Here is a 233,126-nt window from a genome sequence, read left to right on the forward strand (position 1 = left end):
ATGTGGTTTAAATTGTACGTGGATACGGCGTGTCACTTCTCGCTCGTCGTTGCATTAGCATGTTCAATGGGAGTGCTGCTCTGAGAGGCAGTGTAAGCCGTGCATATGCGTCGCAGGGCTAAATTGTGAAATGACACATCCTGGGTGCGATAGAGAGAATGACTAACTAATTAGAAGGGAGTGCCAGTGTGCTAGAGGAGAAGTATTAGCGCTGTCTAGCTGTCAATCAGCGTGGTCCCAGGCGATTAGCATCTTCACAAAGATCGCAGCTCTTTTTTTTTTTCGCCTCGCACGCTAAGCCGATGCGAATAATAGCTAGAGCAGGGCGGAGACGAGGATCAGAGGACCGCCGCGGCCGCTCTTTAACTACGCGGTAGAAGAATAAGAAGATAAGAAGCGGGAATATGTTGGTTATTGTGTCGAGCAGCGTCCTGAGTGTCTGTGAGAGGCGACGCCGGTTTGAAGTTGCTGTGTGATGGAAAGTCACTAGAGCGCAGATCTGCGCCTCTCCAAATCAGAGCAGAAACAGTAAGAAGTTCTAACAAGGAAGAGTGTGCCAGGTGGCGAACTGGCGGTACCAACACAACGCACAATCTGTCCGCTTCTCCTTCCAAACCACTGACAGCTGCCATCAACAGCCCCACACTCTCTCTCTCTTTCTCTCTCTCACACACACACACACATTTGGTGTATCAGCTATGCACTACTGTGCTTCTACCAGAAAAGCAGTCAGGTAGTCATATAATGATTTTTGTCATTAAAAACTGATTTTTTTTTTTTTATAAATAAATAAAATAAAAATCCTCTAGAGGGCAAAATATATATTTTTTTTATCATGACGTTCAGCAGTTAAAACGACTTACAATTCGGTTGGAAAAACAAAATTAAAAAAAAGTGGATTTTATAGTCCAAATTCTAACTTTATATCTCACTATATTAAATTTATTAATTTATTTATCTTTAATTTTTAAAAAATGAAAAGATAAATAGATAGATGTTTCCTCTTGAAAGTAGACTTTTTTTTTACCTTATATATCTTTAATTATATATATATATATATATATATATATATATATATATATATATATATATATATATATATTATACTGTATATATATGTGTGTGCATATACAGTATATTTCCTTTGCGAAAAAGCGTTTGTTTCCTTACACGCGTGAACGTGAGCAGAATTGTGTAAAGTTGCAGAGGTCAAGCGAAATGAAAACTCAGTGATGTCCAGCATACAGCTGTTTAAGGCAATGTTTATATTCCTGATATCATCAGTATCAGATTGACTAGCTAACTTTAGCTAGCTCTGTTTTACAACAGTAGCTAGCAGAGTCAAATAGCTTCGCTTACGTCAGAATTAGCAGCTAACAAGATGAAACAAGCTCTTAAATGAGAAGGTTTTGTCATTGAGTACAAGTTACAAACTTACTCATACATGAGGAAGAAATGTACATTGCGAATATTATTGTAAAATACTGAAAAGGAGGTAGTGGTGTTTTTATTAATAATTAAATATCTTGTGGAATGTTACTGATGAAAAAATGTCTGGCAGGTGAAAATAAAAACGAATAATAATAATAATAATAATAATAATAATTTGTTTTTCTTTCGTTTTTTAAAAAATAAACATATTGCTTAAAATCATCTTCACTCTTAGTTTTGCTTCTTGGTTTACCTTCTATATTGTTTTATTGTCCTCAGTGAAAGTGTTCGGTTTATTAAAACACTAGCGCTGATGGGAAACTGTATATCTGGCAGCTATAAATAACGTTGGCGCGCGCGGCGCGAGGTCGTAGCGCTGCCCGAGTTTGATTCTCAGTGTAACATTTTGCATATTTCGGCCCTCCACCTCCCCGCGCTGCATAAACAGGCCATTCTTCTCCTCGGGCCGTACAATGAGACGTGAGTGAGTCTGGCAGCGCGCTCTGGATCGCTGCTCCTCAATCCACCAGTGTATGTTATCAGCAGGTAAACAAGCTTCCTGACAAAGCCATAATGGAAGTGTGCGTGGAATAAAGAGGCTCATCTCCAAACGCTATAGAGCTCATCAAAGCCCGTGTCACTGCTGCTAACGCTAACATTAACACCCACAGCAAACACTAATGCTTAACACCAACACGGACACTAGAACCAGAACCAACACAGACACAAACCCAAACACTGACAAAGAAATTATCACCGACACAGAGACCCTAACAAAGACACAGAAACCAACACAAACCCAAACACTGACACAGAAACTAACACCAACACAGAGACCCTAACACAGACACAGAAACCACCACCGACACAGACCCAGACACAGACCCTGACACTGACAGAGAACAATACAGACCCAAACACTGACACAGAAACCAACACCGACACAGACCCAGAAACAGACCCCAACCACTGACACAGACCCAAACACAGACGCAGACCCAAACACTGCCACAGACCCAAACACAGACACAGACCCCAAACACCGACACAGACCCAAACACCGACACAGACCCAAACACTGCCACAGACGCAAACACTGCCACAGACCCAAACACCGACACAGACCCAAACACCGACACAGACCCAAACACTGACACAGACCCAAACACTGACACAGACCCAAACACTGACACAGAGACCGACACAGACCCAAACACAGCCACTAACACTGACACCGACACAGAAACCAACACCAACACAGCCACTAACACAGACCCAAACACAGCCACTAACACTGACACCGACACAGAAACCAACACCAACACAGCCACTAACACAGACACTAACACTGAACAGACACTAACATTAACACTGACACAGAGACCAACACAGACACTTACACAGGCAGAGACCCTAACACTGACACAGACAGCTACTAATATAGACACAGACACTAACACCAATGCAGCCACCAACTCTAACAAAACACTAATACCAACACAGACACAGCAACCGACACAGACACTAACACTAACACAAACATTAACACTGCCACTGCCACCACAGACACCAACACCAACACCGTCACAGCCATCAACCCTGACAGAGACACTAACACAGACACTAAACCAATACAGCCAGTAAACCAATACTGACACAAAACCAACACAGCCACCGACACTGACACAGCTACCGACATTGACACTGACACCAACAAAGACACTAACACCAACACAGCCACCGACATTGACACTGACACAGACACCAACAAAGACACAGACACTAACAACAACACAGACACCAACACTAACACCCTGACACAGCCACTAACATCGACACAGGCACTAAAAGCAACACAGACACCAACACTGACAGAGACACTTACACAAACAAAGCTACTAACACCGACACAGGCACCAAAACCAATACTGACACAAAACCAACACAGACACTAACACCAGCACTAATGCTTTGCATCAAAACCAACACACACACAGCCACCAAAACCAATATGGACACTAACACCAATGCCTACTCTTAACACCAACACTAACAACAAAACCAACACTAATGCTAACACACAGACACCAACCCCAACTTTAATAATCACAAAACACAAACATTATATATATATATATATCATTTTTTAAATTAAATCATTAATTTTTTTTTTAGATACACAGACAAATACACAGAGACTCATTCTTATACCCACACATTTACCTATTGATATTTATATTGGTGTTTACAGGAATTAGTATTTATTTCTTTATTTATTTACTTGTTTATTCTTCCACTCATTTATGGTTTTGGTTGTTGATTTAATATAATTTTTTTATACACAATTATATATATATATTTTTTGTTCTTTAATTTTTGGCTATTTACTGTGTGTGTGTGTGTGTTTGTGTGTGTGGTTATTTAATTTTGTAGACTTATTATTGTTTGTTTGAAAGATGGAATATTTGTTGGTTTTCTGAATGATTAATTGTGGTTTTGTTTTTAAATTAATTTATAATTTTTATTATTTTTAAAGTTTAATACATTTTTTTTTATTTGTTTGTTTGTACTTTTGTTCATTTTTACAGAAGGGGACGAGTGCAAGACAAAGAATGAGGATTCAGTCGTCAAGATCGAGTGCTGCTTCCCTTTTTTTCCCCTGAGCTTTGAAATAAAAATAATTCAAATGAAATCAAATAGTATTAAAAAAATAGATAAATAAATAAATCACCTATTTGGTTTTTGCCCAAACGCGAAGGCCGCTCTCTCCTCGTGAGTTTTTGGCGACTGCAACAACTGTCATGGCGTGAATACAGATTCCATTTTCCTCCATGGAAGCAAATATCACGCCGTGTCCTACGGTCTGTCAGTTTGGCCGCCACCATGTGCCACACACACACACACACACACACACACAGAATATGAGTTCTTTCATTCTGGGATTTTTTAATATTACTTTTTGCACCGTGCTGTTTATCCGTAACAGAAAAGCATTTTGTTGAACCATATTTGGTGAGTTGTGACCATTAATAAGTGTGTGTGTTGTTATATCATTAGAACGTGTCCTTCTAGGTGTACGTACATGGCGGAGTATTCTACATCAGCAGCACGTGCGTCATAACAGCTCATGTTTCATGATTCACATACATCACGTGCGTCTGTGAGCGCAGCGCAAGAATTGAACACGCGGAATAAATAATCAGGACCTGATAAAATTTAAAGCGGATTTGTCTAAATAACAAAAGATAAATATGTATCTTAATAAATAAACGATGAAGCTAACGCGGGCCACACCCTACCTCAGTTAACACCCACCCATGCCTACAGTGAAGCATGGTGGCGGCTGCACGACACTCAGGGGAGGCTTCTCACCTGGTGCCTTTGGCATCTGGTCAAAACTGTGTTATATGCCGGTGTGTTAACGAGGAGGCTTCAGACTTCAAACTATGTATTTGGATATTGTGTACATTTGACCATCACAGGAATATGGGAATGTAAAGTACAAACATGTTATTTTTATTTGGTCACAGAAACAACTGAAAACAGCCAGAAAATCACGTGATCATGTGTCTCTGTGCTATTTCTCTGCCTATGTGATCCATTTTTGTTATTTACTGCTTAGTCAAGTTTGGACACTTGGTTAAAATGAACAAAAAATCAGTTGATCGTATTGCATGAAGATGTGCTGAAAAAAAAGAATACGTCACTCTGTACTGCACAATCCTGAGCCCTGTATATGTTTATTTATTTATAATTTTTTTTTAAAAACAGCAAAACAAATAATGACTAAAATGCTCTGAGCTTTAACGGCTGCCTGGATAATAATGAGACCAAAGCTATTCAGGGACGGTTATGGACGGTTCTAGAAATGTTCCACAGGGGCCCAAATCCAAAATATAAAAAAAGGTAGAGGGGAGGTAGAATTGGCAAAAAAAAAAAAAAAAATTCTTCAAGGTAGATGTTAGATGTGTACTAATCTGAAAGAGCCGATGGATTGTGTTTGTAATGAATGTGGAACAAACAGTGCAGGAGTCAACAACAATCAAGACAAGTACGATAACATTCCAGGGGGTGAATACTTTTGTGAGGCACTGTATACACGCTTTGAGGACGTGCCATTGAAGAAAAATAATCAACAACACAATTCGTTGATATGGCACAGAGTTATTGTATTCTGAAGTTTTCAACCATGGCTACTGATTAACAAACAGCTTTAACATTAACAAACTTTGTATCATTTGTGGTCACGTAAGTCCCTTACATATAAAACTTTCTATTAAGTGTAAAAGCAGCGCTGATGAAGCTGGTACTGCCAAGAAGCGGCAAGAGATAATGATGATGACAGAAGTGAAAATTATTGAGGAAATAGAGCGAGATGAAAAGATGGTAGACGTCGCCAGTTCTTTTCTTTTTTGTATTATACTTTGTATAGCCAATTGTGTTAGTATCCTGGTACCTAGAGAATGATTGTTGGACTTACGAACAAATTGGACTTACGAACAAACTCTCAGAAATGGACCTTGTTCGTATATGAAACAAGCTAGCTCCTGTTATTGCCATTTAAACACAACATAGTAAATTCTGAAGACTTTCTTGTGTTTGAGTGCAGAGTGTTACAAAAGACTGGAGACTCCATCCAAAAATCATACATACACATTCATGCAAACTCGAATGATACACATTGTACAGGTTTTTTTATTTTTACATTTCATTTATTTATTTATTTGTTTGACCATGATTCTTATATATAATAAAGTACGCTAGAACGAGGGCATAAATATAAACCTGTCACTTTTCAGGATTAAAGAAGCCGTGCTTCATATTAAAGGATAAATATGTAGACATGAGTTTTGTAGCATCCAATCAGAATGCAACCTGAGTTTTTTTTTTTTTTGCACTTATGGAGGTTTACCCGAACACAAGGTTATATCCCGGCAATTATCCTTAACACGATCGTGATGTATAAATAGTATTTATTTGAATAGTCGAGCATCAGGACGGCGTCAGAGCCTCAAACACGAATAGATGAGACAACAAACAAGTCCAACACCGACCCCTGTGAGGTAAGATCAGACAATGGTAAGTATGGTAAATACCCGCTGCTCCAGGTAATAGGGCGTTTGATTCGACGTCGGTCCATTAGCCGAGCGATAGATCCAGGTCTGTGCAATGATGCTGGCGTATGTGTAAATGCCTTTTTTTTTTGCCTTTTATAAGGTCGGTTATATTCCACAGTCGCAATCCTACACCCAATTTTCTGACACAATGAGCTGCATTTGTGGGATTTAAGTAGATTTACTTCCTGATGTGGGGCTCTTCGCTGAGTTTTATAGCTCACTGTCTTCCTGGTGATTTGTGTTCTACAGCAGCAGCTCAGACTCTAGTTCAATCTAATAAATACATAAATTAAAAATAAACAAACAAAAAATACATCAGCTTTTCATTAACATTTTAAATTCAATGTTTTCATTTCTGTCGCAAAAACTTTTTATTTAAAAAAAATTATAAGCAACGTTTTTCTTGTAACAACAGAATTTTTTTTTTGTTTGTTTGTTTTTGCAAGAAGTCTCCAGTTTTAGTGCTGATATTTCACTACTTTTGTCCACTACAATAAGGTTTTCAGCAAACTTTTGAGAAAAGGATTAAAAAAAAGTGCAACATTAAAAGTAACTATTAATAAATTTATGTGAAACTTGTCATTTGTGGAAAAAATTCTTTTATTAAGTTCGTCTGTGGTTTTCTCCGGATCAGCACTCGACCCTGGGGAGTATGTAGATGTACAGTATATCATCTAATCCCATGGTAATGTGTGTAATTCTATTCCTCTTTCCTCATGGAAGGTGCTGAAATAATTAAAGTGAACTAAAAGTAATACAAAAAAATATATCTCACCTGAAAACTGGAAGGTCTTCCTCCTCTTCCTCCAGCATCATAATTTTAAATCAAAGAAAAACAATGTAACAACAGTAACAACAGTAACAATTCAAGAGTGATTTTTTGGTGATATTAGGATTTGGGGAGAAAAAAGAAATTGCACTTGTGACTCAAAAAAAAAACATCAAATGGCCTTTTTAATTAAAAGGCCATTTAATAGTCGTGCTATTTGTATTTGGGTGGAAAACTCCAAATGGAGAAAAAAAGAGAAGAATTTAACTGTACTTGTATGAGTAAATTAGTTATATAAGTAAAATTTTATTTTAAACCAAATAAAAAAAAAAAACCAAATATTTGAGTGGAAAAAAATAAAGAGGGATTGTTTTTTTTTTTATTATTATTTGATCTTGTGCATGAGTTATGTTAAAGTTATGAACTTGAGTTACGTCAATTGATAATTTTAGGTCAAGGTGAAATAAGTCAAACTTTATTGAATATCTGATAAAACACCATGAATACCAGCAAACAGCATGATTTGCTTTTTAGTGACATTTACAAACATAAACCGGAGAGGAAGAGAACCCGCTGAGAACACGCCGCTGTAATGAGAGGAATTTCACTGTTCCCATCAAATATGTCCAATATGTCCAATATGTCCAATATCACATCAGAGTCAAATAAGATGTAAAACATTTTTAATCACAGGCCATTTAATAGTTGAATTATCTGCATTCTGGTAAAACAAACACCACCTGGAGAAAAAGAAAAGAATTTGAGTGTAATTAGCAAATGTGAAAATAACTCGAAAGAAGAAAAAAAAAAAAAAGTCAAATTCCGCGACTAAATAAAATTAGCCCTTTGTGTGGCACAAGCTACAGAATTGCAGTGTGATGAATAAAACTATTTTACTTTACTTGTTGGTGTGTGTGTGTGTGTGTGTGTCAGTTGTGTCAAATATTAGGTCAAAGTCAAAAAAGTCAGCTTAAAAAAATAATACCATCAAAACAATAAGCGTTTCTGCTCTTTAGTGACATTTACATACACGAGTGGAAGAAAAAGAAAACGTGCTGCTAATGCGATGGAAAGAATTTCACTGAACTTGTCTGTTGTCTCACTTTGTGTAACTCGAGTCAAATACCAGGTCAGAGTCAAATGAGATGCAAAACATGTTAAATTACAGGTCATTTAAATAAAAAATAGCATTATTTGCTTTCTGGTGACATAAACACCACTTGGAGTGAAAGGAAATGCCTCGTTGCCCAATTCCATTTTGTCATCGTCTCGACATCCCAGAGGCACAGCGGGGGGCCGTAAACATTTACACTCGCGGGGCCTGTCCGTTGCACATGCTCCCGCTTCGCCAGCAACCTCAGCATCGCATATTTAACTGTGTCAGGCCTGTCCCGAAATCCGGCGAATTGCACCAGCGAATTTATCAAAAAAAAAAAAAAAAGGAAAAAAAAAAAAGGAAGAAACGGCGTCCAAATGTGACAGCCGACTTATGCTGAACGGAGAAAATAAGACAAAACATTGCCGAAAACACCCCTAAAGACCCACATGGTACCGAACGCGCGGCGGTAGAGCTGCTAGGCTCCCTGCTGAGAACTGGGAAAGTGATGCCGGTGTGATGCGCTCCTCCGCGAGGGCAGTGCCATCAGAAGGCCCTCTTTAAGTCTGCTGCCTCCATGTGGTGCAGCAACACACAGCCTCACCAATGAGCGCGCGCGCGCCGCCGGAACCTCAGCAAGTCTGAGGGAAAGTTCGTCTGGAATAATTTCCCTCCGAGCGCATTACCTCTGCCTCGCGCCCGAGTTTAATTTTAGACAGAACTTGTTATACGGCGCGCGCGCGGATCCTATTAATTTCTGACATGTTTGCCTGGGTTCGATATTCATTAGGTAATTTCGACACAATAGAGGCGTAATTCCTCGAGAAATCTTCTGTTTTGCCTCGCTGCGAGCGAGTGCCAGCGACTCGAGAGCATCAATAGCTGATGATTAGGGAACTTATGTAAACAAGTACTTGTGATCGCAGAAGCCGCGGCATTTGCATGTAATTAGGAGCGAACACTGGGGGGAAAGAACTTCTTGTGCTCGACTCGCATTAAATGTTCTGTTCTGCTTATTTTATTTAGGTTTTTTTTCAGTTTTTTTCTTTAAAAAAAACATTTAATCAGCGGCACGTGCGGGGAATTAACACGCAGCGTTGGTTAATGTGAATAAAAAAAATTAGAATAGTGTAACATGGTTTGATAATATAACAAATAACGGATTATTAAGTCATTTAAAAAGAACTCGGCTGTGGGATTCACTAATCCGTCCTCGCAAGCGTGTACTGATATGGGAAAATAATCAACCTGAAAATAATAAATGTCGTTCAGGAACGTCGTTCCTTCTTGGAGAGCGTTACAAACCGCTGACACTGGTGACTCCTTCCACGAACGGTAATTAAACCTGCTGCAGGAAATGCTGTGTGAATTAACTTTAACTGTTGAAACACACAAACATCGCGTCGGTAAGTATTTACAATATGATTTAATAAAATAAAACAAACAAGAAAGCAAGATGGAATATCTGAAAATAAAAAGACAAAGGAGCACATTTTATAATAGCATTAAAAAGGGACTTCGTTTGACTGAGTGAGTCAAAATAACGAGTCAATATTTTAAACTAATGAGTAATTAAGATCGAGTAAATCAAATCAATGCGTCTTAAAACAAACAGTCAGAAAGTACTGAGTCGCCTTGGATTAACGATAGACATCACGAGGTCGGACCTTTAATCGATAGCGAGTCGGAACGATGAAATAACATCAAAATAATGATTTGGTAAATTGAAATGAAACACTATCTTGAGAACTTAAACATAACATTTAAAGCATTTAGACGTCCTGATGTTGAAAACAAACTTTTCAGCCAATCAAGTTCGAGATCATGAGCCTCGCACACTCTAAAGTCTCTCGCTTTAATTTCACCGGTGTCTCCTTCCTGAAGCGCCGGAGCGACTCTCGCGTGTTTCACTGGAATGAAACCTTCACCGAGCAGCATTTATTAAACTTGAAGTCGGTCCAAGAAGCTTGGCGAACGCCGACTCCGTAGCTCATATGTGACACCTGAGCTGAGCTGCCACTGAGACGCATTGTGTAACTGCAATTTTATCACCCTGCGCTCGCATCTTTATTAACCCTTGCGTTACAGGACCGTCTTACAAACACATCCCGAGTCCTTCACTGCTTCTAACAAGGAGGATGAAGAGGAGGAGGAAGAGGAAGTCGATCCTGAGGCTGATCTTATACGTCGAGCCTCAATAAGCATCATGGTGAATAAGGTCATAGTGTGTGTGTGTGTGACGGAGTTGGTGAATAAGATCTTCTTACATACTGCTTATATAATGATATACTGGGAGAACATATTGATCTGAGTTTATTAGAGTAAATCTCCAGCTAGTCCTGAGGTGTACAACCTGCCTGCAAACCTCCAAACATGTGGTGGTTGTTGCACTGGAACAAATAAACAAAAGGCAGATTTTTCATTTATTTACACCAAAGCGATGACGAAAAATCAATTCTGATTGATCAGGAGGTGAGGATTCAATTTCTTTAACACAATATAACCTGCCATTTGCAGCTGCTATCAGTGGCCCTGTTATTATAGATTATGGTTTCTATAGTAACGGCTCGGTCGCAGGTACTTGTACAGCCAGGAGTTCATGTAAAAGAGAGAGTTGATCATGTATGCGGTGGTTGATGTGATGAGCGTTTCCTGTCAGGGCGTTTCCTCTTTTTGCCGTTTCATAGGAGGAGGATCAGTGTTTTGTATGGTGGAAGTTCTCCTGCAGTTTGAACTCAACGCGACGTCTTTATTTTGACTTTTAGTAACTGGTTACATTATCGAGTCACAATAAAGGGATGAAAGCGAGTCAATATAATGAGATACTTAAAAAAAAAGGGGGGTTTTCTCAGACAAAACGTGTCAACAAGTCAAAGTAACGAGTGAGCGAGTGAAAAATAAAGGATTATCTTTTTTTAAAGTAAAACTAGTGACTTTGCAAGTAAAAAGAAATTTTTAATATGATATGGAAAGAGTCACACTATATCTTAAATAAATGTCTAATTCAATACAATAAGATGACCTGAAATAGAAAAATGACATAAAAATGAAAAGATATCTTAAAAAAAAAATTTTTTTTTTTTTTTAAATGTAACTCAAGATAATGACTAAATCAGAGTAAGAGATCTTTAAAGAATTTAAATAGGTAGTCTTAAAATACATTAATAAACCAGTTTAAAAAAAATAATGAGTCATCTTGAAATAAAAAGTAAAATATTACATAAGTAATCATTGTAATAAAATTATTTTTAAATGAATTTAAAATGTGTTGAGTTGAAAAATAACAAATCACCTTATCAACTATGGTAATATCTTAACGTTTGCAAGTAAAAAATAATGAAATATTTTGTGTGCAAAAATAGTGATAATTTTGTAAATTAAAACAACAAAATATCTTGAAATGACGAGTTATTAGATCAAAAGTAACGAGCCGTCATAAAATAACGACCGTCAAAAACGACAAGATACGAGATGACATCACCTTCAGGATTTGGCAGGTCAAAATAACGAGATAATCTCTAGAATAAAAAATTACGAGGAATAAAAACGCCGGGGAATCATCAGCCCTGGAGCCGGAGCAGTAACTCTGCATCTTCACACCACACTGTCCGTCATTAGTATTTTAATTCTAAACAGCATAACCAGTTATCTAGACGGTTTTCAACATTTGAATTATCCAAAAAAAAAACAAAAAACAATGAAATCATGAGGATTAATTAGCAACCCCTTCTTTAGCAGGAAAGAACTGAAACTGACTGATAGTGCAAATTTATGGTAAAAAATGACCCTTTTCATTTCATTATATCGTTTTAAAATTTATATTATTATTAATATTATAGAAAAGTGAGAAGATCGTGATCAGTTCTAACACACAAGCAGCTTGCAAGTTTATTAGATTTTATCAATTAACACACATAAATCAACCCGAGGTCAGTGCAGTTTACTCATCAATTTTTATTTATTTATTATTGTTTTTAAATAATCAGCTACTCAGAGTAGGTGGGGTCAAACCTTTATTGTTTGAAAACTCTTTTACAATACAGTAATGTTTTTTTTGTCTTGTGCAATTTGATGAATAATATACAATGTCATGTTTTAATCCAAAGAAGAAGAACACACATCAACGAACAGGATGTATTCCGTCTCTACACGTTGACGTTCTCTAACAGTGGGAAGATATGTGCTGCTAATTAGTTTCATTTTTTTTGCGCTCGTTCTCCCGCCAGCACAACTGCTCCCCTTTTGGAATCAACACGTCTCCCAAAGTGCATTATTTAATTACATTTTCTTTTTTTTTATTATTATTATTATTATTATTTTTTATATCGCATGAAGGGGGGGGGGTGTGAGGAGAGACTGCGTCGTCGGGTGACTTTATTTTTTTAAAATTTCTTTCAGAACCTAATATCCGCTTATGACACGTCCAGAGTTAAAGAAAACGTGTGTGTGTGTGTGTGTGTGTATGCATGCCGTGAACATTCGCTCATAAACATTTTACAATACATGATGAGTTTTAAAACCTCACTCGTGTTATATTTCGTAGTGACGCCATCCGTCACGTTCTCCACCCACCACTGAGCAAAATCATATTAATAATTATAATGAACTAATATATACTGTATATATATATATATATATTTATATATCCTCCAAATAGATTTATGATTTTGTTCATTTTACAGACTCGCCTTTTTTCAAGGCTCAATATTTTGGTCCACATTTACAAACCTCTAAACAAACAGAGGTATTTAAAAAAGAAAAAAAAAAACATAATAATAATAATAAAAACATATCGGCAAAAAAACTTAAATAAAGTAGTAGTAGTGATGATAACGGTTTGTCGTTCTGTGATGAAACAATTTCAGAGCGATGCTTGATGATAAGATGGCCGTGAAAAAAAAAGCAATAAAAACATTCTAGTTTGTTTTAATTTTTTTTTTCTTGTTTTAATACACAACGTTACACCCTCTTGTTCCACGGCACGGCTTTTACGCGGTAGAATTTGGTGCCCAGAGGAACTTTAAAGCGGTTTTGGGCCTGGAAAAAGGAAGGAAAAAAAAACAAAAAAAAAAAAAACACACCACACACACACACACACACACACACACACACACACACATACAATTAAGCAGACGTAATTGCTGTTAATGATAGCACTTATGCTTCAAGGTGCAGATCAGGTCACACTTAACACCTTTCTAAAATCCATCACAAGAAATATGTGAATGTGGATTTTTTTTTTGTTTTTCTTTACCAGATTCAAGCTTTATTTAAAGCAAAATAAAATTATTAATAATAATAATAATTGTAATGTTTTCACCTTTTTCGCCTGGCAATATTCCTTCTCCATGACCTTCCCAAGGACCCAGGGTCGCCTCGTCGCGCCAGTGGCTAAAAAATAAATAAATAAATAAATAAATTTTTAAAAAGTGTGTGAGACTAGTAGCACTAACAAGGGTGTGTAAGTTAGTTGTGTTTAGATGAAAGTGAGTGTTACAAAGTAATGCTTTTTTTTGTGGACAATTTATTATAATCCATCTCTGATGGAGGGTCGTAACTTCACGGCAGAGGCATCCAGCCGCATTAACACCTTCTTAGGCGTCTCTTCTTAATTATGATGATTGTGTGCGCTATTGATTTATAACCCTCTTTTCTTTTTTTATAAAATGTAAACAATTCCATTTAAAGTGTCAATAATCAAAATCAGTTTATATTTATGCCAACCTGTTCTTTTGTTTAATAATAATAAAAACAGTTACTAAAACAAATAACCTTTTATGCGCACACACACACACACACATACTGGACTTTACATTTACTTTATATTATACACTAATCAGTAAACAGATATTGTTAACCGTTTAAAAACTGTTTTAAAACTGTTTCTGGTTTTATGTTTTGCTTTTTTATATAATAATAAATGTTATTAATTCCTGCACAGTTAATTTCAATACAAGGACACAGAGTCGCTCTGCTGATTCTGGTTCCCTCTGGGACACACACACACACACACTCCTAACTGATCAGCTGATGTAGGTGTAAAAGGTGTTTTTTTTCTGTGTGTGTGTGTGTGTGTGTGTGTGTGTGTGTGTGTGTGTGTGTGTGTGTGTGTGTGTGTGTGTGTGTGTGGGCGCAAGTACACACCCGGCTTGAGGTCCAGCGCAGTGAGAGATTCTGAGTGCAGGAAGTAGAGAGTGGGGCCGACCGTGAACAGTACGTAATTATCGTGCCGCTCGTCCAGGATTATCAGGACCAAATCACCAACCTGGAAACTGCAGAGGAGGAGAAAAATAAAAAATAAAAATAAATAAATAAATAAATATTAAAAAAATCTAAGCACAGGGTTAAAAAAAAATTAAGAAGGAAAGAACACTGGGTTAAAAAAAAAACAAAAAAAAAAATAAAAAGTACAAATGAAAGACTCACTCTCGAATGGCGATTTTCTCCGAGTGCCGTGAGGACACAGAGGACATGCTCTGGGACATCTAAACACAACAACAGATTAGTTAACGTTAGGAAAGAAAAAATAAGGAAAGAAAAAAGCAAAGAAAAAAATAATAAACTGTTAAACTTAACCTTGAATTGTTCCTTTTTTTCCCTCTGTCAAAGCAACAGTCATATTTAACCACTTTTAAATTTAATTTAATTATTTATTAAAAAACACAGACGTTCTACATTCTCTGTGTTAAACAATCATGAAACACTTCACTTTAAAAAAACTAAGACAAACAAACGAACGCACAGCTTTTTATGATACTAAGAAGCCAGTCTGACCTGAAGATGGGACAAAACGTTGACTGCTTTAAAGCCCTGACACTGGAGACTCCTTTCATCTGTTTTCCTATTATGTTTATTATTAGAATTAATAATTATTATAAACAAAATATGTAGAGCCGCATTGTTGTAACCATAGCAACGATGACCTAGCACAAGAAGTTTATCACAAACACGTGATTCGTCATGTTACAGAAAAATTTACCGACACCTTCCGACCAATCAGAGTTGAGAATTTAAAAGAGTCGCGTTATATATATAAAATATTGGAGAATATTTAACTTCAAAAATGTAAGGAAGAAAGTTAAAAATGTGTTTAAAGTGAAAATCTAAAGGTCACCAAACACCTTTTTTAATGGTCCACCTCATTCAGAATAAATTACATCACCGTTTCACAAGCTGGGCCTAATTTCCTTTTTACAATCGCAGATTGTGTGTATCTGAGAACGCAAGCCATTCTATTATAGGCTCTCTTTGCCTCTCTTCTCCTTATCTAGGGGAAAAAAACAAAAAACAAAACTATTTTTAGTCCCCGTCTTGTCCTTCTTGACACCGTAACATTTTCTTTCGCCCCTCTGACCAGCTAACCGGCAATTTGTGTCTGTGACTCCTCATTCAGTTTTACTACTTGCCAAGTGGCTCACGTTTAAAATACAAAAGAGGCAGTACTTTGCAGTCGTTTAGAGACGAACAAACTAAAAAAACCAAAAAAACAAATATGTATGAACTGATTATGGAGGGCGCTGTATTTATATAAAAAGTCAAGTTTTTTTAAAAATACATTAAAAAAATATATGTGTACTGTGGATTTAAATACAGTAAACTAAAAGGAGGCCATGAGCGAAGGTCAGGGCAACATTTAATTTGGTTACAGTGCCACCTAGTGGTGTTTGTAAGCAAACATTTATCATCTTGTCTCATCTGGACACAAGTTCCTCCGGGTCCTGGATGAATAAATAAAAAGATGAACCCTGTGTGCTGATCATGTGACTTTCTTTCCACCCTGCACGACACAGAGTCCTTTAATTCCACCGCTCGCACATTAACACGCCCCTCCGCTTCACCGCGCTCGTCTCGCTTGTTGATTTTGTTGCTCATTAGACGTGTTGCGTATTAGGGTTCAGACTATCCGGCTGTAACAACATCGGATTTGAAATAAACAGGACGCGATGTATTAATGGGGGGGGGGGGGGTGTTAAACGTGACCGTAGAACACGCACCAGTCTTTGGCTGAGCCTCTTGTTCTCCTCCTCTTTCATGTGCAGCGTCTGTAAGAGAGTCAGCCAAAAAAATTAAAACACATCGTGGGGTTACCTTAAACCACCTTTAAAGTTACAGGGAGACTTAAAGTGTTAAGAGAGGAAGATCTACTCACTCGTTCCAACATCAGTATCCGCTGCTTCTCCTCCGATAGCATTGCTGCGTTATCGCTACGAGAAAACACACAAGGTGAATTACAGACGAGATTAAAGGTGCTTTTCGTTTCTATCATCATAGCTCTCTGCAGATTTACCAACCGAAGTGAAATTCAGGTGTCTGATTCTTTTGTGGTGAAATGAGTGTGCCGAGCTGAGAAAGATCTCTCAATAAGGAAAAGGTTAAAAAAAACAAAAAGCAGCACTGAATAAATAATTACAGAAGTACCTCGGCATACCAACTTAATCCGTCCCGTAAACTGTCCTGTAAAGCTTTACGAATTTAATCTGTCCAGGAAGACGAGTTCTTAAGATGAAATTTCGTATTGTGAAACGCATTTCCCCAAAAAATAATATAAATGCAGATAATCCGTTCCAGCCTCCCAAAAATATTACCAATATATTAGCATCATATTATTGCATACAAAAAACAATCATAGCATTTAAAAGAGAGGTGTATCGTGAATTAAGTAAAATATGAAATAAACAGACATTAAACCTCACTTAACCTTAATTTACGATTCCTCTTGGCACCAGCTGCTTTAAAAACCAAACTGAAAGCGGCTCCCTTATCTTTTTGGGACCCAGGGCGCTATACGTTGTTCACTAACGGAATGTTTTGAACGGCTCCCGGACGTACGCGCAACTTATGCAAACGTGAAAATGCTTTGTATGCTGAGGTAAATTTCTTGCAAAATTTCAGCTTTTAAGATGAAAATTCGTGAGGGGCGGGGCTTTCGCATGCGGAGGTACTGCTGTACATCGTAACAGCATCTCTTTCTTTCTCTCTCTCAAGAGTCAAATTACTTTCATGCTGCACTCTTGGTCTGGTTGGTGTGATCTGCATCAGATGTTTAAACCTTTAAAAATTTTTTTACTTTTGAATCTGGTCTCTCTCTGCCATCATCTCCTGATGCTCCACAGTCTGATCAAAGAAATAAAGGATGCTCTCTCTCTCTCTCTCTCTCTCTCTCTCTCTCTGTCTGTCATCTAATTTGTCTCACACACACTTTACAGTGTCAAGGGTTAACTATGTGCATGTGTGTGTGATTTTGTCCATATTATGTATGTAAAACCTACTGGACGGTCATCATGCTGGCGTCGACAGCAGAGTCCACCCGATCGTCATCTCGCAGCGCGGCCACGGACCCCAGCCTCTCCGAATCCAGCGCAGCCCGGGTGGTGAGTTCGGCAGGACCGGCCCCACCGTAGGCTCCGGCCGTCTCTACGGCAACAGCGATGGGATTGGGCACAAAAAAAGTGGAGGAGACGAGGGCGGAGCTCCTTAGACGGTTGAGCTCCTCCTCTAGGTGTTTCTTCTCCTGCAGGATGGAGGCGCGGTCCTCAGACAGGGTCTCGATCAAACCTGGAGGTGGAAGACATGCTTGTCAGCTATTGATTATAACATTCTGAGATACAGGTAGTCCTCTAATTACGACCGAGTTCAGTTCTGGGAGCACGTTCATAAGTTGAATTTGTTCCTAAGTCTGACAAAGGGAGATTTATACACCTTTGACACGAATATACAAAGTAAAGCATATCGATCCACTTGACTACATCTCTGTCCCCTTTACCCACACTGCCATCATGTGGACAAAAACCGTAATCGCGCCTAAGGAAGTCTCACACGTCAAATGTAACAGTGTTGTCTCTGCGCCTTTAAACTGCGAGGGAAATCCCAGAGGCCAGTATGTCTCAGAGCTGTTTTCCACTGTACTGGACTGTGAACTCTGTCTCGTTAAGGATTTTCCGAAATTCCCCCCCCCCCCCCGCCACACCATCACACACGTCCTGTGTTATTAATATTAAGTCATGTCTTTAGCACTTGTCATCATAATTAAGACTGTCAATTAAAAACGTACTCTTATCCTTCTCCTGCTGCAGCAACACCTTCTTCAGTTTTTCGCTCAGGTCGCTGATGATCTGCTCCTTCTTTAACTTCTCCCTCGTGAGAACAGTGTTAAAATTCGTCTGTAGAAGAGGAGACGTTCAGGTTCAATAAACGTGCTTATCTCATACACACACATATACAGACTGACGTCTAGCCCTGGTATCAGTACTGATGCAAACTCCAAAGGAACCATTAAATCCAGAAGGCAAACATTTAGCAATGCAGAAGTATTAAAATAAATAACTAAAGATTTTTTTATTTATGGGAGATGGTGTTTAACCTTTTATTTTATAATTTAATAAGCTACTTTTAGAACTCATCAAGCAGTTTATTCAACTGGACAGTTTACGTGGAGACGGAAATCCCTTCGCATTAACCTGAGGAACGTTACTCACACAGAGCTCCGTCTCCTTTCATCTCCTACCTGCTGCTCAGCGATCAGCGAGGTTTTCAGGTTTTGCAGCTCCTCGTTCTTCTTCTTCTCCAGCAGCTCCAGCTTGCCCAGTAGGGACGCTCTTTCCTCGTCCAGCCTCTGCTGCAGCGTGATGTCCCCACCTCCAGCCTCAGCTCCTCTGCAACATCGCAGACAGGTTTTAATCAGTGAGCTGATGTGTACAGAGAGCCTAACTAAAAATAAAATCAGGCTTCCTAGAAATTACGTTTTATTCGCTCGTAACTGAAAAGTTTGAAAAATAAATAAAACAAGCTTGGACACTCTAAGGATCCACTAAGTTGAAATAAGATGAAATGATTCAACTAACTTGTCAGTGGATCGTCTTTCTTCGAGTTGCGTTTCAAGTAGGTTAATTTTCCCTAATAGTCTCGCTTCCAGCTCCTCCTTCTGCATCAAGGCGTCCTTCACCGCCTCCGCCTCCTCACCCTCCTTCAGCGCTCTGCGGGCCTCCTGACGCTCCTGCTCCAGCTGCCCCGACAGAAGCGAGTTCACAGCCTGCAGGTCGCTGATTGCGCTCTCCAGGTCGCGCTCTTTGTCCCTGAACGCCCTCTGCTCCTCTTCCCGTTCCTCGCTTAAGGTTTTAAGCTGGTCCTCCAGCTGGCGCTGGATCTCCTGTAGGCGTTCCTCGCAGTCCTTCTCGGCATCTTGAGACTTCTGCTTGAGCGCGGAGAACTCGTGGCGCAGCAGCGTGCTCTCCTCATCGTGCCGCTCTACCAGCTCCGAGATGCAGTGGTCCTTCTCAAGGCGCATGAGCGCGCGCAGCTCGGCAAGGCCTTGCTCGTACTCCTCGTTCTTCTTCTGGAGCTGCTGCTGCAACACCTCAACCTGCTGCTGGTGCGCCTGTGTTCGGGAGTCCATCTCGGCCTTAAGTGCGTCCTCGTGCTGGGTCTTGGCATCTTCATACTGCAAGCGGAGATCTTCCGTTTCGGTCTCCTTAAGCGCCATTTCCATTTCTAGTTTGCAGCGGGTGTCGGCGAGCTCACTCACACGTGCCTCGTAGTCCTTACACCGGCACTCGTATTCCTTCCGCTCGATCAAGTGCGATTCCGCGAGTTCCTTCAGCTTGGCTTGGTGCTCGACGCCCAAGCTGTCTAGAGCACTTAGGTTTTCGCTTTTCATGACCTCCAATTCCACCTGGTGATCTTTTCTGAGACGAGCCTCCAACTCTTGGAGATGGTTCTTCTCGGCGCGCTCCATTTCCTGGCGTACCTTCTTCTCGACCTCGGCTTGCAGGCCGTCCAACTGGCTGGCGAGAGCATCTCTGGAGTGCAGGACTTCTTGAAGCGCCTTGCTCTGCTCAGACAGTTTCTTGTCCAATTCCTGGATGGCCAACTGGTGGATGTTGCGCGTCTCCTGCAGTGAGCGCTCCCTCTCGCCCTCCATCTGAGCCAGCTCTTTCTCCTTCCTCTCCACGAGTCCTTCGAGGTTGAGCATGGCCCTCTGAACGTCCCGGACGATCTTGTGATTCCCTTCCAGCTCGTCGTTAAGCCTGAGGACATGCTTTTCGTGGTCGTCTTTCAGCTGTTGGAGCTCTTTCTGGTGTTCCTCCTCAAGCTCTTCTTCCTGACGCCGTTTAATGTTGTTGACTACTGCGTGAATTTCCGTGCTCATCTTCTTCAAGGCGAAGCCGAAGTCGCGCTGTTCTTTCAGGACGAGTCCTTGGAAGTGACAGAGGTCGTCCTTGACTTTTCTCATGTTGCTCTGCGACTCCTCGGCAGCCGACCGGTACCGGTCCACGGTCAGCCTGAGGGTCATGATTCTAGAGTTCTCTTTCTCGAGCATGGTCGTGTCCTGGATCCTCTTGCTGTCTATAGCGTTGATGACGGATGAGTAGAGAGACTCGACCATCATCTCAGGACTCGTGGGGTCACTAATAGGATTGGGTGAGGTAACGTTCTCTTCAATGACGAACTCGTTGACCGCCGACATGAAGTCCGACTCCGGGCTCTCGGCTAAAGAGTCCAGGTCCAGAGAGCCTTGCTGGAGCACAGGGTCCATGTTGGGATGTCCTATGGTTTCGAAGTCAAACGTATGGGCGTCAATGCTGTCAGGGGACAGGTCTTCTAATGCAGCGGGAAGGGAGCGCGGCTGAGTGGGTGGAGTCAGTATACTCAGCGGGGGTGGGGTTTTAGAACAGGTGGGGGTGGTCTCTGTTCTGCATTCAGAGCTGGGTCTCTGTGTACTCTGGCTTCCAGACACCTTGAAGGACGGAGCAAAAACTGGTCATAAGTCAGGCAAGGTAAAAAAAAATAAATTAAATTAAGTTAAAATAAAATATGGTTGTACCTTCAGTTCGCTCAGTAGGTCTGTGATGGTTTGAGACATCTCGTCTACACTCCGGGCTGCTTGTACTAGGTGGTGAAGAGCTTCTGTATGATGGTTTAATGGCTCAAAATCACATAGTGATGGAACCCTGAAGCAAAATGGACACAAGTATGAGTATGGCAAGAGTACAGAAATATAACAGGGTGACCTAGAGCACTGTCTGGCAAAATTTTAATTGGTCCAGGAAATTAAGCCTAGGCACAGGAGTCAAGGCACAGAAACCAAGGATCAGGAAGCAGGCATCAGAAACCAGGATGAATTTCCTGGACTAAAGCACCAATTAAAACACAGAAAACAATTAAATCTGGTACTTTAGTCCAGAATCTTACAGCTGGACGGAGATTAATCCTGGGAAGCCTAGGTGCAGGAACTAGGGATCAGGAACCGAAAGCAAAAGCCAAAAAAAGCTTAAGATCCAAAGCGAAAGCCCAGACAATCACTCCAGAGAATGACAGGAACCAAGGTCCAAAAACTAAAGCCCAATACATTACTTCAGGGAAGCACGGGAAACAAGACCCAGGATACAAAGTCCAAAAGTGAAAACCCAAAAGCTAAGGGCCTAAGGCGAAGGCCGGGAAGCAAAAGGCTTGGCTAGTAATCCAGAGAAGCACTGGAACCAAGGGCCCAAGCCATTAATTCAGGGCAGCACAGAAAACAAGTACCAGGATACAAAGTCCAAGACCTAAAAGCTAAAGCCCAAACAAATAATCCTGGGAAGCATAGCAACCAAATCCCAAGTGCTAATCTCCAAATGCTAATTCAGAGAATCTTTACCCCAGGCAGTTATTCCTGGGAACGACTATGACATGACTTGGTGGCTTCTTGGCAACTTGGCAGGCTGCGTTTGTTTTGTGTTCAGGGGATAAAGAAATGTCTTGTAAGGGGAATCACGGTTTACACCTGCTATGTCATAAGTTTGTTTGTTTTGTTTGTTTGTATTAGGGTTTATTGCCATATTGGCGTTACAGGATATTTCATGGCAGATACATATTAAACATTAAACCAACTTATAGAAAAAAGGAATAATAATAAATAATAATAATAATAATAATAATAATATTAATATAAATAAATAAATAAATATTACATTATAACAAGATTTTACACAAGGTTCTTTAGGTGCACTTTTGCAAAAAATTGTTCAAGTTTTTCTGATTTCGTCTTGCGAAATAAATTCTTTAAATTTTATTCTGGTAGAAATTGTTTTCTTATGGTATTAAAACTTAGTCAAAAGTATATGCTTTACAGTTATAAGTAGTAATAACAGTTCTAAACAAAACTTGTTTTGTGTATATTCCACAATGTTAAATATACCTGTATCTGTATTAAACTGTACAATGTGTCGTTCTTTCAAACAGGTGGAAATTTGCTGTCGTATACAAAGAGTATTACAAGAATATAAAAATACAACAAAGTGCCACAAAAGATAAGACAGAATAAAGTACAGCTATGACTGGTGTTTTAGTCCAGGAAATGAATCCTGGAAAGCACAGAAAAATAAAATCACACTCTGTGGCTGTTTTGCACTAAATTACAAAATAGTAATAAGATGGCAAATTGCTGTTGTATACGAGGAACAAAAATAACTCGGCTCTGCTCTTCTACCACCTGTTGGTCGGTTTCCCATAACAGCACGTCTAACAAATCTTCTATTAAAATTACTTCCTTACCTGAGAAAAGGTTGCACTTCAGCCGGACAGCAGCTCTTCAGATACTGCAGGTCGTTCAGGGAAATGTCCGGAAGCTCAAAGTCGAACCTGCGAGGCTTTCTTGTCTGGAAAAGGAGAGAAAAAAATCGTTCAGAAAGAGGGAGGGGGTTAAATGAATAAATAAATCACGAACTATACAACGATGCGTTTAAACACTTACGCAAAACGACGAAGGAGGCCATGAGTCGAGTCCTCGGAACAAGCGATTCCTGAGGAACGACTTCCCTACGAGACAAAGTACGGTCGTTTAGTAAAGAACTGCTTCAGACAGACCCTCCAGACGTTATCCATATTGACATGAAGCTCAGCAGATTTGTGGAGAAAACACACACACACACACACACACAGAGTAAGCTCATACTCACTGAACAGCTTGCCAAATGTCTCGCGTTTGGCCTTCTCGGCCTCATAGAGGTTCTTCCCATCTTTCACCAGAGCACTGGCCCACTGCAGAGGAAAAAAAACAAAACAAAACACACAAAGTGGAGAAAGCAGTAAGAGCAGAACATTTAGTAGCTCCTAGGTGTGAATAAGACAGATCTGGGATTTTATCTATATTCTCATACACCCTAGTAGAGCTGGCAAGGGTTATGTTCCTACAGAACCCACGAATTGTCAAATGTGGCCCAAAAGTAAATATATAAATATGGATTATAAATGTCCATATTTATAGTTTAGATCCTAAATCTGCTTCCAAAACACTATACAGTGAAACCTTAGGTTACGAGTAACGCGGTTTACGAGTGTTCCGCAAGATGAGCAAAGATTTATAATAAATTTTGACTTGAAAAACGAGCATTGTCTTGGTTTACACAGAGTATCATGTACTTGTATCATGGAAGCATGCGCTTCTTGTTTTGACGCCGCGCGTCACGTGATCACAACTGAGCCAACAGTTTTTATCTCTCTTGCGCTGTGTAATTGTGTGTAATCGTCTCCCCTGCTGGGTCTTAGTGCACATCTCTTACTGGTATAATTAACATCCGTGCACCCGTGTACTGTTTACTATAACACTGTGACCACGTGTGTGTGTGTGTGTGTGTGAGAAACATATTTTATTTTGTGTTTGTACAACGCTTGTGCATATGAAGCAAAAGCAAGTCTCATTAGAGGGTAAAGATCCATTTTTTCTCTCCCTCTCTGTATCAGCCTGTCGTGTTTCATTTTAGTTTCTATTATTTCTTATGGGAAAATTTAATTTTGGAATAAGAGCCCGCTTCCGGAACAAATTATACTCGTAATCCAAGGTTCCACTGTAGTTTCATTTTAAAGCTTAATACATAACCCTTAACAAAATAAGTAAATAAAAGAAGGCAAATGTATACTGTACAGTACGATACGCTACAGCTCTTATCTGTTTATATTTAACGTGGAGAGAAACAGAAACGATAAATGTATCCGGACTTAAAAGCTCACCTCTCTGTAGTGTTTAATGAACATTTTACGGCGCACAACCTCGACCACGGCCAGGCAGTACATCTGTGGGACGGTACTGAGGGCCTCGACCACACGCACTCGCTCCAGCAGCTCGGTCAGGAGGCGCAGCAGCGCTTGCAGCTTTTCGCCATCCTGGTCCGCATGCAGCATCACGTAGCAGCACCATCTACAGAAAATGACACGTCAGCGTCTCCACACGTGGCCTGACACCGGGGACTCACTCAAAACACTACCGTTACTGTCTGGGTCCAAGGCGGGCTCCTTACTTGAGACGAACTTGCAGGTTGTTGGCCAGTTCCTGTTTGGCAGTCGTGCACTTCTGCTTAATGTCCAGCAGCTTCCTGTGGTTGGTCAGCATGATCATCAGCTGGTTGGCATGACTCAGACACAGGTCCGGCAGCACCGAGTTGTCCTTCAGGTTTTCAGCCCTCATCTGATTGGCTAAAAATCCCTGTTCAAAATGAGAGCTTGTGACTAATAAGACAATATACAACTCGTACCATGTTCCTGTAAAGATAAACTTAAAAATATACACACACACACACACACACCATACCTGAGCGAGCTCCTTCTGTTCATTGACTAGCTTCTTGCAGCTGGCGATCATTTGGTCGAGTGCATACAGTCTGTCTTCGAGTCCCTTTATGGCCTTCATGTTCTGATTATCCAGTTTGGTGATCGTGTCCCGGCACTCTACGAGGAACGGCTGGATAATCCGTGGATCGAGCTACAGAAATCAAAACATGTGCGAACACGTGAGACAACGGAAAATGCAAACGATCGCAGACGTTATGTAAATGAAGTTGGGGAGGAGGGGGTAAAAACTCTCTGCTGGGGGTAAATACGATCCCGGTATTCACAAACTTACGTCCATAAATCGAAGTTTGGTTTTGTGTTTCAGGACAGAGAGTGACTATATCGGGTGTTGATATAAAATGAAAAACATACTTTTTTCGAACGTACTGACTTGGTGTAACGATGTAATTAACTGATATTGATAATAATAAATCTATAAGTAAAAAAAAAAAAAAATTGAATACGAAAAGATGTACACTAATTTATCCAAATAAATTTCTAACACAAACACACAATCATTTGTAAATCTAGAATTAGCGCCGCAGTGTCATCATGTTCTACCCATTTTCCGGAACGACCTCGGCGCTTACTCTGTTGATGGAATCGAAGCACTTCCTCACTACGGCCTCGACGTCGTTGGGTCGGTCCTGCACGTTGATCCAGTCCAGCAGCGTGACGTTAAACGAAGGCGCGTCCGTTTTATCAGGGTCTTCCTCATCCTCATCCTCCTCCAGCAGCGCCTCCTGCAGCCCGCTGCTCCGCGCTCTGTCCTGATCCGCCGATTCTACAGGAGACTTCTGGCTCCTCTGGACCTCCGTAGAACCCGTCTGGCCTCCGTCTCCGTCGTCAGACCTGGGGCGGGGGGAGGAGGACTTCTCCAAGCTCTCTCTGTAGCTGTGGCGGGTCAGGCACTCCAGAAGAGGGATCTTCGCCATGACCGAGACGGCAGTCCCGAGCCTGGACGAGGTGAAAGGTTACCCTTTTTTTTATAACGAAAACCAAAAAAAAAAGCATGCAGTTTCTGCACAGCTGTCTAGCGCTACTCACTTTGTCAACTTGAGCTTGATGTCCTCAAAATCTTGTTGGTAATTAGTGTAGGCCATGTCAAATTTCGAGAGCAGCTTCTGGTAGGAGGTGGTGCAGTCGTCCAGGTTGGCCATGATGGCGGCCCAGCCCTGGTGCTGGAGGTGCTCGTCATGGACCAGGCGTTCACAGAAGGAACACAACTTCTTGGCCACTTCAAACATTTCCTTAAAAAAAAAAAAGAAATGCCGGTCATGAAAAGTATATTGTAGAAAAGTTTTTTTTGTTTTTTGAGGGTGTGATTTAAATAAAAAAAGTGAAACTCTCACATATTATAGATTTATTAAACGTCAAGGAAAAAAAAAATCCAAGCATTTTTTTTTTTGCTTTAATTTTTATTATCTCGGCTAATTCGCTCCTATCATGCAGGATCGCTGTGCTGCCTGCCAACGTGCGAATAGTTTACAGTTTACAGTACCTGTAGGATCATAAAGTAAGTGCAACCTTTCTCCAACTCAAATGCAAAACAGACTGACTGACGAGAAAAGCCGATTCAAGTCACTGTATGACGTATGAGGCTATAGTCAGTGCGTCAAGAGCCACCACAAACAGAGACATGCTCAGGAAACAGGCAAGAACTGTATCAGGCCACTTCTGAATCAGAGACACCATCAGCAGCGTCTTATCATAGACTACCTTAAGGCTAAAGAGGAAGCTCTTTTAAGATAAAAGTAAATTTTGTTTCATTTAAAAATCTAAGTTCTTGAGTGCTTGAAGTTCAGTGTGAAGTTTCCACAGTCTGTGGTGATTTGCAGATGAACATACTTACAGTATATTTCAGTAAGTTAGACATTTCTGTATTGTAAATCTTTTTTATTGATCTTAGGAAACTATTCTAATATTCTGAGAGACAGGTTGACTTCGAGACTTACGAACGAGTTCTGTTCCAGTTCAAGTCCAGCAAAGTGGGCCCTTATACGCCTTTGACACGAATATACAATGTAAATCATACCAATCCACTCTAAACTAAATCCCTGTCCAATTTCCCCACACTGCCATCATGGGGCCAAAGAACTTAACCAATTCTTCTAAAGAAAGTAATCTCACGTCAAATGTAATAGTGTTGTCTCTGCGCCTTTAAATCGCGAGGGAAATCCCAGACGGCATGTATTGGAGTGTCGTCGCACACACACACACACACACACACACACACACACACACACACACACACACACTATACCGGACCGAATTTTATACATTCACTTACACACTAAAAATACTGTATATAATTGTATAAAAATATTGGTATCTGGTGCACTGCAGTGTATTTTTTATTTGGTAAAATACACATGAACTACTTTCACGATTTGTTTGCGTCTACAAATGTTTGTAGAACCGCTGTACCTGTACTGGATTAAAAAAAAAAAAAAGGTTTAAAATATTTCTCTTGAACCTAGAATATATGAACATAAAATATTTAAAATATGATGTTAATTAGGCGGCTCGGTGGTGCACCTCCAGGGTCCGGGTTCGATTCCTGTATCTGTGTGCGTGAAGTTTGTATGTTCGCCCCCTGTTTGGTGGGTTTCCTCCGGGTACTCCGGTTTCCTTCCACAGTCCAAAGACATGTAGATTAGGCTAAATGGTGTTTCTAAAATTGCCTGTAGTGTGTGAATGAGTGTGTAAGTGTGTGTTTCATCCCTGCGATGGATTGGCACCCTGTCCAGGGTGTACCCTGACTCGTGCCTTAAGCCTCCTGGGATAGGCTCCAGGTCCCCGTGACCCTGAATACAGGATAAAGCGGTATAGAAGATGAGTGAGTGAGTAAGTAAGTGACATAAATTATGGAAAAAAACCTTTTCCATAATATTCTAATTTATTGAAATGTAGCTATGTATATATATATATATTTTTTTTTTTTTTTCTGCCTCTTTAAAAGTAATTATTATAAAAACATTTTGCCCGCAGTGTTCAGAAATGTGCATCATTAGGTCCATAAGCTTGGTGGTGAAAGCTTGTAAAGCGTGGAGACGGTACCACGGCGAGCTGCGTCCGCGAGGCGACGGTGTGAAACACCGCAGGCATCATGAGGGACTCCTCCACCTTCATCTCCATCTCGTTCTCTATGGAGAAGGTGGTTTTGGGGATGGTCGGCGCTCGGTCACACAGGATCATCTCTTTGTTGAACAAGAAGATGGGGTTCGTATCCTGGGACACAAGATGAAAGAATAAGGGGAAAACAACAAATAAACAACAATATGCTGCTGTTTACAATTTATTTAAGAGAAATTGTAAAAAATACATAAATACAGACATCGCTGTAGCCCGAGTGTGTGATGCGCGTTACTCACCGTGCCCGCGCTGTAGCTACACACCCTCCTCTCGGCCACCATACACTCGCCACCGTTGACCACCAGCACCTGATGCTGAGTGGCGATCTTGTACTTGGCCTGGATCGCATGTTTGAGGTCCAGAACGCTACAGAACAACGCAAAAAAATAAACACGTCTGTTAATATCGATATTAACTCTCATCATCACATACAAAAAAAAACAAAAAAACACTACCATGCGTCACCAGACGTCCTGTGGACAGACTCACGTTTGTACGGCTAGCTCTGTGTCAAACGTCAACGTGCTCCCGTTATTGACCTGGAACACGTACAACTTCATGTTGAATTCTCCGCTCGCTCAGCTTCCCCCCGGCCTGGCTCCTTCATCTAGAGTCTGCGATGCTCACCTGAGGAGAACAACAACATTAGATTTAGGATTTCTTTCCTTTTTTAAATGATATCCCGACTTTACAGACACGAGATGATGAACTAGTTGCACATGGACCAGGCTGATCTGTCAGCTTCAGCTTCGCCAATGGTGTGTTCTTTTAGGAGCCGTGGAAGGAGTCATCAGTGTCAGCGCTCTGCAACAGCCTGAGAAATATTTACTGGAATCTACAACCATAGTGTAGATAAACCCTAAAAATATTTTCCTTTTTAGAGCTCTTAGGCACTGTGTGTGTGTGTGTGTGTGTGTGTGTGTGTGTGTGTGTGTGTAAACGTTTGATTTCACATACACAAGCGGAAGTCACGAATCCTACACGCATTTCCATTTGTGCTTTAGTTCTATTTCCTAATTATTTCCTGCACTATTAATTGCACTGTACGGCACTTTGGCGGCGCCCAAGGTGTTTTAAACGCGCTTTATAAATAAAAATTTATTTTATTTCCACCTCAGACCTACAACACTGTCGGGCGAGACTTTCTTAACGACTGAATATTACAGTCTTAAAACTTCTCACATGATGTAATGAGGAGTAAATCTGAGTTAAAAAAAGATAAAAAGGCAGCGGAAAAACCCACCGCCTTCAGCTTTCAGCTCGTCTAAGAGCCGTGCTTTTAGTTTTATTGACTCTGTTACAACTGTTAATGCTCTCTAATTCAATATTTAACACAATTTAATAGAAGCACTGCTTGAGAGGGTGTGTGTGTGTGTGTGTGAGAGAGAGAGAGATCGAGTGTGTGTGAGAGACAAAGTATGTGTGTGTGTGTGTGTGTGTATGTATGTGTGTGAGAGAGAGAGAGAGTGTATGTGTGTAGGAGTGTGAGTGTGTGAGGGATCAATGTGCACACACACACACCCTGAATATTCCTAATTAACAATACATCAATATTATTGTTATTAATATGGATTTTTTTTTCCTATTGATTACCTACTATGATGATATAAAATATGAATGTTTATAAATTAAAATTGATGTTATTTATACAGTAATCAATGTTTTATAGTTGCTTTGGCAACAATGTAATAATTTTGTTAACTTTCATACCAATAAAAACCTTCTGAACTGAACTAAGTGTGTGTGTGTGCGCGCGCGAGAGAGAGCGCGCGCTGTGAGAGAGTTAGTTGACTAACCCTGAGTGTAAGACACAGGGAGTATTTCGGGCTGAGTCATGATGTTTCCTGGCCGTTAGTGTGACCCATCAGGACACCGACGGCACTTCACTTCATTATTTCAACGCTTTAAAGCATTAAACCTCGCGTTTCATCTCAAAATCTCAATTTAAAACGGTGTGTCTTAAATAATAACCCTAATCATCATTAGCAGTGTTATTACCTCAGGCACTGAGTTAGCTAGCACGCGCTTTCAAACGAGGTCTGTAATAATATAACTTATCCACACACTCACACACACATAACGTCAAAATATACCGCGGGAATGTGCCTTCTTAAAGACTGTTAAAGCGATTAAACCTGTTTTTATGAAGTGTTCGCGCTTAAAACGTCGATAAAACTACGCGTTACGCGATAATAACGCTTAGCTAACTTACTTAGCCATGCTAATTTCTGCATCTGTCAGATTGAGTCGACTCCAAAAAAATGAGTCGATTCCAAAAAAAAAAAAAGATTCAATTCCACTATTCCAGGTCTAAAGAAAAGAATCGATTCACTGCTCGATTCAAAAGAGTCGATTCCGTGTCGTTTATCATTCCTTCTCGTGCTCATTCAGTTATTGTATAAAGGAAGAATTTATCAAATTCCTTCCATGAAAAACTTAGCTTGATTTAGAAACATGTTAAATCTACAATTAAGAGTCTATTCCGTGTAAGCTTGATTTTAAGTCTCAGGGTCACACAACTAATTATTGTAAGCAGTGTAAAAATACTGCACTAAATGTTTGCCTATTGAACTTACAAAATTATTATATATCTGCTAGTGAAAGGATCATATACTTTGCCAATCAAAAAAAAAAAAAAAAAGGAAACAGAGTTTTATTATGCAGACTTCTGATTAATAAAGTGGCTTAAAGTTTTTTAGGTTTTTTTCCACTGCTCATGTTAGTGCACAATTTGCAAGATAAATTTCCTGTTATTGTCCTACACAAACTAGTTAATTATAATAAATAGTTATAGCTATAATCATAACATGGGTTTATTTAAAGGTTATCAATAAAATCTAGTCAAGTGGAAACATTAAATAACGTTTTGAAACCATGATTTGAGCGCTCATTACATTTACACTGAGCTAGGATTAACCTTCATTGAGTTTCTCCCAAGTTAAACTTGGATGTATATTTTTGGTAAGTAGATATACCTGCTTTAGTTTACATAACGCTTCAACAGATAAAACGGAAAGGAAAGGAAACTAATACAATTATTAATCTCTCAGGTATGTCATGACACTGAGACACGACACCCTATTTGCAAGGTTAAATTTTATCCAGAAATAATGTACATAATAATGTATTATTGCCACCTAATTTAAATGATCTAAAATAGAAATGAATAAAAATTTAAATACATTTAAAAAATGTTAACAGCTCTTCAAGTTCAGAAATTGATTATAATTATTATTGTTGATTACAATTACACGTTGCACATTCTGTACATTCTGTGTAATTTATAAATGTTTATATGCATTTCTATTTTAAATACACTGTATTTTGTAACTTTATTTTGTAAATTTGCATATTCAATCCTATGATTCGCTGTGGCGACCCCTGAAAGGGAACAGCCGAAAGACAAAGAAGAATCCTAAAATTTTCCTTTAAAATAGGAAATCTTTAGGTTACTTATGTTTTACATCTCTATTTTATTCTTTTATTTATAACTAAAGAGTTAATTCTACAATGTTGTTTTACATCAACCCATTGTTATTAGAAAGTCTATTCTTTGCATAAGTTCTATAGTACATTTTAATCGTTTTTAAATAATTAAAGAGTAAATTCTACATTTTCCCCCACTACTCATAGTATATACCAACCAATTATTTTTTTAGTAATAGTAGTATTATTGTTGTTGTGCATGTGTTTTAATTTGTTTTAAAATTCTATATTTAGTTTAAGTGCATTATTTTTATCTAATTAATACAGACTCAATTCTACAGCGCTCCCACAATCACTTTGCAGACCAGCATATTGTAAACTTACATGTTACAATCATGTTACAAACAGTCACATTAGCATTTCTCACTTTGAACGGTTGTGTATGCGACAAATACCATTGTAATTTTAATTATGATTATGGTTATTATTGATATTAATTTAGAACAGTGCAGTAAAAATATTTTGCGCCTGTTTTTTTTTTTTTTTGTTGTTGTTTATTGAATATAAAACCGAATCAGTTTTTCTCTATTATGTATTACACAGAATCGACTCAGAATCAGAGTCGGAATGGAACAGTTATAAGTACTGTATTAAATATCCTATAAGGAATCGAATTAGAATCGGTTCGGATTCAAATACAGAGTCGACTCTTACAGCAGTGGGTAACTCTATAAGGTGTTCAACAATGAAATTCACCCAAATACACAGAAATATCCTAACCTATACAATTTTACTTTATACAAGTGATTGTAGTAACCTTTTACTTCCATCCCCACCATCAATTCTAGCTTGCTAGGCATAAAATAATAATAAAAACGTCATAAAAGCGAGCTGTTGCCTACAATGTCATGCCCGGATGCTAACCCTCAGACACTGATGGCAGATATCAGAACACACTCTATTGTAAGGGTTAATTCAGTAAAAATAATTCCTTATTTACCGGTTACTCGTTGATGTCCATCCCTCGCGTTAAGACAAGCAGCAGCAGCAGCAGAGCTCCTGGGCTAACACTCCGAAGCTAACGCCAACTGAACATAGAGAACGCTACGCTAGCGGGATTAGCTTGCCGGCTAACAGGCTAGCGATAAACCCTCACGCGCTGTGCTCTTCACGTAACGTCAGGCATAAGACTAAAATCCGACGCTGTTCCTCAAAAATGCGCTTCACAAACACGACTCTGAACCCGACGACTGTTAATCCTCCCTGTCACGGGTGTAAACCGTGTCTACTCCGCTAACCCTGAGCTAATAGAACAGGCTAACACCCTTTCACTGCTGCTGTGTTTTGTTGTTGTCGTCGACCTTGACGTCATTGTATACCGCAGTGCATTCTGGGAGGGAGTACACTCAGAGGCCACCTCATTAGCTTAAGGCCAGTTCACAATGATCTTTATCATTTATTTGTATGTTTCTGCTAAGTTTGCTTATATTGTATGACTTCTATTTAACTGTGGAGCGTTATTTATATAATTCAGTCTTTTATACCTAAATCTTGTATTTTTATACTTTTCAGATTGTACCTGTCATTTTTTGTGATTTATTAATATATATATATATATATATTGTATTCCTCTTATATTGCAGCAGGCTGCCTGTTTTTGTTTGTTGAAGTAAGACACAACTTCCCTTGTGTCCCTTTTACAATGATGATGAAGTGAGACATCATTCTTGTTATAAATTTCATTCCTGTTATCACATTACAGCAGCTGCAAACAGACGTTTCCTCACCACCACCCCCCCCCCCCCCCCCGCCTTTTTCCCTCCTGATAACCATAAGAATTTTTTTAACAATTAATAAAAGGTCAATTCTACATTTTCTTTTCATGTTTGTGCACAATTAGCAAAACTGTATAGTGTATATATCAAGCTTAAGGTACAGCATTTACTTAATTGTATTCTCTAAGGCATTTTAAAATTTTTAAACACCCACTTTTACTTGGATTAATTTTTGGATGTAATGAGTAATCTAACGCGTTAGATCGGCCATTTAGGTACTCAGTTATTTAGTTATATTTTTTAAAAATGTAATCTGTTATTCATTTTTATGAATTTATGTAATCCGTGAGCCAGACAGCAGTCATTCCTAATCCGTTAGTGTGTGTGTGAAAGTCGTCCTACAAGCCCTGCCCCGATAACCCGCCCCCCTCTGTTATTCCTGTTGTTACACCCCTATCTCACCACTGCGGTTTGACTATGCGAGGACCGACGCGCGGAAAGATGGAAACCTAATCACAGCACCAAAACTCGCGGTGAATCTTGATGAACCGAGCTTACGGCCACCGCGCGAAACCGCGTACAGTAGGAGAGATAGGGGTATTAGTAGTTAACAGATTATGGGCCAAACTTCACTAAGTGATGATGGTAGAATAATTATAAAGGTCTTGACTAAAACAACATGCATGAGGAATCACAAAGGAGTTTTCATTTTCTGCAATGAAAAAGCACTCAAACTAGTTACTTTTATCAGAAAATAACGCTGTAATGTAACTGATTACTTTTTAAAGACAGTAAGTAACGCCCCCAACACTGGTGACTAGTAAAATCAATCACACTATAAAACTCTACCAAATAAACCCTAGTTCATATATTAATAACACTGTGAATATGACATTGTGAAATTGTTATATAACAGGTAACCAGACTCCACACCTCCAACTAGTTTAGTCTTCACTCTTAAATTCAGGGTAATCTCCCACCTATGTTTGCTGCCCTGTGTTGCTATGTTGCAAGTTTTAACTTGCAAACCGTTTTTCATTTTTATTTTAAATGAAATTAAAATGTTTTGGTTAAAAAGTTTTATTGCTATTATCTTTTATTTCATTTTATGATTATTTTCTTTTCTTCTATGTAAAGCACTTTGAATTACCATTATGTATGAAATGTGCTATACAAATAAACTTGCCTTGCCTTGCCTATTGTTATATATTTTATTATTATTTATTTGTGTCGCTCCAAATGTCTAAATAAAATCCTAGAGCAAAGTTAAGGCAAAAGTATGAAAATCATGTGCAACTTCTGGTAATGTTGATGTGTTAAATAATCCAGTGATGATCTGTAAATTACAAAGTAATATTTTCAATTTTCAACTTATTGAATGTGTGTTGCCGCACGTTCATGTTGATGTGTCCAAATCCACGTTTTAGCTCTTTGCAAAGAGTACTTTTATGGTATAACACTTCCATCAGTAGGCATTGTGGCAAGGCAGCTTTGTCCACAAGAATCCACATGGAGTTTCATATTTAGGTCCATAATAAACAAACCAGAGGAGACAAATATCCTAATCCCTATTTGGTAGGTGACAACAGGAGCTAGTATGACAAAGCATTACCAAAAAGTACCCTATAGGCTCCTTAACATAGTATAGACAGCATGTTGGAGTGCCCTGTAGGGTGCTCTTTAAACAGGGAAAGCAAGATGAGGTGCCCCACAGAGTGCCCTTACAGTAGAAAGGAGAAGGTAAAGTGTCCTAATAGAGTGCCTGTACATATGTCAAAAGATTATGACGTGCCATCTAGTGTGCCCTTTTGTGTGTTCTTTCAGAGCGAAAAATATAATAAACTGCCCTATAAATGCCCTTGAAGTGTAAGAAAACATGATTAATTGCCCTATAGGGTGCATTCTCCAGTGGAGAATACATGACGCAATGTCCTATAAGGTGCCCCTAAGTGCAAAAAAAAAAAAAAATAGATTCCTCTTTATGTAAGAAAACATGAAGTTCCCTCAAGGGTGTTGACACAGTAAATAAAACATGGTTGAGTGCCCTATAGACTGCCCTTCAGATTAAAGAAAGGGATTTTATGTCCTATGCGGTGCTACAATGTGTAAGAAAACATGGCAAAAACTTTTTTGGTAGCCTTATGTGTGAAAACGACACAAAGAAGTGCCCTCTAAGCCCCCTTTCCAGTGATGAAGTCCCTATAGGAGTCCACTTAATGTAAGAAAATGATAGGCAGTTTATGGTGTTCATACAGTGAAGAATATATGTATATATCCTCATACTGTTATGTACCTTATTGTTTTACAATTAATTTAAATGACTCGTATTTCCCGAAACAGATCTCCGAAGTGACCCCGTGCTCGAATCCTTTGTTCCTAGAGTAACTTTTTGCCGACCGACCCCTAAGTCGTCAGTGAAGGTTAGCATGCCGAACGATCCTCGTTGTGTATTATTTAGACCGGACAACAGTCATCTGATCCTCCGACCAGCTGCTCAATTCCCACTGTGGAAACACTCAGTAGGGTTCCCTTATCTAAACAGAGACGGGAGGTCATCACGTGACCTACAGACCGGCTGGACACCCGGACCCCCGCTGCGTACGAGGAGGGCTTGTTGTCCACACAAGCTTTATTTAAAGGCGAACCTCTGCGGGAAGTTCCAGAAACTGCCCTGATCGCACGTGGTGCTGTTCTGATGTCATAGCAACAGAGGGGGTTACGCAGTTTGGGTTCTTTGTAACTTGACAAGAGAGGGTATGACTGTTTATGGATTTGGCTTAATGAACAGTCGAGCTTCAGGTTTTGATATATTTTAGTTTAAGAACCCCTTGCCCCACCTCCTAATTAACACTAATTAGCATATGCTACTGGGTATTTTAAAAGGAGTTTGCTATTCACAAGCAATTCCTGGTGCATTATTATGGGAAGTACAATGTAACGTGTAATGTGAGGTGGCAGGTTTTATAACTTGATCTAAAAGGAAGTCATTTTCATCCAATAAATGTTGTTGTTATAATGATGCTAGCAGACAACAGGCCTCCCCACGGCAGTGTGCTGCATACAGTAGCCTTCATACTGAAACCTGAGTGGCTGTTATATATTAGGATTTCCATCAGTTGCTGATCCTGATTGTCCTTTGAGCCTCAAAGGAATGTAGAAAAACCGCTTCAGTGACAGTTTTTGCACCGCTGGTCTGCTTGGTGATTTCTCCTGAAAGCATTTTATCATAAACTTGAATCTGATTTGCATTCCAGGTTTGAACGGGAACCGGTCTGTCCTCTGGGGTGGAAATTAATTTTGTAAGCGCACCAAGTGACAAACCATGTTTTTGCAGCTACAGTATGTGACCAGACTGCACAAAACCCCCACACATCTAAACCCACCGGCAGTACAGCGTAAGTACATTCACATTCATTCACCTGTAAATTACGAGTGTGACAAACTAAAACCGAGATGAGTAGCTGCCAGTTAAGGGTTTTTGCTCAACCACAGCAACCTTACACTGAGCACTATCACAGTCATATGTAAAAGTTAGTATCCCCCTCTTTTAATTCTATGTATTTTATTGTAAAAAAAAACAATAAAAATCATCTGATCATAGCGGGTCTGTGTATCAATCAAATACAAGCTTAGACAGATGACATTATTTATTTGGAAAAAAAAATTAAGCCATAAAAGTAATTAAAAAAATCGTATGGGCAATGATTATAGTTTTATACCTATTTCCAGATTTATGTGCAGCAACAATTAATTCTTTAAGGCCATGTTTATATTGTTCCCTCTTGGCATTGTGTTACATGTTTATTTTATTTTCCGCTTTATTTTTTATGGCACAGTAAATATTGTCATATGTTGTTCATCTGAGGTTGTATTTGTCTAATACTAAGGGCCGGTACGATCAGAAGATTTTTATTAGTTTTTTTTTACCTAAACAACATAGAGTTAAAAGAGGGGGCACTAACTTTTACACATGACCGTTAGTATGGAGTAAAATACTTGATGAGGTAGGAAACCATAAAGTAATTGTTATAGTTTTTTTGCTTACACATCACAAAAAAGGCTAGGATGTGTTTTTCTGAGAAATGTGAAGCTATTTGAAAGCCGGAGGACAAAAATCTGCTATCCACCCTTCTCTACATACATATATACATACATAAACACATAGACAGCTGTGATTGCAGCTATTTTTTCTGTTGCATCATCAGGATTTAAACCTCACTTTATAAGTTTAATCAGTTTCTAGTTATAGTACATTTAATGTTTTGCAAACATACGCAATACATAAAGTTCCTTAATTATTCCTTATGGTATAGCTAAAAACAGTCGTGTACTTTCCAGCCTCTCTTTTGAAAGAAATACAGTGGAAAATCCAAGTTTGTCACTAAGACTAGAGACTCCTTCGAAGAAATGTTTCCCTACAGAGTTATGCATTTGAACAAGTAGAGTAGACCGAGCCGAGAGATGTAAAATGGCAAGCCTGATCTTATTCGCTGACACGTGCGAAAGTGTAAATGAATTAATACAATATAAAAAATATCATCATGGTAAGATGAAGTTACACAAACAATCAGCAAGAAAGAAGTTGGAGGGACAATTTTACATCGTCCCAAACACTATAAAAAGTTGCTCATGCAATACATAGACTCTGTGAATTAAATATGCGGCAGTTAATAAATAACATGTTCGTTACCTTTTACAGATTCTGACCAAATAAACCCAAAAAACGCAACTTCAGTATCAGAGATCATCTCTAAAGCTGTTCAAACAAAACTCAGCCAATATTTTTCTCATCTCCTTCCACAGCACTCAATTGTAATTCATCTAAAATTTGCTCAAGAGAACTAACTCAAATTGACACAGTTGTTTCATAAAAAAAAAAAAAAAATCATATTAGAAGACTTTTTAATAAATACTGATCCTGAGGTATTTTGCTGTTCTGAAGGAGATCCCCTAAAGGGTGATAAAATATTCATGGCAGATCTGTATGTCGAGGAAATTTCCTTTCTAGCGGGGTGATGCTGGTTTATTTATATGAATAATGGTATAAATACAATTTCTCATTTACTGAGACAAAGGGTGTCAATCTTTGAAACATTTTCTTTTGGGGAAAAAAAAAGATTCCTAAGAATGTATTTGCATGGCAATCTTTTCATGAAATATTGAAGCAATGTTATATAAGCATAAATATTTCTTTATTTGGCGGCAAGATGACTCAGAGGTTAGCACTGTGGCCTTTGCACCTACAGGTCCTGGGTTCGATTCCTTCGTCTGGTCTGTGTGCACAGAGTTTGCATGTTCTCCCTGTGCTTGGTGGCTTTCCTCCGGGCTCTCCGGTTTCCTCCAACAGTCCAGAGACATGCAGGTTAGGCTTATTGCCCATAGTGTGTGAATGTTGACCTGTGAATGTCTTACAAAATGGGAATAAATACTATGGTCACCATTAGCCTCCACGTTCCCTAGCTGGACTACCAGCATTCCTGGATGGATTTCTTTGCTTGATATTTTGATGATAGTCGTGGTGATTGCTGGGTAAAAAGGTTTTGGGTTGAGATCTGGTGACCCTGACGGTCCAAGGGCAGGAAATATACCTGCAGTTTACCAGCGTAGTCAACTGGCAATGCCACAAGTGCATTCATTTACCTACTTGCCTGTGTGTTACCAGAGAATTCAATCAGACAATTTTGCATAAAGCACACACATTGTGACACTTGCAAGCATATTTCCACCTTGAGATTTTCATCACATTCCTGTGAAGAGACAGTGTCGTATATTCAGGAGCACACCATGCTCCAAGGATAGTAAAGTGGCTTATAGAAAGTTGAGCCAAGGAATGGTAGCATAAATAAATAAACAGAAGTAGCATAATAGATTTCAAACCATCCCAATTCTTGACATATCTACAGTATGTTGTACTATACAATGAATACTCCATATTTAGAGAAAGAAGCCCACCATCTTGACAAACCTGTCAGTTCCAATTGTTCTGGGATTCTCACTGTTTCATTGAGATCTCCTCTTTACTGAATGGTACTCCATTGGCATTATCTTTTTCTTCCTGCTCTGATGATCACCAACTATATCCCTAGCATCCTTTTTTCTTCACAGCATCCGTAGTCATTCCCTTAGACTTTAAACACTACTTATCTCAAAAGCCATTCCTCGTGCCAAATGCCATGCGATTATGTAGATTTGATCTCTTGTTTTGTTTCAGTATCCGTTGCTGGTCTGGAGGATGGGTCGCTCTTTTTGGATCTCGGATCCTCTTCCTTTCTTATCCCTTCTCAGGGAGTTTATTCTTGTCCTAATTACACCATGTCTACTGTAAACACAATGGAGCTGAAATGATTTGCATAGTGTTAAAGTTTCTATTTCATCTCTGCTAATCAAAAGCGAGAAAAAAACCCAGGGCCAAGAGGAACTCACCTTAGGACCTTTTGATGAAAATGCCATAGTAGGAGATTCTATATAGCCATTGCTGATGACGTCAGCCACCCAGCGAGTCAGTCTGTCTTGAGACAATGGAACCCCCTGTGTTTTTCTACCATGGCAGATAAACAGTCGGTCTGATCATCAGATGGCCTCCGGCCAGTCCAAATAATCAAATCTTCTGCAGGCTCATCGTCACTGAAGGCTGCAAGGTCAAGCAACTGACTCATAAAGCTTGGCGATAAGACCTTTGGGACAGATTCCAGATCAGCCCACAAGGTCAGCCCAGAGATATCTGGCCACTAATGAAAGGCTAACTTATCACTGGAGTGTGTATCTCTTTAACTATTTTACTGTAGCTAAAGTGACCACTAATAAGAACCAGTCACACAGTGCACACCTCATACTGAGCATATGAGAAGGTAGCATCTTTAGCACCCAGGTCATTCCTTTCAATAGGGAAACAGCTTGAATAGAACCCCTATTGTTGTTTTACCTGTGGTAAGTACATTTTTCATCACATCTCTTCCTAGAGCCATGAAATGACCAGCAGAGGAGCTACTGCATATAATGGATACAGTCGGCATTCAATGAACGATGTTTTTAATGTAAAATATCTCATAACTTGTTACCCTTCATTGTTGGTAAGCGGATCCCACTTATGTGACGTGTACCAGAGGTCATGAAGGTATGAGAGACTAGATTGGAGATCAATGTTTGTTTAAGACAGACAGGTCCTATGTGAAACTCAAACTTGAAACCAGTTTGCAATGATCTTAAGGGTACCAAACAAACCAAATTGACTGCTTGAGTCCTCTTGTCCATGAATATTTGGTAAACAAGTGTAAAAAGATTTAGGAACAAACAAGACATGGTTTATTTGCATACATCATGTAGGACTTGCTTTACACTTAACGACAAGCAGAAACCACGTTAGCAAAGAGTTGTGTGTCCTGGTCAAGCTAGGGCAAGCTGTCAATCATTTTTCTTACAGAAGGATTACCTGCGCCAGTGCTCCAGTGCCACATGCAATACAATATTGTGAAGTCCTCAACGGTCATCATTGGTTGATCTGAATTTAGCATTTGAGAAACTAACTAGTTCCTAATATTTGCTAGAATGGCCATTACAAGTTGTACCATCCAACGCATCTGTATGTTAAACCTTTCAACTGTTACTCAATATCCTCACGCATAAGACCTTGACATGAGGTTTCTACCTTCTACCTTCATGTCACAAATATATAAGTTACTTTGTTTGAATTTGTATTTGATGATAATCTCAAAATAGTATACAGCAATATCATAAGCTGTCAAATTAAAAGTTTTAAAACAATCCACAGTTTTGACATGAAAAGTCTCTCCAGACTGCAAGTGTAATGTTTTATCATTTTATCATCTAATTTGGTTTTTATTTGCATTTTTGCAGCTGTCTGTTGTGTTGTGCAATAAATCATGAATAGAGAGAGAGAGAGAGAGAGAGAGAGAGAGAAATAAAGAAAAAATGAGGAAACAGAGAGATGCACTATGAGCAGCTGGTGAACTAGAAGCTTTGTGCCAAAAGGAAAACCCTGCCGATTGTATATTTCCCTCTCTCGCCCAAGGAGCTGTCCATCCTATAGCCAAGTGCCAAAGGGACCATCTGTTAGGATAAAAAGGAACATGAAAATAGAGGCTAACACACACATACACACAGTAGTGTATGCCCTCTAATAAACCACAAATTATTTTCTAAAATAAGTTACAAATAAAATATTATTTGTATGAAACCTTTGTGAAACCCCTGAATTACACTATATGGCCAAAAGGATGTGGACATCCGACCTCTACAGCCCTGTACAGTTCTCCATCAGAATTTTGCAGAGTGTCTTTGCATGCAGTGGCATTAAGGTTTCCCTTAACAGTAAATAAAAGTCCCAAACCTGTTCCAGCATGTTCACATAACGAGTTCCATGGAGACAAGGCTGAAGTAGAAGAACTCAAGTGTCCTGCACACAGCGCTAACTGAACTCAACCCCACTGGTGACCTCTACTCAACTTTTGGGATGAAATCTGCTTGACCCTGTTCCAAATCCCCACAGCCATGTCCCAAACCCTAGTGGTAAGCCTTCCCAGAAGAATGGAGGACATTTGGCAGAAATAAAATGTCCAACAAGTGCATATGCGAGTGATGGTCAGGTGTCCACAAGGATACACTATGTTATTTTGGCCTATTATCTACACAAACATACAAAATCAAACAGTATCATGAAGATTATTGAAATCCTGGAAATCCCCACTATTCAACACCAAACCTTAAAGTGAAGGTTAGTGGTGGCTAGTGGTGGTAGCATAACGTTGTGTGAATGGACTGGGAGACTAGAGGCCATCCTAATGTAATCCTACAAAGAAAGTTCTCTGCCACCGACTTTATTGCAGAGCCTGCCAGTCCAGACCAGACCTCATTCCAATTATGTAGCAAAAATTGTTTTTCTTCTTCTTCTTCTTCTTCTTTAATGCTGTTTACCAGTGGCCTCTATCCAATTTGACAGAGCTTGATCAATTTTGCCAAAAATAATGGGCAACAATATCAGGATCCAGATGTGCAATGCTGATTGGGACATATCTCTGAAGACTTGCAGCTGAAATTGCAGCCAAATGTAGTTCTACCAACTGGTGACCCAGGGGGTGGGGGGTTAATATTTATGCAAGTCACACAAGTTGTAAAACTGCAAAATGTGGAAATGTTCACAGGATTGAGAAGACACTCAGATGGATAGAGGATATCCAATTTAGACAGACAGGCAGACAGATAGACAGACAGTCCACGCCTTATGTGTTCCTCTAGTCTGGAAAAACAACACATTGTGTATCTGAGGGCAAATTCATTATTAAGATGCAGTTCACGTTCATCGCATACAAGGCACTGAATGTTCTGGTTCTGAACTCCTCCAGGAATAACATGCTGGAACTTCACCAGCAGATGGAAACCAAATTCTTTTCAAAAAGCCCTGAAGTGCTTCTCTCCACGGCCACAAGCGGCGCTGTTTCTCACTTTATGTGATGTACATGGGATTAGATCCAGAATTTGGTTAAAACTGAGACTATACTGTACAACATGGCAGGTGTGCATGTGGAATAAGAGGAGAAGGAAAACCTTCAGTTGTAAAATATTGATCTTTTTTGGTGATTTCATTCATCTTATTATTCATTCAACTTTTTTTGTAGGATTACATTAGGATGACCTCTGCCATTTTGCACATGACACTTTGCCACTTTAAAACATTTTAATGCCACTTTAAAACTTTTTAAAAATGTTTAATTTTTTATATATATATTCCCCCTATATTCTTATATTTCTATATTTTGTAATATTTTTATTATGCCCTTGTTTGTACAGTTTGTTTATTTTACTAGTTACATTTATTTTCTTTTGTATTTTATTTATTTTTATTAATATTTATTCCTTATATATAGTTTTTATTTTCTTTTTAAGGTCACCGACGGTCGTACAAGCGTTTCACTGCATATCGTACTGTGTATGACTGTGTATGTGACAAATAAAATTTGAATTTGAATATTGTGTTAAGCTATATTAATTAATTATATTAATTAATTTATCTATATTAATGTTTTTACAAGATTCACTTTAGACACAATTAGTTTATTCTCACAGTATTTCATACAAAAATGTATACATGATAACCCCCCCCCTATTTTTTTACATGATTAAAAAAAATTAACTTATTTTTTTCTTTTTCCACATGGTTTTTTAGATGACTTGTTTATGTCAATGTGAGTTTTATTTTCCACATATATTTATAAAATTGATATATATATTTAAAAAATGTTTCTTTTCACCTGAGATTTCTTCATTTTTAACATGTCATTCCCAAAAGATATAAAATTTAGTCATTTATTAATGACTAAATGACTCAGTTAAGTCATTTATTTTCACCGTATTTTTCCCCCTAACCATTTTAGTTTTCACAGGATTTTCATATAATTTGTTTATTTTGATATTGTATACATGTATACATTTTGATACATGTCTTTTTTTTTTACACAAATTATGTTTAGATGCATTTTTCTTTACACAATTTTCCTATTTTTACATAATTTTTCTTACATGTAGTTTATTATCTTACTTTATTTTGGTATGATTTCTACTTTTTTGTCATCTGTGATTTTTACACAATTTATTCACTTTCACTCGTGACTTTTGTTAAGCGTAATTATTTTTTTCCACATTTGATTTTTGACACACTTTTAATTAATTGAAACATATAAATGTGGTTATGTTCAAATAATTTTTCCATTATATTGTATTATTTTTACATGCAACTGTTTGAGCAATTTGTTTATTTAACACATAATTTTTATTCTTTTTTTTTTTTTTTTTACAATTTTTACATATTTTTTATTTTTTTACATTAAGTCATTTATATTCAGGTGATTTGTATGATTTGATTATTTGACACATAAGCCTTTTTAGATGCAATTAATTTATTTTTAAATTTGACTTTGTTATATGAATCCTTTTTAATGTGGTTCTTACACAAGTCTTATGCAAGTCTTTCTCATGTAATTTTTACACAATTAGTTTATTTCAATGTGATTTCTGAGTGTGGTTTTTTTTTATTATGAGCCATTAACTTTCACTTGTCTTTTTAAACAATTAATTTTATTACATTTTTTGATTTTCTTCCTTTTTGAAAGAGACAGATTTTTATTTGAACAATTTATTAATTTTCACATGATTTTTACACAATGTGTTAATTCTCACATGTAATGTTAAACTATTTGTTAATTTTCCCATGGAATTCTTACATACTTCTTTTTTACGTGATTTTACGTGACCCCTTTTTTGGGGTTACAATTATTTATTTATTTTACAGGTATTTTAATTTTTACAAGGCTTGAAAATCTGTATATATATACATATATACGGTATATATATTATAATTATATACTGTATATATAAAGCTTTATACTTTTGACGTAAGGTGATAAGCGAGTTGCAGTGCTGATGCAGTAAGTAAGTTAGAAAAGCTGAAAAGGTGGAATTATACAGTGTGAAAGTGGGCCAAGCTCTTTCATTGTCTTATCGTTTAATGAATAAAGTTTAATGAGTTTTTATCCTCACTCTGTTAAAGAGGGCAGCTGAACACTCTGCTTAAGGCGTCTACGCTAACACAGTTATAGATGTAGAGAGAAACTGGGCAAAGGGAGGCGGTTTTGTTTCATCATTGAGACGATGATTCAGCAGTTTTTGATGTAAATCATCAGAACAGATCTTTGATGAAAATTTGGCCATAAAAGTTTATAATTAAAATCTATGTGTAACTTCAAAATATCTCAAACATATTCAAGATGTTGATGATATGCCTAGCACTTCTAGGCTAATTTGTTGGTTAGTGTTTTTTTTTTGGGATGTTTGATGTCACAGTTTACAGTTGCCACTGTTACTGCTAGCATGATTACAATAGTTATTAATACTGTAATGGGGAAAATACATATTATTAGTGATAACTGTCAGGATTTACAGATAGCTCTGAGTAAGTCACAGGTTTTAGTAACATTGCCATGGCATTGTGAATCTAAATATGCAAGATGTTTATACTGCTTTAAGAGCGAGTCAGTAAGCTAGCATCCCAGTACACTTTGGTACACAGCTGAAATGAAACTGACCCTGCAAATTTTAAGGAAGTTGCCCAAAATGTATTTTTACATGATTTCATTTTCATTTTATTTATACAAAGTGTTTTTCCCCATGGCCTGTTTATTTTAAGAAGGCTTTTTTTCTACATTTTCCCCCCATATCTTTTTTTATATAATTTGTTTGTTTTCACTTCAAATTTTTAGACTTCTTAATTTTAACAATATAGTTTTGCACTATTTGTTTTCCCACATATGAATTCTTTCCCCCATACAATTTAGTTTCCTTATCATTTGTTTATGATGATGTGATTTTTTTGGAAGCTAGCATCTCTGTACACCCCTATAACGTAAAACACCTGAAATGGAATTGTCCCTATAAATTTTAAGGAAGTTATCCAAACTCGGTGCACTAAAGCCTCGGCCCTCTTCATTAATTTGTCAAGTGGGCACTCCAACTCTTCACCGCAGAGATTTGTTCCTCTCAACCTTCAGTTGAAGGAAGTTGTAATCAGTGCCTGTTAGGGATAAAAAAAAAAAAACTTCCTTCCTTCCTTCCTTTCTGTGCACGGCTGAGTGATGAAGCTTACAGAGCTGTTAGAGAAAGCAGCCAATTCAGATTGCGATCACGTAAACACATATCACAGGAAAAGAAAAGAAAAGCACTTACTCGTATCAAACAAAGAGACGGAGATAAAAAAAAAAACAATCATTTGGATTTGACGCTTTATTGCATCTTAGCTAATTTGCATACAAGTAAAAAAATCTCATTCTTTCATTTGTCTTTGGTGCTAAAATCACTGCTGCGGTATAGAAATAATACATTTTGCGACAACAATCTTCCTGTGGTACCGTAAAGCGTTTTTTTTAGCTTGCCTTCAAAATATGTCTGTGCTATATAGGCAGTTTTTTGGACATTTTATGGAAGGAGTCTCCAGTGTCAGCGCTGAGCGACTGAGAGGTTTGTTCCAGATGCAGTCATTTCAGTGGTTTAAAGTATGACATGTTCAAGTGGAAACTGTGTAAAGCTGGCATCAAAGCCTGGATCCACAACATGCTGACTAAATGCTCTTTATTCCGGAGTGTGTGTGTGTATGAGAGAGAGAGAGAAAGAGAGAGGGAAGAAGAGGGAGAGAAATCCGACACACGGTTGCATAATAACATGGCAAACGTGATGAGTCTGATCCCCTGGCCACAAGGACGTCCAATCGCGTTACTCCCTCCCCCATCCCTCCATCCCTCCTACCCTTCCATCCCTCCATCCATCCGTCCAGCAACTACGCGCTCCGTGACGTCACCGCGCGCGCGGAGGTGGGCACGCTGGGCGGACCCAAAGCAAGGAAAAAAAAAAAAAAAGGAAAGAGAGAGAGAGAGGGAGAGAGAGAAAGGCTTTATGAGGGTTTCTGAGTTCTTCAGCGCACAAACGCCGCAGTCCGTGGATCCGCACGCGCTGTGCGGCTCGACCTGAGAAACAAAGTAACAGATTTTGGTAACAAAAGAGATTTTTTTTTTAAATAGGCACGAGGATCAAAGGCGTGTGCGGTGGGCGAGGCGACACAAGGACAATCCGCGGCAGAACAGAGCAGAAAACGGGTGTGTGTGTGTTTGTGTTGTGTGTGTGTGTGTCCGGGGGGAATGAACAATGCCCCAGGTTCGGGTAATATGAAGCGCGGATCGTTGCAGGCGGAGACCGAGCGTTGATGCATCAGAGCACCGCAGCGTACAGCGCCGTTCCAGCCACAAATCCTCCCCGTTATTCCTCACAACAACCGAGCACGTTAGCCTAGTCCTCCTCCTCCTCCTCCGCCTCCTGCGCGTGATGAATTACCAGTCCAGCGTCCCGGTCTCGGGCATCTCGCCGCCGTCGCAGCCGGCCATGCCCGCCCCGGGTGCGGTCCCAGCTCCGGTCCCGGTCCCCGTCCCGCAACCCATGGCGTCTCAGTTCGGTTCCGGATCATCGGGCAGCTCCGGGCCGGGCCAGTTCGGCTCGGGGACGGCGTCGGGCCCCGCGGCTCAGTCCGGCGCTTCGGGCTCGCAGTTCGTCCTGTCGAACTCGGCGGCGATCCGAGCCGAGATCCACCGCTTCGAGTCCGTGCACCCGAACATCTACGCCATCTACGACCTGATCGAGCGCATCGACGACCTCGCGCTGCAGAACCAGATCCGCGAGCACGTCATCTCCATCGAAGGTAAGCCGGTGATCACGAGACCTCCGCATCACCACATCACCGCGAGTGATCAGTTAATTAATTGAATAATTGTTGGATCAATTTGTGGCTTTATTCATTCATTCATTCATTCATCGCTTCACATCTGTGCACCAAGACACCGCTCGATCACACACTTTCCAGACACGAGTGTGTTTATGGTTAATCACTGACGCGCTCGAGTATCGCGATATTTATTTACTCTGAACAATAAAAACATTTCGTTGGAAAGGCGGTAAACAACGCAGGACTTCCCACATGCAGGACGAAGTGAAACCACAGAACATCGAACCACGTGATCCTGTTCAGCATCGGACCAAATATTGTGATGGAAACGACAAATCACACACACACACACACACACACAGGAGTCGACACCCGATCCTGATTCCTCCCAGTAATCCTGCGTTCACACTAGCGAGCGATAAAGCCACCGCTCTTTATTCTACCTACGTTTGTTTTCCGTTATGTTTCTCCGCTGTTGGCAAGACTAAAGCTTGGTACAGATCGTTGGTGTGTTAAGCGAGTTTATATCGCGAGAGCTTTGTTAGTCTGCCAATGAAGCGACCTGAAATCCCAGTGCATGTAAACCAAAACCAAGCAAATTTTCATACTCTAGAGGGTAGATATTTGTTACTATTGCTACAAAAAGCTTGACCACGCCCACAATGTTGTCCTATGTTAACGATGGCTACATGTCCATTCAGGACAAAATAGCAGATGAACACCAGGAGTTTTTTTTTGTTTGTTTTTGTTTTGTTTTAATGAAAAATTGTAGAAGGTATTTGTAGCTACTGTAGTATACTAGCAAGGCGCCATGATTAGCTACATACCCTTTTCTTCTTAATGTCTTCAGACACATTTCGCAGCAGGTTGTATATGATGCGATACAACAAAACAGGGAATTACTTAAGAAGTAAAGGACTGAAGAAACATTGGACTGTATAAGTCAACGGATTGGTCCGCTTTGGCAGGAACTACAGATTTCCTTAGAATGGAGGAAATCTCAATTCAAGCTCTGCTTGTACAAAACAAAGACTTTATCACCGCGGTGAAGGTAGAAGCAGTGCATCAATGGACACACTTTTATGGTGTAAAAAATGTTGCTGGTCAAGATCCACACCCAGGTTCCTGTGATATTTCAGCATTAAGAATGAGGACCATATAGTAGTCATGATCTAGTCAGTACTTAGTTCTAACTTTTCTAACCGAAGGACGATTATGAGTTTCCCTGTTTTGTTGCCTGTAGCGTAAAGATGGGACTTGCAGGGACCTCCCGATATGAAATTATCGCAATATTATATTGCAATTTTCTAGGTATCATGGCTTTATAAGTATTCCAGTTCAGTATTTTTTTCTCAGATTTTCCTACATTTTCAAATAAACCACACAGGATGCTGTACTGCCTGCCAAGGAGTAAATAATTGAGCGTGCGCCACCTGTTGGTTCATAGAGGAACTGTAATTTTTACCACCTCAAACACAAAGATGAACACAAAATAATAAAAAAAATATATGGAATATTTTGGAGTCAGTGTGGCGATACATGAATTGCCCCACAATAGAATCGCACTACATCACCAAACTGATTTTTTTTCCTGTAGGTGGACACAGAAGAGTGCCGTGTTTAGGAATCCCTTAAACCTACTCGTTTCTCTAGTGACGTTCTAGGCCGCATTATGACGGTTTTATTTTGGTAACTTAGCACTGGTCAACGGAGGCCACATGGAGAGGGTGTGAAGTGGACAGTTTCTTCCAAAATTGGTTAAAAACCGCAGGCATTTTCACACTACGTTATTTAGTAACACAAGGATTGGAGGGAAGGAAAGTTTTGTGAGGATGCTGTTAAGGCTGAGGGATTAAGCAGAATTACTCTTATCAGTCTTTCACAGCTAATTGTTTTCCAATAACATCAGCCACACACACACACACACAGACAGACTACTCCCTGAAGCATAAAGGAATGGCAGGTTCATGTTTTTCCATCCATTTTAGTTACGGTAAATGTTGACGCTCCAGCAGCTGTGAGCAGATCTTCCCTGACCTGCTTCTTCAACGTCTTGAACTTACGTCTACGCTAGAAGCGCTAACATTCTAGAAGGAAACGAATCGCCGCCTTCTGACCAATCAGAGTCGAGAATACTGAGGGAGTAAATTCTAATGACGCACTCAAGGTCTTTATTCGCGCGTCTGAAGAGCAGAAGGTTTGTAAAGGAATTGTTTAGACTACACATGACCCTTTGTGCCATTTTTGTTCATGATACAACATGCACGCATCTGACTGCTGTTCAAGTGGCACTTTATCTAATTCGGCTCCTGTTTATCCCTTGACAGACTGGAAATCGGTAACGTTCGTGTCAACACTGTTATACTTCTAATCCTCATACTTAAGGCGGGAATATATGGGAAAATAATCAACATGCTGGTGGTGTAGCAGGGTTCCTGATACAACGCCAAGGTGGATCATTTTGCTTTAAAACATTTTAAAGACTTATGATAAGACCATTTCTGATTATTGACTGATATGGCATCTTTTTTTATCTGTTTATAAGAGTAGTTCTTGTTGTGGGTGCTAACGTTACTGCAATTATGCCAAAATCCATTGTAAGGAAAAGTGATTGTGCAACAAAGGGTTAATTTAAATGTTAATCTGTGCACATTTTCCCAATCCATTGTATAGCACACAGCTTGTATGGTGGATGCACTAGATTTAAAGACAAATGTGTGTAATTTTTGATGTGGTGATGTATTCTTTTGAAAGGAGTCTCTGTTTTTTTTTTTGTTTGTTTGTTTTTTAAGAAGAGACAACAGTAACTGTTAGTCTGTTCTTATTGAAAATAGCGCAATATTACAATAGTAGTATTGCTTTTGTTTTGTGAACATCTGCATTTCTACTTTATTTCAATAAGTTTCTACTTTTTACCAACCAAAAGGGGAAATTCTGCCCTTTCACAAAATGTAAGCGCTACTCTCATGGCTACGATTGTAGAAAACTAATCAACACCTGCTGAGAAATTAGAATCCTGACCTTTCATGAAGGTTGAACTTGACTGCTTTCAACCTAGAACTGTTTGTTCCTTTTTTTTAAAAAGCCAGGAAAGGAACCGACTGCAGCCAGTTGTCCAAAGCCTGGAAGGGGTTGCCTTAGGAATGGTGTTTTGGGAATGAAAAACAAAATAAACTCGTTCCACATCAAATAAAAGTTGCAGATCTGGTGATCCCCTTCCAAAAAGCAAGAGGTGTAAGATTAGATCATCCTTGTGTAGATTTAAAAGACGTTTCTTGTGGTGGCACGTCACAAACCTGACCAAGGCAGTAACGACTCAAGGGTTGGTTGACTGACCTCAGCAGAGGATTAGATCATTAAATGTGATGGTTTTATATCTTGTTTTTATATGAAAAATTGTTGTCAATCAATCAATTAAAAATAAATCTAGTTAATCACATAAACTGTGATTAATCAAAGTTTTAAAACACCCCTGGGGTTTACTTGTGACGTGCTTGAAATTAAGAAATGCGTGATAAACTGGTTAGAGGAAACAGATTATGCAGTTTTATAAAATCTTAAACATTAAAATTTAACGATAGTTAAATTAAAACCTCTGAAACAAGCGACCGACTGCATGCAGTGGCTGGGAACTACAGGGGCATGGCAACCTTCTGACGACGGGACTCGAGCCCGAATCCTCAGATTGGAAAATGAATAACCTGGAGGCTTAGACTATTAGTTTCCCTTGAAGGTCGCTCGAGCACATGGCTTTGGTTTCTATCCAAACTTCCTTCTAGAAGCTTTTTATAATGAAACTTGGTGAAGAACATCACCTGGTGATGTTTCCTCAGTCATCTTATTATCCGTGCCGTTATCCCACACAGCCGGGTAACCGCATTGCGATTATGGGAAGCCATTGGAGTCCGAGTTTAAGTCCTACTTTCTAGTCCAGTCGCTCTTAACAAACCCATCGAACACTTTTCTTTCTTTTCTCTCTGTTCATTTTCTAAAATACGTTTTACACAGTGTACTCGACCTGTCCAAATTCCCATTGTTCCTTCCCTGAAGATTGGGGTGGGGCGTTCTGTCTATTCCTAATGCCGTCTCCGGTTATCGGTATGAATAAATGGGTGTTGGGTTCAACTGGATCTGCTTTGTGCTGTCCAGTTCGCCTTTCTGATTGAGAAGAAGGTGTGGATAGGCGCAGGTGCAAAATGCGCAATATGTTCTTGTTGCCATAGTAACAGCTTGGAAGGAGTCTTCAGTGCAAGCAGATAGCAGTGAAGCAGCAACCTGAATTATTTCAGGAGTAACATGACGAGCAACGTAACGTCATGATGTCATTATTGTCAAAGTTGGACCTCAATAAAGAATCAGGAACGTTGATAAGAAGCCAGGTAAAGATGATTGTTTCACTTTTTTTCGTCACTTAATACTAAATTTAGTCTTTTTTTTTTGTTGTTGACATTTTTGTCATAAATGAATGTGTGTTGGACGAGAGCACGATGAGTCTACATGGATCCCCCGCCCACAATGCCCTGAAGGTTCGCTCTTGACTCAGGCCTTCATCTTTTGTCCACACGTGCTGTAATCAGACACGCACTGACGTATGTGGACTTCTGGAAATTTCTCCGTTGACTCGGTGTGCCGAGGTTATTAAAAGTCTCGTAGTCAATAAAGACTCCTGAACTTAACTAGCGTTTAAAGGTTATGTTTGCGTCAATAATCATTACACTCACGATGATTTAGACGGAGAGCTTATCGAGAGCGAGTGCCGGATTACACACCGTCGGAATGTCACCAAAAAAACAAGGAACTAAACGCTTGCGATATTAGCATGCACACTGTTTTGTCATTAACGTCACGTATCGCTTTGCACAACTGGATTCTCTGATCCATTTCTCCTCCCCAGTTGTGTGCACTTCGTCTTTGTTTTAATTTTTTCAATTCAATACATTTTTTTTTATTTAAATTTATCTTGCCCTCAAATGATTTGCACACGGATTGGTTTCTGATTTAAAAACAACAACCAAATGAACGAAGCGTGTGCTCGTGCTGCATTCTCATGTGGCTCTGAACTGCCATTTAATGCGTCAAAGTGAAGAGAGAGGGAGAGAAAAAAAAAGTCTGAAGAGAGAATCTATGCAGCACTCTTCACTGCAGCAAACCTTGTGGAGCTGGAACAGTGGTTTTGTGTATGTGTGTGTGTATTGTATGCATGCATACACCATCTCACACACACACACACACACCCACCTGTACGCCTGGACTGCAGACTTTTGCTGTGGTTCTGCATTAAAGCTCGGTGCTGCCTGTTGCTTAGAAACCGAAGGCTCGTAGTTTTGCTGAAGATGAAGAACAGAAATAAAAAAAAAAAAGGGAGATGTGATTGCGCGGCTTCGTTTGCAAGTCGTCCGGGTGTGTTTCGGAGAGACTGTTACGCGTGACAAACGAATATATACGCCCCAGTTTACACCATGGTCTCGATAATGCGTTCTGCTGGAAAGATATTTACTGGTGTGTGTTGGAGAAACAGAACGAGAATGTATTCGCAAAAGCTAAGCCTGCATGTGTGTGTGTGTGTGTGTGTGTGTGTGTAAGCTGCAGAACTGATTAGCATGAAGAAATAGTTTATTCTCCCAGTTTTTGCATAAATCCTTCCATTTTTGTCAGTTTATTATAAACACATTGTCAGACTTTTACATGATGAATATGTAGATTAGAAACTGTACAGTTCACACTGTTTTATAATTTTTATTTATTTATTCCCCCCCCCCCCCCCCCCGTTGGCACGTCAATGTGAGGCGTGTTTAAGTCAATCCAGGACTTTTGATTGCACAGAATGAGAGTAAAAACCTCCTTTATTTCTTTATATAATCCCCAGCTACACTAATGCACTTATCCCAGTGTGTCACTGGTGCTTTAATACCATCACGGTAAAAGGTTTTCTCAGTACGCTCAGTAAGCCATAGCTCATACCCGAAACACCGGCCTCCCAGGAACTCCTTTAATGGTATTTTCAAACAAGTGGAAATGTCTAGAAGTGAGAGGTCAGGACTGTATGGGGGACGTGGTAGTAACTCTCTGCCGACTTCCTGTAATGCACACGTGGTGTTGGTGAATGAGTTTGTGTACACGTCACACAGATCTTCAAGGATCAGACACGGAACGTTCACAGAAACGACTGCAGTGTGCTCCAGGACCTCCGGTCACGGACATACCACCTCCTATAAAATGTTTGCAGCATTTTAGATGTTTCTAAGAGTCTCATCACCGTACCGTGCTCGAAGTCTTCTGTAAATGTCAATAAATTTTACGGCTTCATTCTTGAGGAATTTCATCACGAGTCCCAGGTTTGACTAGAACGGCCCTCGTACTAATGTGCGTGTCATTGTACCAAAACAAAACAAAGAACAAAAGTGTTTGCTCATGTTTTATGATTTGGCTTATCGACTTTTAAATCCTGGAACGGTTTGTCTACGTGTTTTGCTGGAACTTGCCTGGAAGCCACGCCCATTAGTAAAATCTTGGCTGGTGCTCTACTCACTCACTCACTCACTCATCTTCTATACCGCTTTATCCTGTATTCAGGGTCGCGGGGGACCTGGAGCCTATCCCAGGAGGATTGGGGCAGAGACGGGGTACACCCTGGACAGGGTGCCAATCTATCACAGGGCACACACACATATACACTCACACACTACAAGCAATTTGGGGATGCCAATTAGCCTAACCTGAATGTCTTTGAACTGTGGTAGGAAACCGGAGTACCCGGAAGAAACCCACCAAACACAGGAAGAACATGTAACCTCCATGCACACAGAGGCGGGAATCGAACCCAAACCCTGGCGGTGCAAGGATGATGGTGTGTGCACTCGTTTATCAGAGCCACCGCGTCAATCCTAAAAAACTCTGCCTTTTTATCCTTGGATATAATTAAACATCACGACTCGTACTGTACTCCTCACCGACGGTCAGAAAACGTTTGCGTATGTTTGCGCGTTTATATCTACGAATGATTTCAAACGTGTTCCAGCTGTGCAAGATAGGGGGAAAAAAAGGCCTCCTGATCCATGGTCTGCTTGTCATAGAAATTAGCGTTCTCTTTTTTTTTGGGGGGGGGGGATATATTTGACAGCACGTGCCTCTCCCATAAAGGCCTTTTGTTGAGATGTGTTAGGATTGCTCGCCTTGCTGTCAATCACCGCTTCGATTTAAGACGCCATTCACAAGTTATGCAAATGAGGACAACTTTTGGAGCTGACCTGTGACCGTAATCGCGCTTCTGAGAAGGACAGAGTTTGAAAGGTTGCGTGGCGGGCCACGCGTGAGGCGGTTCCTGCCGTCGCTTTGCGCCGCGGCGACAAAAATCAGATGTTATTCCCTGAACGAAGAAAAGAAAGTAGGCCATTGTAACAGCAAAACAAAGGCTCTCTCTAAATTCGCCCGACGGGTCGTCCTTCCCCCCTCGTCTTTAGAGAGCACGCGTGTCCTTTTTGCTTCGCCGTGGGGATTGAACGATATTAGCGCTGCTTTGAAGGTGACATTTGTCCAGCAATTAGTAGTGATGGTTAGACTAATATTACACTAATGAGACCTTTTGTGTTGTCATCCAGCAGTCATTTCCATTTCCCTTCCGAAAGATAAATAATCTTCTGTCCCTTGGCCTCGTTTATCAAGCGGGACGCCGATGCATTTTGTGGAACGAGCCTCGCTAATGCGTCAAATTATATAATTAGCGAGGAGTTACTGCAGGCAATTTGTAATTGTTACATTTGCGCAGGATTTTAATAAAGTTCGACAAAAACTTAATACACAAAAAAATTTATTAATTCATATGGGTGCCTTGAAGGAAAGTAGACTTTGTGAGGGGTCACATGAAGTGATTTGTTTGTTCTTGATTAAAATTGTGAATTGTCACTCTCCGATACAGCAGGTGGCAATAACCAGCTGAACCACCGAAAAAAACTAAAATTAGACGAGTCAGTCTTCACACTATGACTAATATTACTGCTGTTTTGGAAAAACAAACATTAAAATTCCTTCCTACTTCCTCAGCTGTGGCCGTGTAGGTCAGAGGACGAGATTGGCAGGCATGGCACAGATGACATCACCTTCTAAACAGTGGTCCATGTCCATGGTCAGGTACAATTAGGTTTCATCCAAATGTTGTGGGGAAGAGTGCGCTCGAAAATGGGCTGGAGTTCTTAACGTGGAAACGCCCTCTCGGATGATTTTTTGACATTTCTCAGATCTTTTTAAGCTTTGCCCTTTATGTTGTTTTGTGGGCGTGGCTTAATGCAATTCATTTTACTCCATTAACAGCTTGAGCGAATACGAACCTCGTTAATCTAAGAAGAATCCTTGGCTCAGTGTGGAATGTAAGGCATAAATCAATAACTCGCCGCGCGTTCTCGATCAAAATGGTTCCATAAATCTATGACGCAAACAGATTTATGGAACTCTTTCGCTTTTGAGGACATTTTCAAGGCATTCCAGCGTAAGGTGATCAATTAAACTACATGCTTGGATAGGGGAAGGAAAAAAAACAAAACCACACACCTGCTGTAGTGGTGTGACGGAGGCATCTGGAAGGTCATGCTGGAGATTTGGCGAAGTCAGAGCCAGATGACGCAATGTCTCTGGAGCTAAGGGAAGAAACGCCGGATAGGCATCTGGAGCAGTGCGCCGGAGCTCGTCGTCAGGATCAGCAGGGCTGCTGAGCAACAGATGGCCAATGACATGATGAGAAGAGGTTTGGGAGAGCTCGGAGCCAAACATGCCTGGAACCCTGGATCTCCTTGGCACGGAGACAGAGACGGACACGTTCACGTTCAAATTTACCCTCTTTCACTGTATATGAATTGGACATATGGATATCTGGCGTCGCAGATCCAACATGGAAGTCCTTCCAAAAATCATAAGTCTGGATCACATTTGTTACACGTGACCATGTGACGCTTTTATCCAAAGTGACATTGAGACGGGATACGAGTGAGCAGTTACAGGAGTTACTGTAGGGATTGTTTACATCCACACTGGAATTTGACCTTCAGGACTGTAGCCCATGACCATTAGTGGGCTACCTTTGGTTGTGATTATTGATATCTGGAATTTTTTCTTTATTTTTTATGAGGCTTCCTGTGTCTTCCTGGAAGCTGCTGATGGTCTGGACTTCCAGTAGCTCTTTAAATACGAGAAGCTGGGGATGTAGCGTCAAGCCATCAACTAATTGAACCATCCGTGCTTTGTTCAAGGTAATGAAATTGAACGTCTTAGTTCAGAGTATGGAACAGGGGCAGGTCATGATTTTTTTTTTTTTTCAAGGATGTTTAAGTTCATCTGCTACTTTTTCACCTGCAAGTTCATGTTTTCCATTTTTTTTCTTTTTTTTTCTGGTAATGGGTTTTTATAAATGGAGATTAGAGCCTGTCTCGTACACCATGCGGAGAGGACTAAAATAAAATCGGTACTATTCATCTGAATAAGTTGCTGATTCATGTTCCATTTAGGAATGGATGAAGGGGGTCGGTTTGGGGGGCTTTAAAAAAAAAAAATCTTAGTAACCAAATATCATCATGTTAATAGGTTTATATTTTAATGGACTTTTTTGAGGTGACTGTTAATTAACACATTTGTATGATGGATATTTAGAAAAAACTAACCATGGGAAAGTCTTTAAGAGGGTATAAGCAAACCTCGTTTCTTGGTCACATGACTTTTTTTTATTTCTTTTTTTTTAAGCTTGTGAGGAAATAACGCAGCTATACCAAGAACTAGCTGGTTTGTGTTATTCTATTGAACAAAAATCTCCAAATCCTATAAACGAATTGCTCTGACTAATTAAACACATTGTCGTTCATCTTGGACTTACTTAGTAACACTTACACAATTGATTGGAAGCTTACAATTTCATCTCAGTTCGCACTAAAGCTTTCACCGTCTTTTTCATCGCAACACCGCTGCTTTGCTAACAGCACGACAGCAAACCTGGATATCGTCATGACGTCATAAACACGATGCTTCTGAGGCAGTTTGCATCTTTTCATGAGACGTACAGTAGTAGCTGAAAATCCTGAAGGTTGATTCTCTCTCTCTCTTTCTCTCTCTGAGGAAGTTTGTGGGCGTCGCATGGGTGTCGAGTGACTTTTACTTGTTTGAGTGTTTGCTCTACTACACCACACAGTATCCCACGTCATGTTATGAAATAAGTGATACTGATGATGATGATGATAATAATAATAATAATGTAGCACGACATGATATCAGATGCACCAGATTGCTTTTGAGGTGGGAGTGGAGGAGCGTGGTCTGGCTTTGAGGGGTTGAACTTTAGCCACAGTATGTGTTTGTGCCTTCGCTCCAGCGATACAGTCTTTTATTTTTCCAACTAGTGTGCGGAACTATTTCGGATGTTTTATGACGTCACCCTCATGCTTTTACATTACTGTTTTTTTTTTTCCCCCTTTTAATTTAATATTTTTTTTTTTTTTTCAAATCTGCTAAAATATTTTTTTGGTTAGCAACAGGACACGGATAGCATCACAGTCAAGACTGAATCCCGAAGGATCCGATCACGGACCGGTGGAAAAGAGCCGGTGGCTGAAACGTGATCACGCTGTTTACATCACCACTTCCTGTGTTTCCCGAAAGCTCCACGGAGCAGCGTGACCCCGTGGCAAAAAGCCACCCCCTTCTTTCTTTCCCGCCTTTTTTTTCTTTCCCCTCCTCTTCTCCCCCCCTTCCTCTTCATCTGTTCCACACACACACGGAGGACCATGTGGTCTTACTTTGGCGCTGAAAGGCACGAGTGCGAGAGGAACAGCGGGAACAGGGTCGCGTGGGGTTTCCATTCATCTGCTTTTCAGAGAATTCTTGTGTTACGCAGGTTGATTCAAGAAAACGCTGGAACGGCGGACGGAAGAAACGTCGCAGAATAGGAGCTCTTTGTATGAATAAAAACTCTAGCACGAATATATGACCTACTGTATATTTACATTTAGGCATTTGGCAGACGCCCTCATCTAGAGCGACTTACATTTTTATCTTATTATACATCTGAGCAGTTGAGTGTTAACGGAGCCTCGCTCAAGGGCCCAACACGGGCAACTAGGTGGTGGTGGGATTTAAACCTGGGACCTTCTGAACCGTAGTCCACTGCCTTAAGCATTGAACTACCCCTGTAGATAAACCATGTACACTAGTTTTTTTCTTTTTTTCTCCTCACTGATGCTTCATGTTTTTGTTGTTCGTAGATAAAAATGAGCAAGCATAGTACTAGTCTAGTACTTAATTCGTCTCTGTCCTAAATGCAATGCAATAAAAATAATATTAATAACAATTTTAATAAAATTCTATTTGTATAGTGTTTTTAACAAAGGTCATTGTCACAAAGCAGTTTTAATCAAAAGAAAATTATGGAATTTATATGGAATATATCTATCTATCTATATATCTATCTATCTATCTATCTATATATATATATATATATATATATATATATATAATATATAAGTTTTTTTTATAAAAATGCATAAAGAAATTAAATATTTGTAAAAATGTAACTGCTTTGGAAAATATCTAGACAATTGGCTGCGACATTTAATATATACTGTACTTAAATCACATTTTAAAGTGCTGCACTAATTTAAGTAAAAAGCTGAATCCTTTTTATATTAATGGTCTGAAAGAATGCGATATAAAACAAATCCTTATTTTTAAAATGATTATTTATTTGTCATCCCGTCACTTTTGCCTCTTATGGCATCGTTGTGGGCGTCGCAAAATGTAAATCAGCCGTGCTTTGATCTCACTATGGCAAGCGTGTACAAAACAAAACACACTTTTATACACCTGACAGGGAATCTTAAGAGCTAATAATTCACTCGCTTTATTAATAGTGAAGATATCATTAGTGTGAGAGATTTTGTTTGTACATGTGAAAGGAAAAGGCCTTTTGCATAAGCCGATTACACAAGAACCAGGGAGAAGGTCATGTTGCTTGGATGCTGCTTCTCATCTCTCGCGCGCAGCTTGTTTCACGGCTTCGTATGCAAGACGGCGCATTACATAAGGACGCTCGCTGCCAAAATTCACCCGTGGTTGGTTTTTCCGACTTCTCATCCGGACGTGGATTTACCGCAACGAGAATCACCAAACCCCCCCCCCCTCCCCCTGCACTCACCCCGACCTCCACCCCTGTTTTACGGACACCGCCACCACATGCGGGCCTTAAGTGAAAGGAAAAGCTGTGGATATCTTTCACGTGGATTATGAACACACGCAGTTTTTCATTTTTCTCTTGAGTTTAAAAGAGCGGTTACTATGGCGACGTTGGAAGAGGAAGGTCATCTGGATGCTGCAGATGATGCTGGAGCTCTTTAGATGACAACACAGAGATCTGCCATCATCTGTCTCTCTTTTGTCGTGTCATTTAACACTTTAATCAGTTGACGCTTGTGCTTTGCGGCCCAGGTACTGATCAGCTGATGATCTGATGTTCGTCACCGAGAAGTGTGTTCATCCTGTTAAAGGCTAAATGTTGGTGGTTTTCCTTAACTGCACTAGATTTTTTTTTTTTTTTTTTTGCAGCTTTGCTTTGGTCTGAAGTTTATCCTGTTGTGCTGAAACACAGCTGCTGGGCTTTTGTGCAAAGCTGCTGAGGTGGTGGTGACCTTTTTTTTTTTTTTTCTTCTCTCTTTAATAAGATGTCCACGTGTTGGTTTTTCGAGCCTGTGAGTTAGTAGGTCAAGAGACAATGTGGTGGGTGAAGATCTATTGAAGGTTTGAGATGTTACATAAAAACCTCAGAGATGACATTTGGTGACTATGAGATAATTTACTGACATCACAAAATAAAACATAGAGGCCACATGATCATGAGATAACATACTAGAGCTATGAGGGAATATAAAGAAGCTACATGTATATCATATGGTGGCTTTGAGATAATACTCAATGAGATATTACACTGAGGCCATGAGAGATGCTACTGTAGGTATATTACATATGGTGGGCATGAGAGAATACTGCGACCATGAGATAGCATACTGAGGTGATGACAAGATATTCACGAGCCACATAGATTGGTAACCATGAGATAATATTAAGACTATGAGATAATATACTGAGGCTATAAGAGTATATATAAAAGCCATATAAATACATATTATGGCAATGGGATAGTAGTGAGATACTACACAGAGGGTATGAGAAAAATATTCTGAAGCAACTCATTCATCGTAATACAATACATGTTGTGGATATGAGATAACACCAAGAACATGAAATATTCCACTGAGGTGATTACAAGATATTTAGAAGCTCCATAAATAACATCTAGTAGCCATGAGATAATACTGAGACCATGAGATAAATAATAGACTGGATCTATGAGATAATATATAGAAGCTGTGTAAATGGTGTATGGTGGCCATGAGATAATACTGAGATCCATAAAATAATATACTGAGGCTATGAGGGAATATGTAGAAGCACATAGATTACTTACTGTGCAGCCATAAGATATTACCCTGAGATGATGGCAAGATATTTAGTAGCCCCATAGATAACATTCGGTAGCCATGAGATAATATCAAGACCATGAGATAATATACTGAGGCTATAAGAGTATATATAAAAGCCATGTGAATGACATACTGTATTATGGCCATATTTAGACAATGAGATACTTCACTGAGGTTATGAGAAGAACATAAATACTGAGTCTATGAGGGAATATATAGAAGCTGTGTAAATTACATATTGTGGCCACGAGATAATACTGAGACCATGAGATAATATATTGAGGTTATGAGGGAATATATAGAAGCCAAACAAATTACATACTGTGACTAGGAAATAATACTGAGACCATGAGATGCATTTTGGAAACAAATTCGAAAACATAAGGTAGCCATGAGATAATACTGAGACAATGAGAGAAATAATATTATAATGCTGAAACCATGAAATAGTATACTGATACTAGGAGGAAATGTATAAGAGCACATAGATTACATACTGTGGCCATAAGATAATACTTAGTACCACGAGATATTACACTGAGGCTATAAAAAAAAAAATCAGATGCTAAGTGGAAGTAGCATGTAGTGGCCATGAGATAATACAGAGACCATGAGATAATTTATTGAGGCTATGGGACGCCTCAGTTATGATATTTAGGAGCCATATGGTGCTGTTAGAGCAGCAGTACTGTGTTTGAGCGGGCACCCGTCGACTTGATTCGTTCACAGAAACCTTTCCATTTTTGGTGAACATTGCTGTAATTGCAAATCTGACAATGACCGGACGCTTGAGAAATGCTGAGCTGGTCCGTATCAGCCGACGTTTCACCGTGTATTCTTTCCTCTATTTGTATTCCGTTGCATCAGTCCCTTTATTTAAAAAAAAAAAAAACGGAACAATTGATGAAAGCGTTATTGTGCTTTCAATCATTCCGACTTTCTCTGCGTCGGCTGCTGACGCCCGCTTTTCAGACGCAGTGTATTCTCGTGCAGTTATAGGACGTGGAGGGATGATGCGCTCCGTCGTTCTGAATTAGAGAAGCCACTTGTGTCAGCTCTTTCCCCTTTTTAACTGTTTGTGATGAGTGTGGAGGTAGAGAGGGGGACAACTTTACGCCCAGGAGTCGGAGAAAGCAACTCTGTGTGTGTGTGTGTGTGTGGAGCTGGCACGGAAAGTGCTACGTTCAGCATTGGGGCCAGCTCCAGTTTCAAGAAATTCACATGCTTTCCTCCTAATCTTCCCAAAAGACCTGAGACTTTTCCGAATCTCCGAGAGAGAGCCGCAACGTGGATATCTTAATCCTCTCTTTGAAAACTCCATTATGTTATTTTGAAAGGTCAAGCACTTTTCAAGGTCAATATGTCTGTCTGCCCTGAAGACCTTCTTGAGTTACAGCTTCATGTCTGGCTGTTTCGAAGTGCTTGCACCGGAGACTCCTTCCATCGATTTTAATAAAACTTATCCTTATGGAAGACTTTTAAGAATCAGTTCATGTAGTGTGCCCGTCATTAAGAGTTACTGTGTTAGCTGTTTCTATAGAAACCATATTGTATTACGATGAATGAGTAAACTTCTAGAAAATTGTGCTTTGCATTTCGGTTGAGTATAATAAACTGAAAAACTGTGGTCAGTGTTATGGTAAACAGTACACGCACGCACAGATGTTGGTTATACCAGTAAGAGACGAGCACTAAGACCCAGCAGGGGAGACGATTACCCACAATTTCGCAGCGCAAGAGAGAGAAAAAACGTTGGCTCCGTTGTGATCACGTGACGCTCTGCGTCTAAACAAAAAGCGTACGCGTAATACATAATATTCGGTACTCGTAAACCAAGACTTGTTCATTTTCCAAGTTAAAATTTATTTAAAAAATCTTTGCTCGTCTTGTGGAACACTTGCAAACCTCGTTACTCACAATCCGAGCTTCCAGTGTAGGTGGAAAAAGAAAAATCATCACCAAACAGATCAGAGAATATAACAGCGCTGTGGTGTAATGCACGATTAATTAATTGCAGCGCCATGAGTGATCTAAAGACGGATATAAATAGCGAGCGGCTGGTTTTCAACTTCTCGTGATTGAGGGAGTGTTTAATGTCAGTATGGTGGACTGAAAATGACTCAACTCCCAACGAAACTCTGCTATTTTTCTATTTTATTTTTTCCCCCATCATCGCTCAGTCAAGCCGTAAAACAATGTAGATCCAAAGCCTGGTGTACTTATGTGCTGTTCGTACTTCCTCTGCTAATAGGAAGAAAAAAAAAATACCGTCTGCTTCATGTGGTGTATAAGAACTAACGCAGTGGCATAAATTCATTAAGGTGGACTTGATTCAGGAGAGAAAACCTGAAACCGAACGGAAGATGAGCGGCGGTGGCGGAGGTGGTGTTACTCCTTTCTACTTTTGTCCTGCGTTTGAGCTGAGAAAGATGTGGAAATCAGCCTGCAAACTGTGTGTGAGCGAGTGTGTGTAGGTGGAGTGGGTGGGCGGGAGAGAGAGAAAGAGGGAGGGAGGTTTGGGAGTGCGCTACATTGGCGTAGTCTTCCCGTTCGCCTCCTGAGATTAGATGAGGGGGAGCTGATGGAGTAATATAAAAAAAAAGAAAGGGAAAAAAAAAGAAGGAACGTGAGAAAAAGAGACCAAGTCATCAGGTTGAGATCTTGGTTAACAGACCGCTCGATGCAACACCTGTGAACACCTGTGACCTGCTCGTTAGATCGTCAGCGACAAACACCAGATGCTAAAACGGAGGCGCGATTATAATCAGAGCGTTGATTTCAGCAGAAACCTTCCAGCAGAGGAGAAGGCAAAATATGTTTAACAGCTCCTGGCATCACCCATGCTGTTCATGTTTCCGTAAACGTGTGTGTGCGCGCGCACATGCGTGTGCCGAGCTTCATTGAGAGATGCGGCACAGCCGTGGGTGGAAAGAGGAGTGTTGTGTAACTGAAAGCATGAGGTAACCGAGCGAGATGGTTAAAAAAGGTGAAATATGTCGGCTTGTCCAAATCCTGAAGCTCTCTCGACTCTCTGCTGGTCTCAAGGTGTCGATGAGATTATTGTGTGAGCTCAGTCCAATGCTGTATAGTTTCTATAGTAACGGCGGCTCATTCACAAGAATTCTTATGGTGGAGTCTCACGTAATCTTATACACACACACACACACACACACACACCAGTCAAAAGTTTGGATTTATTTTCTACATCCTAGAACAGTATGGATTTTACTTTTTAAACTAACTGAAATAACACACACACACACACACGGAATTGGGTATCAACTGTTCTGGAACAGTATTATCAAGAGCGTTTGTAAAACCATTAAGCTCCATGATGAAACTGTCTCTCATGAAGACCTTCACAGGAAAGCAAGACCAAAACTGAGCTGAAGTTCATTTAGAGTCACCAGCCTCAGAAATCACCAATTAATAATCAGCACCTCAGATTAGAGCCGTTATGAAGCTTTACAGACGCTGTTCCTAAGAACAATATCGTATTTTGCTTCGTTGCATCTTTTCTCAAGTTTTTAATTTGTCCCTAGTAGTTTGAGTCGATAGAGATAAAAAAAAAACGACTACATTTTGTAAAAAAAACACTTTTTTTTTTTTTTATTAGGGACGGGAATCACCAGGGACCAACCGATATGACGTAACCACGATGCCTAGGTGCACATTCGGTCCGTATTGTGTGTATCGTGACTGTCATGATTTTCTAATTATATTGTGTGTATATATATATATATATATATATATTTTTTTTTTACAATGTTGTTACAATTCTAATCAGACTTGTGTGAGCGATTTCGAGCAGGCCCCCTGCAGGATTAAAAAGGAATGGCATTTTACCACCTCAAATGCAAACGTGTACCAGTCATTCGTCAGAACTGGGACTGAACATGAAACAAAAACACACCTCTAAAAACTTAATGTGGGTTCTCTACAAACTGTTTTGGAACAGCCACCCAGTTGTAACGTTCTTGTACGTGACAAACCTTTCAGTGCGTTACAGGATTTTTGTCATGCGTTTAAAGATGTGTTCATTTTATTTATTTTCTTGAAAACATGAGGTTTTTTTTGTGGTGTTCGCACAGGTAGTGTCAAAGGTGGGCATGTCACAGGTGCCCCTTACCGACTGTAACAGTATCCGGCGGCGTCATCAACGTTTACATCATACTGTGATGATGTCACAGGCGTTCCTCACTGAATGTTAATGAATTCTAAGAAGCTAAAATGAGAGCAGCAGAAAAGAAACGGCTTAAAATAATAAACTGGGAGCTTGCGTGTTTCCCGACTCGTGCCGTGTAGCGGGGTCTGTTTTTGCTAACGCTAAGTGCTGGTCAGTTCGTAGCTTCATTGCTGTGTGATGCGTGTTGTGTGTTGCCTCACCAACACTCAGGGAAAGAAATAAACCATTTATTCAAAGTGTTTCAGAAGGTCCAAATCTACGATAAGGGCGTGGCTGTGGCTTGGCGTTGGTCTGATTTTGAAAAGATTGCTAACGTTATGTCTCTCTCTTTCTTTCCTCCATGTGCTGTCTGGAATCCCCCGGACTCAAACGTGTTCCAGGTAAGCGTTCCTGCTCTCACACCTGCACATAGGGGTTTATTTCCTTCCCACTGTGTTCCAGTTAGCCTAGCCTTACTTTTTACACACTGATTTCCATTTCTCATGAATAACGATAGAAAGATGGAAACAAACAGAAAAACTGCACGATAGACCAGAACGAAAACTAAAGGAAAGAACAACTGTGTGGATTTACATGGACATGGCGTCTGGTAGCTACTCGTAAAGATTTGGGTGGAGAAAACGAGAAGAGAGTTAAAGAGCTTTTGTATTTTGATTGAAACATGAAGTAGGCGTGGCCTAAAACCATAATGTTGCCTCTTGGTGATCTCAGCTACATCACTCAACTGTAGGATTTTTTCCTGTGATATTTTCTATTTTTGAAAATATATAAATAAATTACTAGACAGTCGGAATGCAAATCATCAGGGATCACCGGATACGATATCGTCATCGTGCCGTTTCCATTCGTATTACAACTTTGTAACGATCATGATTTTATTAAAAAAAAAATCAATATTTTTTTGCAATTCTAACTAAACCTACCACACAGGACACGGTGCTGCCCACCAATGTGTGAATTGTTTAAAGTCCATCCCCTGCAGGATTATAGATGAACTGCAACATTTCATATTGTGAAACGCATCGTCCCAAAGGTAATAATGTAAATGTAGATAATCCGTTCCAGCCACCCAAAGATATTACCAACATCACCATCATATCATTTCCAAAACTATAATCATGTTTTTGCACATAAAGACAATCAAAACATTTAGAAATGAAGACATATTTCCGTCCAAAAAAAACAAAGTTAACTTGCTTCGCCTCGGCTTTGACATTTAGAAGAACACATTTAGAAGAAAGTGCCATCCGTTCCCACTTTCACACACATGACCTCGTCCTGTAGATACCCCTGATCTCCAGCGCTTGTGAATTCATGAGCGTTACGCTTGTGAGATAATAGATGGCAAGTGGGCGGGACTGTGGTGTCTTTGTTCGGGAAAGTAAATGTAGGAGGTGCTGATTAAGTAGCGCTCACACCTTGGGGTGTTCCTTCTTATCTTTGCTCGACTGAAGGAAAAAACAAATACAAACTAACGATTTATCCATCTGGTCTGCAGTTTTTGTTCCCTTTTGTGGCCATATTATTTTCTTCTCTCCCCCTCTCTCTCTCTCTCTCTCTGTGTGTTTGATTGAGAGAAGCTCGCTCGTGCTACAGACATGTGTTAAACCCATATCTTTCAAAACTCTTTAAACACTGCAGCGCCTCATTTACAGGATGATTTACTTCCGAAAACGTAACGAGAGGGAAAAAAACCTAATTGTAGATCATTTGTTCCTGCTGAAACCTGGAGAGATGTGTGTGTCTTATGGAGTTCCGGTGGAGTGGGATGAGGTGTGTGTGTGTGTGTGTGTGGGTCCAGTGGAAAAATCGGTGCAGAGGATTTATGTGTTAGAGCATTAGAGATTAAAGAGGCGGCTAAGGCACGGTGTTACGTCTCACTGATTTCACTGCTGGTGCTTTCAGCTTATAGCTCAGATATTACTGTCTGTCTCTCTCTCCCTGTCTCTCTCTGTCTTTTACTGTCTCTCTCTCTCTCGATCTTTTCTCTGTTTCCCTCTTTCCCTTGGGCTGTGTGAGAAGAAATATCATTAGCTTCTCTGTGTGAGTGTGTGTGAGTGAGTGTGTGAGCGAGAGAGAGCCTTGAAGCTGATTAATTTACCATTCATACACACCCTCTGCTATTTAGTACTTAATGCAGCTATTAGGACACACACGTTTCTGTGTGTGTGTTGAACTGCATGAAACTCATGCATCTTATGAATAATTCTAAGATGTGTGTGAGAGAGTGTTTGTATGTGTGTGTGTGTATGTGCACATGATTTTGTGTATAGTTTTTCCTGGAGGCATGCGTGTCTGTTTGTGCAGTCATGTTTATGGTTGTGTACATGCATGTACAGGCGTGTATGTAGTGTGTGTGTGTGTGTGTGTTTTTGTGTGTGGTGTTGTTAGCTTGTTGTCATGGTAACAAATGAAGAGTTTGAAACCATATATATGTGTGTGTGTGTGTGTGTGTGTGTGTGTGTGTGTGCTTTGTGTAATGGTACAAGATGATGAATTTAAATTTATTGTGTGTGTGTGTGTGTGTGTGTGTGAGAGAGAGAGAGAGAGAGAGAGAAAGTCTCTACCTCGGGCATTGTAATAGAACCAGGTAAAGCGATTGAACTGTGTGTGTTTGTGCGCGCGCGCGCGCGCGCGCGTGTGTGTGTGTGTGTGTTTACCTTCCCTTTGGCTCTTTGAAATGATACCAGATGTGTGTGTGTGTGTGTGTAATGGTACAAAGTGACAAATTGTGCATCTCTGAGAATCTATGTGCTTCTGTGTGTGTGTGTGTGTGTGTGTGTGTGTGTGTGTGTGTGTGTTGCCAACCTCCCCTCTGGCTCTTTCTAATGGTACCAGGAGATGAGTTTGTGTGTGTGTGTGTAGTTTCTACCTTGTAACAGTAGTGAACAGTAGGAAACTGTGTGTGTGTGTGTGTGTGTGTGCTGTTTTGTCCACCTTCCCTCTGGCTCTTTGTAATGGTACCAGGAGATGAGTTTGAAAGTGTGTGTGTGTGTGTTGCCTAGCATGGTACAAGATGAAGTATTCAAAATGTGTGTGTGTGTGTGTGTGTGTGTGTGTGTGTGTGTGTCGCGTACCATGGTTTGTGTAATAGTACCAGGCGAATATTTTGAAACGCGTGTGTGTGTGCTTTAAAGACAGGCGCCTCAGTCTTTGATCTTGGTGTTGAGTAGAACCCGAGGTCTTTTCATCCTCAGCTCGGTGTGTGACTCCTCGTCTCCTCGCCTGTGCCGCTCCTTCAAAGGCCCGATTTTGTCACTAAACCATTATCAGCACTGCAAGCTCTGGCTCCTGGAGCAGGACGTTCTCCTTTCATCTTTTCTCTTATTGCCCCAAACTGGCCGGCTGACGATGTGAAGCTGCCTCCCTGCGTGAGTGTGTGAGTAGTGTGTGCGTTCCTCAGGGCTGGACTTTAGGCCCGCTTTCCATTCTTTCCTCATCTTAATACCAAGCTGTTTAAAAAAGGCCAATGCTTTTAGGTCTCCACTTTTAGAGCAAATTTATTTTGGGGTTTCGTCACTGAGGGCTCGTTTTCCGTTTATCAGTATGAGACAAGCGGTGTCATGAAGGCCTCATTAGCTCTGGCGTAATGACCCCGGGAAGGCTGCGGTGCGCTATTGACGCACAATCGAAGCAGAGTATCGAGCGCAGCTGTTTTCTCGATCGGGAATCCGTTCTCACCGGGGTCTGTTTTTGTAAGAAATTAACACATAATGAGTCCACGGGGAAGGAGGCGGCTTCACACTGTTTTTGTGAAAATGAAAGGTTGTGATACGCAATCGGTCTTATGTTGATCACATCAGCGAGTTATTAAAATCGGTGTCACTTCATTTAGCGCCGTTATGATGTACGTCACCAATCATCCACTTCATTATAATCGCTATAATTAAGCAACTTCATTAATATAATTGAGTTTTTTTTTTTGACGTCTGTCGTCTGAGAGATGATGTGGTGGATGGGGGGCGGGGTTAATACTGCGCACATAGCAACAGAATGAAATGTTTTACTTTTTTATTACTTTTCATCTATTTATAGCTACACACACGTTACAGTGAACCTTCAACCATCCTGCTAGATAAATCCCCCCCTCCCCCAAAAAAGATTTATTTATATTACATTGTGAGGATACGGGCAGCACGGTGGGCGTAGTGGTTAACACTGTGGGGCCTCGCACCTGCAGGGTTAAGGTTTCGATCCTTGTCTCTGTGTGTATGGAGTTTGCATGTTCTCTCCGTACTTGGTGGGTTTCCTTCAGGTGCTCCGGTTTCCTCCCTCAGTCGACCCTGTACAGGATGGAACGCTATAAAAGATGAGAGAGTTCCTCTAGAATCCTGCAGGTGGTGTGCATTAAGCTATATTAGGTGATATATTGGGTGATCCCTGGTGATTCCCGTCCCAAACGATTATATGGTCATCTTCCATCATACGAGTCCTCATGTTTGCTGTTACTATAGAAACCATGACGTGACACCATCCGACCAATCAGATTCAGGAACTCGTTCAGTGTGTGCTTCTTGTATTAGACCTGCAGGCTGGAGTGTGAGGGGAATTAAATTTCCTGCCTGCCATGCGGCGATCTGGCCCTCCCACGGATGCGAGCAGGTCTTGGGTTCGGCCATGACGTCGGTCTCCCCACGCCACCGCTTCCTTCCACAGATTTTGGACGGATTTTGGCCCGGATCTCTTTTCCTCGTCCAAATCCCTGTCTTCGTTGCTGGCTCACCATCTGTAGAGGATGCCAGTGTGCGCGTGTGTGTGTGTTTGCCTGTAACGAGACAGCCGGACCAGGAGCCAAGCCAAGACCAAGGGGATACACCTGTAGGTCGGCGTCCATCTTTGCTTGGCTTGCGAGAAAGACGGACGGTCCGTTAAGTCGCTGCGTTACTCTGGAGATGACAGATTACAAAGTGAGCGCCGGTGCTTCTGTCCGAGAGCTCGGTGAATAAAAACTCAATAGATACACCATTTAAATCAGAGCTACAAGAGCTGGGAGACAAACGCAGTCACTTTTTTCTCTCTTTTTCTCTCTCTCTCACTCTCTCACACACACACACACGTGACATGAGGGTCTCATCCACTGAGAGAAGCCCGTTTTAGACGGTGATGTGTCGCTGATGGATTTTTTCCTCCCTGTGTAATGCACAGCTGTAGTCTCTTGGAACAACATAGTGTGGTGTGTGTGTGTGTTGGGGATGTGGGAGAGCAGCACTGACGGCATTCACTCTCTACCTAGAAACGCTTTTCCAGTTAAATCGAGGCAGCAGATCCCTCGAGCTAGAACCGCGGAAGGAGCCGTCCGTCGCCCCCAAATTCACCAACGAGTCCACAGTTTTTCTTTCCCCTTTTTCATTCATGTCATTATTTCTCCAGCAAAGCTCCACACTGCATAATTTTTTCCACTGCTAGTTTATTTATTTATTTTAATGGTGGATTTGATGAGACGTAACATTAACATCACCAGGAGGTGAACAGCGCTTGAATTACCCCTCCACCACCACCCATGTGTACTTAGACGTATTTGCATCTCCTGTTTCTCTCCGTGTGGGCGGAGTGATGAGCGTCGCTTCTCATCGAGTGTCTCTTCATGCTGATGGATTTGGACGAGCTGAAAGACAGCGAGGGACGCAGGGAGCACCCGGGGTCATCGTTCAGGATGCACGAAAATAACTGCTGCACTTTGCTTTTATTTATTTATTTTGTTTGGTTCCATTTGTTCAGATGTCCTCCCTGTTAAGTGAATATTGTTAGCTTACAGTTAAAATGTTGGATGTAATCCTTATTTGTAATTAAATGTAATTAACAACAATGAAACGGGTTCATCGCAACGTATGGGCATTCTCCATTCTGTTATTGTCATTTCCCTTTGCGGTCTTTGCGATGGACACCTTCCTATCCTGCGTCTCCTTCACACAGAGAGAGTGAGGTGCAGCGTGATGCCTGCCCCAATGGGCCAGCTTCATGCAGTTCTATTTTTGACCATTAGGTGGATATTATATGGAGGTAAACAATTGCGCAACATATAGTTAAACAAATCAGTCTTGTGTTTGTCCCGAATGTGTATTTTATTGCTCTGATCACATCAGCTAATTAATATTTCAGCAGAATTTAAAACGGCAACTAAAGACGAGCGTTCGCGTTGAGCGGTTGATGTAAATATGTAATACGATTGTATTCTTGTCACGGCTGAGCACCCCCTGAGGAGTCTTGTTTTTTTTTTCCACAGCTTTTAAACAAACAAACGTGCATAAAATAAGAAAGTAAAGGAAAGGAACAAATAAATAAAGAAATAACACCACTGTATTTTTTTTTTTTAACATTCAGACGTGCAAGAGCACTGTGGGTTGCCAAGGCAACAGGCAGCCTGCTGCAGGGAGGAAGAAAGAGGGAGGTAGTGGGCAGGATGTGTATACACACACACATACACGCGCGCACACACACACACACACACACACACACACACACCACCATTCTCACACACATACGACATCGCTTACAATGTGCGTTTAAAATCACAATATCGTTGTTACTTAATAATTTGTTACTTAAAGCGTCTGTATGATTTTTTTAAAAAAGATGCTACATTACACACAAACAGGCTTTTGTGATCAGAAAATCGCCTAGGACAATTATTGCACTTGCAGATAATATGGTGCATAAGTATTCCCCCCCCCCCCCCTTGTGTTTTTTTTCCACCTAGATTTGCGCCTGTGCACTTGTGTATTTATGCACAATGTCCAAGCAGCCATAATGCAGCAGGAGAGATGTGTGTGAAGTCATGCATATAGAGTACAGGTCGAGCACCATCATGCATCATGGTGAAGGTCCGAGCTGAGCGATTGAATTGGATCCTGTGTGTCAGTTTTTTCAGATTTGAATTGATTGTTTGCGGAAGATGGAAGCAGGTAGTATTTCTCTGCAACGGTGTGGGAAATTTTTTACTAATTTCAGTTTAAGAAAATTTTACATTTGTAATTAATTTATTTTAATTTTACTTATTTTATTTATAATTTTTGCTAAATAATAAAAAAAACTGAATAATGTAAAATTAGTTAACCGAGTCGCCAATTGATTTATTGAATTAAATTGACCCACAAAAGATCAATTAAATCAATTAATCAATCAATAAAACAGTAATAATCATAACCGATGGTCTTCCGACGATTTACAGCTCTACTGGGGGTTGGTGTTCTCAAGCAGGACATGCGCACACACACAAACACACACATACAGTACACACTCTTTTAGACTGCAGTGATGAGACTTCAAAGGTTAGTCACATAAATGTGCCGGGTTGTTTTAACACACGGTGTCCGGGACAACGGGACGTTTGTTCTGATCCTTTTAAAGGGTTTGACATTTTCTCCGCAAAGTTAATGTCCCTAAGTGCAGCTGTGTTTTTTTTTTTTTTTTTTTTTTTTTTGCTGCAATTTTTAACACTTCACACAAATCAAAATTTCAGTCGCAGTCAGAAACTATGCGAACAATTCTTACATGGTTTAAGTGGTGTGTGTGTGTGAGTGAAATGATTGAGCCATGCAGTTTGGACGGTCCTGCTAGCGATAAGCGTCCATTACTTATCTCCATTAGCAGCAGCACGAGGCTAAAGCCGTATCGACTGGATGCTGGTGTTTGGGTGGGAGGGGAGAAACGGCGCGCGGTGCATTTTTAGACTCGGTTAAGAACGTGTCCGTGTCAGCGCTGCTGCCGTGCCACCCGAAAACCTCTTTGCTCCTCTTACTCCTCTGCTTCTCCTGTCACACTCGATGTTATTTCCAGGCGGGTGTGTGGACGCTGTCAAAATGGAAGCCGCAGTCGTGTGCTGCTCTCCTTATAAACTCACCACCTGAGCACGCTGGTGATAACGGTGTTATTAAAGCACTATAATTTTTATAACGTATAAAATAAAGGCATGATACCTGGCTACCGGAAATCTACTTTTTAAATCCAAATAAACTTTTTAGAAAAAGAGTTTAAATTGGTACAGTAGGCGGAGTCTAAACCATTGTACAGCAGCTCAGTAACAGTAAATAACTTGCTGTTTGTTAGTACTTTATATAATGTTAGTTTTTCAGGTTTGTTATAAAAATAAGTCATGTTGCGAAGTGCTTGATGGACGTTTCTTGCGCCAACAGCAATCCTGATTCTAAACAATAATTACTGTGATTTACCCACCGTACAACAAAACGCCTCGACTAAAAGCACTGCAGGCATCAGGTGCAGCTAGACGTATGAAATGTACATCGGTAAGATTTAGCAGTATTTTGAGGTAGCTACGAATTGTCAGTCAATGAACAGACCGTGAAATTTGCGCAGAAATTCAAATAACTTAACCTCAAAATAAGTGTCAGCTCCTTACAGCTTTATAAAAAAAAATTTATTAGGTACATGTTTAAAAAATGTTAGCTAGGTGCAGTTTTCCACCATTGAGACGCACAGACAAAATATATTTGCAGATTTAATATATTGTTTTTCAGGCACAACATGTTTCCAAAATTTATGCTAGCTAGCTTTGGTTTTGATCAGCTGCAAAATGCTTCCTAGATGCAGCTGTTGTCGTAGTTGCTCATGCCAAAAAAAAAAAAAAAAAAGTAAATAAAAACAGTGTTTGCTACATGCGTATTCTGTGTACAGTTCTCTAGGCACGAAATATTAACAACAAAAAAAGGCAAAAAACTTTTAGCTACTTGCAGATTCGACTTGTCAGTGTTTAAAAAATTCCTAGCTAGGTATTTGTTTAGGAACAAACCATAAAAAAGGGCCAGCTCCTGCTACAGATTTGTTTCTATTTGATCAGGACCAAAAAGCTTTTTTAAAAATATGCAGAGGCTAATTCTAAAGGTCGACTCAAGCCTCGAAGCGGCGATCCGCTATTCAAAAAGGTTTTGTTGCGCGGGACGATGTTATCAATTTGTTTTAGAAGCGAGCGATGCAAACGGCTTTTTAACAGCTGCTGTATGTTTCTGCCTCCGAGCTCTCGTGGACGGTCATGAAGTACACAAGCCGCTTTTTTACAGAGAGATCCATCTCCGCAAATGACACGATCAGTCACTGCAGGCCGGAGTTGCCAAGAGGAGGAGGGGGGCGGCGGGGAACGCGGTAAAGAACATTGTTCATGAAAAAGACACTGAGGAAAAGGTTCACGCACTGGTTCTCGATGTGATGTTGAATCCTAAGAAATCTGCAAATTCCCTCAAGTGCCCATGTTTACACGGCAAAGCGCTCGCTGGAGCATCGCATCACTTGCGGTGATGAATGGCCCTTCAGTTTTCAAGGGCCTGCTTTGCCTCTGATAAATGATATTTTTGGGACGGGGATGTAATGATGTGAGTATGTATTTATATTTGTCTTTATATATAAAGACTCTGCGGTAATGCTGACACCTCCTGGGGGTCGCTTATATTTACAGCCTCTAGCTCTTTATTTAGAACAACAGAGCAAGGATTTCGGAAGCTGTTCGTCCCAATGTGGAGCTCAGGAGTCGGGAGGACGGATGAACGTTCAGCTGTGAGATCAGATCGATACCGAATTATGTTAAGGGGCCAAACGGTTCCTTCTATTTGTGTCTGCGCAAAACTTTCTCAGTCAACAAGATATTCAAATATTCAAGAACTTGGTCGTTTCTCCTTTTGTATTGTCAGTTACAAACCCGTATTTCCTTCCTATTTGTTTCCGTCATTACAATTTATGAGCCAGAGCAAACCTCTCGTACTGGAGACTCATTCCATACATGAAAAACTTTTTATTCCGTTTATTTTGAACATCTGTTAAAGAAGTTTGTATGTTCCTTATAGGAGAGCTGTGAATCACATGTAGCTAGACTGTCGACTTGGTTCGGTTCAGTAGCTCTAATGTTTATCATCTGATTTGTCTCAAGCAACTCTAATCCCTACAGGGATTAAAGCAAAAACAGTACTAAATGTATCAAATATGCAGTAAAATGCTGTGTTTGTGTTGTTAATGTGCAAAATAATTTATATTTGAGCTTATCTATCAATCCAGTAGGTGGCACCAAGTGCTCCATGAATTTAACCGAAGAAGAAAAATGAGTAATACTCTTTAAAAAAAAGTATTTGCATAAGATAGAAGCAGCTTGTGTTTTCTACAAAACTATGGTATATTTTTAAGGAATTCGAAAAGTTTAAAGATTTTGTTAAAAAAAAGTGTGGGTTGAATTGAAAACAAACCCGTCGATTCATTTAATTGAACCGATCAACAAAAGATCGATTAAAATTGCAAGAACCAGTTGGAACCGATTACAAATTATGATCGAAGATAGTAATTATTGAAGCCTTTGAAGAAATAGGATTAGCATTTTCTTTTATTACACGAACGCTCTTATCTTTTTGCTTCGGTTCCTCAATTGAAACTTGGGCGAATAAAAATTTAAAAATGTGACAAAAATGTGAACGACGAGCATCCACATCGACCCCCTGCGAATGGGGTATGACACGATTGCGCGTTTCCCTAAACAGACCGCATGTGCGCTTGCATGCACGTGTGACAGAGCGAGCGAGAGAGAGAAAGAGATCCCCGTGCGGCGGCGGCGTGTTTGTACGTGTGTGCAAAAATAGATGCGATGTGTTCTGGCGCGCGTAGCGGCTGTTGTGCTGCAGGTGGGCAGAGCTTATGTTGGGATTTAGCCCGGCTTCCTGCTTTTATTGTGGTGCGATCGGGCTAAACTTAGATTAGCTCTTCGCTCACCTTCCCTTGGCTGCTGGCGTCCTTTATGTTTCGTGTCGCTGTGTTATTGTCTTTCCCTCCCAAGTCTCAGTGTAATTCGTGAACGGCGACACTTTACGTGTCAAGCGCTAATCTTTTCCTTTTAGCCTCGTCACAGAATCATAAAAGCAAGCGCGCGTCAGAGCGTTTGTAAACAAATTGTCCCTTATTTATTTATTTTCTCCCCCTCCAGCTTGACCTATCTTTGCCCAGGCTGTCAATGCATCGGGGACTCCTGGTGTGCCACGGTTTATATTTAGCAGGCGCACTGTAGCGGCTGATAATGAGGGTTTGAGTAAGCGTGCGACGAGGGGAGGAGGTAGTCCCACTGCCTGCTGGTGGAATTAATAAGGTCTTACTTCACCTGCCTCTATATTTAGTCAAGGAAGGTGTGTGTGTGTGTGTGTGTGAAAGGTAGTGTGGGAGGTGTTGTAGTCACACACACGCACGCACACTGGAGCAACACTGCCAGGATCGCTGAAAACACCACACCATATAAGTAGTGTTCAGAAATCCACCTAAAAATAAAAGAGACAGCCGCGTGCGACTCATCACTCTCATATCCTTAAAGCTTAACATCCGTCTGCTGTCACGCGCAGGCACGAGGACAAAGATCAGGAATTCTCAATTCTAATTGGCCAGAAGGTGTGTGTTCGGTAGCTCCAGCCAAACTACGTGATCATTTCATCACACTCCTCCTAAAACGTTATCCTTCCATATCCACCAGTGAAATCTGTTCTGGAGGAGAGTTCTTAAGGTGAAATTTCATATTGTGAAGCGTGTTGTCCCAGAGGGAATAATGTAAATACAGATAATCCGCTCCAGCCACCCAAAGATATTATCAATACTACCAATTTCCAACACTATAATCATGGTTTTGCATATAAAAACAATCATAGCATTTGTCATACCAACTGACTTCTTGTTTATCTAACTTATAACTGGTTACTTAATTAATAACCACTTGAGCACAAACCAACACCACACCTGGTGTTTAAGTGCTAAGCATCTACGTAAAACAGGAACTAAATCTAGCCAGGTTGCTAATGTAGCCTTAGCCTGTTAGCACAATTGGCTTCGACTGTTAAGTGAAGTCAATTAGGAATTGACGTTTGTAAAGAATACTATATGACTGGACAGTTTATTAAAAATATTTCTTGTCCATACACCAATACACCCCCCATCGCCAAGACCCTAGCTCCGGCTGCTGTGGTCTGACTTTGGAAAAGTGGAGTCTCTGTGTCCTAACATTTCCACGTGGGATTCTGCAAGAATGATCACCGAGCCTGCTCTATTTTGCTGAACACAACCGGTTGGGAATTACAGCGAGGCGAGATAAGGAACATAATTACTGCAGCTGAGCGTCATCTAATTTGCGAGGTGCTCCTAGTCCCCGTTCCAACATGCTTTGCAGCGCCTGTATCCCCAACACAACTGTTTAACACTTTATAACTCCATTTATTCACTACAGTGACTTTGTGAAGTCCTGAAGCCACCGTACGTTTGTTCGGCCCTTTTGACGATCTGCTCCGGAAGTCGTCTAACCTGCGGCGCTGCTCGGCGTCAGTCTACTCGTTATGAAATGACTATGAAAATGTGATCGCGTGAGAGGAAGCTGCCATTTTTGCAGTGTTTGACATTTACTGCCTGTTACGCAACAGGGCTGTTGAGAAATAATAGCCGAATACTGTTATGATTTAACGGCACTTTTTATATCATGAAAACTTTTCTAAGGACCACTGGTATTATTATTATCTTTTTTTAAATTTGCCATATTTTCATGAATTTTGCACACACTCCCACAAACTGTACATTAAAAATGGAGATACTGGTCTCCAGAGGGCTCTGAAAAAAAATCTTATGGGAAAAAATTGCACAGTTTTGGAGTTTATCAGGATGTGTTTGGGACTTGAGCCAACCAACTTCTCTCACGAGGCTCGACTCGCTCAAGTTTGGTTCGATCGGAAAACAAGACACATCGCAGCTTGAAAATATACTTGGAATAAAAAAAATTTAAAAATCATGTTGATCAAAAAGTCATCTCTCAATTAAACCGTCATCAAACCTACTTCATTTAAAATGAACAGGGTTTAAGTGTGAACATGCGGTGTGTCAGCAGAAAAACTACTCGGTGTTACACACACACACCTCCACAAACCTTACACCACAATGTTCAGCTCAATCTCCTGGGGGCAAGGAGGAAAAAATAGACCATGGATCTGCATGGGCGGACCTGAGACACCGCGTGGCCTAGGAACGACGCTTTAAAAAGTGATGGACGGGAATTAGCCACGACCACATCAAGGGGGAATTCCACCCAAAAAAGTGTACATTTCTTCATAAATGGGTATTTATTAGCATGTATGGATCAGAAGCTGTAGTTAGAAATGGTCATTACTGCATAATGCATAACCATTATGGAATTCCCTTATCGTAAATGGTTTAAATGTAACATTAATTTTTTTACACAATGTTAGCATATTCTTGGAAATTACAGATTAGCTGCACCCCGCCATATACCAACGTACAAGGACAGAGGTCTGGGTAAGGACACTAAACAGCAACCTTGTGTTTAAACATTAGCAAAACCCAAGGCGCTAATCAGGTGAAAATGACGTTGACGATATTTCTACAGCTAATAAATCGCGTGTTGGCCAAATACTTACTTAGATATCTAAATTATAATTTGTGAATTAATAAAAATATATATACAGTCTGTGTGTGTGTATGTGTGTATATATATATATATATATATATATATATATATATATATATATATTCTCCAAATGTTTTAAAGAACTCAAAGCGATGTACTTGAGGCACAGGTAAAGAGAAAACTAATATATGAAGAAGAACATATCAGGGTGAAATCCTGCCTTCTGCGTTGTGATTATTTACAAGAATTCACTTTTAACTGTGATTGGTTGGAATCCCAGAGCATAAAGGCATTTTGTTTGTGTTTTTAGTGCAGTTCACTTGTATTATTTTTAAATAAAATTGTGGTCGGTGATGATGATGTACTTAAGGTCAGGTTTGTTTTGTCCTCAGCAAGTCCAGGCCAAGTCCATCCATGACTGCTCAGATCCCAATGCATGGAGAATGTAATGAATCGTAGAGCCCAACGGCAGGACTTGATTTGTTGTGTTTGTACTGCAGTTTTTTTTTTGTTTTTTTTTCACTGAGAACTACCCCTTGACTAATTGGTACCAATAATCCCGCCCCCAAAAGAACAATGCTACACCACCACTACATTACTCTCTGAGGAATTGATGTTGACTTCCTGGACTAAAAGTGCCTCCGGTCAGGTGACCACGTGTACTTTTGCAGGTTGTACGGATTTATGGGTGTTATCACTTTAATTGATGGCCACGCCTTCAGATATGTCTTACTATTACATGTTACACAAATGATAATACGAGAAGGTGTTAAGCGTAGTAACACAAGCTTCTGTTTCAGAAAATAAACATTCCGGCCAATCAGATCAAAGAATAGTGCTGAGGTAAAAACAAAACAAAACAAACCTATTCTTGAGCATAATTGTTGTTGTTGTTGGTGTTCGGGCTTCTCCCGTCGAGGGGTCACCTTGGTGCACCATCTGATCCATACGCATTTTGGCACAGGTTTTACACCTGAGCCATTTTTGAGGCAACCCCACCCTTTTCTCCAGGTTTGGGACCTGCACTGCATCCAGTACCTGGGGTTTGGCTGGGAATCAGACCCGGGGCTTCCACATGGCAGGCGAGGAACCTACCGCTGAACCAAAGATGCCCAAAAAAACATTCCTGTAATAATGATATAAAATATGACGCCTCTGAATCCTGCGGCCCCTGGCACCGCGGGCATTCCTCAGCGGTTTGCTTAGCAGCTCAATGACACGCTGCGGCACGGGACTGAGCGGTGGTTAGCGCCGCGGGTAGCAACAGTAAAGGAAAAAGAGCGACGCTTCCATTTGCTAAATATTCTGCGCTTCCCAGGCAGCGTGGAGATAATGGCAGGTCACAGAGCTAAGCTCGTGTCACAGAGCAGACGCTTTTCTCTCCTGGCCTGTGATTAAAAGCAATTAAGGAGCTCAGGGTTAGTGAGCAGAGACCAATTTAGCTTCTGTAAGAGGGGGGGTGGGACAAGGAGGGGACAGTGTGAGCTGTCCAAGGGAGATAACCGTCATAAAGGTGTAATGAGTAAAGCTACTATCCACCCTGGAAACTAGAAAAAAAAGAGCTTGTGTATAACGTTTATAGTCAACTCCAGAAATATTGGCACCCTGAATAAAAACGAGCACAAGTACAAGTGGAGGTAAAACATAACAATAATTCTAATGTTCATCCTTAAACAGATGTTTGGCATTTCATTAAAAAAATAGAATGATAGATGCTTCTGTATAAGAAATAAAATTATTGGCACCCTTTAAAAAATACATCAAATAAAGCTGAAGGAATCTGAGTCTTGGGGGACCAAAAAAAAAAAAGTTTCTTGATATTGCGTTCAGTGCTCAGGTACTTTACTATCGCCTTTGATCATTTCCTGTTTCACCAGGGTATAAATATGATGTAACACCCATGTAAAATCTTTTTGTCATCCTTCGGGATCAGTAAGACCAAAGAGCTCAACTCAAATGAAGGGAAAAGAGAAGCTCCACCGAGTGGGGATGGGTTGTAGTAAAGACGCTTGAAATGTACGGAAGTGTTAAAAGTTTGCCTGGAAAAGAGAGATGGGTGTGTAGATGGCAGGGGCAGTAAGGAGGATTCTAAAGTGTGTTTTGACATTGGTGCCCCGGGATCATTTCTGAGGACACTTGATCCCAAAGTCTGGTTCATTACGATCGGTGAGAACGCAATTGCTCCGGGCTCTGGAACAGATGGACGTGGTGGTCTCGAGCGCAGTACAGCATACTCATGTCCGGATCTGATCAGACATGGAAGCCGAACAAACCCAAACACGGAAATAAATCACTGTTTAGACATGGCGTCATCGAAATTTAACGTCCTTGTTCTGTTCATCTGTTTGTTTTTAAAGTTGGCTCACGAACCAAATAGGTGCATACTGGCACCTGCTGTATCGGAGAATGTAAACATGCATGTGTACGCGAGTACGGAGACTAAAGATAATGTGTACGCCAGCCAGCGATGGAGTGTGAAGGGGGGGGCAGTTGTTTCTGTGATTGGTTACATGCTTTACAACGTGAGAGATGCGAGCCAATCAGTGCTTCTTCCTCACCCAGAGACCCAGTGAGTGAAAATCTGAAGTAAAGTCTAACTGGAGAGAGAGAGAGGTGTTTGTTCTGATGGAGTTTACCGATCAGGAAAATTAGTAAGCAAAAGTTTTAGCCAACTCATCAAGTCAAATAACTTTACAAATAATTATGTATTTAACTGATTAGCAAAGCTGCATGTCACAATAATCTGTTTAGCATTAAAGTGCTGAGACTTATACCTATTTTAGCCAAGGGTGCCAATAATTCTAGGGCTGACTGTATAATTAATAAACAGTCGTAGTTACCTCACTGCAGTATTATTTTCAGTAATGGCGTATGAGGACGTGTTTTATTCCTCTTACACCACACCGCCATTCCCTTCCTTTGTTTTTGTTTTTTAACAATAAAATAATGGTATTTTTTTGGTGTTTTTAGGATTCTTAGACCCAGCTTAAATTTAGTTTTATATATTTTTGATTATAAGTCAGGACACAAACCCTCTGTCTTGAAGCCTGTCCTATTTTCTCTCATTCATTCACCCTCTATTACTTTTTCTCGCTTTTTGCTTATTTCTTCTTCTTTCGATCTCCTGCTGTTTTTTTTTTCCTTTTTCTTTTCCAATAGCTCTTCTCATCTATTTTTCATTAGCTCTCTCCATCCCGGGCTTTATCGCCTTCATCTCTCTCGATCAACCGATGGCGATTATTCTTTTTCTTTTTTTCGTCTACTCCTCCTGTGTCTTTTTGTTATTGTTGTCTTACACATGTTCCTTGATCGTCCATGTTTTTTAGTCTTTCTCGTGTGCGTGTGTGTTTTTGGGCTTTGCTGTGGAAGGTCCACCTCGTTGCCGTGCCTGCTCGAGAGGAGCAAGGCAAAGCATGAGAATGCAAATCGACAGCTCCGACCAAAAGGACCAGCCCGTTATTAAACCACCACCTGGCGTCCCCGGACTACATTAGCCACCCACTTAGAGAGAGGTTTTGCTATTCGCGCACGTTTCCGTCGTGCTGCTCTTAGCCACTCTGTACACACACTCAGTCATTCTTATGCAAAGAGAGCACTCCGGTGGCGTAATTTTATTATCATCATTATTCCATCTCCGCATCCTGCTGCGCTTAAAGTCCCAGGCATCGTCAGAAGTTGTGCAATTCCTGGATTCCGTCCACCTCCAACGCAGCCAAGAGCGACGGCGTTCGTGACGACTGATAGAAGTTTGGCAGCGATTCGGAAAAAGACATGGCAACCCCTGGCCCGAGCCTCGCTGTCGTTTTCGACGTGACTTCCAGCGCCGCGAGTAACAACAGTGTTGAGGATGCTGAAAATGACTCACATTTACCGAAGAATTAGTCATTTTCAGCGCCGTGCTTCAGCCAGACTCGGGTCTTCAAGCTATCAGTCATTCCAATAGCTGCTTCAAGTTCAACTTGGGCGCGTGAGTCACGGTGTGTGAGGTGATACACCTGTCTCACACCTGCTAGATATAGACCACAACAGCGGTGAAGTGCGCTATGGGATACGTCACAAAGGCTCTTGATGATGGAAGGGGTCCGGGTGGGTGCTTGTTGTTCTACTGTTGTACAGTTTAATTAGATACAAGTGCACTCACTCCTTTTTGCTTTTTTTTTTAACCTCCAGGCCCTCGATTTTAGTGCAAAACAAATTCCCGGCGCAAACAAGGCGGTCCAGGACAAGTTCAATTGCATAACTATTTACTTACAAGTTTCAAAAAACCGAACTTGAGCGAACTCACACTGAACTGACTCTAACCTTTAAGACTTTCCGGCTCCCTCCTGCTCTCGCTGCTTTGGTTCTCTGCCCACCCCGTCCTTTTTTCTGTCAGAAGTGAAATCCTTTTGTGAAAGCTCAGCTTCCCAGTCCAGGAGATGTTCTCTGATACCGGCTATGTTGCTTTGATTCAACTCTGCCTGAAAAAGAAGAAGAAGGAAGAAAAAAAAAAGAATTGTGTCTGTTTCGGAGCAGGGCTGTATGTGAAACCGAGCAAACATAAATTGGCAGCGCTGCTCCTCGTGCGAGCCGAGCGCACCGGGGCCGGCGCAGGATGACACATCAAAAGCGAGGTGTGATGTTGAGCCATCGCCGGCATCAAGCGTGCAACGTCTCTGACATTACAGCACCCCCCGGGGGCCGGCTTTCCTGCCCGCTGAATCTGAGATCTCTGAATATCTACGACTATATCAATAGAACTTTCTTTTTATGTTTTGTTTTTTCTTTTTTTAAATGTCAGTTAACTAAGATCCGGAAGGGTTTAGCAGATAAAAAAAAAGTAAAAGCCTTTGTACTGTGAATCATGGGTAGAATATTTGATTCGCTAATGCTTATTGTCTGATTTCTCTCAAGCAGCTATATTTCTTACAGCAATAAAAAAATGACTTAAGGTATCTAAAAACACTGTATAACTTTTACAAAGCTGTGATCTTTCTTTCTTTTTTGCTTCACACTCCAGTCCAGTAGGTGGCAGTATTGCGCCAAGCACCCATAAACTAAAAAAAAAAGTAGTAGTAAAAGGAACAATACTCTTGTAAAATGCGAGCACTCGCAGAGGAGGATAGGAGTTTTTATTTTTCAATTTTATATGAAAGTTGAGGGAAAAATTTTAAGACATTCCGCAATTTTAGAGCATTTCCCTTTTTAAAAAAAAGATGTGACTAAATGATCTGCAAAGTGTGACTCAATTCTGATTTGAGGAGCGCCAGCAAAAGAGCGATTAAAATGCATCATCGATTAAATCGCACATCTTTACTTAACACTAGGCCTGTGTAGTATTTGTGTGACCTTCGGCTACATTTAGCTGATCAATTATTTAAGCATTTTAAACTGTTTTTCACAATTTACTCATGAGTCATCCGAGATGAAAAAAAAAAAATTCTTCCAGATTTATGTCCTCAGCCGTATTAATATTATAATTTTTTTAGATTTTGTTAAAATTTTAAACAAACTTGGCAAATAATTCCATCCTACCACACGTGCGAATAGATTAGTGTGCACCGCCTACAGGATTATAGAGGAACTGCAAGATTTTACCACATTAAATGCAAACATCAATTAAAAGGAAAACATTGGCTTACTACACAGGCTGTAATGGTGAAGAAACCTAAAAATTAAAGCAACAAACAATTTTTAGATTAAGTCTCAAAACAGTAGGCTGAAAGTTCTTAAAGAGGCTTGTACAATATATTCCGCAGATGAAACTGCGTTTCTTTTTCTTTTTTTTGCTAATTTTTATACCCCCCTCCCCCCACTACATGCAACGCCTCCTTGTAGGGATTTTCTTCCCCTCTCGTCTATGTTTGTTTTCTCTTTCTATATATCTCAATGTATAATTAAACACGTTTGTAAGAAGTGTTCTAATCTCTTCTTTAATTTTTTCTTTGGGATGTTATCCAGAGTTTTACACGAAGAAACACTCTCTTTGATTTTTTTTTCCTTTTTTTTTTTTAATAGCACGGGGAGGAATAATTTCACGTCGAGTTTCAGACAGTAAAATCGAATTAGCACCGCCTGTCTAACTGAATACAGCCTGTTCCTGGACGTGTGCCTATAAATAACATGCACGGATCAGAGATCTTATTGCCGTCCTGATACATTTGGCTTAATAAGACGTGCAGGGTTTCAAGTCTGATTCTCATCCCGAGTTTCCGAGATCTCAGATGGGGCTCAGACAATCCGGAGGAGTGGGAGTCGTGCCGCAAGCATTTGAATAGCGCTTGGTGTTAAACGTACACGTTGGGTGCGGGCTGTAACACGGATATCAAATATGCCTGCTAAAAAATTTTGAAAATTAATCAACAAAAATATATACAGTACTGTGTAAAAGTGATGCAGTTGGAGATAAATGCTGTAGAGCAAGGATGCCTGCACGCTCAGTAAACAGTCATTAATGAAACAAAGTCTGTATTTGGCGTGTCGACCTTTTTATATATATATAAAATGTTTTTTCTTCAAGTTTTTAAAAATTATGTACAATTTAGAACAAATCATATAAAAAATTACTTTTATAAGTTTTTTTTGATCAGGATATTGATAAATCATGAACACATTAGCGATCAGCGCGATTAGAGAGCTGTTAGCTAGAATCTTAATTGACTAGCCTTTTAAAATGCGCCAGCTAGCTTAACTTAAGTAGCAATTCCTATGAGCTAGCAAGTTAGTTAGACATGTTACAGGAAACTGGGGTAAACTAATGGACAACCAAATTGGAACATGCTAAACATGTTAGCGTTGATGAGATGCGTTTTTTTTTCATTAAGTTCTGCCTAGCTTGTCTGTTTTTCCTTCAGCATGCTAATGATGCTAATTTAGTCTTTGTTGTTTATTAAATCCTTTTTTTAAATCAGGTTGTCAGGTTTGTCTGGTTAGATTTACATTAACGTTATGGAACGTTGCGGATATAAACACTGTTTTATATACAGGTTTATGCCACAAAATGCTTTTTAAAAAAAAAAATAATAATTCTTTCCTTGTTGATAAAAGAGGTCAAAATGGTGACTGCTTTAATCTCTTAATCTCTCTTTTCCTGTGAGTGATAAAGTTAGATGACTGGTAGAGAGGATCCGTCCATCCATCCGCCCATAAACCTGGCATTTCAGCCCAGGATGCTATCTTTAGTCATCTGTCGGAGTTAAATTGTGTACATTCTGCTTCCCCGACTGAGGTTTAAACCTACAACCCAACGCCTCGGTGTGTGTGTGTGCGCGCGCGCTAGCTGATCAGCCTGATTGCCGTCCCAAATCGGATTAATGTCTCTGTCTCTCCTCGGCAGCGTGGGGGTTTGGCTGATAATTCCCAGCTCTGTGACGCTCACGGTGAAAAGCGGCCCGGCCCATCGGGTCCTGCGCCCGTTCTTTGTACTCGACGTGTCAAGTGCCTACGGCAAAACTCTCGCCTCGTCACGAAAAACACCGGTGGGCGGAAAGGGGTGGGGGGATTCGGAAACAAAAGACAGAAATTACAGAGAAGGCCACATGAGGACGCAAGCCCTATTTCTGGCGCTGTATATACTGTAGGGTGTTATAAGAACACGGGAGCGGGGCCCATTAGACGCAGAGGTTGTTGTTAACATGGTATATACAGTAATGAGGAGGACGAAAGAAAAAAATAAATAAATTTGGCCGCTGAAGGTAAATGACTCACTTTAACAAGGATTTTTCATTTTGTTAAAAGAAAATTCTTTAGGCTTTTGGAGGCAAGTCACATTTCAACAAAGATTTTGGTCAATTAAGCTAAATGAGCCCTTTTTTTTTTCTTGCCCAACGAATGCGATTGCTGATCTTTTTGCCTAGAATTTTTATGATGTGAAATTCGTTCCTTTTTTTTGCCAAGACTTTGGTTTACATGTATTTATAAAAAAAAAAAAATTATAAAAGGTTTTGTCTGCACATGGGTCAGAACTCACTCACTTTTAATGACCAGGAACGAGTCTCAGAAAGAATCTGTCAGTACGTCTTTTTTTTTTTTTATATTTTTGGGATTTTTTTCCCGATTTTCTCCCTAATTTAGTTGTGTCCAATTCCTCTCCGTCACATTAAGGCTACTACTACCACTCAGCTGGGAGGGCCGAAGACTATTACGTGTTTCCTTCGAACGACGTGACGCCAGCCGCGGTTCGCTCAGGCACCTTTAAGGGTGGAGTAACACACTCTGAGGACAGCGCTAGCCGCTCCTTTTGCGTGCACTAGCTCACAGACGCCCGTGATTGGCTGTAGAGCCGTGATTAATGTGGGAGCACAGAGTATCTCTCATCCCTCCCCTCTGAGAGAGCTCAGCCAATCAGCTCTCTCTAGACCTCCGGCTGTGAGAGGTTACAGCATCAACCGGGGATCGAACCAGCAATCTCCGGATGATAGGGCAAGCACTTTACCACTGTGCCACTCTGAGGCTATCAGTACGTCTTTTCAGCCAAATTTTGTCACAGCATCACGCCAACTGTCTGGACAGAATTTACTGAATCTTCTGCAGTCCTTCATATACTTCATGCATTATAAGTGAAATCTAAATGTTGAGTTAAAGTGATGTTATGAACAGTTATGTGTGGGATTTAATAATCTACTTTAAAATAATGCGCTACTGTCTCAATGTAAACAAACACCTGCACCAATAGATATTAATTAGAAAAGATGAAGTGAATATTTTAACTGGGATTAATTAATATTTTCACTTTGGCTGAAATAAAGTGGTATAAGTGAATTTTAACGTGATGGCGTTTTAAGACTCATCTCATCTGTGATGCGCTCTCCGATTACCGAACAGGAAGTGTATTTGATCGATGACGAGAGAAGGACAACTTAGTGTAAACAAGGCGTAAACATAAACCTTTCTTTATCCTCTCTTTCCTGTTGATTGTGATCAGATTAAATAACAGTAGATTTAAAATCCTTCGGTGAACCATAGGTACATCTTGTACAATTTCCTAATCTTTAGTCACTAATCAAGTGTAAACCAGCACATTTAAGTTAAGGGGTTTATATTAAAATTTATATAAAATTTTATATTGAAATAATAAAACTTTAAGGGGTTCATCTTTGTTACAGACAGCATGTACGTAGGCTTCAACCTGAAATAGTAATAATATAGCTGATCAGATTATTTTTAGCTTCAACCTTTTATTTATTTTTACAAACTCTTTTCCCGTGAACGACGCGTACTAACGCTAGTAGCTGAAATCTACTATGTTGCTTATCACTAAGGATCGTGGCTGGTCACAAACTGGTCGCCTTCTTTTGCCAAGACTTTTGGTTATTGAAGGCGAGATCGACAGTTTTGGTCACTCAAAGTAACTTGGCCACTCTTGAAAGAATTTGTCTTTTCATTACTTGAGGTAATTCGGTCACTTTTTTGTCATGGACTTTTCTAACTGAGAACTCTTTAGACTCCTCAAGGCACTACGTGTTTCAATAAAGATTTTGCTTGTTAAGGTAAAAGAGTATTTGATTTGTAGGAAGCAAACTGGTCACCTTTTATCAAGGACTGAAAATTCTTCTGGCTGCTAAAGGCACAGCAAGGGTTTTTTTTTATTCCTTCCTCTGCAAAAAAAGTGACCAGTGTACCTTATGTAATCAAAATCCTTTTCAGTCATATTCAGGTGTCTTTTTGCCAAGGATTTGGGTTATTTGAACTAAATTTTGGCCAAGGACATGTGCGTCCCCCCCGCCCTCGTCCCTAAGCCACCATGTCAGTGGTGTCACTTAAGTGGCTCTTAAAAATCAGTTCATGGGCTTTCACCTGATTGAAGAGAAATCAGTTGCCAGGTGACATGGATCGTCCTTTTTTCTTGACTGATGCTTGATTTTTGGTTGGACTGCATTTTGGTTACGGAGGATAAATTTTGTTGCCTTGTTAGCGAAGGTGGCTGAAGGTAACTGATTTTCTCCACACTGATGATGTTTTGTTATTAATGTTACGCTAAAGGCTCTTAGCCGAGGTAAATCAGTCAGCTAAAAAAAACCCCGCCCAAAAAAACCTATTGTAACCCTTAACCTTAAGAAAGCGAGTCGGGTGGAAACCTGTATGGCCATCCGTCATGAATCCGGCTAATATTTTCGGATTAGTTCACATAATACCGCTTTTTTTCAGGTGCGAACAGGTGCCAGCTCATCCTGTACCGTCTTTTTAAGGACATGTGCTGTGTTGCAGAAGCGTGCAACGTGTGGCTTCTCTCTCTCTCCATCTCTCTCTCTCTCTTGCGCTGCCCCTTTGTGGAAATTTTTTGGAGCCCCAGGCCCACGGAGTGTGCGGAGGAATGGATCTGTGAACCCACGCTCACATGCTTGAGCTCTTCTCCTCACTCGCCTCCCCCATCCTCTGGCTGATCTCCCAGCCTCTCTCTCTCCTTCTTTTTTTCCATGTTTATTCTTCCTGAACGAGGTAAGCTACCATCCAAACTTTTTTTTTTTTTTTTTTACACATTTTGACCATGTACGGCATAAACCTCTGAGCATCTGGTACCCTGTTCCTGTCACGATCCTTCCTGAGTCGTTCCGTTTTCAGTCACCTTGACACGTATGGTACGCGAAGGACGCGTTTAAGATTTACTACGAACCGTTCATGTTATGAAAGATGAAGCGACGGAGAAGGAGAGAGACAGAGAGAAGAGTCTGGATTATTATTTTTTTCCCTCTCACCCTCTCCTCCTCTCACAGCCTCCCACAGACATCCTCAAACCTATCATTTTCTCCGCAGTACAAGAGTTGCGCTGCTGAATTTCAAAGAGCCTCCTACGCCCGACACCACTACAGCAAGCATAATTACCGACGACTCCGAGCCCCATCCTTCTGCACTTTGCGCCGCTCGCGCGTACGCGCCTCCATAATCGTAACGGTCACGGCCATGAACGTTTTCGCTCCCAGACGTCCCCGTCTGACCGTGCGTGTCCCCACGAGAGTGTCGCCACTGACCGCTCTCCAGGGTCGAAATCAGTAATCACATGATCCGTCACTGTAGACGGTGGTGACACAGTGTAGCACATCATCACGTGTGGTGTGTATTTATGTGTTATTGTCAGAACAAAGCTCCTGCTTAATGCAGTCACATAAAAAAAAAACATGAAACTGGAGTGTTGATGTTGGATATCAGGTTTTTTTTTTTTTGGATGGATGTTTTCACGCATGTCCTTGCAATTCCTGCACAATCACTCTCTGGTCCCTTGGAAACAAGTCGGCCATTTTGATGCGTGTTGTCATGGTGATCCTGGCAGTGAGGAATGCTGGCAGCATTAAGCAAAAGGTTCACCTAAGTCTGAAAGTGTGTGTGAGTGTGTGTGTTTGCATCAGTTTGATAAGCCGATAATCCTGCAAAGGGATTCATTTTAATTCTAATGATATTCTAATGACTTGTGGACTCGAGGATGACATCCATCATCCAGTACTCTGAATCGAGCTCTCTCTCTCTCTCTCCATCTCCCTCTCTCCCAGACGTGCGTGATATAATATACGGCCAAAAGTATGTGGATGCCTGCTCCGCACACCCCTATCGCCAATCTTCTTTCCAACGCACAGGGCTGTCTCTGTATCCCCAGGCGTTACGCTTTCCCAATTTCTCATATTTAAAAAACAAAACGATTTGTCCTTTAGCGAGGCAACCAGCAAGTTCAAGCTTTGGCGCTCTACCCCGGGCTGATGTTTGGGTTGCCTGGACACCTAATTAGTTGTCTGAAAATGTCACCAATGCGCGATTTTAACCCCAACAAGCTAGTTAAATATTTGAGGGGATCCATACAGAGCAACAACGCTAGCCTTACTAATGACGACGATAATAATAAGAAAACAATTCGGATTCCCGGATGCCCAAAAGTCTGTTTAACAAAGGTGAGACAATTACTGAATTAATACGGACTATTGAGTTTATAAATAAGCGAGTGTGTGAATCTCCGAGAATAATAATACAATTATTTAAAAATATATTTCGTACATTTTTACATTTCCGCCATTTTGGCAGACGCCCTTATCCAGTTTTAACTCATTTTACATCTGAGCATTTAAGAGGTTAAGGGCCTCGCTCAAGGACCCAACAGTGGCGTTTGGGTTTGACCCCAGGACCTTCCGATCAGTAGACCAACGACTGAGCGAGGCCTGTGCCTGGTGTCGTGTTCATGAGAGTCTGACAAGGTCAGACTTTGCGAGGGGCGGCGGCGGTGGGTTCAGACGGCTAAAGCTCTAGGTTGTTGATCTGAGGATCTGCGTTTGAGCTCCTCCATCGGTGGGTTGCCACACCCTATTACCACACAGCTTCTGCATGCAGTGCCGGTACCGAATAAAATGAAAGGGTTCCATCAGAAAGGGAATCCGAATAAAAGTTGCATCTGGTTGTGATGGCGACCACTCGACAGGATTAATCGAAAGAAGGTGTTAGGTGTTTAACTGCGCAGTGAATGGGTTTCTCTAGAATTGGTGTCGTACTTCATTTTTCTTACTTGAATTCCTCCTTGATTCTAAAGGAACATACGGACCAGCTGGAGTGTGTCACGTTTAAACCAACGTTGGGCTTTCTCTGAATAAAATAAAATAAGAAAATGCTGTTCTTCGTGACGTATCGCGTAGCTGATGACGGAAGTGTGCCATATTCAAAGGGGAGAAGGAATAACGGGTTAAAGTCTGCAACTGTGACGCGATGTCGGAGGAAACGTGCGTGTGTTGGTGCTGACTCATGTTCCGAAAGCGCAGACTGTGTCACTTGAGTCACTTTGACACAGTCATCAATCGGTTCCACCACTAGTCTGACAGCAGCGGCCCTAATTGTGGCCCGTCGTACTCCAGGCCTAAATCTAGACCCCATATGGCGAGCGCAGACCAACAAGATGTAAAATTAGTTAAAACTGGATAAGGGCGTCTGCCAAAATGGCGGAAATGTAAAAATGTACGAAATATATTTTTAAATAATTGTATTATTATTCTCGGAGATTCACACACTCGCTTATTTATAAACTGTCAAATGCCTAAATGTAAACAAGAAACTGGGAACAGGAAGTGACCGGCAAATCGTTCTTGGACAGTCCAGGTCCATTCATCATGATGGCATACGTACGGGTGGACCTTTAAACTAATCCGAGCTCTGTGGCCTGGGAGGAGTGTTTGTGTGTGTGTGTTTGCGAGTAGGAGGAGCTTCTCTAAACGCTATCAAGCTGATCTGCTTAGGCACAAAATGGTAAAATACAACTTGTAATTATAAATAGTAGCTCGTGTGGAAGTATTGTATGTGACGTTAAGGATAAAATGCTTAATTAAAGATGAAGAAAATAAAAAAACAGATGTATCTGTGACGTCATGTGAATGTGTGATGTAAGCTTCTACAGGATGTGAAAAAATGAGAACGAGTTAATGCTAATAGAGAGTTAATTACGGTTTTCTCTCTCTCTTTTTCTCACGTTTAATTTCCAGTGTCACATGTCTAAAATGAAACCCGTTCCTCGACTCGATGACTGAGAGGGATGATGGTGAACAGACGTATGGAAATAATTTAATAATTTAAGGGGCGTTCGAGCGAACCCGGGACTTTCTCCTGCCTGACAGCGTAAAAGCAATTGACATTTACAGAAAACTTCAAACACAGTACGATGATGAGACTCTTAACTGCAGTAAAACATATGAACGGTGCAAATGTTTTATGAAGAAGGCTGTATGTCTGTGAGTGAAGATCCCAGCCGAGGTGGCTCAGGGCACACTGCAGTTGCTCCTATGGACATTCAACTTGAGGACGGGACACAATCAAAGCAGCACTTGCAGTCCCGACCTCGCTCCAAAACATTTCCACATGTTTGGGGTTTTAAAGGAGCTTCTGGGAGGCCAGTGAAGCTGGTAGTCTGACCATGGCTCTGAGAAAACTATCCAAGCACTAGTGAAACACTGGGATAAGAAGGGGATTATATAGATAAATAAAAGACAAATCAAATCAAATTTCTTGAATGTCACTCATAGAAGAGAGGCTATGCATGGTTAGGTCGGCAAAAAGTATATATGTTTTGAATTACATTCCAGGACTATACACTACGGTAGGTAAGAAAAAAAAAAAATTTTATTTTTTATACTTTATATAGAAAATCCAGGGGGGAAAAAAAGTAAAAAAAAAATATATATATATATATATATATATATATATTTCATCCAATCTTTTAGCCAACTCACACAGATCTATTCCCTAAAGCTTGTTAGAAATCTCTAGTCCTGGTGCGATTTTAACTCTCAGCCTCCGTCATACATCAAGGATTCCTCGCAGTCATGTGACTGCCCCCTGGTGGCCCTGCGCACGAGGCGCTTTCCAGCTAGAGGATTATGACTCTATAATCCATCAATTCTCGTCTTTCACCTCCTAATGAAATATCATTGCTCGCCCCAACCTCTTCATACAAGAGCTAAACGAATGACATTGCCTCCGACCTCCATATGCCTTTAAAAAAAAAAAAAAAAAAAAAGAGATGTTTTAAGCGAAAAGCGGCTTTAAATATCTGACCTTAATGAGTTCCTTTATGGAATGGTTTTAATTAGATTTGCTGGGCCAATAGTGTGCGCCGCTGCTTCCTGAAACACAAACACGCTCCCCGGGGAGAGCCAAGGAAGAATGATGGGAATGATTTTATAAAAAAAAAAAAAAGCTTCTATTCAGCCTGTGTAATTAAAACAGGTGGAAAATAAAGGAGTGTTTGTGCGTTTTTATTTCCCCGAGGCCAGAGCGCGGCGTCATTGTTTTTCGTGACGGGCGACCCAGGCGGCATCGGACGGCGTTTTAATGAAAAGACAAATGAGGCGGTGGAATCGTAATCGTACTTATTTTCAGGCATTTTAGCGAGGCAGGAGTAATTAACTCAGAAGGTTATGCGGAATGCGATTAGAGTTGCAAAGCCAAGCGCGTTTCTATACACACACCGAGAACGGGATGATGAACCAATCATGCCAAGTATGTGTCCGAGACAAACCTGGTGGCGGATAGAAATGATTAAGACGTGAAGGATACCTTTGTACGACAGTGCTGCAGCGTTTCCACAAAAGATCCCCTGTTTTGCAAGTTGGTCAAACGCAAAAGCGCGCGGCGGATACACGATACTTTAAAATCACACGGTAAATGTCAAGCAGCATTGCAGGCATGCTCAGACATGTAGAACCAGTTTCCCACTGGTTCCTGCTTGAGTAATCGGGCAGTCTCAAAGGAGCCTTATTTTTGCTCAAGGTGTAGGACGGCGTCTCTTCTTTTTCCGGTGCCAGTCTAGTAAATACGTAAATGAAGGACTGGCCTTTTTTTTTTTTTTACTCATTAGTGATTCGACTACAAGGAAAATACCTCCAGCTTTATCTCCATCGCTGCCGTGCTTTTTTTGTTGTTGGTTTCTTTGGATGCGCTTGTCTTCATCTTGACGTCGCTTGTTCTCTGGGGAAATGGGCCACCTGTGGATTTGCTCAGCTGGATGCCTGGCGTAGATCCACAAGCTGTTAGGATGCTTTCCTCTGCGGGAGTATAGCCGGGCCGTACAGTGATGCTGTGTTTCGGGGCCCGACGGCAACCCAAGGACGCACCCTACAACGAGGAGCAGCTGTTGATTCCCACGGACGTTACGCCGAAGTTTACGTCCAGTCCCGAATTTACACACTCAGGTTTGTTATACGGAGTTCAAACCTGTGTTGGGAGATATTAGTGGGACTATAAATAGTGTAACCATATAGTTACACTCTGTGTCATCATGGTCTCCTGGTGATCCCTAGACACCTCCGACCTAGAGGCTTGATCTTGGTGCTTGGTGAATGATGAACCTTAGGCTTTACATCTGGATCCTCCTTTAAAAGCCTAAATATCACCTTGCTGACCAGTTATTAAGGGACCCCCATCGAAAGTCTCCTGGGTTAGACTTCAGGCCCCCTGCGACCCTGACAATAAAGCAGTACAGACAACGAGTGAGAGAGTGAGTTACTAGGGTACAAGTCTCAGAATTATACAATATGCGATGCTAAGATTTTTTTTTAGATATTTAACGCTAGTATTGAATTTCCAACAACTATATATATATATATATATATATATATATATATATATAAATAATTATTATTCAATTTTTTTTTATTATATGAAAAATTTTAGCACATCACTTTGGGCAAGACGTGTACACAGTGTTTAAAGCTCATACTTGGATGTTAACGTCCATAACATTCCACCAGCAACCTGGTATGTCAGGAATTAAGCCAAGGTAGAGATAAGACAGGAGATAATGAGCCGCCTCGTAGTTTTGCGCATCATTCTCCAGACCGGTTGCTAATGTGATGTGAGTAGTTTGTGATGTGATGATTTTAAAATCCTGAGCTGTTTGAAGAGATTTTTCCTTGACTTTGTCTGAGATTTGTTTCCACCACCCTGCTTCACGCCTGTCAGATGGCGGACATTCTGTCACGCTGGAGTAAGATGGATTAGGCCACAGATTGTGTGGATCTGTAGGCCAGTTCTTCTCTTTTCTTTCTCCTTTGCCAGCTTGCCATGATTTCTGTTTGGCATGGGAACGAATCGGGCGATTTGAGAATTCATGGTGGCATTTGTCTGCGACGCACAGTCGACACGTGAAGCTCGCTCATTGTTTGTCGTCGCCATCACTCCTTTCTTCTATCTGCAAATGCTCAGAAAGCATTCATGAGATATTGACCAACCCCCCCACACACACAAAAATTTATTCACTCTTACTTGCTTCCTCACTCATTGTCTATACCACTTATTCTGTATACAGGGTCACAGGGGACTTGGAGCCTATCCCAGGAGACTTAGGGCTGGGGTCAGGATACACACTCACATGCTCATTCATACACCACAGGCAATTTGGGAACGCAAGTTAGCATAATCTGCATGTCTTTGGACTGTGGGAGGAAACCAGAGTACCTGGTGGAAACCCACCAAGCATGCGGAAAGAACATGCAAACTTCACACACACAGACCCCAGGTCAAGAATCGAACCTGTACCCTGAAGCTAAGCCACCATGCCACCGAAACATCAGTATCTGACAAAAATCTAAGTAACAAATACAGAAAAGTATTTATACGCCAGAAAGGAATGCAAGCCTGTTATGAAAGCTGTCACTTTTAGACTAAAACACAAAATGCTGGGTTTGAATTTTGATTGTACTTTTTTGTTTCATTTTTTTTTAGGTTTTATGTATAAAATTAAATATATTTAAAATATATACAGTATTGTGCAAAACAGTACAAAAACATTTAGATGAAAAAAAAAATAGATTTTACACCACAAAAATAATGGTTAAAGAAAAATGTGTGCCACAGAACAGGAATCAGCACATTATATAAGCGACCACTTTTCAGACAAAAGACAAAAAAAAAAATTATAGCTCCTGGCTTTTCCATGCAAAAAAGAAGCAGGTGCGACAGACGTCAGATAAACTGTGTGTGGTTCTGCAAGATGCTCTGTTACTTTTTAATGTTTTTTAATATCTTAAAAAACTGCATTAGGTCATCATTAGTGATGGTTGTTCAAGCATTCAGAACAAACTGAGGTTTGGAAGTGGACAGGAGGAGGAGTACTCTTGGACACCACTTGAGGGTGCTGTCCTCAACTGCATTGGAGATTAAGTTGAATTTCTAAACAAAATTAACTTTTTCTCTGATTGGTTGGATAAATTGGTTTACACTGGATTGGATGACCTTTTAGCTTATTATTGCTTTTTTTCTTTTTTTTACATTTGAGGTATAAGATCTACAAAAAAATAAAAGAATGTAGCAGGTAGTCTGACCGTGTGTAGTACAGTATATTATATATCTATTATGGGATCGAGAATGTATAGTAGGAGTTTTTTTATTCCTGTAGTCTGTAAGACGTTTCTCCTCCCTACTCACAAGCATGAACTCTTTCCTGTGCTATCCCTCACTTCAGATCCCCAAAACAAAGTCGCTCATCCAGCCCACCTGGACTGCACAAAGGTGGTCTTGTCCTGACAAATCTGATGTGATGTCTTATGATGTAGCCTAAAATTATCCAGACTTTCCTTTCTTTCTAATCTGGTCCTGGGAAAAGGAACCACTGTATCCCCCCCCCCCCGCCTCCCCATTTATAGTTAGACAAAAACATGTAATTTTAACCTGGGATAGAAAACCGAGGTAATCCGGGTACTTAAAGTGTTGGTGTTATTGCTGTAGTTCATATTCATATATTTTAGTCTACTTGCTCTGGAAATGCTTGAGGTGGGCAGTAATTCTTCTTTGACCTTTGTTACGTGGTAATCAAGAAGCTGCCCAGTATTGATCCTTGTATGCATGCCATGCACTGGAAAATATGAAGGAATGTACCTTCTGCTCCAAAAGCCAAGGTTTCTAATAGGAAAAGATGCAGCTTTTTGCTACTTACTAACACACTTACCACTGCAGTAAGTTTCCCCGTCTGAGATATTTATACCCCAACACTCCCAATCAGCTTATTTCACCTCAGGGTCAATACAATGAAAACAGAAGAAGATCGCTGGCTCGTCTTATTTACATCGGTAGCTTTTAGGGGGTTGTTAGAGCTGTTAGTGATTTCATGCTGAAGCTTGTCTGAACGCATTTTTTTCTACCCTTTTCTCGCATGCCAGACGTGAAGGATTATGGCTGTGTTTGGAATGTGGCCTCGAGGTGAACGTCTCTGAGCAGCTATGGGCTGATTTGTGTTAGAGAGTGAGAGAGAGTGAGTGAGAGAGGGGGGGCTATTGCGAGACTGAACTTGTGGAGGTGTGCAGACATTTGCAGTGTGAGCTACAGACCTGATTCTACAAGAATTCAGTTGCGTCCCCGGTCTTGCCCTTTTTGAACGGGAGTTTTGGAGGCGGAGAGGAGGGCGGGAAAACATTTAGAGGCCAAACCCAGTGAAGCAGAGGAGGAGGAGGACAGCAGAAGAAGGAGGAACAGAGACGCATCCTGCGGCAGAGGAGGAGGACAGAAGTCGAGCAGGGAGTCAGCAGGTGGTGCCACCTGAGCGGCACGGGTGGGCTGGGAAAAAAGTGGGAGGAGGTTGGAAGAGCCAGGAATGAGGACAGACCGGTTTCCTGCACTTCTGCAGGACTGCTCCAAGTTTAGGATCCCTATAGAGGATTTTGATTCAGCCTCAGTCGAGAGAGTACCATGGATTAGGGACTTGAGCACTGCTACTATCACGGGCTGCATACCTGAAAAGGAATACCATAATGGAGAGTCCACCACAGAAAGCCCTCTGGTGGTCCTGCGAAGGTCTACCCCTGGGGTGCGACACGTTGACGGTAGCAGGAAGACGGTGAGCATGTATGGCTCCCTGGATGAGCCCCAAAAACAGCGAATCACACCTGTGGGTCTGGAGCACAGGTCACAGAGACCTCGCAGCGTGTGCATGCTGGCTGCGTCTCAGGCAAGCAGTGTGCTTGTGACTAATTCCTCCTCAGCCAAAACGGGTGACGTTGACAAAATTTATCAGCGTAGACGTAGACGAGCAATTGATGGCCTCAAACAAGACATGCCTCCATCTTTTCGGCTGCCCCCACACCCTCAACAGGAGGTCCTACTGCGTCGACCTCTACAGGCAACTGGAAGACCTCGGCCTGTTAGCATGACAGTTCTAGAGCTGAAGGAGTCTAGTAGATCACAAGATGAACTAGCTAACCGTACTTTCAGTGATGCCGCAAGCTTGCCTCGCTCCGGTTTTCGATGGAGACTCTTCGGCCGACAGGCCCAGGACAAGGAGGCGGCAATCGTAACGGCACCTGTCCCCAGCAAACCAGAGAGGCCAAAGAAAAGGTTTAGCTCTCTGAGAAGGAGCCTTAGCCTTAGACTCAAGCGGAATTGTAATCAACCTGAGGAAGAGGGTGTTCGAGAAAGAACATGGACGGCGACTGCGAGAGATGATGTTGCGCGCTCTAACCGACCCTTCTCTTATCTGACCGGCAGGACGTTGTCTCCTGCTTATGGACATAGTGAGGACAAGAAATGCAAGCAGTTAATCGAGTTCCAAACCAGAGGGAAAGTCTCGGTAATCGAGGCCCCTTTATCCCCACCGAAACTCACCAAGCCCCCCACAGCGGTGTCTTCAGAGCAGAGTTTTTGGCAGCTCATCGCTAGTCGCTTTAAAAGAAAAGGCAACAAATCTGAGGCTTGCTCTGAAAGCCAACTATCTGGCAGTGATCCCCCAGTCAGGAATAAAAAGCTGCAGCCGGTTACCATAGAGACACTAAAGGGCATTGATTCCAGCAAAGGTCAAGGTAAGTTTGGTGTGTGTGTGTGGGTATGTAAAAGCTCTGCACCCATCCAACCCATGCAGTTTCCCATCTCCAAAGAGAACAAACCTTCGAGTTTCAAAGAAACGTGAAATATTCAGGAAAAATAAAAAAAAATGGCTTTAGGGGTTTGATGTATTATTCACAACTGTAATTAGATGAGATTTGTCTAAGCAGGTTCACGTTACAATTTCCCTAAACTAAACTTGTGCACAAATTTAATGAGGATTTAAAAAAAAAAAAAGGAATATCTTCATCGCTGATTTAGGAAAAGTCTTGACATCAGGATTAGTAGAGATAAAAGGACGAAAAAAGAAAGAATGAATAAGTAATGAGAAAAGGACTAGGGGGGAGTATTCATTTTAAACGGGTTCTTCTTTTGTAAGGTTTGTTGATAAAAAGAGTGAGCTTGGTATTGTATCTCTTGATGGGGTTTTCAGTAGAGAGAAAAGCGTTTGTTATAAACGCCATGTTTACTAAGCTATTTCGTCATTTTTTTAAATGTAAAGCGAGCTGCATCTTCTGTAACTATTTCTTTATACATTTTATAGAGACGTTGTTCAAACATTCGGTATGCAGTCATGTCTACATTATCTACGCTATACCCAGTGTACATAATATTCATAACATTTTCTTTTCAAAATAACATCTATTATTTGGATAAAAGCCAGCTGCATTAGAGGCTAAACTCTGTTTTAGTCCCAGGCTCTTGCTTCTCCCTTCATTTAGAAGGCGTGTTGCGTTTTCCAGGCAGCAGGCCGTGAATCGTGTGTTATCAACATGAGTCACGTTGCTGTAAATACATTCCGATACACACGCATTCATGCCACAGTGACATATTCTCCCGCCTAAAAATACCCTCCGTCTTCAGTGTCTATCTGTTTCACCTGAAAAAAGGCGTGTTGAACGAGCGTGGCTGTGCTCAACATAAGAGCATAAACATTACTCAGATTCTCGAGTCTCGTTTAATCAGTTATGTTTCAGTATATCAGTAATGCTGTTTATCATGAACATGTCCTTGAACTTGCATTCGCGTTCCTGTTCAATTTCTGCTACTTAGCACGTAAAACACATTTGAGCCAAAGTGGCCCACTTTCGCAATTTTTGCCTGCTGTCACTATAGAGACCGTCCTGACTGAGATTTTGCCCCAGCTTGAGAATGCGTTGAGCCAGCAATCAGTGCTAAGCTAAGGTGTGTTCGCTTTAAAGGCAGGGCCCTACATGCCTGTCCTGGCTTGCCTGCTGATTGACAACACCCCAGTTAATGGATTTAGTGAAGTGCACTAAGTTCTCAAGTTGTCATTGTTGTTGCATTGAGTCTAGAAATGGAGCAATGGGGTCCTAATGGAAGGAGTCTCTAGTCTTAGCGCTTTCTAACACCAAAATGTGTTTTGCTGTAGACGAAGATGAATAATTAATGGAAATAAATTTATTCCAGAGTGATAACCAAGAACTCTGATCCTCAAACCACCTCATTGTTGATTATTTTCCTGTAACAGCACAGTTTTTGGTTAACGATATGCTGGGGATTGCTCTGTAGTTCTGGCCACACAACCTACTTGAATGTTATATAATAATTTCTTGTAGAAATCAAGGTTCAGCTTTTCTTACTGCTTCGAAGATAATGCCGAGATTTTGCAGTATTTCATAACTTCTTGAAACTGAACATTGGACTTTGATTTCTTGCAAGAAAGTCCCTAATATTGTAGGTTTTGCGTTAAAGCCATTAAACCTTCCTGTGAAGTACTTGAGATGGGAGGTGGGTGGTAATAAAGTACAATTATTTGTTTCGTCTGAGCTTACTACATAAAAAAAAATCGGTTTCCTACACACTGAATTTTAAACCTGACTGATTACTCTATCATTTACACATTTTTCTCACACGGAATTCATAAGGCAGGTTTGTTTTATTAGACTGATTTATGCTGATTATGATGTGCCAGTTTTCAACAACGTTAAGTTTGAGAAAGATGACAGCAGCAAACTATATTCTAAAGAAATGAACAAATTTGTTACTTAAAAAAATGTAGTATCGCTTATGTTCAGTGTAGTAAGTATAAAACTTAAACTAACCATAGTTCTCTGTTAGCTTAAAATGTCTTGTTTCAGCTAGTCAGCTAATTAGGTTTCTTAGTTATGAGCTAGTTCATTTTTGTTCATTTCTGTTAATTTACATTGTATGTAGCACCTTGGTCCTGGAGGAAGGTTGTTTCGTTTCACCGTGCACTAAACTGTATATGGTTGAAATGACAATAAAAGCCAACTTGAACTAGGGATGGAAATCACATGGGACCCGCTGACGAGATACTGTCATGATACCCAGGTGCAGATTCAATTTGTTTTGTGAATCTGTTAGTATAAAAATTTTTTAAATACTATAAAATATTTGCTCCTACCACACACACACACACACACACACACACACACGTATATATATATATATATATATATATATATATATATATGTATTGGCGATACATGAATGGCCAAACAAAAGAATCGCGATATGTAACTGAATCGATTCTCCCCGCCCATCTCTACTAGCTATTAGCTTTAGTTCGTTTTGCACACATCCTTCAGTTCAGCTCATTCTAATCTGGCCTAAATTAGTGTTAATTACTTAATCACTAATTTCTGTGTGCGACTTCTCTCAATTTTGGGTAAAGATTCTGGTGGGTTTGTCATGTTAATTTTTAACAGACACCCTCACTCAGACGACATCCACCGACCGAAGCTTAAAGCCTCTGACTCATTTGTTTTTCTGAACTTTAACTCTTGTATTCAGAGCAGTTTAAATGATTGACATCTCAAATGCGTCATGAAGCTTGAAGCTGGAGTTCCCTGCGGTTTGTCAAGGCTTACTTTGGTCATGTTCTTTTGGTGGTGGTAGTGGTTGTTGATTTCAGCCATCCCCTGAACATCAGGCTATGGCTCCATGTTTGTGTATCAGGGATCTCTAGACCATCATAAGTGGTAGACACCACCTAAAGTAAGAGCTCCACTGTATGTAGAACATACTGTAAGACGAGATCGTCTTGCGCTCTACAGTGTTTTTACAAAGTTGGCTTGACCTGCAGTGGACTGCGGCGCTGTGAATAATCCGAGCTGAGTCATTCGTGCAGAGGTTGTGATAACACTGGGTGATCTTCGATACAAACCTGAGGCAAGAACAAAGGTGAACTCTTAGATCACGCTACTTGAGCAGGACTAATACATTCTCCAGATCTCGTCATTAGAAAGGCTTAATGTAAATCCTTTTATTTCTTTTGCAATTGATGACGTCGTTTTTTTTTTTTACAAAGCACACTTCACTCAAAACGGAGAAATGAACTAAAACACACCTAAAACATCACCCTATTCTCTTCCCTACTAGTGATGAAGGTTGCCTGTTACTTACTGTTACATCTGTCAAACTCAAGACTTAAGTGGTAGGCGTGGCTGTCTCGTGAAAAGCTGATGGTACTGGTGGGCGTGGCTATCTAGTAAAAAGCACAAGCTGGTGGTGGGTGTGTCTATTTAGAGCAAAGCATAAGCTGGTGGTGGCTGTGTCTCGCAAAGTATAAGCTGGTGGTGGGCATTTATCTAGTGAAAAAGCAGAAGCTGGCGGTGGGCGTGTCTATCTAGAGCACAGCATATAGCTGGTGGTGGGCGTGTCTGTCTAGTGAAAAAGCAGAAGGTGGTGATGGACGTGTCTGTCTAGTGAAAGGCAGAAACCACCCTAATCGCTCCACATACCTTCATCTTCATAAGCTGAGTATATGACATACACGCGCAAAAGTTTACCATGGTAATTACCAACAAAAAACTTTACAAAGTTGTTTAAAGTCGGATTTCATTTGTTTCCTTGAATCTATTTTGCTGTTTTGCAAAAGCCCTTAAATCTTATGAGATTATATTGGTCGGTCGGTCTGTCTGTCTTCTACTAATCTGCTTTTCTCTCTCATAAAGGGACAAACTCTTATCCTGAGACTTTGAATATAATTTTGATCAATTGTATAAGACGAGCGAAGCGGAAACTGGGACATCGGATTTAATGATGTAAATTCCATCTTTCCTCTGTCGCTTTCCCGCACACTGCTTTGAGATTTGGCTGACATTCTAAGCTCGGTTCTTCACTGTGATTTATTCAAACCCAGAAATCTTGATGAAAGTCGTAGTAATATCTCATTCTTTCTTCCTTGAACAAGGTGTAAACTGGTCACACCTTTGTGTTTTACTTTCTAAGTGTGTGTTTGTAAAGCGCTTGTGGAATTCTTACACAGCCGTGATTCAGCACGGACTCCTTGTTGAACCTGTGCTGATGTAACCGCCGAACAAAAGATACCGAGGTGGAGATAAACGCATGGTAGTGATAGATGGCGGTGACGTCTTGGGCACGTCAACATGCTGTTTGTTTTCCTCATTGAGTCCCGATTAAGTGCTTTGCTTTAGATTCGGTTTGGGATTGAAAATTAACCAGGTGTGCTAAAGGGTAGCCTGGAATTCCTCAGCCTTCTACCATGGTAACGTCATGACAAAGCGAGAACGTGTGGTGAGGAAGAACTATGTGACTATTAAAAAGAAAGAAAATGAAACCATTTGTGTTGGGTGTGATAACAACCTCCTAAAGTTCTGGTTAATTATATAGTTCCTCAGTATTTTCTATGAATCGGCAAAGAAAATAAATCTGGATGGTTGAAGATCGGAAGAACGTCTTCAGCTTTTCAATTCAGTTATATCGTACCCACATACCCGCTGTAGGCTCGTGTTCTTGTTCTTGCATGACAGGAGAGCAACCTGATGTAGGCTTCAACTTTTTTTAGCTCATTAGCTTTAAATCTAAATGTTTTGAGATGCTTTTCTCATCAGCGTGGTTGTAAAAAGTGGCTGTTTCAGTCTTGCAGTCAAATAAAACCATGATTTGCTAACTGGATAAGTGAACAGTGTTCCTCCTATATGATTGAAACACAAGGCAAAATTTTTCTTTCAAGAATCATTGGGTTGGTTTGTTTACATAATGTTGTGTTATGTCATCTTCATCATCAGTCAGTGCTCACCTCGGATAACCCGAAGCTCCGTGGCTTCCCTGACACACCTCTGAAATGATAGCAATCTATAAGCAAGTAAACTAGCTGATTAAGTAAAGATGCACTCAAAGTTTGTAAATGTACAAATGTGTAGTGGACTATAATTGTTGGGTGTGAGAAATGCCCCTAAAGCGCAGTACGATATATGATATAAACATACAAATAATTATTTATATATATATATTATATTGATTGATTTAACTAAATATTAAGTATTTTTTAATCAATATTAAAATTAAAATGGTTAGAGGTTTTATGTATTTATTTGAAGTAAAACATAAACTGAATAATTTTTTATAGCTACAAAAGGAATTGGGTTTGATCTAACGGAAAGAAAGAAAGCTTGAAAGATTCAGCAATTTATATAAAAAATATCAAAAGTAGCCAGCCTGCAATACTCGTGTCATACTATTGTTATAATAAAAATTATAATAATTTATAGAATTATAATAATGTAATTATTTTTTATATATGTATATATATAGTAAACTCATTTTATCATACTGTCCCCGGAGTCGAGCTACTTTTCCGTGGCCCACCCTGTAGGAGGGTCCAGTCAGGGTATAATTGTTGAAAAAGGCATCATGATATGTGTTATATTTTATAATATTGTATTATCCGTGTAATTATACAATTAAAATTATATTTCCTCATTTCTGAGGCACTGGTCAGATTTTCTGAGAGATTAGCTACGCTAGCTAAGAGGCTACGCTTCACCTCTGCAAAGCTTTGTGTGTCGTAATTGAGAACATCAATTAAACGTGAAACACTTTATTCTTAATGTCCTGACGAGAACCTGTCATGTGGATTCAATCAAAGCAGTTTAAAGTGGAAAGTAGATTTGCGACCCGATTGCTAGGCTAAAGCTAGCACTACGCGTGCTAGAAACGGTCTCGTGATTGTTTGCCGTGTTAGCTTACCGCTAATCCAGGGTGTTTCTCACACTACATTTCCACCCACGTCTACTTGTGTTTTATTCGTCCTTCCCTGAGATTTATTTTATTTTAATTTTTTTTAACAGTGTGTTTAGCCATTTAGCATGAAGCACCTCTCCTGGATGGCGTCGGCAGGCTGCAATCAGAGCGCCAGTCACGGCTGATTCAGCCTCTCGTCCCATCACTACAGCAGCCGTAATGGAAATAACATTACAGTGAAGATTCGGGAAAAACAAACCGGTGGCAATTACCACGAGTGCCATGAAGCGCTGTGTGTAGGCTGCTGTCAGAGGAAAGCTCTCGTGTGTGTGTGTGTGTGTGTGTGTGTGTTTCCCACCTGCTCTGTGGAGACACGTTGTCTGAACCCCCCACCGGAACCGTGATGTTTCCTCTAAACATTTTTCGCTCTTTCTGAGGGATCGGTTTACGGAGGCTTTTGCGATTAGTTTAGAGGAGCCGCACAGACATGGTGAGGGCGAGGGCTCGACGTGTTTAGACTCATCAACCACACAGCTTCTGGTGCTTTTTTTTTTTTTAAACACTTATTGCAAATGCAACTTCATCTCAGACGAGCGAGGATGTGTGAGGAATTTAATACGCTTAGACGAGTAAAGTTCTCCTGGGTCGTGTGGAGGCTTTTTCCTTGATCTAATCTGAAATCATTTTCATCTTAAATGATCTTTAAACGAAACCTGGTTGTGGGAGAAGTTATCCAGGCGTATAGTTATATTTTTCTTTTAATCATCCAATCTTGTATTTACATATAATACATGGCATTGTGAGACTAAAGTGTCATATAAATGACTGGCTGATTAATTGACTACCTTATTATTGTTATATTTAACATGTGTGTGTGTGTGTGTGTGTGTGTGTGGAAAATTTATAGCTATGAATTAACACACATGGAATCTATCCAATCTTTATGTATTTTCTTAAAATAGGTTTACAACTAACCAAATACAAGATGATTCAGTTTATTTCCAGTCAATTATTACTACAATTACAGGAACAGGCAGATAATCTGGTTTCTTTTTCGAGTAATAAATTCCCTAAAAAACTAGCAAATTGATCTGCCAACAGAACAGGACATTTTCCGCTAGTGATTTTAGTAACACTTGACTGTAAATAAGTTTTAGTAATCTTATATTTGGTTTGTTGTACTGTATATAGGGTTTGGCTAGATTCAAGAATATTTCACTTGCTGAAATATGCCAAGATTTTTTGCAGTCTAACAACAACAACAACAACAACAGTCAGTTGTTATTTTAAGACATGAAGGTCAAGCTCCATGATGAAACTGTCCCTCATGAAGATCTTCACAAGAAAACAAGACCAAAACTGACCTCTGCTGCAAAGGAGAAGTTCATTTAGAGTCACCAGCCTCAGAAATCACCAGTTAACCTCAAACAGGACCTCAGATTAGAGCCGTTATGGAGGATTTACAGAGCAGAATTAGCAGATACATCTCAATATCAACTGTTCAGAGGAGATCATTGTGTGTTTCTGATTAATTTTAACTGGTAGTTTCTTCTACACAAAAATACAACAAATTGTGTTGTTGGCGAAGTGTACCTAAATTTATTTTTATTTGTTTTTGCTTGTAATTTTTTTTATCATCATTAATATAATGAATTTCTATTCACTACGTGTATTTGGTAGATACAAAGTAAAGGAAAAGTCACAGATTGGTACATAAAATTTTTTGTTTAAGACATTAACTTTCTTTTTAATGATTATGCAGTTACCCCGGACATCGTTTCCGGATCATATTACATATAAGTGCACATACACTGAGCAAGCTCTGATTCTTTATATAAGGCATATATAAGGCATATTTTTTAAACATTATTTGCTGTAAATGCCACTGTTTTCGCACAATTTGTATTTTTTGACAGTAAATACAGAGTGAGTCCTTGGCTACACAAAATGCCAGAGTTGTAAAGTGACATCCACATCGTTGTACTTTAAAATAAAACATGTTAAACTTTAAAATTAGTGGATGTTTTAATTAAAATTATAAAATATAAATACATACACATATGGACATGTATGATTTTGATTAGAACTTTCGAAAATTGTGTTCAAATTAAATTCGTTAATTAGGTGACTTCATTAAGTAGTCACTTTAATAAATTAATTGAAGTGCATTAATTACACTGAGTATGTTGTACCCAGCGATAGGAATTCGGATGCGCGTACCGGTACACCCCTAGGAGTGCATGCTGTGTAGATCTGTCACTAAACACACAGTAGTTATAGTAATAAATATATTTTTTAAATCATTCTTATGTTTGTATATTGTAAATTAACTGTGTGTTTTTTTTTTTCCCTTCCCCTCTACAGATTCCTTCGTGAACAGTCAGGAGTGGACATTGAGCAGATCAGTGCCGGAGCTCAAAGTGGTAAGTTTGTGCCCATTATAATAAACCTGACGAAGTTTTTCAAACAGATTATAAACCTAAGTTACAAACCGAAAAATAAATTGAAAACTGAAGTGCTGCCTTTTTTTTTATTATATAAAATTGATTTTACTTGAACAAATAGGAAGAAATGAGCGTTTGGAGTCAAGCTCCAGAGAACTTTTCCGTTTCTCTGAAGACGTGATTAGCCAATTCTGTCTAGGACAGTAGGGTGTAAGATGAACAAAAGCTGACGTCGATGAAATTACACGGCTTTCGAAGAGCTCGACTGGCACCGGGGCGCAGCGGGGCAGATGTGCCACTGGCAGTGAGTGGCACTTTCGGGTTACACGCCTGACAGTCGCTGAAAGCCGTTCATCCGCGTCACTCGTTAGAGAGCTACGAGCTTTTTTAACTCGCGTATGAATGTGTCAGGCTTTAACATTTGCAAATTTCTTGGATTTTTACAAAACAATGTTTCTTAATGCATCTTAATGACTACCTTCGGTGGAGGTGCCAATATTTATGCCTTTGGCATAGAATTTAAGAACTTTGACATAAAAATGACAGTTTTCAACTTTTCAAGCTGAAAACAGACAAAATAAATGAAATACAGGAAAGTAAAAATTGACTGAAAGGGAAAGGACATGTCCTGGTTTTGTGAGCCAATAAAAAAAAAATGAGAAGGCAGGACGATGTGCTGTTTGGTTGGTTTAAAAAAAAAATAGAGCAGGTGCTTATTGTTAAGCAGACCTATTTTTCCTGTCCAAATAAAAATGAACATCACTGACATTTTTGGGGGGTTGTTGTTATTTAGCAAAATCACATCGTGTAATCACGCTAGCTTTTTTCTCATCCTCTTTTCCCAAGCAGCCTTACTGAAGAATCAGACGCATTTAAATCATCAGTCTCGCTCTGAACCAAGGTTTCTTTTGCGTCTGAAACCTCAGGGCACCACTCACACGATCAGGGGGCGCGTTTGTGCCGAGATGGTTGTGAAGGATCGCAGCTACTTGAGCCTCGTTAAGACCCGAGCGCCGTTCTCATCCTTGTAATTAAGCCCGGACTCGGATTAATCACCCACTCCCAGGCTGGAGAGAGGGGGGGTTGAGGGGGGGGTGGCGGAAGAGGGGATGTTTGCACTTCTGTAGTCTTTGTTCTTTCCAGACGTCCTTAAAGGACTCGCTCTATCCTGAGGGGATCATGTTGACTTTTTAGAAGCTGCCGTTTGTGATGTCGGTGCAGCGAACTCGCATTCCTGAGTCTTAAGTGTAGAATTAAAGCATTTATCATTAACATCAAAGAACGTACCTGGAGAAGATAATGAATAGAAGGAAGATGCTCACATAACGGCAAGCGCAGAACAGATTGTTAGTGTGTTACCTGAAGCCTGTCAGTCCACGTTTATGTGTGTGTGTGACTACATACTGTATGCAGACATATGGCTCCTCACAAGGTAAAGGATTCTCTTCATTAAAAAAGAAAAGAAAAAAAGTTTCCATCTGTTGGTAAAAAAATGTAAGCTCTCTGAAAAGATAAATCATCCCCTGTTAATGTGGGGTGAGTTTCAGATGAGAGAGAGAGAGTGTGTGTAAAGCCATTTCCCTTAACAGAACCTTGTTTTTTAATAAAGCTACCACCCTGTGCACCCTGCACCTACTGATGGAAGGTTCTTCCCCTATAACATACTTTTCCTAACACCAGGAATCCATCGATGAGTGACCCCTCCTTCATTCCTTTCTAAAACACGGTGTTATTCCGGAGACGGGCATCTGTCACACTCTGCCTCACTCCAGATGAATTAACAAGCAGTTAACCCAGAGTGGCCTGCTTATGCCGCATTAGTTACGGTTGCGATCGCTCACCTCCTTCTAAATCAACAATCCGGACAGTCTTTTCGCGCGGTATAGAGGCTGATTCTGCTAAGTATGTCACTGTTGTTTGGGCGAAGGGTTGTTGCGTTGTCATGGTTTCACATTTGGTCTAAGTAATTTGGTCTATTTGGTTAAGTAGTTTGTAATACTTTATCAACTGTGTAAAATCTTGCTGCTTGAGCCAAATCAGAAAATAAACATTAGTGCTATAGAATCGAATGGAATCGAAAGGCGCAATGCCCGCGCCTAGAGTTAATGACTAGTATTTTTAGGCTAGGCTATTATACCGTGATAATGCTACAATAACAGAATCATGATGAATAAAAAAAGGTTTACTGAACCTTAACAGGAGTATAATTATTATTATTAGGGCATTGGTGACTCAGTGGTTGGTTTCTCAGCTACCATGTGGAAGGACCAGGATTGATTCCCACCCAATGTCCAAACCCCAGCCCCTGGATGCAGTGCCAGTCTCACGCCCAGATAAAGTGGGGGGTTGCTCCAGAAAGGGCATTCGGCATAAAACCTGTGCCAAGTCATTGTGCGGATCGGATGTTACGTTGTGGTGACCCCTCGACGGGAGCAGCAGAAAGACTAACAACATCATCAGACTGTAATTAATAATGCAGCTGCAACATTAATCTTTAAGTCCCGGTCCAAAAACTTCCTTTCAGTTGGCAGGTTTGATATCAAGTCTTGAATTTTCCTTTTGTACATTTTAAAAAATAGTTTTTTAAATACACACTCTAACACCAACGCGGTTTCCTTCATGTCAAGTCATTTCCCTGGATGAGTAATGAAAATAATTCATGTTGAAAAGATACAGCGTTGTGCGAGTTACAGACGTTACGGGAATCAGTGTCAGCTCAGGAGTCACGTTTTTCCGCCTCATCTGCACATTTTTATCACACCTGTCACTCTGGAATGAATTCTTTTCAAAAGGATCTGCTATCAACTGTGTGTATTTGTACTTTAAGGAGCATTAGACCAAAAAAAAAAAAAAAAAAACAAAGAAAAAAAAACATTTAAGAAGTCTATAAACCGTTAAGTACAGTAGGTGGGTTGAACTCCTTGATGTCGAACCCAACCTACTAACCCCGCTGGTCCTCCGCTGGCTGGTGAAGACGTCACTGATTTAACCATCATAAGGATTAACATGATCATCATCATCAGCTGCTGCAGAGTAATAAACCCTTGTCCCCTCTCTTTACCTCACACAACTTAAATCCTTATTTTTTTATTAATTTTTATTTCTTTTATTCACTGGTCCGTTGCTGAGCCTCGAACGTATCCTTTAGATTAGCATCTCCCCTCAGCAGGCGCTTTGTGTTGTGTTTAGCGATTCTAGTCCGTTTGATTTGATTAATCCGGAGTGACGTTATCGCCTAATCACGCTGCCGGATTGACAGGACGGTAATAAGTCTTTATAAAACGACTGACACGAGGCCCAGGGAAACCTGTCTGGTCCGGAGTGATGTTGGAGTTTTGCTTTTTTTTATTTATTTATTTTTAAACCAAAAAAACCCCCACTAAATTTGTGGAACTAAATGCACTTTAGATGAATTTAGTAATGTCTTGTATAGGAAAAGTCCCCTAATGTTATCTTTTTCTGTTTTTTCTTTTCCTGTGAGCCGTTGTTGTTGTCTCATTTGAATGCACTGTTTTTTGTTTTTTTTTTCTCCCTATTGCAATAACATTGCTGTATCGTGTTGCAGGGCATTGTAGGTAACCTCTCCAGCGGGAAGTCGGCCCTCGTGCACCGGTACCTGACGGGAACATATGTCCAGGAGGAGTCTCCCGAGGGTGAGTGGATGTTGTGACCAGAATGGCCGACTGCTGTACGTGATCTGTTTTTCAGGGTCGGTGCTACCCGCTGCGCGGCCCTGCTGCTCCGCTCGCCGCACTGTACACCGTGTCTGTAATAATTATGGGTTGTTTTTGTTTTTTCCGAGGGAACATTGACCGTGGGAGAAGGAATTGATCTGTGCAAGAGAGGTGTAGTTAAAGCTCACCAGGTGATGTTAAAAACAAAAAACAGTGATTCATTTCGGATCTGCTTCTTGCCTCAACCTGAATCGACTTCCGTGCTCGTTCATTAGAATCTGCATCATCATCATCGTCACGGAATTACTGTATTCCCTTCTGTTGTGTCTGTTGTTGTTGGAGCTTATGAACTCATAAAAGTTGTTGTTATTTTGCGTATGAATCCCTTTTTGGTAATGCATTACCGTAAAAACGTATTATACAAGAAAAAAAAAACTAATTAGAAGGTAAATGAACCAAAGAAAACGAAATCGAAACGCTTACAATTATAAATTGCTTACACCAATTTATTGTTGATTAGTTTTTTTATAGAAGGGCTCTCCCAATGTGTTTCATCCAGCGTGTCCGCTCGAACGCTACACGATTCAGGATTGACTCACGGGAAGGTTCAGCCAAGCTTCATCCGTTTTCATGTCTTCTAGGTGGCTTGAGGATCTAACGGCGTGTAGTATTAATAATAAATGAGTTGTCTGTTCTAAGCCGATCCTCAGGTCAGGACACGTTCTCAGACTCAGAACTCGTGTAATAATTCTCCTGCGGTTGTGATAGAAACGGGTTGATTAGCGAACGCTTTTGTAAATGTAAGCATAAAGCCGTTATTCTGACGTTCCTCTGGATTTCCTGCCGCACACAGACGGGCGCTAGGATTCGCCAGCTGCGGTGTTGCTATAGCAACAGAGGGTCAGGCAGAGACTTGGGTTGTTTTGCTGTGTCAAGGTCCAACACCATGTTTTTAGTCTGCAGGTTTCATGATGGATTAAAAACAAATAAAATGAAAGTAAACCATTTTGGCTCTCACATGCAAACGGGTTTATTGTATTAACTCTTCCACTTGCAGCGTGTTGCGTATTATACAGAGCGCTAAATCACACATGTGCCCCGAGTGAATGAGATCAGGCTTGCCCTTGCTGGCATGTTAGGATCTGCCCCCTCTCAGCCACAGGATAATTATCTGCTGGTGTTCTTAAGACGTTATGTGCTCAATGCCGTACGCGAACACAATTCCGCGATTACGACAGAAGTGTGTGTTTAGAAATCAGCATTCAGCGCCAGATCCCTTTTAGGGAGTGAAGCATACACAAGCTAAGCCACATGGGAGAATTTTTGTAGCGCGTTGTAATCACTTTTTACAGCCGTGTTGAGCAGAAAAGGTTTGAACAAACACTTTAAGCTTTGAGATTTAAAGTGGAGGAGGAACAAATCTGTTGATCTGGAATGTTTAGATTTTTTTTTTTTTTTTTTTTTAACATTAGAAACACAAACAAATTGCATTTATTGTTGAATCCGTCGCCACCCCTAATCTCTACGAGGGCGAGAACACGATTACTTTGACAGGAATGTAATTTAAAACCTCAGCTGTTCCTGATCGAGGCTGTCACCCCGATTGTTCCCTCTCATGTCGATGTTGAATAGCAGAAGTCTGCGTGTTTAACTTTCGAAAAAGGAAAAAAAAACTGTAGAGTAAAGTGTGAAGAACAGATGTATAATACAAATATTTTTAGATTGTTTGGACGTCCCTAGACCACGTATCCGAATGTGCATATAAAAGTAACCCTGTCCCCTCGTTATTTCAAGGGGGGGAGGAATCAGTACCCCCGTCGTTTACATTATAATTGTCATGCACCATGCATATAATGCACCATACCTGGCCAAAAAAATAATAATAATAATAACGTCGTCATTTCAGAAGGGACAAATTATTGGGCTACATCAATCAAACAAAACACTAAGGAGATTTGAACTGGAATTTAAGCAGAAAAACTGGTCTTTAAAGCGACGCAAAAAGGTCATGTGACCTGATGAGTCCAGATTGCGTTTATTCCAGAGCGACCCATCATGCATAGTGTCCACTGTACAAGCCTCTGGAGACAGTGTTATGATCTGGGGTTGCTTCAGTCGCTCAGGCCTAGACTCAGCAACACTATGTGGAAATAAAATAAAGTCAACTGACGACCTGAATGTACTGAATGACCATGATTGATGGGACGGCCATATACCAGAGTGTGAAAGAGTGGGTGCACGAAGAATCATCAGCGCACAGTTTGTGTGTGATCAACATCAACGTCGGCTGAGATGCGAGAATAATACCCATTATAAATGGTAACCGTGTGGTAAATGGTAATCTTGTGTCACCTGGTGTTTAAAAGTAGCAAGAGAAAAAAAAGTTGCTAGCCAGATTTACCTTCTTTAAAATGCTGTCGAAATGCAGACGAACATTGTGTGCTTATGTCAGCAATATTTGCACTACTTTTTTGTTTTATTTTAGTTGCACATATCTACGGTAGCTGACTAGCTCCCAGTATATTCCTAGCGGTATCAGTTAGCTAATCAAATGTACCGTTATAATTGTCTTTCTGCGACCTCAATATTATTTGGCATCTAAACCTTCTCATAATACTTTTAAAAGCTGTTGTTCACAGTACTGACAAAGCAAATTAACGACTGGCATCGTTCTTCTTCTCCATCACAGGAGGAAGGTTTAAAAAGGAAATCGTGGTGGATGGACAGAGCTACCTGCTGCTAATCCGAGACGAGGGAGGACCTCCTGAGCTTCAGGTATGACTATGATGCAAGATTTATTTATTTGTATTTTTATTAATCTTTATAACATGATCCTGCATGTGTTTTGTGTTAAACTTATTTTGGTCAACAGCTTCCTGTGTTACCCACAATGCCGTTCTCTATCTATCTATCTATCTATCTATCTATCTATCTATCTATCTATCTATCTATAAAATGTGTTTCAGGTTCGAGGTGTCCTTTAAACATTAGCGTTCCTTTAAGAGAAATGTGTCAGCAGCTGGTAAATTTCGTTTTTTTAAAAAGGGACCCATTTACGAACCCCTCAGCGGAAGGTTCATTATAAGAAACACCATTATCGGCCTTCTAATGCAGTCCGTCGCTAATTGCTTTTAGCACTAAATGCACTCAGATGATTGAAAGATGTGCAGTCGAATCACAGCGAATTAAAACGACCTCTGGGAGATTTCTGCAAATTGCGCTTATGCCGTCCTCATTTGGACCCGGCAGCCCATTCGAGCGCGAGGCGAGTAGCCCTACAAAAGAATGATTGATTTTTTTTTGTTGTTCCCTCGCTCATGTCGCTTTTTGGGGCACGTATCGGTCTGGTCTCTGTTTTCCTCTTTCAAAATGATACACAGCCTGCTACGGTTCGTCTTAATTACGCGCGCTGGAGGCTCATAGCGGAACAGCGGGAGAGGAGATGCTGATGGAAACTGTTCTGGGAGCGAGCCTCCTGGTGGAGTGGTGGGAGCGATTCATCTTCTGATACCTCCATTAGCTGTTCTTCAGTTAAGCAAGCATTATGGTAATAAATGATGAGCTGTTCTTCCAGGAGCCTAATGAAGGATTAGCTCTTTTTCCATTGGGGAACTTTTCTTGAACTACAATCTGTTCTACTTTAGAGCAATGAGCAATTAGCTGTTCTTTCATTATGGTGAGCTGTTACCCTTTTATAGTTCAAAAATGTTGAGCTGTTATTTTTTAGGTATATGAATGGTTAGCTGTCCTTCCATTATATGAACAAACAATGGGCTGTTTCTCCTTCAAAGTAATTTTAACAAACTCTTCTTCTTTTATAGTGCTAATGTTTATCTGGTCTTCCATTGTGGTGATGTACAATTAGCTTCATTACAGTAACAAATAACGGGCTCTTCTCGATTGCGGTAATGACCCATTAGCTGTTCTTCTATTATAGTTATTAGTAATTGGCTGTTCCTCCCCTCTCATTCAATGATTAGAAAATGATGAGCTGTTTGTCATTTATAGTAATCTAAAGGGTTAGCTGTTTCTCCCTCACGGCGATGAACAATGAGCTGTTCTTCTTTTATAGGGAAATACAATTAGCTGTTCCTCATTTTGTAGTAAGGAATGCTTAGATGCTTGTTCATTGTGGTACTATAGAAAGCGGATGAGCTGTTCTTCGTTTGCAGCAACAAATTATCAGCTGTTTTGCCTTTTTTAGTAATAAATGGTTATCTGTTCTTTCGTTATAATAGCGAACATTTTTTAGGTCTAAATTACGCAAACATTAACTATTAGCTCTTCTAGATTTACGCTTTTTCTACTGGACTGGGATGAAGGTAAAGAACAGTTAGCTGTTCCTACATTAAAGTAATGAAGAATAGTCTTTTATTCACAGGTTTCGCAGTGAAAGTCCTTTCATTGTGATAATGATTAGATGTGCTTCAGTGATGGCGTAGCTGTTCTTTCAGTATACTAGTACTGTAGTCAAAAATGGTGGAACGATTGTTCCATTATATTAATGGAAGATTAACTCTTTGTTCATTATGGTGGAGAATGATTAGTGCTTCTTTCTTTATAGTACAAACCAATTAGCCATTTTTTCATATGCTAGCATTACGATAATAAATGATTACTTGTTTGTCTGTATATTGCTATGAAAGATTTTTTTGTATGATAATGAATTGTTAGCTCTTCTCCTATTATGGCAGGAGTACAGTGAATGACCTCTGAAATCTGAAAGTCTTTTGTTATCTGTGGTGTCTGAGGGTTGAATTTGGACATGACCGATTAAATATGTACAAGTTGTTGTATTTTTTCAGACATGTCTTGTGTTTGCTCTGTCTCTCTCGTGTGCTCAGTTTGCCGCCTGGGTGGACGCCGTGGTGTTTGTCTTCAGCCTGGAGGATGAGATCAGTTTCCAGACGGTCTATAATTACTTCTTGCGCCTGTCCAGCTACAGGAACACGGCCGAGGTGCCCATGGTGCTGGTGGGCACGCAGGGTGAGTCACGACCCGCCTGTTCTTGTGTTTTTCATTATTAAACACCCCTCTCATACAAATTTAAACACCTCCAGTTCTTTTCTTACAAGAAAAACCCCAGCGCTAATGATCTCACAGTCAAAACTCCTTTGCCAGAAACATGCCCTCACATGCCCTTGTCTCTCTCTCTCTCGCTTCTTCTGTCAAGATGCCATAAGTGCCACCAACCCGAGAGTAATCGACGACGCCCGAGCTCGGAAGCTCTCCAATGACTTGAAGCGCTCCACCTACTACGAGACCTGCTCCACTTACGGCCTCAACGTAGAGAGAGTCTTCCAGGATGGTGAGACACCCAAACGTTAAAGTCATGACACCAGTGAAGCTCAGATCCTTCAACAAAAAACTAAACAAAACAATAACAGTAACTTAGTGACGAAGTATTCTTGGATTTCATTTAGTATCATAAATCTTTAATCTACACTTTATATACATTCTAATAGTGTGGAAAAATAAATAAGCTAAAAAAAAGTGAGCAAGAGGAATTTCTTTTGAGCTGAAGCTTTGAAGGCAGCTTTCGACTGGCGCCATCTTTGTGGTCAGCTATAAATCATAAATAATAATAGTCTTCTCCTGGGAATTACAGTCTCTCCACCTGCTTTGGGTATGAACAGTAATCCTGGATCCTTCTTACTTTTTTTTCTTTACATTCTTGTTAATATGATTAAACAGGCAGGAATTTGTTGATCCCACATTAGCGCTGTTATTCTAGAGATGCTATTGCCTATGCACCCAGATTTTATATTAACATCTCCGGAAGTCACTTTGTTTTGTTTTAATCACCTACATTTACCGGAGTGCTGTACGGTCTCTACGTGCCTGCTTCCTCCTTGTGTTTCATCATGCCTGAGACGGCGATGGCCAGCCTTTCTTCTCCGCGCTTAATCGAGTCCTTAGGCTGCGCTTGAAATAATTAAAAGAATGTATTTGATGTACACTCTGGAGCATTAATACCAACGGCAGGCTCTAATCGCTTACTTATTTCTCCATTTCCCACTCTTCATATGCGCTCGTCTGCAGTAATTAGCCGTCTGTGGTCTTCCGGCATCTCTGAACAGTAGGAAGCTTATGCTGCAACTCGGTCCTCCTGTTCTCGGTGCCTTTACTGCGTTTTCCCCCTAATATCCTGCACTATTCCCAGTTCTAAAATGGATGTTATTTGAGGTATATGATAAATGAGTGTCCAAAAAAGAACATGTTAAATAATAATAATAATTAAAAAAAGCACCCGGGGGTTTAAAGACATGACATAACTGCAGAGGAAGACAATAAATTTGTCTCTTCCGAGAGCACTGCAAATCAACTCACAGTTATAATAAATACAGTAATTGCTCATTATAGCAAATACTGTGTGTTATGATGGAGGATCAGCATCTCCTGGAGTTTAATGGGGCTTTGTGTTGATATGCCGCAGTGTAAGGGAGGTTTATGATGATGTGTGGGGTTAGTACTCCCTCTAGTGGATAGCTGTCTCGTTGATTTATGCCTCCTATAGGCCATGGGAAAGAACATTGACTGGGTTCTGGCATAAGAAAATATGCAGCAATTATTAATAAACTATTAATAATGTGATTTTAGGATTAACCTCAGTAATTGGATAACGTACAGTGTTATTACGGACATTTTTATTTAATAGAAGATAGGTAGACATTATTATTTTTAGATAGCATTTGCAATTGCGACCCATTTTAGCCCATTTTTGTTCCCCAGACCCCATGAAAGGTTAAAAATGAAACTATCAAACACCAGCCTGCTAGCTAACTTAAAGTAACAAGGCAGAATTGACTGCAACTAAATCTTTATTTCCAACCCTACCCGCTATCTAACTTGTGTCTGAGAGGACTGAGGCAGTATTTCTAAATGTTTAGAAATGTTAAAGCTTACAATACACCTTAGTCAGCTAACATGCACTATTCATGCAAAGATTACCTAGCTAAATAATTAGCATGCTAACCTAATATAATATCAGAGAGGATTTAAGATAAACAAATATTCAAATTTTTTGTTAAAACTCTAGTCAGTTAGCTAACATTGCGCTAACTTGACAGAATATTCATAAATATTTATCATCAATACCACTAACACTGCCCTGTTTGCTAACATTGTGTTAACCTGGCACAATATTTTAAAGGATTTACTATATTCATTAAAGATTATCTAATATTTATTGCTAACTTAATATTAATAATGATCTATTCTGTTAGTATTTGCTAACATAAAAGAATATCTCCGATGATTTAGACCAGTTTAGACTTGATTTAGAACATTTTATTTCTTGTACTAAATTTACTTTTTTGCTACTCGCAGCTTACTTTAGCTACCTAGCAAATATTAGCTAGTCTGACGGAATGTTTGAGAGAATTTCATTCATATTTGTAACTAGTCATGTAGTTTAAAGGTAATGCTAGTCAGCTGGCTAACATGCCCTAACCTGACACTGTATCTTATAAAATTTCACAGTATGCTTTTATTTTTATTAACATTGATTTTTTTTTGCTAACACTCATCAGTTCTCTAACCTAATCTCACACTCTGTATGAGAGGATTTAGCCTTTTAGTATTCAAATCTAGCCCGATAGCTAGCATGTGCTAACCTGACAGAGTATCTGAATGTCATATTTCTCTTTTTTTAAAAATCATTTTTTCATTATTAAATCTAATCAGTTCTTGTAATCGTATTTATTCTAACCTGATGGTATCTGAGAGGATGTAGTTCATGTTATAAATGTAAATATTCATAATTTCAGCTGGTAACCTTAGCCAGCTAGCTATCATGTTCTAAGCAGACAGTATATCTGAGAGAATTTTAATCACATTAATAGATTTTCATCGCCGTTACTATTACTGTAACGCTAACCAGCTTGCTAACATTAGCTAACCAGACAGGCTAGCTGGCTAGCTAACATTTTCTAAACTGGCAGAATATCTAAGAAGATTTTAATATTTATATACTGTATGGTTATAATATTCATTACTTAGCTTCCTAGCTATTATTTGCCTACGTTACATAATATTTAAAAGGCCATGTTTGTAAAAAGCGACAGTGATTTCCCTATTATAACAAATTAGCTGAAAGGATTTAGACTAAGTTTTATAAATATTTATTAGCTAGCATGCGGAAACCCGAGCGAGTCTTTGAGAGGATTTAAGTCTTATCTGTTAATGATCATAATCTTCACTTCCGATAGTTAATTACTTGCCACTTATATACCAAAAAAATTATTATTATTATTTATTTTTTTTACTGCTTAGCCAGTGGGTGTTTATAACTTTTTATATGTGTGTGTGTGTGTGTGTGTGTGTGTGTGTGTATCCGCAGTTGCTCAGAAGGTGGTTGCGCTGAGGAAGAAGCAGCAGCTGGCCATCGGGCCGTGCAAATCTCTGCCAAACTCGCCTAGCCACACGTCCGTGCCCGCCGCGGCTATTCCCTCGGTACACCTCAACCAGGTGAGCCCGACCTCGACTCGAGCCGGGACGCGAGGAAAGCGTTACGAACACACTCACGGCAAAAATCCTTACAGATCTTTAAACGTGTTAAGTAAAGCATCTAGCATGAGTGTTCTCCCTGTGTGAAGTTTTGTATACATTCTATTGTAACTGGATTTATGTGATTTATATGCTATCTGCACATATTACCCAATAATATTGGAGTGATGAGAATAAATAACTATAGATATATATTATATACGTTATAAATAACAACTTGTTAACTCCTTGTATTAAAACTAATAATAATAAAGTGTGTAGAGACAATGGAAGTCTCTGAAGAGTGGTTTCACCATCCACAGGCAGTTCCTATGTAAAAGGTATAAGCAGTTATAAGTGTTCCGAAATTATTTGCACCCTTACTAAAAATAAATGGAAATTCATGTGAGATATATATAAAATGTATTCATTTATGGTTTTTTTTGTTTTTTTTACCTTTGACAGTTTTAATAGTCAGAAGCAGTATAACTTTTTTTTTTTTTTTACTAGTTTTTTCCCAGGAAGAAGTTAAGACCTGGCTGTGGATGGGTTTCTCAAGATAATAACTGAGAAACACATTGATTTAATTTAACATAAAATAGGTTGCGGAAATACAAATTCGAGACACTGGTTTAAAATGATCGAGGCATCATCGATCCTAAAATTGTCAGATGTCACAGAAAGAGGATCAATGCCAAAAAATGGCAATCAGTATAAAATAAAAAAAAATCCAATAACAAACTCTCCTTTCTTCCTTTGTCTCTCTGGCACTCTCATTCATTCACTCTGTTGATTACTTTCTTCTTCCTGTTCACTCCTTCTCTCCTTCCCTATATTTGTCATTTCGTGTTCTTACTGTCACCTCTTACTATTTCTTGGTGTCTTCATTCTTGCTATTCTCTGTCTTTCTGTTTCTCTGTCTCTCCCTCTCTCTCTTTTTGTGTCCCCATGTCTCTCTCTATTTCTCTTCCTGTCACCATTTTTCTCTCTCTTCTTTTTCTATATCTTTTTTCTTCCTCTTTCCTCTTCCCTCTCTTTTTCCCGTTCTGTCTCCCTCCCTCTTCCTCTCTCTCTTTCTCTCTCTCTCTCTTTTTCTTTTCTAGGCTGCTAATGGAGGGGGCGCACCGTTCAGCGACTACTCCTCGTCAGTGCCCTCCACCCCCAGCATGGGGCAGCGGGAGATGCGCATCGAGACCATCGCTGCCTCAAACACGCCCACGCCCATCCGCAAGCAGTCCAAACGCCGCTCCAACATCTTCACAGTAAGTATGAGGCAGCTGATGCAGAGCACCACACACTCGCACTACTGAGAGAAAAGGGAAAGAGAGACAGATAGAAACAGAGAGAAAGAGAGATAATGAGAGCACCCTGTCAACTGCAGGTTTCCAAACAGCTCCGCCGCAACGCATTATTCGCTGTTAGCTCTTTTGTTCTGTTCAGGTCAAAATAAAAAGCTTTTTTCCCCATATTTTTATGTGGCGCATCTCCGTGGAATTGTAAAATTCAAATAATGACAAAGAAAAAACTTATTTAAGCTACTTTAAGTGCCTGACTCTTTTTTTTTTTTAGCTAGTGTTAAATAAAAATAACATTTTATGTTGTTTCACATCACAGTATATGTGAAGAGTTAAAAGCCTGCATATGCATTAATTAAACACAAAATTAATTAGAGAAAATATTCACGGTAAAGCATGACTCCTGATCATCCATGATAGACATCAAAGTCTTTAAAATGAATTAAAAAAAAGAATAATAAAAATATCTGGGTTTGTTTAGTGTTTTTGAGATTAGACCCATTCTGCATACTAATTATCACAGATTAATCTCGATTGTTAATAGTAAATCGTTGTCTTCTCTGGCCAGTCTTTGCAACTCAAATTCCTAGTCCTTTTCCATTCCTTGAATTATAGTCATATTGCCAAGAGCTGAGATTATTAATGAGAAAATTAAATGCTATTAATGCTAAGACAATGCTATTCCTACATACAAATCCTAAAACCAAGCCTGGGGGTTAAATACACAGCGATAGCGGAGGTGCTGTCTGGAGATCTGCATTTAGGGGACTCTGTACTTTACGAACACCAGAGGGAGCCGTTGAGCTTAGCCATACCAAAACCCTCATTGAGCAAGCTTTCCAAGGCAAAATTTTTTTTTACTTGCCTCGCAGGGGTAAATCATAGCGTCTGGACTTGTCTCATCTTTATAATGTTCCTGAATGTAAGGAAATATATTATAACAGTTGTACCTAATTAGTTAAATCTCAAGTCTGTATTAAAACACCAAGTTGGATACAAGCGAAAAAAATGACTATAATATATGAAATAACTAGAATTGCTTGTTTGGTGTGCATTTGACATTAAATATACGAATAAAACAAACGAATAAAATGTCCAATAAGTCATTCTTTTAATAAATAGAAAAATGTCATAATCAACTAATTTCTGTTGTGTAAGAGAAATAAAACATGCTGTTATTGGAAAATGATCAGTTTCAGGGTGGTAACAGTACGTACCTCCTGCGCCTGCATCCACCCTGTCAGGGATTATTTTTCTTCAGTTGCATGCTGACACTACGGCTCATTAAAAAAAACTTGCCCAAATTGGAACCAGTGGAACCTAGCGGTAAGAACAACCGGAAGAGGCGCAGTAACTTTCTTTAACTTTAACTCACATACACTGTGAGAATGTTATAAACACAACGTATTTCTAAACCGTACAGTTCAGATACTCGAAAAAGGAAGCGAAACAAAGCATATTTCTGCTTCTTTCTGCTATATTTTGTGCATGCATCATTTAAATAAACTAAAGGTTTATGCAGATTGAGAAACACAGTAGCACAATGTTGGTTCTGATTGTACAAACCAAGTGGTTCTGTTTTGACTTTTTCCTCCCTTCTCCCCCTTCCGTTTGTCTGTATATTGTGTCGCAGTAGCCCCAACCCTGAGTACCATTAGGTCTTGTTGGTGCCAAAATTGAGAATCTTCAAAAACCATACAACTTGAATCAATAATACTGGGCTGGTATCCAATGGAAAAACCCTTCCTGGGGTGGAAAAAGTACTTTGCAGAGTGAAAATAAAAAAAAAATAAAATAAATTTCGATGTCCCAAGTCCAGTTGCTCTGATTTACAGCTGCTTTAGACATTTTAATAAGTCAGAAAAAGGCGAGGCGATATGAAATAAGGAAAGGGGCAAATTTTTGGCTCCCTAACCGCTTTACTTTATTTCATTTTATTTTATTTTTCAATTCCTTCTGAGCCCTTTTCTTTTTATATTTAACTCTTTAACGTTTTACACAAAAGGAAAAAATGTTTCCTAGACACATTGCATGCTGCAAGTTTTCCCTGTAAGAAAACGTCTTTCACTTTGCCCCGCCCCCCTTCCTGCCACAGCGTCAATTCAACCAATCAACGCCAAGCCCCTCCCCCCACCCTTCTCTTCTCACTTTTAACAGACGTTCGCCTAGCGGGCTTTCTGCTGGAGGAAAAGACAGGGACACACTTTTGCTAGCACCCTGTTCATCCTCCAGTCTAACCAGTCAAGACCAGCCCCAGTCCATTCAGGCCCAACCCCAATTCCACCTGTCCTCCAATCAGAAGGCCCCTGGAGGATGATTGGCGGCTCTCGTGCTAGCTCCCCTGTCCTGTTTTCTCCCTCCCTCCCTTGATAGGTAGTGTCAAACCCTGTGCCCGCGGAGCCGAAGCACGCCACCTACCCCGTCTGGGTGCCCGAGTGGCCGAGCGAGCGCAAGTTCCAACTCATGACCTTCTGAGGAGCAGCAACATGGAGGGAGGGAGGGAAAAAGGGAGGTAGGGAATGGAAAGGAAAAAAAAAAACAACAAGAAAAGCAAGGTCTCCGATGTCCAGCGCAACTGGAGAAGAGATGCTCATACCATGCAAGAATCATGACCGCTGCATCGCTGGTGATTAAATGGTGATCGCCAATTGGGAGTTTCCACCAACGGGGATGACTCTCCATTCTGTCAAACTACCTATCCATTCATTCATCCATCCATCCTTCCATCTGTCCATCCATTTTTTTGGTACTTTTATGACAGTTCTTTCACAGCTGCACTTAAGAGTGGCCTTATTAAGATCTCATACACCTTTTTCTTGTGTTTAAGACTTTAACAAAACGCTGAACAGTCAAAAACTATGCTCTTTTCTTTAAAAAAAAAAAAAGCAAAAGTTATCATCTGGTTTATGTGTGGTCTCAAAATCTTAGAAGATCCTTTGGGTAGGCCCGGTTTTATGTTCTTGGGAGGTGGGGGGGGCGGGAACAATAGCACTTAATTTTACAGTTCAGGGTACATGAGTGCGTCTTTTGTACCTTTGATATGTCTTTAAATTGGCAAATACGAGGAAGTTACGGTACATAATTATTCTAGCGCTTAATGAATGAACAGAGTACCGTAATTAATTGGTGTTACATAACTACTTATTGAGCTTAATCAGTTAGAATGGTACTGTAATTAAATTTCAATGCATAATTAATTACTGTATTCGATTAACAAGGTACTGTAATAATTAATTATAAAACTTAATATGGTGCATAAGCGACATTATAGAATTAAATAAAGAACTGTGGCAGCATCGAGGTCCCGCGTCTGGCACTTGACAGCTTGAGGTAAACTGAGAGATGAAACAATCACTTGTGCTTTACCGGTTAGGCCCGCCCCTTCTGTCTGTCCATGCTCGAACCCCCCCCCCCCCCCCCCCCCACTGCGACAAGACCATACTTATAGTAGGCAATTATGGTACTTACTGAGTAAAGTGCTGCATAAATGAACGGTACATAATTAAGTAAAGTTACATCAGAAATTATGGAACGGTGCATATTTTAGAATCAGAATTTGTTTGCGCTACATAATTCGACCTTTGGGGGGAAAATACATATTAGTGTGCTCATTCAAATTCTGGAAAAAATTTACCAAAAGGCAAAAGGAAGTTGTTGATTTTGAAGCAATCGCACTAAATTCTATCACACATTTAGCTGAGTTTTTTTTCCCCACACTATTATTAGCGTTTCATAAATTCCATCTCTCCATCATGTGCGTGTGTGAGATGTGATGTGAGTTTTGTGCCACTAGATGTCAGCAAAGGACACCAATAGTCACTCAGTGCTTCCATGGTACTTAAGGAACCGCCACCAATATGTTCCTCATTGGTACGACGTCATTTACGTGTGAAAGTACGGAGGTGGAAAGGGGAAAGGGGTTCTCATCCTCTTTGTTTTCTTTTTGTAAATGAATTTCTTTTTTGTGAAACCTTTTTGACATCCTTCATCTCAATCCTTGAGCCGTCTCATCCTTTCATTTTTTTCATCATTTGAACCTTCATATTTTCCCCTTCCAGGCCTTAAAAAAAAAGAGAGAGAGAGAGAGAAAAGAAAGTTCTGGAAGAGCGGGACTTGATCTGTCCCGTGAGTGTCACTATTTGCAGTCTCTTTCCCACTCTCCCTCAACAAAAAGGGCTCCTTTTGCAGAACCCTTTGGAGGGCCCTTCTTTGTCGGTGTGACAATTCAATTTTTTCAGCACCTCACACACATACAGACAGACAGACAGACACACACACACGCACAACACACACACACACACACACACGCACACACACGCACACACACGAGCATGCTGCTTTACCCTTAGTGTCCTTCTCCCTGTCTCCTGCTCCCAATGCACTGTGGGTAATGCATCATGGCTTTATTGGACATGTCCATGCCAGCCAGTTAAAGACTCTCAAACTTTAAATGTACGAACTCCATTAACGCATCGAACTGATTTGGCCTGAGGCCCCTCCCCTTTTCGCATATATTTGTCCGCTTTCTCATTTCTCCTCGGACGCTTTTTAACCCCCAACAAGGACTGAACACATGACATCACGATGCCTTTTTTTGCCGCAAGCAAGGACTCTAAAAGACGTGCCAAGTTCTAACTATCTGTTTGTTTTGCGTTTCCTCTTCTACTTCTTCTTCTTCTACTTCTTCTTCCCCCTGCTCTCTCTATCCTTTTCCTTTCCCTGGATCGGTTTCACCTTGTCTCGTTTGCAAATTAGACGACGTGGGTAATGCAACATGTTCAAGAACAGTTAGGGGAAATTTTTTCACACTCCTCTTTCGGTTGCTGGTGACAAAGTCTTCTCGGGAAACGAGCGCAATCATAATGAGTTTTCTTTCTTTTTCTTTTTTTTTTCTTTACACTCGGCATGAAGTCGCGCGTCCGAACTCAAATCCATCCACATGTAATGCCAACTGTGATCAATGAGGCGTTGCACGTTTTTTTTTCTTTCTTTCTTTTCCTCAGACTTTGTTCCCATGCCCTAAAGCTGGAGTGTGAAAAAATCTTATGAAGGCCTTCATAAAATAAAGCACAGGGATCACAAAGTAAGAACTAAAATGGTGTGGATTGCACTGATTTGTATGAATGTAGTGTCTAACCTGTTTTTGTTTTGTCTTTTTATTACTATTATTATTTGTCTTTTTTTAATGAATTAATTGTTTGTTCAGAAAGCTGTGGAACGATAAACTGTTACAGTCATTTCTATGACCATGATAATAACAGATGAAAAAAAAGATAGACTGCCGTATATCTTGTATTGAAATTTATTTACCAATGGTATTCAATAGAAAGTATATTCTATAGATATATGAGTATATCTATTAAAGAAAAAAAATTATAAATAATAACAGCGCCTCTGTCGTCCTCGTCGGAACTGCACCGTGTGGCTCGGCCTGCCGATTCTTTCCAAGTGAACCTGTGACTTGATTTGTATGGTGTCTGTACATAAATATATATAAATATAAAACAAACCAAAAAAAAGAAAGATAAATAAAAAATTTAAAATTGATATGATCGTGTTGTGTTTGCTTGGACTCTTGTTTCTCCTTTGATTATGTCCGGTTTCCATTTTGCGAATGAACGTCATTCATCTCGTTTGTCAGGTGTGTGTGTGCGCGCGCGTGTATGAAAGCTCATAACACCTGTGATTTATTTTTTATTTTTTTCAAAGAAAAATATAATATAAAAATGTACCTGCTTTCTAACATTTTCGTCCTTTTCCAGGAATGTCTCCAGGATCTGACTCTAAAATATTACATTTCTTTTCCTTATGTTGTTGCTCAAATTTTTTTAACTTGTCTAACCCTAACCTTGTTACTTTTTTGATTGTTTATTTTTTCAAAGTTGCTAGCAGAGTTTTAGGGTTGTTTTCAGGGAGATGGCGTTAGAGAAGACATGGACCAGACAAACTGAATTGAAATCATGTATAAATGAATGTGTCTGTCTGGTTTGTTAATGATCAACGTTGATAATCTAAAAGGCGCCAAAACTTTTTTTGGGGGAAAAAAAAAGAGGTTTTGTGTGTATGTATATAATTGTTGTGCGTGTGTCATGTCCTGTGTGTAGTTTGTGTATTTCTATACTGCACGCTCAGTGTGCTGCTGTCTGTCGCGCTGTTTGGCTTTTGCGCTCTTTTTCTTTCTTTTTTTTTTTTTCTTAATTATTTGTTTGTTTATTTTGCAACATGTTTTGCCCCCTCTTTCATCCACACACCCCACCACACACCCCATGACACATGCTCACGCTCATTACACCTGCCACGATCAAGTCCACATCTGGCGGTGATTTTTTGCATTTGCGCTGATCGACTCGTTTTGTTTCTTTGCAGTCGCGGAAAGCCAGTGAGCAGGCAAAGAGCGCTGAGTGTAAAACAGACAGCATAGGCAGTGGAAGGGCCATTCCTATCAAACAGGTGAGTGCACTTCATCTCATGCTCCTCGTAGCGCATGACGGTGAGTAAAACAACAAAACAAAACAAAAAACATTCATCCAGTCATGACTTTCGACTTTTGTAATTATGTAGAAGTGTTCATGAAAACCTAACGTGTGAAAGCCTTTCTCTTCTTAGACACTAGATGGTAGTGCAGAGTCAGATTACAAAGAGCCACAAGTTCCTCGATACCCACTAGATGGTAGTGTAGCATCCCATCACAAGAAGTTAGGAGTTTCTTGGTGTGCACTATATGATAGTTGAAGGTCTGGTCACAAGAAGTTAAAAATTCCTCAATGTGTACTGGATGGTAGTGGAGGGTGCGGTCACAAGAAGCTGGAAGTTTTTGGAATTCCTTAGTGTGCACTAGATGGTTCTGCAGTGTTTAATTACAAGGAGTCAGGAATTCCTTGGTGTGCACTAGATGGTAGTGGAGGGTCTTGTCACAAGGAGTTAGGGGTTCCTTTGTGAGCATTAGATGGTAGTGGGGTATCCCATATCAAGGAGTTAGGAATACTTTGGTGTGCACTAGCTGGTGGTGTAGGGTCCCATCACAAGGAGTTAGGAATTCCTTGGTGTGCACTAGCTGGTGGTGTAGGGTCCCATCACAAGGAGTTAGGAATTCCTTGGTGTGCACTAGCTGGTGGTTTAGGGTCCCATCACAAGGAGTTAGGAATTCCTTGGTGTGCACTAGCTGGTGGTGTAGGGTCCCATCACAAGGAGTTAGGAAAATTCTTGGTGTGCACTAGCTGGTGGTGTAGGGTCCCATCACAAGGAGTTAGGAATTCCTTGGTGTGCACTAGCTGGTGGTGTAGGGTCCCATCACAAGGAGTTAGGAATTCCTTGGTGTGCACTAGCTGGTAGTGAAGTGTCCCAAGAGACAGGAGTGGCAGTGCAGGATGGATGGCAGTGCAGTTTTAGATCAAGGAGTCCAGTTCTTGGTGGCCACTAGATGGTAGTGCAGTGTTAAATTATAATGAGTCAGGGGTCCCTCAGTGGCCACTAGATAGCAATGCAGTGTCAGATTGTAAGGATTCAGGAGTTTCTTGGTGAGGCAAATGGATGGTAATACAGAGTCAGACTACAAGGATTCAGGGGTTCCTCATGGGCCACAAGTTCTGTGGTGTCAACTGGATGGTCGTGCAGTGTCAGATTACCAGGAGTTACATGTTTCTTGGTGCTTACTGGAGGGTAAAGGTAGTGTCAGATTACAAATCAGGAGTCAGATTGCGAAGAGCCCAGAGTTCCTCGATGGCCACTAGATGGTAGTCCAGTGTCAGATTATGGGTAATGGGTTAATTGATGGCCAATGCAGGGTAGTGCAGTGTCGGCTATAATGAGTCATGATTTCTTCAATGGTCACTGGACCATGGACCACTGCAGTGTCTGATTATAATGACACCGGAGTTCCTCCGTGGCCACTGGATGGTATGGCTATGTCAGATTACAAGAAGTAAGATGTTCCTTGGTGTCAACTGGATAGTAGTGCAGTGTCCGATTACGACGAGTCTGGAGATCCAAGATGGATCTGCCGTCCATCCTGGTCGCCACTAGATGGTAGTGCAGTGTCGGATTGCAAGGAGTTCCAAGATTCCTGGTACCAACTGAATGGCAGATGCTGTGTTGAATCAGGAGTCAGATTGTAAGAAGCCCTACATTCCTTGGTGCTCACTAGATGTTAGGGCAATTTCAGAATTTGAGTCAGGTGTTCACTTGTGGCCACTAGATGGTAGTGCACTGTCAGAGTACAAGGATCCAGGAGTTCCTGAGTGGCCACTGAGTGGTAGGCCATTGTGACATAAGGAGCCAGGGGTTCCTGAGTGGCCACTGGATTGTAGTACTGTGGTTAATAGTTAGTCGCTCAGTTTTAGATTACCATATGTAGAGTGCAGAGTTCCTTAGTGGCCAGTGGATGGTAGTACAGACCCAGTCCACAAGCAGTCAAGTGTATCTTGTTGGCCACAGAATGGTAGTACAGGGTCTCAAAGTATACGGTATCAAGAGTTCCCCAGTAGCCAGGCGATAGTAGTGCCATGTCAGACTGCAGACTGCTCACGTTCATTGTCGCCCACTGGATAGTCGTGTAGTCTCAGATTACAAAGAGTCACAAGTCCCTTAGTAGTGCAGCCTCAAACTATGGGGATTCATTGGATCATAGTACAGCGTCAAATTCAAGAGTCAGGAGGTCCTGTAGCTGTAGCACAGCTGTTTCAAGTGGAGTGCAGAGTTGATCAACAGGGGAGGAGGTAATCATGTGGCACTGAAACACCTGGCAGGTGCAACATATCCTGATTGCACTTTAAAAGCCCTCTTTAGCACGACATAACCAAATTAAAAAATATATAAATCACATCATTGACACACACACACACTCTCTCTGTCTTTCTGTCTCTCTACTGACAACCTGTAAACCAGTAAACCTTCTCTCATAACCAGCAGGCATTTGGAGTTTAAAAGTCGAGCTATGATGTCATTAAGAATCCATTAATATTCTAAGAGTCATGGAGTTCTAAACACTTTGTTCTAGCTCTGGTATTTTAACACAAATCATCAAATGTTTTGATAAGAGATAGACGTTTACTGCCTTTACCTGTTGTGCGAGTGTGTGTAGCTGTTTAAAAAAAAAAAGAAAAAAAAAGTTCTGTTACCATTAGCCCTAGCATTAGCAAAGTATCTCCCATGTAATTTGTTGGAATTGCCAGGAAAGTGGTTATATCTTCCTCAGACCATTAATTCACCATTGGGATATTAATTTTTATGGGTTTTCTTTTTTCAACGATAATTTTCGAAATCACACTCGAGTTACTTGTCGCGTTGTCATGGCAACAAAAACGGCATTGCCGCCAAGCCCGTGACATCACCGCATCTTGATTGCACACCAACATCAACTGACCAATCTGGAGCTGACCCCCAGTTTTAGGTTTCAGTGGGGGGTCATATAATTTGAAGAACAGTTTGAGATAATGACCTAGAACCAGAACTGGAACTTTATCAGTAGAATGAGTAGAGTGGATCTCTCTCTCTCTCTCTCTCTCTGTCGCTCTTCAACCTTTTTGTCACTCCTAAAACCATCCTTACTTATTACCCTTATTAATGCACTTAAACTTTCTCAGTACATGGATATGTCATAGAAAATTGAACAATTACAAGAGGATACAATTCATTTTTAGCGGGATGTAAAACACATAAATTATGTCCACATTCTTTCGATGGACCTTCTTTTTGACCTGTGTGAGTAATAAATGTTGTCCCATAGTTTCTATTCTGATTTGACCGCAATAAAAATTTGAGTTCATATTTAAATAAATAAATAAATAAACCTTCACACACACAATACAAACAGTATTAAGGGACACCTCCTCCATTCATTGTCATGCTGAGTTCCTCCTACCACCCTGAAGTTGATTAATTTCCAATTATAGCATGTCATGAAGTATTGTATTAAATATAGCATGTCCTACGTTTGTTATATACTATAACATAAGTGATATGTTTTCTCTCTTTCTAGAAATTAATAAAATAGCAAAAAATGCTTATGTTGTTAAGAAGAATTTCAAACCTTGATTTTTTGTTAAGTAAGTTAACAATTATCCGAACGGCTGATTTTTGCGTTAGATCACGATTACGTTAAATGAGTATATAGAGACCGTAAAAAACTAAATTGTAAAAGGAAGCCAAAATTGAAATATGTAACGAAAAATTTGCATTGTTTTAGATGGAAACAAAATAAAGTAATAAATCAAGATTCAGTAGAGATCAGGAGCGGTCCACGTCGGTCGTCATCATTAGGTGATATTAGTCATCTGTACGCTGATGTAAAAGCGTTATCTCACTAAAACAGTTGACATGGAGGTCAGAAAGTTCTTCTCACTCCTTACCCCAGGCCTTTTCCCTGCCACTGTATATCAATTACACTCATCCTTTCAAGATAATCCCTCTTAAGAAGTGTCATTGTAAGCGGCGGGACTGCATTGAGCCGTCGGAGAAAGAGAGATGAGAGAGAGAAAGAGAGAAGGTGGTCATGGTGGGACACCTTTCAATGGGCCTGATTGCTCGGCCAGTCAAATGCACAATCAGGAAGATCAAAGTGCCAATGGGACTATAATTGCCTCCCACTGGGCCAATTACACACTTTGGACTTAATCCCCCCCTCCCTTCAATCCTTCCCTCTTTCCCCCCAAACTCACCACACACACCCCATCTGTAAAAATGGTAAATAAGTCCAACAAAGCTCAGGGGCGACACAGAAAAGCTGTCAACACCGAGCTTTTGTGCTTATCAGCAGTAAGAGCCTAGCTCTCCTCCCCTCTCCTTCCCTCTCTCCTTCCCTCACTCCTCCTCTCTCCTTCCCTCTGTCTCCTGACAGGATGTTGACACTTTTTATTTGGGCAATAAGAGAAGAAAAGTGGACTGTCTGGATAGTTTACTGCATGTATAGTGAACGGTACACGTCAATAGAGCTTAAAAGTGTGAATAAATTCGGTGAATATGTGAATTCATGCGTTATTCTTTGATGACTGACATTATTCATAAACCAATGATTCTAGACGCAGTTTAAAGATTGCATGTTACGTTCATATGTATACATACAAGCTCGTTAACATTGACATTTGTTCTGATGGTGCTTTTAGTACAAAACTTTTTTTAAGGGATTAATAATTTTTTTAGTTTTTTTGTCAGGTACTTTTTATTTGTTTTGTTGGTGGGGATTTTGTTTTAAAATTTTTGTTTAAAATTTTTAGTTTTTTGTCTTTTTTGTGGCAGGGGAATATATTTAGGGTTTGTTTTTTGTGGTGTGTTGGTTCTGCTGCTATTGCGAGTTTAGGTTTTTTTTTGTTTTTGTGTTTTTAATTATTATTTACCTTTTTTAGGCGTAGTTTTGTTTGTTTCTATGGTGGTTTTGTTCTTTTGAAGTTTTAATTTTATTTCATTGTTATTTTCAGTTTTTTTTTTTTTTTGCATGTGGGGTATTTTGTAGGATTTGTTTTTGGGTTTTGTTTCCTTTTTTTGTTTATAGATTTTAGGTTTATTATGACTTTATGGTTTTTCTTTTTTTTGTTCTTAAGGTTTTATATGTAATTTTTTTAAATCTCGTTTTGTTTTCTTTTTGTTATAAAAACATTATTTTATCAAACAAATTTCCTTTGATTTTAAGATCTTACCTGTCCTACTTTCCATGACAAAAACACAACAGACAGAATCTGCGGGTCTCACGGGTCATTAACACCATTAAAGTCGGTTTATTTTACATTTCACACATCGACACTCAATTTATAACCAAAGTATTAGAGAGAAAAAAACAGCTCCGTTGTGTATGTGTTTTTAAGATTGTAAAATTAATAATGATGTAGCATTTATACTGGATGATATGCTGTACCAGAACTGCCATGGGAAAAAAAAAGAAACACTTTTCATAGCTGAAGGAACGGGGCAAAATATTTTTGGATCTCAATGACGTGGCGTATGGTAGTTCCATTTAGAGCAAAACGCTATCAAGAGTCCAATAAGCAGTTATTCCAGAGCCAAGATCTCCAAATTATAGCACTATATCTACAATAAAAACAACAGGCTTATTGTTACCCTTTTACACCCGACAGGTGCAGCGTGTCCTGTTTGGGGCTTCACAGGGGCTCTTTAGCACAACGTTCTCTCTGACAATATTAATAAAAAAACATATTACAGTGGAACCCTTTGCTCTAATCCTTTATGTATGTATGTGTTTTTTTTTTTTAATTACTCCTGCAAAATGTTTTTTTTTTTTTTAAATAATAATAATAAAAAGTCTAAAACAAAAAATTCCTGCCATTGAGACTCGGGCTTAAACACCCCAGAGAAAGCTGATGATGGTCTCATATGATCCAGACTGTCTGTTATTTAGCATTAAATGTGTAGGGAGGTCAGGAGAAGAATGGAGAGATCAGTGGAAGTGTGTGATGTGAGGATTAGGTGTGATTGTGTGATAAACACCCTAATGCCCGGTTGACCCCTGGTCGACTCTTAATGAGCAGTTCCTGTGAGTCGACCCCCTTCCTAGCCTGTTAAAACAGCTAAGCTACACTCACACACACAGGCCCAGAGTTCTCACTTGAAGTGTTAAACAGCACATGAAATCTGCCCTAATCCCCCTGATTAGCCCTCAGACCCCCCTCACGCTCGTGTTTGGCCCCCTCAGGCTCGCGGCCTTGCTTTGTTTGTCCTGGTGAGCTGAGGGGGAGATAAGAGAACAATCCGGGGACTTTGAAGAAGCTCGGATCACACGGGCTAATCCCGAGCTCGCAAAGGTCTGCTCGAGTTCAGCGCCACCACCGCAGGCTCATGCATACAGAGGGAGGCTCGACGCAAATAGGATTTAGGGTTTAGCTCTCCTTTTGGATTGAGCTCGAGCGATTGAGATGTGCATGGGTAAGAGGAGCAGTCGAGGTGGAGCTAATGGTGCGATTAAGAAGAATAATCATAATAATAATAGAGAAGAACAGAAGTCGTAAAATAGTTTTTACAAAACATTAAATAACAAGATAATTTTAAAAATCAGATCGTTTGTAGTGAAAAAAAAAGAAATTATAAAAATATTGGGGAAAAAAACAAAGGAATGATTTATTAAATAGATTTTGGAAGGAAATATAATATGGTATAATATGTAAAATGGAAGAAATAATAATTTTTGCACGAAAACAAAAATAAATAAATAAATAAAAGAAAAACATTTGAATATATGATATCTAAAGTATATTTGAAAAACTAAATAATAAAAGGAACCTTTAAAGTTTGGAAAACAAGAAATAAAAAAGCATGATTTACAGTGATATGAAAATAAGGATTCAATATGTTTTTATGAGAAAATTATAAAAATATTTCATAAAAAAATGGGAAGAAAAAGATAAATATAATAAATTGCTAAAATAGAGTTTTAGGGACACAAAGTTAAAATTAAAGTCATGTAAAAAACACAGCTCGTGACGTTTATGAAAATTAATTGAAAATGCGATAAAAGCTTTACAAACTATTTTATGATATTTTTTAAATCACATATTGTAGTCCACTTAATATATTGTTTATTTTGTTTATTTTTTTTTTATTATGTTCTCTTTTTCAAGTGTGTCCTGACCGAACCAGACAGCAGCACAGTTTCAGGCAAAAAACACAAAGTTACAATAAACATTTTAAACACTGGTTTATAAATAATTACATTTTTGAAGTCTATATGTCAAACTTCTCATTAGAATTAAGAGCAGAAACAATGTCAGAAATTATTTTTGTTTCATTTCCTCAATCTCAAATGTAACTTTTTAAATTTTTTTTCCTTTTTAAGAACAAATGTATTAGCTCGTTATAAATACGGAATAACATCTCTGGTTGTGGAAGCTTTTGTGAAGCAAAGTAGCAAATGTGAATCGTGGTTCCAAAAATTTTTAATCCACTTTTAATAAACATGTACACCATCTCTGTATATTCAGCTACATGAGATTGATCAAATAAAAAAATAAATACAGAAAATCGCACAATTTGTTAAATATGGCTTTTACTTCCCTTGATGTGTGTTTGTACAGAATAAAATAATAATAATAATATAATGACGAAGATGATGATGAGCTTGTTGTCCTTATTTGTTTGCGTCTCGCAGGGCATTCTGCTGAAGAGGAGCGGTAAATCGCTGAATAAAGAGTGGAAAAAGAAGTACGTCACGCTGTGCGACAACGGCGTCCTCACCTACCATCCCAGCTTACATGTAAGTGATGGTCACTTCCTGGTACCTGATCCTGTCTGATCTTCACTGTTACCGCATGATGCTTTTTGTACTTGTTGAGTTTCAGGAATGCCTGTTTGTGTGTGTGTTCTCTGAGTTACTAAATCCGGAAAATTATGTCGTAAATTAAGCTTGCATACGTAAAGTAACTCTGTGGGACTTTTGATTGTGCAGAATAACAGATTACAGGTCTGAGAATAAAAAACTCCCCTTATGTCTCTATATAATCCCCTGCTACACTAATGCCGTATCCCAGTGTTTCACTAGTGCTTGAACTCCATCAAGGTAGAACGTTTTCTCAGGTCACCAGAGTCGTGATCAGACTGCCTGCTTTACATCTGAAGCGCTTTACTGCTGAACTGCTTTAATGGTCCTAACGTGAAAATGGAACTTGGAGTAAGGTCAGGAAAAAAAAAGTCCCAGTTTGAATTAAACGCCCCTAGTTGTACGTGTTGTCACTTAATGAAACTGGAGACTCATTCCATAAATGATTGTCTCGCTAGAGAAAACGTTCGGTAGAGGTGTCGTGATGCAGAGTTAACCTAAACTCAACTTTAACTTCTAAACTCACGTCCATATTTAAGTAGGGAAACTTGGCGTGTTTAGAATTCAGACCGGACCAGACCCTCCAAAGTCGCCAGATTTGTCTTGGGTGCAGTTCTCAGGAGTGGAAGAGAATTGCAAGTTTTTAGCTGGTTCAAGAACTTTTGAAAAATCATGGGATAGAAAATACGGGCTGAAGCCAAAACTTTAATACATTCGACAGCAATTATTATTAATATTATTGTTATAATCATCATCATCATCACAATAATCATATAGTATAATAAATTATAAGATAAAATATAAAATTATCAAATATAGTAGTAATAAAAATCAGCAGAAGACAGAAATTACCTATAATAATAATAATAACAATAATAGTAATAATAATTAATCTAAAACGAACGATGGAATGTTGCTCTAATGTAAAAAAAAACTTGCTGTTTAATATCGGTAATGTGTAAATCTATAAAACTTTAATAAAACGCATTATTAAATAAACCCATAATTCTAGTTTGAAAGGAGGCTACTAAAGATAATTATGTTAATCAGTACAGATTTGTCACTTTTACACTTTAATTAGCTGCTCGGGTATAAAATAGCACTTGATGCAGCACCTGTTTAAAACTAGGAATAGTGCGCTGTATCGCAGAAATTGATGGACAAGTATAATAAAACATATAATTCCTTTAATATCAAGATTTACAAAGAATCATGAAATTATCATTTTCATTTTTTTTTTTAGCTGATGTGAAGCCGAAACGTATATATGTCTCTTGATTCCCTCGCGATCGTGCACTCGATCGGGTGATGCACTGTACACGACAGGCGGCTCTCGGCTCGAGCATCATTACTTCATGTGGAAGCTATTAGCGCCTGGACACCTGTGGCTCGTGCTTCCACGCAAGTTCTATGAGTTACTCACACCATTTAACTGCAGTGAGGGTGCAGAGCAAGAGAGAGAGAAGAAGAGAGAGAGAAACTGTTTAATTTTGCATTGCAGCCAACAGAGCCGTCCCACAATCCCCTTCTGTTAATTCTGTCTGCTACATCAATTAAATTGTTTGCAGAAACTAATTGAATATGGCTTAATCACACATCTTAATAGCTTTCTGCGCCTCGAACTGGCTGTTAATTCCTGCAATAAAGTGAAATGAGAGCGCTCACTGGGTAATTAGCAGCGAGGCTTTTGAAGAAATTAGTGCTTTATGGTGCGCAGTAAAAACGCAACGGAGTTGGCGGGAGGTTTTTCGGGGGCCGGCGTCTCTGCACGTTTTGTTGTTGTTGTTCTCGTGCTTCCTCTGTTTTTTTTTTTTCTTTTCCCCTTTCTGCTGATCAGGGTGATTTTCACCTTGGCTTAGCCCATTTGAGTCGGTGCAAACACCCCATCCAAATGGAATGGCCAGATTTAAATGGGAATGAGCCTATTTGCGATCATTAGTGCTAATTCTGCTAATCTGCCGAAGCAGAGATGCAGGTGAAGTTAATTGTGTGGGTTTTTTTTCCCCTCTTTGGTGAAATTGGGATATTTAAAAAGCGATCTCAACCGCTACTTGGTTGTGACCTAAGTGCTCGATTTTCTTAGAAATTGCTGGAGAAGTTCTCGACCTAATTTGTAAGCTTTTTAAACAGATTGACTTTTGTTTCTTGTTTTTGTTTTGTTTTTTTAAATACAGGATTACATGCAGAATGTTCACGGGAAAGAGATCGATTTGCTCCGGACGACGGTCAAAGTCCCAGGGAAAAGGCCGCCTCGAGCCGTGGCTACTGTAGCGCCGACTGCTAGTCCCAAGAGCAACGGTTTAACCAAGGACATGAGCGCGCTACAACTCGCCATCGGAGCCACAGGTGAGTGCTAACAGCTTTTACGTTTAACACAACTTAATACAGGCTAGTAGGCTAGTTCTCTGCTTCTGGATCTCTGAACTAAGAGGAAATTCCATTTTGTTTGTTTGTTTTTTTCTTTCTTTTTTCCCCTCATTCACAGCCCTAATTGCGTTCTTGAAATATCTTGAAGTAGATTTCATAAAGTATCATTTCTTTAAGATCTTTGTCCTGGGATCACAGTTTCCAGAACTTTTCAGAACGATCAGGTTTTCAGTACTCAGTCAAAGGAAGCAGGTCCGTGATTAAGAAGCTACAAAAATGGTAACTTTTGGAAATTGTAGCGTTAAATCACAGTCCATCTGTCCATGTCTAACATATATTTCAATGCGCTCGGGCGTGTTTGCTGGCTGATTTTGATCATCCTGTAGATAATCGCATCCATTAATTACAGAGGTGCCAATATTTACGGTTTACACATTTGCAATCCAAGCAAACATGGTTTCAAGCTAATTTGCTGAAAGGCAAAGGATTTAAATGATCCGGATTGGCTTTTAGATAAACTTCAATACGATTTAATTCAGCCAATAGAAAACAAAGGGGCGGGGCTCTGATTTGTTTGTCTGGGAAAACCAAAATAATTATTTTAAAAATAGTGTCTCATTTTTAACTAATGCCATACCAAACGCCTATGAAAAAAGGCCAATATTTAATATTTACGTAAATTAATAGCAACAATCGAGAAATACTTACATACTGAGACACGCCCACGTTTCTTTTTTCTCCCTCCAACGACTCTAAATATTTAATACAGAGCATTACAGTTTGTATGGTGCCCTTTATTCACTATTTTTGGAAGGAGTCTCCAGTTCCAGCTGTAACTCATCACACCATCATCTTATTGATTTGTTTCTTCATATAATTAAATATACAAGATGTAAAATTTCTTCACTAATACGCTGATATTTTTTTGCCTGTTTTGTAATTTTAAATTTTTTTATTTAAAATATTTTATTTTATTTATACCACAGGTCATCCTAGTCATTTTGCTGTGCGGAAATAACACGGGTGTTTGTCTGTTTCGTTAGCCGAGCAGAAATAAAGACGCATGCCTCGTATTTCCCTCGTGGGGGTTCTCCTGAGATGAGGCGAGGTAAAGGTGGAATTGGATTCAGGGGGTTTACATTAAAAGTAATTAATAAAAATTAGACGCTCGTTCTGTCGGGGGTCCGTGGTCTGCCGCGGGTTCTCTGGAAGCAGCATCCAGGCTAATTGCTTTTGTGGTATTCAGAGGGCTTCTGGGAATTTTAGCATTTTGGATCAAGTCCAAAATAAAAAAAATCCTGATTCTTGGCTTAAATGGGCTGAAAATCTCAGGCATTCAGCAGGGTATTAAAGAGATGACTTATTAAAAAAATATAGACTGGGGTGGATTTGTAAAGGTTACCTCCGTAACGCAAGTACGATGGGTGCATGACTTTATCATGAAATATGATACGCCACATTTTTATAGCAACATTTTATTCACAAGTTACTTCAAAGGCAAACAACATAATAAAAAGAATTAATTTAAGATCATATCGGAGGTGTTCCTTAAGATGTTCTTATAAGTGAGCGTAAAAGCAGCAGCGATAAAGCTGGTAATGCTAAGAAGTGCCAAGCAATAACGATGGAGACAAAAGTGAAAATTATTGCGACAATGGAGGTCAAAGATGGCAGACATCACTCGTTCTTCTAACATAAATTGTCCATCCATCAGAACAAGGACAAGATCATGGAACATGTTAGTTTTACACTGCGTATGGCCGGTTGTGTTAGTTTCCTATGACCTAGACAATGTTTGTAGGACTTACGAACAAATTGGACTTACGAACGATCTCTTGGTACAGGACTCGTCTGTATGTAGGGGACTTACTGTAGTAGAGATGTGTGTGGTGGGGGAGGGGGGTCAATTCAGTTACATATTAAACATTTTTTTGTGTTGTAACTTGTGCATTGCCACACTGACTACAAAATTATTGTTTTTTTTTAAATGATTTTCAAAATGTATATATATGTTTGCATTTAAGATATGTTAACGGTTGCAGTTCCTCTATAATCCTACAGGTGGCCTGCTTTAAACTATTCACACATTCTTAGGCAGCAAAGCGTCCTGCTTGGTAGAAGTGAATTATTTTATATTTTAGAAATTTAGTATCAAAATCGGAATCTTCAGTAAATCGTAAAACTTACGGAACCACAATACGAATCAAATCGTTCCCTAGCTATCGTGATCGCCCTGGTTTTTAAGTGTATTAAGTGCTAATGAGGTCACTGGCAGATTATTAGTGATTTCAAATAAAGGAATAAAAGTATCAGCTCGTGTTTGTACGCTCCATTTGCCCTGTGTCGTTCCTGTAGTTGCTTTTATTTTGGCCGCTCTTTAGATTTCCAATCTGAGTATCAGGCGGGAAAAGAAACCGAACTGCTGCCGAATTCGTCACGCACGTCGGTAACGATAGACTTTGTTCAAACATCGAGAAGACCGGAGGCGTTCTTAGGTTTCTTTGGTGTAAAAAAAAAAAAAAAAAAGTTTTGCGAGCACTAATTCTAGTGTTATACACATCACACATTTTTTTTCCTCTTTGCAACAGTGCCCCACACACACACGCGCACACACACACACACACACACACACAATGTCCCCCCTCCAGATAGATCTGAGCTGGTGTTAATTTCCACTCGAGAGAAGGGGAGAGAAGGCTGCGGCTCTCTGTGGCTCTCCGCCCGAGTCCGGGCCCTACACTTGATTATGCAATCTGATTTTGATTTCATTAGGCATGCAATTGATGCGAGCGAACAAAGGGGTAATTTTTCATTCATGGCACTCTAGCTGAGTGCTGTCGTTCCCTTTTGCTTGTAATTCATCCCCCACATCTCTCTCTCTCTCTCTCTCTCTCACACACGCACACACACATTTGCAGAACTGAAGACCAGTAGGGATGCTTTAGGAGGGTGGTGGAAGGGAGGCGTTTGAAAGATAGAGAAGGAACACGACGGGAGGCTAAATGAATGAACGCATGTGTCCACGGAGTAAAAAGGAGTCTGTCTACACGAGGCCCGTCCTAATCTTTCTGCTAAGTACTCACCGGAACCGTTTTTTAATGCGACGCCTCGCTAGTGTCGCCGCAGACGGATACGTGATGGCGAAGCGATAATAGTCCTGCCATTCAGCCTTAATCGATGAGCGCCGAGAGCGCTGTCTGGAACCGCACAGGTTCCCGCGATGGTGCCGTCGCAGCGCGTTAGGCTCATCAGCAGCGAGGATCACGAAGACGTGACCGACACGTGGCGTGGACGTTTTCTTTTATTTGACGTTGTTAAATGTTTGCAGGTATTCAGAAATCGTGCCACGTTATTTCTCAAACGAGTTCTTATTTGTGATTTTAAGCAAAGTGTGGAAAAAAAATTGGATTTGTCTTCTTTTAACTTCGTTTATGAATGAAAAAAACCTGTATTTTTTCCCCCTCCAAATATAAAAAGTTTCTCATCTTCATTCAGACACACAGATTTTTTATGCAGCTTTGTGCTGGTCATGTCAGTCATTAGAAGTCAAACGGCGAGAAGGAAAAACATTAAAACTATCAAAGTTACCAGGGGTTTCTAAAACATTCGTACGTACATACGTAAAAACGATGCAATTTCATGGTAACATTAAAGGTTTTACATACAGTACATCCATATCAAAAACCCCTGACACTGGAGACTTTTTCTGCAAATGTTACAGAAATCTAGCAGCGTTCTTTACTCTCGCACGTTACCCAAACAGGAAGACACTAAATTAAATCCCTCGGTAGAGAGCTGAGAGTGGGAGATTATTACTGATTTTAAAATTTCATTGTGGAATTCCCGTCATTGCTTTTATTTTCTACGCTTCTACGCACAGTATCAGACGGGAAAAGAAAGCAAAATGTTTCTTTGGTGTAAGAGGAAGCTAACATGTTATGTGTTTTAAATAAATTATAAATACTTGATTTATTTTTCCCCCTCCGAATATAAAAAAAAAATTCTTGACTTCCTTCAGAGATTACAAGCGGCAATGTAGTCATTTTTATTCGTCATATCCGTCAGTAGAAGTCGTACGACTTCTAACATTAAAATTCAAACCTAATTAAAATAAATAGATAGTCTCAGGGGTTTATGACTTGCGTACGTAAAATTTCGCTGTTTCTTGGTAAAGTGAAAAGTGCTTCTGTACGTAGTTACATGTTAGAAAACCCTGACACTGGAGACTCCTTCTGCAGATGTTACAGAAATCTTCACCATAACGGCGTTCTTTACTATTACTCGTTACCCAAACGGAGGAACATTAAATTAAATCCCTCTGTCGACTCGCACCCGGAGCCTCCTTTCAGCCGGGACGCTTTGTTACGATTACAAGCACCTAAGTGTCGCTGATGCTCGACATCGTCACGCATCATTCCAGTCTTCACCCCCGACACACAATACACACCGCACTATACTGACTCGCCGTGGACCGCGGTGGTCTTCCCCTCCGTCTCTCTCCTCCACTCTTCCCCTTTCCCCCCCGCATTAGCATGGACGCCTCATTATCCTCCGCACTTGTACATAATGGCAGCAGTTGCTCTCAGAGGTCAGGGCTCCGCGGCCCCGTGACCGCACGCCTCATCAGCCGTCTGAAAGGCCACAGAAACAAGGAGGAATGAGGAAAAATGGCCGCCCTCCCTTTTGCTAATCTGCCCTCTTCGCTAATTCTCGTCTCTGTTCGTTCTTGTGGATCTTGACAGCGTCTCGTTGCTTTTGGGTTTTGTTCCGCAACTCAATCCGCCAAGCCGAACAGAGTCGACAAATCACGGAGACGGGTTATTTATTTTCTGCTACAGCGGTTTATTAACAATGTTCTTTTTAAAAACATAAGGTTTTTTTTTCTTATAATTGAACAGCTTAAAGAACCTTCAAACCAATAAGTGGTACTTTTCCAAAGTGTGGAACAGTTACCTAGCTATTGATTAGAAAGCTTGAAATGTCAGTATTAGTATTAGCATTTTCTATAGCATCGTCTCATTGGCGCGAACGTGAGCAAACGCCACCAAATCCAAAAGGGAATCACATGTCAGAGGTAATTAGGTTACAATAATAAATCAACCTTCTGAAAATAAACATCCTTATTATCTTACTCCACTTTTTAAATGCTCGTTTCTCTTTTGAATAAGTCCACCACGACATGCCGCGTATGAAAATAATCAGCAAATCAGTTGCTAGGTTCCTCTTTGATCGATTAGCGTTGCCCCTGAAGTCCGCTGTCGTGACTGACGTCATGGTAGTCACATGTCTACGATAGGTCTATATCTTGTCAACTATATACAGTAACATCTTAGCTGGGTTCTTGTATAACGGCCCGTCCCAACAGTCTAAGCTTGATAGTGAGCTAGCTCGATCACGAGGAACAAGGAGAAAAACAAGGACATCCCACAATATTTAGCGAATACTATAAATACATCTTGTTAGTTGATTAATCAATGAAAAAAAAAGTAATATTTACTTCATTAGCATGGTTAATTGTTCCCCTCGAACATCACGCCCCTAATGCGGTACAGTGTGTGTGTGTGTGTGTGTGTATATATACAAAACCTTGCGTTAACTTGTTAACAGTCGAGTTCTGTCTAAAGTGGTGGTCAGGATCATCGCGCATATGTGTGTGTGTTGGCCTCAGACGTGTGTCCGGGGTTACGACGTGTCAGTCTGCTATCTCTGGAGTTCTAATAACCCTGGCGGCGTGCGTCTGAAGTGGCGACGCGGGTGCGAGTGCGGCGCTCTACCCCGTATTTTTCCTCTGATTATTCTCTCCTTGTAATTACATTATCTCCCCTTTTATGCAGAATTGTTCGCCAGGGACTAATTGATAGAGACATGTTTAATTCATCAATCATTAGCATCAAATTTGACAATTAGAGATGATTGTTGAATTCCTGATGGAGATGAGGCCGAGCGTAGTCAATTATTTGTTCTCTCTTTCTTTTCTTTTTTCTTTTTCTTCCCCCCCAGCAAGTTAAAGTAACGCATTTATTATTTCGCAGCATTAAAAATAAAAAGTCATTTTCGGAGCCTTCTGACCACAAATACAAAGTAGGATTATTTTCGTTCTGTTCTTAAAGTTTTAAATGAATGTGACCTCTTTTAGATCAGTTAGTAAAATGGCATCTCTAATGAATCAAGCAGTTTAGTTCTCATTAATGGATACATTGCTTGTTTTTGTTTTGTAACGAGGGTGAATAGTGTATGAATCAAAAAAATAATAAATGGTCTCGATTCTGATGAGTTAGAGCGTGTGGAGTTTTCTGTCCAGGATGTGTGTCCGGAGTTTTCCTGCATGTCAGAAATCAAAACAGAAATCAAAACATGCAGGTTTTTTAGTAATATGACGAGCTACGATTGTTGGGGAAAAAACATGAGAGAATGACACACAATAACGTTCCACAAAATAAAATGCAAAAAGAAATGCATAAAAAAAAAAAGTTAACCGTTTAAGTTGACTAGTTAGTCGTGAGCTTATTTTTTGTTGTTGTTCTGCTGTATTGCTGGTTGTGTACGAGTCCGTCTGTGGCTAAAATGTATAAATTAAAAATAATTTTTAAAGTATTGTCGTCTCAAGTCTGATTGGTTAGAAGGTGTGGTGTTTTCCGTCTACTTAGCATTTAGTGTCGTTTTGTTAATGAACGCGTTAATAAAAGTTTTTTTGCAAGAAATCAGTACACAGTTTTTTTTTGCGTTTTTCCCCCTGATGTGACGAGTTTCAATTTTTATATTTTTAATTTTAAAGGTTATAATATTGACTCGTCCTGTAAATATTGACTCATCACGCGACTACATGATTTAGGTTTCAAACCCATTAAAAGACCCGATGTAAAGATTTGTACTTCCTATGTTAACCTGCCTAGTCATATTAAACATTTTAAACTCTTACTAAAAAATCTTTTCTTATTTTCATGTTTAATATTTTTAAAAAAATGCACACCACTTTGTTTTGGCTATGAGTTTGTTAGCGAGCGTAAAATGATCGTGATGCATGTAGTAGATCATAGAAATGAGTTCAAGTGTCGTGATATGATGGCTTTGTCACATCTCCCACCCCGAAGTAATCACTAATCATCTAATCGTGTAATTGTCTAATTGTAGGTGATTAGCGCGAGTATATGGAGCGTTCCCTTTCACACACAATCAAGATGACTTTCACTGGTGTTGGATTTCTGCTTGTTTAAGCCAACATAAGCTTTTTTTAACCCCAGTTAAATTTACATTTTTATTCTTTTTTTTATTGAATTAAAAAAAAATTCCGTTGCAGTGTTTTTTTCTATTTGTTTTTAATAAAACTTATTTTACTTAAACATAAACGTTAAATCTAAGTTACCTATTCATTTACTTAAGTTTGTTTATTATTTTTGTTCGTTTTTTTTTGTTATTTTTGTGCCTTTTTTTGCAATTTTTTTTTGTAATAGTAATTTTGTCTTTTTTTCATATAAATATATATATTACGCTTTCATATGAAGTTATACTTTTGGGTTTAAAGTTACAGGAGCTGTTTTTTCTCCAAAATTGTAGATTTGAGGTAATTTGCCCCGTCACGCCCCCAGACCGTTCCCGTCCCAGCACATGCTAAGAGCTTACTCAGAGATGAAGTTCGTTAGCATGTTAGCATGCACCTAGTCGTCTCCGAATCCGTCTCCTTCGAGTGAAGCTCGGGGTAAAAACAATACGCGGTAATTACCAGCAGCAGAGGCGTCTATCCGAGCGGTAATTGCAAGCGAGGCTTTATTTAATTTCATCCCTTCTCACTTAAACACGTGGCGAGAGATACGCAAAGAAGCAGTCAGGGACAATATTATGACAGAAGTAATAAAAACGTTCCCGTCAACAATACCGATGTGATTACACGTCTACCGAAGTGACAGGCGTAAGAATACCCTCTATTCTTTCAATTACTAACGAATCGCTCCTGATTGTGCCGAGGCGTCTCCTCGCTCGGCGCCGGCGCTAAGCAAACCTCAGCTAGCACAGGCTCTTGTTAGCCTAATGCGTCGTAGCCATTAGCGGGAGTAATAAGTGTATCAAATTCGCATAATCATGTCTAATTAGTGTCGGTAATTATCTTGTTGGGCGCAGGAATATTAATCTTGCCGTGCCCGTAGGGGAAGGGCGTCTCTCGGAGGGAGGGAGCGGCAGAGAGCTCCTGTCTCATGCTGAGGAGCGTGCTCGCTAAATTAGAGCGATGGAGGGAGGCAACAGGAAGAGAGAGCAGCAGAGAAAGGAAACAAAAGACAAAACCCGAGAAGTTAACTGCGAAGTGCGTCGAGACAGATGGCCATGAACGTGCTTATTTTAAAAAAGGAGGATAAAAAAAAGTTCTTCAGGACTATTTTTGTGGACCATCTGCGTAGTTCTGCTCAGATTTCTAGTGATTTTAAAACTCCTGGAATGTCAACAAATAAACGAGTAGGAAGGTTTAATTAGGTTTTACATGACTTCAGGGAATTTAATTGGATTTGAAATCTGATGTAAGAGAGGGCAAAAAAAAAAAGGAAGCTCTGACAGTTGAAAGTTAGTGTAAAGTTGGGATCATGTCTTTAAGCAATATTTTGTTTTTATCTTTTATTTATTAATTTATTTTGTGCTTTAATGGCCATCCTATTTTTTTAATATTTGTTTTTAGCAATTCGATAAATGTTATTTTTAAATTTTTGTCCAAAAAGTTACTGTGAGGGGTTTTTATTATTTTTATTCCCTCCACCCCACACCTCTAGGGTCAAATTTAACTTTCTATTATATGATATAAAAATACTATATATTATATTATGACTTTTTTAATATTATTTTTATCTTCCAAACACCCCCCCCCCAATAACATGCCCCCAAATTGTCCCAAAAAGGCATGTATGCATCACATCTAAAGGCACCCCTAAAAATAATTGTTTAAAGAAGAAATCACCAAAATTGCTATAAAAAATTCTCCAAAATAAATCCCTCCGAAAATTTTTCCTAAAAATGGCTAAAAAAAAAACCACCACTAAAAATTCTTTACAAAAAAAAAAAAAATCAAAAATGCCCCACAAATGCTCCAAAAATTTCTACCCCAATAAAATTTATTTATATAACTGATTCCTGTAGAAATGCCCCTCGACACAAACCCCAAAATGCCCCCATCTACACACCCTACCCAGAAGGCACCTCCAGAAATGCTCTGAAAATGATTGGGTCAAACAATGTCCCCATCTCTAATGATTTGTAAACAGCCTTGCCGTTTCTTCCTGTCCTTGAATGACTCATTTTGACCTGAATAAACTCATTAAACGATTATATCTGACGTTTTCATTCCCTTCAACCTCGTAACCTCGTAACCTTGAGGTCAGACCAAGCCTTAGTTTAAAACAAATACTGGAATACAAATAGTTTTTTTTTTTTCAGAAGAAAAAGTGATAAACAATTAAAACCGGGTCATTTTGACTTGAAACCGAAGGGGAAAATCATTAAAGCGTCGTTGTTGCTGAAAGGTTCGAAAGGGCCAGCGTGTGTTTTTTGGGAGCAGCGGGAGCGGAGGGAGAGGACGCCATGCGGTGCCCGCCCCGGCCTCGGCACTAATGACGGGCGCCTCTGATTGGAGGCAGGCGGGAATACCGCTGGGGTAGATGGATGTGGCTGGCAGCGAGTGGGGGGGAGAGCTAATTACTGTTCCGAGTGTATCTTGTTAATTAAGGGCTAATTAGTGGCAGAAACCGAGAGGGGGAATGAGGGAGAGAAAGAGAGGGAGCGGAGGAGGAGGAGGAGGAGGGAGAGTGCTCATGTAGCGCAGAGAGATGAACACGGAGAAGTGGCAGACCCCATCACGGAGAACGAGCAGCCGAGAGACAAATGGAGAGGACGTGTAGCGCATCTGTAGGGGAGGAAAGTGTACAATCATTAATCACAGTGCATGATGACTACAGCAAGCTTGTTTATTATTGATGTATATTTAACAGCACACACTTCAGGCAGATAGGGTCAAAAATTACCCCTACCCCAAAAAATAAGGCCCTGTAAAATGGAGCCACAAAAAGCACCCATACCCATAAGTGCCCTCGGTTATTACCCCATAAGTAAAGGGCTTCTACTCAAACGCCAAAAAAAAAAAAAACAATACAAATGTTTTTTTCTCCAAATAAAAGCCAACAAGAAATGCCAAAAAAAAAAAAAACCGACAGCACCCCAAAATTCCCTGAACAATACTCTGCCCCTAACATGTCAGCCACAAATGTCACCCAAAAACTGAGTCTTACTACTGACACCCAAAAATCACCCAAACCTGAAGCTCCAGCCAAAAATCAGCCCCAAAATTGGTCTTAATCAATGTTCATAACCTGCCCTCATTAAAAAAAAAAAAAAAAAAAAGTGTCCAAAATTCCAAAAATAATTATAGTTAAAGCCTCCCAAAACCCTCCTTGGGAAATGCTCCTTAAACCTCCTTAGAAATGTCACCATCACAAAAAAACATTATATTTTCTGCGTGATCTAAATCTAATTACCTGTTGACAGCTCCTTTTTTTACTGGGGTGCCAATAATTATGGATCTGTCTGTGTTTGATTTCTACTGTATAAGACATGTACTGATTGTATTTCTCTCTCTCTCCCTCTCTCTCAGGCGCTTCTCATTCGAACAGCAGTACGTCTCTGCAGTCTGGGGGCGTGGCCTCTGGGCTGGGCGTGGCCTCTGTGAGCGGGGCTAAAGAGGGAATGCATCAACGCTCTTTCTCGGTGTCCAGCGCTGAGCAGTGGAACGAAGCGGTTAACACGAGCTGTGCCTCGGGTGCGTCTCCCAAACACACACACACACACATTAATTGAAGTCATTGCTGAACAATTAACACCTGTTTAAATGCTTTTATTATAAATAGGAATTGTTTAATTGTTTAATTTTTTTTATATAATTAGTAGCAGTCATTTGGTCGGCTTAACACATTTTATTTTTATCCTGGTTATTGTTATCATTACTTTTATTATTAACGCTGCTGCAGCTACACAGCTGTTGCTATGGTAACATCTCGCCGGTCATTACCTCACTTTGTTCTTCTTGTTTATCTTGTAAATGATTTCTTTCTGTGTAATTAAGCCCGTGGGCTTAATTGCGCCGGCGTAGCTGTAGAGACCTACAGGACGAATACAATTAAGTAAGTTGAGGCGCGGCTAGCCAATCGGCAGCGAGGATTTTCTCGACAGCGTGGCTGAAGCGGCTTGTGACGAAGTTTCACTATGAACCAGGAAGTGAGCGTCACATGTGAACCTTTCGGCCCCAAAAATCGAATCCGTAATCATCGTAATTCAGTAATTACAGCTTTGTTCACAGGCACACACTGCAGCATCGCGATCTCTCTCTCTCTCTCTCTCTCTCTCTCTCTCTCTCTCTGTTCCTCCGTCCTGTCAGTGCACTTGACTGAAGTCAAATAACATATTTGCCAGGCGTAACAATGCCGCACTTCTCTCTTCCTCTCTCTCTCCCTCTCTCTCTATCTCTCTCTCTCTCTCTATCTCTCTGTCTTTTTTTTTTTCTTCCTCCCCCGTCCTTCCCTTCTTCCCTTCTCCCCCCCCTGTGTGGGGAAAATGAATGTTTTACGGGGCAACATTCATCACTGGTTATTTCCATCTCTTTGTCGGCTGGCAGTAAAAAAGCACTTAAATGCACATCAACAGAATAACAGTCATTTCCATGCATGTTTGCACACTCGTCGTTCTCATTAGTGGCTGCTCCATCGCTCTCTCTCTCTCTCTCTCTCTCTCTCTCTCTCTCTCTGACACTCATATACTCACTTTACTCTTTTCCTTTTCCTTATGTCTCTTACTCAACCTTTCTCTCTCTCTCTCTCCCTCACACACACACACTCTTCACTCTCACTCTCTCTCTCTCTCTCTCTCCCGCTAGTTTAAAGAGCGCTCTTTACGAGCACACACACTGTGGCCCCGTGGTGCTCCAGACTGAACACATCACCCGCTCGCCCTTCTCTCTTCTCTTTCTCACTCCCTCTCTTTTCTCTCTCTCTCCGCCTGTCGAACAATCAATTTCAGCCGCCATCGGCCCCCCGCCTGCGCCTATCAGCTCCACACCCCAAAGCAGAATTACTCGCAGGGCCGCTGCCCTCCCAATGAGCTCTGCCGCACTCTGTGTGTGTGTATGTGTGTGTTAGTGTTGAACCGTCCCCATTCGAGTCTTTATTTCCATCATGGAAACGTTAAGTGTAAACGCAGCGCGGAAAAAGGGTTATAAATGTTACACGCCGATAATTAAACACCTTTATTCTTAATTTTTTAATCTGTTTATAGACTGTTACTTTGTGTATAGTGTGTAGCTCTGTATTAGTTATAGTAGTGTGTTAGTGTTTTATTCCTCTTACGCCACAGCAGTGTGCCAGAGGTTACAATATTTTATTAATAGTTAATTTGTAATGAGTGCATTATTTAACTGCATCCAGTAGGAATAGAGCTTCTGTAAACGAAATTCCCCTCGCTCAAGCTACTTTTATTAAATTCGCAGTTAAATATTTAAGTCACAGTTAAGATATTTACAAGAAAAACGCGTTCCTGAGGTTGGAATTAATCAATCTGAGAAACTGGTTGAAATGAAAACCGAATAACTACAGCATAACGTCTCAACAGTGATCAAAAATGGTCGCCTGTTTATCAGCTCTGGATTATTGAGATTTTATTGCCGTTTTGAGAACCATGACTGCAGATTGTTAGACGCTTCTACTTCTCATGCAATCTTATTATAATCCAATTTGGCATCGTAGCTATAATTAGAAGGTAAACGCCTTCCCAAAGCGACTCGAATGAATCCGGCGATCGAGAGAAACGACTTCAGTTCGAATCGGTTTCTGTACAAAATTCATAAATTAAACTTTTCTTTAAAAAAAAAAAAAAAAAAAAAAGGGAGGACCAAACGGAGTCAAACGGCAGTCGTTAATTCATCCCTGCTCCGGCTGGTTGAAGGTCAGCACGCGGAATCATGGCGTAGATGATGAAGGAAGACGATGAGCGCTCTCGGATTGATGAAGTCTCAAAACCCGTACGATGCATCACACTGAGCAGGCTTCTCCGTTTTATTTAAGGAGCGACGCCGTCTATGAAATGACGAGAGCGCGACACGGAGCTTGCCGACGTTAAACGTCTAAGGATTTTTTTAATTTAATTTTACTTTAACTGCGCACAGTGTTCTCCGACTTCATAAACACACCATGATACATTTGTAATGCGCGATACATCATAAATTCTATCCGTAGTATTAGTAGCGACTTTTATTGTTGCGGAGCGTTACCTGGACTTCCTGTTATTACTTCGTATATAACAGTTGTTAATCTTTTTCCTCTTATTTACGGTGATTTAAACCAAAATAACACAGCTTGTTATGTTACAATGTCCTCCTGCAAAAACAGGCCCGACACTGGAGACTCCTTTTCAAAAATGCTCACATTTCTTCACAGAGAAGTGCGTTCACGCAGAGCTCACATTAAAAGTAGTTATTGTACGTGGCACGATTTTTGTTTCTTGCAGTAAATAAACATGGCTGAATCAAGATTTCCATGCCACTAGGGTTAAAAAACAGCGGTTATTATAAATTTGTTGCGGTAATCGAGGCACTCTTAATCGGCATGAGGTTTTTGCGGATGAATGCTGGATATCTTCATACCTACCCTTAGCTCATGACTCCTCTTGTGCTTAAACAAAGTGATTGCCGATTGATGGTAGCATGCGTTCGGGATTTGCAGAGAGAGGGCTGGAGGGAGGGGTGTGGCGGTTGAAGAGGCTGCGAACGCGGCCGTAATGAAGTTTGACATTTCGTTTGCCGAGAGCAGCCGTCTGCACCTTGATTAGCACGCTCTAATTGACTATAATAAGAAGGAGGTAGTGATTGTGTTCAAGGTTTTTTTCTTTTCTCCCTGTCTTTTTCACTACTTTCATTAATTGCCGCTATTGCCTTTGATTACGGGTGGGGGTGGGCTGGGGTGTGGGGGGTGGGTATGTGCTATACAGGTTTCTTCACCATAGAAGAAAAAATATAAAAATTACCACTTCGCAGTCTCACTCGGATTACCGGAGAAAGTTCGTCCACACTTGAAGAAATGAGTTTCCACCTTTCGCCCTCATCACCAGAACACAGCACTTTTTTAAGTTCCATCTCCCGCCGGGATGGTAATGGGCTGTAATTGCAGGTTAGCTCGCCACCTCTTTCCTCCGCCTCGTCCTCTGGTGGAGGGAGGGAGGAAGGGGAGGTGGAGGAAAAAAAAAAGGGGCCTTAGTTTCGGAACGGCTGCAGATCCCTCCCGTGCTTCATTACAGCTCCTCGCTCGCGCCGCTAATGCCAAACTCATCTCGCCGCACTTCCTGCCGAGCTGGCTGGCCTGCCACTTTGGCTCTTAATCTTGAAGCGGTCTCCATCAGAACATATGAGTAGTAATTAAGCGGGTCAGCGCTGAGATTTGAATAGCGGACAAATTGCAGGTTATTGATGGTTAACTAGGTGGCGAGTGACTATCCGGACCTCTTAATCTCTTTCCTCTAAGGCTGCGTTAAAAAAAGAAAACAAAAAAGTATGTCTACAGGTTAACTCCTTCCAGACTGGTATTAAACAGAATCTCAAGCCTATCCATGCATGCAATATTTATACCAGCCATCCCTAGAGCCTTTCCCAGGGAACGTGGGGTACTAGGCAGGGTACACCCTGGATGGGTTTTGGGGGATAAGCATACACTCGTACACCTGTTCATACACGAGGGGCAATTTGGAAACACAAATGTGCCAACACCACATGTATAAGGAAACCACAGTACCCAGGGGAAAACATATCAAGACCTGAGGTGAGGTGAGATTTAGACTCCCAACCTTGGAGGTGCGAGTTATCCCTAAGCTACTGTCCCATCTGCTTCTTATCAAGTGTACCAGCAAACACTGACCTGTTTTCGATTTCATGCAACGATTTCATGCAATTGAATTTGCACTTTTGCTTTCAGGCTTAAAAAGTGTCGTACCTTCTTCTGATTTAAGGCGAGTAGCCGTTACGGTTCGCAGGGCTTTTTCGGGTGCCGTTCGTTCGTTGACTGACTCTGATTGTGCGAGTCAAACCGTATGAATGAATTACAGGTCCTGTGTGAGAGACAGGGGCAAGCTTCCACTTTAACCTCACGCTCCACACACAATACACCCTCTGGCACCGAACAGGTTGGGTGTTCTCCCCCTCGCGCCATACGGCGTGCGTGTGTGTGAACGGTGTTCTCAGGAGCCCCTCTGCCCCCAGCTGTCTGCTCTGGCTAATGATAGGTCCCGGGGGGGCTGTTGGGGAAGAGGAGTGTGGAAATTGAAACAGACGTTCACGACGCCGAACACAACGTGTGTGGCAGCTGTGCACCGTGCTTCTCCATTCAGAACGAGCGAGCGCGAACGGCACCTAATAGTCATGAATATCAATGACGGGAGCAGTGTCGAGAGACGAGAAAGCGTCAGCTCCTGCCACGTTCTTATCGCCGGAGCAATTACGGTCTGCTTGCTTGCGGCTTTAGTCACTGTAATAATAATTGTAATAGCAGAAAGGACTTTAAGTGGGAGGATAAAGGAAAAACAACAACTTGCGCACAAACCGTTCTCAAACCTATCTACGAAATCTAGTTTTATTATAATTTTTACCCTAAATGTAAAGTATTTATTTTTGTACCGCTTTTGCGTTCTTGATTCTGTTCGGTCAAAATCACAAGTGTCCAAATTCTAATAGCGTCACTTGTTTAGTAGGAAGAAGTCTCCAGTTTCAGGATACCGGAAATTTTAAACACCGGAAAAGTTTTTACAACAGAAAAAGTTTGCAGTAGGTTTCTTTTTCTTCAGAGAAGGGAAAAAAGAGAGGCTGGCTAAAGAATGAAGGAAGTACGAACAGGAGCTTGAAGTTTAAATTTTGCGCCACAACAATTTGACTAAAACTGCAATGTCGGTTTTAAAAAATCAATCTAAAAAAGACCCTATTGTATTTGGAAAACAATCAACTTTGGGGTATGACAGCACGACGCCAAGTGCAATCAATATTAAACAACCATTATGACCGTCCTTGCTGAAGAGAATTATAGTTGAACTGTTAGGGTTTTTTTTTCCTCCCAATGCTAATTCACCATATATTCAATTAGTCTTCCATCACTTTGTAATTCATTCATTATAAACCTGTTCTAATTGAGCTTCCTCCATAGAATGGTGCTCTTATTGTTAACGACTTCACCTTTTAGTTTCAGTAAGCTAGCAACAAGTTTAAACGTAACATCCCCCGTTTAATCCACCAGTTTGAGAGCAACATAATTTCTAATCAAAACCTAACAACCCGCCGTTGTACTAAGGTTAAACCTTTTTGTCATCATCCTAGAAAAAGATTTAACCAATTGTCTCGTATAATAAAGTTTTGCCAGAGTTACCTTGAGTAATGTGGCTCACTTTCCATTGGTTGAAATTACGATTTCAGTCAAGAGCTGAACTTTTCGGCTCTTGGTCGGAGGGGCCTGAATTCTCTCTTCACTGTTGGTCACAGTCATTCTGGCCAATCACGGGCAGCTCTGAGCTCATGTATGTGGACGAGAAGGAAAGCTCTTGATAGTGAGTGTAAGACACTGCCCCAAAAGTTGAGATTGGTCATGACTCACATGAGAAAGCATGTGTTAGCGTTTAGCATCCCTGCTTGGTAGCTGTACGGTGGTAGGTCGGATTTAGCTGACAGGTGCACCAGATTGGGAAGAAGATAGAGGTATTAGAAGTGGTTGATTTGGTTAAAACCCAAATTGAGTTGTTTAACTTGTTGTGGTTACCTTGCCACAAGTCAAATGTCATCCCCTTGCCAAGCCACTCAGGCTATCAATTCCTGAGAGCAGCCTAGCAAGACTCTGGCAATGGCTCGTCCCACTCCTTGACAACAGGAAACGGTTTTTAAGTGTGGCATCGCTGACTTTATGCATTTTGGATTGTTCTGTGGATTAACAGCCCTCGCTCAATGTGTTCAAGATTTCCTTGCTTCCTTGTGTCCAAAAAAAACCTTCTGTATTCCACTCTCAAGATTCCACCCCTCCTGGGGGAACCTTTAACAGTCCTGTGTACAACCCTATAGTAAAAGCGTTTCATTTAAAAAAATATATTCCAAATCGAAGTTTTAAAACCCATTAACCAGGAACAAGTTTTTAACCCAGAGATAAGGAGTGATGGAGCAGCTATGACCACACAAACGATAAGTGATTATATACTGAACGGCAAGCTTGCAAATGATTGCAAATAAGCCGCATGCACTCCATGTAGAAGATCAATCCCGGTATTACGACCTCGATGTGTTTTTGATTAAATAACACGTTAACGTCGCGCATCACGACGAAAGGTTAGATAGTTATCTAAATATGCAATGCGAAAATGCTTTGAACCAGGAAGCGCCTAGCTCGATGCCAGCCCGTGCTCGAGCGCGTGCAGCCCAAGGCAGATGTTAGGGCTGTAGCTGAGACTCTTCTACCCCCCACATGGGTGCCATCTCTTTTCTCTTCTCTTAAAGACGGCGCTAAGCCTGCACTCCCTGAAGGGATCTTCCAAATTAGGTCTAATGTTCCGCGCCGGCTAATGGTCGTCACCGCCATTAGAATATGCAGCTTTTGGCACCACGGGTTTTCAGATGTTCCCAGACCACTGTCCACACACACACACACACACACACACACACACACACACACACACACACACACACACACATATCCACCCCAGGCCTGTTGAGATGAATAGAGTGTGTACCACCACAATGAGCTTTTGATGCCAAGACAATAGAAGGGCTGCCAGGATCTGACACACACTGCGAACGTGTGTTTGTGTGTGTGTTTGTGTGTGTGAGGGTGTAGCAATATGAGGTCTGCTTTGCCAAGGCCCCTCTGCCCTAGGGCTTGTGGATAATGGTGTCCTAGGGGGATGGAAAAGTGATGTCCACGTGTCAGGAGGCATAGAAATATGACCACCCTTTACCTATTGTGCCTATTGACACCCTCCACACACACACACACACACACACACACACACAGACAGACACACCATCATACTTACACCACACTCAAGCCATTATGGAATGGCAGGTTAGCATGTATCAAGAAGCACCTTATCACACCGCTGTTGATTTCCAGGTTCTGATTAGTGCTAGGGTTTTTTTTTTCTTCTCCATACTAAGGTATAGAAATGGAGGTGACTGTGTTGGTTTACATGATAAGTTTAATAAGACATATCCGTTAAGATAAAAAACTGATCTCCAACCAAATTTCTACCGAAGGTTGCTGTTCGACGGGTAAATGGGAACTCCAGTATGGCCAATAAGACCGGTGAATCGAACTAACCTGCAGTCTTCTTTCTCTCCAGCCAATGGGACTTTGGATTCTCTAAGTGCCACCACCGGACTAGGGGGACCAACCAGCCCCAAACTGGAACCACCGCCTTCACCGCACGCCAACCGCAAAAAGCACCGGAGGAAAAAGAGCACGGGAATCACCAAACCTGACGGGTTGTCGACAGGGAACGAAGGTAAGACACGTCCTCGCATTCTCACACTCAATAATCTGAGTTGTCGATTGGTTCTAACGCTTTTAATGAGGTTCCCTATATAATGCAACCTTCTGCATAATGTTAAGTTTGATTCCTGGTGGAAAGGAACCTGTAAAAGGTCAAACGTACAGGAAGCAGCGGGAACCCCTAGAGGAACCTGTTTGCTGTCCAACCCGTGATGCAGCCAATATTCCCAGTTGATCATATACCTCATTTGAAAGCATGACTGGCGCTCTTCTCCACAGCTTCGATTCATGCCATTGTTCTCGGGTGACGGAGATAATATGTCACTAACTCATCACCTGCGTGCCATCGCTACGGCCCGTGTGACGAATGAAGACCCATAATTGGGTGGCATTGAGAAAACAAAAGCGTTTCTCTCGGGCTATTCGCACTCAAGGGGGCCACTCAATCACGCTGATGTGCGCTGTCCTTCACAAATTGTCACCAGCGTGTCGTGACGGTAATGATTCTGCTCATCGTCGTTATTGTTTCACCGGCTCGTAGCCAAATCAGAGCCAGCTCCCGGTCTTAGTTGGCTACAGAGAAGCCGTAAAGGTATGAGAGGAGACGAGGCGGCGTGGCGCGACGTGACGTGACGCAGCCCAGCGGGAGCCTCCTGACTGATTGAAGGGTCTTAAAGGGGTTTTAATGGCCTGGTAGTGAGTGATGTCTGACATTAAGGGCCCAAGGGGGATCGCAAGGCATGGTGGGTTCTCATTGTCCTCCTGGAGTAAGGGACGGTGCAGAAAGACGGCGGTACGTCCCGCTACACACGGATGCTGTCAGAACCGGGAGGCCTGAACGTCAAGCGACAGAAAAAAACTTTTGCATTCCATCAAGAGTCGTCGTCTCTTTCCCCTTGCTTCTGTTCTGAAAGGTTCTATTAGCGTGTGCTTGTCTGTTCTGGAGAGCGCATGCAGAATACAGACATATTGCTTAAGTATGGGAGGCACTCATGTGGAGACACAGACTCTGTGTGTGTGAGGGAGAGAGAGTGAGACAGGTGGGTTGGATCCTTGAATAAATTGCTATCAGTTTATCTCATTTATGAGGCAATCACAAGCGCTGAATGCAGAAATTGAATTTTAGTTGTTTTGAAGCATCATAAATCAAAGGTGCGGTAGCTTTCGGGGGAGGAAAAAAAGGTTAAGCAAGTTTTTTATTTTTCCGTACTCTAGAAGGATAGGTTTGAGAGAAGATTTCATCTTGTCTGAACTCAACCACCTAGCTGGGGGAGTGCTCGTTGGAAAGGTCGGGTGGAGGCCGAGAAGGCTGGTGAGTTTGGCGGGGGTAGGTCGCTCGGTCCGGCCGGTAAGCGGCGCTAGAGTTCCGGGGGTTCGAGCGGGTGTATCTCCGCGGCCCTCGGGGCTAGAGAGCTGGGGGAGGTCTCGTTGGAAAGGTCCGGTGGAGCCCCAGAAGGCTGGTGAGTTTGGCGGGGGTGGGTCGCTCGTAGCGCCCGCTAGCGGCCGGCAAGCTCCGGGGCCTTTTCGGGTGTATCTCCGCGGCCCTTGGGGCTAAAGAGCTGGCGGAGGTCTCGTTGGAAAGGTCCGGTGGAGCCCCAGAAGGCTGGCGAGTCTGGCGGGGGTGAGTCGCTCGGGGCGCCCGCTAGCGGCCGGCAAGCTCCGGGGCCTTTTCGGGTGTATCTCCCCGGCCCTTGGGGCTAGGGAGCTGGGCGAGGGCTCGTTGGAAAGGTCGATTTTGATCATCAGGCTGGTTCAGTTACATCTTGTCGTTTTTTGTTTGTTTGTTTTTTTTTTCTTAGTTTTTGAGCATGGGTTAGATAAACCAGGACTTGATCAGGTTATTCTTAAATAGAGTTGATCAGAATTGTGGTCCCTTAACTGTTTAATTTGTTTGTAAAAGTAGTTTCTGTGTCTTATGGCATTTACAGTATTAACGACTATAATGTCACTGGACGGCGTGATGTGATTCCACCTCCACGCTAAGGTTGGTTGTTTTTCCTATAACAGCATATCACAAAATGAATTATAGCTACGTTGTACTTTTCATTTGTGCAGCACCCTCGAGTTATGGAAGAACCAGAGCTCGGAATAAAAAAAAACAACAACACGAAAGTAGTACATGACGTCAATCAATTAGCGTCGTCTTTTAAGAACCTGTCGAGTACAATGTTTGAGCAAGGTTGCAGTATCTCGGCTCATCGGAACGCGAGAATCAATGACCTGCGCTGCAGTATCAGTTATATTTTGTATTTTTACGGAGGCCGTGTTGGTTTGAGTGGATAAAGGGTTAACTCTTGCCTCGCTGGGAGTCCAAGCGGCCGGTAGCAAATGAAGCTTTAACTGCCTGGCCTAATGGAGGGTGTTTATCTCAATACTTTTGTTTTGTCATTCTCCAACCCGCTCTCGTTTCCCCAAGTGCTCCCCCGAGCTCCTGCCTCTCTAATGGAGCTGCTGTGGAGGGCCGCACTTCGGAGGCAGAAATAACAAGATTATTGTTCGCATGCCACGCTACACAGTCTCACACACACACACACACACGCGCGCGCTCACACCAAGACATAGATACACACAGGGTCGGACTTTGAGAGTTCTGGTGTTAGGTGTAGCGGCGGCGAGGACGGTCACGCTTATCCAATTGTCCGTATATCTCATTACAGGAATATTGTTTGTGTGTGTGTGTGGGCACAGGGATGTTTTTCTATGACCGTTGTGTGTTGGAGGGAGATAGAGAGCGCATTGTCGTCTCCTCTCCTCTTCTCCTCCTCTCTGTTTGCCCCTGTGTCCCCCCAGGCTTGTCTTGGTAATGGCCCTGTGCTGATTGCTCTAATACAGGTTAGGAATATTGCCTTTAATGATGTGTAAAATGAGCAAGCGCCAGCGCTGACATTTACAGATGGCACCAGCGGGCTCGGTTCCTCCCAACTGCCTGTTAATTCACAGCAAATGACTAGCACCTTGCACCTTTTATCAGCCACTATACTGTATCTTTCACTCTGTCCCTCTCTCTCTCTCTCTCTTTTTTTTTTATGTCAAAAATTAGTAGCACGTAAGAATACCGTTTGGGTTCAATAATCCACCGAACATGGCTTAATGGATCATAGCACTGGACTCTGACAGAATAGCAATCGGGACGCGACAACTATTCCAGCTGTGTTCGGCGCGAGAGCATCCTACAAGCCCGGAGGTCTGGGACTGAAGCATCTGCTCCCAGACTACAATCAGAATCGGGGGGATTCACCTGAGTGAATTCTGAGACGCTCACTCAACAGCTAACCGTACACAACGCGCACACATTGTCGTATTCTATAATGTTGGAGTTAGCAGATTGGCCACCATATGTCTCCCGTAGAGTGCCGCGTCCCTACACGTCACAATATTTGCACATGCCGAAGTGCTGATGAGCTTCCGTAAGGTTAACGACTCCAATTACATTCGATTAAAGCTGCTTCCGCTAATGGCCTGCATCGTCTGCAGTTACAACACCAGCAAGACCGAGAAAAAAAAGAAAAGCTGTCCATTGAATTTCCGATGCATGGGAATCTGGAAGGAAGCCAAGAGAGAGAGAGGAAATACAAAGCTTTAACTTCCCTACTCATTATCTTGAACTCCTGTTTAATTGTGTTAATTAGGGTATATTGCACCGCCAGTTCATCCAGATTGAATCGCACAGCCACTTCGCTTTTATATCTCAATTCCAGCGTACTTGTTGCTGACGCAAATCTACAGCGTAGCCATCCATACGGCTTTTTTTTTATTGCTATTTACACACGTTTCCTTTAACACCAAGCATTAATACAGCTCGGGCGTTTCTCTAAAGCATTATTCCGCAAGCGTCTTAAAAACTGGTTTCCCCTCAAGACCCGGGAGTGACTCAAAGACGCGGCTCGAGCGAAGTTGTTGAGCTTGACGCTTGTTTCGAAAGCACAGGCAATGGAAGCTTGATGTTTTTTCGATTTGCATACGGAAATTACTTGTCGTAACGGCAATTTTTTCAGATGACCAGCCAACGAGGTAATTGTCTGTGTTTAGATTTGTAGGTGTGTAATCAGAGGACCCGTCGGAATTCCAGATAATTATATTAGAGTACGTGCTAGCGTTATGAGGAAGAACAAGACGAAACAGAGCAGAGCTTCCTGCACAACGATGAACAGGACAAAACAATAAAGGAGAAACAAAAAAACTAAACGAACACACATATATGTATAGTGTAATATGAAAATATCTTAAGATGCACGCCCCGGTCTGGCACTGCTTAACAGCATGTAATTAAACTAGCTAGCTATGCAACATACAACTACGTCACGGAAATTTGTTTTGCTTCCAGTTGATAATGAGCTACATGCTGTTTCCGTGGGCACTTTTATTCACAGATGAAAATTAACCATGGTGTAAAGGCCAAGATCTTGCAGTTGTATTCACCGCACAACGTTCCCCCCTAATTACCCGACTATATTTGGTGCGACGTCCTAGAAACGAAGCGACCTAATTTAAGGGTTATATGCCACAAAATTAATTCTGGTGCAGATAATCGAGATTAGGAGTCACATTCTGTGAGTCGAACTGCATTGACTTCACTGAAAAACGAAAACCTGTTAGAAGGATCTATCGAGAGGCCGCCATAGAAATCCGTCTACCACATACGAGAAAGCAGGACATTTTGTCAGAAATTCATCCAAGATGCTAAGGGTAACTCTCTACACCATGATCCGAACGTCCATAAAACAAGTTGTTGTTGTCGCACCTTCTATTTAAACATGTACTCCTGCACCAAGCTCTCAGTTTTTCCTTGCTTTTTTTTTTTTTTACTATGTGTCTGAATAATTATGACATCTTTACTCATAATTAGCATCAATGTATTCGCTGCAATTGACTTCTTAAGCCTTAGACAGCCTGAAAAGTAAACAAAGGATTGCTAGTGTCCGGGGCGGTGCTCCCTCACCCTTTAGTCCTTGATTTAGATACACACCTCCTGGCACCGTTTCATCGATCGCCTGCCTGGAGTCGAGTCCCGCGAATGAAATCAGATAATTGAAGACGGTGTCGAGCTAATTGGATTATTGTTTTCGCCTCGAGGCTGTGGAGCCGCGCTTGAAGAGTAAGACGTGTTCTGTGTAATCGTACATCTGTTATTTGGCACGCCGGTTCCTCTTACTAGATTTAAAGTCGGATAGGGAAGCAATTAAAGTGGGATTTCTGTAGCACTTCATATCTGCGTCGCGTGATTGATTTCATTAACTGCGCTGTTAATCAGCGTATGAACTAATAAACTGGTTACTGCTGAATTTCTTCAAGTATTGTTGTGTATTAAAGGTTTTTTAATTAATTTATTTTTAATATAGAAATTACTTCAATTTCAGATTATATCCCGAATATCCCGATGACCCAAGCAGCTACATTTCCCAATTATTCCCACCTGATCGTTATGAATACGTTAAAGTCATCACGGTTGCGAAATGATCATCAAGCAAATTATCGCTGAGCTGATAGTTTACTCCTCACCTCTCGCCTCTTGTTGCGTCGGCCGACGTGTGCCCCTTTGTCTCGCTTTGTGTTTGCGAGGTGGAAATTAGCATGACCCGAATGATTAACTCACATTAGATTCTAGTTAGGCGGGCTGCTCTGTAATGCGATTGGATGATAATGAGATAAGAGCTCTAATGGATATGTTTACCTTGTAAATGAGTCGATTTTTATAATGCTGATGTGCCGCGGCTACTGGAATTGATGACAGGAACTCGCGTTCGCCTTCTGTTGCTGTCTTTTTAGCTTTGCGCCTGAGCTGCGATATGTGTTTTTCCTTTCTATGTGCATGCGTTGTTTTGTCTGGAGACTGACGGAAAGCTAAACATTGTTGGTTGCTTACCTGTTGCAGTCTGAACCAACATTAATCCTAAAATAAACATCTTGTTTTCAGAGCAAGAAGAGTCATTTGAGTTCATCATCGTGTCCCTCACTGGACAGATGTGGCACTTTGAGGCGTCGACGTACGACGAGAGAGAGCTCTGGGTCCAAGCCATCGAGAGTCAGATATTTGCCAGCTTACAGTCATGTGAAAGTAGCAAGAATAAGGTAAAAATTAAACATATATTTATATTTCTTTTTCTTAATGTATGTCATAACCCAGGTTACATTGTGGATTTCAAGATCAAATCATCAGTCAGGTGCTCAAAGTTCTAACATATTTGAAGGGTATTCCTCAAGGGTCTAATGTGGGACCAATATTGTTGGAAACTGTATCTCGCAAAATCAAACGAAAGGACACTAATTCTGGTAATTTTTTAAAGAAAAGTGTGTACAAGGATGTTTCGATCATATATCACATCATGTAACAGCTTATTCTTCCGTGTGTGTATTTCTTCTCTCATCTTTTTGACCTCGCAGAGTGAACGTAAGTACATTTGGTGCATTGAGAGAAATGTGTATTAAGACTGACAGGTCCCATTTTTGTCTTCTCACTGAACGTCTCTTCTCTTCTCTCTGTTTCATTTACACAGATGTTCTCTCTCTCTTTCTCTTTCATATCTCATAGACACACACACACATGCTTGCACTCTTTTATTCTTTGTGATCTCTAACTTAATCTTCCTCCACTCAAGTCACGATTAGGGAGCCAGAGCGATGCCATGACCATCCAGTCCATCAGGAACGTGAGAGGGAACGCTTTCTGTGTGGACTGCGACTCCCCCAGTGAGTTTCCCAGTTTGCGTTCTTTAAGCACGTGCATATATGGTGTGTGCATGTGTGGGTATGTGTGTGCACTATTTGACAAAACAGATATCACTCTGCGTTTCTTCAGTTGAAATATATTTATTTGTGTTTATTTTTCCCTTGCGTAGATCCAGACTGGGCGAGTCTGAACCTCGGAGCGCTGATCTGTATCGAGTGCTCAGGGATCCATCGGCACCTGGGCACTCACCTGTCCCGTGTGCGCTCGCTGGACCTGGACGACTGGCCTGTGGAGCTGAGCATGGTGATGACGGCTATCGGTAACGCCATGGCCAACAGCGTGTGGGAGGGAGCGCTGGAGGGATACACCAAGCCTGGAGCTGATAGCAGCAGGTACAATCCTACAGCTGTGCATCCTGTAGCTACTCTTGCACTTACTGTACTTGTACCTTTTACTACATTAACACCTACACGCATAGCTATACGAATGCTTACACACTACCGTTCAAAAGTTAGCAAACACTTTCTAACTCCATGGTCGTTTCTGATGTTCATTTCTTTCTACACTGTAAATCAATATTGAAGACTTTTATCCAAAATACACAATATTCTCCTTTGAACAGTTGATATTGAGATGTATATCTGCTACTAATTGGTGATTTCTGAGGCTGGTGACTCTAAATGAACATCTCCTCTGCAGCAGAGGTCAGTTTAGGTCTTGCTTTCCTGGGAAGGTCTTCATGAGAGACAGTTTCATCATGGAGCTTGATGGGTTTTACAAACGCACTGAAAAACTTAACTGACTGTTAACCCATAACTGCACTTACACCTCCACCTGCAGTTATACCCACATTTGCACTTACATTTCGCGCTGTTTGCATTTTTTTGCAACGGCCAAGAGAACAGTTTAAGCACAGCTTTTGACATATTTCAAAAAAGAAGAGAATTGAAGTTATGATACATACACACACAACTCCTCCCAGCGGAGATGCGATGAAAGCCAAGGATTTAGTTTAACATGTTTTTCCATTAGACTTTGTGGCGCCACCTACATGCTTGGGTAGAAAAGGGTTAAAATCAGATTTTTAAATTGCATAATAGTAATTTGATGACATGTGTTTGTGTTTTTGTGTGTATGTGTGTGTGAAAGAGAGAGAGGTGCATGGTTATACAAAACTACAGTACTATTAATTTTACTTATTTAATTACTTATGTCGATTTTTATTCGACTCCTATAATCCTCCCCATATGAAAGGATCAAATGATAGTTTTGCCATTTGCATGTGTAAATGCATGTGTTTTGTTTTGATGGCTCTAAACTGATTTAATTAAGCCTATATTTTGTTAATAAAACTGTTTTTAAAAATTTAACAGATTTTGAAAGTATTTTGCACCCCCCCCCACCCACACCTAAAAATAAATAAATAAATGAACAAATACTTCACCACACATCACTTTTATTATTATTATTATTATTATTAATAATAATAATAATAATAATAATAATAATAATCATATTTATTATATATTTTTTTTACAATTCGACCACTGTCTACACCTACACTTAAACACACACTTGTACCTGCACCTGAATTTCCACCCACATCTGCATGTATAACTACACCTAAGCTTATAACTAATTGGCTCATTTCTAATTAATTAATTAGGAACTTAATAATGTTCCTAAAATATAATGATTACCGAATAGTAGGCAGTTCAAAGGCAGTTCTCTAATTTAAACCATTCACGGTAGTAACAGATCAATATGATATATATAGTCATTTAAATTTGTGTGTGTGTGAGAGAGAGAGAGCGAGAGAGACCCTGCATGTGTGTGTGTCTTTAAACAGTTATTATGAAAAGAGCTCAGCTGTATTCCAGTGTCTCGGTCGGAGTAGCGGTGCCTCTTATTCATCTGTGGAGTAGATAGGAACGGCGTCTGGCAGCCGAGCTCTGTCTCCAGACTCCACGAAGGATTATTGATGCTGATATCCCGCTCTCACACTCCAGTCGGCAGCACTCGCTAGTGGCCGGGCAGCCGGAGTGTTTTTCACTGTCAGGAAATGTTATATTGGATATGGGATGTTGGGAACGCATACTTCCCCTTAAGTGAGGTTTGTGTGTGTGTGTGTGTGTGTGTGTGTGTGTGTAAGAAAGAGAGAGCAAAAGCGATTCATTAAGTGTCCTCAAGTCACCATAATGCTAAGCAGAGTTACTTTTACCAGCTTTAAGTTCGTTATTTTTCCCATAACGGCTTTAAGTGATGAGAAAGCGTTCCCTGTCGAGTCTGGTTCCCCCCAAGGTTTTTTCTCTCGTCTTCTCAGGGAGTGTTTTTTTGCCACTCAGCTTGCGATTATATAATTATAATTTATACTTTTTTCTTTACATTTTTCTAATTAATTTCCAGATTTATAATAATTTTTTCTATGAATGTTTTAATTCTGTAGTGCAGCTTTGTGACAGCAGTAAAAGCGTCTGTACAGAGAATACTGAAATGAATTGAACTGAAGTTGAGACTCGCTCACATTGGCCTTCATACTTGCCTTTTCATTTACTCTTTCTTTCGTTTTTTTTTTTCTCTTCACCTTTTTTCCACTTTGGTTTTTGCTTAACCTGTTTTCATTCTTGACTTTTATCTCACTTGTTTTTTTCTTTCTTTCATTCTTTCATACTTTCTTTCTTTCTGTCCTTTGTGCTTTTCTTCAGTTTTCATTTACTCTTTCTTTCTTTCTTTCTTTCTTTGTTTTTTGTTTGGGTTTTTTGTGCTTTCCCTCAGTTTTCTGTCTTTCTTTCATTCTTTCTTCATTCATTCTGTCGTTTTTTCTTTTTGACTTTTCTGTTTTCTTTTTGTCTTTTCTGCATTTCCTGTTTTTATTATGCATTTGTTAAACTTTTACCTTCTTCCTTTTTTTCTTCCTTTCTTTTTCTTTTTCTTTTTCAATAAAATTTTTTATTTTTTTGTACTTTCTCTTTCTTTTCAAATTTTACTTTAATTTTTATCTTTCTTGGTCTTCTTTCTTTCTTGTTTGTGTTCTTTTGTGCCCCCCCTCTCTGATTGGCTGGAGCAGACACCTAACCGGAGATGATGAGAAAATATTATCCAGTGATATCAGTGGTGAAGTTCACTAGACTCACATAAGATCCGTTTCTACGTTTCTAGCAGTTAATTCTCACGATGCTCTTGCGGGACTAGAGAGTGCTAGAGCCGAGTTGCCATGGCGCCGGGGCCTAACGTTATTAATTAGAACAATTATTTTTGATGAATAGAACCAATCAATCGAGCAGATCTTCGGGTCGTCCTTTAACCAGATTGATGGATTTATGATTTACTCAGTGTGTGTCATAAATTAGGCTGAGCTCATAAATCTTTCACGAGGGCCAGAAAGAGAGAGAGAGAGAGAGAGATGGACTGAGAGAGTGTGTGTGTGTGTGTGTGTGTGCATTGAGCTTTAATAGAACACGTCTTAAATTAGCAGTTGGCAGATGTGTGTTTTTCTAGGCAGGTCTAATTGCCTCACACCTGTGTGTGGAAATGCTGAGAGGGCTCGGTGCAACAGTCTCTCTCTCTCTCTCTCTCTCTCTCTCTCTCTCTCTCTCTCTCTCTCTCTCTTTCTTTCACTTTCACGCTTCCAAACTGGCTGCATTCTACAATCAATTTCCTTTCATATCTCTTTTTTTTCCCCCTCTTCTTTCACGCACTCCCATTAAGACACTTCGGGAAGCACCTTTGTCTCCATCACTCCGTCTTCTCCAACCCCCTCCTCCGTGTCCCGGAGGTCCAGGCAGTCGTGGAGAGCTATCGCTCATCAGTGAGCGCTTCACTGTCTCTCTCACACACACACACATACACACACACACACATACACACACACACACACACACACGGCATGCACACCTTGACGCCCTTTGGCCAGTACAGCCAATAGTTCTGATAAGGAGAGCACTTTGTTTCTGAAATAATTTGCCCATGTGTCGCCCCCACAGGGCAGCGGCGGTAATAAAAATGAATCACACCGATAAGGCTACGTTCACATTACCTGTCAGAGGTGACTCAATTCCGATTTTTTATCCTAATGTGACACAGATCTGATTTTTTTATTTTTTTTTTGTCTGAACGCACAAATCTGATGTGTTACGAATGGGACTCCGGTCCGATCTGAGTTTGTGCTTCTAGATCGGATAAATATCACATATGTGGTCATGTGACCGAAAATGCTGAGTGTGCATACTAACCAGCGTGTTTTTTTGGGTGCTGGAATTCGACTCGGCTCTTTTTCTGTACAAAGCTGTGACGTTAGACTCCTTGGCTCTGAGCAGTACGCATTTGTAGATGTGATGCTTTAGGAAGCAGCTCGCGGCTCAGACGGAGTCAGCGGGTGGGGGGGTGGTTTGGCATAGCGAGCTTCGCCTCAAGCCCTCGCCACACATAGACTAATTACTTCGATTAACGTTTGATTAATTAACGTGGAGAAACAAGGTGTAGCAAGATCTCAGGAGGCAGCTTCTGAGGGCTGGAGATGTTACTGATTATTGGTGATTAATTACCAGCGTTAGACGTCATTTCTACTTTCCTTATATACAGTACGATAAATAAAACCCGTGTGACGCAGTGTAACTGAGAGAGCCGTGCTAATGAATTAAAATAACTGTTCAACCTTTAATTAACTGTAGTGACGGGCTGTTGTTATATTAACGCATTCATTATCTAAAAGTTTTTTAAGAACTTTTTATTTTCTTAGTAGAGCCGTGCGATTAGGACGATTACGCAATTTAATCAATCTTATGGATTTGTTGAACCAACAAGTTAGTTTGCAGATTTAAATTTATTTGTTTGCAGATTTCCTTAAAAGTTAACCACACTGCTTTTGCGGAAAATAAACATGGCTCGCGTTTTCTGCAAAATACTAGCATTTTTTTTGGGCCATTTGAAATATGCATTACTGCCACCTACTGGACTGGAATGTGGAGCAGAAGACTGGTGGTGATAGTTTATCGCTTTGTACAAGACATGTTTAATAGCGTTAGTACGTGTCGTTGACAGTTGAAGAGTTTGTAGAAATAATTCGAAGGTTAAGGCTAAAAATAATCTGATCAGGCACAAACCTGCTCATAACTTTCCCACTACTCAACATCTTTATTTCATTTATGACACACGGTTCTCATAGTTTTTCATAGTGTACACATAATTTTCTTAAGTAAGCCATGCTTTGTCTCGCTGTTGTGTGTGTGTGTGTTTTGAGGATTTTGCCGGCTTGTAGGTGTATTATGATCATTTGATTGGCTCTCTAGAGTGACAAGTGTAGCCACGCCCACCTCGAGAAAAAAAAGCGTTAAATTAAGAAAACATTTGTTGTTGTTTTTTGTTTTTTTTTAACCGCTAAACGTTCATAACTTCACAGCTACTCAACATTTAAAATGAATTTATGGTGCATGTTTAACTTCAGGCAAATACCGAAGGACTTTAGTTACATTAAATTCTGTTGAGAACATACAGACTGAAATTTATCTGAGACTGGTTTCTGATCCTCCAATGTACTGTATGACATGTGCAGATATCATTAAGTTCTCATCAATGTACAGACAAGACCTCTCTTTTATGTGTATATATTAAAAAAATTTGCTTTTTTAAATACTTTTGCGAAATATTGCTTCTTAAGAAAAATCAGCCAACAAACATAAGTGCTATTAAATCAGATAGAAAATAGAATCAACCTGTGATTCGCCGCTCTAGTTGTAACCAGAGCCAGGATTTTATGTAGCATTACGAGTCGCTATAAGCAGTTTAAAGTGTGATGTTTGTTAATGAGTTAAAATTTTCATTTGTGCAACTAGACAAATCATCACGCAAGTAGGAACATGACCTCAGTTTCCACAAGCTTAGCTTTAGCTTAGCTAAAATGCTATGGTGGCTAGCATTAGTTTATATAATGTTGCTTTGCGTTTGATTTAACTCCGTTATTCATATCCTACACGGTGTCCCGTCCCGTCAACTCCAAGTCAGGCTTATATTGTCATTTCAAGGAGATACAGTGGAGTTCACAGTGAAGCAAAACAACGTTCCTCCAGGACCGCGGTGCTACATACATGCAACATAAATGAACAAAACTAGCTAAGAACTAAACAAAAAGACAATATAAAGTGCACTTGTGCAAATTCTTGACTTAAGTTAATCAACAATAATTCCAGTTAGCTGGTTAGCTAAAGTGATGCATAGCAAACAGCTAGCAGTTCAGGCCACACCCCTTATTATTATGTCCTAATATAATTTTAACTGATGAGTTAGATAAAAAAATATATTTAAAAAACAACCCTGTACAGTTGTCATGAATGGGAAATCTAGTTATGAAGACCAAAAGCATTTTTAAAGTAAAAAGTTGAACAGTTTAATAAATCAGGATTCACTCACTTTTAAAACCAGCTCCTAGTGGTCATTCAAGGAACTGCATGTGACATTGATTATTTCGCTTTTATTCTTTGGATATTGATGATAGACATTGTAAAAAAAAATCTTATCTAACTAAATACAATATCTTATCTAAAACAATGCTAGTATTGTTTTTAATGTCAGTTTTTAATGATTATTATTATAAAAATTAAAATACCTTTTTCCCCTTAATTAACTGTGATGTGATTCCATTCATATAGCAATGCGTTAATTATCTAACAGTTGTTTTTAGACATTTTTTTAAAAACAGAAAAATTTTTCACACATATATTTATCGTGATTATGATTTGATTTGAGCCTCGGTCATCGAGCCTTCCTTCGTGCGCTGCGTCCTTTCCTTCCTCCACTGTGGTTAAAGCCACCCCTTCGCCGCTGTACGGCACGACCCTGCCTCTCCAGGCCACTCGGCACCTCTGAACCTCCCTGAATGGCTCGCTGTCTCCGAGTGTGCGCTTCATGGGGAGCGAGGGCAGCAGCATGAGGAGGAGGAGGAGGAGGAGGAGGAGAAGGGAAACGGCAGAGGGTTTGTGTTTGTGTGCCGCTGAGTAATTATCCTTGTTTGTCCTGCTGTATTGAGGTGCGCTCATGTGTCACTGACTCGCCGGGCAAATCATTCCACTTGATGAGGTGCAGGGCTTTCTGGGACTTCCTTACATGAGCCAAGTCTTCACCCTATCCTAACCCCTCCCCCTACTTCTTCTTTTTCTTCTTTTGCTTTATTTATCCTTTTTTTCTTTTATTTCTGCATAATTTAGTTGAAATATGGGGTCATTAAGTAATCTATTATGCTAAGGATTTAAGAGGAGAAAGGGGGGAAAGCTCTCTCCATCTATCTCTCTCTTTTGAGTTACTTTTTCAGTGTTTGGATTATTACAGATTTTATTTCTTCTTTTCTTTTTTTTCTGGTGTTGTTTTTGCCCCTGTGTACGCCCGGGCTGTTATCCACGACGCAGTCCCTTCATACACAAAGTTCCTGTTCTGATGAAGTTGATGAATACATTTTCCCTTTTCAAACACTTTCTCTGTCCCCCAAGCAACCCCACGTTTTAGAGCAAGCATGTGTGCCAGGCTGTGTGTGTGTGTGTGTTTGAAGGAAGGGGGTAGCCATAGGCCTGATTTCCTGAATATAACCCCCCAAAAACCCCATGGAGAGTGTCCTCTCAGTCTCATCACTCTTCCTTTTTTTTTTCCAACCCTCCTCTCTTTTTCTCTCCAGCCCAACCCTCCCTCCCTCCTCTCTCCTTTGCTCCCCCCGTCTCTCTTTTGACATGCTAAAGCCGGTCGTTTTTATTTTTCCTTCCTCCTGCCGAGAGGAAGTGTCCTTTTCAAGGCTTCTCGGCTTTCTCCCACAGACCCGCGCGCCGGCCGGGGACTTGTTTGCTTTCGCGGCGCCATTTAAAACACCAGGCAGAGACGAGATCGGCTGCTTTTCACCTTCTTCCTCGCCCTTCTCACTTTTTACACGGCTGACGTGAATATGAGTGGCGCTGACACAAATAAGCCAGTCGACACTTTAACGGGAACACCTGCACGTTCTCAGGCTTTCCTGCTCGTCACAGCTGTAATGACTGGTTACTTAAGCTACAGTGTGGACCTTTTGCTCTATCAAAAAGATGATAGAACTGAATTGTTTTTAGTTTTTCCTCACCATTCTGTATCTGTGTCACTGCATGAAAAAGCTGATGTTTCTATTAAAGTGGCAAGTGATTTCTATATTTGAATATCAGTAATTTTTAGGAAAGCGAGTCACTCGTGAGTTCTCGTCCTAATTGCCTTCAATTAAAATTCCTTCCGGAACAGTTAAGCCCCGCCCCTGCGTTTTTCTCGACCACAAGATGATTCTCTCACTCTGCTGAACGATGTTTGTCCTCTGAAACAGTCATCTTGTCATGTAGGTCTAATCGGCTCGCACTCTCACTCTTGCTCGGCCCTTGACTTCCTGTTCCACAAGGAAACGCCGTCTCAGACTGACGTCTCTCCGACCCTAAGCGCGCAACTCTATTTGGATGTTTGCACAGCAGCTTTTGCGGTTCCACTCGAGCGCACATGTGTGGAACCCCCTTCATCTCCGTCCCAAACCACAGAGCGGCAGAACGTCCGGGGGCCTCTCTCCCTCTCGCTCTCTTTCTTTTTCTCCCTCTCTCTCTGTCGCTTCTTCTCTTTTTACAGTCTCGAGCCTTTTCACTGCCGCCGTATGTTTTCTGTGTGTGAAGCAAAAGAAGAGAAAGATAACAATGGGGTGGGTCTCTCTCAGCACCTCTTCAAAAGAAAAACAAGCTTTGAAAGACTGACTGCTGAGGGTGTGTGTGTCCTCACACACACACACACACACACACACACACACACACCATTGAAGAGCAATTCACTGTAGCCGCAGTCTATTCACTGGCTTTTGTGGCTCGTTCTGAGTAAAGAGCGGCCGGGGACTTTAAGAGGAACGCAGTTAAAGCCTTGGCCTTTTTAATTAGCTCGCTTCCTTTGTCGTGTTACTGACTTTCACAGAGCGCTTGGATACAGGAAATTGCGTACAGTGCGGCAACAAAAACATGTTTGCGTACTGGGGTAAAAAACAACAAAAAAAACCAAACACCTGGGACGACTTCTCCCTTGTTTTTCATAATCTTTGTGGTGTTTCGAAGGTGGACGATGTGCTAGAGAAAATCTTTAGTAAGTTACTTTAACAACGTTACACTTCCAAATCTAGCAGCTTGACCACGCCGTGTAAAGTACCCCAAAGCGCTGACACTGGAGACTCCTTCCATAATTGCTACCTAAACGTCCCACACACAGAATTCCCATAGACTTGACTCATGGCTCGTTTTTCGTCTAGTCTCTCGTCCCTGTGATATTCTGCAGCCAACCCCCACACCCCCAAACCCCCCCCATCCGCTCCCTTTGGTCCAGCGCTCTCTGGCAGCTGACATATCAGCCCGGTCCCCAGTACTCGCCAAGTATTTGGAGTCTCCCCTTATCTCATTGTCCGGGAGATAACAAGGGGGCGTGTTCCAATTCAGACACCATTGTGCCTCCAATCAGCGGCGCCGCAATTAACATGTGACGTGCACGGACACCTTTTGGCTCGGTCCCCGGCACCTCCGGGAAGAGGCGGCTGTGTTACTGACACCTTATTAGTAGTCGGAATTTGCAAGCGGTAAAAGAAGACGTCCTTTTGCTGAGGACGGATACACAAAATCCTCATGCCAAATCTGATCTGTGCACTGTTTGTTTTGTTGTTTATCAGACATGTATTCAATGTAAAAAAAAAAAAAGAGAAAAAGAAAGAAAGAAAAAAGAAAGAGACTCATGGGACTCAGGAATCTCACCCTGTGTCGTTCGCTCATCCAAGTCAAACAAGAGCCCTTTTTAGTCGCCTTATCGCCCAGTGCACGAGGTTGCGGGGTCACTTCGGCACCGAGCATGCTCAGAAATAACCGACTATCGATTCGTATTTTCATGAATGAGGGGTGTTAGATGAAGAGCGCTAGATAGAAGTGTGAAGCTCGAGTACCATCCCGAGCCCCATTCTACCTTCAGTGTCTCCCTTCTTTTCTCTTTTCTTCAGCCCTTCAATCTGGCTGGCTTTGATCCCCCTGAGCCTTGAAGGTCCGGTGTAGATTGGGGAGTCCTTTGTGGGGATGTGCCGAGCAAGAGTGACAGCGGTGACAGCAGCGATAAAAACATGTCCCCCCCTCCTTCCCGTATTGTCCAGCACAGACATGCTGTTCACAATGTGTAACCTTTCGATAGGCGACCAGGGTTTAACCCTCGCACTGCTGAATTTAAGATTAGGACAGCCTGTGTAACGAGGACACTGTAAAGTCCGGGGCAGGCAGTCTTTATCAAAGCTTATAATTAAAACTTGGACAGATTAAGGTCTTGCAAGCCAAGATACTAGATGGGCGTAACCCTCGAATCATGCTTTTCTTCTAATGTAAATAAATGTGTGTCTCATCGTTTTTGAACAGAAATTAATTATATAACATGTCGTTTCTGACATTATGGAGGAATTAGGCATTTGACTGTAACTAGTGTTTAATCACAAGATTGAGTTTTTGTAGCATAAAAAAAGAAAAATCGCTCAGTCGGGAGCTGCTATAGAAAGCACCGCGTTTTTAGTCCAAAACGTGTTTGATTTGGCAAAAGCCTAAAACATAGCGCGAAACTTGGGAGCAACGTTGAAAACGCAGCACGGCGCTGAACAAGCCTTCGCGCGGTAATTTACTGCCAAGCTGTCGAGTGATTAAAAACAACGTGCTTGTCATCGTTTCAGTGTAGCCCTATTAACACGGATTTCATGCATGCATGCCAAATGAAATATGTTCCCGCTTAACGCGCACGCTGGGTAGCGGTGACAGCGCCCCTCGGTCAAAAACACGCAAAAAAAAAAAGTATGCAGATGATACAAAGCGCTCGAACGTTTCCTTTGCAGTAAACGTTGAACAGAAAAAAAATTGAGAGTTGCACAGAAACAGAACTGCACATTTCTTTTTGCACAGCAGGGCCGTTAAAACCTCCTTCCTGGACAGATCTTATGAGTCGTCCACATTTTTGCTAACCGGTTACGAAACGACTCTTGTTCTTTCCAACTTAGGGAGGAGAAGGAACGCTGGATCAGGGCGAAATACGAGCAGAAGCTGTTCCTTTTGGGCCTGCCGCAGTCGGACGTGCCCCTGGGGCAGCAGCTCCTGCGCGGCGTGGTGGAGGACGACTTGAGGATGGTGGTGCTGCTGCTGGCTCACGGCACTAAGGACGAGGTGAACGAGACGTACGGGGACGGGGACGGCCGCACGGCGCTGCACCTCTCCTGCGCCATGGCCAACGTGGTCATCACGCAGCTGCTAATCTGGGTAAGAGCCATGTAGTGCAACATAAAATGAAGGGGGGAAAAAAGGATAGTTTGATTTGATAGATGACTGGCTAAAAGTTTGTGCACCCTTGTGATTTTCCTAGCAGCCTAATACTAATCTATCTAGGGCATAGCTTAACAGACAGTTGATACACAGTTAGTATGATTTGATAGGTGTCTGACTAAAAGTTTGTGTACCCTTGTAATGCTAATCTATCTAGAGCATATCTTAAGCGTGTAGACAGTTTGTCACGTGTTACCATGATGCAGTTGGGCTCTCTGTTGCCTTCGGCTAATAGATAAATAAATAATTGAAATCACATTTGAGCCTGATAATTAAATGCAGTCCAGGAAGCACATACATTCCCAAAGCATAACGCGAGGTTGTTAATGTTACGGTTAATTACGGCTCTTTTATTATCCAATTAAATGAAACTATGCACAGATATTTAATGTACTGGTGTACATACAGTACATACAACCTACAAAAACGATGATCTACATGTGCACATGATGGGTTTTATTTATTTATGTTTTTGATTATTATTTTTTGGATTTGTTAATTATTTCCCTTTTTCTAAATGACTTAATAACCCTCTCATTCTGATTCCATGCTAACAGTATGGTGTGGACGTGAAGAGTCGCGATGCACGTGGTCAGACCCCGCTGTTCTTTGCCCGGCGAGCAGGAAGTCAAGAATGCGTCGACATCCTCATCCAACACGGCTGCCCCTCGGATTCCGGCGGCGCGACGACACCACCAGGGACGCGTCACAACCCCAACGCCAACAACAACAACGGACAGTGCGAGCTTAACCGCAGCATAAGCATCATGTAGATTCCAAACACCGTGCTGTAAGCCTTCAGTGTCTCAGTGCCATAATACTGTGACTTCCTTCCCCCTGCCTTTAGCCATCGCCACACTGTTAGCGTCGTAAAAATCTCCCGTCGTGTCAAATCGATGTTTAACGTTCGCCAGGTCAACCCAGTCCACCACCTCCCCCCCATACCCCCCCCCCCCCCCCCCAAATAAAACCTCTTGATATATTATAAGGATGTGCTGCACTACAACACCGTTAACTCAAACATACAAGAAATGCAGAGAGTCAGGACCAATATGTATGTCGGACATTTTGAGAAATATTTTAGTTAAAAAAAATTTGTCTCTATGCTAATGTTTTTTTTTTCAGACTCAGAAAAAAAAGAATCCTATGTACTGATTAGAGAAAGACGTGAACCTGTTGTATGGTAGAATTCGGTAAGGTGCAGGTCATCGGACGTAATTTTTCCGTCTCATTCCAAACTCGTAGAAGATTTTTTTTTTCTCGCCGTTCATCAAAGCAGATAGCCGCCTAAGAATAGCTCTTCAGCCATGGCTGAAGGACATGATTACCCCGAGCTGAGAATAATACGTCATTATCAGGGCTTTGTGAGACGGATTCGAGAAGGACACTGAAGTGGTCTTCTGACTGTTGGACACTGGGGTCCATGTAAGCATTATATATATATATATATTTATATATATATATATATATATATATATATATATATATATATATATATATATATATAGTGTGTGTGTGTATAATGAACGGAAAGATCTGTTAAGTGACCTACATGTCCCGTGAACGTGTGTGCGTGCTTAGAGAATGCTCATTTTACCTCCTCCATACTTGATTATGCATCGACACGGGCGTTTTGCATTTTGTACCGATGAAGAATGAGCGGATTCGAGACGGTACGACGCGGTATCACATACAGAATTGTGTATATAGTAGCTTGTATTTTCCTCTGACTGCCTCATCCTACCATTTAGGTGCTAAACGATTTAGCAAAAAAACAAAAAAAAAAGCTTGACCCACGTCGTTGCCTCTCTAGTGACTTTTCAACAGGATGTAAGCTGTTGCTGGTAAACGAAAAAAAAAAAGAGAGTTCCTGATTAGCCATGATAGTCAAATGTTTTTTTTTTATTTTATTTTTTTTATGAAACACTACGTAGATTCATCTCAAGTCATATTAATGAGCTATGAGGGGAAAGAAGTAGCAGAGTTGGATGTTTTCAAATCTGATGGATTTGCCAAATCAGAAAATAAATCATGTTAATACTTCTTTTTTTTTTCCTTTTTCTTCAAAATACCATGCAGTATTTTTCATGCAGAATTTGCCATTCTGTTAATCGTTTAAAACAGTCACATTTACATAAGTTTTGGTTTGTAAACAAGGTTCAGTTTGTACATATGCAAAGGTGCCAACATTGACAGTTTTTATCATGCTGGAAAATTTCCAGCGCTCACGAATCTCAAACCATGGCAGCGACCTGAAACTGATCCAAAGCGTTTTTTTTTTTGGACAGAAAAAAAAAAAAAAAAAAAATTCTATGTTCTTCTAAGCTCACTGTGGTGCGCACACATTTCTGTATTATTAATCCTCACCTGGTACGACTAGAAACCAATCCATAGTCTTAAAACAGCCTGGGCAGAAACCCTAATGTTGGATGAGTGATGGGATGATGTTGTGATGACGTTTATGATTAATGTCTATGAAATAGAGTTGAGATAATGCAGAATGAATAACCCAAGCACAGCGTTAAAAATACAACCTCAAAACAACAATTTTTTTATTTGAAGCATTTATGCCATTTGGCCACCATTGGCGACTACATCTACGGACCCTTAAGTTTCTAACAGGCTTTAGAATTCTGATTAGAGACACGACAGCGTCCCACACACACCGTGTGTACAGGTATCTCATGTTGCACATCTCTTATTGATGTATCAGTGCCTCTGTTTCATTTTATTACTATTGATATAAGTCATGCAGTGCTCTCACTGGAGTTCCAGTCCATCAGTTTTATATTAATTTGGTTTTAAAATCGTTTTTTCCAACAACGTTGTGTTAGGGATATTGGTTCAACGTTATGCCAGCATCATGTAGTCAACGTTGTTCCAACATCATTTTATTAAAGTCATTTTAACTTTCAAATACAACCTGATACTAATTTTGTCCGAACATCCATAATGTTGCCAAATTAACGTCAAAACAACATTGTGACAACCATTAATTCACAAACACTGTACTGTACGTTTGTACTTCACTTGCCCTTTGACCTCTTTGATACAGCCAAAGTTTTTAGTAGAATGTGATCTTTGCACTCGTGAACTGTTATTAAACTATTCCTGAAAACACCGTCTGTGACCTTGTTCCAAAACTTACGGAGCCCCTAAAGGGCTCTTTTTTTTTTTTTTTTTTTTTTTTTAACACGTCCATTTCTGGTGCATACCAGAGAATTATTATTATTTTATACTCCTGTCCCTTCAGGCATTCCGTTAAAAAACTAGCCTGATCTGTGGTTAAAGAAAAAGCTAACAGAAGACACAACCCCTGCGAGGCTGCTAGAGGACAAGGCAGTTCACATTTGTATCTGGCAGCGTGTATATTCACTTCTGACCTTAGCTAACGTTGGTGTGTAAATTCACAAGTCATGTATTGTGAGCTCATTTAAAGTGGGCGGAGCTATATTGTGTTTTGTCCGCTCAAAATCAAACATCACACAAAGCTTTTGTCACCTCATCCACCGATATGCGCTGAATAAAAGGGTTTAAACTAGTGTTAATAAATTTGATCTCTCTACCTGCTGGTATTGTTTGGCACCTTCAGTGTTGGCACCTTTGCATCTGAACTTTATGACATTCTTAGATTTTACTCTACTTCGAACATTTAGAAAAATGCGGCTGTGTATTTGTTTCTGATCGACTCGAGAGCTGGCGCACTAACCGGACGGCTCTAAACGGACTCGACTTGTGGAAGAACCTGCACACTTCTATTTAGTTTTTTTTTCCCAAGAGAGCATTTTAGCCCTCTTTTCAGTTGACCTTTTTTTTTTCCTCCTCAGTACCATGCATTAGTCTCAATGTGCCTGTTATCACATTGCCTGACTTGTCAAAGGTACTTTTTGTGTATAATGATGTACATTTGACATATTTATAAAATGATGCCGGATGTAAATATGTTTTTTTTGTTGTTGTTATTATTGCTTTTATTAAATGGTTTGTCCTTTTTATTTTTATTTTTTCCCTCTTCAATTTTTTTCCATTGTTTATACATAATGAAGTGACTTCATGAGTGTGTGCTCGGATGCTTGGCTGACTATTGACATAATAAACACTCGAATAAAATGATTTATACCATAGCACACCCAAGTGTTGTTCTTTCATTAATCAGTTTGTTCATTATGGAAAAAAAATGATGGGTAATAGTTAATCACAAAGAGATGAGCATGTTGTGTGTGGGTATATATATATGTAGATAGATAGATAGATAGATAGATAGATGTGTATGTATGAGCTCCCCCCTTCCCTCCCTCCATTAGGATTTCTGCATTTTTTTTTTTTTTTTTTAAACTTCTGTCAAGTGTCTATTCCTGCATCAGGTCTCTGGTTCTAGACTCACAACGATCTTGACTGTACGAATGTACGAATTCATGAACCAGCGTTATCTACTGCTTCATTCATGTTTTATTTCTTAACCTCATCCTTGGCATCCTTCCTCTTTAATTTTAGCCAGCTCGTTTTTCCCCCTCTCGACTTCCCTCGTCAGAAATCTGAGTGTCTCACCTTCTCCCTGCTGTTTGCCTTCACCTATCTCTCTTTCAGTCTCTTCTCACAATCTCTGCCTGCTGTGCTCTCTGCATCCCTCTTCTCTCTCTCCCTCTCGCTTTCTCCTCCGACAATCCCCCCCCCCCCACCCCTTGCGTTAATTTGCTTGAGAATGCATTAGCCGTAATGAGAGCCGAAGGCCGAGGGAATCCTCCAGGGTTCCATTAATCATTGCTCCTCAGACAGCCAACCTTGATTACAAGTGGCAAGAAATTCATTAGAGCCGCGCCTCTGACAACTTTTATCTCCGCCACTGGATCTGACTCATTAGGCAGCCAAATTAAGGCTATGATGGCCCTGATGAAATTCATCGCTTGTTTATCTTGTGCGATTCGATGCATCTGCCCATATTTTCAGGCTCGTGGGCGTCCTCCACGCAACCCCCCCCCCCAACCTCCACCCTTCCATCCCCCCTCCCCCCAACACCACTACCGGCACCGCATCCCACCCCAGACGATCCTTAGGATCCAGACCTCCTTTGATGATTGATCCTGCTGCGTAGGAGAACCTGCTTCTGCTCTGAGGAGTACCTTGGCATTGTGGACTTGTTGGGTAATGATACAAAGGTGAAAAACACAATGATTGTGTAGTTTTTTTTTTTTAGTAACAGGATGGTGCAGAGGGGTACAGTTGCTGCCTTGAAGCTCCAATCCAAAATCCTAAGGTTTCCTTTAGAGGTTACCTTCTGGGTGGTGTCAAGAGGTGGTGTACCTTCTGCGTGGTGGTCTTCCTGTTGGTTTCCTCCCATCTCCGAAAAAGGTGGATTGACGAAGCTAAGTTTTCTGTAGGGATGAACTGAGTAAGAGTTGTTCCTCCAGACGTTCCTAGCTTCCAGATCCACCACTTCCAGTGGGTTTAGTCTTATTGATAGGATGGTGTTCCCAAAAAATTTCATCTTCGCATAGGGAGAACAAGGTTAGAACACCCATCAAGCAACCTTTTCCTTCACGCACTTCCAGGAGAATCATAAACCTGACCAGCAAGAATTCTAAAGGATTTATTTTTACTCATTAATTTATTCATTTAGTTCATTAGCCAATGTTGTATATTTAGAAAAAGTAAATCTTTGAGGAAACCTACTGCAATTATACAATCAGCCTAATTCTCCCAATTAGCATGCTAATAAATGAAAAAGCTGACTTGAAATTGTATAAGATGAACACAAAGGGAGGTTTTCCCCGTATTTTGAAAGCTTTTATAAATGTTCTTACACATGAACTCTTGCCACAATTTTATGTCTTTTTTCAGTCAGGGTTTTTGGGATGTTCTCTTGAGTATGAGTATAATGCTAAACTCATTGGTGGCAGGTAAGGTTGTATTGCTTCGATTTAGAAGACACAGTAGTGTTATACCCACTTTCACATTTTTGCTAAGTCTTAAAAATGAATGTTTATTGCTTTATGTTTTTTTTTTTTTTTTTTTTTTAGCATTTTTCAACCCTGCTAATCCTTGCTAACCGCACAAGAAAATTAAGGACATTGTAAAGGTTTATTGAAGAGAACTGAAGAAGACTTCATTGGAAAAGTCGGATGGTGCGGCTCGCTGTTGAACCTCTCGACTTTGGGTCCAAGTAAAACGATAGAGTGAATAAACGTGTACTGCGAATCGCATGTTTCATGGACAACCCGTGGGGAACACTAAGAGATTCAAAGACGAATGAGAAGAATTTTTTTATTTTTTTGTACTTTGACTAAGTTTCATTTCAGGGTATGTTGTAGATACAGTGGTCTGGGGAAATGTTTTCTAAAGGCTGTAGATTTTATAGGATTTATTAAAGTATTAATGTGGCAAGGTATTTAGCTATTTAGTATTTAGGAAACTTTATCAGTGTTCAAAATGTCACAGGTAAATATTATTAGCCTAGATTTTACACACACATTGTAATGGGACCCTAATTCTGGAGTCACCTACATTTCATTATAATAATGTCGACCTTCATCTGTTATAAGTACAACACTGTAATGGGATAAATTGACTATCATTAGAGAGTTTTACATTAATTAGAGTTGTTTAAAAGCTTATTTTTGTAGGTACTTTCAAATTTATACGATGTGCCAATGTTATCATCATCAGTGCAGCTTTGGTTCACAGTTCGCATAAAAGCCTGATAATTTCCCTGAGTCTGTACATTTTTATGATGTCCAGGCACTAAAGTGTTTATCTGCAGATGGTTGAAGTGTTTGTTTAAGAGCTATGGGGTGTGTTTTCACGTCTTGGTGTTATATTTTGTCCTCGCCATTAGCGCTTATGTAAAAGCTTCTTCATGGACACGGCTAACTGCTAATGACTGAGCGGAGGTGTGTCAGAAACCATGATTATTAGCCTTCGTAATTTGTGTCTAAAGGTATTAAAGTTGACAACATTTTTGGGGAGGGAAAGGGTAATGTAATGTAATGACCTTCACAAAGGAGGATAACTACATTTTAGGCTTTAAAACGTACTCAGCTGCTAAAGTAGGGGAGCAAGTTGAATCCTGTGGTGCCAGAGCAAAGTAGCTTAAAAGTGTGCTTAAAAAAACATCTAGAAGTCACCAGATGATACAATCTTTATCTGAAAATGTATTATATGAAGAAAGAAGACAATTCTTTGTCTGAAGACAAAATTCTGACAATTCTGAAGACATTGAAATTTAGTTTTATCAAAATAGAAAATGCATGAGGAATAAAAAAGCTCATAGATGTGCTGTTACTATTCCAATCCTGCCCCAAATGCTTTTTATTCCTATAAAATTTCGATGGATGTACGAGATGTAATGCACAAGTGGGCATAACGTTGGTATTAACTGACATTGGTCATTCGAATTGGACATGTTGGTAGAGTATCTCTTCTCAAAATGGAGACTATATTGAGTAGTACCTTTGTATTTTGGAAGAGGTACTCCACCAACTTGTGTAGTTTGTGTGACCTATGTCAGTAAATAAAATAACATACAATTTGTAATTTACTATTACATATGTGCTTACAGTAACAGTAAAAATTGTATTCAGAATATATTATTAAAGTTTTTGGCCCTATTTGCATATACATGAAATAAGACATAAAATGCTTGTTTATTTGCACCAGGAAAGGAAATAAATTAATGAAGAAATATATATATATATATATATATATATATATATATATATTTTAAATAAGCATGATTTGAACTATTGCATGAATCTATAAGTAAAACTACAGCATTGCTATCTTTTAAACTGCTGTCCCACATGAGGGCTATTCTTTTTAAAAAGTGTTTAGTGCTACTTTACCTTGCCGACTCCATTACTGTCTATTACTCCTTCTTTTCGACTGTGTCAGCCATGTTTCTTCCTGGAATGTTGCCATGACCCATGAGTCACAAAAGCAAGTATGCTTTTTGGAAACATTCAATGATTTTTTTGCACAATGAAATTTTTTACAATGAAAATTTGCACTTTTTTTTTTTTACTGTACTTAATTTATTTATTATTATATAAATATTTTTTTTTCTTTTACCATTTATTTGTTAGTTTAAATTTGTTTTTACCTTTTATTTGTTTTACCCTAAATAAACATTCAGCCTTTAAAATAATAATATACTTATTAAGATTCTTTAAGGTAACATATTAACTGTGAATACATCTTTAACATTACTAGACAGACTAGTTCCTGGTTTGATTTTTGTTATAAAAGTGGTAATGATTTCTCGTTCTCAGGCTGACATGTTGCAGAAAAACACATTCCTTAGTCCTGAAGGCTTCAGCTTCATCTCTGACTGTTGCACTGGAGACTCCTTCCATAAACGTTAAATTTCTCTTCACAGAATACTTCATCATATGAATTACTTCTTATTGGCAAATAGTCTATACTAGAATACTGTGATTACTTTTCATTTCTTTAAAGCAGTACTAATGAGTAGTTGGTATAAAGACACAAAGGAAATGGTTACAAATGACTGCAGTCACTTGCTTTTATAACTATTGCCAGAAAGAAACATTAAAATCAAGAGCAACAAAATGCACTAGTGGGAAAAACACTGGTGATTAGTGATCGGTTTGGCAAAGATGTTGACTCACAAAACTGTGATTTAAATATTAATGGTGAGCGGGTTCTAAATTGTTGCAAAATCATTGTTAAACAAGTTGGCACCTTTGGTTGTTGCATAGATCAGATGTTAACATTATCATTTACTCCAGCCATTAAGCTACAGTGGTGACGATCAGGCTCAGTAGCAAAACAACACCAGCTTAAAGACAGCTCTGAAGAAATTCCCATCAAAAGAGTAATTTTTAGAAATTTAAATATTTTTTTGTAATTATCTCTTCATTTTTTTCTATGCGTATGAACCAATAACAGGTTAATTTAGATCACTGACTTTTAGCTAGCATAACTGATGGTCACCAAGGTTTGATGGTTGACAGTGTGGGGTCAGTTGTCACATTGTCCCCAATGCAAGGGTTTAAGATGTTTATTAACATGCAAAAGAGGTTCCAACTTACTTGAAAAATGATCTCTGTCCTGGAATACTTTGTGGCACAAGCATGAAGCTTAAACACCCGAGTGTGTCCCGTGTTTGAAGTGTACAGTTCCAAACATTTATGCACACCTTTAAGAATATGTTTTAGCAAAGTAAGTGTTTCATCTCTACTACCTGTTTGCACATGCTATTTTTTACATATTGAAACATGCAACTGCAACTCATTGTTGTTTGGTTTAATTTTATACGTCTAGTTATATTAACATAAAAACATTGTGTTTATTTGAAATAATTAACAGATTAAGGTATTATTAGTCATATATATATATATGAGTGAGTGTCAGATTACAACTTCACTCTTCCCTGAAATGATGACGTCTTTTTTTTAAATAAGAATCTAATGATCATGAATTATGTTTTCTTATCCATGAGATAGCAAAGTTGTTCTGCATTGTGGTAACTTGTGTAACTACGACTTAATAGGTTGTAGAAGGTCGTACTAATACACCTTCCAATTAGCCTAATTATTTGGAGGCAACTGAGTTGACATGATGGTGACTTGTGAACAATGTGTCCACTGGTTCAATTCGTTTATCTCATTAATGGTTACTAAATACAAATAAATTGATGATAAATAATCAATCTTAACAGGAGGCCATGTACTAAATATGACGTTGCACAGTAGATTAGGTCGTGAGCTCGAAGTACGCTATAAGTGCAAATCAAATAATAATTCGTGCCCACGAGCTATTTAAAAAAAAAAAAAAAAAAAAGACAGAAAAAAAAAGCAACGACGTGATCCTGTACATCACCAGTCTCTTTCTAGCAAGCATTTCCACGCGGTTTGGTTTAATAACCACTTGTGTTAAAAATAGAATAGTTGACACGAGTTAAGTCGTTACCAGTAGATATATCTCGAGAAATATAACCTCGGTATTACATTCACTCATGGCCACACCTTGTCACCTAAGCGGATCCGAACCAAATAATTATCTGGAGGTGATGTACGACGCTGTCACGACGTATTAAGTCGTGCCTACAAGCTGTTAAAAATAAATATATAAGAGAGAGTTCAACATTTCGTGAGCTAATTGTATGACTTTTTGAAAGGTGCGTGTATCGTAGTGTAGTCGTACATTAGACCTAATCATCAACAAGTATAATTTAGGACATTTTTTAAGAGTGTATTCCAAAAATAATCATACTACATAATGCACTATTCTTTTTGTTTTTGTTTTTTGTTTTTTTAATATTTTGGTGCTTTGAAGTTCAGACGTACAAACTGGTGAAAATTTTACAAATAATGCAACGTTATTTACACAACATAATACACCTGACCGTGGAACAGTAGTAAGTACCCGAGGGTGTGGGGCACTATTCCAGCCATACACACTAGTACCCAGTTAGAGGATGGAGGTAAAGTGGTGGGGAGAAAGTTTTTTTTTTTTTTTTTTTTTTTTTTACAGGAAACAAAACAGGCTGATCATCCATGAATTAAACCACTGTTTTGTTCAATTAAGCCCTAAAAATCTTACATTACATAAATTAATTAAATAAAATTAGTATGCAGGATGATAATATAAAAGAGGCTATTTGGCTACATTTTGTTTTCATCTATCACTTGAACTTGTCGTGTCAATCAAATTGTCCATTATTGTTTTTTTTTTTTGGACATACTCAGAGAGCTGAAGAGAAGGAGAGAAAGAAACAGAAAGCTTGAGAGAGAGTGATGGATGTTAAAGATCATTACTGTTAGGTGAATATGACCAATGTAGAAATCCATCACTCTTCTCTCTGACAACATGGCCTCCTAAAGAGAGACAAATGAGTCTCGTACTCATTAACACAATCTCTCTCTCTCTCCCTCTTTTTCTCGCTCTCTGTTTATTCACGTGCAAAAATCATAATGGTACAATGATTTTAAAGTGTTGTGTTTAGATGTCATTACCTTAACATGTATAGTCAGTGTTTCGGATATTGAAAAGTTGTTATCCGTCCTAAATAAAGTGGTTAAATAAATTAAACTGAACTAGGGGACATGCAAAAAAACAAAAACAAAAAAAAAAACATAATTTACATATAGGGATTTTATGTGTATAATTAGAAGTTAGAAAATAAAATTAGAAGATTAGCCTATTTGAGAGATAAATTGTTATAAAATTTGTATTATTTTTTTTATTAGAAAGCTGTTTTAATTTTTTTAAGAGAATTTATAGCAATGTGCAACCTGGAGAAAATTTCATGACAACATTCATTTAAAATGCATTTGAATTGTGATGGTAACTGGTAATTCTATTATTTAGCTTTAAAATGTAATTTTGCTTCTTTGACTTGAATTATGGTTAAGTCCGACAAAAAAACCCGGAGAAAAAATATATATAATAAAACATATAAAAACACATTTTAGATGAACAACATTCAGCATTCAGGCTATAGCTGAACTTGAACACAACAACCAAAACTCTAAGCATTTTGTTTTGTTTTCTTCCGAGCAAAGGATTTTTTTTAATTAACGGCCAAAAAGAATGCAACCTAAATAAACATTTTCGTGAAACTATTTGGAGATAAAACATTTCTTAACGCAGAAGACGTGGGAATATATATAATACTACTAATAATAAATAAACAAATAAATATCATATACATTTTGAACAGAACGACAGCCTTTTAGTGGTTTAACCTCCTTCTTTAAATTTTATTCGAATTTGTGTTAGTTATATTCCAAATGTTTTAGGCTTGCAATTTAACAAATGAACCATAATACCTCCTGAACACCAGGCTTTGTATATAATAATAATAATAATAATAATAATAATAATAATAATAAACATGTTTTCTTCTTCGCTATTTTAAAAGAGAAATAAATCCTTGTTCTCCTCCAAACTAATCCCGCCATGCATGTTAACAACATATCAATTAATCTGTTGGTTAATTACGTTCTACGTCATCCTGCCTAATTTAAGTCTTGATGGACTCATTACTCATAATTACGCCAATAACGTGTCGCGGTTACAGTCAGACTTTTTTTTCTTCTTTTGCTTTATGTCATGTCTGCTTGCATTTCCCCCCTCGCCTTGAAGTCTAGAAGCAGAACTATAGCCCTGGATGTCAGGAACTGTTGATTTATTTCACTGTTTCCTGCATTATTTTTTCACAATTAAGTGGTCTCTAAAGACCATGGTGCTGCTGATGATACTGATGATTATGATGATAATGATGATGACACATGGAGGAACACATGCAAAATGTGTGAACAACATAAAAAAAAAATCCCGACCTTTTTCCAAGCCATACAATGGGAACCATAAACATGCAGATAAAACCAACTCGACTGAAACTGATAAATACTTTTTGTTTGTTTAAAAACGTCCTTTTTAACAATTTTTCTTTTATAGTGCACATGGGCGTGTCGTTAGACACATTTTTCTATTTACACATTATGTACAAACAATAAATTAAAGACATGGCCCAGTTATAAGAAGGAAAAAAACTAGTGTTTTAAAAAATACATCTAGTCAGGTCAAGTAATAATCCGTCTAGATGCACGAGTTTTGTTTGATGCACGAGTTTTGTTTGATCAGTTCCCTCGTTTGTGTTTTTGTGCTTCATGCATTTATTTTTATGCATTTCAGGAACGAGTTTTGCGTTTGTTTGGGGTATAGTTCACGGCCTCGCGCCCTGCTCGATCTGCTGGTGCTGACTCCTGACAGCGAAGCGGTTGACGTGCACCGGGATGGGCACGACGATCTTTGGGTTGCGCACGGGCTCTCCGGAGCGGCTGTTCACGTTCCCCGCCTTGATGCGCTTCCACTTGGCGCGCCGGTTCTGGAACCAGATCTTCACCTGCACCTCGCTGAGCTTGAGCGCGTGTGCGATCTGCGAGCGCTCGGTCAGAGACAGGTACTTCTTGCAGTGGAACTCCTTCTCCAGCTCGAGCAGCTGCTCGCTCGTGAACGCTGTCCGCCGCCGCCGGCTCTTTCCCGCCGAAGACGCGCCGCCGGACACCGCCGCCGCCGCCGCTGTCGCCGCCGCCGCGCTGCTCAGGGACTCGCCTTTCAGCTTGCTCTTGGAGCCGCAGCTGTGTCCGTCCGAGAAGCTCTCGTTCTCGCTGTCCCCCGAGCTGTCCTCTCGCTCGCTACACGCCGCCTCGGCGCACTTCAGGTCCAGCTTCTCATCGTCTGAGCTGTAGAGTTTGGTCTCACCTGACACCAGGAGACACAGCAGAATGTTAGCCTAATCATAACCATCTGCTCATAGACGAGCTAAAATTATTATTATTATTATTATTATTATTATTATTATTATTATTATTATTTTATGAAGTAAAACTTCTAGATTTAAATCTTGGCAGGCGCCCTTATCCAAAAGCACTTTGGAGTTTCCATCACTGGATAGATTCTTACACTGGGGTAATAAGTTAATAACTATAAGCACCATCAGTCAAACACTTCTAGGAAGGAATTTGATTTTCTCTGGGTTAATGCAAATATCTAAGAAACAGAAACAGATTGGTCTTTAGTCTTCTGGCAACAACTTACTAAACCCAGCCACAGGTTTAACCTCTTGAGACCCGAATGTTCTCATATAAGTAGATGACATTTTCTCCTAACATCTATCTATCTATCTATCTATCTATCTATCTATCTATCTATCTATCTATCTATATGTCTGTCTGTCTATCTATGGTATAATTCTTTTGCCAGACCTACTCCTGGTTGAAGACGTTAATTAAATGTATAGTTATCAGCTATCAACCGAAGAAAGGTCAAAATTTTCTTGATCTTTAAAATTTGTGTTTTTTGTCAATTTAATGTTATGTTCAACCAATTTGTCAGTTCAAAACATTTCTAAAACATGCATTATTTTAAAAGATTTTATTTGTATTATATTGCAGTGAAAATGTATTTAACTTCAGAATAATAATTAAAAGACTTGTGTATTTTTAGATTTTTTTTTCTGTAGTTAAATCGTGTTGAATGAGGAGGTATCGAAATCCCTTTTACTCAGGTGCATGAACTGTTCTTCCTCTACTCTGCCCTTTACAAGGCACGATTTATTACTGTGCACTTGTTTTCCCTCAGTGTATTTTCTTTTCTTTTATTTATTTATTTTTATTTTTTGCAAAACTGAATAGAGACATTAGTTTCCTCGGTTTCTTTTAACGTTTCTGAATCTTGCTTTTTTCCCCCCAGATTTGACGTTTTATTATCTTGCATTAAAAGTTCCAAAAAAACACAAAATATGCATTTTGTGTGTTTTTTTTTTTTAGTTAAAACGTGTAGAATGAGAGAATATCAAAATCACTTATATTCTGGGGCATGAACCGTGCTCCTTCTACTCTGCCCATGCACGACTTATTTCTGTGCGCTTGTTTAATCTTCGTGCATTTTTTTTACTTATATTTCTTGCAAAACCGGATAAAAAGATGTATTCTAGTTATTATTTTTTTCTTTTTAAATCAAACAGTAATGCGTCTTGTTGCATTAACGCATTAACGTCATATAAAACACAGGTTTGCCGCTTGTTGCGTGTTGAAGCTTGCACACACTCACCTGCCACCGTCTGAAAACTTTCCGAAAAGTTGAGGAGCTCGGCTGCCTTGTCGCGCGCGTGCAGCTCCTCGTGCGGACTCTCCTGGCGCCCGATCGCCGCGTCCGCGCTGAGCCTGGGCCCGGTGAGCTCCTGGGGCGGGTAGAAACCGTCCGCGGGCTCCGAAAACCCCGGCAGCGTGGTGGTCAGGGCCACCATGGAGGGCATGCCCTGGCCCAGGCTCGCGCAGAACGTGTTGGTTAACCGACCGGCGAAGGACGCCAGAGGCGCGAGAGGGGGAATCGCGGACGGTAAGGGCGAGTGAGACAGGGCCTGCGGGATGACCAGCGGTCTGTACGGCATGAACATCGGGTAGCCCGTGTAAAGCAGGTGGCCCGGCCGCGGCTGCGGGGAGCCGATTAACGAGTCTATGGAGAACGCGGCGCCTGGAGCGCTCGGCCTCTGCATGCTGGAGGATCCGGGTTCCGTCGCCGCAATAAAATCCTAAATCGGAAAAGCACAACGTATTCCCGCCGCCGATTAATCGCCGATTAATCGCTTTATTTAAAAAAAAGTTCCTCTTTCTGCTCTCAGCTCTCGAGCTCAGTCCTGCTCTCTCACTATTTGTCACATAGTGAGACATAAACACATACACACACTCACACACACCTCTTTCCCTGCTTCCCACCCCTTCTCTCTCTCTCTCTCTCTCTCTCACACACACACACACACAGACACCAAACACACACACTGCTCTGACTCTCTCCCTCCCTCCCTCTCTCTCTCACACACACATTGGCAGTGTGAGTGCTCCAGCGCTCATCATCAACACAAGAGGATAGAAGGGGGCGTCGCCCTGGAGACTCATCCATCTTCCTCAAATTACGCTTCATTTCCTCATTCAGGGCCTTTTTTTCTGCCGCCGCTTTCCCAGTGGATACCGAACAGACGGGTCAAGTCACCCCCCCACACACACACACTCACACACACACTCACCTAACCCCCCCGCGCGCTCCTACAATGGCCCGGTCCGCGGTGAGAAGTGAGATGCGCGAGACACGGGTTCAGCCCTGTAATCGCTGACCAACACCGACCCGATCAGCTATTATTAATTTTGATTGATGACAAGCAATTACTCTGTATTCAGGAGGAGACGCGCAACAAACGGCGCTGCTTTTCTTTTCTTGTGTCTAAACTAAGGGACTGATGGCACCGCAGATGTTTTGGCCCTCTGTGTGTGTGTGTGTGTGTGTGAGAGAGAGAGAGAGAGAGAGAGAGAGAGAAAGAGAGAGAGAAAGAGAGAGAGAGAGCGGCCTTTTTTATTTTCTGGGGGCCAAATGGTGAAGTTGTGGCCTCTGAGAGCGCACTGACAATGAGCCCCTGCAGAGAGAGTTCTGGGTGAAATTACACTTTGGATGTCGGACTACAAGGGGTGCTGACATTTCTGCACCCTGTGTTTTGGAGCCAGGACTTGAGAATAGATTTTCAGAAATTAACTAACTAAATAATAATAATAATAATAATAATAATAATAATAATAATAATAATTGTAGGAACCAGGACTGTCATAGAGCAAAGTTAGAGAGATTTTTCCATCTGAACCCTGGGTTATGGAGACAGAACTTAAGAAAAGATCTTCAGAAACTAACTAAATAAATGAATAATAATAATAACAACAATAATAATAATTTTATCTCTAGGAACCAAAATTGTCACAGAGCAAAGTCTCTATCCCTATTTTAAGTGGCCCAGTCATTTAATCAGAGATCATTTTCTGGGTTTAAATGGCAGTTTGCCCACGTCGCTGATTGGACGCAGATTGGTGGTGGTGATGGCGGTGATGGCGCATGCTCTCACCGACCAGCCGTCTGATTAACCATCACCTTCGACTCTGATTGGACCCCACATGCTAATTATTCTCAGAAAATGTAAATGACTCTATTGAGTAGCCGGGCTCTTTGATCTATTCAAACCAGGCACTTAAAGCCCCCCTCTCTGTCCCACTTGCCCCCACTGTCCCCCCCCCCCCTTCCCTCCTTGTCCCTACCCTCCCTCACACTGTCTATCAGGCCAATGACACTTTTCTCAGACCTTCCAGCATAAAATAATTAATGTGTTATAAATCACAAGGAAACATTTTTAATATTTTTCGAATAACTATTAATTATATATATATTTAAAAAATAATAATAATAATTATAATTATTATTATTTTCTACTTTCACATCTTTTAGACACTAGAGCAGTGTATCATTTATATGTTTTTGAATAGAGAGGTGAAGAAGGACGGAAGAAAATGCTGACGAGGATGGTGTGATGATGAGGAGGGTGGAACCCGAGGATAGAGGTCAAAGTGCTCCTGTCACACTCAACATGAATGGATGGCTCATCTTTCCTGGTGAGGCCTGAAGAGTAGTTGCAATCACATCATCATCATCATCATCATCATCTTTGCACTTCTGTCTTAAAGACTGCTATATTACTGAATTGATTTAGTATTATTCCATTCAGATCTTTTGATAGTGTAAGAGAATCTTTCCAGATTCACCTTTATAACGTCTGAATTCAATAAAGTAACTTGGTAATAACCAAAAGTCACATATAATAAAATGTCAGAGCACTACAGAAAAACAAAAACAAAACAAAACAAAAAAATTAGTGTGGGTTATGATTTTGATTACTATGCTTAGGGGGAAAAATGTAAAGAGTTATCACTGTCAATCTGTGAGGGTGAAGGATTTGACTAGGAATTTGATAAACAATTTAAAATCCAACAATTAGTGTTGAATTGTGTCTAATTTTACAAATAAACTAAATTCTCCAAAACATTAATAATTTAGGATTTTTTTTTAAGGGAATGTAAGGTAATTTGTATTTTCCAACAAACTATTTTGTGTGTGCTTTATTTAACTTGTTTAAATTTGCTTATGAAAACAGTGGTTTGAAACGATCAGTGCTTATTACAGTACTGAGATGCTTTTTGAAGAGGAACCCATAGTGTTCTGGCTTGTTGCAGTCGGAACAGCAGATTTCAGTAGCGTTCTGATTTTTAAAATGTCTGTCTGATCATCTTGATTAATGAGAGGAGTAAAAGACAGCCAGACCCAAATCATCAATGATCCACTTCCATACTTTACGTTTGGGGTGTCGAGTACTTTTCCTATTGTGCTTCCCTTTTGATGCCAAACATTTTCAGACTGTGTGTGACAAAAACGTCGAATGTTCTGTATTGTTTAATTGTTTATTTGGCTTTTATATTCCTCCTTCAACATTTGCAATCTTCAAAATATTGTTTTATGATGCAATTTTTTAAAACAAAGATAAATGTCTATTCTTTTTGTGTGTGTTTAGTTTATTCAGCAATTTTTTGGCAAGTTGCCAATAATTCTAATTTCACTCTGGAATTGTGATCAATTCAAAAAAGTTGCATGTCAATGCATATAAATGCTCAGGCTGTACATTTAACTCTTTTTTTTTGTCATCCTAAATACTAGTCGTGACGTTCCAAATTGAAGATCGCCCCCTTGTGGTAAAAAAAACCCCACATAAATGAGCTCATGAGTAAAAAAATCAGAATCAGACATGTAGAAGCATTTAAGGTGATAAATATAAATGCATCATGCCATTTAATCACAAAACAATCATACAACAGAAGTCATAATTTTAATTTCTAATTAATGCTGTATGTGTACATTCAGGAAAACAGTCAATGCAAAAGGGAATGCATATTAGTGTCGTCTACGAAAGCTATTCCACATCATCATCATTAGTCATTTATACACAGAAAAATTCAAAACGATTCTCAAACGGAATTTCCCGACAAATTCATTCAGGCTTGTCTTTCAAAGATGCATTTCATGAATGTCAAATGTCACGTTCGTGCACAGCGCTCGATGATATTTGTGTCTCATTTAAAGCAATTTACATTTATGCATTTAGCAGATGTTTAGATCCAGACTGGGATCTCACAATCTCCCTGTTACATTTAAATTCTACTCCAAAACAAATACAGATATAAAGTTCCAATCTTTTCTTTTGTCTTGCACTTTTTAAATTCTGTGTCCTTTCGCCTTCTGTGAATCAGCATTTCAGTAAAATTTATTTTATTTTCATAGTGGTCAAAATATGTTAAGTGTAATTATTGGCACCTCTGCCTAAAGTACCTACACCTGAGCGGTCATCCTCAGCAAAGTTTTATGCATTATTAATCAACATCCTGGCCCTTCATCCTTGACAACCTTTGGTTCAGTGAGCACTTAGTGAACATAGCCTCGAAATTCCAGCATCAGGTAGGCCTTCAGAAATGTTGGCAGAACCAACTTGGGCACCACATTGAGAACACGGCCTTCTAGATAAGTGCGCAACCTGTGGCGAGCCAGATGCTGCAGGCAGCGCGGGGTATTGGCCAGAGCGAACACGGACTCGTAAAATTCCTGATGTTTCTGTAGGAGAAACAACAAAAAAAAAAAAACAGGATAAAATAGTTTAATGTTTCAATTAAAAAATATAGCCCATTTAAACAAATTCTTGTCATGTTCCAGTGAAAAATGGAAGGATACACTATGGAGGAAAACATACTGAATGATTTAAAGCGCTGACACTGTGGGAGGTAAACATTTCCTTATTGAAAAAAAAAATCTGTTCATTCAGCTACAAAATGTAGTCATGGGTGAGAGTTTTTTTTTTATGTTTTGAGTAATATAAATGTTTTTTAAATGAAAAAGTTCCAGACAAAAAAAAAAAACAGCCTTAGCTTTATTGAATTTGTATAATGATCTATTTCAGCTATAGGAGTCCATTAATATCTTCCCACCTGGAACACCTCTGGAGGAACAGCCTCCACCCACTGATCATTGACTTTAAGCTGGCTGTATGCGTTCAGCAGGACTTCTATGGTACGTGGTGACATACAGCAGTACTTCAGGACCTGGAATTACCACACAAACGAACACGTACACATAAAAAACTATGTTGAAATTTATTTATAACAGTCATTGGGACAACTGGGAGCCCCCTGACTGCTACTGGCCTTGACAAAGCACTGACACTGGAGACTCCTTTTATAAATGGTAGCTTGAATAAACATCTTCTTGTATGATCTGTTAGGATATTCTAGTCTTTTCTGACATACAGTGGCTATGGCTGATTTGGGAAAACACAAGCTGCTCCTCAATCAAGGTAACAATGACAGTTTCCACCTGGAGCGATATCTCCACCTGCTCGGAAAAAGGCCAGAGGTCGGTGGCAGGAGTTGGGAGAAAGTGCAGTGCAGAATAATTAAGCACTTGGCTTGATGAACAGATTGGGCCCCTCTCTGGGGGATTGTCGAGAACTTGTGCAATTAGTGCTAATTAATCTCCTATTAACATTTGCCTCATTAAGAATCAGGCAATTTATCCGGCACAAGTGGGATTCACTGGATGTACAGTACTGAGCGCTTGCTACTATGAGCACAGCGTTTAAAAAGATAACTTACAATTCCCGTGTATTTTGATACAGATATGTTCTGTTTTGTGTGTTTCGTCCTTACACATCATAAACATGCCAAATTTATACTGCGTCAAAAGTTCATTTAGAAAGAGCATCGTATTTCTTTTCTACTTGAAGGAATCTCAAGTGATGGCCAGACTGTAGTTTAAAATTTGACATATATAGTTATTTTTGAAAGTCTTTTCATTCGTGTTTTTTTAAATGTAAAAACATAAAAATCATCTGACCATAGCAGGATCTTAGTATTAAACAAACAACTCCCATGATTCAATGGCTTGCAGATCCACCATTAGCAGCGATAACGTGAAGGCCTCATTTCCTTTATGACTTTAACAGTCTCTTACATTGTTGTAGACTAATTTCATCCCATTCTTCTTTTTGAAATTGCTTCAGTTCATTGACGTTTTCGGGCATTCACTTATGCATAGCTCTTTTAAAGTCCCGCCACAGCCTTTCAGTTGACTTGAGGTCTGGACTTTGACTGGGCACCTTTATTCTTTTATTTGGCAGCATGGTGGTGTAGTAATTAGCACTGTCTCCTTGCACCTCCAGTTGGAATTTGCATGGAGTTTGCATGTTCTTCCCTAGGCTAACTGGCATTCTTAAACTGCCCACAGTGTGTGAATGAGTGAGTGTATGTGTGTGCTTGTGATGGATTGGCACTCTGTCCAGGGAGTACCCTGCCTTGTGCCCTAAGTGTCCTGGGATAGGATCCAGCAGCCTCCCTCTGACCTTGACCCCAGTCAGCTTTTCAATTACAGGCCAATATCAAACTTTCCTCGAGTAACTCAAGTTATTTAATTACAAAAAATGATTGAGGCAAAATCTTCTGCCTCGATGCTTCTTTTAATTAATTTTAAAAGCTTGCGTTATGTTTTTGCGCAATTATTTGTTTGATGTGACACAGTGCGCTTCCGGACACTGCGAAAACTGATGAAGAAGAAGCGCTTACATCACCCACAAAGCGGAAGGAGACGCAAACAGTTAGCTGTGTATTGATTTAAGGGAGTGTTCTGTTGCGGGCTGCAAAATGGAAAGAAACGATAAAAAAATCAGCGAGCCAAGAGAAGAAGAAACCAGCAAGAGAAAACGACAGAAACCATCAGTAAATGCTTATGTTATGCCTGAGCTGTAAATTTTTTTACTTTTAGTTCTGAAAGTTAAGTTGCACAACTTAGTGTTTTTGTATAATTATTTATTTTAATGTGCCTTAGTTTTTTTTGATACTTAAAGTCATTTAAAATACCTTTTTTTAGTTTTTGCATCTCAGAAAAGGCTTTAAAATCAAAATGTATGGCACTGTAATGCACTTAATTAATCTCGGTCAACTTTAAGCTTTTCCTTGTATTGTGAATAATGACAATTTTTATTTTCAATAAATTGCTGTATGCATTTAAAAAAGAAAAGTAGATTTTTCTGGAAAAGATAGTATCACAGCAGACATGTTTACATCTACATAGAAAAAGCATTAAATATAGTATTCTCCTTCACAGATTAGAAAATGTAGTAGGAATTAAGGGAACGACCCTCTTGTGGTTCAGATCCTATTTGACTGATTATTATCAGTTTGTGGATTTAGATGGTGACCATTTCTCATATTCTCAAGTGGAGTTTGGTGTTCCACAGGGTTCAGTTTTAGCCCCACTGCTTTTTTCCCTATGACAGAAGTTCTAGTCATAAGACCACAAGCAGCTAAAAGTAAGCTTTCTAATCACACTGTAACTTTAAATGGCCTTTCTGTTCCACAGAAGTGCAACAATAAAAGACTGTGCAGTATCTGAGTGAACTGCTAGTGTCTTACAATCTGCCACGCCTACTTCGTTTAAAGGATGCAGGCTGCTTGTCAGTACAGCGTATTATGAAAACTACAGCAGGGGGCAGAGCTTTTTCTTACAAAGCCCCAAAGTTATGGAATAGTCTTCTTCTTAATGTTTGGGACAGCCTCAGTGTTTAAGTCTAGGCTTAAAACCTATTTATTTAGCCAAGCATTTTTGTAAAAAGATTACCCTTAGGCAAAAGAGCAGATCTGGGGGACTCATGGACGTAGAGTATTAGGTGAACTCGTATGTTTAGATACGTTCTTTCCCACTCTCATTGATCACTCAGTTTTGTTGATGGTAATTGGTCGCTTTACATCTCAGGGAGCCCTCATATATATGTTTCCTTTTGGCTCTCCCTTTTAGTTATGCTGTCATAGTTAGTCCTGCTGGAGTCCCTTCTTGCACTCTGCACTAAATATACATTCACTTTATACATTGTTTGACTGTCACCATACCTAACTGCCATCTCTCCTTCTCTTCTGCTCTCTTTCTCCCTCTCTCTTTTTCCCTCTACCTGTCTCTCTGTCGAGCTATACATGTTGTTCCTGAGCTGCCAGTGATCCAGAGCCTCCCGGCCCCTGAAGCTGACTCGTCTGCTGGTTGGAGATCTCATCGCATGGATGCCCTGTGTGGTCTGCCTGGGATGCGTGTGGTGACTGAGGATGGTTCCACTTTTCCATGAAGACGGTCCTGTCCTCGGCTGATGCAGACAGCTGTTCTCTGAGGACTTGTGACTTCAGTCGCTTGACAGTTCAGGACTGGAGTTTCCTACAGTCTACCTGAGCCTCCAGGAACAAACTGGACTATATTTTAACTTTAACACTTAGTCTTAATCTTCTGTTATACTGAATTTCCATTTTCACACAGTATGCTGCAGATTAATCCCTGCCATCCGTTTTCACCCAACTTCCCTGTTGAGTCTGGTTCATCTCAAGGTTTCTTCCTATTACCATCTCAGAGAGTTTTTCCTCGCCACTGTCGCGGTCGTCCTCGGCTGGCTCATCAGGGACAGTCTTATCATTTTAATTCATACACATTCACATTTCATACAAACTTAAATAATTCTTTTGATTGTGTAAAGCTGCTTTGCGACAATGTCAATTGTTAAAACCGCTATACAAATAAAACTGAATTGAATTAAATTGGTATACAGAAGAGTTCACAGTCGACTCGATGACTGCAAGGTGTCCGGGTCCTGTGACTGCAAAATCAATCCCAAATTATCTCCTCTCTACCGCTGTGGGTATGAGGTTCTTCTGCTAAAATGCTGTTTGGTTTTCACCAACCTTGGCGCTGGGCATTAAGGCCAAACAACTCCATTTTAATTTTACCTCTCCATAGGACATTCTTTTAGAAGTCCTATGGTTTGTTTAGATGCACTTTTGCAAACCTCAGTCATGCTTTCGTGTTTTTTTTGACAGAAAAGGCTTACTCCTGCCAATTCTTCCAAACAATCCATACTCGTTCAGTCTTCTTCTAATTGTGCTGTCATGGATTTTAACATTTGCTTAGTGAGGCTTGTATGGTCCGAGATGTAGCTCTTGGGGTTTTTGTATTTCTCTGAGCATAGTAGAGTCTGACCTTGTGGTAAATGTGCTGAGACTGAGCCGACTCCTGAGAAGTCTGTCTGCCTTGAATGCTTTCTTACTGTAAAACGTTGAACTCCAAATTGTTTGCAAATAATTTTACAACCCTTTCTAGATTGATGTGCAGCAACACTTGCTTCTCTAAGACCATTGCTTATGCCATTCTCTGTTGGGGAATTCTCCAGACCACTAAACTTTTGCTTTTATAGAGGTCTGTACCTCTGTGGAAGCAGTGAGGGGTACTTAGTATTGCCTGTATATTTTATGTTTTTTTGGCTTCCTTTTTGTTACATAAATAATGTTTGTCTGAGGTTGTATTTGCCTAATATTAGAACCCGCTATGATCAGATGATTTTTTATTATGTTTTTACATAAAAACACATAGCATTAAAATATGGCATAATGGAATGCAGTTATATAACAAAGGACAATAGAGTAAAAAAACAAAGACATGACTTACCTACTAAGCAATCTATAAATTGATGAGCATATAGCTGGTACATTAAGGCAGACCTGCCAAGCATTACAATTACTTAATTTACATATAATCAATTTGCTTTAAAAGTCCTTATTTTAACATTGGAGTTACTATGGAGTTAAAATAAGTTTGCCTGTTCAAACATACTGTATTATTCTTTTTTTTTTCTTCTAATAAAAAATGCCCTGAATTAACCCCGAATGCCCTGGAAGCTCCACCCACTTCCCTTCCCATCTCACATTAGTAATCTCTGGTTTAAATTTTTCGACTTGAAATAAGTGACTTCATGTTCGCTAATGGTAAATGGAGAACATCTTCTCTCCGAAATCTTTTAGCACAGACTCAATTAAGCAGTGATGTATAAATGATCTGGGGCGTTCATGCAGAGAATTCACCAAGCAAGCATCAGCTCACTTGAGGTGTTGACTTCGCCTCCAGATTCTCCAGATCTCAATCCGGTTGTGTATCTTTGCTGGACAACTATGTCTGATCCTTGGAGGTCCACTTTGCAACTTACAAGATTTAACATCTTGGTAACAGAAACCACAGCAAACTGTTAGAGGTGTAGTGGAGTTCAAGCCTCGAAGGCTCAGGGCTGTTACATTACTATGCAGTTGGGATTTATGTGTCTGTGAAGAACAGTTTCTTCTTTTCGCAAGTGATTTATGAAAGGAGAAGATGATACGCTTTGTCCCACCTGCCAGCAGGAGTTTATCTCAAGGAGATACCCACAAACTTCTGGTAAGTGAAAGTTAGAACATGTGTGCTGATCTGTCGCAAGTGTTTTGGAACAGTCCTATGGATTGGTGAACCCAAATCAACCTTTACTAGATGGTTTGCTAGACTTTGGGAATTAATATGATTTAAAAACATTTTACCCAGACCCTGATGCCCCACACTGACCTTGGGCAGAGCTCCCGGCCACACTCGGATTGACCCATAGTTGAGCAATTCCTGCACAATCCGCTCGGGTTCATGCTCCAATTTATAAGCAATTATTTTTAGAATATTATGCATGGGCGCCTCGCCTCCGTAATCCATGTCATTGACAGGGGCACCGTTTCGCAGGAGTACCTCCACAATCCCAGGGTTAGCGTTCTTGCATGCCATGTGCAGAGGTGTGTGCCTGTCGGTGTCGCCCGTGCTCACATCCGCCCCATTCTCCACTAGCCGTTGGCACACTTGAGCGTAACGCTCCAGAGCAGCATGCTCGTGTGGTTGTGAACATGCAGCATTCAGTGGCGTTTGTCCTTCATCATTTTGCAACTCCACCGCTGCGCCATGACGCAGGTACAGTTCCACGTGGGCCAGAAGGCCATGACGCGCCGCTACATGCAGTGGTGTGTCATTTTCATCCACGCTGCGGCCATTTATGGCTGCTCCAAACTGGATCACATGCTTGGCACACCTGGGAAATGTACAACAAAGATATTGTGTTAACAGATCTTTATTTAGTTCATTCATTTTTTCTTGATTTTTTCTATTAACTTTTTCTTTATCTTTCCTTTTAATTTAATTTTGTGTTCTTTCTTTATATGTTTTTCTTTTCCTCTTTCCTTCACCCATTAGCTGTTTATTTATTTATTTGTCTTTTTTTTCATTATTTACTATTTAGATTTCCTCTCCTTCCTTTCTTTTTTTTCTTTCTTTTAATTTACTATTACAGCGAGTGCCTGTGATGGACGGTTGCCGAAATCAATATTGCTCCTCGCTCACTAGTAAGGCGGCCACCCCTTCAGGTATGTCAAAAATTAGCCACGGCTGGTGAGCCATCGCTGCTAAACATGCCGGGCTTCTCCCCGCGCTATAAAAAACTGAGGAAAGTGTAGCTTGGGGTCTGTTGGGATATTGGACTTCATTAAGCAACACGCGCAAGAACGTGGAAAAGCGGCATGCAAGCGGGGCAATGGAACATGCCCAGGGACTTCAAAGAGCCGAGTACAGCCGCTGCAAGGACAGCCACGAGCTTACTGCCGGAGCTCCAGCGCCTCTTTCGCTTTCATAATGGAGCCAGATTATGGTGACCCTGGCGCCAAAGACGAGAAGGCTGCAAGGAGGAACACGTCACGGCCCCTGTTCCCAGCCGAGGAAAGCCACCCAGCTGAGGACTCCTGTCTGAAGCCACGCCCACAGAGAGAGCTGGGAGGGGCCGGTCCAGCCAACCGCCTGAGAGCAGTGTCAGAGCGAACAGAGGCTGATGTCCACACGGGCCCAGGCTGCCACTCTTCCCGCTGTCCACCACTCTCCACCCTGTGCCCGCATGACAGCAGGGCACTGCCCACCAGACCTGCACGTGCACAAGATTCCTTTCCCTATCTTTCCGTCCTCCCTCCTTTAACCCTTTCCTTTTCCATTTACCTTAATAAATTACCCTTTTCCCCCATAAGACCTTGCCTCGTGTCCGTGCTTTATGGTGCCGCCCGTGCAACATGGGTGGAACCCGTTACACTGGTGAAGAATGCAGGCTTGGGGCACTTTGCAACCTTAGGTTGAGTCCAGAAAGAGGCCGAGGTCTTACTTGGCAGAGCCAGTGGCGACAATGAGCTCCGAGTTGATGGGCAGTGTCACGGAGTGCGCCTGTGATGGGCATGCTTTTCGCTCACTAGTTAGCTAGTTGGAATATTGAACTTTATTAAGCGGTGCGTGCAACGCGCGCTACAACGTGGAAGAGCGGTATGCAAGCTGGGCAATCGAATGCGACTCAGGGACTTTAAAGAGGCGAGTACGCTTTTGTTTGCCGCGGTGAGGACAGCCGCAAGCTCACTGCCGGAGCTCCCGCAGCTCTTCAGCTCTCAATGGAGCTGGATTCTTGTGACCCTGACGCCGAAGTGTAAAAGGCCGCAAAGAGGATCACGTCACAACCCCTGTTCCCAGCCGGGCGGATGAAGGCAGGAGCTGCTGTCCATGCGGGCCCACTCTGCTCGCTGTCCACCACTCACCAGCCTGAGCCCGCATGCCAGCGGAGCACTGCCCACCAGATCTGCACGTGTACATTCCTTTCTTCCCCTTCTTTCCATCCTGCCTCCTTTAACATTTACATTTCCCAATTTTACCTTAATAAATTACCCTTTTTCCCGTAAGACCTCCCCTCGTGTCCGTGCTTTATGGTGCTGCGCGTTCATGGGTCGAACTCGTTACATTATTACTTTCTGTTCTTCATCTGTTTTTTATTTTATATTTTTTTTCCTCCAATACATTTTATACTTTAATCACACCTGTTCTTCTTTTTTCTGTTATTTGCTGTTCTCTTTTTCCTTTCTTTCTTTTTCCCACTGTTTCTAGTGTTTGCTTTCCTTACTGCTCCATTCAGTCAATCCAGTATTTAATTAGTGTGTATTCTGTTTATTTGTTTTTCTTTCTTTCTTTCTTTCTTTCTTTTAAAAGAAAGAAAAACAACTTTTTTCTTTCTTTTAAAAGAAAGAAAGAAAGAAAAATTATTTCTTTTCTTTCTTTTCTCCAAGCTGCTGCTTGTTCCTTTATTCCAATTTCTGGAATCCTTTCTTTCTTTATCGCTTTTTCCCTTTTTTTCCATTAATTGCTTAAGTTAGTTGCTTTCTTTATTGTTGACCCATTTAGTCTGTCCAGTATTTTTTTATTATTAATCTTTTCTCTTAATTTTAAAAGTTTCCTTCTGTAATTCCTGCTGTTTTGTTTCTTTCTGTTTGGTTGCTTTTTGTTTAATTTCTTTCTTTTCTGAAACATGTTCAGATTGTTAAAACATATTTACTTGCTAAAAGCAGAAACTACGTAATCACTCAAACAACGTGACCTGTGGTATGACCCTGATCCTGCCGCTGCTACAGTACCGTTGTGCAGGATTTAAATATAATGCTGGCTGTTGACTAATCCTCACTCACTCCAGAGACTCTGGCTCAGTGCAGAGGTGCAGGGGCATCAGTCCATCCTCGGTGACAGCGTTGGCATTGGCACCATACTGTAGCAGCAGTTTAACACATTCTGGCTGGCACTCCTGGCAGGCCTCGTGCAGTGCTGTCGTGCCCCCAGGGGCAAAATCCACACAGGCCCCTCTCAGGAGGAGATGCCCCAGGCAGTCGGCGAAGCCTCGTCCTGCGGTGATGTGCAGAGGCGTGGTCAGCTCCTGCTCGTACGTCAGAGACCACAGTCCTGAAGAAGAAAAAACACAGCAGCAACTTCACCATGAGCCCTGAGATCTACCACCAGAAACACCAGCAGGTGCAGGAACAGCCATGTTACTCTCGGCTTTTATTACTTTAGTGTTCATGTATTTGTTAGTACGTTTATTTGTTTCTGTATTTATCTCTTTATCTTTCTTTCTTCCTTTTCACATTTTTTCTTCTTGAACTTTTTCTCTTTCTTTCATTTATTTTCTTATTTAATTCACCTTTCTTTCCCTTTTCTGCCTTTTTCTTTCTTTTTTATTATTTATTTATTCAGTTTAACTTTTCTACCTCTCACTCCATTTCCCTTCACTGCTGAATAAAAGAACTGTTGTAGTCTGTTCTGATCTGTAAACTATGATAATATGTTTGAACATACAGGTTCTAAAATATGCATCAGCACCTTCTGACCAATCAGAATGAAGAATTCAGTGGAGCCGTGACATACTTAGCCCTCTGTAGTTGAACCTGAAGTTCTTCCACTCCTCTATGTCACTGGTGTCATATATGGCATCCATAAGGTGTGAGTATTCAGGGTCGTCGATGATACTGACCACGATGACCTCATCGCCGACCAGGAGAGCGTTCCAGAACTGCAGTACCCATCCTGAAGCGTGCGCGGTCGCGATCACGTCGTTACGATAATTCTTCTGCTTCTTGAACTTAATCTTTGGTCCCATGATTCAAAGATGACTAGACGAAATCCCACTCCTTGTTGTGCTCTTGTTTTGACCGGTTGTTTCTCCGGAGAGATCTCTGGACACTTTGAGGTCTGTTTGCACAGACAGGTCTATTTTAAGAGTCTGTGGTTGTTATGAAACCCCCTGGACATGTTAGAAGCCAGGAGGCAGTTGTGCCATTTGCACCACTTTAGACTTGTGCAATCTCATGCCAGGCTGGTGCACTTATTATAAAGTCCATCTGTGATGACTCCTGTAACTTCATGTGACCTAAACTAACTGCTCTACTAAAATAACTCTATTATTTACTTAGACAAAGAGTGTGTATGCTGGGTTAATCACAGCATTGTCCCTGATCATCCTGTCATTCTTTATTTTAATATATATAGGAGTTGGACAATGAAACTGAAATGCCTGGTTTTGCACCACAATAATTCATTAGTATGGTGTAGAGCCTCCTTTTTCGGCCAATACAGCATCAATTTGTCTTAGGAATGACAGATACAAGTCCTGCACAGTGGCCAGAGGGATTTTAAACCATTCATCTTGCAGAATAGTGTCCAGGTCACTATGTGATGCTGGTGGAGGAAAACGTTTCCTGACTCGCTCCTTTAAAACACCCCAAAGTGGCTCAATAATATTTAGATCTGGTGACTGTGCAGGCCATGGGAGATGTTCAACATCACTTTCATGTTCATCACCTGTTGTGCTGTGTGTATTGGTGCATTATCATCCTGATGCACGTTTGAACCATTGGGTGAAGATGGCCCTCCAGAATGGTTCGGTAGTCCTTGGCAGTGTTGCGCCATCTAGCACAAGTATTGGGCCTAGGGAATGCCATGATATTGCAGCCCAAACCATCACTGATCCACCACCATGCTTCACTCTTCACTTACATAAAATAGAATACAGAATAAATTATATATAACTTTTTTAAATTATTTGATTGCTTTGATTATTATTGATTCTTTTATTCTTTCTTTCTTTCTTTCTTTCTTTCTTTCTTTCTTTCTTCATTTCATCAATCCAACATCGATTTTTCTTTCATTGCTATTTTCTTTCTTTTTTCCCTTTCAATTTCTATTTTGTTCTATTATTTTATCCAAGCATTTTTAATTTTCATTCATTTTCTTTGTCCTTTTTAAAAATCTTATCATCTCTTATTTTATTTCTTTCAGGGTTTTTTTTCTTCTTTTCCATTCTTAATCCTTTTTAAAAAAAAATTCCTTTTACTTTTTTTTCTGCAAACATCCCATTCTCTTCTTTAATCTATTCTCTACTTGTCTGTTTAATTTTCTTTCTATCTGTCTTTGATTTATTTACACTCACATGCTTTGCTCTTTTTTATACACTTTTTCAGTACATTTTTTATCTTTTATAATGTACATTTTCTTTTGATTTCTATCTGCTGTTTTTTCTTTTGTTACTTTCCATTCTTTAATCTCATGTCCTCTTTTTCCTTTCCATTTTTTCCATTTTCCATTATACCCTTTGATTTCCCTTTGCTTTCTTTAATCCTTACATTAAATGATTCTTTTAACCATTACACCCAGGCTAGTGAGTAAGTATAAGTATTTGGAGGTTACACAGCCTTTGCCTCTGCACACTACCACAGTGGAATTGAAATTAAGCATTCAATACAAAAACCTAGGAGTCAGTGACTGTATTAAGGCTGGAGCCCATGGACATCATCAAATGCTGGGTTTCCTCCCTTGAGCTGTTTTGCCTTTGCTTTACCGCAGCCTTCCTCACTCGCTGAGCGTTCATGGATCTTTCAGCCTTCAGTCAGTTTTGTCTTGTGAAAAGCAGCTCAGTTGGGTTGAGGTAAGGAGACCGAACCAACCCTCTGAAATAATTCCATTTCTTTGCTTTGGGTTGCTTTGCCGTGTTTTGTGCTTATCATTCTGTTATCATATAATCTGTACTATAAAGTGCTGTGTTATCGGTATTCCAGCATTTGAATAAACCTAAGCAAAAACTAAAGTATTTAAACACTTCAGATTTCATCCTGCTATGTCTACCAGCAGTCACATCATCAGTAAACTCCAGTGAGCCAGTTCTCCTGAGACACCCATGCCATAACGCTGCCACCATGTTTAATGATGATGTGGTATGCTTTGGATCATGAGCCCCTCCTTTCCTTCTACATACTTTTCTTTTCCATCAGTCTGGCACAATTCATCCAAACAAGCTTAATCTTGCGTTTCTGTTCATGAGTGTTCCCGGTGGTGTACATCTCGAAGTAAACACACATGTGCATACACAGGGCACATTTGTGAAAGCATCGTTGTTTATAGACTTTGGCAATGACACTCATCCACCACATGGATCCAAAAGAGTGTTTGTGACTTGGCTAGATGTTGAGAATGAGCATTTCTTTTCCAGTGAAACATTCTGTGCTTACACACTTTAGTTGTCCTCCGTGCAGTTTTTGATGTTACAGAGCTCACCAGAGCATTTCTTCTTTTTAAGCTGTTGATATGGCCACTGCTAAAGTGCTAACTGCTCTCTCTCTCTCTCTCTCTCTCTCTCTCTCTCTCTCTCTCTTTTTGTGATAAGTCTGTTGGCCTCCTTCAACTGGCACCTTTTAAGATGCCATAAACAGCTATGAAATGCAGATTCAACACTTGGAATCATTGGCTAACATTTTATCTGCCTAATTTGTCAAAAGAAAAAAAGATACACCTTGCAATCATCAAACTGCTTATCAGTTGTCCAACTGCTTTTGTGCCCACAAAAATGGAGAGACTTTATGAAAAAGAGTGGATGTAATTCCTAAAAAGTAAAACATACCTCTGACTCTCCCATCGGAGACCCAGCGCATGGCCCCTCCCTCTGGTTTGATGACCAGTTTATCCGGCGAGCCTTTGGGAAACAGTGTCTTCACAGCCTCCACATCCCCTGTGTATAGGGCGTTCTGTACCACCAGATCACGGCACACCAGTGGCACCGACGGTACCCCCGGGCTCTTCCTGGAGAGTGAGGCTTGTTCCCGAGCCTCCTTCCTCAGCAGATAGCCGTTGACAGTTGGCTCAATGAGCTTCCTCTGATGGCTTTGTCTCTCCAGAAGGTCTCGTTCCTGTTCTAAGGAGCGCAGAGCTGTGGGAGTAAATGCGAAGCTCTGGTGAAACATGCTGATAAATTTTTGTTCTTCTTTTCTGTTCTGTTTTTCAACCCTTAACAGCCATAGGAACCAGGTTCACTGTCTCACTGTCTCCCGACTCTGTGAAGTTGTTTTGATATTCAATCTCAGATGGGCCTTGCTGCCCATGAGCAGGCATCTATTTATGTCACAGTCACATGGGCAGAGCATGTCCAGGTTTAGACGTCTTACAGCTGACAGTGTCACGAGCATAGTTTTACTCCACTTTAGACTACAACAGGTGTTCGACGTATGCTTTGTCATTTCTGCCCAGATCAGGTAAATTAGGAATTGGTGGCAAATGATCCTGTCCCCCACATGGTCTCAAAACAACTTGTTTATACTTATGGACTGATCCCTACTACATATTCTTACGGAACTATTATAACAGTGTATCAGGAGGAAGCATGGTTTAGTATGACTCTGGTGGTTAAGGGAGTCACATGTAGTGACAAACACCTGCATCTTGTTTTCCTCATATTGATGGGATCTCTCTCTCTCTCTCTCTCTCCCTCTCACTCTCTCGCTCTTTCTTTTTGAGCTTAGAGCTTTGAACAAACTAGAAAGCTGCCGAGGAATCTGTGTCAAAAAAGATTACCACTACTGACTAACATGATGGTAAAGCAGAGCTGCTAACTTGAAAATCCTAGAAAGCAAAGAAAGTAAGAATATTATTTTTAGATTAGAAGTAGATTTTAAGATTTTTAAGTCGATGATACAGTGATATGGGATATATATATATATATATATATATATATATATATATATATATATATATATATATATATATATTTCAAATGTACAAATTCACAAAATAATGATTCACTTAAAATGCAAGGATGTTGGACTTGAAAGCCTTGATTTTGTCAAAAACAGTCTTATTTGCTTTGACTTGTTTTGTTTCATAAATCTGATATTTAGGACCAATTTTTCATGCTTATGTGAAAGTGATGAAATTGGATTTGTATAATTCAGCCTGAGACTGGACGCTAGAGCCAGCACCATAAAACATATATTTTTTACATCGTCGTATTTTTGTGCATTTCCTCCTGCATTGCCTGTACTTGATACAATCCCTCAAAATGCTATCAGACATTTCACTTCGTCCTCTGTCCATGGAATACTGGTCTCTGTTTCCATACTGTGGGTAAGCCAGCTTTAGTAGAAAGTTAAATTTCTGTGCTGTAGCAGGCTACTTCAGGTGGACTTACCACTAAGTATGTAAAAACCACACACTTGAAATTCCTGTGCAGCTAAACAAAGTGTTTTCAGCATAACTGCAGTATTTGAACTTCCATGTTGTGTTGCGAGTAGTGCAATGGGCAGTTTGACATCCGATTTGAAACTGAAAAACATCTTTATGACCAAAACACAGTATTGGTGCTGATTTAATTTAATTTTTTTTAAATAAAATATATGTTATTTTATAATGGATATATACATATGTAAGTTATACATATATTACAGGAAATGTGTTTGCCAAAGAAGCTACTTTTGAAGTTTATGCAACATGTAAGTGACCAATTTTGCTTCCCTAAAAATTTCGAGTTGCTAACTTTTGTCGTTTTGGAGGGATTTTTTATATGAGCCCCAAAAATGGCCATTTTTCAGTGTTGTACTGTCTCGCTTCAAACAATAATCATTTAAAATGCAAATTATTCATATTTCTTAATGAGTAGTGATACTGAAATTAGTGTAAAATATGACCAGTAAAAATTGTTGCTTAAATAGGTTTTTGGTAAAAAGCAAAAAAAAATCTGTAGTGTCAGTAACCATGTCACATTCATGGTGCAATAGCTTAACAATTTGTGCATTTTAGAATAATACACTGTTCAGGTTTTTGTCTTTTCATGTGAAATCTAAATTGGCCAAGTTTCATCTGAATGACAGTTAAGATTATTGAACAGTTTGAATTCCAAAAAGTTACAGACACTACATAAAAACAGTATGAAATTGTACTCAGCAAATGTGTTTCTTTTATTAGTGTACCTGTTAAAAATATGAATGTGTATGCATATTTACAAAAAAACAACGCATGGATCAGGAGATAAGAAGCATTAAGTATGATGAAAAATGGTGTTATATGATCCTATCTGAAAATTCACCTCTTTCACCATGTTTTGGCTGATAGGAAAATGATTTGACTTTGATTTTAACCCACCACTGGATGTGATTCAAATCAGATTCAATGTGATGTTTTTTTTTTTTTACTGTTCAGACTACATGAAAGCAATCTGAATCCAAACTGATTCCAATCTTCATATCTGCAGTCTGAACAACACCTTAGTCAAATGTATCAAATTACTTAAACTGAGCTTAATGCACTTTTTAAATCAAATGAACTTTGTTTGAAGTTCAATACTGGATTATTCTTATTTATTTATATTAATGTTTTCCTGTACACAGTATGATATGCAGTGAAATATTTATACGACCTTAAATGGAAAAATAGAACACGATTAAATTTTAAATAGAATTTCCAATTTAAAAATAAATAAAAATGAACACAGTGGGATGAAATTTACACATTTACAAAAGTTGAAAGTATACTTAAAGTATATATATATACATTACATAGAATGTACAAAGTTTAAATGCACAATAAGAGCTTTAGTCTAGAATAAAGAAGGCCACAGGAGTATTTCCTATTTCGAGGTCTAGATAAAAAGGATCAGAGTAAATTAGCAAGGATGTTTCAGGACGAGTACAAGAATGCGCATTCACACTCAGGAATACGTGACTATCTTAATGAATAATGAGTATTTTTCCATCCGTGGCTTTAAGTTGTGAAATTTCCGATGCACTAAAAGTGCTACATGTCAAGATGTTCTTTCATACTATTTTAAATGATCCAGTCAGCTCTAAATATTAGTTTTTTTTCCCTTAAAACCACTGATGCCGATCCATATGTTAACGATGCTGCCGATATAGATACGCATATATATTTATATAATATACCACTGATTGTGTTCTGCAGTGGCGTAATGGCTGTCACATTGACTGAAGGAATCAAAGACTTCCGACTTTGCAAACACACATTACTGGGCGAGAGAGAGAGAGAGAGAGAGAGAGAGAGAGGCGAGATTGTTTTTTGCTGCTGGAGTACATCCTTTTAAATGATACGCATAATGAGTTTATAATATGCATCTGGGCTACCTCCTCTCTACTTTGATGTCTTCCAAATGGCCCGGGTGTCATCAGCAAAACATGTAGGCACTTTCCCGGCCCATTGCCTCCCAAATGTATTTTAAATATCATTCCTCGTAACGCAATTATTTAAAACGTTGAACTAAACACTTACTAATGGGGGAAAAGAGACAGCGACTTCCACAAATTCATTTCTCAAATGGTGGACATTCAATTTTTTTTTATTTTTTAAATGGAGGCAGGGATGAAAAAAAAAAAGAAAGAAGGGAAAAGGAGACAAAAAAAAGGAATCAGCACTCTCTTTCAGTCATTCATCTTACTCCCTGCAGACACCACACACTTACACTCACATACCCACACACACACACACACACACACACTCCCTGCGGAACACAGAAACACACCGAGCCACTCGCATACACAAGTCAATTTTGGTGAGAGCAATAAGATAAACATAGATCTGGCCATCTGTGGTGCTCTCTGGTCACTGGACTCACGGAACAACCTAATGATCGCCGGCCTCATCAATACAATTAGGCAATTAGTTCCTGCTGATTATCTCCCACTCATTGCCAACTTGACTGCTGTGCCTCCCATTAAAATTAAAGCATAAAAAAAGGAATATATGGAGGCTCATCTACTTGGCAATGCGAAGACAGCGGTAATAACACATTCACTAATTAATGCGACGTTGGTAGGAGGGGAGGACTTTAAAAGCACAAGCTAATTGGTTGAGACTAATTTACAGAGTAACTAACACACTTGTTACAGTATTTTATAAGCACAACAAGACAACTTTATTTTATTTAATGACTTTTAAGTTTTTTAATCGGTCAATAAAGTTTCCCATTATTACCCACAATCCACCGTGATAGAAACATTCAGTCTTTGTGTCTTCTCAACCTTAAATTATCGATGCAACTTCAGCCCTTTACCATGTCCAGCTACGCAATATTGCCAAAAATATTCGATCGCTTGCCTTCACATGCATATGAACTTGAGGAACATCCCAGCTAACATTTGCTGACAACTGCTGACTGGAGTCATTTCACTGGTCATCAAATGTCCAAATGTTTGCTGGGATCCTTAATCCATAGGGTTTAATATAATGTTGGCCCCACCCCTTTGCAGCTATAATGGGTTCTGGAAAGGCTCTCAACAAGGTTTAGGAGTGTGTTTATTTTTGACCATCCTTCCAGAAGCTGATTTGTGAGGTCAGACACTGATGTTGGACAAAAAGGCCTGGCTCGCAGTCTCAACTCTAATTCATTCCAAAAGTGTTCCGTCAAGTTGAGGTCAGGACTCAGGCCAGTTAAGGTTTACCGCACCAAAGTCGCTCATCCATGTGCTCATGGACCTTGCTTTGTGCACTGGTGCGCAGTCACTGGTGTGCAGAAGAGACCATCCGTAAACTATTCCCACAAAGTTGGGAGCATTAAATTGTCCAAAATGTCTTGGTATGCTGAAGCATTAAGAGTTCCTTTCACTGGAACTAAGGGGCCGAGCCCAACTCCAGAAAAACAACCCCACACCATAATCCACCCTCATTACTAAACTTTACACTTGGCACAATGCAGTCAGACAAGTACCATTCTCCTGGCAACCGCCAAACCCAGACTCGTCCACTGGGTTGCCAGACAGAGAAGCAGGATTCGTCACTCCAGAGAACACGTCTCCACCACTCTAGAGTCCAGTGAAGGTGTGCTTTACACCACTGCATCCGATGTTTGCATTGCACTTGGTGATGTAAGGCTTGGATGCAGCTGCTTAGCCATAGAAACCCATTACATGAAGCTCTCTACACACTGTTCTTGAGCTAAGCTGGCCTCCCATTTGAGTTGCTGTCGTACCAATCGCTTAGGTGGCATCCCGTCACGGTACCTCACTGGAATTCACTGAGCTCCTAAGAGCGAACCACTCACTGATTAGCTCAGAGCGATCACTGCTTAGCTGAGATTCTGTCAGCTGATGATGTTAGGCGGCATGGCGGCATAGTGGTTAGCACTATCTCCTTGCACCACCAGGAGCTGAGTTTAATTCCTGCCTCTGGGTCTGTGTGCATGGAGTTTGCATGCTCTTCCCGTGTTTGGTGGGTTTTCTCCATGAACTCCGGTTACCTCCCACAGTTCAAGGACATGCAGATTAAGTTAATCGATGTCCCTAAATTGCCTGTAGTGTGTGAATGTTGACTGAAGATCCTACTACGGTCGTAAAAATAGGAATAAATCTAATGGTAACCATTGGCCTCCATGGTCCCTAGTTGGACTACAATTCAATTCAATTCAATTTTATTTGTATAGCGCTTTTAGCAATTGTCATTGCCGCTAAGCAGCTTTACACAATCAAAAGAATTATTTAAGTTTCTATGAAATGTGAATGTGTATGAATCAAAATGTCAGATAGTCCCTGGTGAGCAAGCCGATCGGGCGACAGTGGCAAGGAAAAACTCCCTGAGATGGTAATAGGAAGAAACCTTGAGAGGAACCAGACTCAACAGGGAACCCATCCTCATTTGGGTGATAACAGAAAGCAGTAAATGATCTGCATTTATACAGTGTGTAGGGTGGGAGGCAGTTCAGCTATAATAGCTGATGTTAATTGATGTTAATATGGAGTCCAGGTAGTTATTAAAGACCCAGGTAGACTTGTAAGAAGTTCCAGTCCTGAACTATCGAACTGTCAAGTCTTTAGAGAAACAGTTGCCAACACCAGTCGAGGCCAGAACCATCTTCTAGGTAGAGAGAATCATCCCCACACCAGACGCATCCCAGAGAGACACACGGGGCATCCATGTGACGAGATCTTCAGCCAGAAGCGGGGCACCAGGATGGGTCAGACAAGTCCGGAGGGCAGAGGGAGTCTGGATCACTGGCAGTTTAGGAACGACATGTGTAGCTCGACAGAGAGAGAGAGAAAGAGAGAAAGGGGGAGACAGGAGGAGAGAGAAAAGAGAAAGAGGGGGGGAAAGAGAAGAAGAGGAGAGATGGCAGTTAGGTATGGTCACAGTCACACAATGTATAATGTGAATGTATATTAACTGTAGAGTGCAAGCAGAGACTCCGGCAGGAGTCAGAGGTTTATATATGCATGGATGGAGAAAGTTAAAAACTAGAAAAATATAATCTCCAAATTTGTTGCTGAGTTAAGTTTCAGATTCCTGTTTCTATGCTGACAAGAATAAAAAGCGCTTTAAGCTTCAGCATTTTTTACTCAGAAATATTTTTCTGCTCGCCGCGATTGCACAGAGTGGTTGTTCGATTTCCCCTTTCCCCTTCAAACTCGAAGTCTGGTAGTCTGGACAGCAGATTTTTATTTATGTACTTCTTTTGTTGCACCACTGTTCATGCAACTGCTGTGCATGAAAAGTGTAACAATGTTCATATTAAAGTACAAGACTGTCAGCATATATCATCCACATACCACCCGGAAATAAGGGTATAGAGAGCTGGATGTATGCAATTTAAATAAAGTAGCAACTTCCTGAAGAAAAACATGCCGCAGCATAACCGAGTCAGTTATAGACTGTGATATGAAACAGTTTCCCGCTCAAACACTTCAGGGCCAAATGGCACTGGCGTAGTATTAAATGCAAATGCCCAATGTGTGACAAAGAGACGAGGTTAGCATGCAAATGCACAGATTTGTACCAAGTCACGGATCTAGCTTGGCTTCGCGTTTCCGTAATGCTTTCTTTGGCCATGAAAAAGAACACTGAAAGAATTCTGATGGCATGAAGAATGAGATAGAAATAGGGAAAAAAAATGACCCTTCCAGCGTTTAAGCCAGTACCTGCAATGTTTAGCTCACTATACGATGTGCTGTTGATCCCCGCACAAATGGAGGCCCTCTTCATTATGACAATTGAGAGGTTCATATTTCAATCTAATAGCTCTCGATAAATTTAACAATCGATCACAACCTCATTTCATCGCGAGCGCCCCTAATACGCGCTTCCCCGCCAAGTGGAACATTTTCTAATGATGCACTTGCACACCAAAACAATGCGGGGCCCAGTGACTACATTAGTCACTAATGTCCCGATCCATAATGTGCTTATAACACTCTCCCAAAAGAGGGAGAGAGAGTGAGGGAAGTAGAAAGAGAGAGAGAGAGAGAGAGGGAGAGAGAGAGAGAGAAATGACTCTAGATAGAGAAAGAGAGAAAGAGAAAAAGGGGGGATCAGCGAGGAACCGGGAGATCAGAGGGAAAATGGTCATGATGATGATAGTGCTTAAGACACTGTCATTAATGACCCTATCACACGCGCCGTAATACGTCCACAGACATGCTCTCATTAGCATACATCAGACCATCAAGGCACATTGCAGGAGCAAGAGAGCAAGCAGGGGAGGGAGACGGAATGCAATACACCACATTAACACCCGGCATTGCTCAGGCTGCATTGCTGTAGCTCTGATTAATGCAAAACAAAAAGCACCATTTATTTTCAAACCAAGGTGTTTCTAACAACCCCCCCCCCCCCCATACCACCACCACCACCAGTTTGCAATAGTTTGCCCGCCATATACTGAGCTCTAACCCAAATACATTGTTGACCAGATCTTAATTAACAAAACAACCGCAAGGCTAATTAGATGAAACTTTTTTTTGAGAACTTCCTTTTTTTTTGCCATCAAACTTATCAGATCACCATCTTTTAGCTGAAAGTCATACAGAAGTAGCCTACTAAAGACAATAATTCAATTATTATAGTTTCTGGAATCCAGTCATTATACACGTCTCCATTATTATAGCATCAACATGAAAACCAGATAAAAGAATTTCTAGTTGTCTGGATGCAAGTTAGTAGGAAATTTATTTGTAATTAATGTAAAATGCAATTTAACAAGATGACATAGAAACATAAAGTTAATAATATGTGATAAATATATATAAGACATAAATGTGTAAAGACATCTTTAAATGAGGGAAATCAAATGTAAAAACTGGGAACAATGGGAATTTTTGTCCTGTCCAAAAAATGTATAACATGCAAAATTAAAGGAATCATGCATAAAATGTATTTAAACTTAAATAATTAATTTAAATGAATTGTAAAAAATGTCATAGTAAAATAAATCGCCTGGCCAAACAACTTGCACACACTAATATTTAATTCGACAGCCTTTATCTTTGATTAGAGTGCACAATGTGATGGCCAAGTCATGTGTGAAAATGATTCTTCATGCTCCCTTTTACAATTTGAGGAAGTAAATCTCCATAGATGTGATAATCTGTTCATTCAGTACATTCAGGTGGTCAGCTGACTTTATTTTATTTCCACATAACGTTGCTCAGTCTAGACCTGAGTAACTGATCAACCCCAGATCATACAGTAACACTGTCTCCAGAGGCTTGTACAGTGGACACTATGTATGATGGGAGCATCGCTTCATGTGCTTACCATCTTACCCTGACACGCCCATCACTCTGGAATAGGGTCAATCTGGACTCATCAGGTCACATGACCTTTTTTAATCACTCCAAAGTTGAATGTTTATGCTCCCTAGCAAACTGAAGGCTCTTGTTCTCTTGAGTCTCATTAACAGTTAAACAGGTGGGTTTCTTACTGTCACTATTAAACATAGTGCTGATTTCTACTTGCCATTTTTTTTTAATGCAACTTCCAACCAAGAGTTAAAGTGATTTCTGATCATGCTCATTCAAGATGCTTTTCTGACCACATTCTTTCCTTGATTCCTTCCTTGATTAAATAGTGTGTTTTATACCCTTTCAAGTTTCAATAACTTAACCCAATTCTAGTAATTAAAAAATATCTTTATGTTTTCTTTGCTTGATGTGGATCATCCTTCCAAATGATGAAATGTTTTGACCAGGCAATGTAAATAAATCATATTTACAACTAAATATTGTGTAGAACTATATGATTTATGTGTAATACATAAAATTAACATGAAAATCAATTAATTCTGTGTAAAACAATACAAAGAAATGAATTCATAGTGTACAAATAAGTAAAAATTGCATGTAAAAATCTAATTCTTAAGTTTAAAAAATCTCATATAAAAGTGATTAACTGTATATTTAAAAAAAAAAAATCACATTGGAAAACCAATTAAAAAATCTGTTTAAAAAAATCCTATTTAGAAAATTCTAAATTAAAATGGCATTTAAAAAAAATTTGTAGGAGACAGGTTTATTGTTTGAAACTACTATAAATCACATTTTTATATGAAAATGCATTTTAACATGCATGCAAAATTGCAAGTAAAAAGAAATCACATAAAATTTTGCAAAAATAAACTTGCCATTTACTTGTTAAAAAAAGAATTACACTAAAATACATGGATTTTTAATAATGATACTAAAAACAAAACAACTGGTCTGTGTGAGAAAAATATACTATACATGTCTCAAAAACACATACATTTCATGCTTTTTCATTTAAGTGCAAATCTATCATAAACCTTATTTCAGGTCTGTTCTGTTCGGAGAACAGTTTTCATTTTTAGATTTTTTTTTTTTTCAAATACAAAAAATTCATATTTCCATGGAGAACAGCGAAATGAAACAAAATGTTATTTACCTGTAAAATTATGCAAATTTGACCAAAACGTAATTTGCAGAATTTTGATGAATGTTATTTTCATTTTGATCCATCTCTTTTTATGATCTTTGATGTTTAAAGAGTAGTACTTTAGGATGTAGTCCTTTGTCAAACCTCTATCGAGGAGAGTAAGCCGCAAACACACAAAGCATCTCATTTGAGTAAATGATCAAAATGATCATTAGCGGCCATTAGCATTAGCATGGCTAAATTCACAAATACGACTAGCAATTAGAATTTAGGCAAAATGTTCTAAGCCTTATGACCAATCCAGTCTGTTATCTCGGCTTGTTATGTTAAATTAAGTCAATTCAATTAAGCAGTAACTTGTTAAGCTATTGCACTAGTGTTGGTGGTACCTGATCACGTTTAAAAGAAAGAGATGTTACTCTTTCTACCAAAAGAATGTGTTGGTAAATATTCTATAACATCTATTCCCAAACTTAATGAGGCTGTGACTCAATTTGAAATGTGAAAATCTTCTGCAGCTCACCCAAACCTTAAATCACAACTCATGATCAACACATGGGACGAAGATAAATGAAGAGTATCATGTTGTTTAAATCCCATGGCTTAGTTTTATTAGTTAAGTTTACTTTAAATATATATACATAATTGAAAATAGTTTCTGGGAATTATGAACCCTTCAAATTTAAAATTAAAGACTTTTCATATATTTGTTATAAATGACCTCTCTCAACAGAACTGCGGTACTTTTATGGCCCAATAGGTGACTGCAGCCCACCCTTTGAAAACAATGTTCTAGAAAAAACTGATGTACACGATAAAGCATTAGTTATAATGCCATATTATTTTTATAGTACTTTTATTAAGGACACAGCACTTAATAAAGCAAATAAAAAACAGATCTGTAAGATATATGTATTTACCATTAATATAAGGAGTCTTCAGTTTTAGCAACCTATAATTTAGTGGTAAATCTGTAATTTTACAGATACTAAAGTGTCTTTGCCATTTCTTGAAAACAAACAAGGTGCTTATTTTTTGTCTTTTGACATAAGTGAGTACTTGTTCCACAATACAATGTAAATAAGTAAACAGTATGCTATTTATAAATAAAAGAAATTGCAAATATTTAATTTAGAACAGTTCATTATTGAAAAATCTTCAATTTCAATATGTTGTTAGTGACTCAGCTTCATTACACCACCCCATTGCTTATTATTTTCCCATAAACAGTACAACACTTTGTGTTTCACTCCATACATATTCAAGTGCTCATTTTTAAAGAAATGTTTGTGTCACAACAAATTGTGGATTGTTAAATTATAGCACAATTATAAAATAATACCTAAACACAAAAACAGACACAAAACAGAGAAGGGAAACATAATAATAAGAAAAAAACAGACTAAGGCAAACAAAAGAAAGAACTGTGTGCATGTTAGATAACTATAAGCCTGAGTGTCACACTAGATTAAGCATAGATTTTTGTTCATTCATTCATTTATTTAAATTAAGTTATTTAATTAATTTAATTTACAATTTCAATTAGGGGGAAAAACATTCTTTTTCGTTTGTTTGTTTGTTTGTTTGGTTCGTATTTATTACAGATTAGTAGGCCTATGTCTTACAACAGCATGAATGGAAGATTTTTATTTTATTCATGGTTTGTTTCTATCCTGTGCACATTGTGAAAATTTAGTAATCTGGAACGTGGATAATAAAATAGTTTTGAGTTTAAAATGTGTCAAATCTCTGGCCTAATCAGCAACTACTGTATACATGACAAATCTACATGCTCTTACACAATCATTTATGTGAACATTGGTTTATTCCACTTACAAATCCCTGGAAAAAATAATTAATATAACTACACTATTATGCACGGATATAAGACTGGTGGCTTTAATTCGTTTCAGCTAGTATATCAGTAAAATGGGTTTTTACGCAGTGAATGTAATCACATTCAGTGCTGTTGATCTCCACCAGGTCTCAGCTGTTAGCTGCTTAAAAGTTCTCAAATACTGCCATCTCGTGCTTATCATGTATTACTGCAAAACATCATACCGTGTGTGTCTACAAAATGTCAAATCAGTGGGAGGTCATTGTTCACATTACAGCTTTCACTAACGGAATGAACACAACCATTCAGCCATCATGAGACCTTAACTCAGATATACAGTTAAATCAGGTACACAGTGTAATATTATATATATATATATATATATATATATATATATATATATATACACACACACACTGTGTTGCAAAGTTTGTTTTTTGTAATTTCTTTTTTCAATCTTCCTTTTTTTCTATGAGAAACTCTGTTTTATTCATTTGTATAGATTTTTTTAACGTATTAAAACATGCATTGTGTGTCTTCTGTTATAAGCTGTTTTGATCTGTTTTAATTTGGATGATTTCGTGTGTTTAAATTCATGCTTTTCTTTTAGCCAGTTGTGGCTCAGGTGCTGCACCCTAAAAAATGCTGGGTTAAAAACAACCCCCCCTGTCTATTAAACAGTTAAATTACTTTGATATACTGGTTTATTAAAAAAAAAAAAAAAAAACATACATATATGCAATAAACAACATCCTATTAAACGTTCATAGAAAAAACGTTTATTTTTCAAAAGCACAAGAACAGATAATCAACAGTGACATCATTACTATACTATTACTCATAAGGGCAGAATGGAGTAATAACACAAATAGGCTGAGGCAGCTTCTACAGAGCAAGATCTCTTTGTGACATTAGATATCTTTTCTGCAGAACAAAACTATTCAGCCCTGGTTCTGTTTTAACATACAAACACTGTCTATGACTTTTCAAGTAGGCCTCGCTATTTCATAGCAACATTACAAAAAGTCCTATACAGGTGCACACTACTTTAAATAGTTAATGTCAAAAATATAAAATGCCTTGAAGCACACATCAACCGCCCCAAGTAGTGTGCATTGCTCCAGAGCCTGTCCCACCAGAATGACGAATGCCTGAGAGCAGCGCTGGTCATCATCTCCCAACGTCAGGATGTACAGTAGGGGTACGGCCTTGACCCTTTAGCCTGCTGGAGGTATTCCACCATGTTGGTGCCAACCTTAGAAAGAAAATGAAAAAAAAATAATTTGTTAAATTATTAAGATTAAACTAAATAAGACTATAAATTTAATGTGTAATAGGATTTATACTAAATAAAAAAAATGACAAAGCTAGGGTATAGGTAACCTGAAACAAAAACATGGAGACAGCTACTACCAAAAATTAAATAAGCATGGCTTTTGGGATAAAGCTCATATGAGCTTTATCAGACTAGTTGATCTTGTGGTCTGTGTTGATTTTAAGCTAATTACCGAGGAGATTGTCATAGCTGGTGTCATACTGGCACATTATAATCACCCAAAAGTTAATACTTCCATCTAGTAGTTATCTGTACAGCTGACTGATAGTTAATTAAGTCTGAGTCACAAGCAACTTTGGTTAAAGAGGGCTACCTGGTTAGCTTACATGCAGCAGTCATATTTGCATACTACTTGCCATATGGGTAAAGGTGTAAAATATTGTTATAACTCGGGAGAAACGCGGACGACTTTTGACCGCGGAGTAAATTACTAGCTAGTGAAAAACGGGAGGGTTAGCAGGTGTGTGTATTTGTGAGAGGGTCAGTGTTTTGTAACACCTCAGCATTTTATTGTCTCAAACAGTGAGATTAATAAAGTTCTAATGTTAACTAAATGCTAGCGTCATGCTAATACTACAGTTACGTCACCCTGCAAACATTCTACAGAGAAAGATAAAAAGCTCAGACATCTTATCCGTTTCCTTCACACACAGGTGGGGTTCTGTGGCTAACTATAGCAGCTATTGTCAGCTAAATTATCTTACCTCAGACCAGCCTGAAAGTTTAAGTGTAACCTTAACACGGTAACAGTAATAAATCTCACATATAGTAATATTTTTTCAGTCATATGTGACTTAGGTGAGTGAACATGTGTATACAGACCTTGTATTTAACGTCATTTTCCCTTAAATGAACCGTCATCAGCGGTGTGGGAGCTCAAGAGAGACACGAAGCTCTGACTGACAGCCGCTGAATCCACCGGTGAACTTTGGGGGAGGAGCCAAGCAAACTTCAACCCAGCAGCTGGGTTACACAAAAACTACCCAACTCTCTGTAAATAACCCAGAAAAATGACCCAACAGAGGAAACCCAGCGTTTGGGTAGAAAAAACAACCCAGCGTTTTTTAGAGTGTGTGTTGCTGATCAGAGAGGTGGGGGTTCGAGCCCCTCACTTCTGCGTCCCGAGTGCGTGTTGCGACCCTTAGTTTAAAAAGCCCAAGGGTGAAAAAAAAAAAAAAAAAAAAAAAATCCCTTTACAACCTCTGCATTTGTGATTTTTTGCTCATTTACCCTCATTTTTAGTTGTACATTATTCCTAGCTTATATTTACCCTCACCTTTTTTTTTTATTTATATTATTGCTTATGTAACTTGATGTTTGTCATAATGATTTATTGTCATAACTTCCTGAGCTGATTTTTATGTATGGAAGGTGTTGGGTTTAGATTTTGTGTGTAAACAATGCAGACTAGACTTTATACTTGGAGCAGTTTTAGTTTAAAACTAACTAGCATACAACCATTTGATCTGGTTGGTTACAAGTGGGATTTCAGGCCCTTTTTAACCGTTGCAGTTTCATATGTGAACACTTAAAACATTAAGCTAATAAGTCCAGCTCTGGATGATAATTAGAACATTCTGTAGTTTGCACACAATTTTTAATATTGAAATAGGAAAATAGCTAAAATACAAGAATAACTATTAAAAAAAAAAAAAAAAAAAAAAAAAACCAGTACTTACTCCTTAAGCCAATTATTCTGAATAAACGAAATAACCTGAGACAAAACACGCAATTTAGTTTGTGCAGTTTTATTTCCAAATCTAAAGAAACCAGTCGGACTGGCTCACTTGGAGCTGGTGTACTTGGTGACCGCTTTGGTGCCCTCGGACACGGCGTGCTTGGCGAGTTCCCCCGGGAGGAGCAGGCGGACGGCGGTCTGCACCTCGCGGCTGGTGATGGTGGAGCGCTTGTTGTACTGGGTCAGTCTGGACGCCTCGGTGGCGATGCGCTCAAACACGTCGTTCACAAACGAGTTCATGATGCTCATCGCTCTGCTCGAGATTCCCGTGTCGGGGTGCACCTGCAAAAATCAATGATTCATAGTTTAGTGTGTTCTCAGTCCGTGGCCACTTTAATAGGAACACCTCTGTGCATTCTCACTGTGGCTCAGATTTTGGGATTTCACACACAGAATGGCGAAAAAATATGCGCTCGTTAATCAAAATGGCAGAAAGTTAAACTAATGCAAATAATCCCTCTTTACAAAAAAAAAAAAAAGTGATGAAAAAAAAGTGATGAGCTGAAAATCACTGCTGACAAGAAGAAGAAGAGAAAAAAAAACAGCTGTTGATACCCAGGACAAGGGTTTCTGAATGAATGCGCCAAAAGGTGTCTTAAAGTTGTATTCCTTAGTCAAAAACAAGGATGAACTTGATGGATATTATAATTAAAAGGTTTTAGTTTTTTATGAAATGGCTCTTGTAAACGTTGATGATCATAAAATGATGTCAAGTAAGATTTAACAAAATCTTTAAGAACATTTAAGAAGAATTCTATAGAGATATGCGACATCAATCATGAATGTTTAATTATTAATAACTGGCCCAAACAAGATTTTAAAAAATGAATTTAAGATGTTAAAGAGCCATTATTTTGTTAAAAATTATTGTTCTGCAAACATCACAGAATTAAAAATATACATAATGTTGATTCTATAATAATAATAATAATAATTCACATCGGTATCATATGATAATATTGCATCATATGGTACCGATTGTGAAAACAGTATCTGTTCATATACGGCCAATGTTAAGTTTACATTGAGAAATTAAGTGACGCAGATTATTATTATTATTATTATTATTATTATTTCATCTAAGGACCACTCTGTTCACTTACGAATCCACTTCACAGTGTTTCAATCAGAAGTGTCTAAATTAAAGCAAAGAATGAGAAAACACAAACGTTATATTTATGGAAGTAAATAAATAAATAAACAAACTCACCTGCTTTAACACTTTATAAATGTACACAGCATAGGTCTCTCTTCTCTTTCCTTTCCTTTTAGAAGACTTCTTTTCACCCGGTGCTTTGCCTTTCTTTTTATTTCCATCATTTGACATTGTGTGAAATATTTATTTTGCCCTTTTTTTTTTTATTTTAGTGTGAAAAATCCCCAAATTCACAATTCAGGCCGAGCTTTAGGTCTTCAGCAGAGCTCAGGTGCAGCTCATCAGCAATTTATCTCATCATCACAGATACATGATGAGTCTAATTAACCCCAGTGAGCTCTCTGTTCTCTCCACTCTCTCAGGAACTGCTTTTAAAAAATTAAGTAAGAAATCATACGCATGCTGGCTTTACAATGATTTACGATTTATTAAGTAAGTCATACATATATTTCTTCCAACATTGCCTGCGTTTGTCAAGTCCTTTCAACCTGGAAAAAATTTAATTTACAAATTTCACCCCATGTAATGTGTTTATTTCTCCACATTTGATTTCCAAAAGAGGATATATTAGTATACTTTGCTTCATTAATAAAATATAAAAACAATGTTATTATTAAAAAAATGTGAATTCTTAAAATGAGATATGATTTTACAAAACAGACCAATATTCTTGTGCACAAAATATATTAGAATCAGACTTTTTTAAAAATAGTTTTTTACATCCTTATAAAATAAATAATCTTAAAATAAAATTGAACTGCACACAGCAAAAGCCATTTTATATTATTTCACTGAGTTTGGCATTTTGTGTTGAAAGTTCAAGATATGAAGACATACAGGAAGAAAATATGTAAAAATATCTTTAACTATAATGATTCATATGTATGTACAGTAGAGCTGTTAATTCATTTTGATCTATTTCATGCATTTACTTCTTATCCTAAAACTGCTGTAAACTGATTGTCCTCAGTATATGAGCATTTATTTGTACCTAAACACAATAGAATAGACTAAGCGTTGTTTAGGAAGAAATTAGGCTCTGAGTTCTGGAATAGAAATTGCATTAAAAAAAAATTTTATCTCTTGAAATGTGGGGATGGAGGATAGAGAAGGGGTCCTGTGACATGGCTTGACAGGGAGTTCTGGGAGTCAGTAAGGGTTCTGCAGTTGGAGTATAAGAGAGGAGCAAACAGACTACACACCTCTTCAGAAAGACGAAGGAACTGCAGGTTCAACCGAAGTTCATACACCAGCAGTTCCAGTTAGAACATAAATATTGAGTATGTAGTATTGCCACAATTGTATTTTTTTTTATATTGCAAGTAGTCTCTTCCTGTTCTGCTGTTAAAGCTTTAATTGGTGTTTAAAAAACACTTAAATATTTGTAATGCTGTAATAATTTTACAACCATAAATTGAAAACAATCCTTCATGGTCTTATTCTGGTTCTTGAAACATATTTGAGTAATCCCATGGCTGGGGTGTCATGAATTTAACCATTCAAAATGTTTTAACCCATTTAAGGAAATGACTATCTTTTTATTTATTTATTTTGTAACAAAGTGTCTTTCCTCTCTGAGGGCGTTTCACTTTTCAAGTTTATACGGTCGCCCCTTAAGTAGAAAAAATAAAATCCCAAAACACAAAGACATTTCACAAAACCATGTTTCTGTTTCCCAAAAGCATTTTTGTAAATTTGTTTTACATTATGGTTGTGGTTTGTAAAATGTTTTAGTTTTTTTTTGTGACATGGTTGTGTTGGAGAAATAGAGTTGTGTTTTGTCCTTCTGGCCCACCGTCAGTTTAGCGTAGAATTAGCAAGTAAACAAAACAGACTGAGATGTGAGATAAAGACATTAGAGAAATTGTAAAGATTTATTTAAAACGACATAAAAAACACACACACACACACACACACACACAGAGCCTGTCGGTCAATATCACAATATCAAAATGCACTTTTTTTCTCCCCATGCTCTTCAGCGTAGTTAAATGATGTGACTTCCTGCCATGCACTTCCTGTTATATGAATAATGGGTTAAATGTCACTAAAATGTATATCTTTTATAGCCTGTAATGGACAACTCATGGATGAGGGATTAAACTGATTCTGACATTAATGGAAAAATATGTTTTTTGGATTATTTTATGAGGCGACTCGTTGGTGTAGTGGTTAACACTGTGGCCTCACACCTCCAGGGTCAACGTTCCAAGTGCATAGGGTCCTCTGGGTGCTTGGGTTTCCTTCCACACAAAAAGACATGCAGTGTAAGATGACTGGCTTTTTCAAAATGTCGTGTGTGTGTATGTGTGTGTGTGAGCACTTGTGCCCTGTAATGGGTTAAAATCCCATCCAGGATGTATACCACCCTGTGCCCAAGTCCCCTGGGATAGGCCCCAGGCCTCCCATGACTCTGGACAGGATAAATAGTACAGAGAATGAGTGAGTGTCAGAGAGAGAATGTTATAGTCCTATATTGATATTTCAAGGAACCATGATGTAGTAATAATATTTCCAAGGCCATCAGACAAATAATCGCCTGATTCAACCTACAGGTTCATTCAGCTACCTATGTAATATTGTGAGGATGTTTATACTCTGTCATCATTTAGCACTGATGTAAATAGATGGCCGTGGTAAGGTAGGAGATAAATTGAATTGCCATCAAGATGGATGGAGAAGAGGAAATCTCCGTAACCATAGCTGATATGAAATCAGAGGTTCTGTTTTGCGAACAGAACCTTAAGAGTGGTCTCTTTCCAGAAAAAGGAACAGTGCAGAACTTGTATGTGTGCTTTTAGTTTGCATGGCTCAGTGTGCGAGCATTTTGTAGTGTTCCCAGAAAAACAATTTTTTTGTTGTTATAAAGAATGTGGTGTTGTTTTGGGGGGACGGCACATGGTGCAGTGTGTAGCATTGGCCATGATGGTGTGAGTGAGGTGTCACATCCAGGGTGTGCTCCAATCTCTCACCCAATGTTCCTGCATCCTGAAGATGAACAAATGCATGTTTACTTGTTGCTTGCTATTTTTACATTTTCAGTTTCACAATTTTGACATTAAATTCAAATATATGCTACCTATTCACAATGTTACCCCAAACACTACTGCAGTTTGATTTCTTCATTGTGACAAAACGTTCATCAGACATATATATTGTGGGAGGTCGAGTTATAGTTTTTTTTTCTTTTCATCACAATCTATTCACACTTATACTAGTGCATCTTTTTACTTGATTTAATTCAATCAGCAAAATTTACAATAAGTGAAAATTCCATTTTCTCATTATACAGTATGTAAAGTGAAATATTTCAAGTCTTTTTTGCTTATTATTTTGATGAATACAGTTTACAGCTCTGTGTTTAAATATAAATATTGGAATATTTCCCAAGTAAAATACAGAAAGTATGAAGTATGCCCAAACCCCAGCCACTGGATGCAGTGCCGGTCCCAAGCCCGGATACAATGGGAGAGTGGCGTCAGGAAGGGCCAAGTTGTAGTGCGGACTGGGTATTCCGCTGGGGCGACCCCTTGCCGGGAGCACCCGAAAGACTAACAACAACAACAACATGAAGTATGCACTCAGTACTTGGTCAGGGCTTCCATAACGCACATGACTGCATCAGTGCATCAGGCGATCAGTCTGGGGCACTGCCGAGGCATTTTTGAAGACCAGGTTGCTTTGATGGCGGCCTTCATCTCTTCTGCATTGTTGAGTCAGATGTTTTTTTCATTTTCCTCTTGACAATACTCCAAAGCTTCTCTATAGGTCCCAGGTCAGGTGAGTTGACTCTCCAATCAAGCACAGTAATATCACAGTCAGCAAACCAGTTAGTGGTAGTTTTGACACTGTGGGCAGATGCCATGTCATGCTGGAGAAAGAAATCAGCATCTCCATTAAATCAGCATCTCCGTTAGACTCATCAGCAGACCTCCTATTAGATGGCTCTAGTGACTTTGGACTTGAAAAAAAACAAGTGGACTGACACCAGCAGGTATCATCACAGACTGTGGAAACTCAGTCTCTGTGACCTTGATTTCCAAATCAAATGCAAAAATTACTTATATCTGAAAGGAGGACTTTGGACCACTGAGCAACAGTCCAGTTCTTCTGGACATTTGTTAAGTCAGCAGTCTTCCCCGCGATTGTGGTTGTGTCTACTGAACTAGACCAAAAGATGCACATTGTTTATAGTGTATGAATAATAATTTAGCATTAAATAATATATAAATAAATGAATTATTAAAATGAATTATTCAAAAATTTAGATTTTCTTGAGCTGTAAGCCATAATTACCGAAAGTAAAACAAATGCATTAAAAATCAAACTGTTGAGTAGAAGAAGTTATGTGCCAGATTATGTCACAGGATCTAACACATTTTTTGGCAATTTAGCACTTTTTCTTCTTGAGCTAAGCGTGGCTATATGCATCACTCAACAGAGCCAATCAACAAGATAGTTTATTTAGTATGCAAAAGACACAGAAACGACCATAATGCACCTACAAGCTGCCAAAATCCTCAAGAAACAGAAACGAAAGAATGACACAACATTATTACTTAGTCAAAAAAAACCTGAACCTTCAAAGATGAATGATCATCTCCTGGATCAGATAAATTTCCTGTGGGAATTTTAGAAACAGTTCGTGTCATTCTGAAACTGTGGTGCTAATAATAAGCAGTGATGTAAACCGCCACTAGGTGAAGCAACACAGGTCGTTAGAGCAAACATCTGCAGCAGTCCTACAATAGGTGAGGGCGTGTAAAATACCTGAACTGAGAGCCCATGCGCTAACATGCCCCCCTACGTGGGCTTTTCCTATCAACGATGAGTACGTACACTAGTAGCCTAAATTAGTTTGACAAGATTTGTGCTTTTTAAAAGCTCGGCGTTTTAAAAGCTTTTTAAAGAAATCATGCACAAAATATTTTCTATAAATTATCAATACTTTTTGCTTTATCTGCAAAAGTCTTGTTTTTCTCAAAAACTCTTCACTTGCAAATAGTGCTGCACAATAAATTGCATAAAAATCAAAATAGCAATATGGACTTTTTAAGATCATTAAATATATATATATTTTAGGTAATTATTTGTGCCAGTGGTGGTCGTTGTTAGCCTAGATAAATACATCTGAATACAAAATGGTGCACTGAACAGTTATGTATCGGAGTTAAAATTGCAATTGTAATACATGTCAAAATAAATGCAATGTGATTTTTTAAATTAATTATTTTAAAAAAATCAAATCAGGCAGCTCTACTTGCAACTTGAATTGTTTTAAAATCCTTTGGCCGCTTTGGCATTGAGATGACAACTCCATCTCAGTAAACCGCACAAAAACGTCTATGCATTTCTAATTTTCAGCATCTGCAGTACACATTTGATGCGTCATGATGTACAGAACTCTGTCTTGAGTTGCACTTTGCCTTTGTTCACCATAGAGAACATTTAAATCCAACTTGTTCACGAAGTCATTCAAAGCCAGTTGAGGACTTTTTTTTACTACATTGTTTGAAATCTGGTCCAATTTATCATTAAAAGCCTGATTCTGGCAACAATGCACTGAACATGTAAGTTTACATTTTACATTTAGGCATTTGGCAGACACTCTACTACTAGATCATTTAAATTCTTCAGGTGTTTAACATACCAGTTTCTCATGTCTAAATGTCAAATGGTGCTATGATGTGGACGGAGTTCATTTGAAATGTAATGTTTTAGAAAATAGAGGCATGAAAAGTACATTTTAACAATAATCTGAAAACTATCAAAAGTATTCAAACTCTCAGATCATTGGATATAGGCTAGTATTTAGTGCTAATGGGTTATTTCTTTATGCACAGTGTAGTCATTTAAGGGTTAGCCTAGCTCCAAATGCACATTAAGAGATAAGAGCCTGGACTATAGCATCTGAGTTCTTGTTGAACACCATTAGACAGAAAAAGATGGAACTGTGGAAAAGAAGTCCGCAGTATGATTCAGCAGGAAGTTTGAACTTCTTGAGTCATACATGTCCACAAAAACTTTAGTGAAGTTTTGTTTCCTCTTTTTGGCAGGTTCGCAACATGATGCTGAACATTTTCCAGAATGAAGGAGGTGTCTTTGGTGGTGTAGGAGTGCATCAATGCCATGGGATGATCATCCTTAAGCTAATTTGATTTGTCCTGTCTAGTAGAATGTAGACATCTTTTTTTTTTTCACCGAAGAACCAGTGCACCACCTTGGACAGGCTTGAGGAAACCAACCAGTGAGGTAGGAGCTCCTGCGGTTTGATGTATGTATTTATGATACATCATAATGGACAATTAAGGAGGATGTTCAGCGCAGTCATGGGAATAATGAATGTATTCAAGGTGGATTTTTGTATTCATTCCCTTCCTTAAAACACATGTAAGAAAAACCAAGCATTTCCTGCCCAATGATTCCCATTCCATGATAATTTTTTGGTTTGTTCTTTGCTTTTCAATTGGACTTGCACAGTCTGTATGTGAGCTCCTCTCTCGCATAGCCTATAAACTCAGGCTTTAGGTTTAGAAGCAGTATCAAACAAATGTGTAGGTTGCGAATGTACTGAGAAAGCTACTCTCCTATATGTCCTGCTTATTATAGTTAACTGCAGAGCCTCAAAATATATCCTTTACAGGTATGGAGGTGGTACTGGTGTTTAAAGCCACTTTTCTCGGGCAATAAAGCAGCAGAAATCACTGACTCACCTCTCTACCACTGCCTTTAGTGCTAAGGGAGCTGCAGGACACACCGATCCATGCTGAGAATGGAATGATGCTCTTCAGAGTAAGGTAATGGCACCTTATCACCTTTTAAACAGGATCACTGTGGATCACTGTGTTGATTAGATAAGAGAAGAATGAGAACACAGCATGGTGGAGGAGTTCAGATTTGAACTAGAAATGTACTAATGGCTTCTTTCTCCACTATGAAATCTGTTTTCTGTTATTTAACTGTGAACCTAGAGGTTGAAATGAAAGTGTAGTATGTGGATTCTGGCTATTACAGTACCTCAACCTTAACTAAATCACTCAAGTTCATGTCTGATTTCAAATTAAAGATGTGTGGACCTATTTTTTGTATTATCTATATGCAGAACAGTAAGTCCCCTACATACAATTAAGTGCTGTTCCGAGAGCTTGTTCGTAAGTCCAGTTTGTTCGTTAGTCCAGCAAACATCGCCTAGGTACTAGGACACTAACACAATTAGCTTTGCACAGTTTATTTCTTATACTACTGTATGTACTTTTAGCTTTCTCTTGAATCAGCATTAAGCTGAGCAGGACTCGCCGCTGATGCTGATCCTGCATCCACCCACAGAGAAGTTTCTCCATCTCCTCTATCACTTTTCTACACTTTTTCAATGATATTGTCGACATTATTTACACAATAGACTTCACACGTTCCATGGGGTTTAGAGTAAATGTGAGGGTCTTCTGCCCTTCCTGACTGCACTAACGACTGGTGGGAATTGGATATGACTAATTTAGGTTTTAAATGATTCATGTTAAAAGAACAAGCAATGGCTGCCTTATTTTTTACCTCTCTCCATTCACTTTTTTCGCCATCGTTATTGCTTCCCACTTCTTAGCAATACCAACTTCATTGTTGCTGCTTTTACACTTGCTTCCGGACATCCTGGGCTCTTATTGCACTAATGTACTCTATACAGTACAGTACACTACACTACACTACACCACAACCACTTGCAGATGATGCACGCTACACACACGTGACAATGTACGCCAGACATGTGTAACCCTAACCCTAACCCTGAACTTCCACAATTGTAAACCACTGACTCACCTCTCTACCACTGCCTTTAGTACTAAGGGAGCTGCAGGACACACCGATCCAGCATGCTCTTCAGCATTGCTTGTAAGGGATTTACTGTACTGTATTCTCTAACAATTTATAATAGGATAACTAACTAACAAGATAATTGAAGTAACACAGGCAGCACCTACACTGTCTATGCTCTGAATACATTGATGCAAACACCAGGTAGTGAATTTGTCATCTGTATTTTTCTGGCATCATGGCATAGCAAGCTTGTTTAAGTTCCCAGTTCCTTGACTGACAGCTTGCAAAATCCTGTGTGAATGGCGGCAGCCTGTTACTGAGATTTGGCTTCTACAGTTTTTTGGCAAAACCAAGAAACAGCTGTTTACGGTTCCCAAAAATCTGGGACAGCCAGCGATGACAAGTGCCTCTCAGTATGTTGTCAATCTTTGGCCAAATATGATTACACACACTAATTTCCAAATTCTTCCAGTTTTTTTCACTTTTGGTTTCGTGAACAAGCGTTGCCAGTTACAAGCCTGCCAAACAGACTGCACATGGCATGTGCAAGAGAATGAAGAACTCAGCCATGAGTACCAAATGTCTTCAAGTGGCACAGGAAAAACTACTTACAATTGAAGTCATTTTTTGGTAATTATTCCCACAGCTTTAACAGTTTAACAGTGTAGAGTGTATTCTGATCGATGTACAAAGCCGTTGCAGTTTCTCTTTCCATCTCTGCCTCTCATTTACTAGACCTCTTATTTCGCATAGGGATGCCGGAGGTATGAAGCCGATCCCAGGGGATTCTGGGACACAAGGCGGAATCCAACCTTGACCAACAAGGTGCCAGCCCATCTCACTACAGGCAATTTAGAAACGCCACTTAACCTAATCTGCATTTGCTAATGTATTTGAACTTTGGGAGGAAACCATGGTTCCCAGTGATGTGGTTCTGGTATTGATTATTCTCAAAGCCATGTTCCTAAAACCATTGTTGTGCTTGTCGCTAGGATTTTTTTATTTTTATTTATTTATTTATTTATTTATTTATTGCCACCATCATTGCTGAGAAATTAGAGATATATGCAGTGATGTATAACAAGGCTGATTCTTAGGATGTCTGCTATCGAACCGGTAATAGCACCAGACATGATGGGGTTAACTTTGGTGGAAAAAAGGGGCACAAACGCAGGACTCAAACTCTCGACCCTCAATGTACAAGGCCACAACGTTACTAATACACCACCATGCCACCTTGTCACAGTTTCATATAGCATATAAGTTGATTTTTGTGGTTATGCTAGCTGACTAACATTATCCATGTTTGGTTCAAAATAATGCAATTCTGTAATGAAAAGATTATAGGGATTTAATACCTTGGCAGCTGGAAGGGAACTGAGAAGACTGGAGGTAGATGTCAGAAACGGCAGTGTGATGTTTTTTTTTATTTTCTCAAAAAAAGAAAGGAAAACATGGAAAATTACATAGCATGTGCACACACAAACACACACACACACACTGGCTCAGCAGGATGCTGTCTGGATAATCCCCGGTATCTCAGTTCTGCACCAGTTCAATCATCCCTGCTTTTCTGCAAAATGCACAGTATATAAATAGCTTGACGTTAGTCACACACAGGTGATGGTATTCATTCGATATGTTGTTTGTTTTCCAAACAGAATCGTCCCTTCCAGCAAGAGAGGACATCCACCGCAGCCGTCCATGCCTCTGGGTTCCCCATCACCACTTAAACAGCTGACTTTTCAGGTGCCAATGAAAACCTGATTGGCGTGTTAATGAGTGCATGCCATGCACTGGGCACTCCTCCCTATTAATCTGTCTAGAAAAAAATGGCTCACTGTGTCACCACCAAGTCAAGTTGGTCTACTGCAGCTTCCACCTGATTTAAAGAAGGAGAAGAAGCTGTTCAGAGCTGGTGTTTGACAAATCACTTGATGCCTTCCAGGCCTAATAGGGTTCTCTGCCCACAACAGCAGGTGAGGTAACATCAGTCAGAAAGGTTCTGGTAGTACAGTATTTTTTGATAAAGCCTCAGATTCATAGTAACAGGTCTACTGCTTCCAATGCAGTCTAAAATGTACCTTACAGGCGTATGACCCTATAGATCTCCTGGTCTATTGGTTTTGTTTGCAGAAAGAGGTTTCTGTTTTAACTGTGTGCATCTACACATTGGGGTGAGGCTAGAACTGTAGCGTGAAAAATTGTAAAGTAATCTAATTCAGATTGTAATCTTATTCATATGTACACTTTTTGTACAGACATTGCTTTTGCATGAAAGTTCTCTAATGACGAAAGAGAGTGATTACGCCAAGTGATTGAGAGACTCCTTAACAGAGATCCTCTGATTCTTGCACATTATAGGATATTGGTTTTAGCACTCACAACCAGTGATGACGGCTCTTTGATACTCTCCACCTTTTGCATGTCCCCACACTGCATCTTTGGTCATTGTTGAGAAACCAGTTATTTTACCAGTTACTTTGTCTCAGATTGAAATGATGTGTCTAGAGGGTCATGTGGCTAAAAGAGCAGAAATGAGGGCAGATCTTTTATTGTCTTATTTGCTGTGTAATTGTTGAGCTTAGTTGGCAGACTGTGTAAGCTAAATGTTTGAAACAGCCCATTTATGCTACAATCTAATTCAATGGTGTTTATTTCTTTATACGTTGTAAAATAATGCTGACAGCATCCGACCTATGCCATAATCTTCTCTGAACAGTTGATATTGAGATGTATCATCTACTTTTGCTCTGTGAAGCTTCATAACGGCTCTAATCTGAGGTCCTGTTTGAGGTTAATTGGTGATTTCTGAGGCTGGTGACTCTAAACGAACTTCTCCTCTGCAGCAGAGGTCAGTTTTAGTCTTGTTTTCCTGGGAAGGTCTTCATGAGAGACAGTTTCATCATGGAGCTTAATGGGTTTTAAAAATGCACTCGACACAATACTGTTCTTGCAAGAACTATTCCAGAACAGCTGACCTTCATGTCGTAAAATAACAACTGAGTGTTGTTGGTGTTACTTAATTATCTAATGCCAAGTTTATTATAGTTTTGAAAAAAATAAATAGAAAACGTTCTACTGGTACTGTATTTACATAAATTGTCTGAGAAATGCCACAACTGAAAAGCATTTAGCTTATTATGTGACGACTCGAGTTGAAAATCACAATGATCCCACAATCAACCATTGCTAGGAAGCAAAATTGGCCATGTTCTTGTAGGAGGAGGGGTGACATACTTGCTCTTCTTGTCAATCACAGAAATACTACCCAATTATGTGCATCTGTGAGCTACCACATGAGGCCATGTAGGCGCAGTTTGCTGGCCTCATGTACCTTGGAGGAAGCATGTGATAGCTTTTGCCATCCTTTATGGGTAGGTGTTAGACAGTTGACCAAATTATGGAGAATGTCTAGGGAAAAATAAACTCATATTAAAAAAAAATTATATATTAGGTATTAAAACGTTTTGAGTTTCAAGAGTTTTGTAACATACAGTGGTGTCAAAAGTATTCACATACACCTCATAAAAAAAGAAAAATGTGATGTTGTTGTTTTGTTGTATTTTTTAACGGCCATAGTGATTTGGGATTCTGTATATGGCAATTGAAAAAGAATGCATTTTAGTCCAATGCAAATACATTAAAGAACCATATATGTGTACTACTGAGCATTAACATGTTTCATGGAGAAGAAAATATGATAACTATTTGCC

The 233,126-nt window shown here is 40.0% G+C and overlaps 5 protein-coding genes across 6 annotated transcripts; 1 reads left to right on the forward strand and 4 right to left on the reverse strand.

Annotated features, from left to right (window-relative positions):
* Positions 1-12,742: 12,742 nt before the first annotated feature.
* rb1cc1 (RB1-inducible coiled-coil 1) lies at positions 12,743-32,905 on the reverse strand. The gene is made up of 23 exons (XM_053494348.1): positions 32,556-32,905; positions 28,619-28,756; positions 28,369-28,495; positions 28,055-28,225; positions 26,042-26,244; positions 25,585-25,951; positions 24,975-25,145; positions 24,685-24,869; positions 24,398-24,584; positions 23,347-23,428; positions 23,142-23,206; positions 22,943-23,046; positions 21,234-21,360; positions 19,255-21,146; positions 18,918-19,065; positions 18,465-18,573; positions 17,683-17,968; positions 16,563-16,617; positions 16,408-16,455; positions 14,840-14,898; positions 14,558-14,685; positions 13,734-13,804; positions 12,743-13,450 (listed from the first exon to the last, which is right to left on the reverse strand). The coding sequence occupies exons 2-23, from the start codon at positions 28,687-28,689 to the stop codon at positions 13,373-13,375; spliced, it is 4,734 nt and encodes a 1,577-aa protein (XP_053350323.1). The 5' UTR covers positions 28,690-28,756; positions 32,556-32,905; the 3' UTR covers positions 12,743-13,372.
* Positions 32,906-46,758: 13,853 nt separating this feature from the next.
* agap3 (ArfGAP with GTPase domain, ankyrin repeat and PH domain 3) lies at positions 46,759-174,887 on the forward strand. 2 transcript variants are annotated; one of them, XM_053494235.1, is made up of 18 exons: positions 46,759-47,581; positions 107,259-107,317; positions 110,904-110,991; positions 113,702-113,787; positions 115,857-115,998; positions 116,186-116,320; positions 119,354-119,481; positions 120,603-120,761; positions 127,161-127,244; positions 134,884-134,988; positions 137,226-137,397; positions 148,043-148,207; positions 155,791-155,952; positions 161,854-162,008; positions 162,536-162,626; positions 162,776-162,998; positions 173,642-173,897; positions 174,518-174,887. In XM_053494235.1, exons 1-18 carry the CDS (start codon positions 47,212-47,214, stop codon positions 174,731-174,733), a joined length of 2,796 nt encoding a protein of 931 aa, XP_053350210.1. In that variant the 5' UTR covers positions 46,759-47,211; the 3' UTR covers positions 174,734-174,887. The 2 variants fall into 2 exon arrangements, with proteins under 2 accessions (XP_053350210.1, XP_053350209.1); XM_053494234.1 differs by lacking the exon at positions 46,759-47,581 and adding an exon at positions 97,615-98,899.
* Positions 174,888-186,535: 11,648 nt separating this feature from the next.
* On the reverse strand, positions 186,536-188,982 carry gbx1 (gastrulation brain homeobox 1). The gene is made up of 2 exons (XM_053495226.1): positions 188,538-188,982; positions 186,536-187,187 (listed from the first exon to the last, which is right to left on the reverse strand). The coding sequence occupies exons 1-2, from the start codon at positions 188,980-188,982 to the stop codon at positions 186,649-186,651; spliced, it is 984 nt and encodes a 327-aa protein (XP_053351201.1). The 3' UTR covers positions 186,536-186,648.
* A 3,153-nt stretch (positions 188,983-192,135) lies between these two features.
* asb10 (ankyrin repeat and SOCS box containing 10) lies at positions 192,136-205,912 on the reverse strand. The gene is made up of 5 exons (XM_053495115.1): positions 205,501-205,912; positions 201,746-202,013; positions 198,792-199,296; positions 193,328-193,441; positions 192,136-192,956 (listed from the first exon to the last, which is right to left on the reverse strand). The coding sequence occupies exons 1-5, from the start codon at positions 205,838-205,840 to the stop codon at positions 192,771-192,773; spliced, it is 1,413 nt and encodes a 470-aa protein (XP_053351090.1). The 5' UTR covers positions 205,841-205,912; the 3' UTR covers positions 192,136-192,770.
* A 14,527-nt stretch (positions 205,913-220,439) lies between these two features.
* On the reverse strand, positions 220,440-221,884 carry zgc:92591 (uncharacterized protein LOC436997 homolog). The gene is made up of 2 exons (XM_053494948.1): positions 221,656-221,884; positions 220,440-220,727 (listed from the first exon to the last, which is right to left on the reverse strand). The coding sequence occupies exons 1-2, from the start codon at positions 221,770-221,772 to the stop codon at positions 220,491-220,493; spliced, it is 354 nt and encodes a 117-aa protein (XP_053350923.1). The 5' UTR covers positions 221,773-221,884; the 3' UTR covers positions 220,440-220,490.
* Positions 221,885-233,126: the final 11,242 nt, after the last annotated feature.

Source organism: Clarias gariepinus, chromosome 4 (assembly GCF_024256425.1).
Source record: "Clarias gariepinus isolate MV-2021 ecotype Netherlands chromosome 4, CGAR_prim_01v2, whole genome shotgun sequence".
Classification (NCBI taxonomy): domain Eukaryota; kingdom Metazoa; phylum Chordata; class Actinopteri; order Siluriformes; family Clariidae; genus Clarias; species Clarias gariepinus.

What these genes read in the sequence shown, in the direction of transcription:
- rb1cc1 (XM_053494348.1), bottom strand. Translation starts at nt 28,689, where the DNA reads ATGAAGTTGTACGTGTTCCAGGTCAATAACGGGAGCACGTTGACGTTT. An exon ending in TCATTAAACACTACAGAGAG is followed by an intron (nt 23,429 to 24,397) that starts GTGAGCTTTTAA and finishes TTTCCTCTGCAG; the next exon opens with TGGGCCAGTGCTCTGGTGAA. An exon ending in GAGAAAATCGCCATTCGAGA is followed by an intron (nt 14,686 to 14,839) that starts GTGAGTCTTTCA and finishes CCTCCTCTGCAG; the next exon opens with TTTCCAGGTTGGTGATTTGG.
- agap3 (XM_053494234.1), top strand. Translation starts at nt 97,699, where the DNA reads ATGAGGACAGACCGGTTTCCTGCACTTCTGCAGGACTGCTCCAAGTTT. An exon ending in TGATTCCAGCAAAGGTCAAG is followed by an intron (nt 98,900 to 107,258) that starts GTAAGTTTGGTG and finishes TCCCCTCTACAG; the next exon opens with ATTCCTTCGTGAACAGTCAG. An exon ending in ACTCGCCATCGGAGCCACAG is followed by an intron (nt 137,398 to 148,042) that starts GTGAGTGCTAAC and finishes CCTCTCTCTCAG; the next exon opens with GCGCTTCTCATTCGAACAGC.
- gbx1 (XM_053495226.1), bottom strand. Translation starts at nt 188,982, where the DNA reads ATGCAGAGGCCGAGCGCTCCAGGCGCCGCGTTCTCCATAGACTCGTTA. An exon ending in AAGTTTTCAGACGGTGGCAG is followed by an intron (nt 187,188 to 188,537) that starts GTGAGTGTGTGC and finishes TCCTGGTGTCAG; the next exon opens with GTGAGACCAAACTCTACAGC.
- asb10 (XM_053495115.1), bottom strand. Translation starts at nt 205,840, where the DNA reads ATGTTTCACCAGAGCTTCGCATTTACTCCCACAGCTCTGCGCTCCTTA. An exon ending in ACTGAGCCAGAGTCTCTGGA is followed by an intron (nt 199,297 to 201,745) that starts GTGAGTGAGGAT and finishes TACATTTCCCAG; the next exon opens with GTGTGCCAAGCATGTGATCC. An exon ending in TTCCTCCAGAGGTGTTCCAG is followed by an intron (nt 192,957 to 193,327) that starts GTGGGAAGATAT and finishes TTTCTCCTACAG; the next exon opens with AAACATCAGGAATTTTACGA.
- zgc:92591 (XM_053494948.1), bottom strand. Translation starts at nt 221,772, where the DNA reads ATGTCAAATGATGGAAATAAAAAGAAAGGCAAAGCACCGGGTGAAAAG. An exon ending in TTTATAAAGTGTTAAAGCAG is followed by an intron (nt 220,728 to 221,655) that starts GTGAGTTTGTTT and finishes TGATTTTTGCAG; the next exon opens with GTGCACCCCGACACGGGAAT.